The sequence below is a fragment of the Lissotriton helveticus genome, chromosome 1_1 (assembly GCF_964261635.1).
Source record: "Lissotriton helveticus chromosome 1_1, aLisHel1.1, whole genome shotgun sequence".
In the NCBI taxonomy this organism is placed as follows: Eukaryota; Metazoa; Chordata; class Amphibia; order Caudata; family Salamandridae; genus Lissotriton; species Lissotriton helveticus.
The window spans coordinates 63,582,254-63,870,611 of record NC_136057.1 but is presented as its reverse complement, the minus strand read 5'-3'; the positions used below and the strand labels follow the sequence as shown (position 1 = coordinate 63,870,611).

General features: G+C 46.7%; 3 protein-coding genes, 1 long non-coding RNA gene and 1 pseudogene across 7 annotated transcripts; 2 read left to right on the top strand and 3 right to left on the bottom strand.

The window, feature by feature from the left end:
- Positions 1–17,641: 17,641 nt before the first annotated feature.
- LOC144767506 (uncharacterized) lies at positions 17,642–39,053 on the top strand. The gene is made up of 2 exons (XM_078650926.1): positions 17,642–17,942; positions 36,462–39,053. Exons 1-2 carry the CDS (start codon positions 17,669–17,671, stop codon positions 37,043–37,045), a joined length of 858 nt encoding a protein of 285 aa, XP_078507052.1. The 5' UTR covers positions 17,642–17,668; the 3' UTR covers positions 37,046–39,053.
- Positions 39,054–88,817: 49,764 nt separating this feature from the next.
- LOC144824429 (uncharacterized) lies at positions 88,818–121,707 on the bottom strand (annotated as a pseudogene). Its single transcript, XR_013608962.1, has 3 exons — positions 121,552–121,707; positions 111,695–111,748; positions 88,818–95,045 (listed from the first exon to the last, which is right to left on the bottom strand). The product of XR_013608962.1 is annotated as an uncharacterized LOC144824429 (transcript).
- Positions 121,708–122,206: 499 nt separating this feature from the next.
- Positions 122,207–202,348, top strand: LOC144825272 (uncharacterized). Its single transcript, XM_078684125.1, has 8 exons — positions 122,207–122,402; positions 134,554–134,604; positions 159,452–161,451; positions 183,399–183,413; positions 183,973–184,125; positions 193,936–193,950; positions 201,299–201,422; positions 201,473–202,348. Exons 3-8 carry the CDS (start codon positions 160,170–160,172, stop codon positions 202,107–202,109), a joined length of 2,226 nt encoding a protein of 741 aa, XP_078540251.1. The 5' UTR covers positions 122,207–122,402; positions 134,554–134,604; positions 159,452–160,169; the 3' UTR covers positions 202,110–202,348.
- Positions 178,743–256,482, bottom strand: LOC144825381 (uncharacterized). 3 transcript variants are annotated; one of them, XR_013609452.1, is made up of 6 exons: positions 256,346–256,482; positions 255,208–255,346; positions 251,985–252,035; positions 250,026–250,144; positions 234,622–234,778; positions 178,743–178,994 (listed from the first exon to the last, which is right to left on the bottom strand). It is a non-coding gene; the product is annotated as an uncharacterized LOC144825381 (long non-coding RNA). The 3 variants fall into 3 exon arrangements; XR_013609426.1 differs by lacking the exon at positions 178,743–178,994 and having other exon boundaries at positions 234,138–234,778; XR_013609428.1 differs by lacking the exons at positions 178,743–178,994; positions 251,985–252,035 and having other exon boundaries at positions 234,138–234,778.
- On the bottom strand, positions 223,986–233,251 carry LOC144770981 (uncharacterized). The gene is made up of 2 exons (XM_078658928.1): positions 231,528–233,251; positions 223,986–224,067 (listed from the first exon to the last, which is right to left on the bottom strand). Exons 1-2 carry the CDS (start codon positions 233,249–233,251, stop codon positions 223,986–223,988), a joined length of 1,806 nt encoding a protein of 601 aa, XP_078515054.1.
- Positions 256,483–288,358: the final 31,876 nt, after the last annotated feature.

Below are 288,358 nucleotides of genomic sequence, written 5' to 3'. Positions count from 1 at the left end.
TGATTGTTGTCTGCTCCAGTCTACTTTCTATTTCTTTTAGCTGTCTATTAATCGTTTGTCGGGCTCCCACTATTGTGCTGATAGCTACACCTCTAATAACTGTCTCAAATGCCTTCCCATTCTACTTGACGTGATTCTGTAGTATCTGCATTTTCTGAGAAATAATTCGAAATAGCTGTGGCTAGGGTGTTGCGAAATACAGAGTCTTCTAGTTTTTGGGGCTGCAGTTTCCATGTTGGGATTGAGGTAGGAATTTTCCCCCAGGAAAATGTAACCTCTAGGGGGTTGTGGTCCGACAGCGTTTTCGCGAAGTATGTGGTTTGGTCAATTTATGCAACTAGGTGCCAAGAGCAAAATATCCTATCTATTCGTGTATGTAACAAATGTGGGGGAGAGTAAAATGAATACTCCCGACCGCTCGGGTTTTTATTGCGCCAAGCATCAGTTAGTGTCCATCCCTTCGTCCATCTATGCAGAGAGGCTGCTTGTTTCTTGGCGCCTGCTCCCTGCAATGGTGGGTGAGAGCGATCGAGGTCTATATCAAGGATTGCATTGTAATCTCCTCCCAGAAGCCAGGGGTATTCTACCCAATCAGCTAGGATATTGTTACGTGTACCTAAGAATGTATCCTGCTCTGCATTTGTGGTGCATATGCTGCCAATCAGTATATGCATATCGTCTAGTGTACCGTGGATTAATACATATCTACCGTTCACATCCACTCTTTGGTCTAATGCAACAAAGGGAGTGCCGTTTCTGATCCATACAGCAGCTCCCCTTGCAAAGGCAGAGTATGTTGTATGGTATATTTGACCCCTCCATTTTTTCTGTAGCTTGGTGGCCTCTGAGTTAGTGAGGTGTGTCTCCTTCATTAAAACAATATGTGACTTCCACCTATTAAATTGAGCATATATTCTGTGACGCTTAATCAATCAATCAATCATGGCATTTATAAAGCGCACTACATAGCCGTGAGGGTCTCAAGACACTCGGGGTGGGGGACACTGCTACTGTTCGAAGAGCCAGGTCTTGAGTAGTCTCCTGAAGGATAGGAGGTCTTTGGTCTGCCACAGGTGGGTGGGGAGTGTGTTCCATGTCTTGGCGGCGAGGTGGGAGAATGGTCTGCTGCCGGCGGTCACTCTTTGAATGCGGTGGACGGTGGCGAGGGCGCGGTCTGCGGAGCGAGCTGGCAGGTTGGGGTGTAGGGGCTGAGTCGGCTGTTGAGGTACGCTGGTCCGGTGTTGTGGAGTGCCTTGTGTGCGTGGGTGAGGAGTTTGAAGGTTGTCCTCTTGCTGATGGAGAGCCAGTGCAGGTCTCTCAGGTGGGGTGTGATGTGGCTGCGGCGGGGAATGTCGAGGATCAGGCGTACAGAGGCGTTCTGGATGCGTTGGAGCCGCTTCAGGAGTTTGGCCCGGGGCTGCTGCGTAGTGTGCGTTGCCATAGTCCAGTCTACTGCTGACGAGGGCCTGGGTGACCGTCCTTCTAGTTTCGGTGGGGATCCACTTGAAGATCCTGCGAAGCATTCAAAGGGTGTTGAAGCAGGAAGAGGAGACAGCATTGACCTGCTTCGTCATGGAGAGGGTGGAGTTGAGGATGACCCCTAGGTTGCGTGCGTGGTTTGTGGGTGTGGGGGGTGCTCCTAGTGCAGTCGGCCACCAGGTCGAGAGGGTGGATCCGAGGATGAGGACCTCGTCTTGTGTGAGTTCAGCTTCAGTCGGCTGTTTCTCATCTAGTCAGCGACGGTCTTCATTCCTTCGTGGAGGTTGGTTTTGGCGGTGTGGGGTCTTGGGTGAAGGAGAGGATCAGCTGGGTGTCGTCGGCGTAGGAGATGATGTTGAGGTCGTGCTGTCGTGCGACGTGGGCGAGTGGTGCCATGTGGACGTTGAACCGTGTTGGGATGAGCCTTGGGGTACGCCGCAGATGATCTCGGTGGTTTCGAAGCGGAAGGGGGGGGGAGGCAAACGCTCTGTGTTCTGCCGGAGAGGAAGGAGGTGGTCCAGTCCAGGGCCTTCTCTTTGATTCCGGCATCGTGGAGGCGTGTTCGTAGTGTGTGGTGGCTTATGCACAGATCCCTTTCATCTAACATTCCAGGTTGTTATTGTGTACTTTCCTAACGTAGCCATACTTTTGTGCGTTTTGTCTTACGACTTGTCATTCCTTGACAGCTTGTATACTTGGTGGACTTACCTAGGAGTGAGTCAACTGTATGAGCACCCTTAACATTACCCAATACAAGGTCTGTCCGAAGAACTATGGTGGACCAAACTACAAATAAAAGTTGACTATAGTACAATTTGAACTTTGGTGCAGTCACAATGGGGGAGATGGGTTCCATAGTCTGCCATGTTTCTATGGGCGGAGTTCTCTCAGCTGCCATACAGCTGGCTGGGCACAGGACTTTTGTAAGGTTGTGAATATATTGCAAGGCGAAGAGAGCATATAGCTCAGTGTCTCGTCTACCTTACGGTATTTTTCTAAGGCCTGATTGACCTCGAGTCAAGTTATTCATCCAAGGTAATCGTTTAAAAATTGTGGGGTGATGGACGGGAAAAGAGCCATACTGTTCTCAGAGTCTGAATGCAGGTTAGTATCTTCGGATGATTCGATTGACTCAGCCAGGGAGAGAGTATCTTGGTCGTCAAGTGCTGTTATTAGTGCTGATTTTAGGCTTTCTATTACTTGTTCTGGAGATGGGCTTGTCTTTTGTCTGTACAGAATGGTTTTCTGCGGCCTGATCTTTCTTAACGTGATTCATGTGACTTTTGTGATTTCTGTTTGTGGGACTGTGCCGACCCCTGCAATGTGTCAGGAGCCAGTGTGACCTACGTTCATTCCACAGCCGTCTCTGGGTTTTCAAAGAAATAAGAATTCTGTTCATATATCACTTTTAGTCGGGCCGGGAATAGGAGGACATATTTGAGATTGTGAGCTCTGAGCATCTTTTTGACCTCCTGGAAGGAGGCTCTTTGGTACTGAACTGCCAACGTAAAGTCTGGGTATAGCGAGATTTGTTTGTTCTCAAATTGAATTGAGGCCTTCTCCCTAGCAGCTCTAACTAAAGTGTCCCGATCTTTATGATTAAGTATTCGCACAATTATTGGCCTGGGTGGTGTCCCTCCTATCGGTGGTCTCTTGGGGATTCTGTGTGCCCTTTCCCCGCTGAAGGATTGGTTTAGTCGCTCCGGGCGATCGTGTCTTGTAGCCACTGTTCCACAAATTGCATTGGGTTTGTTCCTTCACTTCGTTCTGGAAGCCCCACTATTCTCACATTGTTCTGCCGTGAACGGCCTTCGGCATCGTCCACCCTATCTTGCAGGCTGGACACCTGGCACCGCAGTAGTTCTATCTGTTCTGCGCGGGCTTTGTGTTGTGGTACCATTTCAGTGAGGAGCATTTTATTGTTTTTCACAGTTGTAGCTCTTTTGTCATGATCCGCCATTAGGAGCTTGAAGCCTGTTGTTAGTGTGCTCATTTGTTGCTCAATCACCTTCCTTGATTCCCGGACTTCCTGTAGGATAATATCTAGTTTATCTTCAGGGTCTTCGGTGGCGGTTGGCGGAAGGCCGTCTGGATCAGGTACTTGGACTGCTACGTTCTGCTCATTATGTTCTGCTCCCCGATGAGAGTGGGTCTGGTTGTTTCCCCCTGTACGGCCCATCATTGGTTATGCAAGGGCGTGATTGAAGAGGTGATTATCTTTTACGTCACTGTCACCTTCTTTCACATGTAATTTTCAGCGTCTTTGCACCTTGCAAGCAGTGTGAGGTAACTTGCCGGATAGTCCCCATAAAAAAGCAACAAGGTCACTATAGGGTGGTGCGGCCTTACTCACGAGTCACCACTACTTTTGGAGTGCGCTGGTGCCAGTTCTATGGTGCATGCCATGGGTGTTCCTTGTATTTGTACCTGTATTTTATTGGGCAGATGCAGTTCTAGGTATGGGCTACTGGCGCAATACAGCCTTACAGATGCGCTGCACTCACTGCTTATCGGGGGTTTGATGAGGGGCAGGTGATGAGTGGCACTCGTTGCTTGTTCAGGGCCTGCTGGTTGCCAGACTCCAGGGCTAGCCCAGGCCTCTAGGGATCGAGTCTTCATGCTTGTTCGAGTTTGGTCTGTCCACCTGGTACCTGAGCGGAGAGGCCCGGAGCCCAGGGTGCACTCCACACTCACAGTTCTCTTATTTGCTCTGACTGTAAAGGGGTTTGAGTGGATTTGGGCCAACGTTAGATCGCGGCACAGCCAGGGCCCGGTGAGCCCGGCGCACCCGTTGTTGATCGAGGCCCCTTCGTTTTTCGATCACTTGATAATGACCAGGTGGAGACCATGCCACATAGGCCTGTTTACATCTAGACTGGATCACCTGTTCCTCTGTTTTTAAGCTGTAGACCGGACCCTTTAGCAGAGGCAACTGATGTGTTCTGTCAAGACTGGAGGCAGGCGCTTAGTTATGCATGTCCCCTGTTCTCCATGCCCGTGAAGCTTATGGCACAGGTCAGGAGACAGAAGATGAACCTGTTGTTATGGACACTGGGTTGGAGATTGCAAGCTCGGTTTCCAGTTCTTCTTGACCTTTCTTTGGATTCTCCAATCCATGTACCCCAGACTCAAAACATTCTAAGGGATGTCCACGGAAACTGCCACCTCTTGGTAGAGAAGGTCATTCTCCACTTCATGGCAAGGAAGGTTACAGGGGACGCATCCTCTGGTATGTAGACTTCTCAGAGAAATCAGACTTTCACTTCCTCCCAAACCTAGATATTCACAATTGTAGGACATGAATGTTGTTCTGCACTTTTTGGAATCTTGGCAGGACAACCAATTTATTTCCAGAAAGGAATTGTTGAATAAAATAGCTAGTTTGTTGTGTCTTATATCAGGTAAATGGGTCTCTGATGTCAGAACCCTGGATATTTCTTTCAGAGTGTACACCCTGGAAGGAGTTACCGTCACAGTGTTAAGAAATTCCAAATCTCATTGACAGGCAATCCTAAATTGTCCGTAACTTGTGCATGGTATGTTGTTTACGAGGTTATGAGACCATAACAGTGGAGGTGAGACTCCTTGGGACAAAACAGCTGCTCACTGCAATCAAGAAACCATTCAAGCCGGTTCCCCCAGCAACAAATGCACAATTGTTTCGGTGGATTATGACCAAGGATGGAATCGGTGTCTCCATCTTTTGGTTGCACTCGGTGAGGGGTTTGATGGCATCAAAAGCATATACCTTGGGTACCCGTCTTGAGGATAGTTTGAGGGCGGCAGCCTGGTCCTTGGACTCCACCTTTTAAGAAATTCTGCTTCAAACCAGTGATGGTGGTGGCACCAGTGGTGGTTAATAAGCGTTAAACTTGCATAATCTGAGTCTACGGTGCTAACAAGGAAAGTATTTATTGCTCGCAGCATGTAATTGACAAGCAGGACTGCCCGGTTGCAGGAAGCTGTGCTGTTTTAACGTGTGTGTGTGTGACCTTGAGCGCTTTTTAAATCTTTGGCATCAGAGTCTGTGCTTGACCTGTATTTTCTCGCTGCCATAATCTATGCACCATTGGCGTGGGTCTCCCTTCCATTTTTCGCTGTTGTCTCCTCTGTTTTTTCTGGTATCAGCTGCTCTGGGCGCTGTGCCACTGCCATTCAGTGCCACAGCGCAAATGCTCCCTGTGTAAATATAACTGTGAATTGGTATATCCCTGATTGGCTTATTTGGTTTACCTGTTAGTCCCTAGTAGTGTGGCCTGTGTGTGCCCAGGGCTGGTAACCCAAATGCTGCTGGTGGGCATGCAGCGCTGGTTTGCGCCACCCACAAAAGCAGCTGGTAAAGTGTTCCTCAGACCTGCCACTGCAGTGTCTGCGTGCAGTCTAGAACTGCCATCTTGACTGTGAAGTGCCCACACTTCCCAGCCCCTGAACCTTCCCTTAGCAACATGTCAGTCACCCCTATGGTAGGTGCAGTGTGTGCATAAGGTAGGACATGGCTTGATATGTGTAGCATGTCCTGGTAGTGAATCACCCTCCATTTTGTTTTTCACTGCTGCAAGGCTACCTGTTTTCCATAGGCTAGAATGGGCAGACTGGCTATTACATCTTATAGTCCTATCTGACTCAGGGAACATGGTAGAAATTCGAGTTTAGTATGCCTGAGCTCAGAATAATAAAATACATCTTGTTGGACCTGGCCCTCCTTAAAGGATGACCCCTGAGCTTCTTGCTTCACATTTACATTTGTTTCTCTGACCTAGTAATGAATTACAGCCATTTTCGTGTTATCACTGTAAGCATACCTGCCTCCAATAGACCAGAATGGGCAGGTTTGATTATTACATCGGATGATCTATCTGACCCAGAGAACCTGGTAAAGATATAAGACTAGCAGCCCTGAAATCCGTATTTATTAATACCTTCTTTAGGATGGATGATTTCTAGAATTCTAAGTTGGAAGTATTACTTCTAGGAAGTGACTGTTTCCTCATCCAATCTTGCTGTGTGCTGCTGCTGGAATGTGTATTCCCCGTCTGGAGATAGTGACAGGGACTGGGGAAACTCCAGCATCTGGCGTTAGTTGTCTGCTATTTAGATTAGGGGGAGGAGTGGTTTCTGGGCTGTGTCCTGTCCTCCACAATGCTGACGCCCCATCCTGCTGGGCGGCTGATGACCCTGCCTTCCTGCTTCAAGAGAGAGGTGTCCCATGACGGGAGACACCCACAACAAGGATCTGGGGAGGGGAACTCCCTGCCTACTTCAAAGACATCAAAGGCAATTTTTGGTATAAAGAAAAGACCCTCGCACTAGAGAGGCAGACTACCTTTGGAAAAACTCAAGAAGCCTGCTGGACTGCAGAAGGGGAGAACTTTAAGGAAAAGGACTTTGCATCAAGACTTGAGGAAAGAAAGATCTCCAAGGGCCTGGAACTGAGCTGGCCCCCTGACTGAAGTCTCAGGAGCAGTAGACTTCACCTTCCTGCCTTCCCCTGAAACCCCTTGCTGTGGGTTTGGAGTGCCAGCCGCCGCTTGAGCACTTTCCGGTGACCCCTCGTCACTGGCAGACTGGAAGCGCCGAACGCAACTTCAACAGCCCTGCTGACCTTGTCGCTGCTCAAGCACGTTGTTTCCTCCGTGAATTACAAGTATCAGTGTGCGCTTCGCACATCACCACAACCGTACCTCGTACGCCCGTACCTTCAATGCCACACAAGGATTAGCATGTGCACTGCACCTTACCAAACAGCATCGAGTATGCCTCGTACTCATCGCACGCACCAGCCGGTGCGCTTCGTACTGCAGTTTTCAAACAGCATTGAGTACGCCTCATACTGTCTACACTCCCCAGCCGGTGCGCTTTGTCCTGCACGTCACCAAAAGCATCGAGTACGCCTCGTACTCGTCGCACGCGGCAGGCGCTGCACTTCGTACTGCAGCTTTCAAACAGCATTGAGTTCACCTCGTACTGTCTACCCTCCCCAGCCAGTGCACATCGTATTTAACCCGATCGGCCGGTACGCCTCGTACTGCCCACCCGCACAAGTTGTATGCAGCCTTGCCTTTCAACGTCGCCCCAGCTGAAGGGGCCTGGCCATTTGTTCAATGTCGCCCCAGCTGAAGGGGCTTGGCCTTTTGTTCAACGCTGCCCCAGCTGAAGGGACCTGGTCATTTGTTCAACGTCTCCCCGGCTGAAGGAACCTGGTCTTTGGTTCAACATCGCCCCAGCTGAGGGGGCCTGGTCATTTGGTTCAACGCCGCCCCAGCTGAAGGGGCCTGGTCATTTGTTCAACGTCGCACCAGCTGAAGGGGCCTGGTCATTTGTTCAACGTCACCCCAGCTGAAGGGACCTGGTCATTTGTTCAACGTCACCCCAGCTGAAGGGGCCTGGTTCTCCGTTATTTCCCAGTTATCTTGAGACACTGTGAGTACAAGTGGCGCTGCTTAAAGACTTACCCTACCCTGACCTGAACTAAACCAACCTAGGCATTTTTTTTTATATATATATATATATATATATATATAAATGTGGCTCACTGGTTAGAGGCGGCAGACCCGGGAGCAGAAGTCGGCCCGGGACCAGGGTTCAATTCCCGACACGGCAGGGTCAGCGGACTCGACAATTCTCACCTCGGTGCTTACTCTAACCTGGGGTCCCACTCGGCAACTCTGGGCATTTAGCTTGCCTAATCTCCACAACGGCCCCATCAACGCCGGGGATGCCTGGCTCCACCTTGGGGGTTCCCAGTAGGGACCATCCCACAGGGAAAGCCAGGACGGGTTCCCCAGCGGTATACAGCGCTGGGGCAGCTGTGCGCTTTACAAGTATACGACATTTATATGACTCAAACCCCTTTTTAATATTGTGGATTGACGTTAACGTGATTCGTCTTGTGATAAAGTTATATAAAGAAACAGATATTTTTACATAAAACCTTTGTAGTGTCCATCTGTAGTGGGTCTCTTGTATTACTGTATGTGGTCGTAAATGCTTTACACACTGCCTCTCAAGTAAGCCTGTCTGCTCGTGCTACGTTACCATAAGGGTGAGCAGGGGTTATTTCGGGAGGGTACCTCCCCCCTTTCCTTGGGAGTGGGGGTTCCTGCTTGGCTTCGGTGCAAACTCCATCCAACTGGGAATACCATTTCCAACACATCTTTTAGCAAAGTTGGTTTTAATATTCTGTGTTTGAAAATACCACTTTTAGAAAGTAGGTATTTTCTTGCCTAAACCTTCCAGTGTGCTCTGCTGTTATGTGTATTGACTGTCTGAGTTTAGAGGAGCAAGGCAGGCTGAGTCAGACCTGGGTTGAATAGAGAAATCTGCATTGAGTACTGGGGAGGGGTAGCTCCTTGACCTGAATAGGGCTGTGCCTGGCAAGGTGAATGCTGGCTCCACCTTCTACTGTGCGTCTGATGGCAGACCCCCCTCTTCCTGAAAGGAAGGATGCAGCCTGGTAAACACATTGCTCCAGGTCTGAGAAGAATTGGTTCTGGCTGGGTTCAGCGACTAGAGACTTTTGAGAAAAAAGACTTTGGGGTATAAATATCTGTGCCCAAACCCCTGATTTTGGTATTGCTCCTGGATGTCAAGAGGAACCTCTGTTCGTGTTACTGAAGGAATCTGCGGGAGAGGACTGTCCTTGTGCTTGTGTGCTGTTTCTTGGATTGGCCTGCAGTAGTTCCCCTTGGACTTGGAAAAAGAGGGAAAAGGACTTTTGAGATACTTTTATTTTACTAAGCAATCACCCAAGGGCTAGAAGAGAGCTAGCCTCCTGCTGAAGTCGCAGGCCCATCTGACTCCCCCACCAGCCTCCTGATTCCTTCCAGCGAGGATTTCTATCTGCAGGTGAAGCCCCTGTGAGTTCCAGGGCCTCTAGTTCTACTAGAGAGAAGAGAGTGCTGAAATTGTCGCTAAAGCCCGTTTGCGAGCCGCCGCAGCTGAAGAGCGTAAGAGAATTTATCTCGCTGCTGCCGCCGAGCGCTCGCAAGCCAATGATAATCGCATCGCACGCTTGCGAGCCACAAAGTGCTCGCTAACCACAGAGATCATCGCATCGCACATTTGCGGGCTTTTCGAAGGCTCACTAACCCCGGATCATCGCACCGAGGTCATCGCATCACGACATCGCAGAGCGGGCGCCGTACGTCCGCCATTTTCCTCGCATCGCACCCGGATCGTCGCTCCCTCGCGGGGCGCCGTTTTCTTTCATTGTAACAAGACACACACAACAGGATCAGCGCATCATCCTCCCTTGCGGCGAGGATTCAACGCATCGCTGGCCTAGCGTGAAGAAGTCTGTCGCTTGGTCCGGCACACACCCGCAGACCGGCTCATTATCCTCCCTTGTGGCAAGGATTCAACACATTGCTGGCCAAGCGTGGGGAAAATCATCGCTACAGCTTGTTTGCGACATTTTGCTTGTTTTGCTATGAAATCCAGGTACTTTGTAAGTAAAAGGGTCGCAGAGACCCCTGCTTTGAACTGAACCCCTATTTGAACACTTTGAACTCTTTTTCCAGCTTTCCAAGAGTACCCCCATTTTTCAGTATTGTGGATTTTTACCGTTATTGGTCTTGTGTTAAGTCTATATATAAAGATACTTATTTTTTATAACTACTTGTGTGGTGTCCCTTTGTAGTGCCCTTCACTGTGTTACTGTGTATGATCATAAATGCTTTACACACTGCCTCTGAGATAAGCCTAGCTGCTCGTGCTACGTTACCACAGGGTTGAGCAGGGGTTATTAAAGGGTGTAGCCCTCTTACTCTGACTTAGGAAGAAGGGTCCCTACTTGGACTGTGGCCAGCCACTGCCAACTAGAGACCCCATTTCTAACAATCTGTCTTTTAAAAACTTAGGCAAATTGCACAAATTACTCGCTGCTTTCTCCCTATCTGCACTCACCGTATCTGAGACTTGAAATCCACCAATCCCTCCCCGGTCCACCACCAGCCATTAGCGGGCTGTTTGTGTGGAGGGAGTTGAGAGTGGCGGATACCCACTTCAGGTGTGCCGCGATCCTCTGCCATTTTGGGTGAGGAGACGATCTAGTTGCTCAAAACTCGGCACCAGCCCAGTGAAAAGGGGCCGATGGTGCGGAAGCGCACAGCGGGTGCACCAAAGGCAAGGCCGTCTGCGCCCGTCCACGCCAGTTAGTTGCCAGACGCCAGGCATGCTGCCTCCCCCACTAGAGATAGGCTCTTCTATTCCCGGAATGACCTAAAAATCAGGAACTCGGTGAGCAATTGTAGACAGTCCAATGGGGACACCATTGAGGGCCTTTTCTGCTGTATACAATGCGGCATCATTACTGTACTAGCCCCATCCCATGCTGATGCTACCTCTCCCATCCCAGTAAGCATCTTAGAATCCTCAATCTGAACTGTCACTCCTTATCCAAACACTTCGCTGATATCCATGACATATTAGAGGACACCTCCCCTGATGTGCTCTTCCTTACCGAGACGTGGCTCTCTGATGCCATGATAGCCGAGCCAGGCCTTGCGCTTCCTTCTGGCTACTGCATCCTTACTTTAAATAGGGAGTCCAGAGGTGGAGGCATTGCGATCATTTTTAAATCTTGCTACACGTGTACTTTTGTAAAACAGGAGTCACCGGATGCGAATGTGCACACTTTAAGATCTCACTGAGCCCCAACTACATGATGTTGGGGCTCCTGGTATACCGGCCCACTAGGCCATCCACTGACTTTAGGACTGCCCTCATGGAGACGGTCACCATATTAGCAGTTAACGCCGCTAACTTTACAGTCTCTGGGGATTTGAACCTCCATCTGGATAATTATGATGACACAGACATAGCTACCTTTGTAGCCGATCTCGCGGCTTGTCAGCTTGTGCAATTGGTATCGGGTCCGACGCACATTGCCGGCCACCTGTTAGACCCAGTCTTCACGAACATACCCTCACTTACAGTGCACACGCCCATCCCCGTGGGATGGTCAGACCACTACCTAATCCGTATGTCACTCCAGGGTATAACCCCGGTACGTAGTACGGATCGTTCGGTCTCCCTCAAACGTCCATGGTACAAATTGAACTGGGAACAATTCGACGCATGCCTCTCGGTTACCTGCCCGAGGCTGCTGGTTGACGCCAACAAGGCATACAGGGTATTCTCCGACTGGATCAGGTTTCCGTTAGACAGCCTAATCCCTGAGAAATGGTCTATTAACCGCAAATCTAAAACTAGACCATGGTACAAAGGCTGTAAGCGGCTGGAGCGTATATGGAGAAGGGATTTCAATCCCGCCACGAAGGGCTTTTACCGGGCGGCGATTAAGAGGTACCACATGGCAATTCAGTTGGCCTGAGCGGCATTTTACAGCAATAAAATCTGCAAAGAGCGTGTTCTCAATACTCTCTAGCCTTCAATCCCAGCGGACTGCCGCTGAGCCAACCATCAAAGTCCAATGAGCAGTGTGAGGACCTTGCCACCTTAGTTAGGAAGGTGGATAACATCTGTAGGTCCTTCCCAACAACACATAGTAGCGAGCAAGCGGCAAGGGGCCCTCAAAAGGCGAACACTTTAGACATACTTCCGCCTATCCCTGCCGACCAGCTGCGAACACTGTGTCATAAAGTCAAGTCTGGATCTCCAGCAGACCCGCTCATACCAGACCAATTCAGGAAAGTGCTTCCTGCTATCTTATCCTCCATGGGTCAGGTGATAAAGGGATCACTTGCCACGGCCACCGTTCCCAGGGCATGGAAACAGGCCAAAGTGATACCCCTGCTTAAAAAACCTTCCCTCGACCATGCCAAGCAAGAGAACTATCATCCTATTTCCTTGCTCCGCTGGGCGACAAAGATCACTGAGGCCTATGTTAACTCCCTCCTATCTGACTTTCTGACCAGGAATAACATGCTGGACCCCTCCCAGAACAGGTCACATCAAGAAGTCTCCTTTGCTGGCTGTGACAGAGCATCTCTGGTCCGCACTGGATGCCGGTAAAACATCGGCGCTGATCCTGCTGGATCGGAGCGCCGCGTTTGACACTGTGTCCCATGCCATACTGCTGTGCCGCCTGGAGGAGGCAGGAATCACTGGTCCGGCTCTGGAGTGGCTTGCCTCTTTTCTTCATGCGAGGTTGTTTGTGCGACCGGGTTCCTCCTCAGCCCCCTGATATTCAATCTTTACGTCCAACTCCTGGCTGCAGTAGCTAAGAGCAGAGGACTGACCATGGTCTCCTACGCCGATGATACACAGTTGGTGATGGCGCACTCGAATAACACTGAGCGGGACGCCCTCAAGTTTCAGGGTGACCTAGCAGCAGTTGCTGAATGGATGGCCACCAACTGTCTCCAGCTGAATGCCAGCAAGTCAGAGGTGCTGCTGGTGGGCAAGGCCATGGTCAGTGAAGTGTACGCTGGTGGCCTGCAAGCCTTGGTAGTGCCCCCTGCCCGCCAAGCAGGTTGTGAAAAATCTAGGGTTGTGGATAGACTCATCTCTCAACTTCCAAGCCCAAACCAAAAAAGTGGCAGGACACTACTTTGGATTACTTCGGGGGCTTCGAACCCTATTGGGTTTCTTCGATGCACCCACACGACAGATCATCATTCAGGCGTCTGTAATGTCAAGACTGGCCTATGCCTGCTCTCTGTATCTAGGGTCCAATAAGGCTGAAATTCTGAGGCTATAAAGGGCACAGAACGCAGCAGCAAGGACCCTGCTAGATCTGCGCAGGTCCTGCCCGGTTTCCAACGCCATCCTGCGCCTTCACTGGTTTCCTGAAGCCAGGCGAATTGAATTCAAGGCTTTATGCATCGCCTTCAAAGCCTTGAGACTGTCGTCCCCTAACATCTTGGCCAGCATCCTCTTGCCTTATGTTTCCTCACGCCGTCTTCGCTCACAGAGTCAACACCTGGTAGTGGTCCCCCGAACAGAGAAAGTCTGCGCTGGAGGCCGCTCTTTTCGCAGCAGAGCGACCCTCCTCTGGAATGCACTTCCAGCTCACATCTGTGGCCTTAACAACTATCTAGATTCAGGAAGGCCATTAAAACTCACCTTTTCCCTGCACCACAGTCCTTCCCTCAGTCCCACCCTTACATGTCAGTTGCTCTGCTGTCAGCGCCGGGACGCCCCTTCGCTGGGGCAGCTGTTGCGCTTTACAAGTTGTGGTAGCATAACATAACCATATTTCCAAGCTGTCACGAAAGAAAATTAAACTCTATTAATGTCACGGAGGCGAGAATTTTCCCACCCTACGCACAACTAATACTGCACCCACTCAAGAAGGAGAATGGAAGCTCATTGAGGATAGGTACCTTTCTTTAGTATTGAAAGATCTTGACAAATCTGCTCCCATTCGATTGATGATTGTAAGAAATACTTTGAGCAATGTGGACGATTCTACGGTGGCACAGGGTCAACGAATGACGTGACTCACAAGGGGTTTTCCTTTCAAGTTCTGACCAGAAACATTATTACCAGTGGAGGAATGACAAAGCAGAGGGGATTTTGCACAAATAAAGAGGAAGTGCTTCGCCTTGTGCCTGTTTTACGTGGAAAGCAGGGGCTGTTTTTTTCTGAGCATGGGACTCATTGGATAATACGAAGAGAGAAATGCGTACTCCTTACATCTGTGTCCTTAATAGGATAGAAACCTTTATGCACAATAGCTAAGAAATCTCAGCTCTTTCTATTAGGGTTCCATTAATAGGTCCTTTCCCCATGATGATAAGCAGTTGTCTCCAGCCGTTCATAGTGTCATAGCCTCGTCATTCCCAGGCCTTTTCATCTCTAGTCGAGGATTGTATGCAACATTTCTCTAACATGTTTACTTGTCTTCCCCTTCTTCGCGTATATATACTCCTCGATCCTGATATTATTCCTTTACTGAAATATTATATTTATTTTCCCCAACTAAGTTATATGACGGGGTTATTGTTCTAGCTCAGAGAATCTGTTTGTTTGTCGCCTCCTACAATGACTTCATCTTGTCATCCAACTCATCCGTGTCCCTTTGTATGTCAGCGTCACAGAAACGTTCAATTTATAATTCACTCTCACACTGTTGCACCAACTGTGCGACACAACAAAATTAAAACCTTAATGGGGAGATTGATTCACGTACCTTTCCCCGGTAGAGACCACTTCAGCACCTAGTATTATTTGACAACGGGAGCTCTCCTCTTTATACCCTGATACTTCTGCAACTTCCTTTTGGGGTGACTAAATCTGGTTAGCTAAACAATGTCAATCCTGTAACAAATTTCAAACAACTGAATCTCTCAGTTGGACCAGTACCTCTGCCATTACTCCCCACTTAGTTGTTATTGGTATGGTTCCTGCTGCTCTTAAAGACACCACAGCGAATCCCTTGTTCTGGAAGCCAGGAGCAGATTCCTTGGTTTTAAAAAAGTTATTGCTGATATTGTTACTTTCTTTTGCTCTTAGCTGGTGGAAAGGTTTGTAGCAAAACGACTTTCTCAAGGACACTAGGGCAGGATTTCGGCCATCACACAATACAAAGACAGTGCCTCTACCGATTATGGATGAGCTGAAATGGGAGCAGGAGCCAATGCTTTGTTCTCATTAGATCTCTCTGCTGTCGTCCCACAGTTGAGTACTCCATCTTGGTGAACCATGTTGAGGCTTTGGGCATCGGGTGCTAGGCGCTAAAGAGGTTCATATCATTCTTTACAGGCTGAACATGTATCTCCAGATTGGGCAACTTTCCGTCCAACACATTGCATGCAATTTCAGAGTGACACGTGGGTCCTCAATCTCGCCCCATTTGTTCACCAGCTATGTAATCCCGCTTGCTGAAGCTTTACTTGAGAAAGGTGTTAGAGCATTTATGTGTTCTGACGACACCCAGATCTTGCTGTGTATAGACAGTTAACTCTCTTCTCGCCGCACATTCCACCAAACAATGCCTGTTCTATGGCAGAGGCTCGGTTGCAATAAACTAAAGTGAAATGTAGCGAAGACAGAAGTTCTGCGTGTTAATTGTCATAATGACTATTGGCTTGATGCCTACTAGCCTTCGGAGATGGGCACTCTTCCACTGTTTGCTCAAAACGTGTAGAGCTTGAAAGTAAAGATCAACAGTTCTTTCTCGGTCTGGCAAGTTCTGTCAGTTGTGTCATTGTGCATGTATCATATTAAACACCAGAAAGAGATTGCCTCTTATTTGACACTAGAAAGCAGGCACCTTGTAGCAGCTGCATAGATTGGGTCCAGTTTGGACTAGTAGAACATCCTCTACTTACAGTTTCCTACACTCCACAAGAGTGTTTATTTTGAGAGCCCAAAGGATGGCCAAGGCCTCCTTCTCAGTAGTGGAATGTCTACATTCAGCCTCCGGCAAAGCCCTAGATGCAAAGGCTTTCCGATCATGCCGCTGTTTCAGTTCCACTCCTGGGCCCTTGTCTCTGGCGTCCGTAACAACACAATGGGGCAAAACTATGCAGACTGTGAGCATTCACAAGACTCTCCTTAACATCTGCAAATTCTTCTCGCATTCCCTACTCCACACATAGTCTGCACCCTTCCACAGCAGGGCTCACATGGCACAAGTAAATTAGGTACAAACTGAGAATAGAAAGTTTCTCACCAAAAACGTGAGTGCTTCTTCTTTCTTTATGGGTCTAGGTATTTCCTGTGTGGCTTTAATTGATTCATCTTTGGGCAGACCCCATCAACAGAGATTACGTGACCTAGGTAGCTCAATTCCTGACCAGAAAATGTGTATTTTTATCTGGGTTTTTAACTCTATTATTTCTCAAGGCTCAATTTCATAGGGAATATCTATTATGGTAATGCTTACCACATTTTAATAAAAAAAAAATAAAGAATGACAAAAACGTAATAAGTCTGTTAAATTATAGGGTTAGGTTTGATAAGGTCATACTGATACATTTTGAAGCTTAACAGATCAGCTCTGGATAGCGAGTCCTCTCTGGCAGGGCAGAGCGGACCTGCATGAAATCTCACCATATCACGTAAGGGCAGCACTGAGCGGGGTTTAGTTGTGTAGGAGGGTAACTCCTGATGTCCTCAAGGACAGCCTGACCTTGAGCAGGGTAGATCCTCTCCAGCTCTTGAGACAATTTAGTTCTTTCGAGCCTTAGCTGTGGTGAGACAGGAAGGAGTATTTTGACATAATTGTCCTGTGATAATGTGTTGTCTTTTCTATTTTCTTCCCCCCTTCACAGACACCTAAGGACTTGAACATCAGAATTTCAGAATGGAGAAAAGGCAGGTTCCAAGACAAATAGGAGAAGTGCAGTGTTCACCTGAACCCTTAAGAGCCACACTCCCATCTTCTCCTATCCATACTGTGCCTTCTTCAAGATCCCAAACTGATGCTCAGAGGGACTGTGAGATGGAAGCCCCATCAGGGAACCCGCCTAACATGATCCTTTTATCTATGTTGGAGCAGTTGGAAGCCAAAGTGGATAACTTGCAGAATACCCTAGAAGACGTGCCGTCAAGAGTCGCTGGGCTAATGGAGCAAATCTGGAAAGCAAAGGGTCTAGATCACCTTGAAAATGGGGCATTGTTTTTGGAGAGGGTCAGTCCGGTGGTGGTTAGAGATTGTCCTCTCAGCAGGTCCCCTCCGATCAATCTTTCAGTCAGGGCCAAGGAGGTGAACCAATACCCTCAATCTACATCTTCACCTGGTCGTGAACCACAGCCGAATCAGTGTCTTGAACCTCTGTCTCCTCATGGTCATGAACCAAAGCAGAGCCAGTGCCCCCAAAATCTGACTCCGACTGGCCCTGGACCACGGCAGGACTGTACTGGCTCCAGGTGCCCTCCTCCAGATGCTCAAGTTATCCCAGGTCTTCCACCAGTGTTTTATGATGGCCATGAACCACAGCAAGACCACTGCATGCAACAAGAACCAGAGGAACACAGGAAGAAAGAACCATTGTATGCAGATAGTTGGGGCGCACAGCAGAACGTCTGCCTGCAGCCACTGTTTCACAAGGGACATGAGCTACAGCAAAACCAGTGCAGACATCCAGTGCTCCCTGGTGGAGAGGGACCAAGTGAACTCCTAAAGCAAGAGTTGTTGTGGTTTGATGGTGACGGTCAACGGCAAAACCTCTGCAGACAACCAGCATTTCAAGGAGACCAGAGTCTGCAGCTCAACACATGCCTGCAGCAGGTGCTCTCTGGTGCACATGAACCACATCAGAACTGCAAGACCGAACCAATGCACCTTGAGGCACTCAGTCCAGATCGCGGCTATAAGCGAGAACCACTGAGTCCTGAGGACTACGATCAGAACTACAAGCAAGAACCACTGCACCCTGAGAACCGAGATGAGAACTCTGACCTACAACCAACATGTGCTGATGCGCAGGGCCCATCTGGAGCCTCATCATTCCTGCCACAGAATGCTCCTGATACTGATGGAGCTATCACTAGAGACCCACTGGAGAGAGGAAATACAGACGCAGATGGATTGCTGCTCAACACCATCCCAGGTATTTGATTCGTACTGAATGACCATGCAGAATGGCGAGTAACTTGTACAGTTCTGAGGGAATGTAGCATAAAATATTTCCAAAGTGGATCTGCCCAGATTTTTAGTAAGACCTGCAGGGGGCCAAATCTGAGTTGTGTGGACTGGTATCTTTGGGGGCAGGGGCATTGAGTACACCAGAAGCAGTTATGTACCTGGTATCTCCTTTATTTTCGCAAAGGAGTTTCGCCTTCCCGTTCAGTGATAGGCTAAGAATTGGGACTCTGGAAAAATGACCTGAAATCTAGTCCGTGCATGAGACGCCCATTCCGGGCTCCGGACCTCTGAGGAATTATGTGGCAGAATCTGTGATTTCAATCGAAGCTCCGCGATACTCACCATCCCCTAAGTGTGAGATGAAAGTGAGGTGTTATTCACCGAGAGTAACAGTTCCCTTTTTTGTTACTAGTGCACACTAAAGCACTTTAGAGATGGGACTGGATCTATGTGATGTGTGAGTGCACAGAATAAGAAGATTTCTGGGTCAGTCAGGGTCTGCCGCTTAGGAGGAGAGGAAGGCAGTGTGAAGAGGAAAGGTGATCTGTAAGTCAGGTCTGTAGTGGTGGAATGGGTAGGGTAAGGTCCGCTGCACCCCAGAGCCTTCGGTAAGAAGCGGTCTTTTTTATGAAGTGTGTAGGTACTTGTACATAGAACTGTGGGGCCTGCAGGTCAGAGAGGGCCGGCTGTATTATAACATACTACAACATGTAGAACAACGTACAAGGTCAAGGGAGGTTCAAAATTAAGTGTTGTCTGTAGGGTTAGGTGCACAGTACAAGGTGTGGGGTGGCTGTCTGGTTAGAGGTGGCAGACCCGGGAGCAGAGGACGGCCCGGGACCAGGGTTCAATTCCCGACGCGGCAGGGTCTTGGACCAGGGTCAACGGACTCGATAATTCTCGCCTCGGTGCCTACTCTAACTAGGGATCACACTCGGCAACTCTGGGCATTAGCTTGCCTCATCTCCACAACGGCCCCCCACATATGCCGGGGATGCCTGGTTTCACCTTGGAGATACCCAGTAGGGACCATCTCACAGGGAAAGCCAGGACGGGTTCCCCAGCGGTCTACAGCGCAGAGATACTCCTTCGGGAGTCGATTCTAGCGCTTTAGAAACCCACAATCAATCAATCAATCAATCAAGGTGTTCTGAATATCAAGCTGGGTTAGTTGTATTACAGTATACATGATAGGGTGATACATTTTATTATGTTTATTTTATCTAATATGGGCCCCACTATAAGGCGTTAGCTATGTCTGCCATTATGTCTCCTATTACATTTCCCTCACTTTTCCTCCCTCCAAGTCAGCAATATCAGCGATAAAGGAAACTCTGCTGAAGGGTGGGTGAAGTAAATGGTGATTGATCTGAGATATATGGAATTACTGTGGAAATTTGGTTCTGAGATATGTGGAATTACTGTGGAAATTCGGCATCTGATTCCCCCAGTCATTCCAGAGTACTGTGATTGCATAAGTTTATTATTGCCTCTGTGATCATGTTTATGCGAACAATAGCTTTACAATATCACAGGCATCTTTTGAAGGTCCATTCATCTTTCTTCCTTCTTTAGACAGCTATTGTGTCTTAGCCCCTCTTTAGACACTTCATTGCATATTACGAAGTCCAAATCATGTAGGTTTCTTCCTCTCTGCACAAAATGGTGCAGTGCTGTGTGTTGCTATAAGCTGTAAGCATAGCCCTGACAGCATCTTCCACTTTGATACCGCCCATGAAAAAACCCTGATTGACCAATCTGTTCATACTCTCTGCCTGGCCATTATTCTGTGGGTGATGAAGACTAGCACATTTATGCTTGATACCAGTTCCATCCAAACGCTGCTTCTTCTCCCTCAAGACCAATTATACACCATTATCCGAAACCAATTTACCCTGAAAACCCTCTCTGACACGTACAAACCGTACTTGCAACCAATTTGACATGTAGTCTTCAAGCACAATGGCAAATTTCTGATGCACAGGAAGCATCTGAAACAGACCTAAAACAATCATTACATTCATGGTCCCGTACTGTCAGGAAAAACCACTTCTGTCATAAGCAGAACTGTGTATATCAGTGTTTTATCATTTTGCAAACAACTGGTAACTCTCTCTAATGAATTTTTCCACATCCCTGTCGATGGCAGGTGACCAGTATTGCATTGTCAGTCGGTTGTTTTTCGATATCACAGCTAAATGTCTCACCTCTGACAGTATGAAAATTGCTATTGGTCTGCAGTTTTCACAACAAATCGTTTTTCTTTTGGCCATTCATTCCTCATGAAATGAATCACTTTCAATAAAGTAGAATCTTCATCCAATGTCTTTCTCTCCCTTTGCCTCCACACACACACACAGACAGACAGTCTTTACCCGGCCAAAAAATACTTGCTGCATTATATTCCACATTCTCACAGTCATTCTCTTTGTTCTTATGTTCCACATCTTTCTGCCCTCAGGGCAGTCGGGGCAAGCAATCAGTATTTTTGTTTCTCTCTCCTTCAGTGTGTTCAACCTCAAAATTATGTTTCAAAAGTTTCAAACTTAACCTCACCAAGCTGGCAGTAGCCTGCTGGTTTTCGCATTAATACCATTCAAAAGAGGTTTATTATCTGTTCATATTCTGAACTTGGCCCCACATAAGGATGACTTGAACTTTTCAGTTGCCCACGTGCAGTCCAACATCCCACGCTCAATGGCCAAGTATTTACGTTCCCGTGGTTGCAGTGTGTGTGATGCCATTGCACATTCCTCATTTTCTTCGCCTTGAATCACTACAGCGCCAATGCCAATGCTACAAGTATCTTCAGTGATACAGCACTCATTGCTTGGTAGAAATAGACTCAGTAGTCCTGCATTTAGCAGTTTTCCCCTAATCTCTGCAAATGCACCTTCCTGTCCCCAAATCCCTCAAGCATTCCCTTTGAAAAGGTTGTGAAGTGGTTCAGCAATCACCGCAACATTTTCAGTACATTTTGAATAAAATTCATAAATTTCTGTGAGGAGGACCCCGAGAGTAGGGCCCTGAACCCCCGGTACCCATCCTGGAAACCAGAAATACCACGGAAAGCCGGGAGTTGCTCCCGACCTCCTCCTTGCAGGAAGGAGGAGGTGGCATTACGGAGAAGGACCAAGCAGGAAGGCCTACAAGAAAAGAAAAGGCGGAGACGGAAGACGCGGAGAGACCCAATGAGGAGGTGGCTTTACAGAGAAGGACCAATCAGGAAGGCCGACAAGAAAAGAAAAGGCGGAGACGGAAGACGCGGAGTGTGCATCGAGTTGTAGCAGCAGGATTCCAGAGGAGAGAGGAGGGAAGAAACGTTGAGAAAACGGGACGACGACGGCAATGATTACCCGGATGGAGGAGAGGAGTGGAGCAAGGATTGGTGGATCTCCACCTCCCCCAAGAGGTGCGAAAACGCCGCCGCAGCTCAGGAGAGCTGCAGCTAGGACGGTGAGTGAACCGGGTGAAGTGAGGGCATCAAGCTAGCAGGGGAGAGCAAATTGAGGTACAGGGAGGCAGACAAGGGGTGGTTGTACTGCACCAAAGTAAGCCACATATTTTCTTTTCTTTCATGAGGATATTTCCTTGGTGTCTGCCTTTATTTTTCTTTCACCGTTTACAGATGTCTTGGGCTAATACTCATCTCTGGTGATTCTCTTCCTATAACTCCTGAGTGACTCTGCTTGAATTACCTACACGGGGAGGAGGGCCACGTTAATTAGGCATTAACCCCCTCTTCATGCACAACGTGGTGTGGTGACGGACACAATCCCATGTCCTGACCTAAGACTTTTGCGAGAATCCGAGTCTCACCATCCTTTTTTGTTCTTTTCCTTTCAAGCCATCTGGGAGACGGACAGCAGAAGCTGATATCGGGAATTACCAGGAAACAGGAACACACACCAGAAGAGACCCTCCGACCACCCACCAGGACAGCAGCTCAAGAAGAACTCTTGATTTTCTCTACAAACTACAAATAAACTGGAACAATTGATAAACTCCTAAAGCCTCCTAGATTCTATTTCCGCCCATCCCTCCCACAATTTCCTTAAACTCAAGTTGTTGGCCACAGTGTTTTGGAACAGGTATTTCAGTGACTGTCAACAGGCCTGGCCATATTGAAATCTCTTTAGCTGAAACCACATGCCCAACATTTTCAACCAATCATACATGAATCTCTTTTTTTTTTAAATCTCAATCCTCTTTTCAGGAAGGCTCTCAAGATATTCTAAGTGTACGCAAATGCTTATCTAAATCAAAAATCAAAGCATTGTTTTGGAAACCAAAACTTCAGAGAGACCATTCACCTCCTCTGCCATCCTCCTGTAGCAGGGTTTCTGTTCTCCCACAGAACTGTCCACAGAGGATTGGAACCTCGGCGAATTAGGGTGAACCAAAACTCACCTCAGTACCCAACAAACCCCTTACCGAGCTAGCTACAGTGTCTCATTGGTAATAACAAACTCCCAATGTTTAGACAAACCAGAACATGAACTTACAGTACCTCAGGATACGTGGAACACATGAGCACTCTTTCGTTATACAATCATTTCAAACCAGAACATGGAGTAAAGAAGAACACATGAGCATTTGAAATGTTTATTTACTAATGCCGTCTTCTCAAGCGCAGTATCTTAGATAATACAAGTAAACATATTATCAGAAGCAAAGTTACCAGCATAGTTACTAGTCCATAAAAAGCGAATGGTGACAGCATGTTAACATGCTGTAAATGAATAAGGGTTAACAACACTTATTTCTCACCCTCCCTAACACACATATTATATTATTAGCTAAGAAGGTCTCTTTGGGTTGTATTAGGGCGGGCCCATACCTCAGTGTCCTAGAATGAAGGGATCACATCAGCATACACCAGCTCTCTCTGCATGCGAACAGCATCAAGTGTGTTTTTGTGCCTCAAGCAAAGCAATATAAAACCCGCCTCAAGCCCAAAGTTGGCAGAAGCTGCACTTATGTTATGTCTATGAAGGCGCGGAGATCAGACCTCATAACAATTCTGTATCGTGTTGTTCCTGAAGCTTCAGCACTCTCTGTACAGACATAGTTTATTAAGCAAAGCTGATATCAGAGTAATAACATATTATTCTCATGTAAACCACAACGAACTACTAGGTTGAAAGCTAAATCAACAATTAAGTGTCGTGTGCAGAAGCAGCAAAAGGAAAAATGGCGTTTAAACATTTAATGAGCCTATGCTAACTTAACACATTATAAAGATATACAGTAGCTATATGACACTCCTTTGGAACATGGCTGCTGCAGGGGCGAGACCAGATGGCATCGTGTAAAACTGATCTACTACATCAGGAGCCACAAATGTCCTCATATGTCTTGACTCCTTCCTCAATAGCTCTTGATGATACCCTGAGGCCATATCCAATTTTGAGAAGATTTTTGCTCCAGCAGGTGTTGTCATTTCATCTTTTATGGGTAAAGGATGATGTACGACAGTGCCCTTTTTGTATGGCTCCACCCCACCCACACACTTTTTCCCCAGTGCTGATGGTTTTGACTCAGAAAGTGCACCGAGACCTGCTAACCAGACCCCTGAGCCAGTGCTCACTCCCAAAAACTGTGACATGTGAATTGGTAATCCCAGTTGGCAAGGACTTTAACCCGCTTATAAGTCACTGGTATGTGGTACCTGTGGTACCCAGGGCAGGGCTATTAAAGGGATCATTAGGGCCTGAAGCTCTGTTTGTGCCACCCTGAGTGACCCAACTAATCCGATGTTAGCAGGTCTGCCATTACAGACTGCGGAAGCAGTGCAAACCTCTCAAACTCGACTTTGTTTTCCATGGCATCTTTCTTTCTCTGTCTCTGTTGGTCTTTTCTGCCGTCTGCCTCTATCATTTCCACTAATTTTGCATCTCTCTCTTTTCCATAACTTGTCTCTGCCTCTCTCTGTGCCCCAGAATCTGTCTTTTTCACTGCGCCAGTGTCTGCCTCTTTTCTGCTTTTCCACTCTCTCTCTTCCACTGATGGTGTAATATAATGTAATGTAAATTAGAATTTCTTAAGCGCAAGCTGTCACTCCGCAAGGAGTATCCTGGCGCTGAGGAGTGAACGATGAGTGCGGGTCCTATCGCACACCAGCTTATGTTACTACTAGATTAGTGCAAAGCAGCGGGCATCGGTAATGTTGTATATCCAAGTCTTCAATGCCTTCCTGAATTGAGATTCAGTTTCTGTAGTCTTAAGTTGGTTGGAAGGGCATTCCATGCTTTAGACCCCAGGATGGCGACAGTCTTCCCTCCTTTAGCAATCAATCTGAAGGAGGGAGGATTCAAAAGGTTGGCGGTGGATGACCTGAGATTCCTAGTAGTGAAATATGGTGAAAACCGCGCAGAAAGATACTTAGGGCCACGTTTAAGCATGGCTCTATCAGTGATTAGAAGAATTTTAAAAAGAATTATTTTATGAATCGGCAGCCAATGCAAAACTTCAAGCGCTGCTGATATGGACGCTCTGCGTGGAAGCCTCAGAACAAGGCGTGCTGCAGCATTCTGGATCACTTGTAATTTTTTTATCTTAGCTTTATTCGCTCCAGCAAGGAGGCTATTGCAGTAGTCCAAACATGAAAGGATCAGGGCCACTGCTATGGATTTCCTTGCAGGAAGCGGAATCAGACCAAAGAATTTCTTTATTAAGCTAAAACAGGTCCCTTCTGTAGCTAATGCATGCGGCAAAAAAGACAAAGCGGTATCAAATTGTACCCCTAGGTTTTTTTGCTTCTTTGACCGTGTCTGGTGAGCGTAGTTCCCTCTGCCCACCACACCTTTGGAGCGAAGGTTACATCTCTCCCAATGGGCAGAATTTCTGTTTTATCAGTATTACATTTCAGATGATTATCCCTCATCCACTGTATGATTTCTGAAAGACAGCGTTTGAACTTCACCTCGGCATCTGTATTGTTGTTATCAAGGGATACAATCATTTGAGTATTGTCTGCATAGGACGTTACTTTAATTCCAAAGGAACTTATGAGAGATATGAGAGGGGCCATATAAATATTGAACAACAAAGGGCTCAAATAAGAACCTTGCGAAACTCCTGTTGTTAAGGTTTTCTCTGTTGAGAGAAAGGTACCAAAGGTCAAAGCTTGTCTCCGATTAGAAAGGAATGATTTGATCCATTTTAGAACTGTGCCTGAGATGCCGCTGCGCTCGAGTCTCTTTAAAAGGATGTCATCGAACGCAGCTGACAAATCGAGTAGGATCAAAACTGCTTTCTTACCCTTGTCTGCTAAGTTTTCTAACGCTTCAGTAACATGCCTGGTGTCTGCCTCTTTCAATGCCCCGGTCTTTGCCTCTCTCTTTATCTTTCATTTATGGCCGTGGCGTAGCCTGCCAGAACCAAAAACAAACCACATAAATATTTCCTTGCAGTTAAACAGCACTCCCATGCAACAACTTCACGTCGCACAAACGAAAACACGCTGGGGTTAGTTCCAGCAAACGAGAAGAATATCCTCTTGTCAAAATCAAGGCCTATTTATAATTCTTGGTTTGTGGATTTAGCACTTCATTTTGAAAATAATTAGGAAAGTAGCAATTTAGTGAAAATGCAATAAAAGCAGGGGGTGCAAAGTCAGATTTGCTTGCCTGAAAAAGAATTATTTTTAATAGCCCAAACAGCTGTGTCAAAGCTTTTCCTGTTGAGTGAAGAGAAAATAAAATGTGAAGATCACATTTTTTTAAGTAGCTTTTTTTAGTCTATGCTGACCAGCATTAGTAAATCCTTTTGGTCCAAACCGCAAGGCCTATTGTCTGTGCCAGCGCTTGTTTTAATTGGGCTCTGGATCTGCGGATCTCCACTGATTCACGTGGGGAGTGCGCGCTCAGCGGCGTGGTGGATCCTCCTGTAGCAAAAGTACAAGTTTTTTTTGGACAATTAATTTCCCAAGAGGGGTCCCCCACAGACCTCTACATCTGCGCAACGTCAACAATCTCTCCCTCAAGACTGCGACCTTCCCAGAGAGCTGGAAACGCGCCGAGATCAACGCCCTACTCAAAAAACCCATGGCAGACCCTAGAGACCTCAAGAACTTCCAGCCCATCTCTCTGCTCTCGTTCGCCGGCCAAGGCCATCAAGAAGATCGTCAACAGACAGCTAACCCGATACCTCGAAGAAAACAGAATCCTGGACCCTTCCCAGTCCGGGTTCCGCAGCAACCACAGCACCGAAACCACCCTCCTCGCCGCCACTGATGACATCAGGACCATGCTGGGCAATGGTGAGATCGCAGCCCTCATCCTCCTCGACCTCTCCACCGCCTTCGACACCGTCTGCCACCGCACATTACACGCACGCCTCCACGCCGTAGGGATCCAAAACAAAGCCCTGGAATGGACAACCTCCTTTCTGTCCGGCAGAACCCAGAGCGTCCGCCTCCCCCCTTCCGCTCCAAAGCCTCTGAGATCATCTGCGGCGTACCCCAGGGATCCTCCCTCAGCCCGAAACTGTTCAACATTTACATGGTCCCGCTCGCACACGTAGCCCGACAGCACGACCTCATCATAATCTCCTATGCCGACGACACTCAGCTGATCGTCTCCCTCACCAAGGACACCATTATTGATTGATATAATATATGAGGTCATAAGCATTGCATGGCGGGGCTCAAGTTATAGTTTGGGTTATAGTTGGTAAATATTAGTGTTTGTTTTGGTTATTTAACATTAGTTTTTGTAGTATTTCAACACCTAATTATAATGTTACTTTGAACCTTAAGTCAAACGGGACTTGAGTTATTAGTGATACAAAAACACTCTTCCTGTGGATACTCTGACCCAACTATAACAACTGTCACTCCGCTGTGTGTGTGCAGACTCTTATATTTCCTCAACTCCCCACAAAAGAGGTCCAAGCCAGTACTCCTGGATGCCTAATTTTTGTTCAGCAAGTGTCGTAGTGATGTGTTGCCCCTTAACAACAAGCCTTTGTCTACCTCAAGTGAACTGCCCTAATCTCCATAGATCTGCATCTATTGGTCCGCGATATACAATCAATACTCATTGCCTGCTCCTTTTCACATCATCAATCACAATCATTTTTAGGATGCATTTTTTGTGCACCAATGCACCATACTAAAAACAGGTTCATTATAATCATCTTTGTTCATTCCTAGAGTGTTTAGAGCTTTACATTCATTTTCATGGTATTTGGTACCAGCTTTGGTTCTGTCGTTAGTGAACATAGAAATGGGACTTAAACTCGACCTGTCACAAACGTATAATTAAATTATTGTTTCTATAGCATCCAGCAATTTGTTGTTACTATGTAAATGCATGTGGGTTCATCGGTTTATGTCATTCTTTTGTGGTGGATCATAATGAGTCCAAGCAATAGAGCCTGGCCCTTAGCAGCTAAGCAAACTAGAGGGGAAGGGGTGAAATGAGAACTATGGCAGGCAAGTATCACAATGTATTATTCGATGCTCTATTCCATTCCAGAAGAGTATAACCCTATCTATGAATATATTGCTTGGGACTCGACAGTGAGGGTATAATTATACAATGCAAGTCGTTGCGGTAATACCAGAGCGAGAACCCCAGTGGGCATATGATTTCCTACAATCACATATTCGCCCACATTTACACAGTATTCATACTGGATCAGATCCTCTGATATATTCAGTTTCACAGACCCAGTGGGCTCTATTCCCGAAAGCAGGCATTGCTCAATTAATACGGAGTTTGTATAGTGCAGCTACTCACCCCTGAGGGTCTTAAGGCACTGAGCGGAGTGGGGGAGGGGGGCTACTGATCCCTCTGGGCGTGGAGGTTCGATTGAAAAGCCGGGTCCTGAAGTCCTTCCTGAATTGGATCAGCAACGGGGATTGCCTGAGGTGGAGGGTGTTCCATCTCTGAGCGGTGAGGTAGGAGACGGCTCTTCCTCCGGTTTTGGTCATGTGGACCTGTGAGATGGTGGCCAGGGCATGTTGGGTGGAGTGAAGTCGTCTGGCGGGAACGTGTAATGTTAGACTGTGGTTCAGGTATGCTGGTCCTATGTCGTGGAGCACTGTGTAGGCATGTGTGAGGAGCTTGAAGGCGATTCTCTTGATGATTAGAAGCCAGTGGAGTTGTCTGATGTGGTGTTTTATGTGGCTGCAGCAGGGGATGTCCAGGACCAGTCTGGCTGTGGGGTTTCGGACGTTCTGTAGTTTCATGAGCTGTTTCTGGGTGACGCCGACGTAGAGTGTGTTGCCGTAGTCAAGTCTGCTGGTGATGAGTGCATGGGTGACGGTCTTTCTAGGTTCTGTGGGGATCCATCTGAATGTCTATTGAAGCAGGATGAGGATACAGCGTTGATTTGGCGTTTCTTTATGAGCGAGGAATCGAGTATGATGCAGAGGTTGTGTGCATGGTCTGTGGGGGTGGGAGGGGTTCCTAGTGTGGCGGGCCATCAAGAGTCGTCCCAGGCTGAGGGGACGGGTCACAAGAGGAGTACTCCGGTCTTCTCTGAGTTGATCTTGAGGCAGCTGTCTTTCATCCAGGTGGCAACAACCTTCATTCCGCTATGAAAGTTGAATCAGGCGGCTGTAGGTTCGTTGGGGATGGAAATGATCAGCTGGATGTTGTCGGCTTAGGAGACGATGTGAAGTCTGTGGTTTTTGAAGATGGGGGGTACATGTAGACGTTGAAGAGGATGGGGCTCAGGTAGGAGCCCTGGGGCATTCTAAGGCTGATCTTTATAGGTTCTGAGAGGAACTGGATAGTTTGACACTCTGTGTTCGGCCAGTCAGGAAGGAGTGGATCCAGTCCAGTGCCTTGTCATTGATACTAGACTGTTCCCATTGGGCGCAGGGTCAAAACTAATTTGCATATGGCTGGGTCCAAACTGGAATGGCATGGCGAGCAAAAAAACAATGGATTTAGGCCCAGATCTCTGTACTGGAGTGAATGTATGATATTGTTCTGGAATCTGTCCATCAACTGTTGTTTTTGCATTTGTCACTCTGAGAGGGGTGGGTATGCCCAGACGTGGGTCCCATGCTCTCCAGGTCACTGGAGTCAAGCTATCCTGGATGATCAGGGGTGAAACCCCAAAACCAGTCCTAGGATGCTTGTTTCCAGTCCAGGGAGGACCTGGCCTGGCAGTTCCGGCTGGACTGTTCCCATTGGGCGCAGGGTCAAGGCTGATTTGCATATGGCTGGGTCCAAACTGGAATCGCATGGTGAACAAAAAAATTATGGATTTAGGCCAGACCACTGAACTGGGGTGAATGTATGACATTGTTCTGCATTCTGTCCATCAATTGTTCTTTCTGAATTTGTCTTGGATACCAGCGTCCTGGAATCTTGTGATTAGGTGCGGTGGGAGATGTTGTCGAAGGTGGCCGAGAGGTCCAGTAGGATGAGGGTGGGGGGTTCGCCCCAGTCGAGTAGGGCGCTGATGTCCTCCATGTCAAGGAGTCCGGGCTCGGTGCTATAATTGCCTTGGAAGACGGATTGGGAGTTGTTCAGGACATGGTTCGCTTCGATGAACTTGGAGGGTTGGGTGTTGATGGCCTTTTCGATGACCTTGGCAAGGGAGGGGTCGAAGCAGATAGGTCTGAGGTACTTGAGGTCTGTCGGTTCAGTAGGCGGCTTCTTCAGCAGGGGGTTGATCGTGGGGTGTTTTCAGGCGGCAGGGAAGGGGGCAGTTTTGATGGGGTAGTTGATGGTGCTTCGGCTGCTCAATGGAAGATGTGATAATGGCAAGGATCCTGTGGGGCTCTGGAGTGGATGCTCTTCATGGTCTTGAGTGTGTCATCTGTGGTGAGTAGAGTCCAGTTGAGCATGATATGTTGAGGTAAAGCCTTGTTGTGTGCGGTGGTGGCAGGCATTGTAGCAGGGTCTTGGGTGTCAAAACTGTCGTAGTTCTGCCTTGTGGTGAAGAATGTGCTTAGTTTGTTGCAGAGGTCTTAGGGAGGGTGAGACGTCTGTGGTCTCACTGTTGGGCCTAGCGAACTCCTTGACGATGGCAAAGACTTCTGTGCTGTTGTATGCATAGGCGCTGATTCTGTCCTTGATGGCCGTTTTCTTTGTGGTTTTAAGTAATAGGTGGTGTGCGTTGACAGTGGTTTTGAAGGTTGTGTGGGTTTCTGGGATTTTGTTATTCCTCTATCTCTTGTCGAGTTGCCTGCTGATACGTCTGGACTTGTGGAGGGCTGAAGTGAACCAGATGGCTTTCTTGAAGTTTTGCCTGCCTGGTGTCTTCTTGAGGGCTGCTCGTGTGTCGGCTCAGTTGGAGATCTATAGGTGAGGGTTGTGTGCTGCAGTGTTGGAGTCTGCTGGTGGTACGGTCATGCTGAGAAAGTTGACGAGAAGTTCTTTGGTGGCCTTGTTCCAGCTACAACAGATGGGGCAGAGGGGGGGGTAAGGGTGGTAGTGAACGTTGGGAATGGTGAAGTGTACACAGTGCAGGTTGGTCCAGAGGAGTACGTGGTGTGGCTGTAGGTGATGTTCCCGCTGACGGAGAAGACGAGGTCTAGCGTGTGTCTGACTGTATGGGTTGATGCGGTGACTAGCTGCTTGAGTCCGATGTTGGTGAGGTTTTCCAGTAGGGATTCAGTGTTTTGGTCACTAGGGTTGTCCAAGTGGAAGTTGAGGTCTCCGAGTGGGATGTAATCGGTGGATGCTAGAGCCTGGGGTGCGATTGGGTCTACAATGGCGTCATTTAAGGGTGGGGGCCGGGGGTCCTGTAAATTAGGGAGCCACGGAGGGTGGTGTTGGGGTTGCTCTGGATCTGGAAGGGGAGGTGTTCCATGGTAGTCGTTGAGTCATTCGAGTAAGGGGTCAGTTGGTGGGTGTTCTTGCGGATGATGGCTTTGCCTTCTCCTGGACGGTCAACGCTGTATTTGCGGGTGATTTTGTAGCCGCAGGGTCTCGCGGTGGCATCACTGATTTTAAGTCCAACTTTATGTGTCTTCAGTGGGCATTATCAATATAGTATGATTGTGAGGTATAGCCCCCTTACCCTAAGTAGTGCACTGAGAAATGTAAAGAAATTCTATATTTTTAATCTTGCAAGGAAATGATGGCTTTTTTAACATGTGTTCCAGAGAGTGTCAGTAGTGGGAAAGTGTGCAGATTCGACATCAGTAAGCATCCTATGTGCCCGTGTAATTCCTGATCTTTATTCAGGCCCTTGACTTCCTCGGTACCCAGCTCTGTATTAGATCTTAAATCCATTCTTTTCAATTTCTTCTCTTGATCACCTCCTCTGATATAAGGCCAAAGAAACCGAGCGCGTCTACAATGATATCATGGCATTTTACAAAATCTCCAGACGCTGGTGAATTTAAGTCAGCGTGTTTGATGCTTCTCATGTGCTCCATCGCTTGCTAATGGGGAAAATCAAGTTGGCCGCATATTGTTTTCTGTGTGTGCATTCTTTCACATAAATATACACAGAAATCTGTGCTACAGGTTATGAATTGATTGCTTTTCCTTCCTGTTATGTAGAATAACCTCTTTTATTTTGACACCAGATTTGCAAGTCATACATTTCCCTCATTTTCTGAAACCTTTTAGGTTAGATGGCCCCTTTCTCTCATTGGACTATCTATATAGCTATGGGCTTGTTTGTCCTTTAAGGATAGGGCTTTACGATACGTGATGGAGGGATGTGAGGTAATATCGTGTCCAATCACCTGATCAGCTTTTAATATTTTCCAATGTTTAGAATTTGTCTTGCTGCTGTGTACCTTGTATTGTATGTAGTGATGAACCTTACGGTAATATCAGGTCTCTCCTTTGGTGTCTCTGATTTAAAAGTAGTTTATTCATGTTCTGGGTTCTCGCTTGGCTGCTGGCCGCTTACTTTTTTCTTCCTTCTCGTACACTTCTTGGCTATCACATTTCTACGGGTCCGTAGCATTTCACCATAGGGGATACTTTTTATCAGTTTCTGTGGATGCACGCTATTTACAACTCCCTGCTTTTTCCTTTCTATGTAGGCTTTTGACCATATGTGCTTCTCTAGCTCAGTATGGATAGCCAGGTCATTTATAGATTTATTTCTTATCTAATGAGTGAATTTTTGGTTGAGATCCGTTTTTGTCTGTCTCTGGATTAATCTTTTAGACATTTTCCTACTTCCATCCCACAGCAGGGAAAGGTCATCTATATCCCGATCCAAATCAGCGCATGTTATGTCATGTTTTCATTTTGTGATGTCCAGACCACCTGTTATGTGCCCGGGCTAGGGCCATGTAGCGATGTAGCTCATTTCATATATTGTCCTATTTTTTAGAGTAACATTTCTGCTGTGACCTTTTGCACATATTTGCATGCACGACAATGTTGAATTACTTTCTCTGAGACTACTTTGTTTACACATCTAGCTTCGCTCAACATTATCACGATGCCTCGAACACTAAGTACAAGGCCTCTTGACGCACTATGTACAAATGTCGTATCTTCATCCACAGGGTGACAGGGCTATCTACATATCTAGAATATAGACTTATCTATACGTACATCACAAAGATGGTATCTATTATAATTTGTGACCATCCCAATAGATTAGTAGAGGAGGCACTACAGCTGACACCCAGGGTCCGTGCAGGCTGAGACTTCACTATGCAGCGGTTTGGCATCTCCGTGAGGGGGAGTTCAGTTTGTAACCAATACAGGGCCTGCATTCTTTCCTGTCTGGTAATGGGGTGGGATCTTCCTTTAGTGGGGATTCTTGGCTTCACACACACTCTAGGTACACGCAGAGTAGGGAGTGCATAGTACGAGTCCGCCTGATTACTGCCTTGTTTATATGCCTGCATATATACACTGTTTTAGCACCATGGTAGAACTATATCTACTATTTACGTGCTTATAATCACTTTCAGCTGCTTCGGTCTACTGATTATCGCAGCACATGTATTCTATACAAGAATAACGTTGGTTCAATAAATATATTGTAAACGTCCCACTGTGTATTCTCTGTATATTTTTCTGAGAGCAAGTAAGCTTGAGTGACTGAGCTAAAGGTTCTGTTCTGTTTCCAAGATCCCTGAAGGGTCAGGTTTGTCACGTTCAGAGGTTGCCAGAAACCATTTGCTTCCTGGTAAGGTTAGGGAGTCTTATGGTGGCACTGTGAGCTAGCTGGTCTCTAGGCCAACTCATCCTGCGGAGGTGCCCCGAGCCAGTCTAGGCACCTCATCCAAAATGTATGTTGTCCAACAAAAGCGCATGTCCTACGGATTAGTGGGTACTACACAACACACCTGTTCCTTCCATCAGACCACAAATACATTTGCAGAGCTGGGAGAGTAGGTGCCCATTGCTGTCCCTGAGATTGTCTGTAATATCTATCTTTAAATGTGAAAATATTGTTATTTAGGCAAAAGTCATGTTCCTAAGCATCCATGTATAGTCATATGGAGATATTGGTCTATTGCAAAAAGCGTGTTCATAGGCTCTTAGACCTTGCGTGTGTTGTATGCATAATTAGCAAGATCACATCCTAGGTAATTGTCAAATATGATTGTCTCCTGTGTATATCTTTTGTAGAAAATTCTCTCTATCTATACAATGTGATGGGAGGCTCTCCACAAGAATCAGCAATAAATGATTTTAGTTTATTGCTGTGTTTTCCAGTAAACTATTGTTGGAGGGCACTATACGCCCCCCTTGTTCTTGCATACATTTGTTAGAAGGTAAAAGCATGGTACAGTAGAGGGTAGTGTTTTACACAAATGAAAATGTTGCCATTCCCATTTCACAACAATCCGTATTTAATAATTATTGAAAAGCCTTTTGTTCATAATTGCAAACAATCATTAAAACCACATTCTTGCCCCTTATTGGATGACATTGGTACTTATGTTGTCATTACATAATGTGTTAATGCCCTCCCTTTGTCCATTACTCAAGTTGGATCTGATTCTTCCCTTCTTGCCTTGACTGGTGAACAATTTATTTGAACAAGTCTTTGGCGACCGAGTCACTAAAGACAACCAGATTATCATGAGGCAAGGAGGAGTTGTATGTAGCTTGCTTTTTGAAGTGAGTTAGGCTTCCCTGATCTATCTGTGCCCCCTTTCCGAGCAACGCTTCCCGCTCTTTCGTTGCACATATATTTCCATTATCCAGACCAGCCAATGTCATGAAGTATCAGCGTCTCTTGAAAACAAGTCATGTTTTCTGTATTGGGCTCCCCTATTCTCATGTTCATTGGCTTGGGTCTGATTTTATGTTGATATCTTTGAAACGGAAATATGTCAATTCTACATGAACTGTAATCTAAGTCCCTACTGGGGCAGAAATATTACCCAAGGTTATGGATATTTAGCTCATCCATTGTCAGTTAATGTTGTGATGAGTTAATAATCATATCCCGCCTTGCTCTATCACCTTTCTCTTCCTATGGGGTGAGTTATCTTTTTGTCTTCCATTTGCTCTTTCCTGTCTTTCTCTTCCTCTGTTTGTGCCTCTTGCTTTTGTTTGTCCTTTATTATAATATTCTATTGTCCGTCCTTGTCTCAGTAAACTGTACTCAGCGAAAAAAGTGGCAAGTAGGTTTTTTTCTAGGTAGTTGCTAACAGAGCCGTCTGAGTCACCTTCTGAGCTTGATTCCTCTGTCAGAAGTTCATGTCGTCTTTGTGTCAATGGAATTCTGACTGCTCTCCTTACTTATTCGTATCATCTTACAAAGTTTAAGACTCTTCCAGTACAGTAGTCTTGCTTTTCCCTTTTGAATTTCCTCTTTTGTAGCTTTTACCTCTTTCTTATCACTTGTTTGTCATTCTCGTTGTCCTTAAGTTCAGCTCTTAGTTTCAAGTGTAACAAATGTGAGGTTGGAGAACTCCATCGGACTGCAGACTTAGAACTGTAACAAAGAAAAAAAACAAGTTAGCAGGCCTTTTCCATCTATAAATTCATTAATGGAACAACATCCCTGTATCCATCAGGACCGCCCGACATTGCTCCCGTTTAGGAAAGAGTTGAGGACTCACTTCTTTAAAAATAATTTATGCTCATCTTTGGCCCTAGCTTTAGGCTAGGTTTGTAGTATAGAAATAACATATTCATACATACATAAAGACGCTGGCCTAGCCTACACTAATGCTTGAATACTTTTGAAAAAACTCTTGTGAAAATGTTCATGAGAGAGTTGAGAATGGTTATCTCACCTGACACAGTTAGCAAACTACACGCCCATAAGTAGATGAACAGTTCCTGCAAGTTTACAAAGTTAAATATGCATCCAGTGTTAAACATACACTGACGCTCTACATTATCAGAATTGAAAATGTATGAAAAATAAAACCGTTTTTTGCACCGGCACAATTTGGCATATGGTTTTCTACTCGTGCGGAGACTAGGGGTGGGCGGAATTTGCGTAGTCGTGTTACGCAAAGCTCAGCGTAAAAAATTTCCGTGAGTACGCAGAATTCTGCAAACACGCGGAATTGCTTCTTCCGCCCGTTCACAATGCTTTTTTCCTGTTCGTGAACGCTGTTTGCGTGCTCTGGGGGAAATATCTTGCAAACACACATTTTGAAAGTATGAACAAGCAAAAAATTCTACAAAGGCGCAGATCGCTGAGGTTTTGGCAATTCCACTTTCTCCGCAGAACGTGAAATTACCCAAATTCCACAAATTCTAAAAGTGGAACTGAATTTACCGCCCAGGCCTAGCGGAGACACCACATAGAAATACCACAGGCTGAGTCCACGTGTGATAAAGATGCAACGATGGCTTTTCTACCCAACATACCTCTAGTAGATATTTGTAAGGCAGAAACATGTGGTTCTGTGCATCCTTTCATAAAATATTCGGTCGTTGAGGTATGTGGGTCCGATGTTGTTGAGGGATTTGTAGGCGAGGGTGAGGAGTTTGAAGGGGATCCTCTTCTCGACGGGGGGCCAGTGGAGGACTCGTAGGTGTTGTGTCATATGTTTGTGGCGTGGTGTCCCTAGAATGAGCCTGGCTGCGGCGTTCTGGACCTTACCGATTCTTTTAAGTTATTGTACAACCTGTGATGTGCCACAGCTTGCTGCAAATGGAAAATGTTACTCTTTTGCAAATACTATCAACTTGTCATGTTGCAGGCTCACATGCATCACCCACTTGCTGTATGGTTGGAAAGTATATAGGTTGCTCAGATTAAGCAGTTTATTTTTTTATTTTACATACATAAGCAGTTGTACTCCGATGGAGAAAACAACACAATGATTTTAATTGGAGTCTGCGCGCTGATGCATTATGCCTTTCTGGTATGGGATTATGAGTCGTTCTCCAGATCAAAACTCAATATTAAATTAATTATTTTTAGTAGTCAGAACCCAACCCATGAGAGCTCACCACATGTGAACTGTAGAACTACAAGCAGCAAATGATTGTTCACAGGTAGTAACATTTTCCTTTCTTCCTAGATATTACTGTCCACCTTTCTCATATTATAACTGTGCATTTCTTTCAAGAAATATTTCCCATGTATAATTCTCAGTGTTCATTTCATTCTGCAGCACAGCAGTCGCAGACAGAAATTATGAATGGGAAAGAGAAACTTAAAGCTTCTGGAGGAAGGAAGAATTTTGCTTATAAAATGAATGAAGGAAAACACCAAGGAATGCAGAGGAGGGAGAATTTTAACAATAAAACACTACTTGCAAGGCAGAAAAGAATAGGCACTGGCCTAAGAGCTTATGCCTGTGCTGAGTGTAAGAAGACATTTACTGGAAAGACGCATCTTTTACTGCACGAACAAACACACTCAGATCAGTATCCCTACACTGAGCATGAAATGAGGTATGCTGATAAGGCAACACATGAAAAAACTCACAAAGGAGAACGGCCCTTTCACTGCAATGTCTGTGAGAAAAGTTTTACTCAGAAGGGACATCTTCTACAACATCAAAGAATACACACAGGAGAGAGACCTTATAACTGCACTGTGTGTGAGAAGAGGTTTTCTCGGAAGGCGACCCTTGTACGGCATCAAAGCATACACACGGACCAGAGGCTTTATCACTGCACTGTGTGTTCCAAGGGCTTTACTCTTAAGGCAAGCCTTGTACGCCATCAAAGAGCATACAGTCGACGGCCATGATGCTGCACTGGGTATGGAAACTGCTGTAAACAAAAGGTGGTGCTCAGCAGCATCAAGTAGCACATACAAGATGGAAGCCTTCTCGAAGCACTGCCAAAAAACCTTCATTTAAAAAAAGAAATGTGATCTTTAACATCATCTAAGAATCTACAGCTAAAGTTAGACCTCCTATGACATCTAACGATCCGTCCGGGCTGAGATCCTCCCTTTCCTCTGAATGTCAGAAGAGCTTTGAGTTCAAGGACTAACTGTAATGTTTGCAGCGTCTCCAAACAGAATGTAGCTTCTTCAACGTCACTAACGTCCCTTCACCAAGCAACAAACTTTACAGAAGCTGCTTCACTGCGAATTAAACCTGTCAGACTCTCATGAAATGTGTGCATTGTTGAGGACATGTTACCAAGTGTGGATCATAAACTATCCTGATAGACATAACTTATAGGATTCAACAAAAAAATATTGAAAGACCTGAGCACATGGGAAAAAGAAACTAGGAGAAGAAATAGGAATCAAAAACCACTTGAGGACAAAAAATATAAACTCCTTCCAACACTAAAGCAGGAACATCCTCTCCCTATCAGTATCTTCAGACCGGCTGTGTAAATATTCTGTACAACCCATCCAGGTTGAGAGATCAAAAGAGGATTCATGGCTGTCCAGAATCTAACAACTTGCAAAGGTGGCACCAACCATATCATTCTGCAGTTTCAACTGCTGAGACTGTGACACGTTTCACAATGTTTTGAGATGGTTTATTCTGGTGAGAATATTCTTTTTTTTTTGATAATCAATTTTATTATCATTTTGAATAGAAAAAAAAAGACAGCATACATCTTACACAGTAAAGCCAATTCCATCTCCAACAGACAGTAAAAAAAAACACTGTGTGGGTAGGAGTATTTATGCAAGCCACCCAAGATGCAAAGCAGCACCCCGTTACATGGGACAGCCAAAGCTGGCAACTTAAAACAGTAGGTTCAGCCATTTGGTACCTCGTGGGACAACCATGTTCCTTCTGGACCATGCACTAATCCACTTCCTGGTGTCACTTTCGCATGGTAGGGGGGGTTGGGCTGGGCCCAGGCCGCTGCAATATCTCATTTAGACACAGCAACCACAGTTCCCAGAGAATGTTTGTCCGCTCTAGAGCCATCCAAACCTTCAAATACACCCAGGAGAAGACGTAAGGGATCGTGTGGAACCTGGCGACCCAAGGTCTGTGTGAGCTCAGATTCCTCCTCGGACCAAAAGGGGTAAAGGCCTGGGCAAAGCCAGACCATATGGTAGAAGTCGGCTGGAGTTTGGTCGATATTTTGGTGAGAATTAAATACCCAAAAACTAACGTTCACATATATTACAAAACAAAGCAGATTGTCTGGTGAAGGAGTATTTCATTGCATGCTGTGATGTGTTTTGTGAGGTCAGTTGTGTCCTTTTCTAGTGTGAGGGGTGAGATTAACAGCTAGACAAAGGACACTGCTGCCGTGAGCTGTTTGCCAAGAATGTCTTATTTTACGCCATAAAACTTTGCTAATAAACCAATCTGCCTGCCTGTTCCATGTGGTGATGAGACAGGAGATACTTCAAACTCATCAGGGCGTTCAGAGTGTCTGTTTTCTATCTTGGTGATTAGTTTGTCCCGGAAGAGGGTGGGGAGGAACTTACGCCCCCCTGCAGCCCTCCCACCACCAGCCCCTCAGATTTGAGGCATTCCAGGGTGTAGTTCGCGCCGTCACTGTGTTTATTAGAGTTGTGCAAGCGTTACAAGTACAATTTGCACTGTTGATGTTTCAGAAGACAATTTTTGAAGTTTAATAGTGTAATTGCTTTGGGAACACCTTTGTCTCTTGGACCTTCGCTGAGCGTATTGATTGGCTTAAAATAGTCCGATTACTCTGGACACTGTGCCATCTGTGAGCACACAAGGTGTGCCTCCAAACTATTATATGGAAGCAACAGCACTAGTGTATGAAGTCTTGAATCATCCTGGTGAATGTTGTGTCTCCCCCACAAGATCCACCCATAGTCATCAGTGACCATGAAGCAAGGGACAGACAGATGCCTGGTGCGAGGCTGCTCTGGGGTCACTGAGATACCAGCGCCCATGTCGCCACCCCTATCCCCGACAATGTTTAACATCTACATCTCTCCTTGGGCCAGACGTATCAGGAGGCATGGATTTGCCCTAGTCTCATATGCTGATGATTCTCAGCTTGTTATCTCTATTTTCAATCAGCCTGAGGCCACAGCTGCCAGGTTTCATGCTTGTCTCACTGAGATCATGACCTGGATGAACCATAGCTTCCTGAAAAAGAACACTGACAAAACGGAGTTGATCGAGTTTGGCCCTGGCCGGTGCCTTTGGAATGACTCCTAGTGGCCGGTTGAGGCCGGGGAATGCCCGTGTCCTGTCCCCAAGGTCAGGAACATCCTAGTAATCTTCAATGACCAGTTGAATTTTTCTGCCCACGTAAACAGTCTCACTTCCTCCTGCTTCTTTTTACTAAAAACCTTGAGAAAAATCTTCCCTTTTCTCTCACAAGAATTGCAAAAGACGGTAGTGGTGGCGCTCTTTCCTGTCTAAGCTGGACTATTGCAATGCCCTTTTTTTGGGCATTGATAAGACCCAGCTGAGAAAACTGCAGTCAATACAGAACACTGCAGCAAGATTACTTCTAAACATTCCTAAAGGACAATCAACCTCGGCAGGAATTAAGTCACTGCACTGGCTTCCCATCCAGCAGCGGGTGGAATTTAAGGCCTTATGCCTGGTGCACAAAGCACTTTATGGTGGAGGTGCTGAGGATCTCCCAAAAAATTTCCTACCTTATACCCCCCCAAGTGCCCTTAGATCTGCTCATTTGGGCCTTATCCAGATTGCTAAGATCAGATGGGCAAGATGGGATGGCAGGACTGTATCAAGTTGTGCAGCAAAGTTATGGAACAAAATGCCTATGGCCATGAAATCTCAATCTAATCAGCACGTCTTTAGGAAGGACTTGAACACATGGCTGTTCACTTCCACATAGTCCCCCGGTAACACAGCCCATACTTCCATTCTACATACACTAGCGCCAAGACGCCACGGCAGTCGAGCGCTCTATAAACATATATCCTATCCGATCCTATTTGGGCAAGTGCTGGAGCTTGCTGTGGCTTATAGCAAGCCCTGGATCTGCAGTGACGTGTGGATCTCTAGGAATGAACTAAGTAGCAATGGTGGCATGTATGTGTGTGCAATGATGAGACGCCCTGGGTGCTAAGTGAATGATGAGACTAGGAATTGGGGGCCTCAGCTAAGCTGTGATACTGGATTATTGTCAAGAGCAAGCCAGCGGGTCACAAGATTGTTACAGCTGTGTTGGCACATTTACGGCATATCAGCCAGACATAAAACTTTATTCGGCTTACATAGGCTCTAAAAGTACAAGTTACTAGCATATTATACTCAAAATTCATTTACTAAAACAGAGTTATTTTTTGCCGATGTTTGTCCCGCGCAGTAAAATCAGTGCGAACAGCACCACGCACAGTGCAAGAGGGAACTGCATCTTTCCGCCGCTTGAATAGAAGTTCTACTAGAGCGACAGCTTCCTCAACGCGAATGGAAGGTTTCTCAACACGAGTGCTAGTGCCCATCCCCGGGCAGCCGCGTTGAGAAATCTTGTTGGGAGATGGTCTAGTGCTGGATTTTCCTTGCTCACGCTCGCCAATTTAACGTTGGTGAGCACAAGCAAGGAAACGTTTTTCTGAACTCCGAGTGTCTGAGGAGTGCAAAAACTCCACAAAGTCTACCAACGCAGCTGAGTTCACCGCCCAGACCTAATGTTTACGTCTCTGTATATAAGTGTTGAGAGAAAATGTTTTGGAGCTATCACGTCAAGAATTTAAAATTTTATTTAGCACATATTGGTGGGAATAATGCTTCTTTTTCTATTACTGAATTTGCACAGCAAACAATCAACAGTAAACTTAAAAACAATATTTCCCATGATGTCAGTAACCACAGTCCACAAATCACTGCCCATTATGCTCAGGTATGGCCAGCACCATCTTACTGCCTCGTCTTTGAGTATGCTCAGTTTCAAACAGTTCAACCACAATATCCGGGTCCTAGATGGGATTACCTTCTATGTCTAACCTGGAACGATGCATTTGTTGTATAAACGTCACTCAGCTGAAGAGCTGTAAAGCTCCAGCTTGAAGCCTGTTACCTTGTCTAGTATCCACGTGTCTTGAGACATGTCCCAGTTGTTAAAGAAATATCTCACTTTTCCCCCCACCCAAACGTTGTTTGACATGGAATGATCTATACCCTGAAAAATAAGCATGGAGGGATGTCTGGCTCTGGGCGGTCCCCCTTAATGGAATTATTGTAGTCCTTCTCAGTGGTAAGGGCATCAGGGGCCGAGTACCCTGGTACTTGTCAGCTACTCTCTGTAGGCAAATAGTTTTGATCTTGCTGATGCAAACTCTGGCCTCATTTACAAGAGGCCTGCCCAGCTGGAGCGTCACTTTTATTTTAAAGCTCGTGTGGTGCAGGCCTCTGAATCATATCTACAAGGCGACGCAAAATGCTTCATGGATATGGACTACGGCTAGGCAGCGCAAAGCGCTGCGTTGGGTTACTCTGCATCAAGGAGGCATTCCATGGGTGTTGATGTGGGGGGTCCCACGAAACACCCATTTTTTTTGCACCGCCCAAGATTTAGACACTCAAGTAAACCTGGGTGTAAACTGGGGTCACCAGTTCCCAGGGGTAGCCTGGCACGAGCAGGTAGGCACTCGAAAGCTTAGGTGTTAAGTGACTACACAGCACACACAACCACTGAGACAATAAAATGCACGCAATGACTGACGCCACTCCAGTGAGTTTTGATTAAAACGATAAACTTTTATCTCAGATCAAGGTTCAGGGTAAACAAATATCACAGTATCAATTCATTTTATCAGAGGGGAGTAAAGGGAGCAGTTCAATAATCAATATAGCATGTCGCAATAAACATTTCATAGAAGGATTAGCATTTCATAACTTAGCACTAAACATTTCAGAAGGTAACTGTAGGCTTTCAGGAAAGCATTTTGTTAGACCTGGGGTTACCAGTCCACATGGGGTAGTGGTAAGGCCTAACTCCAAAGTTGCCTGTTGTACTTGCATCACACTCACACCGTAACTCAGCGCACATCCACCCAAAAATGACACCACACCTTGTCTTAGTTGCAAAAGTAGAAAAGCTTTTATATTCTCTTTTAAGGTTAGTTTCTAGTTGCATTCATTTACATGTCTCATTATTTTCCAATACTGTACTTGACCCTGTGATTCAACAATTTAGCACCACACTTGTAGTACTATTGAGACCTCTCAGCTTTAGTATACATTCCACACAAGAATTGTTAAATTACATTCCTTCCAATTTTGGCCTAATTCTCTACATCTGGTGAAGCGAATTGTTACTGTCCATTAGTATAACACCATAGCCAAATCCAATAGGTGGTAACCGTTGACTTACATTTGCGTAAGGACTCAAATTGATTCAGTTAGGCATGACATAATTTCATTTTAATTACAGTCTTCCTCTTTTTCGGTTCACCTCCCTCTTATTTCCACAATTAAACTGGTGTTACCACTCTAGCAATGACTTGGTTCTCCATCCCCCTCTTTTCAGGAATAGTAATGCTCTGCGATAGTTCACTTTCTCGCCTGACACAGTATAAGGCAATTTCCCAAGTTCTCCGTAGTCTATCAGCCACAAGGAGTGAGGAAGGGCTTCCCGGAGAGACGTTAGTAACCTCCTTCACCCCCACCGACCACCACGCTTACTTCTTGAGAGTTGATCCAGCTGTTGTGAGGTGGTTACGGGGGTCACGGTTGTCACTCGAAGAAATTATGGGTCAGTATGGGAAGAGCAAGGGGGAAAAAGAAGCCGGCTCTGCACCTCCGGCGAGACGCTCTGAACCCGAGCGTTTCCTTCCTCAAGCAATTTTCTGTTGATAACGGAGGATGGGGGCTAAGACTTTCACTCAGGGATAATTCCGTTCAGGGCGGCACAGTTCACAGAAGGCAGCTACAGCTTCGCAGCCGAACACCCGGCAATCGAGCACCTCCGCTCCTGCGTAGTTCACATACCACATGTCTCTCGCGGTCTGAACTACTCCCTACTCGCCACGCCTGCTCCCGCCTCTTTCCTTCCGGGCTCCGCTCTCTCTCACTATGTCCTGCCCCTTCCACAAGACCTCTGGACACCCGCTTGGTGACGGCCCGCTCCACTGAAACTAAGCCTCCCAGGGGCCCGTCACACTCCGCTTCTGTCACTCCCTCACCCAACTCAATTCAGGAGGCGCTGCCGGACTCGTCACCTCAGCGCAGCGCTCCTTCAGTTCCGAGCCCACTCAGACCCGCTGCCGCAGACCACACACATGCAGGGCTACAATAAGGCAGCAAAGTCATGGTAAGGAGACAGGTGTGGGAAGGGCAACTCCAAGCAATGTTTTCAATGCCCACGGCCAACTGGGGGTTGTCAGCCTCCCGCTTCCACTGCTAAGGAACGAATCAGGGAGATGCTCCTTGTTCCTTTACTGGAGGCTGACCTAGCCGCTCTTACCTGGCAGTTTCACCTTAGTTCACACCAGCAGTCCTTACAGAGTTTGGACCCACTTCTCTGGTTGTCTGGTTCTGTCGTGTTGGTCAAGTTCCGCCGGGTCAGATCTACAGATGAGGGGGGGGTCAAACAGCAGAGAGAGCAGCCCCAGGGGACTGTCAAACCCCCCACAGTGCGCCCTCCTCCTCACACCACAGCCTGGGCTCCAGCTGACTTCCTCTCACACCAAGATCCCTCTCCCCAGCTCTCTACCCAAAATGGCCGCACAACATTCCACTATATATAGCCTATCACCAGAGGGTCTAGAGTGGACCAGAAAGTTCTGGAACCTCTCATCTTACCCAATGGCCCAAAGCCATGAGGTGAAAATCTGGCAGTTGGTAGCCACCATTTTGTAAGGGATCGCTACACTACCATCTCCATTTTAAGAGAGCAACTGTGCCCCTTCACAGTGTAAAAATCGTGAGGCACCCAGAGCTCTAAGGACAGCACCAACAAAAATGTCTGGTGGACAAAAAGGGAAAAATAATATGTAGGAGGCAGAAAGGGGAGAAAAATAACAAAAGATAGGAGGGACCCCCTCCAAAGGGCTGACAAATCTAACACCGAGTATCCACCTGCTGGGAAGGAGAAGGCTATCAAACTACATAATAAGTGCACAATCCTGGAGTACAAATTAAAATATTCCATGATCTCACAATGGAGCTGGGATTTTTGCTGTTCTATGCACCGCACATTTTTGCGTTTTAAAATCAGCTGTGTCGGAACACCACGATAAAGTAACTATCTGCACCTCTTCGAGCAACAATTCACTAGTCCGAGGGTATATTCAATAGCTTTTCCCAGTGAGTTAATGGAGGGTAAGTTATATAATTGGCGCAGATGACGTGGCCTACAAACCCAGACCAGACGATGCAGCGGCAGTAAACATTTTCTTGAGTGCTTTTCCACCATTATGCATTATTGGTTAACTTTGTGGGCTGTGGCTGGGCACGTGCCACAGGCTTAGCTGTTCGTGACCCAGCTCGCACAAAACGCACATTCTGCATAACAGTTTTGAACCTCTTCTCAGGTCCTGTGATAGGATGTCTGTCTACCTCCCCAGACAAACCAACGTTTTATTCCCTTACCTGACTCACGGGCAAAGTGTGTCTCTTAATGGTTCAATACTAGGCGCCCACATCTGGTGGGTGCCGTAGGAGGCCGTCTCCTGCATCCTGGGCCTAGAACCACATGCCCAGGAACATGCTGTAGTACCCCAGCAGCCCTGGCAGGATGCCCCTCGCGCGGCCCTGCAACTGTTGACATGAGCTGCACTTGTTCACATGAGTGAGGAGTCGAGGCACTGAATGCACAGCACAGCTTTACCGACACATTTATCTTCAGCGATGCTAATAGGGCGGAATGACAATGCCGTGCAGTGAAGTTGCCATAAACTGGCGGTTCAAAGCCTTTAATTCGGCTGATCATTGAACTGAAGTATTGCGGGAAGGCAGGGGGCCATCTGTTTTCACTCAGCTGCGTGTTTATATTTGCATCGCGCTTTCACTTTAAGTGAAAGCGCCATGTAACACTAAACACGGGCTGAGTGAAAACAGATACCCCCCATAAAGATAAGAAATTGCTTTGCGACAGCAACAAAGCAGACGACATTGTCCGGATTGGCCAGACGAAAAGGTGAAAGGGTGTCAACAAAAATAACTAATTTCCAATGGCAGGCCACCATTTAGCACAAGCATTAAAAATGCAATAGGTCTTGCCTTTGCCTAAGTTAAAGCTATTTGCTTTGCTAATGGTATTGTATAGCAAATCAAATGGCTTTAACTTAATACAAGGCGAGACCTATTGCATTTTAATGCTTCTTTAAGAGGTGGTTTCATGTAGATTATAAAGAAGCATATAGGACTCTTCTTGAACTGGGTGATGAGGAGTTAATTATCTGTATAGGGGCTTTTTTGAAGACTACTGTCCGAGCTCATAACTCGATGAATACTGTATGATTGTATTTGAATAGTCCTGTAAAGTACTATGTATTTTAGTGTACTTTCTTTTTTAAATTCTCATTATTTTGTATGTTTTGATGTATAATTTTTTTCTTTTATGGATGTTTTTATCCGAATAAAGCTATGAAAATGGAACTGCCCAGTCAGGCAAGGAAAGCAATGCTTTAGCCATGTGGAAGGGAATCGGGGCAGATTTTGCAAATACTGAGTACATGGTTTCTCATATTGGGTTGAGCAGTTCAGCAAAGATTCTGCTTGAATTTCCAGAGCAAGAGTATTCCTGTGAAACAGCATAGGAAATGGGAAATGCTTGTATTCCGACCTTGTATGGTAAGAAATATATTTGGTCTTGGATTACAGCATAACAGAATGGATTTACATTATGTGTCGAATAGCTGTGAGACAGTCAGAATTTTTAGATTGCAGATGCAATGCAATGTAACAACAGAAAAGCAGAGGCCTAGAACTAAGCCCAGAGGATTCCTAACTGACAGGTAGGAAACCTTGAGTGGAAAACACCATGAGTCTGAGATACATTAATTAGAGCAATAACAGAAAAATCAACTTAGTGCTTAGAGAGTTGACTACAGTATTGAGTACTGACATTATGGTACTATGCTCCACGGTATGAAAAGTGAGCGCGAGGTCAATACATTCATACACTAAAACACATCACATAAAATGTTGAAGATTATGCCCTTGAAATTCCAATAAGCTAAACAACCTTAATGGATGACTTCATAGGTCTGCCGTTAGCAACTTTTGAATTTACTAAAAGTATAAAAGACGGGCTAAAAACCACTATATATCTGTATGCTGTGCTGGATGGAATTTATTTGTAAATGGCATGGCAGCAGACCTGCGGATGAAGGGGACTGGCTAAAGGATATAGCCAGTCCCCTTCATCCACAAGTTCGCTGTCATGCCATTCACATATTACTTCCTCCTAGCACAGAACAGGGCAGTGGGTCAGCCCACTACAGGCTTTGGCTAACTTCCCTGAGTGAGGGCATCCTGCTCTTTCATAAAGTGCATATCCATCCACAAAGAAGTTCCCTTCAGCACCAGGAGCTACTGTGGCCATAACATACTTTTGGTTTTATCCAATCCTTTTTGTGTCATTGGTAGGGGGTCCTGTAGCTCCCCCAACAATAACGTTTTACAAACGCCATGGCAAAAAAAAAAAAAAAACATTGGGTAAGATAAAACTCGTACAGCCAAAGTATGTATGACCAATTGGTTTTGCTAAGGCTCGTTTTAAAATGTTCTCTATATTAAACCAAAAAGGATTCTAAAAATCTCCTTTTGGGCTTACATGAATGAAAGGAGAACCAGTGATCTATCTAATGGCTCCTTGACAAAAGAATTTTACTTGTTCAAGATAGAGCCATGTTTTGAACCCTTTTTGAATGAAGTAAATCCCCCCTTAGCAAAAACCCTATACCTAAAGCTTAGATATGGATCATTGATGCTAAAAAGTCGCACAGCAGAGTGGAGTACAAACGGCAACGATAACTGTGGCATGTGTAGTGAAGGTATTAAGGAGGACATTGCACACATGCTATTCTTTTGTCCCGCATATTTGGCAGCCAGGAAAAAATGGATCAAACCTCTCTGTTTGAACATTGGTGTTAGGATGTACAGAGTTGCAGAAAGAATTTTAACAACTGACACACGACAAGCTATAGTTTTTTGTATTAGTAGGTACCTGCTTGCAGTATAATTTATTAGGAGAAAAGCGTGTGAAAAAATGTAAAAAGATGCTGGAAATTACTGCTGATTTTATGGAAGTTGATTTTATCTGTTTTTATCCATTTATTTTTATATAACATGTACTGCCTCTAAAAGATACTTACCCATACAGCTACTTACAATGGACTACGTAAAATTAAATGTTTATTTTATCTGCACCTTTTATGATATTTTATCGAAATAAAGGACATATAAATAAATATATTAAACCCATTCATTTAAAAATATTTTCGTCAATAAACAGGTAAGTCAAAAATATGTACAACTGCTCAAAATGTCTTCGAATCAATCCTTCAAAAATGCAGGTTGTATTTTTCTATTGAATTTAAACAGGAGCCTTAATACTCCAAGTCTATTAAAAAATATTGTCTCAAAATGATGCATTTGTAACTACAAAGGTGGCCACTTATGTTATTGAAAGTATTTTTATTAGCTGTCCACATCAAGCCTATAAAATTCAAATTAACCAGAACGTTTTCACAATATAAAAACAAAAAGGTACACCTAAAAGCGAATCACTAACGGGTAAAATGTATGAGTCAACATAGACGAATTGAATTCAGAGACATCGCAGATCAAAACGAGGGCTGCTGTTTCTTGAAAAATATAGAGAAAAAGTAAAAACAGGTTAATTAACCCAGTTGGAAACTTGAGGAGCTAAGATGCCAGCTTCAGAGTTTTTGTATTCAGCAGAAATGCACACACTAATGTACACAAGATCGGAGTAGATTACAAATGTTTCCTTCACTGTTATCATATGACCGGATATGACGCTAGATATCATCCGCCGGTCTTGGCTTTTTAACCAAAAACTACGTTGCATAATATGACCCTTGTAGTTTCACTTTTAACATTGGGGACTATGGGCTCCAGAATGCATAGTGCTGAAACAAAAAATATAACCTGCAAACACAGCAGAAGAGAATTACCTGGTCCCATGATGGTGGTTACAAGCTCCCGGTCAGGGCAGCATGGCTTTAACTGAAGAGACTGAAATAGCAGTGGGAGCAAGAGAGGGGGCATGGAGGAGGGAGGGAATTACAAGGAACACAATCTTGGTGTTTGAATGCACAACATCCCCGCCTTGTGTTGATGCACGGCGCTCTTCGCTGCTGGCAAGCACACGGAAAAGCATCAGGGCTTGATATTTCCCTACATTATACAAAGATAGCAAAACCTTATTAAGACAAGGTACATGGCTGACATTCAAAAAGGGGCCGATACTGAGGGTGCAGAGAGACACAGGAAGAGTGGCGGGAAGGGGGAACACAAAACTAGACAGGCATGGAGTATATCTGACGTTCAACCGGAGCAAGAAATGAGTGAGGCAGGAAGTGGTACATTATTTTTATAAATAAAATAAGTGAACAGAGACACAGCAAAATGTAGGGAACAACTTGAGGTGGACGGAGTGCCAACACTTATTTTAGAGAGGGGGCCCTCGCCCTTAGCTTGAGGCAAAAAGAGGTTTACATATGTGATCCCTAAAGGAAAATAAGACTTCAAGTCCTAGCATGCAGTTCATGAGATAATTGAATAGAGCTTTGGCAGCTGCTGGTAATCACAGCGCACCTTGCGCTGCTCGCACAGCGGCCGTTAATGGTGAGATATGTCCCGCAACTGGACCGGACCCCACCGGCGGCTAACTTTAACCTGCTCCGAGTCGTGCTGGCAATGGCAACACAGCTGCTCACACCGCAGTAAATGAACCTACGACCGGACCAACTCCACTAGCTGCTGAGAGAAATTATGAAAATGTCACAGCTGGCAATCTGAAACCTTGGCAACTATGTACTCAGGACAGTGCTGGCAATGGCGGTAAATGATCCCGTGACCAGACCCGACTCCACTAGCGCTGGGAGCTGAGTGAAATTTTGAAAATGTCACAGCTGGCAATTTGAAACCTTGGCAGCTATGTAGTAAGAAGGCATCCGATGGCTGGGGAGCTGTGAGTTTTAGGTAAAAGGTTCGCTGGGTCGCGGCTCCCAGAATGTCGGAACTGAGAGTATGGCAGACTGAGAAGCTGTGGCGCTGGCAAGGCTCTGAGGCAGCAGCGGCTGCCCTGGAGTAGAGAGGGGAGCTACAACCCCATGTGCATAGACAGGGAAGCTGCGGGGCTATGAGACAGCGGAAGCTGCCCTAGAGTAGGGTTGTGAGCTCAGGCCCTGGTGCATTTTGAGGACAAAGGAGGAAGAAGGCGCTGTGGCGTTTTGGGAAAAAGCGGATACAAATGTTGAAAGGCGGGCGAGTCCCTTGTTAGGCGAAGATACAATATTTATTCCAAGTCTCCTGGGATGCTGCGTTTCCGTCCATTGTCCTCCCCGTTCTCCGTGCTGATGCCTAATTTCCAAAACTTCAGTATTGCCAAGGGACCTACGACATCAGCCGAAGAAATATCCTGCAAGTACAATATCGGATCGAGGGAGCAGCTCGTGTGCAGAGGGGAGACTTCACATGGGGGTGCACATGGGGGGTACCACCCCTGTATTTGCATGCACAATGCGGCAGGTACCGTGCGGTGCCCGCCACATTGTGCATGCAAATGCACAACATGCATTTTTACCAGTGCGGCGGGTGCTGCTGAAAGCGCCGCCCGCGGCAATGTTAAAAATGCGTGATGCTCCCGTCAGTGTGGCGGGCGCATCCTAATCTCCCCCACGGGTCCCCCGCACATATGGTGGATAGTCCCATTTTCCTTCAGGATGGTGGGCAGACAAAGTCTGCCCGCCATCCTAATGATGCCCTACATATGTTTGAAAGTGTTTATTTCAACCACCTAGTTGTTTAGAACATGAGTAATAATATCCACATTGAAAATAATTAGTACAGCACTAATGTATGTTACTAGCAGCAAAAATAATATAAACATTTGTAACAAGAATGGAATGTTCCTAGGAGCTATGCAACTGTAAGACAACTTCTATGTGCTACACTGCAAGAGTTTGGAGTAGCTAACGTGCCTCTAGAGCAGCCAGGGGCCCGGCAAGCCTTCCTTGGCGGCCTACGGACCTTGCAGACATCGTACCCGTGTTTTCCATTTTATTAAAAGATTGTGTGCAGCAGCGCGTCTCTGAGAGACTCTGCTGCTCTGTGGGGGCCTGGCGATCTTAGCAACAGCCAGAGTAAAACTGCAGGGGCCTAAGAAGAGGTGAAATACAACAAAGCCTCATTAACATGCAAATGGTCTTTTAAAGACCTATGAAGTGCTCGGGTGCGGCTGTGTGTGTGTGTGCCCAGGAAGCGGTCTCAGCCTGGGCACACACAGGCAGGGTGAGAAGACAGAGGGAGTGAGAGGGAGTGAAAGGGAGGAAGACAGAAAGGGAGTGAGAGGGAGGGAAAAGGAGGGAGACGGAGAGGGAGTGAGAGGGAGGGAAAGGGAGGGAGACGGAGAGGGAGGGAAAGGGAGGGAGATGGAGAGGGAGTGAGAGGGAGAGGGAGATAAAAGGGAGGGAGACAGAGAGGGAGGGAAAGTGAGGGAGACGGAGAGGGAGTGAGAGGGAGGGAAAGAGAGGTAGACGGAGAGGGAGTGAGAGGGAGGGAAAGAGAGGGAAAGGAAGGGAGATGGAGAGGGAGCGAGAGGGAGGGAAAGGGAGTAAGAGGGAGGGAAAGGGAGTGAGAGGGAGGGAAAGGGAGTAAGAGGGAGGGAAAGGGAGTGAGGAAGGGAAAGGGAGGAAGACAGAGAGGGAGTGAGAGGGAGGGGGGTGAGAGGGAGGGGGGTGAGAGGGAGGGAGACAAAGGGAAAGGGAGTGAGGGCATGAGAGGGAGGGAAAGGGAGTGAGACAAAGAGGGAGGGAGAGAGAGGGAAAGGGAGGGAGAGGGAGTGAGAGGGAGGGAAAAGGAAAGAGACGGAGAGGGAGTGAAAGGGAGGGAGACGGAAAGAGAGTGAGAGGGAGTGAGACAGAGTGAGACAGAGGAGGAGTGAGAGGGAGGGAGATGGAGAGGGAGGGAAAGGGAGTGGGAGGGAAAGGGAGGGAGACAGAGAGTGAGTGAGAGGGAGTGAAAGGGAGGGAGACAGATAGGGAGTGAAAGTAAGGGAGATGGAGAGGGAATGAGAGGGAGTGAAAGGGAGGGAGACAGAGAGGGAGTGAAAGGGAGGGAGACAGAGAGGGGGTGAGAGGGAGTGAAAGGGAGGGAGACAGAGAAGGAGTGAGAGGGAGTGAAAGGGAGGGAGACGGAGAGGGAGTGAGAGGAAGTGAGAGGAAGACGGAGTGGGAGTAAGAGGGAGTGGGAGTGAAGGAGAGGAAGTGAGAGGGAGACGGAGAGACAGGGAATAGGAGTGAGAGGGAGGCAAAGGGAGTGAGAGGGAGGGAGTGAGAGGGAGGGAGTGAGGGAGTAAAAGGGAGAGAGGGAGTGAGAGGGAGGGAAAAGGAGGGAAAGGGATGGAGACAGAGATGGAAAGGGAGGGAGATGGAGAGGGAGTGAGAGGGAGAGGGAGATGGAGAGGGAGTGAGAGGGAGGGAAAGGGAGGGAAAAGAAGGGATAGGGAGGGAGAGGGAGGGAAAGGGAGGTAGGCGGAGAGGGAGTGAGAGGGAGGGAAAAGGAGTGAAAGGGAGGGAGACGGAGAGGGAGTGAGAGTGAGACGGAGAGGGAGTGAGAGGGAGGGAAAGGGAGTGAGAGGGAGGGAAAGGGAGACAGAGTGAGGGAGACAGAGAAAGAGGGAGACAGAGAAAGAGACAGGAAAAGAGGGAGAGAGAGGGGGAGAGGAAGGGAGTGAGACAGAGGGAGAGAGAGAGGGAGTGAGACAGTCAGAGTGAGTGAGACAGAGGGAGACAGGGAGAGAGGGAGGGAGAGAAAGCTAGAGAGAGACAGAGAGAGAGAAAGAGAGAGAGATGTGTGTAAGCCGGGTCTGGTGGCTCAGTGGACGAAGGCGTCCACTGCAGGGACCTGTGATCAACCTCATGGTCAATGTTTTTGTTGTTGCTCTAGCCCCACCCCCAGCCCCACTGACCCCGTGAAATGAGGAGGCCAGCACACGGAGAGATATTCTTTAGGTGTAGTTTATTGCAGGAAGGGAGAGCCGTCCCAGCAGGCAGGTCGATGGCAAGGAAATAACTGCCCAAACTAGAACACTGTACATGGAACATTCACAGTGACATAGCATGGTTCTGAGTTGCGCAATACACATCACCACACCTCCCCTCTTTTGGAAAGAGAATCATCAAGACATCAATTACAGTGAAAGTAAAACACAGATCATGGGAAAGTAAATGAGGGATACAATAGGGTTGAACATAACTTCGCAGCTAGTTGGATTCAAGTGAAAAGTACAACAGGGTTAAACATAATCTCGCAACTTGCTAGGTCTGACAGACGTTCTAGTACTTTTCCTAACCCCATCCCCCTCCGAAACATTTTTAAAGTTGACATTACTTGAAAAACCAGAGGGGTCTTTTGCGATTTGGGAAGTACACCACCAATTGCCATTGGTCAACCTGACCGCATTCTTGCGAGTATCCACTACCTGCTGAGAATCTAAAAACTTTGAAAGACCTTTCCTAACTAAAACAGGATTTTTAACTTTGACCCAATCTCCAATCTGAATATTGTGAGACATTTTCTTTCCAGGTTTAACCTGTTTAGAACACAAATCAGAGGACTTTCTATGAGCAGCATCCCACATATTGCTCATGTCGCCACTTTGGTGAAAATTTCTTACCATCCAAAAAGGATATACTTGTGAACAAGCTTTCCTCCCTCTCATGAGTTCGAAGGGAGTATAATCGGTAGCAGAATGAGGGGAAGTGCGGTAGGACCATACAAGATCTTTAACTGCTTTAAATACACAACTTCTAGATTTGAAAGCAGATTGAACACACTCCACGATGACTCTATTAAACCTTTCAGTCTTGCCATTGCTTTGCGGGTGATAAAGAGGAGTTCTGGTGTGTTTGATACCACACGACTTCAAAAAGGAGTTCATTTCATGAGAGATGAATTGAACTCCGTTATCAGTTAGGATTTCATCTGGGTAACCTTCTCTCAAAAAGATACTATTCAAGCAATCAATGACGCTTTTAGAATTTGGTATACTGATTGGTTCAACTTCGACCCACCTTGACAAATGATCAATGAGGACCAAAAAATATTTGGAGTTGTTGGGAAGAACATGGAATGGTCCCAAGAAGTCCATTCCCAACTTCTGCCAAGCATGACCTGGAACAGAAACCTTAGATTCAACAAGGCCTTCCAACACTAATACCTTGTCACTGGCATTACAACGTGGACATAGTCTGACCATCTCATCTATCTGAGAGTCCATTTTTGGCCACCAGAAATCCGACCTCACTTTTCTTTTAGTAATAGTAGCACCAAGATGGCCAGAATGTGCTGCCAAAATAATTTTCTCTCTAAAACATGATGGAGGAACCAACTTGTCACCACGGACAATTACACTATTCTCCATTGAAAGCTCAGTGTTAATTTTCCAAAACATTTGGAGATCGGGAGAAAGACATTTCTCTTTCGGCCACCCCTTTTCGATAAGAGAGGAAACTTCTTTAAGGATTACATCATTACTTAGTGCTTTGATCCAACCATCCTCTAGAAAAGAAATAGGTTCTTGACAGACATTGGCAACAAAACATTCCTCTACCTCAGTCTCCCAATCTTGTTCATCACTGTCAGTTATGGGAAGCCTGGAAAGGCAGTCAGCTCTGCTGTTTCTTCCCCCAGGTATGTATTCCACGCTAAAGGAGAATTCAAGTAATTTCGTGGACAATCTTGCTAAACGAGCTGTCGTGCGTTTGACATTTTTTCCATTTAAGATATCAACCAAAGGTCGATGATCCGTTCTGAGAACAAAAGACCTGCCACACAAATATGATTTAAATTTCTCCACACTCCATGTGCATGCTAGAAGTTCTTTTTCAATGACGGAGTATTTCCGTTCCACAGGGCGGAGGGTGCGGGAGGCAAAGCCAACTGTATACTCCTTCTCGCCAGAACATTGAGAAAGAACTGCACCCAAACCATACTCACATGCGTCAACTGTGACAAAAGTTTGTCTCCCTTCGACAAATGCTTGTAAAGCAGGAGCCGAAAGTATATGATCTTTGATAATCTTGAAACCTTTTTTGCATTCTTCTGACCACTCGAAAACAGCTCCTTTCTTTAGTAAAGACCTGAAGCATTCAGTAGTTTTTGCAAAATCTTTCATGAATTTTGCATAAAACTCACACAAACCGAGGAGCCGGTGCCTCAATAATACTCTTAACCAAACCAGGCCTAGGCTTGATACCTTTTTCTGAAATGATATGTCCTAAATACTCTATTTCTTTGGCCTTGAAAATACATTTAGTTTTCTGCAGGGTTAAACCTCTATTCTCGAGAACTTCGAAAACTTCATTAATTGCTTGATCGTGCTCACTCTCTGTTTTGGTGAAGATGAGAATGTCATCTTGGAAGACAACTACATTGGGATTATGGGCAAACATTTCCGACATGAGTCTTTGGAAGACTGCTGCGGCTGATGCCAGCCCAAAGGGGAGACGACAGAATTGGAAAACACCATCAGGAGTGACGAAAGCAGTGAGATGTCGAGATTGGGGGTGCAATTCTACCTGATGATAGGCAGCTTTGAGATCAAGTTTCGTAAACCACGAAGATGACCCCACTTTGGCAATAAGGTCTTCAATTCGTGGCAAAGGAAACCCATCAACCCAAATGGCTTCATTTAGGGTGCGTAAGTCAACACACATTCTCAAGTCTCCTGACCTCTTCTTGGCTAAGACAATGGGGGAAAGCCATAGAGTAGATTTGACTTTTTCAATGATTCCTTGATCACACAGAGCCTTCAAGTGTTTAGACAGATCGCTTCTGATGCTCAAAGGAACATTGCGTAATTTGTGCTTGGTAGGAACAACATTGTCTTTTACTCTGATGGTATGCTGAAAGTTAGTGATTTTACCAAGACGGTTCTCGAAGATTCTACTAAACTTTTGTTCCCAAGTGTTGTACGCATGAGTGCATAGTGTATTATTAGTAATCGCAGAAACAGGGGTGTCTCTAATCTGTTTGTCGATGAAAACTGGATTAGCTAATCCTGGCTTGATAGTTAGACCTATTTCTGCTTGGTGGATAAGACCAAGAACATTAATTCCTTTCTTGGCCACATACACCTTCCCCTTGATAGTCACTCCTAATACATTGATATCGGCCCAGAAAAATCCAAGTAAATTAATCCTACTGCCTTCAAAGGCCACAGTAGGGATATCTGGGGGTAGTAAACTCTTGTTATGCCAAAATTTGGTGTATTTATCTTGTGAAATAATAGTTATGCGTGCACCGGTGTCGACTAGCAACTGAACGTGATCTTTTCCAATGATAACATCAACTTCGGGATCAGGAATGTCATGAGAAATACTTTTGTCATGAGAATCCATGACTACTACATACTCTTGATGCATGACATCTTCGTGAGAAACATCACCCTCATACGAAAAATTTTCACCATTTTCGTTCATACTTTCATCATTGATGGCACATCGAACATTTCCTCTTGTGCCTCCTCTCCTGCCTCTCATGCATATCTTAGCAAAATGCCCCATTTTGCCACACTGTCCACATTGTTGGTTGGCTGCAGGACAGTTCTTAAAGGAGGAAACATGAGAGGAAGAACCACATCTATAGCAGAACATTCTAGAGTCAGACTGTCTGAATCTACCGCCTCTAGATAAATTGGGCCTTCTGAAATTGCCACGCGGCACAAAAGGAGTTCTGGTTGCAGGGGAATTAGAAATAGCACCAGAGATTGTGGTATTGGACATCACAACAGAGATTGTGGTATTAGACAAGGCTGTTTCCAGCTGTTTGACATCATCTATAGAGGTTTCTATGCTTTTAGCTATATCTACCGCCTTATCTAGTGAGGGGTCTTTACACGTTAGCAACTTCTTTTGAATTTCCTTACAATAGCAACGTGCAACAAGCTGATCTCTAATAAGCTGTGATGTAAAATTGTCAAATTCACAGTTTGCAGCTAACATTTTTAGAGCAGTTATAAAGGTATCAATATTTTCATCACTCTTTTGTGTCCTTGTGAAGAACTTATACCTATGTACAACTAAGTTTTTTGTTTTGGTAAAATATTTCTCTAATTTCGCCTTGGCTATTTCAAACTCATCAGGATCTTGACCCTGAGGTGGATCATATGGAGGTAAATGGTCAAAAACATTCTGACCTTCGACCCCCAAATGGTAGCACATGAGGTTCTTTTTCCTCTCAGGTCTATATCTTTGACCATCAATGGCACCCAAGTAAGCCATGAACGATCTGACCCATAATTTCCATTCCAATGGAGGATCACCAGGTACCTGCAAGAACGGAGCTGGTGGGGTTACACTTTGCATAGTTAAATGGAATAGTGATGAAATGTAGATTAATTTTGGTAGTTTGGATTAGTTTCAATAAAAGTTGTTTGAAAATTAGAACCTGTTCTAGACCTTCAATAAAATAAAATATGTGCTGGTCGTGAAAAATGTGAAATCCCCAGAATTTACTTCCACCCACAGAAATGTGAGCATATCACAGAAGTAATATGCCGCAAAAAAAAATTGTACACACAGTAATAATTGTGTGTGTATCACAGAAGTGATGAGTTGTGTTGAAAAAAAGAAAGAAAAAAAATATATATTTTGTCTTTTTCTGGTGTAGTTCCAGTTTCTGTCACAGGATGGCAGTATGATATAGCAAATCCTGTCTTTCTCTTTGAATTCCGAGGATTTGTTCAATTAAATGAACTCTGCATTTCAAACGCTGCGGAATGAAAGGAAGATAAATGAATGCTTGACAAACACGTGTAGGAGCTGTGTGTGTCAGCGCAGAGTTACAAGAATTGTCTGGAAGGATGAGCAATTTGATCTCGAAGTTTCCTTATTTTATTAATTTAAAAAAACGAGGAGATGGTAAGATTGTCCGACGTGTGGACATTGCATTTCCCTTCTTAACCGGTTAATTCATGTGGTGAGACGCAGAAGACGATTTAGTGCCGGATTTGGTTGTTAGAAAGTTGGTTACTATGGAGAGTAACACGTGAGCCAGCACAGAACGTGAATGTGTAGAAGCGTGCCTGTAATTGGTCAAGGGCGAACAGCTGGTCGCGTCATTCGCCTGAGATTCCCAGACGTCATCATTGCAGAGGACGCAGCGTCGAGTGAAGATCTCCTCAACACGGTGAAATACGGTGAGGAAACCAGCGCATTTAAATGATTTGAAGTTCCTCTGTTTTTACTCTCAGCAACTGCATGCGCTGTAAGAACCTTGAAAGCTTCTCTAGAGATTGTTGATTTCAGAGGGATCTCTGAGAGGAGCGGTAGGGTTTCCTTGGTGCTTTTCCAACGGAAGCAGAGGAGTAAGTTATCGTGTCAGGAAAAGGAAAAAAAAAATCTGAAGGGGTACGGCTCTCCCGCGCTATGCCGAGTAAGCGCTTGTAAGTTCATTTTTGAAATGTACTCACGGTTTTGCGTGAATGTACTCACGGTTTTGCGTGAAGGAAGACTGTGGAAATTTTGAAACGAAAACGGTAGAAGTTGAAAGTTGACAGGTCGCTGGGTAGATCCCGTCCTCAGTCGCCAGTGAAATGAGGAGGCCAGCACACGGAGAGATATTCTTTAGGTGTAGTTTATTGCAGGAAGGGAGAGCCGTCCCAGCAGGCAGGTCGATGGCAAGGAAATAACTGCCCCAACTAGAACACTGTACATGGAACATTCACAGTGACATAGCATGGTTCTGAGTTGCGCAATACACATCACCACACCCCGCCCCCACCGGTGCGGACCTCGGACACAACCCAAACTGTAAATTTGGCCCCTGAGAGAAAATTTGTGAGTACCCATGCTCTAGAGTATCTTGGGATTCGGCACACTGCATACCTGTTCACATTGGAGAAGCTGTGACTACGAGACTTAAGTTGGAAAGAAAACAAATATCCGCTGGGCTTAGCTCCGCTCCGCTCTGGATTGGCTCTCAGGATATGAATGGATGCTGCAGCCGTCTGGCAGGAGCTCTTGCGGTAACCTGGGCGAAGAACTCTCTGATTCTGTGGTCAATTCATGAGGTATATATAGTGTTACCAACAGACGTTTACTCTACATTGGCGGGCTTTCCATCAACCTGAGACATAAATCGGATAAACCAGCATGATGAAAATATGTAAAACTAGAGTACCAAAATGTCAAACCAGATTACGTATTTATTTTGCTCATTCACTGTCAACCTTGAAAGGCGGATATCATGGAGCTGGTAGCAGACGTGTGTCACCTTGTGTGTTAGCAAAGTTATTTTTTGGATGAATTGACATTTTTACAACTGGGAAAATCTGGATTTTCTTGCCAGACTGGAGCCTGCCATCATGCAATTTTAAAGCTGCTTAATAACAGAAGACGCATGCCCAATTTGTTGGCAATGGAAAGTTTTGAAAGTGGAAGCCGAAACATTGATGCACGGTTTTTGCTATCATACATTACTTTGACTCGACTTCTAAGCGGTGGTGGTGCTGCTGGATGCAGCGAAAGCATTTGATTCCTTTCAGTGGGACTATATGTTCACTGTTTTAACAAGGATGGACCTTCCACCGTTCTTCCTTCAATGGATTAGGGTGCTGTATACCGCGCCCGTCGTCAGAGTGCATGTCAATGGCTGGGTGTCTTCGTCCTTCCCGATCAGCAGAGGTACGCGGCAGGGTTGCCACCTGTCACCAATGCTTTTCGTGTTAGCCCCCTAGGCTTGCACATAGCGCCAGTTGCATGCGTCAGCTGCTTTGCGTTTCCAGCAGCGACCCCTTGTTGTCTCGTTATATGTTGACAACATGCTACTTTATGCCCGCGAGCCAGCGACTTACCTGCTGGAATTACTCAGCGAGGACGTTAAATTCTAGGGCTACTCTGGGTTAGGGATTAACTGGGCCAAGTCGACGGTGTTCCAGCTGACAGCTGGCACGCGTGAGGTTGAGCTGAACTTCCCTCTGACTTGGACCTGATGAAATACTTAGGGATATGGCTGCATAGGGATCTTGACCAGGTAATCTCCATGAACTATGTTGTAACACAGATCACAGATAGGGCGGAGCAGTGGGCTCGGCTGCTGCTGTCGCTTGCTGATCGTATTGCAGTTATGAAAATGTCTACATTACCAAATTGTTATATTTGTTTGTGAATATCTCCATTTGACTGAATATCTCTTTGTTCATGATGCTGTAATCGGCCCTACTGTCATTTACATGGGGGGTAAGACGCCAAGATGTAGTTGAAATGTTCTGGTGCAGCCGTTTGACCGGGGAGGATTTGAGGCATCCCATTATTGATTCTTTCTGCAGCGGTTCTTGCCTCATACGGCAATTGAGTCTGACACGGCACTCCCAATGCCGCTAGTGGTGGCAACACTCTCTGGAGGGAACGGCGTCCCGAGGACGGAGATGTCTCTGGTACAGTGCACTGCTTGGGCCTGGCGGACGTTTGCCAAGAGGGCACAGCTAGATGAGCTATATGCCCCGAAACTCCCTATCGCTGCACAGCCGGACATTTTGGCAGCTCAGAAGCAACCTGCTCTTCGCGCGTTGGAGACTGTTGGTGTTACGCAAACGGGTGACTTATATGAACGGGGTCAGTTCCGCTCACTCCAAGATGTACAGGCGGGTCGGAATTCTAGGTTGATCCTGGGATTCACCTATGTGCGAGTGAGGCAGGCGGTCAGGGCCGTTTCAGTTATTTTTTGAATTTTCTATTAAAAAAAAACGAAAATTGGCTTTTATCGACACATGTGAGGATGATATTGGTGCACCCAGCCTTGGAGTGTTGTGTATACTTGTTGCAAGCATTTCAATAAACAAAAATAAAAAATGGTTGAAAGAACTGCACTGTTAGGCCAGATCTAAAGGAACACTCCCTTGCTTTAAACTGTATGGTGTTACCAGCTTGGTTGGTGAAGTATTTGAAAGTTGATGAGATGAGGAACAAGAATGAGGATAAACTGCCATATTGTACTATTCCATTCAAAATAGTTTGGAACGCTGACTGCTTGTTGAGGAGTAAAAAACATATACACAGAAAAAAAAGAAGAATGTTCTGTTATTGCGCATGTTTAGGAAGCCATGGCACCTCTAGAGGAGGAATGACCACATAAAACAGGTTCTATCATTCCAGATTGTTTCATGGACCACGTAACCCATCTGGAAAGAGTAGCAGAGGATACAGGACAATGAAGTTTCCTAAAGTAAAGATGGATTTGAGAATCAAGCACTCAGAGACCCGATGTTCAAGCTTCCTACTCTTTAAGACATCAAGCTACACAGAGATTTGGTCGCTCCGGAAAGGCAGGATAATCCACTGCTGTTAAAAATGTTTTGTACAGCTGGAAATTGAGAACAGAATTCCAAGAGAACACTGCCTAGCTAAAACATCCACAGGATTGTTGTCTAAAACGCAAAATCATGGTCAATTAAACTCAATAGACCCATCAGAGAGAGATCGGGATTCTCAGGCCAGGCATTTAACACAATAAAGACTATGTTACCACATTATAACATTTGATATCTTGGTAAAGGAGGTCTACTTATCCTAATTTATTTTTTAATAGTCAAAGTACTGGATGCTTCACCACAGGTTTCCTATCAATAGAGCGTGGTGTAGACGATGGTCCATCTAAGTGTGTTCACCTTTCTGTAAGACTTAGATGAAGACGCTAGCTAGCTTAAGATATTTGCCACAATAGTGACAGAGCCACAGCATTTAATGGAGTGAGACTGGTCATTGTGATCTGTAACATTTTAATAACACCTTATGGGTTCAACTGAATACGCTCCTAGTTTCAAAGAGATACAGGGAGGATTTTGTGCTACACTTTCTCCCATACACGTGTTTTACATTCGAATACTCATGATGTAATACATCTTGTTACAACGTGATTCATTCACAACATGTTCCAAGATCCAAACATTGTTAATTTTCACCTAGGGAAGTCAACTGAGTACTACTAGCGAGCAACGGTTATAAGCTTCTACTCAGTGGCAATTAAATGTGCTCGGTCACTATATAAGACAACACATTGATTTTGTCAGAAAGTGAAATGTGCTCTGCTGTGTTGAAATGCATACGCTACAACAATGAGCACTAGTGCACTGTGGGTTGTCTTTCTAAAATATGAAGAGTATGAGGGGGACAGTGTTTGTAAAATTTGCAACATTTTGAAGAGATCAGAGTGTAATTTTGCATGTAATCTTTTTATGCATGTACCTTATAAAGACAGACATTAATCAGCTAATAAGGTGATATCTTCAAGCAGCGCCCTGGAACAAACCAATAGCACAGTATTGGATGGTACGAGAAGAAGCAGCAGGGGTAACAAACGGCCCCAGACCCTTCGGTGTGGGCGGGCCTAAGCTCCAGGGGTCCCCCTCAGCACAGTACCCTGGCATGAGAGCTCCTGGTTGAGTCCAGAGGGGGGCTCTGTGTGTACCTTGCAGGGGGCCCCCTCAAGTTTTGTTACGCCACTGCAAGCAGCAAGCAAAACCGATATACTCAGCCCAGCGTGTTCTCACATTTATTTTATTTTACATTTGTATTGGCTTATAAAGTGCCTGAATCACCCCCAAAAGAGGTCGGTTTTAAGGAACTTTCTAAATAGAAGGTATTCTGGGCATTTCCGGAGATTAATAGGGGGCTGATTCAAATAATAGAGGGCCAGGTGGAAAAATGCTTTCCCACCTAAGCAGGATTATTGGAAACGCTTGACAAGGAGCAAGAATTTGGCTCATGAGCGTAGAGATCTAGGTGGCTGATACGCTTTTCTGCAAGATAGCCAGGACCTTTACCGTTTAGTGCTTTGTGCACAATGCAGCATATCCTATATCTGACTAGCTTGCGTATTGGAAGTCAGTGCAAACATTGCAATAGAAAGAGAGAAGCTGCTCTGGCAAGGGCGTTTGAGACCAGGCGAGTACGATGTTTTGGACTGCCTGAAGTCAACTTAGGGAGGACTCACTTGCTGAAATCAGGAGAGCTTTACTGTAGTCCAAGAGTCCTATCACCAGAGCCTGGATGAGTGTTTTCCGTACGGTTAGGGGGAGGAATGGAAATACCCTGTGTAGGAGGCTTAATATATGAAAGCATGAGCCCACGGTGATTGTAACTTGCTCCTTCATTGTGAGTTTCTGGTTCAGACGTATGCCTAGGTTCTCGACCACAGTCTTAGGGACCGGGGTATCGCCGAATTCTGGAGGCCACCATTCTGGATACCAGAGCAGAGGCGTGTCTCCGAATAGCATGATCTCAGTTTTCCCAGCATTTAGCTGTAGGAAATGAATCCTCCTCCAAGTAGCGATGGCATCACATTGGCTGGACCCGAAGTTATGACATTGTTGAAATAAAGGAATTCAAATACGAAGGAACTTTGTACACTTACATCTTTTGAAAAGACAATTTAGTGGTGCACCTCTTCACTCTCATCCATTAGCGATGGCAATCATGCCTTCTGAGAAAGCAGACTGAGTATTGTGGGAATTTTAGTCAAATGACAGTAAAAGCTGGGTAAATGTAAATGTAAATGTAAATGTAAATGGTCTGTGATTGGAAATGGCCAAGATTGATGTGGGCTCTGTGTGCGTTCTATAAGTTCTTATTATATTGAGCCAGAGAGGTCTTATACCTTTCTTTATTAATTACATCATGGGTGTGACGCAAACATCTTTCCAAGTTCTTACAAAGAAATTTTTCCTTCCGTAAATCTAGAGAGAGCCTCGCTGCATGTTGGCATCTGGCTGCTTTATGGTAATGTTTCAATGATGCCAGCTGGTCTTTGGTTGTTTTTACTATGGAGTTGTAGCTGGCCAAACATTCCTCAATATTCCCTGATTCCAGGATAATAGTTGCCGGGAATGTGTTCAAGAAAAGGGTCAGGTGTTATGTTATGCCACTGTCTAGGGAGACTGTAGGGGGCCATGGAAGGGGCAGAGTTGACCCTGGGTCCCCTAAGTAAATTAAAGAGTGATCTGTCCACAAAAGATGTTTGGAGAGTTGGTCAGGATAAGATCTAACGTGTGTCCCGCTAGAAGTGTAGGACCCTTGTTGTTCTTTACTAGTCCTAGAGTGGCCAAGTTTGCGAGAAACATACAGGCGTCCTGATTAGAAGTGTTCTCACTATGTACACTGAAGTCACCTAGTAACATAAAATGTTTAGTGGAGATAATATGAGGGACAATTAATTCCATCAGTTGAAGCGATAAATCTGAAAGGGGACCTGGGGGCTGAAATACAAGGGCACCTTTCCAGCTGTAATGAGGTAAAAAAGAAAAAATCTAAAAACCGCCATATCTATTTTATCTTTGCAACATTGCTCAAGTGTCGATACATTAATAATGTCTTTATGGATAATGGCTTTCCCTCCACCCACCTTAGACTGTCGATCCAGCCTTTGAATATGGTAGCCATCAGGAACGGTCACCGCAATAGCGGGAGTGGAGCAAGGTTTGAGCCAGGTTTCAGTCAGAAATGCGATGTCGGGAATCTCAGAAGATAGTAGGTCCCATATTTCAGTGGCATGCTTGGGCAGAGATCTAACATTGCCCAAAGAGCAGTTCAAGCCCTGACCAAATTTGTCGGAAGGACAGTCTAGGGGAGCCTGAGGAAAAGTCTGGGGAGAGCATCTAATTTATAATTATGTTTTGACTTTTCTGGATCAGATAGCAGCAGGCCGCATGCTTCTGCTTCAGCTCCATGCCTTGGAATTTGCAAAACCTGCACGCGAAAGGCCCCTCCATGTCATGGAATACCCGAAAGTGTCATGTGGGTGGTTAATACATTTAGATGTGCTTGATCGTTTGATATCTAGGAGTTCCCAGACCATATAAGAGTATATCTGCCTGTGTCCCAAGTCAGGCATGAAAAGTGCAGAGGTCCGGGCTCCTGTCGAGAGCTGGGCGCAGACACATGAGATGTTTGTGAAAGATCTTTGGTTGTATTTTTCTCAAATTAGTATTAGTAAAGTTAGGACTCCTAACTTTAGGACTCCTAAAGGCCTTCTGTGAATACTGAAAGTCTTAAAATTAGGATTTTTTTTCTCAACTTTACTACTAATAAACTGAGAAAAATCCTAATTTTAAGACTTTCGGTATTCACAGAAGGCATTTAGGAGTCCTAAAGTTAGGACTCCCAACTTCTGTGAATACCGAAATGAGTAAGTGCCTTCTGTAAATACCAAAATGGTAGTAAGTTTAGGATTGTGTCTTAAATTAGTTCTGTGAATCGGGCCCAATGGTTTTACATACATCTTTATGCAGCCAAAGAAGCCTGCACACTACTTCTACACATAATCTGATTCAACAGCACAGCCTCGGAGGGTGACACACTGCTTTTATACAACCTTTGATGCAACAGTACAGCCTTGGACAATGGCACGCTAATTTTTCACAAAACCTGACACAATGTTGCAAACTTCCAACCAAGGTCTCTAAGGAAGAATGGATTATAAAAATAAATTGGAGAATTTTGGAAGTTGATGAGAAGAATCTATCACTATTCCCCTCTGTTTGAACAGAGGTCAGAACCACAGGAACCCTCATAACCATGGCAGACATACCTGGGGGTGGTTGGTGTACGTACATCAGACCATCTGCCCTACTAATGGTAGGCTTTCTGACCTACTTGCTTCTCTTCAGGAACATTATATAAAGACTGGCTGTCTCAAGCAGAAAAAAATAGGAAACAAGCATTTGCAATGCAATTGTTCTCACCCTAGGGACCTTATATGTATTTACCAATGCAGCATATTAGCCTGGGTGCTGAAACATCTACTGTTCTTTAACCTAAAAGCTACCTTGCCTGCTGAGAGGGAAGGCGTGCACTACCCCTGCCGGATGTGTGAACATCTAAGATGAGCCAGAAGCAGCTGACCACGGAGCTGAGGCTCCATCTACCTAGAGAGACATGTGCGTGCTCCTGGATTGGAGAGCAGTCTTTTCTTCGAGTGTCTGAACCACCGCACTCTTGTGAAGTAGGAGGGTGACACTTTCAAACACCCCTTTCTATTTGTGATTCAAAATAAGAAGCATTAAACCTTTGACAAGTCGGAAAAGCTTTCCTGACTAGTAAAAGTGATTTAGCAGATAAGAATGTACTTGCAAAATATATTCATACATGAGAACCAATCTTACTGAAATGGTGTTTTAAAATTTCCCCAATGCAGTTCCTATGCGTTTTGTTCGGTAACAGCCATTCTTGACCAATTTGTGCGACCTTGAGTTGCCCTAGGCTGAAATGGAAGAAAGTTTTCTCCTGTACTATGAAGTAAGCCAAGGAACAGACAGCTGAAAAAGAAACAGTGCCTACTACTTAAAAACTGTGTCTGGCTGCACAGCACCGAGAGGCTGAAAGTTCGGGAGACAACCGTCCTCCAATGCAGTAAAGTGCGAGAAAGAAGTATAAAAAATCAGGTAGTTGTAAAAGCAGAGTTCACCAAGACACCCTCCGAGCAGTATAAGCTATACACGAAAAGCTGATAATCATGCAGCAGAATGCTATTTGTGCACAGGGGCGCCCAAAACAGCTTCAGGATGAGGATATTGATTCAAAATACAAATTGACAAGAGGACAAAAGTTCAGCTATCAAAACATTTTATCAGAGAACCGATCTCCTGCTGTTGGTGGGCGACAAGAAATACCTCAGAGTGACTCATCCTCATAAAATGGAAAACAGTGATTGTTGGGAATTTGTGACGATTGGCAGCAGTTACAGTGATTTCAAGGCTTCATTTGCAGCCCCTTACGGGCTGACATCCAACTACAGTCTGGGAAGGCATGGCCAGGTTCAAAGTGCATCATGACAGAGGCTGAACGTTCTGTAACTAATCTGAATTTTTTTGCTATTAACGCCAATGTTTTGCAAAAGGTTTTGATTAAGAGCCTACCACAAAGGTTGCCACCTTCCAAAGAAAATGTAAGAAAATAAACATACAATGAGCAATACTAGATGCAGCTTGAAGCACTTGGGGGTGAGGGCATTTTGCGCATATATATTGTCAAAATATCTTTTAGACTCCAGATTTCGACACAAGCATGAGGCAAGATTATGCAGCAATTCACGAACGCCAGAAGTAACAGATTGGTGACAGGATTGAGGAGAGAGCAAACAGAGAGCCTGCTTATGCTTCAATGTATCAAATAAGCAGCGTGAACCTACTATCGGGTGGAAGTAACTGCAAGTCATGGCTTTAGGTGGGCCGGATCCTGCCGATGCTCAGAACTATCAGCTCTTAACCTCTACCGCGCCAGCGGGTTTTCCCGCTGTGCGCTGAAATTTGAAAATCGCGCGTATCGTGACAAAGCCAGCTCGTCATGCGCGTAGCGCAGGTAACGCCCATGACGAGCTGGCTTTGTCATCAGCGCTGAAGGGGTTAAAAGCAGGTGCTGAAACAGGTCCCAATTTGGCTCTCCATTTTTACCCTAGGGGTGGGGGTTAGAAACTTAACTCGTCAATATAGCACGCGGCACTGCTTTTGATGCAACTTTGCAGTGATTTGTTTGTCAGTTTTCTATATGGCAGACATGAGCACCAGTGACATCACGCAAGGACGTGGTCATTTGTTGAATCCCAGGATGTTGAGCGGATGTGAGGCTCAAACCTGCACACTCAGCTCGAAGGTTGGTAGCTCTAGACTTCTGCCACATCCTCGTCTACAAGAACTGAAGCATGTTTAATATTATATATAACGAAATCACAGGTGGTGTTCATTTGTACATGTAATGTTACTTGTTCTGTTCTATATAAGGATGAATGGACAGAAACAGCAAAACACCAGTCGGGCACACACTACAGATTTTTAGCATAAGTGTTTTAAGCCATGCCCTCAATTACATTGGCCACGCCCCTATGGGAAACACCCCTCAGTTTTTTCATTCTACTTAAAGCCCTACTGCAAGTGATTATTTACCGATACATATTGGGCGGCCCTGCTGGAATCGGATTTGTTGCCAGTTTGGACACCCGCACACATCTCTGTTGACTTGGCCGTGCTGCTGAGAGTTAGTAAGCTTTAACAGCACTTACCGGCATCATCCTCGGTCCATACCACATTGATGCTGGCTGCGGGCCGGCAGCTCCGGTGCCGAGGCTGATCTTCAGAGCTGCAAAGTGAGCGGTAGGCTAACTCACTCTGTCCCGTTTGGTTTTGGGTCCTGCTGGCAGATGGGTTTGTATTCGGTTCCCTTGCCCTCTAGCCCTCGCCGCATCTGTCTCACCTGGGTGGTAGAGGCTGGCTCATGAGCAGCTCTCGTGGCTCAGATTTGGTGAGGGGTAGGCAAGAGGTTCCCACACTGCGTGTGGTGACGAGGCATGATCGAGGGAACAATGAAACAAACAAGTTGGCCGCTCTAACTTTTTTGACACCTCCTCTTGTTACGCTAAGTTGTGCTAATGCGCTGATAACGCTCTCCTCCCGGGTCTCCTTACAAATGAAGGCATACGGTATGTTCGGCGCAGGCGCAGGCGCAGTCCCAGAGGTATCGCGCACATGCGAAACAAAAAATAAGTGCGAGTTTACCCACCAATCAGAGACAAACAAGTTTTTAAAATGCAATATGAATCGTATTTACACAAGACCTATTGCATTTTAAACAGAGGTACGAGCGTTAAAAAAGGCACCAATGTGAGGAGGTGGAGGGGTGGTGGTGGTAAAAGGAATTCACGGACTGCGGGAGGGAACAGTGGAGGCAGGGGAACAAAACAGCTTCAAAAGTAAAGGGTCGGATAGCCGTGGAAGGACAACAATGATGACATGGCTGTCAGGAGGCGGGATTAAGTTGGCCAAAACCAATCAGATTGCAGCATTTAGAATTTCGGCCAATGAAAAAGCTAGGCAAAAAGCTTCCCCCGCTATACTGCATACAGCATCTCTTGACAAGACAGCGCAGACCTAGACTCCCTTGCAGAAAGCTCTCAGTGTATCAAGTACATTATTTATTGGTTTTACAAAAAGCAAAAGCAAAAGCAAACTCTCACTTTAGGAGAAAAACAAAAAAGTCTGTTGGGCACCCGTATGAAACATGGCAGCCACTCAGCAAACTTTAGGTGCTTTTAGAAAAGCTCCTGTTGCTCCTCTGAAGACACAGGGATAGCCAGGTTGGTGGAAATCGCTAAATATGGTAGATGGTAGTCCAACGGGGTACTGGAAGTTGTTACGACTGCTCCTCTGACAGACCGTGGACCACCTGTCAAACTATAAATGAGGGGGACAGTCTTCAAATGTAACTCAAAATAGAAAAATCACTAAAGAAAGGCGGGCTGGATTGAGGGTGTGGTGGACAGGGCACGCTATAACTCTATAAAAAATGCAGCAAAGCATTATACCAGCCACACCACTGGTCCTCCCAACAGCCCTGTTTATAGTTGGACAGATTGTCAACCTTTCATAGGAATTCTCCCTGGGTCTGTCGATGGAGAACTTCTTCTGAAGGGGAAAGGGCTCTGGAAGAAAACCCATCAGACATTATTAGATAAAGCAGCGCTATATAAGAACCTTAAAAAAATAAAAAAGTACATTTTGTATTTGACAGATTCATGTTTAAATCCCTTGTGTGGCACACTGCTTTCACGTACTCAACATTCCGTGGTATTTTTATGGATTATTAACAAGAGTAGTGCCAGGATACAGACATATTTTTAGGTTTCCTAAACAAATCGGGTATGAATTGGGTAGAAACTACTGAATGATGTTCCCAAAAAAGGAGTGAATCCCAGATCTCAGTATTACAGGTAGCACTTCTCTCCTCATTAACACAGAAGGAGAGGTAGTACCATCTCAAGCAAAACAAACATTGGCATAGCCAATAGGTCTCACCTTTGGGACCTTATAAGTTTTTAGCCATGCAACAGTTGATGTTGTTGCACCAAGGATATTGTGCTGCAGAACTAAATACTTATAAGGACCCAAAAGTGAGACCTATTGGCTATGCCAATGCTTGTTCTTTATAGTTACTGTTATGTGTTTGATAGGTAGCTAAAAAGACGTGCATAGGTAAATGCAATTGGTTTTGCCTAGGTAATTAATAATGTTTTGCTGTAGTAAGTGTTAGCTTGGTGAGCTATTTTGAAATATAAATTACTGAAACTCCATTAAAGATCTTAAGACAGGTAAATGTCGAGCTTGGCTATCTACGGTGCTGTGACCAAGGGCTGTCTCTACCTGGTTTGTCCCTCATCTGATACTCTTTTCTAGCATTGCCTTTGTATGATCGGTCTCTCCTATAGTCTGGGCCATAGGAATTATGCGGCAGGGGAGTCAAATTATGCAGCAGGGGTGAGTAAATTATGGCCAAAAATGCAAATTATGTGGGATTATGCAGCACATTTTGCAATAATTTAACTTAATTATTTAGCAATTTTTAAATTTAACATGGTCTGTGCATTAGTTGTACCTTATTGGTACCACTTTAATACCCAAATATAGCAAACAACTATAGAAATCCGTCACCCTTTGTAAAGAGCCTTCCACTGTGCTGACTAGTGACAGCTCTTTTACCTGTTGCAGCAGTGCCTGCATGGAGCAATCTTTTACCTGGGCTGTTACCTGAAAACAACAGGCAGTGTGCAGCCTAGATGCACATACTGCAGAGATACGTCAGGCTGTGCGCTTTATTTATGTAAATCAGTAAAGGCGGCAGTAAGGCAAATAACTTGGACGGTGGTTCACTTATTCAGAGGCAGCCCAGCTGGCTGGGCTTGATTGATCTGAAATCCAGGCCCGCCAGGAAAGACTGAACTTCTGAGACAAACGAATAATGGCCGCTGTGTTTACCACATGAATAAAGGCGGTGCTGTGGGAGGTGCTAGCGAGAACCGCAACCGCTGATATTGAGTTTAATTCCCCATAACTAGTACCCTTAAACGAGCCAAGAGAGTAAACCCATCCCCCTGGTACACCCCTGAACTCAACGCCCTACGGAAGGAATGTAAAAGGACTGAACGCGCATGGAGGAAGGACAAACTCGCAGGCAAGAAAGCCGCCTTCCGGGCATCCATAAGAACTTACAAACTCGCGCTTCATAACACCAAAAGTCTATTCTATGAGGAAAGAATAAAAAACTCCTCCTGTTCCGCCAGGGAAACTTTTACTATCTTAAAAGAACTTCTTAAAGGCCCGGATCCCCCAGAGAAATCCCTTGATTCTAACACCGCTGGGGACAAATGCAACAAACTGGCAAAAATTTTCGACGAGAAAATTCAGAAAATTCTCGCCTCCCTACCCCTAATGGACACTAGTGTCATAGGTGGTGACCGTTTTAAACCTCCCCCTTCCACTAGCCCTTTCCCGGATACCCCCGCTCCCCACCTTGACACCTTCGGCCCGGTAACCACTGAAGAGGTCTCAGCAATGCTCGCCACAATCAAAAGTGGCTCTTCTAGCGATCCGGTGCCCATACGCTTCCTGAAAAAAGTGGCCCCCATCATTGTCCCTCCGTTAACTGACCTCATCAATTCCTCTTTGCTTCAGGGAAAGGTCCCTCCCCGCTGGAAAGCGGATGTTGTTAAGGCTCTCCTAAAAAAACCTGTATTAGACCCGCAGGACTTAGCCAATTACAGGCCAATTTCCCTCCTCCCTGGGATTAGTAAAATCACTGAAAAATTTGTGAATAAAAAGCTCTCCCTATTCTTAGAGTCCAACAACTTACTCAGGAGCTCACAGACTGGATTCCGCCCAGGTCAGGGCACGGACACCGCCCTCCTGGCGGCAGTGGAGGAGACCAGATGCATTCTGGATACAGGAGGATCAGTGGCAGTGATCCTCCTGGACCTCAGTGCGGCCTTCGACACTGTCAACCACCGGGTTTTAATCCAGCGCCTCAGAGACATCGGAGTGGAGGGCATCGCCCTGGCGTGGCTCGCGTCATTCCTTACCCACCGCTCCTTCCAGGTCTGGGAGAATGACATCCACTCCCCAGCAGTCCCCCTCCAGTGCGGAGTGCCGCAGGGCTCGTCGCTGGTCCCGACGCTATTCAATGTCTACATGTCCCGACTGGAGGAGGTGGTCACCCCGTTTGGAGTGAAAATCATCAATTATGCTGATGACACCCAGCTGGTGGTGACCCTTTCCCATCCCAACCAAGAACCATCCAACCTCCACAGCTGCCTCTCTGAAATCCAGGGGTGGATGAACAACTCAGCGTTGAAACTCAACGGGTCCAAGACCGAAATCCTGCTTCTTGGACAAAAAGGGCTCTCCCTTCCCCCTAACATCTGGCCCTCCTGTCTAGGTGAACCCACTGTCCCCAAAACCGAGGTCAAGAGCCTGGGAATCTGGCTTGAGAAAGACCTGTCCTTCAAAACCCAGGCAAAAAAAACTGCGGGCATTTGCTTTGGGCTTCTTAGGTCAGTCAGGAAAATCCTCCCCCTGCTCCCTCCCATCTCCCGAAAATTGCTTATCCAAGGCCTTATTCTATCTAGGCTGGATTACAGCAATGCCATCTATCTGGGAGCCCCCGAAGCCACCTTCAATAAATTACAGAGAATTCAGAATGCCGCTGCCCGGCTTCTCACTAACACCCCGGCCAGATCATCGGCAAAGCCAGCCTTAAAGCAACTTCACTGGCTGCCAGTTAGAGAAAGAGTTACGTTCAAGGCTCTCTGCCTGGCCCATAAACTCTTACATAACAAAGGCCCCCCCATCCTCAAAAACTTCATCACCCCTTACAAAGCCACCAGATCACTCCGCTCGGCCCACGAACACCTCATCACAGTTCACAGAGTCAAAAAGGCCTGCACTGGGGGACGGCGATTTTCTGTGAACAGGGCGAACCTTTGGAATACCCTCCCCCGTAAACTGAGGATGGAATCAAATCACCTCCTATTCAGAAAATCACTGAAAATGCACCTCTTCCCCTGATCTCTATGACCTCCTCTGCAACCCACCCTCTAGACTGTCTAGGTTCCAGCGCTGGGATGCTTACGGGTTACTACGCGCTCTACAAAACCCTAATAATAATAATAATAACTCAGTTTCGGCTATTGAAGAGGGGGAGGGGATTGCGAGACCAATGGTTGTTTGCAAAAGTGCCCAGTGCAATGCTTTCACTTTAATGATGGCCATGTCCCTGGCCGCCATTAACGTGAAAGCGATGCGTGCGCTTTTACAAACAAAAGTTAAAAAAACGCGCATGCCGGAAACTGGAGAAGATATGGCTCCACGAACGCACACCGGACAACCACGCAGCCCACAAGGACGCCACCCGCAGACATCACCACCTCAACAGATTAGCCAAAAGGTCCTCCTTGAAAGATCGCTTGGATAACAACGCACACGACAACAAGGAGCTCTTCAGCATCGTAAAGGAACTCTCCAACCCCAGCGCCAACGCCAACGACATCCCGCCCTCACAAGAACTGTGCGACTCACTAGCCATCTGCTTCCACCGCAAGATCGCTGACATCCACGACAGCTTCAACACCATGACCACCCCGACTACGCCAGACTCCACCTCCCCTGTGAACACTACCAGCGCCAACAACCTGACCTCCTGGTCCAACCCCAACGACGACGAGACACGCAAGGTCATGAACTCCATCCACTCAGGATCTCCGTCAGACCCGTGCCCACACCACATATTCAACAAAGCAGACGCAGCCATCGCACCCCAACTACTGAAGGTCATCAACATCTCCTTCGAAACAGCGACATTCCCGGAAAGCTGGAAGCACACCGAAATCAATGCCCTCCTCAAGAAGCCCAAGGCGGACCCCAAGGACCTCAAGAACTTCCGGCCCATCTCCCTGCTCCCGTTCCCGGCAAAGGTCATCGAGAAAATCGTCAACATGCAATTGGCCCGCCACCTGGAAGACAACAACATCTTGGACCCGTCCCAGTCCGGATTCAGATGAAACCACAGCACCGGGACAGCCCTCATCGCCGCCACAGACGACATCAGGCGCCAACTAGACAACGGCGAAACATCAGCCCTCATCCTCCTGTACCGATCAGCCGCCTTCGACGCGGTCTGCCATCGCACTCTGAAGACACGCCTCCTAAAGGCCGGAAACCAAGAGAAGGTCCTTGACTGGACCACGTCCTTCCTCTTCGGCAGAACCCAGAGCGTCCGCGTTCCACCCTGCCGATCCGAAGCCACCGACATCATCTGCGGCGTCCCCCAGGGCTCATCTCTCAGCCCGACGCTGTTCAACGTCTACATGGCCCCCCTCACACAAGTGGCCCGCCATTACAACCTCAACATCATCTCCTACACCGACGACACCCAGCTCATCTTCTCTCTCACCAAGGACCCACACACCACCAAAACCAACCTCCACGAAGTAATGAAGGCCGTCGCCGACTGGATGAGGAGCAGCCGTCTGAAGCTGAACTCTGACAAGACGGAGGTCCTCATCCTCGGACCCACCCCCTCAGCCTGAGATGACTCCTGGTGGCCGACCACACTGGGAACAGCACCAACACCCACTGACCATGCACGCAACCTAGGATTCATCCTCGACTCCTCCATGTCTAAGCAGGTCAAAGTCTTCTCCTGCTACAACACCCTCGGCATGCTCTGCAGGATCTACAAGTGGATCCCGACCGAAGCAAGAAGAACGGTGACACAGGCCCTCGTCAGCACAAGACAGGAATACGGCAACGCACTCTACGCAGGAATCCCAGTCAAACACCTACGACGACTACAACGCATCCAAAATGCCTCCGGCTGACTGATCGTCAACGTCCCCCACCGCAGCCACACCACCCCCCACCTGAGAGACCTACACTGGCTCCCCGTCGACAAGAGGATCACCTTCAAGCTCCTCACCCACGCACACAAAGCACTCCACAACGCCGGACCTGCCTACCTGAACAGCAGAGTCAGCTTCTACACCCCCACCCGCCAGCTCCGCTCCGCCAGCCTCGCCCTCGCCGCTGTCCCCCGCATCCAACAAATGACCTCCGGCAGCAGATCCTTCTCCGACCTCACCACCAAGACCTGGAACACCCTCTTTACCCACATATGGCAGACCCAAGACCTACTCGCCTTCAGAAGACTCCTCAAGACCTGGCTCTTCGAGCAGTAGCGGCACCCCCCCTCCCCATAGCACCTTGAGACCCTCACGGGTAAGTAGCGCGCTTTACAAGTACTCTGATTGATTGATTGATTGATTGATTGATTGATTCATTGAATAGAGAAAACAAGCATTGGCCACGCGGCCGCGAAATGAAATAACAACAGTAAATGTATAAGTGTTTCTGCACACAGCAATGAGTATCTGAGGATGTATGTATGCAGTACTCACCCACAGAGGAGTGGGGGATGTTTTGTGTAAGAGCACACACATGTGACAGCCAAAGAGAAGTTCAGGTGAGACTTCCCTGACTCAGGGCGTGTGAGAACGCACACATGAAGGGCATTGGGCTGCTGATTGGGTTAGCACACACTCTCCGTGATAGTTGTGAACTCACCGACTCATATATTGCACCAGGATACTCACTCGATGAGCATTCACTCACTAGAACCAAGGATAGCACTCATACAACCGCACGCTCGGGGCAGAGGGGAGGCAAAGTGTTCGGTGCAAGTGACTGATGCTGGGCGGGGTTCACCCTCTTGAGAACAAAGCAATTATGATGAGCGTACACTTATAAAGAGTCATTCCTGGATGCAAAGCGAGTGAGGACAACCTCATAGACAACCCCAGAACGCAGGAGTATGCACAATCAGTCTAGAACTAATGAGGGGTGTGGGCTGTACCCATAGACTCCTCCTGTGTCAGCACACATCATTGAACCTTCTTTGCGTGTGTTCTTACACTCACGCAAGACGCATGTATATGCATTCATTAAATATCTCTGGACGCCACCAGGATGAGTTCATTCTCCCGAACAGTCCATGGCACTTGTAATGATGAGGGGAGCCACCTGAATGAAGCGCACACGACTGGGGAAAGGTTTGAAGTATTTATTAATTATCACAAGAGAGCGCCGGGAACCTGTCCGGATCACTCGGGTCTGGCTGCTGGAATGCGCTCCCAAAAAGGCGGCTGCGCTCTACGTTATCGCGTACTGCCGCGAAGACTAGAGCGCGACACTACATATCTCCCTTCTTTATATAACAAAAAGCAAACCATAAAGAGTCTCTCTAGGTTCTGGATATTTACCTTCGCACAGTTCATAGTCTCTGTATTTGGCAGGCCTCACTACTGTTCTCCCAGCCAGCGTGCGTCTTACCGGAGTGGAGGCGAAACTCTCCGAGTTGCTCTCTGCCTGGATCACCAGTCTGCTTCCAGTTCCCTTAGGACTCTCTCTCTCAGAAGTCTCACCTGCCTCCTCCTGATGTCCCTCTGCTATGGGATTGTCTCCTTCATCGTGCTCAGCTCCTCCTCCTTCTACATCCGAGTCTTCTTCTCCTCTGCGGAGTAACGCGCTGTCTGTAGGTGAGCTTTGGCTCTATTGTGTCCTTGATCTTTCTTCACAGGTCCATGGCATTATCTTGTTGCATTTGGACATGCAATCCTGTGACCAGACATTAGCATCGCTAAGCAATGCTGCTCTGTCATATACCTCCTTTACTTGCATGGGCAGGCTGTATTTGCTGTCCCCTTTCCTTCTCAACTGGCAAGTTTGACTACGACCCACTCTCCTCTTTCTATCGAGGTGTCATTCACATTGCGTCTCTTATTGTAGTACTCAGTGTATATTCTTTGTGCTCTCTCCAAGTTGTGCTGAACCACTGCTGGTGACCATTTACTCATTACTGTCTTTTCCTTCCATGACAGATTGTCCTTGGTGAAAGGGTCAGGTCCTCTTAGGATTTGGAATGTACCGTACACTGTGCCAGTGAGTGTAATGTGGTAGGCCCACAGCATTCTCCGCACTTCCTTTTCCCAATCCTTGCCCATTGCTATGACGGCTTGTATGGAACCCATTATGACACGATTAAACCTTTCGGCTAGACCATTTCCCGCTGGATGTATGACATTACAACGCATGCTTTTACCATGCATGCTTTTACATCGCAGTTTTTACAACGCATACCATTACAACGCATAGCGCTTTGAGGTGCTGGATAGTGAATAGTTTAATTTACTATTCCAACTCCAGTCCCTGTGGATAGTTGGGAAGGTGTTGGATAGTAAATTAAATCTATTCCCTATCCTAGAGCGCCCCCAGCGCAATGCGTTGTAATGGTTTGAGTTGTAAAAGTTGCGATGTAAAAGCACTGCGTGGTAAAAGTTGCGTTGTAAAGGATGATTCCCTTTCCCGCTACGTGGTATATGGATGTGTGTTTTATCTTGATTCCGTTTCGTTCCATGTATTTGTACCACTTTTCCAAGGTGAATTGGGGTCCATTGTCACTCAGAATGGAGCGGGGTATGCCTTCTCTGAGGAAAGTGGCCGTAAGAAATCTGAGGACTGTCTCCGTGTCCATCTCCTCCTGTAAGTCTACTTCTTAGTGGAGGAGTGTGGCTCAATGGTTAGAGCGGCAGACCCTGATGCAGAGTTCTGGCCAGGGACCAGGGTTCGATTCCCGCCTCGGCGGGGTCTCGGGCTCAATTTCCTCGGACCTGTTAATTCTCACCTCGGTGCCTATTCTAATCACGGGCCCCACACTGCAACTCTGGGCAATAGCTTGGTTAGCCTCCACACCGGCCCCAACAGCACTAAGGATGCCTGGCTTCACCCTGGACACTTCACAGGGAAAGCCAGGAGGGGTTCCACAGCGGTATAAGTATCAGCGCCAGGAAGCCGAATAGGCGACACCGCAAGGTGACCGTCTGGTGACAGTGCGCTCTATAAGTACCATGACATTTATATTTACATTTACTTCTGGCCACTTTGAATACCGATCGATAAGAACGCACACATACTTCGGGGTTCCCTGTGCATCTAGTACTGGCCCAAGAATATCAATAGACAACTCCTCACAAGGGTTAGCAGGGTTGTCGAACTTCCCCAGTTTTGGCCGTAGTAGGGTTTGAGACTTGTCCGCTCTCTGGCACTGGTCACATTCCCTTACATGCCTTTCGATTTGGATATCCATTGCCGGCCACCAGTACACCTGTTTGGTTCTCATCTTCGTTTTCACGATGCCCAGGTGTCCTTCATGCAATACAGCTAACAGGTGAGGTATTAATGACGTTGGGGACGACGACTTTATTCCCTCTAAACAGGAATGTCCCCTGATCTCCAATGGACTACTCCTCATGCACCTCGAAGAATTTCCGGAGTTCTGCTCCGAGATGCTTTTTTTCGGGCCATCCTTGTAGCAGGAAGTCCTTAACGTCTTTGATGCCTGGATAATTTTCGTAGGCTTTTCCCATTCTTGACCGCTTATCACTTTCTCCGGGTCTTCTGCAAAAGCTATATGGACTTCGTCCTCGTCTGCGCTTCCTCCATCGCTGAGGCTCGGCTGAGATAATCAGCTACCTTATTCCTAGTTCCTGGGATATTCTCCACGTCATATCTGTAGTCTAACAGCTTCAGAGTCATCTTGGAGAATGCGGGTTGTAGCGCTAGCGTGACCGCAGGACGTGAGTACTTTGACCAGGGGCTTATGGTCTGTCTTGAGCTGGAACCTTGTACCCCATAAGAGTTGGTGGAATTTCCCAATGGCCCACACAACTGCCAGCATTTCTTTTTCTATCACACTGAATTTCTGTTCTGTTGGTGATAGGGACGACGAAAAACTGATGGTCGCCATCACTTCATTTTTCCTTTCTTGCATAAGGACTGCTCCTAGTCCTTTTTCGCTTGCATCTGTGGTCAATACGGACTGTCCCTGTGAATCATATCCTTGAAGAGGCACTGCTTTGCTGATCTCTTCCTTGATTTTCTGAAAGTCTCCTTGTGCCTCTTCTGTCCATGTTAACGTTGTTTTGTCTCATATGAGCTGCCGCAGATGGTAAGTCTTGGTGGCAAAATGCTGCAAGAACTTACTGTATACTCGGCCATCCCTAAGAATGACCTCACTTCCTCTTCGTTCTTTGGTGCTGGTGCGTCACATATCGCTTTGACGTTAGCTTGCTCGGGTGTAATGCTCTGTTCACTGATCTCATGACCTAGGTAGGTGACTGACGTCTTACCGAAACTGCACTTTCCCCATTCGGCCGTCAGGCTATTTCCTTCTAGGACTTGCAACACCTTTGCCAACTTTTTGTCATGGTCGGTTTGATCCTTGCCCATCACCAAGATATCATCTTGGAAGTACTGTACTCCCTCTATGTCTCCGAACAGTTTGTGCAAACATTTTTGGAACACTGCCACTACTGACGCCAGGCCAAAGGGCATCCGGCGGAACTGGAAGCATCCGAAGGGTGTTATGAAGGATGTCAGTTTACGGCTCGTGTGATTCAGGGCTATCTAGGCTGAAGTGAGATCAAGGGTGGAAAACCATCTTATCCCTTTTATTTTTGCCAGCATTTCTTCTATCCGTGGTAACGGAAATTTCTCCACAATGATGCACTTGTTCAGTTCGCGTAAGTCCACGCATAGCCAGACCTTGCCATTAGGTTTCTCGCCACCACCAACGGAGAAAGCCATTCTGAGCAGTTAATTGGTTCGATGATCCTGTTGTCTTCCAGTCTCTGCAACTCCTGTTGTACTGCTTCCCTGACCGCTATGGGTATATTCCTTACTTTGTGGGAAACCGGCGTGGTGTTCTCCTTGAGATCTATTCTGGGCGTGAATTTCGCTAGTTTACCGACTTTTCCTCCGAACACTGTGGGGAAATCGCTTTTCATCTTTTTGAAGTTCGGTTGATGCTCCGTGCTGGTCATCAGGACTTGCGTGTCCCCTCCTGGGTTCAATTGTATGCCCAAGTTGCCTTGATCCATCTACCCGAGGACAGACGGACCCTTCTCTGCTACATATAGTTTGCACTCTGCACTGCGATCTTTGAACTCGAACTTCAGGGCTCGATACCCTACCATTGGAATTGGGTCTCCTGTCAACGTTACAGGGAGTATGTCTGGAGGTTCGAGGTGCGATCCCAGGCTACGTTTGAAGCTTTCGCTCCACACTGTCCATTGTACAATGGTGTACCGGGAACCCGAATCTGCTACCATCCTGATCGGTACACCTCCTATTACAATGTCACATTGTGGTTTCCAGGAGTGTCAGCAGTCAATGCCTAGCACTTGTTCTTCCACGCACAGTACATTGTCTTCTTCTTGCACTCCTCCTTCTTCTTCCGTTCCTAGGTCTTGCATCACGTATTTCACTGTTGGTCTCTTCAACTTGCGACAACACACCTTTTCAAAGTGTCTTATGATTCCACACTGCATGCATTTTGCTCAGAATGAAGGGCAACGTTTGACGTACGCCGCGTGGGACACGCTTCCAAATCTGTAGCACATGTTTGTGCCCTCTTTGTTCGGTTTCTTTGGCTGTGTGGGTCGTGTGGTCCATTTGTTTTGCGCCTTCCCTTCCGCTGTCGTCATTTTGCCTCTCTCTGGTGGTTCTGCTTCGTCGACTTTGTTGACCATGTGCCTCGTGGCGGTCTCTCTCTTCGCTGCGCCTGCGCATCTTTTGGAAAGTTCCGCCTTTTACACCACGGCTATGACTTCCTTCAGGGTAGCGTCACCGTTCACCCATAGTTTGTCTTGGATCCTCGTGTTAGTCGTGTGCATGACTATTTGGTCTTTGATAAACTCATCATGCAGGGCGCCAAATTTGCACGTGATTGCTAGTTTCCTCAATGCTGCGACATAGTCATCTATCGATTCACCCGTCGCTTGTTTCCTCTGTTGGAAGTTGTATCTATCTATGGACGTGCACAACGACGATCTATAATGGTTGTTAAGGCCTTCTATCGCGTGCCGAAACACACGTCATCGTCCGCGGCCTGTCGTGGAGTGGGGACTAGATTCTGGAAGACTCTGATTCCTTCTTGACCTAAGTTGTGCAATAATATTCTCTTCCTCCTCTTGCTGGGAAATTCTTCTCCATCTTCATCCTCTAGGGCTTCTAAGTAGTTCATGAAATATTCTCTCCAATCCTCTCACTTCATCAAGGGCTTACCCGGTTTGTGTAGGAATGGGATTGGAGTCGTTAGTGAAGACGCCTGCACACACATTTCAGCGCGTCTTTCTAATACTGCCTCTTCTCCCCTGGGACTGCCTGGCGCACCTTGCGTTTCTGGTTCTGTTGGGGCTCCCAGGCACCCTCCTCTTCATGCTGCACTTGTTCTGCCTGGGCCCTGGATGTTCAGTAGGCCCTTTAGTGAGTGATGATGCTCTTGGTGGGGCGTGATTCCTCTCTGCTTTTCTCTTTCCTTCCTAAGGTGGTTGGTCCCACTATGTGAGTTGCCTCCCTCTTTGGTGCGCTCTTGTGGTGCCTGGTCGAGCCTGTTCCTCCCCGGTGGGGTGCTAGGTCTGCTCTACTTGTGATGGGCTGCCCTCCTACCTCCGTGTTCTATGAGGTTTCCTGCCCCCTTTTCCTTTCTTGCACTTGCTCTTGGTGCTTGCCTGTGGTGGTGTTGTCTACTGCCACGCTCTCTTGTTGCCTGCACTGCCTCCCCCGGGTCACTGCTCCTCGTGTCTTCCCTGGTTCCTTTACTTTGGTGGGTCCTGGTGTTTGCTTCCTTTTTTTTTTAAATCGCGACCTCGTCTCCACTGCAATGATGAGGGGAGTCACCTGAATGAAGCGTACACTACTGGGGTAAGGTTTGAAGTATTTATTAATTATCACAAGAGAGCGCGGGGAACCTGTCCGGATCGCTCGGGTCTGGGCGCTGGAATGCGCTTCCAAAATGGCACCAGCGCTCTACGTCATCGCGTACTACCGCGAAGACTAGAGCGCGACACTACAGAACTTACTTACGAAAAACCCAAGAAGTGTGGTTTCTGGTACACGCTCTTGTGAAACCAGGGGTGGCGAGTGTATGCCCGCTCTGAATGCAAGGCTAGAGCCTATTTGGTGTCAGCCAATGAACGGCTTGCTTCTTCTACTGCCCTACGGCAGCAACGGATGAACCGTTTACTGCACACTGGCTATTATTCACACGCTTCCGCGTAATTACTCCCGTCCTCCCATTTTGTACTAGTATTTCGGGTGGCGACTTGAAAGAATGCTCTAAACAATTATGGCAGGTTATGCACGCCACCTGAGCTGGCACACACTTGTTAACAGTCCGAAGGCGGCATGCTGTAAGTGCACACACTCGTGAAACGCGAGTGTTGGATGCATGCTAAAGGATGCTATTATCTGAAACAGACCGAACGCCATCTGCTTGCGTGGATGCTCGTGAACAGCCCTGGTGCACCAGGTGTGTGGTGGATCTGTGTGATGTATGTGTGTGCGAGCGCATGCCAACAACATAGTAATGCAGGGACTGTGTGCAAAGACTTCTGTGCAACCCAGGGAAAGGCAGATGCATGTGGACGGACAAGAGGGGCTTTCTAGATGCGTGCTTGTGTGTGTGAGCACACACCACACACACACCTCTCTGATGGTGCCAGATGTCACCCGCTGGTTGTCTGTGGTGCAGCTGCACACAACAGTAGTGTTGTTTGCACAGATGCGGTCCATCTCCTATGCTGGTGTGCCGACCCGATCTAAAGTGTTTCTTTTGCGCGAGTAATGCAACACTACACTGTGTGTACCTTAAATACTTTACAACATCGTCTGTCAGAAGACATTCATGTGTGGCACCCGTTCGGAATGATTTGACAATAATTACAATGTTCTTGCCAATGTTTTATGAATAATAACCACCCTGCCCCTCCCCCACACACAATTACATTCACAGACGAGCGTATTTATTTAAAATAGAAAAAAAATGTTTTTACAAGCGAACCTGCAGCAGTTACTCGGAGCGGAACCCACTGTGTGGCAACATGGTCTTAACAAAGGCATCTGTCTGTGCAGCGGGAATTAATTCCAGAAGGCGCCCCCTGTCAAGCACGGAAATAGTACTCTCTGGAATGTGCTTAGAGCAGAAACGCATTCCAGTAGGAGCGAGGCGCTACAGTGTGGAGTGATGTCATTATCAAACGTCCTGTGAGGTGGTTGTAGAGGGGAAGGCTTGCACTGCTATTGGGGAAATAAGTTTGAAGTTTTCACAAGGACGAAGCTCTTAAAACAGTCCCCACTTTCCTAGTGAGGAAGGCTGCTAATGTGGAAATATGTGTTTAACACCGCGATGGCTAAATTACATGAAACGCTTCCATGTGGCATGGCAGGGGAGCGGTGCTCTAGCAGAAAGTGGTTCCATACGGACAGACCATAAGAGCTGGATTAGGGAACTCTTGCGGAGGCGGACTGCAGCATTGCACCTACATTTGGCCGCAAGGCAGTAAAAGTAAAGCCGCGCGGCCACGAAATGAAAAAAAAAACGCGAGTGGTGACACGGCGCATCACCGCAAGTGCTACCTTGCCGGCCACCAGCTTGCTATTACGCGCATGCGCGTGCGCTCTTGTGCGTGTGATAGTAAGCTGGTTGCCGGGAAAGTAGCACTTTTCTAAGCAGCTACTAAATGTCTCAGGCAGACCACCGCATGCGCTGGATCAGGCCGAGACAAAAAAAACAACTCGCACTCTGAGAGAAGGCATTCTGGCGAGAATAGTCCCCTATGATTGCACCTGTGCCAGACTCCCTTCTGAAAGCAGTCATGCTATTGAGATTTGACCCTTCTATTGCCAAATAAACTGGGCTTCTTGCTGACATCACAAATTATCTTTATAGTTTAGGGAATAAATCACATTTAAGATCTCCTATACAATCAGTAGTCAAATACCATGAATTCAAATAAATGTGTTGTTTTATTACATATCTAAAAACATACATTTCGTATTAATATGTAAAATCTAGTCATCATTGTGTAAATTTCATATCCTCATGATTGTTCTCGCTGTATCATAATTTTGTTCATGTTAATGTTACAGTAAATTGAGTTTGATCCGGGTACATACGTCTGTAGTGTGGTTTTTAAAGGCTCTTGAATGTCTATACATGGGTGGTGTTTGGATGTTTGGTTATGTATTATTAATACAGATTAATAAAGTTTCGGGTTTCAAATTTCTTATGCCACTAATGGCCATGCAAACCACTTGTTCAGTTTAGAACTTGTTGCTGTTAACGTGAAAGTAAAGTGAGTTTGGCCCTGGAGGAAACCCCTGTAGTGTGTAATGTATAAGGATGGGAGTGCTGAAGAGCAGTCTCGTTCCTTTTACTGACTGGCTGTGTGGTGGTGTAGTGATGATGATGATGGTCGACAGCAGGAAGAACATCCTAGACTCAACAATTTGTTAAAATGAACTTGGTGGAAAGCATTCGTTTCTACTACCTTTGGCTACTGGAGATGTATCCTCTCTTCTGATGTGCATATTATATCGGTGAACTCCTTCCTCCAGGCAAGGTTGGGCTATGAGAACACTGTTTATTTGACGCTACTGCAACACAAGAGCACCTTACAGATGATTCAGAATGTTACGATCCATCTTATTTGTGGTCGGAGGACGTCCCAACTGCATTGCAAAGTTTCACTGCTTGCTCACGAGGCAGCACATACTTTTTATGCCCATTCATTCACCGGCAGTTTATAAAACAAGAGTTTCTTTTTACTTGTAAAAACAAACCTGAATATTATTTGTATCAAAAATCTGTATCTTTTGTGTTCCTTTACTTCTAAATCCAGATTGTTTTTCCAGTGACAAGGTTCAACAAATGTAAAGTAGGGAGTTGATAGTTCCGGACTGTAAGTGCTGGAATTCTTTACTGCTCAAGATTTTTTACTTAACTGTCAAGCCTTCAGAAACGTATTAAGAACTAAACTTTTCGTCAGCTCTCTCTCCGATCAATACTTTCACCATCATGCACAGATTCTGTCCTTTCACCAGTTAGGAGTTGGTTGGTTGATTCTCTGTAAATAAGAAAGGTCTAAAATATATTCATATAAAATTAATCTGGCCGTGAATCATTTACAGTCAGTGGTGAGTCAGCAAATTTCCCAAGGCTCCAGCTTGATATTGGACACCTCTGGGGAAGTGCTACTATGGTGGGTGCATTAACAGATGCATTTGATGAGTGAAATGAGCATCATGTCTCCCAAGTCAGTGCTTCGGAGGTAAATGTGCACTGCAAGCATTAACTCTCAGTTACAGGTCACAATTTCCTACTTTGACTTCTTGTGCCTTTGGACGTTGTTCTCTAGCAGCTGTCATTGACGAGTTATTGCACAAAATGACTAAACACCAAAATCAGCTAGAAATATTCTCCAGTCTGTGCTTGTTAAACTTATTCATGTGTGCTGTGTTTATAGATTTTACCACTAATCTCTGTAGTTAGCTGTAAATTCTTCTGACAACACTTTCAAATCCACTACAATGGTATGGTTTCTCCCCTGTTTCTGTTTGTGTGGTGCACTTGAATGGCATTTCCCCTAAGTGGGTTCGCTGGAGATTTCTTAATGTTGAAGGGGCACTAAAACTACTTCCACATTCACTACAGTGGTACGGGTTTATCACCTGTGTGTGTTCGTTGTTGTCTTTGTATTTCTGATAATTGACTACAGCACTTAACACACTCACTGCACTTGAATGTTTTTTCCCCTGTGTGTGTTCGCTGATGATTCCTTAATTTTGAGGAACGACTAAAACTATTTCCACATTCATTGCAATCAGATGGTTTTTCCCCTGTGTGTGTTCGCTGATGTCTCTGGAGAATTTATAACAGACTAATGCTCTTGATACATTCATGGCACTGTAATGACTTTTCCCCTGTCTGTGTTCGCTAATGACTTCTGAAATTTGAGGAAACACTAAAACTACTTCCACATTCATTGCAATGGTATGGTTTTCCCCCAGTGTTGGACTTGGCCCTTCTGGCAGGTTCACCCCTAAACTTTTTGCTTTAAATGGTGACCTGGTGATGGTGATTTTTGGGTTCTGCGCACTTTCACGGTGTCCCAGTGGAAAGTGCGTGCGCACTCAGTGCGTGGAGTAAGGTTGGCCTGCCCTACCATAGGAATGCATGGGGAATGTATGTGTCCCAGGTAGTTCCTGGTGCGTGGGGTGTACAGGCTCGAGTCGGGTATGTGCGGACTCGTGTGATTGAATGCTGCAAAATGATGTATGCGGCGTGTATGTGTCTAGTGTGGAAGTGCCATTTCTAGACATGGCTGTGTGTGTGCTGTAAAGATGGTGGCGTGTGATTGGCTGGAGCTGGCTGGGATGCCAGGCTCCATGAGTCATGATGGGTCTGCCCGGTGGTGAGTGTGGAGATTAGCATGCTGATGGCTGGGGAGGAGTGCACCTGGATCCTGCATAGGGCTGGGCTTTCCCCACACAATGCTGGCTCCGCCCCCTGTGGTGCGTCTAATGACCCTAGCCTCCCTAGTGAATAGAGTGAGGGGCTGAGCACTTCAAGGGTGCTCCAAAACCAGCTGCGACTGGTTTCTCCCCCACCCTGCACCCTGAGACAAAGGGATTTCATGTATAAGAAGAGGCTGTGTCCCCTTACAATTTGTTCTCTTCCAGGATCCTAGCTGAGGGGGCTGCTGCTGTTGCTGGGCAGGAGGACCGCCACTTGGATTGCCTCCCTGCCTGGAGGCCCAGTGAGCTGGCCCTGGGCCCAGCCTTGCCCCCCTGCCTGCCTCCAGAACCTTGCTGGAGCTTTATCCTTGCCCCTGGCGCCTGGGAGCGCCTTGTTCTGCTTCTAGCGCTTAAGAGCACTTTATTTTTGCTTGTAGTGCTTGGGGAGCGCTTTATTTGTAAAAGCCGGTGCCCACCCGGGGTTTGACCCGATTATTGAATTGCCGATTTTCGGCGCGGCTGCCCACGCCGCATATTGCTCCTCTTTGGTGAAGTGTGGCTCAATGGTTAGAGCGGCAGACCCTGATGCAGAGGTCTAGCCCGGGACCAGGGTTCAATTCATTCCCCGCCTCGGCGGGTCTTGGGCTCAAAATTCCACGGAACTGATAATTCTCGCATCGGTGCCTATTCCAATCATGGAGTCCCACTCTGCAACTCTGGGCAGTAGCTTGCTTAATCTCCACAACGGCCCCCACAACGCTAAGGATGCCTGGCCTCCACCTTGGGGGTGCCCAGGAGTGGGCACCTCACAGGGAAAGCCAGGATGGGTTCCACAGCGGTATTCGTACAAGCGCCTTGAGACCCTTGCGGGTGAGTAGTGCGCTATACAAGTATCAATTTACCATTTTTTTGGCTGTGTTCTTTATTTTATTACGCGTGCCCACCTCGATCTATTAATTTACAAGGAAAGCCGGTGCCCACCCGGCATTTGCTGCTTTGTCCACCGCCGGGCCGCCGCTCTGCCTACGACGACCCGAAAGTGGTTGGCCGGCCGGCCGGCCAATCATAGCGCGGCCCGACCGGCAGTTCAGCCCCGCAGCCGGGCAGCGAGCAGAGAGGCGACGGAGGGTACAGGCGGGGCTCTGTTGTCAGGAGAGCCCCGTCGTCCAAGAGTGAAGAGCCGCCCCAAGATCGGAGACTGCCTCCAGGCCCAAGAGAAGCCGGTGAGTGGGGTAGCTGTTTCCCGTGTGGTGGAAGGGGCATCGGGATACACTGTCGGTGCCCGCCCCTCCCCTCCAGAGCAAAAGCCCCAGTGTGCTCGAGCCCCGAGAGGCTCGCGGGGGCACAGTAGTGTTTGAGCCCCGAGAGGTTCACGGCGCCACGTTGTAGTTACGAGCCTGCGAGGCTCGAGGTGCCATTTCTTTGTTCTAGACCCTGAGAGAGGCTCACAGCCCATATCGGTTACGAGCCCTGAGAGGCTCTTGGGTGACATTGTATTTGTTTAGGGCCATGAGGCCCCCAGCCCACAGTTAGTTGGTCAGAGCCCGAGGCTCCCACGCTGTGCTTGGCCCCATTGTTGTTTTTGAGTCCACGAGGCTCCAACGTTGGCCTTCAGTATCTACACAGCTGCTCAGCACTTCGTGGGCAGCTGCTACGTTTAGGCCCTTGACATTGGGACACAGGGCGTCCTGGCCCTAGAGAGGCCAGTTGGCCTAGGGACTGCCACAAGAGGTGACTTAAGTGAATTTGGCGTAATTGTGTTCCCTACACCTCTGAATTTGTTGTTGATGCATCATGTGTTTTCCTTCTCTACACCTCTGAATGTTTATGCATCATGTGTAATGTTCCTATGCTTATACCCCTACAGGTATTGTGATACTTAGGTGGTTGTTCTTGCTAGTACAGGTGGTGCTAGTGAGGTCCTGGTTCCCTGCGCAATATTCTCCTAAGGTGGTTAGGGTTGCGTAGGAGGTACTTAACTGTTACCAGTAGTTACTGGTTGTGTGCTACAGTGAATTTATATTCTATGTTCTAAGTGATATACCAGGTGCTAAGTTCTAAAAGTGTTGATTCCTGACAGTGGTCCATGTGGCCCTGTCTTGTACATATCCCCTGTAAATTCTGCCCGTGCCTGTTGGCACATTGTAAAGTGTGTGTTTTTATCTAATGTGTTTTGGTGTAATACAAAGGCTGTTTTTATACATAACCTTGTGTGGAGTTTCCTTTCTGGTGGGCCTTGAGTGTTGTTGCTGGGGGTGCGTTCGCAAACACTTAACTCACATGCCTCCAAGTTTAGCCTTACTGCTCGTGCTACGTTACCAAGGGGGTGAGCAGGGGTTATCTTGGCGTGTAACTCCCTTGCCTTGACATAGAAGTGGTGGTCTCTGACTGACTTTGGCGCAAGCCCTGGCCAGCCAGGGATCCCATTGCTAACACCCAGTGTGTGTTTGAATATGTCCAGGTAGGTCGCTCCCCCTCCGCACAGTACCGCCTGTGCCCGTTCTCTCCCTCGCTGCCCCCGTGTCTCTCTGCCCGGTTTCCCTTCTGCTTCCCTCGCTGCCCCAGTGTCTCTCTGCCCAGTTTTTCCTTCTGCCCCCCTTGCGGCCCCGTGTCTCTCTGCCCGTTTCTGCCTTCTATTGCTTAGTTGCCCCTGCATTTCTGTGACCTTTCTGCCTTCTGTGCCACTCGTTTCCCCCCATTTTTTGTAACCTTGTCTTGGGACTTTTCTGCCTCTGTGCCACTCGTTTCCCCCCGTTTTTGTGACCTTTTCTGCCCTTTCTTGGGACATTTCTGCCTTTGTACCACACGTTTCCCCATGTTTTTTATGTGACCTTTTTCTACCCTTTCTTGTGACCTTTCTGCCTCTACGCCACTCATTTCCCCCCGTTTTTTGTGACCTTTTCTGCCCTTTCTTGTGACCTTGCTGCCTCTGTGCCACTCGTTTCCCTACGTTTTTTGTGACCTCATCTGCCCTTTCCTGGGACCTTTCTGCCTCTGTGTCACTCATTTCCCCCTCAATTGTTGTGCCTTTTTGCCTACTGTTTCCTTTGTCGCCCCTCACCGCTGCGTCCCCTGCAGCCCCGCCCCCCTGACTGCCCATACGCTGCCCCCACCTCCCGCCTCCCAGCTGCTCCTACCTCCCACCTCCCCATATAGGCCGGCCGCTGCGCGGTGAGGAGAGCGACCCTTGACCCTTCCAGGTAGATCGCTCCCCCTTCGCACAGCACCGCCTGTGCCCGTTCTCTCCCTTGATGCCCCCGTGTCTCTCTGCCTGGTTTCCCTTCTGCCCCCCTCGCTGCCCCCGTATCTCTCAGCACGGTTTTTCCTTCTGCTCCCCTCGCGGCCCACATGTCTCTCCACCCATTTTTGCATTCTGTTGCTTAGATGCCCCTGCATTTCTGTGACCTTTCTGCCTTCTGTGCCACTCATTCCCCCCGTTTATTGTGACCTTCTGCCCTTTCTTGTGACCTTTTGCCCTCTGTGCCACTCATTTCCCCCGTTTTCTGTGACCTTTTTGCCCTTCTTCTGACCTTTTTGCCTTCTGTGCCACTCATTTCCCCCTGTATTCTTGTGACCTTTTTGCCCTTTCTGTGACCTTTCTGCCCTCTGTGCCACTTGTTTCCCCCTCAATTGTTGTGCCCTTTTGCCTTCTGTTTCTTTTGTCGCCCCTCACTGCCCCGCCGCTGCGTCCCCTGCGGCTACGCCCCCCCAACTGCCCATTTGCTGCCCCACCTCCCGCCTCCCAGCTGCTCCTCACTCCCACCTCCCTACACATGGCGGCCTCTGCGCGGTAAGTCCGTCTGCGCCCGCCCGCATCTGGACCGTGCCCAGCGCAAGAACCCCTGGCCCCCGCACCCGCCACGACGACTGCCGCCACTACGACGCCAGCACTCTGCACGCTCTCAAACCTGGACGGGCCCACAACTGCTTCAAGGTCGCCCCGAAACGCACACACAGTCCCTTCACCTGCCGGAACTGCAGCTACACCAGCCACAGAGCCGACGAACCACCCACCAAGAAAATCCTCGACCACCTCTGATGCATACTACTGAACACCCGCTCTGCACGTAAACACGCCGTCGAGCTCTGGGACCTGCTCAACACAACCTCCGCAGACGTCGCCTTCCTGACAGAGACCTGGTTGAACAACTCCTCCGCACCCGACAATGCCATAGCCATCCCAGACGACTACAAGATCACCCGCAGAGACCGCACCAACGGAGTCGGAGGAGGAATCGCCATCGTCCACAAGAACAGCATCAGGGTCTCGACTAGCACAGACGACGCGCTCAGCACCGCCGAACACATGCATTTCCAGAGCCACACAGACCCCAACTCCACCCTCAAAGGCACCCTCGTCTACCGACCCCCAGGACCCCGCCCCCAGTTCAGCGACTCCATCGCCGACTTCATGAGCACGCACGCCCTGAGCTCCACCGACTACATCCTCCTCAGAGACCTGAACTTTCACCTTGAGAACAACAACAACAACTCCACAACCCTGATCGATACCCTCGCCAACCTCGGACTGAGACAACTCGTCACAACGCCCACCCACTCCGCCGGCCACACACTCGACCCCGTCTTCTCCTCAAGCCCGCACGTCTCCGTCAGCCACACCACCGAACTCCTCTGGACCGACCAACGCTGCATCCCCCGCCGTTGCTGGAGCAAAATCACCGAAGACATGCAAACCTCGCTATCAGCCCACCCACCGAACCCTCCAACACCGACGTCGCTGGCCACAACCTCAGACGCTGGATTGAGGACTGTGCCAACACACTCCCCCCGCTGAAGAAGCCCCCCCAAAAGAGACACCAGCAAGAGGGCCAGCTGGTTCACCCCAGAACTCATAGATTCTAAGCAAGCCTGCCGGAAACTAGAGACGAAATGGCACAGTGAACAAACTCCGGACAGCCACGCAGCACACAAGGACGCCGTCCGCAACCACCACCACCACATCAGGGCTGCCAAGAAGACCTCTTTCAAAGACCACCTTGACAACAACGCACACGACAGCAAGGAGCTCTTCAACATCGTGAAGGAACTCTCGAACGTCAGCTCCAACACCAACAACATCCCGCCGTCACAAGCCCTGTGCGACTCCCTCGCTACCTTCTTCCACCGCAAGATAGCAGACATCCACGGCAGCTTCAACACCGAGACAGCCCCAACAGACAGCAACACAACAGACCCTCCGCACACCATCGACCATGTCCCCTTGCTAGCCTGGACCAGCGTGAGCGTCGATGACACCATCAAGACCATGAGCACAATCCACTCCGGCTCTCCGTCAGACCCATTCCCGCACCACATCTTCAACAAAGCAAGCAGCTCCATCACACACCACCTACGCAACGTCATCAATCTCTCCCTTGAGATTGCGACCTTCGCAGAGAGCTGGAAACTCGCCGAGATCAACGCCCTACTCAAAAAACCCAAGGCAGAACCAAGAGACCTCAAGAACTTCCGACCCATCTCTCTACTCCCCTTACCGGCCAAGGTCATCGAGAAAATCGTTAAAAGATAGCTAACCCCATACCTCGAAGAGAACAGAATACTGGACCCTTTCCAGTCAGGGTACCACAGCAACCACAGCACCGAGACCGCCCTCATGGCCGCCACCGATGACATCAGGACCCTGCTAGACAATGGGGAAACTGCAATGGGGAGACCTCTCCGCCGCCTTCGACACCGTCTGCCACCGCACACTACGCGCACGCCTCCACGCCTCAGGTATCTAAGACAAGGGTCTGGAATGGACCCCCTCCTTCCTCTCCGGCAGAACCCAGAGCGTCCGCCTCCCCCCATTCCATTCTGAAGCCTCCGGGATCATCTGCGGCGTACCCCAAGGATCCACCCTCAGCCCGACACTGTTCATCATTTACATGGCCCCGCTCGCACACGTCGCCCGACAGCACAACCTCACCATAATCTCCGATGACACTGAACTGATCCTCTCTTTCACCAAGGACCCCATCACTGCCAAAGCCAACCTCCATGAAGGAATGAAGGCCGTCGCCGACTAGATGAAGATCAGTCGTCTGAAGCTTAACTCGGACAAGACGGAGGTCCTCATCCTCGGCTCCAACCCGTCAGCCTGGGATGACTCCTTGTGGCCAATGGCACTGGGGGCAGCCCCGACCCCCACCGACCTCGCACATCCTCGACTCAACACTCTCAATGACCAAGCAAGTCAACGCCGTCTCCTCCTTCTGCTTCAACACCCTCCGCATGCTCCGCAAGATCTACAGATGGATCCTGACAGATACAAAAAAGACAGTCACCCAGGCCCTCGTCAGCAGCAGACTCGACTACAGAAACGCCCTCTACGCAGGAGCCCCGACCAAGCTCATCAATTGACTACAACTCATCCAAAACACCTCGGCACGACTCCTCGATGTACCACGACACGGCCACATCACCCCCCACTGGCTTCCCGTCAACAAGAGGATATCCTTCAAGCTCCTCATCCACACACCAAAGGCACTCCACAAGACCGGCCCTGCCTACCTCAACAGACGGTTCTCCTTCTACACCCCCAACTGCCAGCTACGCTCCGCCGACCACTCACTCGCCACCGTCCCGCACATCCGAAGAACAACCACCGGCGGGAGATCCTTCTTCCACCTCGCCGCCAAGACATGGAACACCCTCCCACTGAGCCTACGACAGACCCAAGACCTGCTGACCTTCAGGAGGATACTATAGACCTGGCTGTTCGATCAGTAGCGACCCCTACCTCCCCCCCCCCAGCGCCTTGAGACCCTCTCGGGTATGAGGGGTACTTAACAAATGCTTGATTGATTGACTGATTGATTTTTGTAGGTCTGATGACCCACTACAGCTCTTTACACATTCACTGCATTGGAATGGCTTTTCCCCAGTGTGTGTTCATTTATGTTTTTGTAGGCCAATAACCGAAAGAAGCTCTTCACACATTCACTGCAATGCTATGGTTTTTCTCCTGTGTGTGTTCGTTGATGTCTTCGAAGATTTGATAACATACTAAATCTTTTCACACATTCATTGCAATGGTATGGTTTTTCCCCAGTGTGTGTTCAAATATGTTTTCGTAGGTCTGATGACCCACTGAAGCTCTTCACACATTCACAGCACTGTAATGGCTTTTCCCCTGTGTGTGTTCGCTGATGAATCTTGAGATTTGAGGAATCACTAAAACTACTTCCACATTCACTGCAATGGTATGGTTTTTCTCCAGTATGTGTTCGCTGATGTCTTTGTAGGTGTGATAACCGACAGAAGCTCTTCACACATTCAGTGCAATGGTATGGTTTTTCCCCTGTGTGTGTTCGTTGATGTCTTCGAAGATTTGATAACATACTAAATCTTTTCACACATTCATTGCAATGGTATGGTTTTTCCCCAGTGTGTATTCGCTGATGTCTTTGGAGTTGTGATAACCGACTGAAGCTCTTCACACATTCACTGCAATGGTATGGTTTTTCGCCAGTGTGTATTCGCTGATGTCTTTGGAGATTTGCTAACAGGCTAAAGCTCCTCACACATTCATTACAATGGTATTGTTTTTCTTCCCCAGTGTGTGTTTCTTCCCCAGTGTGTGTTCGCTGATGAACTTGGAGTTGTGATAAATGACTGAAGCTCTTCACACATTCAGTGCAATGGTACGGTTTTTCCCCAGTGTGTGTTTGCTGATGTCTTCGGAGGTGTGATAACTGACTGTAGCTCTTCACACATTCATTACAATGGTATGGTTTTTCTCCTGTGTGTGTTCGCTGATGAACTTGGAGTTGTGATAGCTGACTGAAGCTCTTCACACATTCAGTGCAATGGTATGGTTTTTCCCCAGTGTGTGTTCGCTGATGAACTTGGAGTTGTGATATATGACTGAAGCTCTTCACACATTCAGTGCAATGGTATGGTTTTTCCCCAGTGTGTGTTCGCTGATGAACTTGGAGTTGTGATAAATGACTGAAGCTCTTCACACATTCAGTGCAATGGTATGGTTTTTCCCCAGTGTGTGTTCGCTGATGAACTTGGAGTTGTGATAGCTGACTGAACCTCTTCACACATACAGTGCAATGGTATGGTTTTTCCCCAGTGTGTGTTCGCTGATGAACTTGGAGTTGTGATAAATGACTGAAGCCCTTCACACATTCAGTGCAATGGTATGGTTTTTCCCCAGTGTGTGTTCGCTGATGAACTTGGAGTTGTGATAAATGACTGAAGCTCTTCACACATTCAGTGCAATGGTATGGTTTTTCCGCAGTGTGTGTTCTCTGTTGAACTTGGAGTTGTGATAAATGACTGAAGCCCTTCACACATTCAGTGCAATGGTACAGTTTTTGTACGGTGTGTGTTTGCTGATGTCTTTGAAGAATTGATAACTGACTGAATGACTTCCCACATTCAGTGCAATGGTATGGTTTTTCCCCTGTGTGTTTTCGCTGATGAACTTGGAGTTGAGATAACTGACTGAAGCTCTTCACACACTCAGTGCAACGGTACGGTTTTTCCCCCATGTGTGTTCGCTGATGATCTTTTAGGAGTGCTAACTGACTAAAGTTCTTCACACATTCATTGCAATTGCACGTTGCTTTTCCTGCGTGTGTTTGCTGATGGCTCTTTAGTAGTGATCACAAACTAAAGCTCTTGCTGCTTGTGTATGATTTTTCTTTCTTGGTTAGTGTCTCTGGGTCGGGTTTATATTTGTCTGCATCCCATGACTGCGTTTCCTGAGGAGCTAACATGGTTGATAAAGCACTTGTGTTATTCTCATATTCCCAGTATGTCTGTGGTATTTTGGATGGTTGATTTCAGATTTCACAACGAAATACAAGACTCACCAACTACATATATTATAATTGTGGCAAGTAAAGCTTCTTTGTAGGTGGTTATGTTTTTAGATTGCGGAATGGTTTTGCATGTTTATGAGTGAAGATCAGTCTTCCTTCTGGTCGAAGCAAATTGGGACAGTCTGTTGTAGATCAGAGACCCTCTCTTTCCTTTACCATTCAGTTGTCTGGCTCCACTCCCTTGTGCTTTTCTCTTGTTCCTGTGGTTTGGCCAGAAAAAGTTTACAATACACCTAGTGTGCTGAATGGTGGTCTGCCATCATTACAGGAAGCAGAGAAACGCTGTATCTACCTCATACCGAACACATGATCAAAGCTGGTGGTAGAGGCCTGTTTATACAGGAAGTGGTTTGTCAGTGTTGTTGCCTTAATTTTCTAGAGGTCATTTCTTATCCTGTTGTGTGGAGGTGCACAGCTCAGACTCTTACATCCACCAAATTGCTCTGAACTGCCTCTTCCAGGATCTATCAGTTTATGTTCATGTTCCTCAGTCTTTATGCAGATCTTTTCCTAAATATTGGAGCTCTTTTTTTCTAAGCACCATTTTTCAGATTTTCACGATTACTGTCATTATTCACGATCATTTGTGCATTCAAGGCTGGTTTCCTATTGGATGTAAAGAGATTTAAAATCACTAAATGGAAATGTAAGAGCATGTGAATACACAATACTTAACTAGTTGTAAAAGACATCTGGTCATTACCATTTACGAAAGTTTCCAAGAGATATTTCACCATACACAGATATTTAAGTAAATGTTCTATAGAACATGTCACATTTTACTTAATTCAGAAAAGGAGGTGATTTTTTGGTGTTCACACAGAAACTCAGTACAGAAAGAGCACACATGGAGTGCCCACTTGCTAGAGGTACAGCTTTACGAAGACGCACATGGCTAATATTTCATTTAACCCCTCCCGTGCTCATGACGAGCTGAGCTTGTCATGACCCGCGCGGCACTCACACGCGGGGTTAATTCCCCTGCTGTGCTGAGCGTTCCACAGAAACGGGTGTGGCCATGACGAGCTTATCTCGTCATGAGCACAGCACCACCATGCAGCGTGACAAGCCAAGCTCGTCACAAGCACCGTGGTGCTCGTGCACCCTACCTCCCCCAGCGCCGTGGGGGAATTAACCCCGCGGCAAAGGGGTTAAACAAGAAGGGATTGTGTAAGAAGAGATGGATCAGGATGTGTTGCTGTCACTTCAGTTTTAGGAATTGTATAACAGCAGTAACACTTTCAAGGCTACATGACAAAGAAAACTCTTCATGAAGTATATAATAAATATAACGCTTCAGGAAGTATATAATAAAGGTAACGCTCTAGGAAGTATATAATAAAGGTAATGCTCCAGGAAGTACATAATAAATGTAACACTCCAGGAAGTATATAATAAAGGTAACGCTCTAGGAAGTATATAATAAAGGTAACGCTCCAGGAAGTATATATTAAAGGTAACGCTCCAGGAAGAATATAATAATGGTAACGCTCCAGGAAGTATATAATAAAGGTAACACTCCAAGAAGTATATATTAAAGGTAATGCTCCAGGAAGTATATAATAAATGTAACACTCCAAGAAGTATATAATAAAGGAGTATATAATTAAGGTAACGCTCCAGCAAGTATATAATAAAGGAGTATATAATAAAGGTAATGCTCCAGGAAGTATATAATAAAGGTAACGCTCTAGGAAGTATATAATATTAGTAACGGTCCAGGAAGTATATAATAAAGGTAACGCTTCAGGAAGTATATAACAAATGTAGCTCCATTCACACTCATCTTGACAGTACTTTCCAGTTTACACTGGAGAAGCTTAAGTTCCAACGCCTGTCTTTACTTTTCTGTTTGTTAAGTTATCTTTGCCCCATTCCTAGGGATGGTTCAAGCATTTGTTGGAAGATTGCAGCATTTATTATAGAGATTCCATCACAACCAGTAAAATACCTGCGATATCTCTGCTGCCAATACATGTCTGCTTTTTGTCTTTTTCTACCTTACCATGGTATCTGACTTAATGTCTTTCGTTTGGTGCTAGTTCGGGATGGAGCATTGGCAGAGTGGAACAAGATGTCCATTGCTTTCAGGTGAGTGTAGCATTTTACAACATTGGGAATTTCTTAAAATCAGCTTTACCTTACTCCCTGTTCATCATCTTCCATACTCCCTTATGTCTGAGTACTTGCTCAACAGGGTTCATTGACAGCTAAAGCAGCGGAGTGACTCGATGAACACAACAGACATCAGGTAATGATCTGATAGATAAACGCCATGGTTGGCAGTAGAAGGATCAAAAGAGTCTTTAGAGAAGCTTGCCCAGGACATAAAAACGGAGGAAGTGCACAGGTAGATACATATGAGGCACAAACAGAGGAGGCGAACATGTAGGTACATGCTCCATTTTGGGTCTGTTTCAGGCCTTTACTGGGCTGGGAATTGGTGTGCACTATATCTTAATACTGCGGCTGATAAAGGCACTTGTTGCAAGGGTGTTACCACTTTGACCCTTTACAAGAGGGGAGCAGAGCCTTAGAAAGCACAACACCTGAAGGCTGCCTGGCCTGAGGGGAAGGTGAGAGTCCAGGTGTCAGACAATATCATCAAGGGACATAAAAGGATCCTAAGAAACACAGCGGCAGAGAGGCAAGATCGTCAGTCCAGATGGAGAAGAGCTGTGTCCTCCACTGTTTCCGGAAAAGATTTCTAAGGTTAGGAGGCATAGAATTCCATTGGGTCGGAGCTAAGACATGGAAGGAGAAACCTCCCATTCTGGTTCTGCTGTGACGAGGGATGTGGGACAGGTATAGATTGGTGGAGCGTAGTGTTCTGGAGGGCATGTAAAATTGCATCCAGGCAGCTAGGCTGGGTACTCCTTGGATCTCTGTTTTTTTAGTTCAGTTTAAACAGTTGTCCCGCATCCATTTGGCCATATTCCAAAATATTTCACTTTCTCCGCCTGATGTGAATAATAAAAAGGGTAGGACTGAGCTCCGAACCCCGAGGGATGCCAGGAGCCGGTCCTCTTTGTGATGAGACGAAAGGGGGGTTATAACTTTAAAAGACCACTCCTTTAAAAAGAAGGTAAACCAGGCAAGACCTATGCCCTGTACCCCCAGGTCAGTGAGGCGAGTTAATATAATTGCATGTGAGACAGTGTTGAAGGTCACACTTAAATTTAGGAGTATCAAAGCCTAGGATTTGCCGGCATCTGCAGTACTGCAAAGGGATTCTGTAACGGTTAAAACAGCAATTTCGGTGTTGTATGTTCTAAATCCATTTTGGGAACAATCTAATATTTTATATTGTTCTAATATTTTGCTTAGGAGATTGTTTACATGTTTCTCCTCATCCTTGGACAGAAACGACGGAAGAGAAATGGGTTAAAAGTTTTCTGGGTGAGTGGCATTTAGCGAAGGCTTTTTTAGAAGACGGATAACCTTGGCGTGTTACCATGATATTGATACTTCTTCAGTGCTCAACAAGTTTGGCTAATTCTAGAAATATGGGTGTGACGCTCTCTTGAAAATTTTAAATATATTCAGGTTTAATTGGGTCATCCGGAGATCCAGATTTCACTTGACGCATTAAGGTAGAAATAGAATCTGCGTCAAGTAGAGCCAATTGGTCCAAGGGAGCCCATTGCGAGTGGTAGGTCACTGTATCAGGAGAGACAGGTTTGACTGTTTTCTCACCCCTGTTAAAGTAAAGATAACGATCATTGACCAAGCTTGCTGCAGTGGCTGTTAGAAGCTTCTGCTAATCCAGGAGTGGAGGTGGGTTTAATCAGGTTGTTCACAATAGAGAATATTTCCATGCTTTGGTTGAAGTCTCCGCCCGTTCTCTATTGGAGTCTAATAGAGGCACACTCCTTTCGATAAACCTTGAAAAGGCAGATGGGTCTACTGCTTTCTCATTGTGGGGTTACCGGTAATGTTGTTTTCAACGCTAGGTGTATCAATGGTCATAGGCACCATATAATGGTTTGATCAGGTCACTGGAACAGCGGGAGCAGTTTGAAGGGTGGCCACGTTGAAAAGAAAAGGGTCCAGCAGATGGCCGGCCTCATAGCTGAATGTTTTACTAACTGAGCTAATTGGAAAGTGGCCAGGTCATTAGTAAAGTCCTGGATTTCTTTATTGTTGATTAAATCAAGATGAAGATTCAAGTCTCCAATTATGCTTAAGTTGGACAATTGAAGTGAGTGCAAGGTAGAGCACTCTATTAGAGATTCCCTGGGGATGTATCAGAGCAGGGCCGGGGCACTGACTACAGCTCAGAGGCTCCACCGCACGCTGCGTCACACTTCCCGTGTGCGGAGGCGCTTAAAGGCAGCAGTGAGGTCCCGCTGTGGGGGACGCATTGGAGCAGAGCCATGGCAGTGACTACAGCCCCAAGGCTCCACCACACAATGCATCACTCTTACCGCAACCCTGAGCCGCTTAAAGGCAGCAGTTAGGTCCTCATCGGAGCAGAGCCAGGGCATGAACTACAGCCCCAGGCTCCACTGCACAAAGCATCACTCTTCCGGCACCCGGAGATGCATATAGGCAGCAGCGTGGTACCTCTGCATGGGCCTCGCCCGGGCCAAGGGCGGACCCATCCATGCCCGGAGGAGCCCGGAGGAGGCTGGGCTGGGCCCCCCCCTCTAACTTCTACACTCCCCCGTTACAGGCCCACCTTGGGCAAGAAAAAGCTGAGAGCAACAGAGGCGGTAACTGTTACCTTTTTAGATACCTTTCTGGCCAAGGCAACATCGACATTAAATAAATCGTACTTACAGAAAAGAGAATTTCGTTGGGGTCAGGGACAGGGCAGTCATCTAATCTAGTTGTTTCTCCAACTAAGGGCGGTGTAAAGAAATTATATGGGGTTTCTCTTCCAGAATTGCCGGCAGTCTCTGTACCAACCCCCGAACATTCCCAGCATGCCTCTACATTTAGTGGGAAAACAACTGACGCTACCTGCGTAAATGGTAAATGAAAAAGAGGTTATGCGATACTGCCCTCCAGGTGACCTGCCAAGAAGATCAGATAGGCCGCTATGCCAGCGAGTTCCACATGTATGAATGGCCAACAACATTCAGAGACTACATTTCCCTCATATTGGTGTGATCTTCTTGATAACTTTAAACAACTTTTTCAACCAATCTATGCCCGTTTAGATTCTACAGATCGCACTTAAAGGTCATCCCCTCTGTGTCTGTAAAACTCTTAAAAAACTATAATTGTGAAAGTCATAATTTGTGTTTTAATTGTGAAAACATGATCCTTGGTCGTGAGTTAGCTAAATCACTCTCTACTTCTATTGGTCATCCTTGTGTTGAAAATCAGTTGGCCCCCAGCAGGGATCCTATAGGTCCAGACCATGCAGATTTGGTCCCTAGGTGTTGCCCACCGCAGGTGACCATATACGATTCTATGTGTAAGGGGCAATAACACGACTTATCAAGACCACAGGTTATGGTAAATCTCCCGTCTACTCAGGCCCATAGCAAACCAAATCAGCAATACATGAACTTCCCTCCTGCAGCTTGTCACTATGTTTAAATTGTAGTCAACGTGCCTTTATTACGTCCCAATCTTAGAAAATCTTCACTTCAGCTGATGGCCAAGGCAAGACACTGGATGACTCAAAACTCTAATCACGGTCATCTCATCCAAAATCAATTGATAATGGCCAGAATAACGCAGTGAATTGGGTCTGATGTAAAAACAACAAAAATGACTGGTTATTTTAACCTTTGATAATGAATGGCTTGTGAGAGACCCATTAGGGACTTTACCGGTTTCCCCTTCACTCCATTCTTAGATTTATGCAGTCTCATTGGGCTTTTTTTTATAGGTCCGCACAGGTACGTAGTTCCACCGTACTCACTCAGGTCCTTTCTTTGGTGAGAACTGGTCATAAGCCTACCCAGGTGGCTTTTGATGCCCTTGCTCTATCAAATAGGTACTCATTGTTGGAAGATATGGAGGCATGTGATTGACTGATCTTTCCCCTTAATTATTTGCCTCCTCAGTCTGTTCTTTATGTTCTTTATAACGATTTTTGAACGGTTTCTGTTTTGGTACCCGTGGAGAGGGTTCAGTTGGTCATTTTAGATCCACTAAGCAGTATTACATCCTTACCAATTGACCCTCCATCATCCTTCTCACCAGTACCAACACCAATTTGGTTGCAGGAGTCCCCAAGTGATATAAAGTTTCTCTCTAGGAAAATAGCGGGCTATGAAAACAAAAAAGGATAATCAAAATTGGTATAAAGTGTTTACGAATTCTGATATTATCTGCTTTCAGGAAAATTGGACAGAGCAGTCCGTCTATAAACGGCTATAGCTCCTTTGTTACGCCAGCAGTTCCATCAGCAGCAGGTAGATCTAAGGGGGGCTTACTCAGAATTACAGCAAACGCGATCACCCTAGGTAAGGTGACCTTTATCAATAACTCGCCCCATTTTCATGTTATCGTGGCTGAAGGTTCTGGGAAAATTGATTTGTTACGCATTCAATTTTATAATAATAATTTTAAGAATTCTACACAGGTGACAGATGAGTTGGCAGGAATATTGGAAACTCTGTTAACATACCAATCATGTTAAAAAAAAATTATTTGAGCTCTGGATTTTCATGTGTACTGTAACCCGAATTCGGAAAAATGTATGTGTGGGGTAACTGACACTAATGATTCATTGCTAGGCATTTTATGCATCATAACTACGGAAACATTTCAAAATGTTTTTCATTATCTTGGGACCTAGTTATAATAAACCTGTATCACCCCATGACTGGTCAACCCCTCCCCACCTTTCAAATTACAGGAGTTACCTCGACATCTGATTGTACAATTATTCAGACTAATTTTAAGAGATGTATTAAGTCCTCCATAGCCGAGTTGACAGAGTTCAGTGATCATGCTTTCCTTCTCTTTTTTGTTTTGTTTGGCCTCTTTCTGCTAAGTCAAGCACTATATTTGTCCCAAAACCGATTCGGAGTAGGAAAATGGATGTACTCAATTGAGAGAAAATTAACCCTATTTCCTTCCTCCCAAAGGTTGCAAAGGAGGTGGTACCTGACAGTGAATCCTGCTTAGACACCAACACTGATAGTCATCAAGTAGTAATAGCATTTAGTAAAATTTAAACATCTAGAAATTCGAATCTTTTACATCCAACTACAAGAAACACTCCATTGACGATAAGGGGATTGAGACAAATTTCTCAAAGGCCTCCAAAGAACTTCACACTGCTCTTAAAACAAGTCCCAGAAACAAAGATTTGATAAGGAAGCTATGAGCGGACTATGAGATAGGTAGGGCAGTGAGAAAAAAGGATTTACGGGATGAAGCATGGGTACATTTGTGTGAGGCTTCGAGGAGTAAAGATAGCAAGGCATTTTGGAGGGTGGTAAATGCCCCTTTTCGGCAAGATCAGGGCGGCCCCTCTCTTAATATTCATTTAGATCAATCGACCTGGGGGTCTCACTTCCAGAGCATTTTTAATGTAGAGATGGATAGCGCTACAACAAACCTTAAGACTTGATGACTGCCCATCTGGGGATGGAATTCTCATTAGAGGAAATTGAGCTTGCACTCTCTCAATCGCCTGCCCTAAAGGCAGCCGGGTCAGATGGGGGTTCCTCTGGATATTTTCTTTGTACATAAAAATGTATGGGCTCCACCCTTGACCCACGTTTTTAATAGTTTCCAAAGTGCGACCCCTGGTATCTTGGAAACAATCCGTGATTATCCCCATATATAAGAAGAGGGGTTCCCTTGAATCCCGCAAATTACCGCCCAATCGCCCTGCTGGATATCGCTGCCAAACTAATGGGGAGATTGCTCCTAAATAGACTGGAGGAGTGGGCATTTGTTAATAATGTATTAACTGGGGGGGCGTGGCTAACCACCAGCCAAGATGGCTGCACTCTGAGAGAGCTCTGTGACTGACGAGCCCTCCTCTCGAAATCCGTTAATTAATCCGTCCCTTTAGCAGTTGCTAAATTGTGGGATCGGAAGCATCTCACCTTCCGGTGCACTTTGCTCTTACCCGCATCTCTCTCCGAGGTTCCCCGGAGACACTACGTCGTGCTGTAAACTGCGGCCTATTCTGGCGCCAAGAGCCGGGGACTCAGGTACGGGACGGGTCCAAAGGGCCTCACGCACGGCGACACCCATCATCTCCTGCTTGTCGGAAGCCTCCGGAGACGGACGGAAACAATCACGCACTATCCACAGGTATTATCGAAGTCTCAGACGGAGCCTATCTTCCATGCAAGCTCAGAGGATAACAAGGCAGGCGAGTGTAATTACCGGCGAACCCGGGGGGCGGAGACGACTACAGAGACGGGAAGACGTAGCCCGCTCCTGATACAGATCGCGAAGGGCTGATCTGATCTCGAGCAGCAAGCCCACGCCAGCAGCTCCTTCTCCGGCTCCCCTCTAGGCGCAACGGCCCGAGCCTGATCCTGCGACCTCCGATCCTGCCCTTGCTCACCTGGGCGCCCACACAGCTCCATCTCACAGGCCTACAGCCGGTGCACCCGGGGGGTGGAAAAGAACACAAAGGAGGGGGGCCATAGCATGCTCCCGACGCGGATTGCAGGAGACTGCCCTGACACTGTGCAACCAGCCCACACTGCCAGCTCACTCTCGGGCTCCACACTAGCCGCGACGCGGCTCGGCACCGACCCTGAGGCCTCCGGTCCCGCACTTGCTCCCCGGGTGTATTCGCAGCCATCACCTCACAGGCCTGGTTGGGAGGCAGAGGCCACAGCCTGGCGCAGAGCGCGACAGCATCGCGCAACACCTCCACCCACAGTGCAGCTCAGCGCTCGAGAGGCCTATTCAAGGGGACACTGCACCAGTCAATCCAGACACTCTCTTCTGCCCCACCAACGACGACTGCTGTGATGAGTGGCAGGGGGACAAGGGGCCAACAGGCCTCGAAACTGGAGAAGTACGCTTATAACAAGGACCCGCCAGACAATGCGAAGGGGGACCCAACTCGGACACCACCCCAATCCATGGGAGACGCGGCTAATACAGAAAAGATCACCCTCCACGACGTCATGGCGACCCTAAAGACAATGCAATCCTCAATGGGCACGATCTCAACAGAAGTCTCCCTGATTAGAGCTGACTTCGCAAAAATGTCAGACCGCGTTGTGGAGGTCGAGAAGACAACTACCGACCTCGTAGGGGGCCACATCGGATCTACAGTGTAGAGTCAAAAGGTTGGAAGACGACAATCTCATGCTGAGGGCAAAGCTGGACGACCAGGAAGGCCGCTCGAGGCGTAATAATGTGCGCCTGATTGGTGTGCCAGAATCTGAACGCGGCCCGGCCCTGGACCTCTACGTTGAGGACCTCATAAATAAGCAGCTCCAACCCAAAGGACTGTCGAACTATTTCTCGGTGGAACGTGCCCATCGAGTACCTGGAGGAAAGCCAAAGACCGGGGCGCCTCCACGGCCCACCTTGGCCTGAATTTTTAACTTCAGGGACCGGGACGCCATTTTACTAGCAGCGCGCACTCGACCGCCGATCAAAATTGATAACTCAGAAATCCACTTCTATCCTGATTACACAGCGGCAGTGGCTCAACAACGCCGGGGCTTCACGGAGGTCAAGAAGGAACTACGTGCTCGGGAGCTAAAGTACTCGATGATTTTCCCAGCGAAATTACGTGTGGAATCCGAAGGAAAGACTTGGTTCTTTGACACACCTCAAGCGACCAAGGAATGGCTAGAGGGATGGTGACCGGCGAGAGGTCCGCGGAACCGCAATATGCAACGGAACCACGGAGATAGAAGCCCTCGGCTAACCGACGACACAGACTGAACACGGATCATCGCAATACAAACTCCGACACTGTAAACCGACCTTTTAAACTTTAATTTTCGAATAAGACGTCCGCCCACTCTTTTTCAACAGGAAGAAAGTTGCCGGACATGCAGGGAGAGGGTGAGGCGGCGGGCCGCCACTTGCGGCTGGCCAACTATGGTGAGATTCTGATCGTACACGACGAGACCCACGCAGGTAGGACTAATAGTTAAGACTGGCACTGCACGAGTACTCTCTGAGCGGAGGGAACGGCAGCGGACACAGAAGTCTCACCCCCACGAACAATCTTCATGTGTTGGGACTGTAAGCACTCTGCTCAGTTGGGGAGGTGGAAGGTTTATTGTCCGCCGGGCAGGGAGGCAGTGTGGGGAGTAGGGGGTTTCTACGTTTTGACTTTGTTTAGTTTATGTTTTAGTTGTACGTTTTTCACATGGTTGGCTCTTTACATGCACACGCAGCATACGCACCAATTCTTCTTCAAGCACTCAGACACAATGGCCTGGCCGCAGCGACCCTGTATGGGCAATCGGGCACGGTCTACGCAACATGACACCCACCTTCACGGCACACTGTTGGAAGTACAGGGGCTCAACCTGAGCTCTTGCACACCCCGGACCTCGGTCCGCGTCTGGAGATATGACGAACATTGCATGATGTGTGAACTAGAAAATGTATAACAGAACGACCTAATTGTATGTATCCTAGAATTGAAACCTGAATGAAAAGTATGATGTGTAACATGTTGAAAAGCCAATAAACAAAAAGTTAAAAAAATAAAAATAATAATAATGTTTTAGCTGAGACACAATACGGGTTTAGAAAGAGGAGGGGTACGATCGACCACGGACAAAATTCACCCTTACTGCAGCAAAATATGTTTGTGGAAAAAAGGGCCGTTTTATCTGGCTTTTGTGGACTTGTCCACGGCCTTTGACTACGTAAACCACTCAAAATTGTGGGTTGTTTTGGAGTCGATGGGCGTGGACAATTCCATAATTCTTTTTATTAGGGAGACATATGGAGAGGCTGTGGCAGTAGTCAGATTTGGTAAACAGGAGGAATGTTCGGAATTATTTAAAATTGAAAAGGGGGTGCGACAGGGGTGTGTCCTTGCCCTTTTTCTTTTTTTCCTTGTACACCAATAACTGTGATGAAGTGTAGACCGCGCAGTGCAGAGATGTTCCATCAGCAGGTGGCTTATCGCGGCCTGCTCTCTTCTATGCAGATGATGTGATTTTGATGGCCAGACAGATTTGCATAACACTACGTTGTGAAAAAACAAGTTTACAATCAGCATGCGCGATTGTTAAAGGTTGCTGGCGCTTAGGTAAATTCAGACCGGTGGTCATTAAAACTGAATCACTCAGCAACTGTACAGCTCAGCGAGCTGAAATAAGATCTTTAAAGATGGCGCTTGAGAATGCCGATCGCGAATTCCCCACACTAATAGTGTGAGATTTGCATTATTGCGTCCAGTCTTACAATAATTACATGCAGACATGGATAAAGAACGGTTACAAAGATGAGACAGGTGCCACAATAAAGCATAAATTGCTTTGGGAACAAGTAGTTCTTTTACAGAAAGAACTACGAAAGACTCACGTGATACATATGCAGAGTCTTCAACGTGATGGTGTTCACGTTGCAGGGAATTCATTGGCTAGCAGAGCCAGAACGGCAGCGGTTCAACCGGCTACCGTAGCTACAAAAAAGCGTTCTAAAAAACAAATAGATGGCGAAACCATGCTGGCAGTAAAAGCCTCATTAAAAGGCGACTATGCAGCATTACCTCTCAACTATCCACTCGCCAATACATACATAATTTATGCGAACTCCGTTCCTTTTGCTCAAATCCCTGGAGTGGGGGACAGAGTAATTCCAAACACGAACCGGAGGGCTTACTTGATTCAAGAAGCACACATGGGAATGAGTCTGAGGCACCAAGAGATCTTGAAATCTCTAATAGAATTACAATCACAATACTGGTGGCCGGGGATGAGCGTGCAAATTTATAACTTTGCAATGAATTCTCAGGACTGCAACAGAGATCGCAGTTGTGAACCGGACCAGACACCAGCCCAGACACCTCTATTAGAAAGCATTAGGCAATCTATACGCAAACATCCAGACGGAAAAATGCGATCCCATAATTATTAAGACGAGATTCATTTAGATGAGGCCCCAGCGCTCGGCTGACGCCAGAACTGTTATAAAAGATTTGCGAGTCTTTATCGGCACATACGCAATTGGCATGCTACATTCTGACCAGAGTCCTGCGTTTAGCTCTTGAGCTTCCAAGGAGGCCATGGCCAGCATGGGCATTGCGTTGCGGTACTCTAGTCCATTCCATCCCGAGGGAAATGCGGTAGTGGAGAGAAAAAAACGTGACATAAAGCAATCTATAACAGCGAGGGTATTAGGTTCGGGTGACGGGTGGGTCAAACATCTAACAAGTGTCCAACGTAGTCTTAATAATCGGCCAAGAAATTCTCTGGGGTGAATCACTCCGTATGAACTTTTGTTTGGTACCAGAATGATCATCAGTGACCTCGATTGTCAGACTTCAGTGGTGGAACAAAAAGCCTTTGATATCAAAAATCGTTTGGCTGTTTTACAGGACTTAAATGAAACAAGCACAAGTCTAAGTAACACAAAACTAAAGCCAACGGCCACTGAAGAAAAACCACCTGTCCCAGCAAGATCTGTCTGGATTCCAAAGATTGGGGATCTGTTCAGAGAAAACATCACGGTGAAGAAGGAATTTGGGCCTTCTTACAGAAAAGCAGTACCTGTCTTAGCTATCATCGGAACAAGATCAGTAGTACTACCGCCCCTTGCTGGTAAAAAGGAGAACAGAGTTGTATCAATCGACCTGGTAAAACCACAATCATGTGGCCAATTATAAGTAGTAGGCCCAGTGGACTCCCAAGAAGTAGCAGAAGACCAAACCTTGCTACAATTCAAGAGGTTCAAACTGAGAGACTAATCACATTTGATAAACCTGCAGTGAATAACAAGCATTTGCAATGCAATAGGTCTCGCATTAGGAAATTTTGAGCTATTGGTATTCTAAATGACAAATTGTTTATTTATGTTTTGCTTTTGAAAATAGTGAGAGTAATAGCTTTGTTATTTACAATGCCAATAGTTTTAACTTTCACAAATGTGACACCTATAGCATTTCTAATGCAATATGTGTTGTATTTACTTGACTTAGATGTATTGATATTACAAATAACAATGGCTTTTAATTTTTTTAAATAATTAATACTTAAATAAAAGTTATTGTAATTTATAATGGCAATAGCTTAAACTTTTGTAAATAACTTTTGTGAAGATTATGTTCATTGTATTTTATTGTGGCGCAAATCCAAGAACAGAAGTGAAATATTAACATCTTTTTGTGACATTTGTAATACAGCTTGAAACATTGAGAGAACATATTTGAACCAGTTGTTGTTGAATGGTTGCACAGATTGATGCTCAGTGGCGCTGAGTGGTGTTGTGGTGGCGAACGAGTGATGCTGTGGCGTTCAGTGATGCTGTGGTAACGCATAGTGATGTTGTGGTGCCCCTGAGTGATGCTGTGGTGCCCCTGAGTGATGCTGTATGCTATGCTATGTTGTGTTTTGCTATCCTATGTTTTGATTTGTTATGCTATGCTATGTTTTGCTATCCTATGCTTTGATTTGTTAGCTATGCTGTGTTTTGTTATGCTATGTTTTGTTATGCTATGCTATGTTTTGCTATGCTATGCTATGCTTTGTTATGCTATGCTTTGTTATGCTATGCTATGCTATGCTTTGTTATGATATGCTATGTTTTGTTCTGTTTTATTATGCTATGTTTTGTTATGCTATGCTATGTTGTGTTTGGTATGCTATGCTACGCTAATATATGTTTTGTTTTGCTATGCTATGTTTTGTTGTGTTTTGTTAAGCTATGCTATGTTTTGTTATGCTATGTGCTGTTGTGTTTTGTTATGCTATGTTTTATTATGTTATGCTATGTTTTGTTATGCTATGCTATGTTTTGTTTTGCCATCCTATGCTTTGATTTGTTATGCGATGCTATGTTTAGGTTTGCTATCCTATGCTTTGTTTTGTTATGCTATGCTATGTTTTGTTTTGTTATGCTATGCTATGTTTTGTTGTGTATTGCTATGCTATGCTTTGTTATGCTATGCTATGTTTTGTTATGCTATGCTAGGTTTTGTTATGCTATGCTATGTTTTGTTGTGTTTTATTATGCTATGCTTTGTTTTGCTATGCTATGTTTTGATATGCTACGTTTTGTTATGATATGCTAAACTTTGTTTTGTTATGCTGCTATGTTGTGTTTTGTTATGCTATCTGTTTTGCTATGCTTTGCTATGCTATGTTTTGTTATGTATGCTATGTTTTGTTGTGTTTTTCTATGTTTTGTTATGCTATGTTTCGTTATGCTATGCTTTGTTTTGTTTTGTTATGTTATGCTGTTTTGTTATCTTATGCTATGTTTTGTTATGCTCTGTTTCGTTATGCTAAGCTTTGTTTTGTTATGCTATGTTTTGTTATGTTATGCTATGTTTTGTTTTGCTATGTTTTGTTATACTATGCTGTTTTGTTTTGCTATGCTTTGTTATGTTATGCTATGCTTTGTTATGTTATGCTATGTTTTGTTGTGTTTTGTTATGCTATGATATGTTTTGTTATACTATGCTGTTTTGTTTTGCTATGCTTTGTTATGTTATGCTATGCTTTGTTTTGTTATGCTATGTTTTGTTATGCTTTTGTTGAGTTTTGTTATGCTATGCTATGTTGTGTTTTGCTATGTTTTGTTTTGCTATCCTATGCTTTGTTTTGTTATGCTATGCTATGTTTTGCTATCCTATGCCGGTGAGGGTGTGTGAGGGTGAGGGTGTGGGAGGGTGAGGGGGTGTGAGGGCGAGGGAGTGTGATGGTGAGGGTGAGTGAGGGTGTGTGAGGGTGTGTGAGGGAGGGTGAGGGTATGTGAGGGCGAGGGTGTGAGGGGGTTTGAGGGTGAGGGGGTGTGAGGGTGAGGGTGAGTGAGGTTGTGTGAGGGTGTGTGGGGGTGTGAGGGTGTGTGAGGGTGTGAGGGTGATAGGGTGTGAGGGTGAGGTTGTGTGAGGGTGTGTGAGGGTGTGTGAGGGTGGGTGAGGGTGAGGTGTGTGAGGGTGAGGGGGTGTGAGGGTGAGAGGGTTGGGAGGGTGAGTGCGGGTGTGTGATGGTGTGTGAGGGTGTGTGAGGGGGTGTGAGGGTGAGGGTGTGAGGGTGTGTGAGGGTGAGGGTGTGAGGGTGTGTGAGGGTGAGAGGCTGTGAGGGGGTGTGAGGGTGAGGGGGTGTGAGCGTGAGGGAGGTTGAGGGGGTGTGAGTGTGAGGGGGTGTGAGCGTGAGGGAGCTTGAGGGGGTGTGAGTGTGAGGGGGTGTGAGGGTGAGAGGGTGTGTGAGGGTGAGGGTGAGTGTGAGGGTGTGTGAGAGTGTGAGTGAGGGTGAGGGTGTGTGAGGGTGAGAGATCCACAAAGTAAACATAACACTGTAGGGGAAAGTGCACAAACAAACACCCTTAACGGAATTTGAGCCTCAGCATCGACTGTAATTATTAGCAAATCCCTATCTAGTAATTAAAAATAAATAATTAAACCGCAATCTCAGAGGGGCGATGGGAAGAGATAAAGAAAAAGGAAACATGGTTGGGATGGGTAAGTGTAGGATCTGAAACAAATGATGCAGAGAATCGTGCCGGAGCCACAAATTAAACATAACACGGGAGAGGGAAGTGCTAAAACGGATGACCTTAACAGGTTTGGAGCCTCGGCATTGGCGGTAATTATTAGCAAATCTCTATCTATTAAGTAAAAATAAATAAATAAACAGCGATGTCTGAGGTGGTAGACAGCATTCCATTGCGGTGCGATGTTGATGGGTGCAACGTTTACACAACTAACACACAGGGTGCATGCTGCGTTTCTTCAAAGTGCAACCATATCTTTTTCAAATACAATTTTTTAAAAAATACACAAACCTGAAGAGCAGCAGACACCGGCGTTGAACAATATTCTGGGATCCCCTGGAATGTGTGTAGTTCTTAATTTTCGAGTGTTTCCAGACAGAAGCAGCAGATCCCAGAGCTAAGTGATCTCACCATGTTTTTGTGTGCCATCCCAGATCCTCTCGAGCTGCGAACGACTCAAAAGGCAGCGCTTAGGCTTCTGTTCACGGCGCTTTGCACTGCTCTTTCTGTGCAGCGCTGCAAAGCTGGAGATTAAACCGAGCTGACGCTCGGCTGGAATGGAGCTGCCAGCACCGCAGCCGGGCTGGGTCTCACAGGCTGGATGAGGCATGCTGGGAGCCAGAGAGAGGGTAGTGCTGCTGCGCCATGAATCATAGCAAACTGCAACTATATATGAAGTGCGGTGATTAACATGGCTGACTGCACAGATGTATCGAAGCACACAGGCAAACAGTGGCGCCATTCTAAGAAAGGCGTTTACACAACTACAACAAGTAGATAAAAGAGCCTGGTGGGGGGTGGGGGGGAAGCGAGCGAGGGGAGGAAAAGCATATGGGGAGTAGATAAAGACAATGTTGGTGTGCGAGGATGGGTTTGTGCACGCGCATGCATGCGCGTTGGCTTCAGCGAGACCTACCAAGCTCTTGGCATTGCTGTGGGGGGGCGGGAGTGGTGGGTATGAATTTCTTTTAAAGTACTGGGAGGGGGGAGGATGTTGAAAGAGACACGGCCTGGCGGCCGTGAAAGCAATGTATAATAAGCAAGGTTGTTTAATGGTGGGTAGGATTTTTTTTTAAAGTGCACTGGGAGGGGGGAGGATGTTGAAAGAGACACGGCCTGGCGGCCGTGAAAGTGAAAGTGCAGCCGTGAAAGTGAAAGTACGGCCGTGGGCAGCAACAGCAGGGGTGAATAATTAGGGGGGAGCAGAAATGCCTGAGGCTGAGCGCATGGTGGGGGAAGCTTCATATGCCTGTGGGAGGGCGGCTGATGGCTTTGAGGTGGACGCGTGTTCCGCCCGAGTGCACTACACGAACTGTCCGAAATCCGCGATGGTTTCAGACCTTGGTTTGCCCTCTTTATCTCTCGCCAGCAATGCGCAAGCGCATTGGCAGGCGAGACCTTAAAAGGTAGAGCTTAATACTCCAGGGTCCTGCTAGGAGGAGCCGGAAAAAAGAACTGAAAGTAACTGCCTCTGGCTGTGCATCATGGGATACCGGGGATCTCTGGAGAGTCTTAAAGGCATGGTATCCATTTGCCGACACATAATGGCAGCCTATGGGTGCTTCTCTATACAATAACGTTTGGTTGCCTTCACTGTGACACTACTTCTTTTCCTAACTAACCACCAGAGGTGTTGGTGACTGAGACTTCTAGGTATTATCTCTGGAATCGTTACTTACCACTCATTTCCTTTTTCCACCGACAATCCGGGCAACTCAGCCACAACTGAAGATCTAGAAGGAAAAAAGGAGAAGATGGGAAATCAACATTTGAAGACATTTTCATTAACATTTATGTATATCAGTATCGCAATACTTTGAATAAAAGACACCATTGAGAAACAAATTAATCCTCATCGCCTTTACATCCTGCCCAGTCTCCCAAAAGTACCACAAGCAGTGTCAGAATTGGGATCTGGAAGTATGGAGATGGTGGTGAGCAAGATGGCTGAGAGCCATGAGAAGCAGGAGCGGGCGATGGAAAAATTCCTTATTCCAGCCCTGGAAGATCGCATTGCAATACACAAGGCCCAGACAACACAAGCTAAAAGGTAGGAGACAGCCCTTAGAAGATTGGCTGATACCATGGGACAATAGAGGGGGCAAACTGTTTTGCCCTCAGTGGTTCTGCTTAAATATGTGACAGTAGAAGATCCAAACTTTTTCAAGAGTATGGCACAGGCAGCAGCCGGCAGGCTGACCGGTGAAGCAAATATCTAGGTCCTTTGTTAACAAAGGAGTTACAATCCGTCAGCCAGACTTCAAATCCTCAGGACACTACTCCCTTAATTGAGATAAAAGGAACATTCTGGAATATTTAAGGACTGACGATTAAACTTATTGAATAAAATTAAATCATCTTAAAGAAGCCCAAGAAACACCCATGGCAGTGTATTTACAGGGAGAAAGACTTAAGTGACTGTTGATTAAAACCCCTCACAGCAACTAAGGAGGATATAATGGAAAAGATATTGCTGGAGCAATACCGCACCTCCCATACAGGAATGGGTAAGACAGCATATCCATCTGACTCTAGAACAAGCTATTGAACTAGCTAGCACCTATAGTCGAGCTCAGGAACTACAAAAAGGGAGGGAAGAGTCAAACTGGAGAAGCCCAAGTTCAGTACCTGTTCATCATCCTCCTCCCCCTTCGCAGAGAAACCCCAAACTTGTGATTTTATTGCCTGACCCTGTAGTACAGACTCCTAGGCCTGTACTACAAGGGTTCCAATGTGGAGGGGTCGGACATATAGCATGATTCTGCCCTCAAAAGAAGAAGCACATGGAAAAGGGAATCCCTGGAGTCCTATATAATAATGCTATGAGGAAATGTACCCCTTACCATTGTGAGGTATCTTTTAATGATATACCAGATATTGCCTTGGTAGTCACAGGGTGTCTGCAAAGTGTGATGCAGCCCCAAGTCTTACACCATCCTGCTCCTCAGATTCAAGAAACAGAGAATATTTAGTATGTAAATTGGGATAGTAAAAGATACCCCATAGCAGAAATACGCTTGCAACACAGAGACCCACCCATTGTTTCACTCAAAGGGGGTCTCATACAAAAACTACAGGAACAAATGATCATAGATAACAATTATCCTCATCTCAATTCCTTGGTGCAAGATACCAGGAAGGACAACTCTCAAATGGACATCCATAAATGGCCACCTGCCAAGCAGAGAAAAAGTAGAAAACAGCGTAGGGAAGAAAAAGGAGGAATTCCTTTAGAGGTCTTTTCTACCCAAGCAGAGGATTTTGTCTGGGATAATGACCGCAATTTCAGGGCAGCTTAACGGGAGGATCCCTCATTCTACGAGGCCTGTCGTGTAGCAGCAGATCAGGAAAACCCATCAAAAGTAGGTCCCCAATTCTATGTGCAACAACGGGTTGTTGTATAGAAAATGTGGCCCTAAGGATCCTACCCAATTATTGATCCCCACTCTTTTTAGGGATAAGGTCCTGTTCTTGCCCCACAGTCACCTTCTGTGAGGACATTTTGGGAGGAAAGAAAACAAGTGGGTCATTTTAGATAACCTCTACTGGCCAGGTCTTTTTCAACAAGTACAAACATACTGCAAAGAATGTTTAGCGGATATAAACTTCCCAGATTACCCCAGATGCAATTGCATAGATGTACCCTTCACCCGAGTGGGGATGGACATAATAGGCCCTTTTTTACCCTCTAGGAGTGGATATTGTTATGTGTTAGTACTTGTTGACTAAGCCACGCGTTTTCCTGAAGCAACTGCTCTGCCAAATCCCACTACTATGATGGTGGCCAAAGCCATGATAGACGCGTTCGTTGGGGTGGCTTTTCCAAAAGAAATTTTGATAGATCAAGGGGCTCCTTTGTTTAAAAAATGATGAGGCAAGTCTGTCATGGGTTGGGTGTTACTCAAATTCAAAAGTCTTTATTTCGATATTTTTCAATCATAAAAGACAATACATAAAAAACATTTTAAAGAGAAAAGAAAGAAATTGTTGCAAATCTAACAAGAAAAATAGGGGAAATACATCATTTGTGACTAGAAAGATCCACAATTCATCCTTAAGCAATTAGCATTGACCAACCAGAGATCATAAAAAGCCATACAGTTCAATCAATAAATAGTTGCAATAAAAAAGAAATAAAAAGATTATTCTATAAAAAATTTCAAATATTTTCAAATATGAGAGGAAATTCATCACCAAGAAGGTTAAACACTAAATACGTTTAACATATTCATATTTATGTTATAAACAAAATTACTGTAGGCTCATTTTACGGGCCCGTGTTATCCACATCCAATGGAGAAATTTTGCTATTGCTATTACTACAGCTTGGGAATTGTCAGTACACAAAATCCTGAGTGCCTCAGTACCCGTTTTAAGTCCTAACTGGAGACAGATAGGTTTTAACCAGGACCTCCTGGGGACCTTGTACTCAGGACAGACAAAAAGGACATGCCCAATACCTTCCCGTTGGCCAGGGCAGAAGGGACAGGCAGATCCCTGACCTCCTCGCCATTTAGCGGTAAAAGCATTTAAAGGCAATGTCCCCACCCTGAACTGGTGGAACTTCTTCCTATCCCCTGGAACGGTAATCCAATCCCAATATGCCTCGAAAACCGGGGAATGCTTGAAAACTAGAAAATCAGCCGTAAGTGACGGTTCAGTACAACGGCCGAATCTCGATGCTTCAAGCATACTCCAGTACAGATCTTGAAAGGTCTTTTTTGGTGGGAAAGGATTATCTACAGGGTCATCCCACAGTGGAGATAGCCCCATAGCTCTGTAGGTAGCCTTTACCTCCCTCAACCATGATATTTTCCGGGCTTTATCAAGGTCTCTTACCTCGATGAAGGCCTGTGCATACTGGGAAAGTTCTGGTGGAGGACCAGCAACCTCCACGTTGCTCAGCTGGTTCCTCTTCACCCGGCGGCCACGCCCACGGACACGCCCACTGCCGACGGATCAAAACCTTTCGTGACACCCGCTTCGCGGGTGCCACTCACTTTGCTTTGCCGAACTATACTGCCTGTTGTGTCCAGGACGGAGCAAAGGTCCGCGCAACACAGAAGCCTGCTTGTCTGACTGCAGCCTCCCCTTGACGAGGACTCGCTGGTGTGAGCGAGCCCTGCAATCGGCAGGGCTAGCCTAGCGCTCCCAGATAGAGACCCCAGGGTAGAGGCTTGGGCAAACTTCACCAGCAAGCCGGGGGACTGCGAGGACCAGCAACCTCCACGTTGCTCAGCTGGTTCCTCTTCCCCCGGCGGCCACGCCCACGGACACGCCCACTGCCGACAAGTATATAATTACCATCACTTTACCCGCGACGCGGGACGCGCGCGGGACGCAGCTCGGGCGAAGACCGCGCAAAGAGCGGGCCGTTTGAGGCCGTTCGAGAACGTGAGAGTCCGGTCCGGGCCCCTGCTCTAAGCACTATATCTTCGGACTCCTTCTATAAGTACTTACCACCTTCCTGAAGCCAGCGATAACTCATCATTATTAACTAAAGACATAGCATATTCCATCCACTGAAAATGAACACGAGGGGAAGTAAACAAAAACAACTTTAAAAAACCGGGGTAGGAGAAAAACTGCTAGGACCGATGGATGACTTTATTTCTAAAGCTAATACATTCATTGATCAAAGTATCGGTCTGATTGAGGGTAGAGTTTCAACAGAACTCGCAATTGCAAGGCGATCCTCAATGGGACTACTAGCAACCGCAAGAACCCCAGACATACAATCTGACCCAACCCAAAATACAGCGGGCACAAACAGACTTAGTCTCCCAAATAATATAGATCTTTCTGCCTCTCAACTCTCTGTAACATTCTCAGAAAATGAGCTAGAAAAAACACCCGAAATTTTCCCTGACCACACCCCGGAAGAAGCAAGGCAAGCTAGAGGGAGGAGGGAGGGAGCCATAAAGAAAAGGAAAGATAAGGAAAAGCTAGATAATACTGCAAAAAACAAACTGGTCGATCATATAGATCTGATCGACACCATAAATCCGTCAGGTTTATCCCATCAAATTGCTGACCCAGCCAATAATTTGATAACGATCCATCTTCCACTACAGAACTTTCAAGATACCACCACCTTAGAATCCCCCCCCAAAAAACAACGGGCAAGGAAAGAGAAGCATCAAGGCTAATAAAGGAGATAGCTTCCCTTCTAGATTCCTTTATTCGCCCAATAGAAACTAGACTGCTTAACATCGAGTCTCAATTGACAAAACTCGCTAGCTGTCCCAAGGTAATACCCATACAGGGACCGCCAAAAACGGGCATAAACACCTCGGCAACATTGCTTCCACAAAAGAAACTTACAACTCTAGCCCGCCCGTCGCCTAAACAGCAACCCACAGTAAAGGCCCCTACAGTACCAAAGGCTCAGGCTGTACAGAAACCTATGCCTAAGGCCCTTACTATTCCCCCGCAGAGCAATATCGTACAAAATACATCTAAAGCAAATACGCAAATAATAAATACACCGGCCCCTAAAACTCCTGCCACTAAAAAACAAATCTCCCAAACAACAAAGGTGGTATGAGAGGGACCACTGATAACAGGTTTCCGCTAAACATGCCACCTGAGGCATGTCCATATGTGGTAGTGATGACGGGGGTTCCTGAACTAATGGGAGAGGGGACGGAACCCAACTGGTCGTTGAAAAATAAAGTACAGTATTGGTTGAACACAAATCGACCTGTTCCGCCAACCTGGACAAGCAGGATAACAACAGTTTGTAGGACCCCTTGGGTGGGACATAGGAAAAAAACTATACAGGGAGATTGTATAGTGATCACCTTCGAGGATCCCAGCATAGTCGAGTATATCTGCTCCTGGGATCATAATAATACAATTGGAGGGATCGCTACAAGATCCCTTTCCTTCTTTTACCCAAAAAGATATTACAATAACTATTCGAATGAATCGGACAACATCTGGTGTAAAGCAGTCCCACAACCATGGGAACTAGACTTCGCTGGGCCTAAAACATATCAGCGACATAGTGATCCTGACAATTCTTGGTGGTCAGTAAACCAGAATTATCAACAGCTAGAGGGCCCGTGGCAGACTGTGGGACCACAGAACAGAGGTAGAAACTGGGAACAGTGGGATAGACCGCGCTACTGATCACACAGACCCATCTATAGAGATACCCCACATTGGCAAAATTGGCCAGGCATACCGACCATGAACCGGTTTAGCAGCCTGGAAATGGTCGATTGACCAAGAGTTGAAACTATGAACCCCCTACAGACCAGCCCGGTCCTACCCGAAGATCCCCCAGATCTACCAGAACCTAAAACGGTGGATACTGAGAACGAAATCTTACAGCTCTCAATGATTTTCTGGAACGTTGCAGGCCTCCGACCAAAAATAGAGGATGGTTCCGCTGCTCGATTTTTGGAGGAGGGTAAAATTATATGCCTACAGGAGACATGGGCCACGACGTCCCTACATCTTGTAGGATATAAGACATATTCATCCCCCGCCCTTTCAAGCAGCTCAGGTAGACCTATGGGGGGGCTGGTAACCTACATAGCCAACACAATAACTGACTTGAAGGTATTAGAGGCAGCCTCTTTCCCAAACTTTCAATTGTTTACACTGACAATAGGGAAAAAATATATTATTATACTAATCAATTTATATAATAATCTAGAGGACGACAATTTTTTAAACATCCTCTCCATAATTCAAGAAAAAATTATCCACCTTAGACATCTGTATGAGAGAAAGGGTAATGTCCATATAATATGGGGAGGGGACTTTAATTTACACCCCTGCCCTTTGACGAACAATCAGACCTGTGGAGTGGTGGACGAGCACGAGAACCCCCTCGTGCACTTCCTCCATTCACGAACGGGGTTGGCTATGAATAAGATCCTCTCAGATCTGGAACTGCAAATAATAAACCCAATTCTACCATCAGAGAATCAACCAGAACCTACCTATCGAGGAAGGGGTCACGAGACCACAGTCGATTACATAATTATCACAGAAGGTCTAAAGGATTTAAGTAGGAATTTTTAAATTTTGGAAAACATTCTAAGCGACCATTCTGCTCTAAGGCTGAATTTACAGCTGAACCAACCAAGATCTTTTATGGCAACAATAGCAAATACCTTATCACAAAACAGGCTTGAAGTGGGGGAAAAAAACGGATACACTATAAAATGGGAAAAAGTGGATCCTAACAAGCTTACTAACACATTAATAAAGACTGCTTATAACAATATAATGATATGCCTTGATCCCCAAGCAGATGCCAAGTTAATCCTGGAAAATTATAAGATGATACTAGAACAAGTAAAAATACTGTTGACCAGATTACCCAAACAAAACAAAACAAGTACTACAGGTTGGTTTAATCATGACTGTACTAAGGCGCAGACCAACTTAAGAAAGGCACTTGGAAAATCGAACAGAGACCATCTAGAGATCCAACACCTCCGGCGAGAGTATAATAATGTCAGAAAGACAAGGAAAAAAGAGTTGAAACAGTCTTTGTGGAAAGCTCTGCATAAAAGCGCACTCAAGAAAGATAGTCAGTCCTTTTGGCGAATAGTTAAGTCTCCTCTGCTATCGGACTCTAATATTCCTCAGATCGATGTTGCCATCGATGAGGAAACCTGGCTGAATCATTTTTCAAAAATCTTTGAACTAACATCGAAAGCAGAAGAACGTCATCTTTATCTCCCCCAGGTAGTATTTCCAATACTGATAGACTTTGAACTACAAGACGTTGAAATGGCACTATCGATGAGTAAGAGCGGCAAAGCACCTGGCCCCGACGGGGTCCCAGTGGACTTATTTAAACATCTTCCTGAACTTTGGACTCCTATACTCACAAGAGTCTGCACAGCGGCAGCGAAACTTGGACTGTTGGAGTCATGGTCATGTTCCATCATGGTCCCTATCTTTAAAAAAGGAGACCGCCAAGATACGAAATGTTACCGACCCATTTCGCTGCTTGACTCTCTGGGCAAAGTAGTCGGCAGAGTTGTCCTGGATAAACTTCAGCAATGGGCAGAAGAAAAAAATATCCTTTCGGATCTCCAGTTTGGTTTTAGGGAAGGATTTGGAACAGTGGAACAGGCCCTTAACTTAAGCATGCTAGTTTCGAAATACATTCATGCAAAGCCAGGGACAATTTATATGGTCTACGTGGATTTGTCCTCCGCGTTTGACTGCGCGTCGCATGCGAAGCTCTGGTCTCTGCTGGGTACACTAGGGGTTGATCCTCCCCTTCTGGATTTTCTAAGGGAGCTATACGGTGAAGCCTCAGCAAGAGTGAGATATGGAATAAAAGGAGAGCTAACTGCACCGTTTAGGGTAGAGCGAGGAGTAAGGCAAGGATGCGTCCTAGCCCCCTTCCTCTTCTCCTTGTATACTAACGGATTGGAGGACACCATGCTGAGGGGGGGGCAGGACCTGCCCAGACTGAAACATCGCCTGATCCCTGCACTGCTCTATGCGGATGACGCAGTTATTTTAGCACGCACCCCTATCGAGCTACAGAAATCTTTATCTAAGTATGCTAACTACATGGGTGCCCTGGACTTACATATTAATGTAAAAAAAACATTTGTTATGGTAGCGGGTGGACAACGAAAAGCCACAAAGCCCATTTATTTAAAAGACCAAAAAATTGAAAAGACCTCCCAGTATCCTTACCTGGGCATCATGATTGATGACAGCCTAAATTGGAAGGCGGCTGTCGAGGCCAGGAGACACCTGTTCAAACGAGCAATTCTAGCACTGATGAACTTCTCAAAAAGACTTGGAAAAAGACCATCAGCAGAATTGCTACAGATCTATGCTGCAAAATGCCAAGCCATCGCCCTCTACGGGGCAGGGATATGGGGACACACAGACATTGGTTCTTTGCAAAAAGAAGAAAATATTTTCATGAGATTCCTCTTGTCCACGCCAAAAGGCTCTTCCATCTATGCCTCGCACATGGAATTGGGAATCCCATTTATCGAAGACTTAATAAAGATCCAGCCACTATTACTTTGGAGGCGCGTCTGGACGTCGGACAAAAACCTGCTGACCAAAAACATCTTACAGGACTCCATGGAAATGGATCATGCAAATAAAATAACAGGGCTCTCCTATATCAGACACTTTTTTTCTGATCTGGGATTACATAAGTACTATTTCACCCCAGAAAAACTAAGTGAAATATCTAAGAAAGATTTGAAACAAACTGCGCTGAGCCATCTAGAGTCTTTGAGACTGACCTTGTTGTCGACCAAAAAATCTGTGACCCATGCGAATATGATACAGTATTTCCCGAAAATCCAGCTTTATCTAACCCCAGAATTTACAGCATACGATAAGATGCTCCTAACAAGGTTCAGACTGAATCTTTTTTATAGACTAGTGACTTTTCCTGATAAAAACAATTGGAACTTAAACTTGGCTCCTTGTCCATGTGACGATTTGTCCCGACAGTCAACCATTCATACAATCTTGTTTTGCAAATTTTTTCACACCCATAGAAAAATCTGGATAATCCCTCTATTAAAAAGTTGGGGTTACAGACAGTGTCGCCCAGCCATGTTAGCATTACAGATGTTGGATTCTGAAGGTACCTGTTACCATGTACTCAATTTCCTAAAGTGCATTATGAGACATAGGAATAACCTTTGAAATAGAAGAAGAAACTTAGAGGGTTACTAGTGCCTTATCATTTACTCAATTTGCACAGAACCTGGTTATATGTTTTAAAAAACATGTGTAATAACAGTTTTTATATAAATACTTATGTATTTTGTATGTTGTGATAACTTTTATGGTTTTGCATTGCTAAAAACCGAATAAAGATTATTATTATTATAGTAGTCCGCTATGCTCTCTACCATTCCTATGTGACTCTTAGAGTATATCCAATCTTACCCTTTCCCTATGTATATAGAGATAACTCTAAGCACTAGTATATGCAGTAGTCTGCTGTGCTCTCTACCATCCCTATGTGACTCTTAGAGTATATCCATGTGTATCCCCTCCCTAAGTAGATAGAGATATCACTAGTATAGGCCTTGAGTATATCCATTTGTATCTCCTCCTTGTGTGACTTTATCTCTTGTACATTTGCAATTTTTTCTGTTTGTACCTTTTTTTTGTAACGCATGTAATCCTAAATCCGTATGCTTTCAACTGGTTCTTATGTAATGCAAACATTTGCAATCATTTTTACGCATGTAACCGTCAGTCCTTATGTTTTCAACTGGATCCTATGCAAAGTGCTCTGACACCTTCGGGTAAAGTTCGCGCTATATAAAATTGCACAAATAAATTGCACAAATAAACCAGTAATCAAACACCAGGGACATCACCTGGTATTCCACAAACGCACACACGGGGAATGGGATTATATGGAATTGTTGGACTATGGGATGACGTTCAATGTCTCTATTTTGTTCTTCATAAATAACAACAAAAAAACAACAACCAAAAACATAAGATCCACTTAAAATATTATTAACACACACACACATGGTTGGGCGCTTTGAGGACACCTCACCTCTCCTTGAGCACCGGTCAGTGGGGGCTGCAGGGCCTGGGGAGAGGGGGGGGGGGGCACCGGGGGCCCGGCACGCCTGAGTCCGGCACCGGGGGCCCGGCTCACTGTGAGGAGTGGGGCCCGGTGTGTTATTCCCCCGAGCGAACAAAACATGGCATCTCACGGTTGCGCAGGCGCAGCACCCTGGCCAGAGAGCGCTCAGCCTCACTGCGCCTGCGCAGAGGAAAGACACTACCCCCATAGAGGAATCGAACCGAGGAGCTTTGCACTGCAAAACATCTCAGCGCGTGCTGTGGCGCGAGGCAGCTGTTGTATCTCATTCATTGTGTCCCCGCGCGGACACTGTCATTCTTGTGCTTCTTTGAGTCCCTCTGAGGGCCCCGTCCCACCCGTACTGGCTCTGAGCTGTCGGGGCCTGTGCTGCGTTCCGTGCTGTCGGAGCCTGTGTTGTGAACTGAATAAAGAAATATTTCTTGCAATGTTGCCTTGACAGCGGTGTCTGTCATCAGCGCATGCGCAGTTGTTGATCCATCAGTCCCTCTTTAACCCGCGCTCTGCTGCAGGAAGCAGTGTCTGTCCTCAGCGCATGCGCAGTTCATCTAAGGTTACTTTAACCCGCGCTTTGAAAAGCAAAGTCCCTATCCCCAAAGCATGCGCAGTTGTTTATCCATTAGGCCCTCTTTAACGCTGCAGGAAACAGTATCTGTCCTCAGCGTATGTGCAATTTATCCAAGGACTCTTAGCCCGCGCCATGAGAAACAGTGTCTGTCCGCCGCGCATGCGCAGTTGTTCATCCGCGGCCCTTTTTAACCCGACCCCAGCAGGGCCTTCAGCACCCACATGAAAGCCAGGTGAGGTCAGAGATACAAAGACTGTCTGCTGCTGGAGGGTCTCGAGCCTGCTCTCTGGGATTCATCTGTTGTTGTTGTTGTTGCATCGATCGGTGATTATTTTGTCTCAGCAGTGCTCATTGGCCCTCATTGCTGGAGTTGGGTCACTCTTTTCAAGACCTCAGCAAACTTTGACATTTTTTCCCCTAAGTCTGTGTGATGAAAAGATCGACTTGAATCCCGTTTGTGGCTTTCACCGGGGGGAGGGGGGGCAGCCCCGTCAATCGAAAGTGAAAGAACGCACTCCCAGTCAGCACCGACTGCGCCTCATTGCACCTAGGCTGGGCATGCACAGCATCATCTGATGAGACTAAAACTCCCCCAAATATGTCTCAACCTCACTAGGGCCTCAGTAACCAGGTAGCGGTCAGCCAATGCCCATCAGGTAAACAAGCATTGGCATTGCCAGTAGGTTTCGCCTCTGGGACCTTATACGTGTTTAGTTATCCAACACAATATCCTTGGTGCAACAACATCAACTGTTGCATGGCTAAACACGTATAAGGTCCCAAAGGCGCAACCTATTGGCTATGCCAATGCTTGTTTTCATTGGTTCCTGTTTGAGCCTTTTAGAGATACAAGCTTCTGTTTCGTCCTCGTGTCTAACTACTTCTGCCTTTTGTTGATCTAGGTCACGGGTACTCACAACATTTTCTCGGGGACCGCAAAGTTTGGTCTGTGGTGTGACCGAGGGCCGCACTGATGCTAGCGGGGTGTAAAGTCTGGGATGGGGAAACAAAGCATGTATATCTAGTGGATGCCTTTAAGAATGAAGGTGTTCCTAAAGTTAAAGGCCTAGTTACTTCCTTTTCCTAACTGCAATTAACCTTTAAATAAGTGTTTGCTGTATATGTACGTTTCTTTTTCATGTTAGTTCTGAGTCGAGTAAACGGCAGCCCAGTACTGCTGCTGCCCAGGGGTCCGCATGTAAAGACCTGGAGGGCTTTATGCGGCCCCCGGGCCGTACTTTGAGCACTGATCTAGATCCTCCCAGCGACCACCCCAGCTACATGTGTATTTCCATGTTCTTCAAAAATGGGTCGCAGTTGAGCCGGGGCCGCTGTATCTCCTTTGCTCTTGGTGGTCCCATGGGAGTAAAAGTTGCACATTCTGCTAATCCTTCCCTAACTTTCCAGAAGTGTGAGTGTGACAAGGCTGGTATATTAATTTACCACTTAACTAATAAGTCTCCTGTCACTCCGTCCTCACGTAAACCACAATTTGTGACACATTTGCTATTTTAAGGATTGTAATAACATCACTTTTGTATATTTAAGTCCATACCGATACTGAAAACAGCGAACCACAAGTACAAAAATGAAAAGTACAGGGGGCACGAGCCCTAAACAAAACAAAAAATAGGTTTTAGAGGGGCAGGGTTTGCAAATTAGCATAGGCAGTGTGCATTAATGTCACAGAGAGGGACATTGCAAATCTATTATGCCTCTCCTTAATGGTAATGAACCGTGATTCACGTAATATAAGCACGTACATGAGCAGCGTATACCCTCATGTACATGAATAAAGAAGGCTTAAATGTATTTTGGTACAACAATGTGGGAGAGTTTTAATGATACGTGGGGGAACATGTTAACATTAACTTTTATTGGGCAGAGCAAGTTTCCAGTGGGAGAAAGCTAGAATATTGTAATGCATGATATAGAATGAATATAGTCCTCTCTGAATCTGACTTGCATATCTATGTACTTTTTTTTTTACTGCATTGCACCGATATTCTATGCAGTAGTCTATTATTATTTTCCTTTTGCATGATAGCTGTGCATTACAGTTAGCTTATAGATGCCACTTCTTCAGCTATTCACTAATGGTGAGCATTTCTATTTTGGTGCCCGTAAATATTCTCTATCTCAGTGAGACCCTGATAGTTGGCAGCCCACTAGCGATTCATTTGATGTTTACTAAATACCAGGCAGTTGGGGTATACCTGCTACTTGCTACCAAATGGTTGTTTGGACACACAACAAACTGGAACAAGCATTTGCAATGCAATTGGTCTCATATTTATGCAAGTTTGAGCTATTGGCATTGTAAATGACAATGCCTTTTATTTATGTTTTGGGTTTCAAAATATAAATAAAATGCTTTGTCATTTACAATCCCAATAGCTTAAACTAGTGTAAATGCGCTACCTGTTGCATTGCAAATGCTTGTTATCTTCAGTCTCATGGTCTTTTTAGTGACATTAGAAAACTTAAATTTGAAGCTTTTGTGTGGGCCTTTATGGCCTAGGGCGCTGTACACACAACCATAAATTTCTAATTCGTTGTCAACAAAGTTTGAATTTGAATGATTCTGCCCAGGTTTAACCAAAAGCTGTCAGTTGCTGAAACATTTTGCATAGTGTATTTTCCTGTCAACAAATAAACATGTGTTTGGCATAAATTCCTCAGTGGCCGCTTACTTCCTTAGTAAAGTCCCCAATTTAATTATATTCAAATGGCATTAGATTTATGGAATTCCCCCTTCCCACCCCACAACAGAAGCAATCATGGACATGGTGGTGGACATGATGGTGGTGGATGTAGTGGTGGTGGACGTGGTGGTGGTGAACATGGTGGTGGTGGTGGACATGGTGGTGGTGGATGTGGTGGTGTTGGTGGTGGAGATGGTAGTGGTGGATGTGGTGGTGGAGGACATGGGTGTAGTGGTGGTGTACATGGTGGTGGTGGACGTGGTGGTAGATGTGGTGGACGTGGTGGACATTGTGGTGGTGGACATTGTGGTGGTGGACATAGTGGTGGTGGATGTGGTGGTGGTGGACGTGGTGGAGGTGGATGTGGTGGTGGTGGACGTGGTGGAGGTGGATGTGGTGGTGGATGTGGTGGTGGACATGGTGGTCGTAGTGGTGGTGGATGTGGTGGTGGTGGATGTGGTGGTGGACGTGGTGGTGAGTGTGGTGGTGGACGTGGACATGGTGGTTTTGGACATGGTGGTGATGGATGTGGTGGTGATGGATGTGGTGGTGATGGACGTGGTGGTGCTGGATGTGGTGGTGATGGACATGATGGTGGTGGACGTGGTGGTGGTTGACGTGGTGGTTGTGGTGGATGTGGTGGACATGGTGATGGTGGATGTGGTGGTATTGGTGGTGGACATGGTGGTGGTGGTGGAGGACATGGTTGTGGTGGTGGTGGACGTGGTGGTGGTGGACGTGGTGATGGACATGGTGGTGGTGGACGTGGTGGACATGGTGGTGTGGACATGGTGGTGGTGGAGGTGGAGGGTGGTGGTGGACGTGGTGGTGGTGGAGGGGGAGGGTGGTGGTGGACGATGTGGACGTGGTGGTGATGGATGTCGTGATGATGGACATGGTGGTGGTTGTGGAGGTGGTGGTTGTGGTGGAGGTGGTGGTGGTGGATGTGGTGGTGGTGGACGAGGTGGTGATGGACGCAGTGGTGTTGAACGCGGTGGTGCTGGACGCGGTGGTTGATGTGGGGGTGGACGTGGATGTGGTGGTGGTAGACGTGGTGGTGGCCTCGTGGTGGACGTGGTGGTGGCCGTGGTGGTGGTGATGGACATGGTGGTGGTGGACATGGTGGTGGTGGGGGATGTGGTGGACATTGTGGTGGTGGACATAGTGGTGGTGGATGTGGTGGTGGTGGACGTGGTGGTGGACGTGGATGTGGTGGTGGTCTCGTGGTGGACGTGGTGGTGGCCGTGTTGGTGGTGGTGGACATGGTGGTGGTGGACGTAGTGGTGGTGGATGTGGTGGTGGTGGACATGGTGGTGGTGGAGGAGGTGGTGGAGGTGGTGGAGGTGGTGGTTGTGGACGTGGTGGTGGTGGTGGAGGTGGTGGTGGATGTGGCGGTGGTGGATGTGGTGGTGGTGGATGTGGTGGTGGTGGTGGTGGACGTGGTGGTGATGGACGCAGTGGTGGTGGACGCGGTGGTGGTTGAGGATGCGGTGGATGTGGTGGTGGTGGATGTGGGGGTGGACGTGGTGGTGGACGTGGTGGTGGACGTGGTGGTTGTGGTAGATGTGGTGGTGGACATGGTGGTGGTGTGATGGACATGGTGGTGGTGGACGCAGTGGTGGATGTGGTGGACATGGTGGTGGTGGACGTAGTGGTGGTGGATGTGGTGGTGGAGCTGGTGGTTGTGGACATAGTGGTGGAGGTGGTGATGGTGGTGGATGTGGTAGTGGTGGATGTGGTGGTGGAGGTGGTGGTGGTGATGGACGCGGTTGTGTTGGATGCAGTGGTAGTGGATGTGGGGGTGGACTTGGTGGCGGACGTGGATGTGGTGGTGGTGGAAGTGGTGGTGGTAGACGTGGTGGTGGACTCGTGGTGGCCGTGGTGGTGGTGTGATGGACATGGTGGTGGTGGACGCGGTGGTGGATGTGGTGGACATGGTGGTGGTGGTGACGTAGTGGTGGTGGATGTGGTGGTGGAGGTGGTGGTTGTGGACGTGGTGATAGTGGTGGTAGTGGTGGAGGTGGTGTTGGTGGATGTGGTGGTGGTGGATGTGGTGTTGGTGGACGTGGTGGTGGATGTAGTGGTGGATGTGGTGGTGGACGTGGTGGTGGAGGTGATGTTGTTAGTGGATGTGGTTGTGGTGGACGTGGTGGACATGGTGGTGGTGGATGTAGTGGTGGTGGACGTGGTGGTGGTGAACATGGTGGTGGTGGTGGACATGGTGGTGGTGGATGTGGTGGTGTTGGTGGTGGAGATGGTAGTGGTGGATGTGGTGGTGGAGGACATGGGTGTAGTGGTGGTGTACATGGTGGTGGTGGACGTGGTGGTAGATGTGGTGGTGGACATGGTGGTCGTAGTGGTGGTGGATGTGGTGGTGGTGGATGTGGTGGTGGACGTGGTGGTGAGTGTGGTGGTGGACGTGGACATGGTGGTTTTGGACATGGTGGTGATGGATGTGGTGGTGATGGACGTGGTGGTGCTGGATGTGGTGGTGATGGACATGATGGTGGTGGACGTGGTGGTGGTTGACGTGGTGGTTGTGGTGGATTAGGTGGACATGGTGATGGTGGATGTGGTGGTATTGGTGGTGGACATGGTGGTGGTGGTGGAGGACATGGTTGTGGTGGTGGTGGACGTGGTGGTGGTGGACGTGGTGATGGTGATGGACATGGTGGTGGTGGACGTGGTGGACATGGTGGTGTGGACCTGGTGGTGGTGGAGGTGGAGGGTGGTGGTGGACGTGGTGGTGGTGGAGGGGGAGGGTGGTGGTGGACGATGTGGACGTGGTGGTGATGGATGTCGTGATGATGGACATGGTGGTGGTTGTGGAGGTGGTGGTTGTGGAGGTGGTGGTTGTGGTGGAGGTGGTGGTGGTGGATGTGGTGGTGGTGGACGTGGTGGTGATGGACGCAGTGGTGTTGAACGCGGTGGTGGTGGACGCGGTGGTTGATGTGGGGGTGGACGTGGATGTGGTGGTGGTAGACGTGGTGGTGGCCTCGTGGTGGACGTGGTGGTTGCCGTGGTGGTGGTGATGGACATGGTGGTGGTGGACATGGTGGTGGTGGGGGATGTGGTGGACATTGTGGTGGTGGACATAGTGGTGGTGGATGTGGTGGTGGTGGACGTGGTGGTGGATGTGGTGGTGGTCTCGTGGTGGACGTGGTGGTGGCCGTGTTGGTGGTGGTGGACATGGTGGTGGTGGACGTAGTGGTGGTGGATGTGGTGGTGGTGGACATGGTGGTGGTGGAGGAGGTGGTGGAGGTGGTGGTTGTGGACGTGGTGGTGGTGGTGGAGGTGGTGGTGGATGTGGCGGTGGTGGATGTGGTGGTGGTGGATGTGGTGGTGGTGGTGGTGGACGTGGTGGTGATGGACGTGGTGGTGATGGACGCAGTGGTGGTGGACGCGGTGGTGGTTGAGGATGCGGTGGATATGGTGGATGTGGGGGTGGACGTGGTGGTGGACGTGGTGGTGGACGTGGTGGTTGTGGTAGATGTGGTGGTGGACTCGTGGTGGTGGACATGGTGGTGGTGTGATGGACATGGTGGTGGTGGACGCAGTGGTGGATGTGGTGGACATGGTGGTGGTGGACGTAGTGGTGGTGGATGTGGTGGTGGAGCTGGTGGTTGTGGACATGGTGGTGGATGTGGTAGTGGTGGATGTGGTGGTGGAGGTGGTGGTGGTGATGGACGCGGTTGTGTTGGATGCAGTGGTAGTGGATGTGGGGGTGGACTTGGTGGCGGACGTGGATGTGGTGGTGGTGGAAGTGGTGGTGGTAGATGTGGTGGTGGACTCGTGGTGGCCGTGGTGGTGGTGTGATGGACATGGTGGTGGTGGACGCGGTGGTGGATGTGGTGGACATGGTGGTGGTGACGTAGTGGTGGTGGTCGTGGTGGAGGTGGTGGTTGTGGACGTGGTGATAGTGGTGGTAGTGGTGGAGGTGGTGTTGGTGGATGTGGTGGTGGTGGATGTGGTGGTGGTGGACGTGGTGGTGGATGCGGTGGACCTGGTGGTGGTGGTTGTGGTGGTGGAGGTGGTGGCAGAGGTGGTGGTTGTGGATGTTATGGTGGAGGTGGTGGTGGTGTTGGATGTGGTGGTGGTGTATGTGGTGGTGGTGGACGTGGTAGTGGTGGATGTGGTGGTAGACGTGGTGGTGGAGGTGATGTTGTTGTTGGATGTGGTTGTGGACGTGGTGGTGGTGGTGGACATGGTGGTGGTGGATGTGGTGGTAGATGTGGTGGACCTGGTGGTGGTGGACGTGGTGGTGGTAGATGTGGTGGTGGTTGACACGGTGGTGTTGGACGTGGTGGTGGTGGACGTGTTGGTGGAGGTGGACATGGTGGTGGTGGACATGATAGTGGTGGACGTGGTGGTGGACGTGGTTGGTGGTTGACGTGGTAGTAGTGGGCGTGGTGGACATGGTGGTGGACGTGTTGGTGGTAGTCAATGTGGTGATGGTGGACGTGGTGGTGGATGTTGTGGTGTTGGACGTGGTGGTGGTGGGTGTGGGGGTGGTGTACGTGGTGGTGGAGGTGGGTGTTGCGGTGTTGGTGGTGGACATGGTGGTGGTGGACGTGGTGGTGGACGCGGTGGTGGTGGACATGGTGGCGGTGGACGGGTTGGTGGTGGACATGTTAGTGGTGGACGTGGTGGTGGTGGTGGACATGGTGGTGGTGGACGTATTGGTGGACGTGATGATGCTGGTGGACGTGGTGGTGGTGGACGTGGTGATGGTAGTGGACATGGTGGTGGTGGATGTGGTGGACATGGTGATGGTGGTGGTGGTGGATGTGGTGCTGGTGGTAGATGTTGTGGAGGTGGGTGTGGTGGTGGTGGACGTACGTGGTGGTGGTGGACATGGTTGTGGTGGACGTAGTGGATGTGGTGTTGATGGACGTGGTGGTGGTGGATGTGGTGGTGGTGGATGTGGTGGTGGTAGTGGATGTGGTGGTGTTGGACATGGTAGTGGTGGATGTGGTGGTGGTGGACATGGTAGTGGTGGATGTGGACATGGTGGTGGTGGACATGGTGGTGGTGGACATGGTGGTGGTGGACGTGGTTGTGGTGGATGTGGTGGTGGACGTGGTGGTGGTGGACATGGTGGACATGGTGGTGGTGGACATATAGCACAGAATTCCCGAGAGCTATAAATACACGCTGAAGTCAAAATCCTTGCTTTATAACGATTTACGCGTGGACGATCCCGTCCCACGCGGTGCAAACTCCATGCGCAGCCTCTATTTTGTGTGGGACAGGCCGTTCAGTGTTACTTGCATCTCGGAGTGTGCCAGATGTTTACTACCAGATTTAAGTTTTATGGACATCACGAATATTGGCCTTTTCATAGATCAGGTTTTTCCCAAATGTACAACTTGAACACAGCAATCCGCCACAAACAAACAATATTTCCTCGAAAAAGAGCTACGTTCTCGCAAGTTCCCTTTAAAAATGCTTTCCTTCCCATTATCAAAGCCGGTGCGGGTTAATGATCTTTTCATATCGGAACAAATTAAAAGGTGCAGCATTTAAAATGTTAACATAATAACCCACAAGCAGATATCTCCGCAGCGCAGTATTGGCGAAAATTACAGAAATCTGGGAGGGAACACAGACATTGACATTTTATTCTAGGGCTATCCCCACACACACACGTAAGCACACACACACACGCACCATTCTCTGTTCTTGATCACAGAGCTGTCTTTGGGACTTGTCAAATTAAAGTGGTATTCATCGTGTGCGGCCTGCTGTGTTTTTCTGAGTGATTACACCCCTGTGCGTGTGGATTACCAATACCTCAGAATACTCATGAGCGGCAGGAGTAAACAGCTGCGGAATAATTTCCCCCTGCTGACTCATGGCATGCAATCCTACTCGGAGCCTCGTATGCCACACATGTAATAATACAGAACAGAACACCCTTTCGAGTGGATGACAGTGTAGGCCACATAACTTTCAAGCCAGTAACCCCCCCATGCATGCACTCATCCTGGACACACTTTCCTTAAAGCGACTTCCTAGATGGTGACCCGCATGCATGCACTCACCCTGCAAACACTTTCCTTAAACCGACTTCCTAGCTGGTGACCCCCATGCATGCCTTCACCCTGCACACACTTTTGTCGCAATAACTTCCTAGCCAGTGACCCCCCATGCACGCACTTACCTTGCACACACTTGACTTCCTAGCTGGTATTCACCATGCACGCACTCACCCTGCACGCACTCTCCCTGCAGTGGCTAGTGGCTACCTAGCAGGTGACCCCCTTTGCACACACTTTTCTTGCAGTTACTTCCTAATCGGCTGTGGTGACTTCCTAGCTGGTGACCCCCATACATGCACTCCCCCCGCACACATTTTGTTGTAGTGACTTTCTGCAAGAAGCCTCTCTATGCACAATCGCACTGACACACTCCCTCTGATATAACGTCTGCACAATGGTTTCCGGTGCACACATTTCTCTGAAGACACGCGCCTTACACACACTTTCCATGAGGGGTGTCACAGAGATATATATACCGCCAGCGCGTTTTCAGGGCATCGGTGACGTATCGCGCACTGCTTGCAGACAGTTGTTCTCAGACACTACCTGCAATCACAGTACCCTCACAATCACGCTGCACACACCTTCAACGAGCAGCCCTTCATCGCTGCACACTGCCCTCCAGCAGACAGTCATTACACACACTGGTTCACCCTCTCCTTGCTTCCTCACCACCTGCGCGGATGCAACCTTCACACGGTGATTCCATACACTCACTATCACCCGTGCACACATCCACTCTCCCCACAGTGACTTCTTGCAGTGTGCGCCCTATTCACACCTCAACCATACGCGTGCACACACAGTCCCGGTAGACAGGGACTTCCCCCCCATACAAACTCACTCCTTTCAAGATCTCACTGTGACGGCTCACTACCAGACGTGCACCTCTGATCACTCCCCGAGTTACACCTTCAACCAGTGACGCGCTGCCCGGCCTCCCTCCGTGGGGCATCCAATCTCACACCAGAGGAGCGCCCTTTTACACACTTATCACACTATCTGCTCCATCCTTTTGTTGTTGTTAGCCACTGCTATGGGACTCTTCACTGTGGTAGTGCCCCCAGCCTCACCCTCTTCAATGCCCTCGATGAAGTCTGCAGCGATCCCCTCTCGTGCACAGCTCCCAGGTACACGTCAGTGGCCTTCTCCCACCAGCAATGTCCCCTCTCCCCCCTTGCAAGGCATCCCTTGCCCTCTGCAGCCCCCGTCCCCGAACCCTGTGTTACCCTTCTAACCCCTGAATTACTGCTTGTCTACTACAGTGCCCTTTCGCTCCCACTTCAGCACATCTGTTACCCCCACCAGGCCCTCTCTGGCTCAAGCAGTGCAGCTTTCACACCACCTGAAGTTCTTACTCACCTCTAGCAGAGCCCCTCTCACCCTTAGTAGCGCCACTCTCATCCCCAGCAGCACCCCTCACAGCGTCCTCTCACCACCCCACAGCGCCTCTCACATCCTCGCAGTGCCCATCACACCCTCGCAGCGCCCATCACACCCTCGCAGCACCCATGTTATGTTATGTTATGTTATGTTATGTTATCCATTTTGTAAAGCACGCAGCTGCCCCAGCAAAGGGGCGTCCCGGCGCTGACCACAGGAGGACACAACAACTATATATACCGGCCTAACAAGAAAGACAGCAAGGAGAAACCTAAGGTAGTGGAATCAGGAAGGTTTTGATAGCCTTCCTGAAAGATGGCAGAGAGTCCATGGCGCGGATATGGACGTGAAGGGAATTCCATAGTTTGGGGGCAAGGTACCGGAAAGCACGGCCGCCCGTCCTAGAGAGTCTAATTCTAGGCACCACCGCCAAATGAGACTCTGCAGAACGGAGAGGGCGGGAAGGAACATAGCGGGAGATCAGGTCGCCCAAAAGGGCGGGACTCGTGCACTTCAGGAATTTAAAGGAAAGACAAAGTGTCTTAAAAAGTATACGTCTATCAATGGGAAGCCAGTGTAGCTTACGGATGGTACTAGAAACTGAGCAGAAACGCGGCAAGCCCACCAGTGCTCTGGCAGCAGCATTTTGAATGCGCTGCATTCTCAGTGTTTCCGCCATGTTTGCCCCTAAGAGAAGGGAGCTCGAGTAATCGAGGCGTGAGAGGATGGTAGCTTGTACAATGAGTTGACGAACAGAGGGAGCAAAGTATTTTAAAATGGGTCTCAGACCACGCAAAGTGCCAAAGCACGAGGCGGCTAATTATTTAGTGTGAGCCTGAAAGGAAAGAGAAGAGTCCATCATGACACCAAGGTTCTTAACTACATTTTTTGGGGAAGGAATTGCTCCTAGGGCTGACGGCCACCACTGCTCAGTTCATAGATTGGCGTTCTTGCCTACTAGCAGAACCTCCGTTTTTCCGTTTTTCCATCACTCCCTCGCAGCACCCATTACACCCTTGCAGCGCCGCTCTCACACCAGCTACAGTTCTCTCACCTCTCACAGCCATTCTCACCCTTAGCAGCCCCCCTCAACCTTTGAAGCCATCGCTGTTGCATATTTATCTTATGCAACTAACAACCATTGACAAAGCCAATAGTCCTGGCTTGTAGTAGATGTAATGTTACTTGTTGTATATGGATGGAATGGCGAAGCAGCAAAATACCAGTGGGGCGACACACTATGCCGAGCATGGATTTTCAGTTTGGGTTGTTAAGCCGCGCCCTTCATTACATCGACCACGTCCCTCTGGGAGCCATCACAAGGTTTTTCATTCCACTTAAAGCCCTTCCTCCGGTATAGTGACTTCCTGCTGAACAGGGAGAATAAGTTCACTCAGACTTGGCAGACAGGTCCAGAGAGACTAATCCATGCCCGGGCCCCTCATCCATTGGCACCTTGTGATTCTTACAGCTTTACAGTTCATATCTCATTCCCCTTATTGGATTTTGTCATTTTAGTGTCATTTTGTTCAATACATTTTACTTTTTTTTCTATTTTGTTTTGGGTTTTTTATTGTTTTGCATTTTGACTTTTACTTTTTGGGTTTCTGCATAAATATTTGACATATTACCTTAAGTTAAGCCTGCCTGTTCGGTGCTTAGGTACCAGGGGGTTGATCCTAGGTTAATTGAATGGCTTTGAAAGTTCACTCTGACAAAGGTTGTGATTGTTCCTCATCTACCGTAAATAATAATTCAGTTTCTTACAGAAACTATCTGAAATTATCTGCAAAACAGGCAGGTGATAACCTACCAGGCTTGAAGCACCCTGTGGACAAACTGGAATATGGGGATAGTATTGTGTGGCAATAGAACCTCTAAAAAAATTCAGCTTGGAGATGATCAAAGAATCACGCTTGAATGTCACAACTTTTTAAAATAAGGTAGTCAGGAAAGTGTGGCGAATATATTGCAGCTCTTTGCATTTTGGCAGCCCCAATCAAATTTGAGAACAGAGTGGATGTATGTAGCAGAGACGAGTCTGTTCACCCAATGTGAGTGGTGAGATCCTCTTTGCTGGTCTGCCTGGAGTTATGATGCTGCTGACAGTGGCCTGTCTGCTAATAGCGATGGCGTGACTGGTGGATCTATGAAGCCAAATAAGAGAAAGTTATCTTCCGACACCACAGTCTTTGTGACTGAGACCAGTAATTCTGAAGACTCTGAGACTCACAGCAGTAATTTCTCCTTTCAGAGCGTTATTGCTGTAGATGGAGTGAAGCTCAGAAGTAAGCACATTACTAAGGTACCAACAAAGTTTAATATTGTTCATTTGTATTAACAGTTTCTCTTTTACAGCTTTTGCAAATGCATTTTCTAGTTTTGTTGCTTTTTGGTTAGTTTTTTATTGTAGGCTGTTCTCTTCGGTTTAAAGGGATAGATGTTGTAGTGTGTGACTGTGGCGTGGGATCAAGCAGAGACCTAAGACCAGTTCGGGGTAGGTAAGGTTTTATTTTGGAAAACGTCTTTATGGTGGGTTGTCAAGGTGTCTCTCTGAAAAGCTCTGGGGTCCGTGATGGCGTCTGGTTATGGTCTTGTTTCCAGATGGTTAAGAAGCAGACTTCAGGGGATGTTCCGTTCTTCCTAACTCCTCGTTGGACTCCGCCAAGGAAAAGAAACAGGTAATGATTGTCAGGATATGTACTCTATCTGGACTCTCCCACAGGGAACCGGGCAAGTGCAGGGGACACCCATGCCAAGGTGCTAAACACTTTATTAAACGTGCGAGGGTGCAGAGGCGTGATTACTGGTGAGGAGGGGTATATTTACACTGTGAGGACAAAGAAAGGTTGTGCAGATATTCTGGCACACACGCGGCTATGGTTTAGAAGAACCCCGTCTTCCTACCCAGCCCGCCAAATGCTCCCCTACCTGTTGTAGCCACACTTGTGGTAGAGCAGATCTAATGCCCTTTCCAATGCTTGTTAAAAAGTGCGCCCGCATTTGGGCTCTTGGTGAAGAATTTGCGAGCAATGAGAGGAGTGAGCCCACCCCACATATCTTGAAGATCTCCCGAGATCGGCCAGAACTGATGGCTCGATAAATATGGGGGCAGAGCTTACTGCCAGCAGAGGAAGTTCCCGCGTGCCAGTTGTATGCTGTTTTTGTTGGACTTTGTGATGTTTATACAGCGCAAACGGTTTAAGTCTCTGCCGATGCCCCCCCTCCCCATAGGGTGGTTGTCAGTGCCTGATCCTCCTCCATCAGCAGCAGACATGCAGCCAGCGCCCCTCCCTGAGATCAGGTGACACCGCAGGCAGGGCTGCTCGGGCGGTTGCATGCCTCTGTTTTCCTCCCGGACTCATTTGCTCTCTACTGTACTTTCTAATGTTGCTCCTGCAGCGTTTGCTGTGTAACAACAACATGGGGCTAGACTTCTACTTTGCCGCCGCGATTCCACACACCAAGAAGACGCGCTGCAGAGCCTAGACCTGCTTTTATGGCGTAGACCCCCTCCTCCGGTGCGAACCTGGGCCAGAGTTACTAATCCCTTCTCCCTTCACCCCTCTGATGCCCAGAACGGCCTCCGGTGTTGTCTCGGAGATAACTGGGTCCCGGAAACAAACAGGATGGCCAGAGAGCAGAGCAGTCTCTTCCGAGCTCTCTGCAAGACAAGGCGGCAACATGTGTGTAGTATGTGCCCCTGCGCAGACTGCTTGACAGGAGACATAATCCTCTATGCCATGGAGTGTGGAGGCATGACGCCCGAATGACAGCCCCGCCTTCACCTCTGTCGAAACACTCCAGTCAGACACACACATGGGCTGACAGGCAGCCAAACACATTATGTCTTAGAGTCACGCATACCAATAACACACAGACTGGCCACCGCCAATGAGACACTCAGACTATCAGGCATACACACACAGGCAGACACACATCAAAAGAGTCACTGACAAGCAGACCGTAAACAAACACACACGAAGATGATACACAGATATGATTATTACTCGCACACAGACACAAACAAGCAGCCTCAGCCAGTGAAACCCACAAAGAATGGCACACACACACTCAAGCACACAGGGCTATAACCACAGACACACTAACACACCATAGACAGTTATGGAGATATGCGCATGCATACAGGAGCGCAATTCAAGCATACTTACAGACACACACCAACACTCACAGGCACACATATACGCACTGTCAGTCAGTCACTTCACAGACACACATATAAACACTGTCAGATACTAAGAGGAAACCACAGACACATGGTAGTCAAAGAGTAGCGCATAAATGCGTGCACAACAGCAAGCAAACATACACACATCCAGCAGGATCTCCACAGTCACACTTTACCTCTCACCCTGCTCACACACCCACATGCGCGCACACAATGTGGACCTCAAAGTGGTGGGAACAATAATCTTTGTTGGGCACTGTAGGAACTGGGGTCGCCAGTTCCCCGGGGGTAGCCTGGCACGAGCAGGTAGGCACCCGAAAGCTTAGGTGTTTAGTGACTACACAGCACACACCCGCTGAGACAATAAAAGGCACGCAATGACTGACACCACTCCAGTGTGTTTGATTAAAAATCAAATAACTTTTATATAAGATTGAGGTTCAGGAGTGGAAAATCACAGTATCAGTTACTCATCAAAACATTTCATTGGAGGGGAGAAAAGGGAGCAGTTCAATAATCAACTTAGCATATTGCAAAAACCATTTCATAAAGGTATTAGCATAACCTTTCATGAGAGAATTAACATCTCATTACTTCACATTTTCCTATGGGAGAATAACCATTTCATTAAATGAAGAACAGTTAATTGACCAAGGTAAACCCTTTCAGTAGGTAAGGTTAACTCTTTCACTAGATACCTGTAGGCCTTCAGGGATTGCAGCACTAAACAAGGTTAAACATTGAATTAGTCAGATAAACCTTTCCGTAATCCCTATGAGCCGGAATAAACATTTCCTTCGGCAAAGATAAACATCTCCTTAGGCATTTAAACGTTTCACGACGCAGCTTTTCTCCTTTCATTAGAAGAATAAACACTAGGTTACTCAGCGCTAAACATTTCCTGGAGTAGGGCTCAGGGAACACTGCGTTAGACAGGGTTAAAACATTTCATTAGTGAAAACGACAACATTCATTAGGCATGAAGTAAATCACCCCTGCAGTCTTCTGGAAAATGCAGGCATGAATCTTTCCTGTGGAGATACCGGTTCAAAGGTTAAGCAAACATTATATTAAAGCAAGGAGCACCCCACTCCATAACTATGGGCATGTAGCTCATCTTCCGGCAAGCATGAATAAGCATCAACCTCTCTTTAGCCCAGAATACAACCTTTCATTAAGGCCACCATAAGCATGGTATCAAATGAAAAGGGGCAGTGCATTTCATTAGAGTCGCAGAGCGAACGTTTCAGCCAGCATGAGTAAATATTCCCCTAGGTAAACACAACCCTTTCCATTACCATCTGTGGAGAGTTTCAGGAAGGCAAGATTAACCAGTGCCTAAGGTAAAAGGAGCATAGATACACTAGACATTAATATCTTCATTCCAGCAGTAATCCTTAGTAACAAATTCCCTGAAGCAGGTATAAACATTTCTTTAGAAACCTGGCATGACCCATTAAACATTTCATCAAGGGAGCATAAACATTTCCTGAGGCTGGAATACGCAGTGCATTAACCTTATTACTCAAGCATGAACCTTTCCTCAGGCATGGGGCAAACATCTCATTAGATAGGACTAACCATCTACCAGAAGACCTTTGAGGAAGTAATCAACATTTCAGTGTAGAACTGGAGGCATGTCATAAAACCTGGCCTTAGGTAACAGCAAACAGTTCATTAGGCCGAAGATCTAACACCTCTTCAGGTAAACCAACTTCTCTTTAGGCCTGGTCACACCCTGCATCAGGCTACAGTACCTGGCATGTAACTGTACCCCCCCAGGCAGTGGTTAACTCAGCTAGCCCCGGGTCCCAGGGCCTACCGGAGTCATAATCCAATTCAGGGGCCTTCTTTGGCTAGTCGGGGCCAACGGGGCCCAACAACAGTGTCCCCGGGGGGGGTGGAGGGGGGTTTGGGGGCGGTCTCCGTCCCTCCGCTCCCTCCCTCCGGCAGTTACCTTACTCTTCGGCCCCCCACCTCAGGGCCCTTGTGGAGCGTTGTAGCGTGCTGGCACGTCGCTGGCAGAGGGAGGGAGCTCACGCTGATTCCAGAGCCCCCTCGCCGGTATTCCCAGCCTTGGCGGAGAGGAGGCCGGTCAGGGGAGGCCCGCACGGCTCCGGCGCTCTTCCCGGGCCTCCCTTCAGCCCTGACGGTGTTCCGGCCTTCCGGGGTTTCTCGACAGCTGGGAGCCAATCCAGACGCGGCTCCTGGTAGGTTTGGTGCCGGACGCCAATCCCAGCGCGGCCGGCCAGGGGGTGCGGCTGCCAAGGCCAATAGGAGGCAGATAAGACGGGGGCGTGGCCAAGAATGCAGCCGGGCGCCCGTCACGTGACGCGGGTAATGCCGGCTTCGGGCCTAACGAGGCCTAGAGTCGTGGTGCGGCGGCCCTCTCTTGGCTCAGGGGGCCGCCGAAGGGGGCGATAAGAGCGGCACTGGCGTCAACAAGAGAGCGCTGGGCCGCTACGGCAATGTCAAGGCCCAGAGGGCCCCCGGGCTGCGGCGGTGATTACGGCCCTCAGCAATGCGGCGGCGGCCCTCTCCGCGTACCGGGGGCCGCCGAGACGGACACAGAGGACACCAGCTCCGCGATAGCGGTGAGTTCCGCAGCGCGCTCAGTCTCCCCAGCGCTGCGGGGGCAATCACAGCAATAGCGTCTCAGCAGTATAGCACTTCAGGAACACCACAGCGCTTGGGTGAAACACGATGTGGGGGCACACCCAGCAGTTCGGGCAGGGCAGACAGTCTAAATAATAGCGCTTCTCAGGCACCGCGCTTCAGGGCACAATAGTCTCCAAGGACCCAGCGCTTCACAGGGGCACAGCAGAAGAGCCCTGGGAAGGCAGTTTAGATGATGCAGGACAGGCCACACGACAGTGGCAGGATAGCAAAAGGGGGACCAGGACAGGATTAAGGGGCGCAGATGCAGCACAGCCCAGTACGTGGTTGATCCCCAGCAGTTCTGTGGTAATTTGAAGGTCTTCTTTTTCTTGTCGCTTGATGGTTTTTGCGCCCTTGTAAATATCAGTTTCTTGTTACTTGAAGGGGGGTTGAGTTGGGGACTGCAGGCAGGCTTCCTCTGCAGGTCACTGTAGATGGTCCCTGGGTTCCCCTCTCGCCGGGCCAGATCAGTGGGTAGTCCAGGGTACCTCACTCAACTTAAGAGGCAGCACCTAAGCCCTGTCACTCTCTGTGGCATAAGTCCCTGACTAGGCCCTACCGCCTAAAACTCCTGCGTGGGTTCCCCAGGTCAGTGATGCCCCAACTGACTGAAAAGTTTTCCCTCCCTTGCTTATATAGGCCCAGGTCAGGTGACCACCCTCTAAGGCGGCAAAACTAAGCTCCGCCCTTGTTCTAGAAGGTGCCAGGAGCTTCCCATCTCTAACTGTGGGCAGGCAAGGCAGGCTGGAATGGCAACAATGTTTGGAGTCCCTGCCAGCTCCTGGCAACTAGAATGCGCCTTAACAAGACCACACTGCAGTAACAGGGGCCTATGGCAGCCATATTGAGGGTAGAGGGCACCTGCACCTAGCATGGATTTTAATAATACACAGGGCATTTTAACCTCACAGGGCCTATACAACTGCATTACAAGGGGGGACTTCCAGAATTCGGGGAAGCAAAAAGCAAAACATTGCTGTGAAAAGGGCCAAGTCCAACAGGCACAAAATATGAACTGCACCTCTTGCAATTTGATGGCACGTTTTAAAACAAAAAACGCAGTTGCCACTAGCATCTGCCAGGGTGCCATAAACGTCTCTGCGCTGCTTTCAGTTCTGCCACAAACACGTAACTGCGAACGTTTGGTACAGGCTGCAGCCAAACTCCATACACACCATCGCACAGTTGAAGGCAATGAATCAGAGCGGAGTCAACGCCTCATCTCAGGTCACAGGGGCACAGGTATTGTAATAGAGGCGAGGTTGTACTTAACTTTAGAGATGGGTAGATAGATGGGTAAATGGCTCAGTGAGTAAACAGACAAACCCCAAAGGACGGACAGAAAGATGGTGTAAGTCAGACAAGAAGGCTGGGTAGACAGGTTGACTGACGAATGGGACATACCGGTATAGAGACAGTGTAAACAGAGAAACTGTTCTGTGAATGGCAGCCATTAAAACGTTACCCCACTCACCTGTATCACTCCACTAATATATTGCATTAAGAATATGAATGAATGGATACCTTGTTTGTGTATTGCCAATACTTGAAAGAGTCCGAATTCTCTAAGCAGCAATTTGCACACCATAGTGTGGGACATATTTGTTGCTAAGATTGGATGATATGTTAATATTTCCGTTTTTTTCAAAAGTGCAAAAATCTTGCAGGACGTCACAGTGCTTTACATAGTCTGAGAGACTGACATTTGATTCAAGATGTACATATTTGTACCTGTCGCCTGCCCAAGATCAGGAAGCAGGCACACCGAACCGGCACCTCCTCACCACTTCTTGTCAGCCAATAGCAACCCCTATGCCCAGCATACACAGAGAACTACACTGCTATGGCACAGCACTACCAGCTGCCTGCCTTCCTGCCCCTACACTGTTACCCCGCGGTGCAGCCACAGGACAGTGGCTACATTGCCTGTGTCTGCCCCGCTACACGTTGTTCCTGCCATGGAGGTTTCCCACAGCCGGGTGCAGTTAATAAGTACGGGGACCCAAAGATATGTGGCACCGCAGAATAAGAATGGACATGGTACAGGTAGGCTTTTTAAAATGTATTTATGAGTTTTCACTTTTATATAGCCCAAATTTTACCCGCAGGTATCGGAGCGCTTTAAATCAGCATGCTTATAACAAGAAAGTCTAGCACTCTATATTACTGCCAACTTTGCTTAGCATAAGCAACAACTAACCATTCACAAACAATGCTTATATACCAATTGCAAATCAAAAAATTTTTTTTTTGCAAAGCATTGCCATTTACAATGCCAGTAACTCAAACTTTAATGCTGCAAGACCTATTGCATTGTAAATGCTTGTATATCCTGTCGTCGTGCTGCCGGCACCCTGTAGGGTTTTTGTTTAACACATTTCCCTGGTTCTGTTTCTATTTTGTGCTCTATCAAATGTGTTCGTCCTGGCAGGTCTGAAAACATTAGAGAGAAGGGATGTAAGGTGTTTTGGAGCTCAGTTTTCTTGGCGTATGTAAGTTCTTCATTAACAGGCAGTTGTTCTAAGGTGCTCTGCTCTGACCCAGTAGGGATTCCAAATTGAGCTACCTTGGGTATCGGACCTATCCATTTTTTTAATAGATTGATGTGAAAGGTCTGCCTCCTCGAAGGGGAGATCTGGACCCTGTAAGTGGTTCTCCCTATGGTGTCTACTATGGGATAGGGACCCAGCCATTCACTCCTGAATTTATTAGTGGAGGAGGGTAACAACACTAAAACCCAGTCTCCCTTTTCTAGGGTTCTCCATTTCTTTCCTTTGTCATAATATTTCTTTTGCCTGTTCTGGTTATTTTCTAAGGAAGAGTATGCCAAATCTCTCAGTTTGCTGAGCTTGGACTTCAGCTGTTGAGTATACTCTAGTAGGGTTTTCTGTTTGTGGTGTTTCTCTTGTTCCCAAGTGTCCTTTGTTATTTCCAAGAGGGACCGAGGTTGTCGGCCGTACAGCAGTTCAAAGGCTGAGCAACCTAAACTACTTTGTACCTGTGCCCTCGGTACATATAGTGCTAAAGGTAGGACTTGGTCCCAGTCTTTGTGTTCAATAGAGAGCATTTTTTTTAGGGTTGTTTACAAGGTCCTGTTGTACCTTTCTACCAACCCATCCGTTTGGGGGTGGTAGGCTGAAGTTTTTATGTGAGACAAATCTAGCAATTTACAGACTTCCGTCATCATTCTGGAGACGAACGGGGTCCCCTGGTCTGTTAATATTTCCTTTGGAAATCCCACCCTCGAGAATAATTCTATCAATTTCTTGGCTATGTTCTTAGCATTGGGGATTCTTAAGGGAAAGGCCTCCGGAAACCTAGTTGTGTAGTCCACTAGGATCAGGGCATAGGAATGTCCTTTTGCAGTGCGAGGAAGGGGTCCGATAATGTCCATGCCTACCCTTTCAAATGGAGTCCCCAATATGGGGAGAGGTTGTAAGGGAACAGCAGGGGGTTTATACATATTTCTTTTCTGGCAAATGTCACACTGTTTACAATACTCCTCTGCCTCTTTATAAATCCCTGGCCAATAAAAAAGTTTCAGTAGGGGTTGTGTCGTTTTTTCGGCGCCTGAATGACCAGCCGTTAGGTGAGTGTGGGCATAAAATAGGACTTGTTTTCTGAATTCTTTTGATACTAACAATTGGAGGGAATCCATGGGTTTACCTAACCTATATAACAGGTAATCTTTTATCAAGAATTTAGGGAAGCTTTGACTAGGTTGGGCTTGTTCCACATGGGCCATTTCCCAAGCGTTAAGCAGGGTGGCATCGTTAATTTGGGCGAAGTGGGAACTACGATCCAGTACCCAAGGTTTAGTAGACAAGAGGGCCGGGCATGCATTTGGTTTTTCAGATTTAGATTCTTTAAGTTCCCTCTGAAACAGGTCCAAAAAATCTGGGTTTTCTACCCTTATTATGAGGTCTTCAGGAAGGTAATCTACCACTCCTACTCTCACTGACCCAGGACTTCTCCCTAAGGGGGTAATCGTAATGTGCGCAATGGATAGGGTTTTACGTCCCCATGTACACATCTAATATGGACGAGGGACTTGGGAATGAGCTGTTGGGGTAGCACTAGTTTCTCTTGTTCCCAAGTGTCCTTCGTTATTTCCAAGAGGGACCAAGGTTGTCGGCCGTACCGCAGTTCAAAGGCTGAGCAACCTAAACTACTTTGTACCTGGGCCCTCAGTACATATAGTGCTAACGGTAGGACTTGGTCCCAGTCTTTGTGTTCAATAGAGAGCATTTTTTTTAGGGTTGTTTTCAAGGTCCTGTTGTACCTTTCTACCAACCCATCCGTTTGGGGGTGGTAGGCTGAGGTTTTTATGTGAGACCAATCTAGCAATTTACAGACTTCCGTCATCATTCTGGAGACGAACGGGGTCCCCTGGACTGTTAAGATTTCCTTAGGAAATCCCACCCTCGAGAATAATTCTATCAATTTCTCGGCTATGTTCTTAGCATTGGGGATTCTTAAGGGAAAGGCCTCCGGAAACCTAGTTGTGTAATCCACTAGGATCAGGGCATAGGAATTTCCTTTTGCAGTGCGAGGAAGGGGCCCGATAATGTCCATGCCTACCCTTTCGAATGGAGTCCCCAATATGGGGAGAGGTTGTAAGGGAACAGCAGGGGTTTTTTACATATTTCTTTTCTGGCAAATGTCACACTGTTTACAATACTCCTCTGCCTCTTCATAAATCCCTGGCCAATAAAAAAGTTTCAGTAGTTGTTGTGTCGTTTTTTCAGTGCCTGAATGACCAGCCGTTAGGTGAGTGTGGGCATAAAACAGGACTTGTTTTCTGAATTCTTTTGGTACTAACAATTGGAGGGAATCCATGGGTTTACCTAACCTATATAACAGGTCATCTTTTATCAAGAATTTAGGGAAGCTTTGACTAGTTTGGGCTTGTTCCACATGGGCCTTTTCCCAAGCGTTAAACAGGGTGGCATCGTTAATTTGGGCGAAGTGGAAACTACGATCCAGTACCCAAGGTTCAGTAGACAAGAGGGCCGGGCATGCATTTGGTTTTTCAGATTTAGGTTCTTTAAGTTCCCTCTGAAACAGGTCCAAAAAATCTGGGTTGTCTACCCCTATTATCAGGTCTTCAGGAAGGGAATCTACCACTCCTACTCTCACTGACCCAGAACTTCTCCCTAAGGGGATAATCGTAATGTGCGCCAATGGATAGGGTTTTACGTCCCCATGTACACATCTAATATGGACAAGGGACTTGGGAATGAGCAGTTGGGGTAGCACTAGTTTCTTTTGGATCACGGACTGCCTGCATCCTGAATCCAACAGCGCCCTTATGTGTCGTTGATTGACCGTTACCCTTACATAGAACGATGGTCCCATCTCAGCGGTGTACATCACGGCCTTAGGTATGTACCCCACCTCCATTGGTTCTTCAGGGGCTTTTCTTCTGGGACACAGTCTAGCGATATGGCCCCATTCGCCGCACTCGAAGCACTGGGGGCCTTTGAAAACTGGTTCCATTGTTATGGGTTTCACTTTTGGCTGCTCTGGGCCGACATTGAACTTCCTTTTGGGTTTTGGTACTGTGGACATCTTTGTAGTTTTTTTTGGTCCCAAGGGAGAGACCTAGGCTGCGCTCGGCAATAAATGGTGGCCATCTCTACGGCTTGTTGGGCAGTAAGGCCAGAATTTTGCTTAAGCCAACGTTGGGTTCCGTATGGTAACGCTTCCAGAAACTGTTCCAAGTATATACTAGTCATTATCTCTTCTTTGGACCTGCTCTCGGGTTTCAGCCACTTATCGACTGCCATTTTTAACCGGAGATATAGAGTCTTGGGGTTTTCACCAGGAATTCCTTTTTCTTTCCTGAACTGTACACGATAGGCCTCTGAATCTAATCCTAAGTGGGTCAGGATTATTTCTTTGATCTCTTGATATGGCGTATTCCTTGTGGCATTGGCCACCTGGTATGCAGCCTGAGCTTCCCCGGTTAACAATGAGGCCAGAAAGAAGGGCCATTTTTCTTGTGCCCAACCACAGGCACGGGCTGCTCTTTCAAAGTTAGTCAGAAAGGCATCTGGATCCTCCCCTAAGTTGTATTTTTGTAAAGATACTCCCGAGGGATGCGTCGGGGTGGCTCTTCGTTCGGGTAAAGCACCGGGTTGTTGCACCGCCTTATTTAAGCCTTCGATTTGGGCCGTAATGGTGTTCTTGAAAACTTCCCTGTCTGCTTGAGCCGACATCATTCGTCTTTCTACGGCCCATTCTAACTTTTCTTGTCCCTTTATAAGGTGTTTTATGATTTGGTCCATCTTCTATTGCGGGATGGAAGGGGGATATCCCACTTCTGACACCAGTTGTGGCATGGGATCAAGAAGAGACCTAAGACCAGTTCGGGGTAGGTAAGGTTTTATTTTGGAAAACGTCTTTTTATGGCGGGTTATCAGGGTGTCTCTCTGAAAAGCTCTGGGGTCCGTGATGGCGTCTGGTTATGGTCTTGTTTCCAGATGGTTAAGAAGCAGACTTCAGGGGATGTTTCATTCTTCCTAACTCCTCGTTGGACTCCGCCAGGGAAAAGAAACAGGTACAGATCGTCAGGATATGTACTGTATCTGGACTCTCCCACAGGGAACCGGGCAAGTGCAGGGGACACCCGTGCTAAGGTGCTAAACACTTTATTAAATGTGCGAGGGTGCAGAGGCGTGATTACTGGTGAAGAGGGGTATATTTACACGGTGAGGACAAAGAAAGGTTGGGCAGATATTCTGGCACACACGCAGCTACGGTTTAGAAGAACCCCGTCTTCCTACCCAGCCCGCCAAACGCTGCCGTACCTGTTGTAGCCACACTCCTCCCTCGGGAGTGTGGCATGGCGATTCACGGATCCGGTGGCCTCCTGGCTTACTCCTGTCGTCCTCGGGTTCGCCTCCAAAAGCTCAGTTCTCTGCTCCTCCGGGCCGCTCTCCCACTCTCGATCCTCGGTCGGTGACGTCACACGCCAGGACATCTTCTTCCGTGTTTTTACCCACTAGGAATCCTGCATCGTCATCAGGGGGTGGAACTGCGTACTCGTGTGTCTTCCAGTTAAAGGGGCCATCATCCAATTCATCGGCTAGTTCCCAGGAACAGGCTTCTCCCCTGTTCCAGTCATGCTGATAATGAGGCAGAGAGGGGGAGGATATCAGTTCACTACGCCACCACTCAACATTATCCGGTACTTTTCCTCTCGTCCCCTGCCCAGTGTTACAGTGACCTTAATGCTGCAGTTTGTATTTCATTACCATCATTTGCTTACTCTGGAGACTCTCCAGGGTGTAGGAGGTTTGCTGTTCCAGATTTCTTTCTTCAGCTTTTGGGCAGTTATCACTCTGTGGCGATCTGTGGTCCTGTTTCTCTGCTCTTCTTGTAGTAGCTCTTATCAGAGCTTCATCCATCCGCCAACGATAATAAGATGCCAGGCGTCACCCAGCACACAACACAGACTATGTTGGGCTACGTCTATCTGCTCGGCGCAGTTAGAGCGAGGATAAAGTTCTACGGACCCATCAGGCTGTGAATGTAACCTAAGGGCTTAAGATGAAATGAAGAGCTTATATCCTTCCTGAGTGGCTCCAGACTGCTGTGTGCAGACCCGATAGCTGGCAGCACCCTGGAGTATGTATGTATAAATCAGATTATGTTGGAAGTAACCTGCAATATAGTGGCAGGCAGCACCCTGCCATAGAGTAGGGTTTCTCATAGTGTTTTAATTCCTGACACATTAATGGAGATTGTCTTTTAACTGGCAGAAGAACAACACTGACCATACATTTTTCTGGGTTTGTCTTTAAAATGACGTACACATTAGGAATGGCAGTTCGTTCTGCTGGAATAATAACACAAGTTATCTTGCACTCTGCTATGATGTTGCATAGATTTTTGGCTTACACTCTATGTTGTTGTATGGATTTTTGGCTGCAATAAATTGCATGTTTCATTCAAACAAGCTTTCTACAGGGCACATACATGATTTGCTACAGTAGAGAAATAATGCTCCTGTGTACTGTGGCAGACTCAGAAATATTGAAAAACTTCATGATTTATCTTTCAGTACTTCCTAGTAAAATCTTTCACTTTTTGACTCCTACATTAGCAGAAACATAACTTAGTACCATTAAAATAGTTGTGATGGGGAACATTCATGTGGAGTTAGGACTGGCTCGACCCGAGTGCTTGCTGACTTGGAGGAGTATGGAGTTGACCACATTGCCTGGTCCGGTGTGGAACCAAGCCAGCGATGCTTTGCTGCAGGCTCATTTGCCCTGATAGCTGGTCAACAGTTTGAGGAGGAGGAGGTGAAGAGCTGGCTAAGTGTGCCATGAGGCTGGGATTTCAGTACATCCCTGAGAAGTGAGCTTTGAGTCGATGTAGTGTTCCTCTTATACCCCGTGCAATTCATTCTCTCCAAAGCCTCAAGAATTCCTGGGTCTGAAGGGCGGCTGATTCTGATTGGGTGCTTGATAGTTTTCCAGAAACTCATGTTCTTGATTGTTCATGTTTGTCAGTAGTTAATGAAACACGCCCAAGCGTTTTATCTCTTCAGTTGACACAAGCTGTCATACAGGTTTCTTTCTCGTTGCAAGAAAATATGAACGGCCAACGAGCCTCTGTCTGTCAAAGAACGGAAGGGCTGGGGAACTGTCACTCATCTCACTGCTAAGCAGAGCAGTGTCATGCTTTCACCCTCACTCAGGCCTCTGATTTTAACTAACATCGCTTAGAACACTGGGACTTTAGAACCCATCCTTTTAATGCGAAAAACAAAACTACAAGTCTCATAAGCAATAGTGGTGGAAGGTGTCACGCATGACCTGGGCAACATCGATTCAGCACATCCAGTTCCATTTTTTAAGTATTTGACATAATATTGAATGTATAACCTTTGTTTTTTATGGTCATGAGTCACCAGAATACTAAAAAGGTGTCTCTAGTCCATTCCATCCTGAGGGAATTTCGGTAGTAGAAAGAAAAAAACGGGACATAAAGCAATCTATAACAGCTAGGGTATTAGGCTCGGATGACGGGTGGGTCAAACATTTAATAGGTGTCCAACTTAGTCTTAACAATCTGCCAAGAAGTTCTCTAGGGGGAATCACTCCATATGAAATCCTTTTTGGAACTAGAATGATTGTTGAGGACCTCGATTGTCACACTTCAGTGGTAGAACAAAAACCCTTTAATATCAAAGATCGTTTGGCGGTTTTGCAGGACTTAAATGAAATAAGGAAAAGCCAAAGCAACGTGTTACTGAAGCCAACGGCCACTGAAGAGAAACCACCCGTCCCAGCAAGGCCTGCCTAGATTCCAAAGATTGGGGATCTAGTCAGAGAAAAGATCACGGACAAGAAGGAATTTGGGCCTTCTTACAGACAACCAGTACCTGTCCTAGCAGTCCACGGATCAAGAACAGTTTTACTAACGCCCCTTGCTATTAAAAAGGAGAAAAGGTTTGTGTCCATCGACCTGGTCAAACCACATCATGTGGCCGATCATAAGTAGTAGGCCAAGTGGACTCCAAAGATGTAGCAGATGCCCAAATCTTGCTACTATCCAAGAGGTTTAAACTGAGAGACTCATCATCACCTTTGAGAAATCTGCAGAATGAAAAAAGGACTATGCAATAAAGCAATGGAACTTGTACCTCTTGAGACCCAAATTACAGTTCGTCAAGAAACACCTGTCTACAATGAAATAGCATCTGACTATACAAATATGACAAGTGATCACGGGGTTCCAGCGATTTCCACGAATCCTGATGCAATTCCTACAATTTACAGAACTGCCTCTGGCTATTTCATTAACTTTGATACGTTTTCCGAGGATCCCAGTGAACCTGAAACAACGCCAGTAAAGAGAACTTTTAAAGAACGAGCAACAAACCTTTTGCATAAATTGGAAAAGACTTATTTGGTTTCACCATGGAATGAACTTTGGATTGTGTTGGGTGTACTGATTCTTCTACTTTGTTTGACTCTTGTATTTACCTTGGGAATAGTAATAACTGGAAGATATGTTAAAAATGATACAGAAAGTAAGGCCATTAACTTACTCCTCAAACCACACAAATCATCTCATCGTGAACAAAGAGGCTTGTCATTAGTGAACATCACAGCCGTTCCTATACCAGGTGGTATAGCTTGGGACAGAACCGATTATGACATCCTTGGTCCTGCAGAGCTGTTGAAGATTCTACACCAATTCAAGGTTTCCTTGAGTGACTTTGTTTCATCCAGTACCTTTTCTGATGATTGGGACTTTGAGACTGTTAATAATATGATGTCATACTTTGAAATGTCTGCAAAATTTACGAATCATGAATACTTAGAAGGTTCATCGGATTACAAACAAATGTATTGTAATAATCACTCTGGTCATCATTTCTTGCATAAATCTGCAAATCATAGAAATGTATTAACTTATAACCAATGGGAGCATTGTCCTTCGCCACCAAAGAGTAGCTCAAACACATTTTATAACAAATTTCCGTACTTTTCAGGTTTTAATGTTTCAAATCCAGAAACATTTTACTTTAAAAATGTTAATAAGACAGGAATGAAAAGTATGCTGACTAATACAAAGCAAATAATGTTTTGAATGACACTGTTCAACAGACATCTTGTCTTGGGTTAGCCAAGATAAAAAATTTAAACAATCCGTCCATACCTACACCGACACCTGATAGCAAAAACAATACAGAAGGGGTGGTTGACATACAGACTATTTTTGTTCAAAACAGAACAGATCCTACTTGGAAAAAAATCATTAATCTGGCCCACAGACACAAACAACTATCAAGATAGATTCCTGAAAAAGACACAAGGGTTCACATTCACTAGGCCAGATCCAAGATATATCCAGAGACAACATCCAGGGATAGTAACATCATACAGTGTGGGGAAACTGCGCCTTGAGTGACTACACAAATCTACCCTAAAGGAAGTAAAACAACACTTATCTTTACTTAAAGATGGCGTTGATATAAGGGACTTCTTACAAGGACCTACTAAACCGCGTCATAAAGATTTCATATACGCCGGTATCTATGCTGCCTATAATGAAGCATGGAAGATTACGCAAGCAGAGACTGCAGAACGTATACGAGAAATTGATCGTATTATCTCAGAAATATCTCTCTCTGTAGTTGACAATGGGTTAATGACTCTGTCATCCAGTTTATATTCTTTGGACTGCATACTATCCTCTGCCATAGACATAATGGAACAGGACTTGGTCATGTTGCAACATGGTCAATCACAATTGCGTTCTATAATGCTACTGGGCTGGACATTGCAAAACCTTTGTTCAGGCTATGTGCCTTGGTGTCTAATCAACACCACGTCATTGTTTTCTGAATTTGACCTTACAGATAAACAAATCACACTGGCAGAGAGGGGAGCAGACTATACGGTGCTGAGCATTGAAAACCTGGAAAGATTGCCATTAACTGTTTCTGAGAAACCAGCGACAGAATGGATAATACACGGTACAATCACTCTGCCTATGACGATTTTCCATTTTCAGTATTGCTTAAAACATATACCAGCAGGCCTATATGAAAGGTTGAGTAAAGAATACATCAAGACATCCTTGGATTTACCCAATACACACAGATGTTGGAGTGGGGGAAAGTAGTGTTTCTTAGTGGTACAAATTGGGAAAACGCACTAAGCGGTTCACTCATATGTCGGGATATTAATTTACACAGGGCCTGCGATGGTTCCACAAATAACTTATCCTGCCACCTGCAAGGTTCACCAGCTGCGGTGATTGATCCAATTTTTAGGCAACTTTCTAATGGAAGTTATATTGTGTTGAATGATCACAGCTGCTGCGGCATGTTGCCAGGAATAGCCTATCTCGTAACTGTGTCAGCCAGGGTCACTTGCTGTATGCAAGTATTGTTTCCTAAAACAAAGACAGACAGGGAGTCGCCATTATGGCCTTCACTGAACATCTCTTCTATACGAATTGATACTTTAAGCAGACTGAAAGCCATTCTTTTACAGAAAACGGGGCCACTGACCTCGGCCAAAGAGACGTATAATCTGCAAGTTGCAAGGACTTCTGCAGAGATACATGCCGTTTTAACAACAAACTGCCCTAAACATTTCTCGGAAATGTTAGGTCATATCTTAAACATGTCTGATATGAGTGGTATTGTACATGTATTTAAGACAGTTTTTTCGGGACTGTTAGCACCTTTTCAAGCAGTCCTAGGCATATTTCCAAACTTCGTGCACTCGGTGTTTGGCAGACTGCCTCTCGTTTTGGGGCTCGCAGCAGGGATACTATTTTTGCTCCTTCTGCTCCGATATGGCAAGCCAACTCACCAACGACGCCCAGATCACCTTGGAGAACACTCTTCTGGTGATGAGGTGTTGTGAGCGCATAATCCAAATTTTGGGATTAACTTGTTGAAGAGAATTGAATACCACATGGTTTCTAGCATTCAGACCAATATGGCAAGATTGCATCTTACCTGTTCTTTGATGCTTGCTATGTGGAGAGGAATGCATGCTAGACATCTGTCTGACACTCCCATCAGTCATGCCAATGGAAGTTGATACTTTGCTTGGACCAGTAACGGCCCATGCACTGTGTTGTCTCCAGCGGCTACCAATCCTTATGACGGCATTCATTGAGATCTCACAGACGCAACATGCTAATGGTGAGGTACGAGGAACAACAGGCGCACAGGTACCATCTACTTCGAAAATTGCTATTGCAACTGACGCTGACGGTGATGGTTCACAGCTATGTGCGGTTAATCTGCTTAACGGGGTAATCCAAATTTCACCTACAATGGTAGACAAATTCTTTACAGACTTAGAAGACTTGATGTTTTCTCCTAGCCCTAACACTGACTTTTGATTTGGCACGCAGTGTTCTGAGAGACTCTGAATTCAACCTTCATTTTTCAAAACAAAGTTCTAACTTTGGGACTTTATTTTTCCTATGATTAATTTTTGTTTTTCCAAATTCTTATTTTTTCATTTTTTGGCACCAAGTAATCTGCTTAAAGTAGAACTATTCATAGAGAACTAGATTTCTGTGATAGATTTTCAAGAGACAATAATTGACCTTGTCCTCATACAAACAGTTCATATAATCTGCTCGACTTTTTTTCTGTATTGAAGAGCCATTTCATAAATGTATTTTCGTGATTCATTCGGATAGCATTTTCAAATGTCAAAAATATATGCTTTGAATGAAACATTGCTTTGAAATGCATACAGCACAAATGCTCTTTTTCATGTACAGCCAATGCATTTTTATGTATTTTGGGTGGGTTTTAACGCATCATGTTTAGATATGTTTTTATGTGATTAGAACTTAGTAATGTCATACGTAATAAAGTGGAGTGGGTGTTGTGTGGCGTTTTAGGCTCCAAGTGAATTTTCCAGATTCATGCCCTTATATAGGTACAATTCACATTGCCCTTATATAGGCATAGAAATCAATCCCCCTTATTTAGACATACCCCATGCAGACCAAATACAGGCATGGCTACTTCCACCCATACCAAACGTTACAACGATTTCTTGGAAAATCGGCTTAAGCAGTTAGGGAACTTCCCCTTGCTCAACTATTGATTTGTCCAAGAACTCATGTACTTTGCAAAGAACAACTATTCCCTAGGGGTTCTTTCCTGACGTTATTATGCCCGACTTTATGTCAAACTATGGCATTCCTAGACACCTTCAAGGTGTAAATATACCTCCACTTGCTCTAGTGAGACACAGTGGTTCGGAGCAGTTCGACTATCTACTTGCCCGACGGAGCTCGCTACAGCAAGTGCCGACGGAAGCCGACCCTCCAGCTGACGCACTGATCAGGAAGCTATCTCTTCTCCTGCTGAGAATCCAGCTCCAGTGTTTCCAAGCTCCCGTTGCAGGGTGTTTGGAAATCGAGTCCCGAGACAGAGATACCAGACCTCCTTCATTCTAACTAGGGTTTGGAGCGGATTAGAACCTAGAGAAATCTTGGATAGATTCTTGGCAAAGAAAACGAAACCTATGCTACAAAATACTTACTTCTTCCCTCGTACTAGACTTAGGTTAGGTACATCGAAGTAGGCGTATTTGAGAAGCACCAGTTGAGTATTTTAGCCTGTGTATTTATGTATGTATTTTCAAATGGCTTAGAAACCATACAATGCTCTTACAGTAATATTTTATAATACTACTCTCACTGTACGCATTATACTTTGCAGTCTGCTTAACAATTGTAGCAGTTCACTTCTCTTGTATGAGAAAGAAGACTGTTCAAAAAACCTTTTTATTGAAAATGCCCGTCTCTCTATTTCTCTACAAACTCTGTTGAAACGAAGCATGCACGATTGACTGAATGAAGTACTTATCTTTTTTTTCCGCCACTTTAGAGATATGTTTCTTATTCTTGGAAAACAAAGTTATCATGTTTATGCGGTTGTCAGAAACTAATCTCTTCTTCTGAATTCGAGAAAGTTTCTAGTGACCTCTGAGCTAGCTGGCACTCAGTATTAAGTTTAGTATATTCGATAGAGACCTAGTCGACCTCAGTCCTACGTCTAATCTATAGGATATATTATTCCAATGCACAGAGCCTATTGGGAATATAGGAACTACGCTACAGCAGTAGCAATCTACTTCCCATTTATGAAGGAACAGACAGCACAACATTTCTGCCAGAGATGTCGTAGGGTCAGAAACAGTACATAGGTAAGTAGGTATGATAGAAAACTAACTGATGAGTAAGATTTTAAATGAAGAAGCTGCTGTGATAGACGGCAAAACATCCATGTCAAAACAACAGCAGTAGGACAACGGTTCATGGAATGATAATGGTAGATTTATATACATGTCTGTGGAGTGCGTGTCACTTAATGTTCTTTTCGTCCACTCTCATGAGATGGTTTTGCAAGGCAACTCTGAACTCACTGAGTGTGGAGCTTCCACGAATCTCAGAGACAGGCCGTTCCAAACACGGTAACAGAGAAGGTTGAAAGATCTGAGTCTTGATCCTGGCAGGTGGATGGGGGTGTAGTTGGTCTGTGTGTTGCCACGGCTGTCCAGGGGGTGTAAGAAAATGTCAGCAATTTGTAGAGGGCCCTCTTTTGGGTGAGTACCACCCAGCTTCATGCAATATGGACTAGAGGGTTTGTGTCTGCGCAGGATGAGTTGCATTCTGATAGAAAAATGGAGAACCTTGTCGAAAGCGGATAGATGTTACAAAGGATTAACATCTTCAGTTACGACAGATAGAGAAAGTCCATTTACCTCCAGGTGCTTGAAAAGCTTCCTGCGCTCTGCTGGTGCAGGCAGGTTGTTTATTCTCTAGTTGGCATTTGCCAGGGGATGTTCAGATACAGTGGTTGAATTAAACCTTGGAGCAGCACTTGTAGCGTTGACTCTTGGAGTCTTGTAGCGTGTGCTGGATGTGGTAGAACTGTCTCAATGCTCTACGGAGCTCAGAAAATCCAGACTCTCCTTCATCTCAGAGCTCTACCTCTGTGGCTTAACAAGTTGAACTGCAATAAAGAAGATGACCTGGACCAGTTCTACCTCTCCCGACCTTTGAACTGATCATTGAGGAATGAAGCCCTGCCTGGAAGGCAGATCTGCACAGAGCACAGCTGACAGAAGTCCTGCCTGGAGGGAAGATCTGCACAGGGCACAGCTGACAGAAGCCCACCCTGGAAGGAAGATCTGCACATTGCACAGCTGTCAGAAGCCCTGCCTGGAAGAAAGATTTGCACAAGGCACATCTGACAGAAGTCCCTGCCTGGAAGGATGATCTGCACAAGGCACAGCTAACAGAAGTCCCACCTGGAAGGAAGATCTGCACATTGCACAGTTGACAGAAGTCCCACCTGGAAGGAAGATCTGCTCAAGGCACAGCTGACAGAAGCCCTGCCTGGAATGAAGATCTGCACAGGGTGTAGCTGACAGAAGTCCCTGCCTGGAAGGAAGATCTGCACAAGGCACAGCTGACAGAAGCCCCCGCCTGGAATGAAGATCTGCACAGGGCACAGCTAACAGAAGTCCCACCTGGAAGGAAGATCTGCACATTGCACAGTTGACAGAAGTCCCACCTGGAAGGAAGATCTGCACATTGCACAGTTGACAGAAGTCCCTGCCTGGAAGGAAGATCTGCTCAAGGCACAGCTGACAGAAGTCCCACCTGGAAGGAAGATCTGCTCAAGGCACAGCTGACAGAAGTCCCTGCCTGGAAGGAAGATCTGCACAAGGCACAGCTGACAGAAGTCCCTGCCTGGAAGGAAGATCTGCACAAGGCACAGCTGACAGAAGCCCTGCCAGGAATGAAGATATGCACAGGGTGTAGCTGACAGTAGTCCCTGCCTGGAAGGAAGATCTGCACAAGGCACAGCTGACAGAAGCCCCGCCTGAAATGAAGATCTGCACAGGGTGTAGCTGACAGAAGTCCCTGCCTGGAAGGAAGATCTGCACAAGGCACAGCTGACAGAAGCCCCACCTGGAATGAAGATCTGCACAGGGCACAGCTAACAGAAGTCCTGCCTGGAAGAAAGATTTGCACAAGGCACAGCTGACTGACGTCCTGTCTAGAAGCAAGATCTGCACAGGGCCCAGCTGACAGAAGTCCTGTCTAGAAAGGAAGATCTGCACATTGCACATCTGACAGAAGTCCCTGCCTGGAAGGAAGATCTGCACAAGGCACATCTGACAGAAGTCCCTGCCTGGAATGAAGATCTGCACAGGCACCGCTGGCAGAGGTCCAGCCTGGAAGGAAGATCTGCACAAGGCGCAGCTGACAGAGGTCCTGCCTGGAAGGAAGATCCGCACAGGGTGCAGCTGACGGAAGGTCTGCCTGGTGGTGACCTCAAAGCAGTGAGAGACCCACAAACCACAAGATCCTTCAAGCCCAGCTAGCCAGACTGGACGCAATGTACACCAGAGGCCTGATTTAGATTTCAGCAGATTGTTTATTCTATCACAAATGTGACCGGTATCCTGCCCGCCCCATTAAAAATGCATTACATCCTGTGGCAATTATAATAAGGCAGACAGGATATCTGTCACGTTTTGATAATGCCTTGATGTAGTTTGCAGAGTTTTACTCAGCAGAACTCCACGAAGTGCCAGGGAAACTCCGCCGCACTCTGCAGACTTCCGCTAGGAGCAGAGTTTGTTAAGTTGCGCTGCTCTCACTGATTTTTAGTGCCAGGAGTTTAACCCCCACTGTAAAATAAGCAGCACGAACAGCACTACGCATCGTGTCAGAGGGCGATGCTGCTTTCTGCCGCTCTAATTGATATTCTAATCGAATGGCAGCTTCATCAACGAGAATGGCAGATTTTAACACTAGAGTGGTCGCGACCTGCCGTGACCTCCCGCAATGAGAAATCTCGCCAGGAGGAGGTCTAGCGCATTATATTTTATCACAAGCGCTCGCCAACTTACCGTTGGCGAACCACTTGAGAAAAGAATTCCGTTCTGCATGGAGTGTTTTGGACCAACTTTGGTCAAAACTTTGCGAGGTCTGCTGGCAGAACGGAATTCTTCACCCAACCCTATTTTTGAGGCAATAATCTGTTGGACAAACTCCTAACTAGGCCCTTTGTCTGCAATAAGTGTTGTAGAAGTGAGATCCATGGCCTTGTGAGTATGAGGCAGTTATCTGACTTCTGATGAATGCCACAGAGTGAGTGCGCAGCCAGAGTGCAGTAGGGGGGCCGAAGGACATAAAATTAGATGAACTTGAATATGAGAAATATGGAAAGGTAGAAATGCTGCATCACCTGTGGATAACTGACACCTCCTCCCGATCTTCAAAATGCCCATCCGGTCCCAAATTATTAAGAACAACAACGGTCCCATGCATACAAAATACTGCGAAACAATAAATATAGACAGAATCAATTCTATATTTGGAGCGACATGTCCAGCCGGACAGAGGTCTTCAAGTTTACTCAATACGTAATGGATTACAACCAGAAGGAATACCTTCAACATTCACCAGTGTGGGGCACAAGCCTGTACCCAGACACTCCTAGATTCCACTCAGAGGAAAAAAGGCTTTGTAAGGCAAAAGTAACGTTTTCTGTTTCAGAAGTTCATATGTACAGAAATATCAAAGGGCACCATTTACATATACATTACATATAAATCAAGTTATGTATAAGGTGCGAGGCAGGTCGACGGCGTTTCGGTCCCACTACTTAGATCATGGGGACCATCATCAGGACATTAATTAATGCCTTAACGTTTTTAAGCCTCTAAATGCCTAGGAAGGGGAAAGAAGAAGAGAAATGGCATATGTACATTTTCAAATTTTCATCATAAATTTATCCAGTGACTTAAAGTGAACCTACTTATATACAGGCGCTGTGAATTCGTGAAGCTTCCTAGATTCTATGCCGAGAGGCATGGAGACAATTAATTGACATTCCCGTTTGTAGAACATTTCCAATGGTCAATATTCGAGAATTAATTGAGTAAAAAGTGGTCGATTGTGCGCTAAGGAGGAAGAATCCGTGTGGATTACTTGCAGTGAAATTTCTAGGGTGGTGGATAAATTTAACCGTGCGCTTAGACGGAGTGCTGGATGGAGGGAGGGCCGCGAGGTGCTGACATAGAAGTGCAGCGTGCGAGCTGGTGCGCTGTACAGACTGGGGTCGAGGGCCAGATATCTGCGTGCTCGGTGCTTGACCGGGTGGTTGTACGAGCATATCAAGTGGCCAAGCGGTTAGGAAGGCTTACCGATCCGGTCACAAATGGCATCCTGGGCCCCAAAAGGACACATCATGCCAGATGCCATGTAATGTTGGAAAAGGGGGTAAAAAGAGTAATAGGCACACATCTGCTGCGTGGATATGTCAGGTAAATTATTGGTTGTGATGGATTCTCTATAAGTAGTAAATGACTGATATCGTTGAATATTAAATTATATGACTCAACATTTGTTTGCCATATCTGCGCTTATAATGTAAAGGACGGGCCTTACAGTGAACTCCTCTCTCTGTTTGACACAAAAGCCCCGGAAGGAGCTGCATCTTACAGAACTTTATCTAACTTAGGAAGAACTAAAGACTTGCTGTTTAAAGTTGTCTTTCAGGGCCAGAACCGGGTGATGTAAGCTACACTAGTTTCAGGGAGATAGACACATGTTATGGCGATAGGAAACACCCCTCAACTCACAATAATGTTCCAATCTTCCAGGTTAGTAGAAACCAGAAATGCTTGAACCAAGGGAGCTGTTGAAAGTGCCAAAGATGACTTATTAAGAGCGAGGTAAAGACAGGAGTTGGTATTTGAGATGATCTTAAGTAAATCGGAAAGAATGAGAAAAAGTGTGTAAATGGAGTTACTTTTGTTGTATACTTCGTAAAGAGTTACTGGAAATTTTACAGCCCAGCCTGATCCATCTCTTTTTCTATACTCTGCTGTTGTTTAAATGAAATCTTGACCATATGCGCCTATCTTAAGCTATACCTCAAGCACTTGGGTGCTACGTGAGCGCCCTTACTTTGCTCAGTTACTCTGTAAACATTGGTAAATCACCTCTTTTCCAGACATTAATAAAATGTCACCTGATCAACAGAACATTTAGTTAAATATCTGTGTATGATGAAATATTCCTTGCTAAGTTTAAAAAGCGATATAGAAGAAGGGGGAGCTTTACTAAGATTTTGCACTGTGTTTGCGTCACAAAAGAGGCACAAAATGGCACAAAATCTTTTTTCCTAATTTACTTTCCAGCGCTAAACTTGTTTAACACTGGAAATAACGTTAAAGTAATGTGACACTGCGCATAGCATTGTTTGGCATTACTTTGTGCCATCGGGGCCTGCCAAGGGTGGTGCATGGGTGTTCTTGTGCAACCACAAAACTGGGTGCAAGGAAGTAGAAATGCTTTCATTTCTTCTTCCTTTTCTGACTTTGCATGTGTGCTGCACTGTGCAACACGTATACAAAATGGTAAAAGCTTTCCCTCGTGTCGAGGCATAGTAATTTGTACAGGAAGGGTTTCCTTCCTGTACAAAACCCATGCTGGATTCACAGACACACACACGCTAGCGCTCTGGTGCTAAGGTGTGTGCATGGCGCAGGCCCTCTGTAATCAGTGTTGGCGCAAGGGAAAGCAAAGGAGAGAGCCGTATCTCTGAAAATATGGTGCTCTCCTGCTCCCTCTCTTTCGCGCAGCGTAGCCTCGCGGGGGAGGGCTGCGCTGCATTGTGTGGAGTGTCTTTTACAACCAGTTAAACATTGTGAATTCTCATTCCATTATGTTTCCATTTAGTAATTTTAAATATCTTTACATCCAACAGAAAACAAGCCTTGAATGTGTGAAATGACCATCAATAATGAAGCGAATGCTGTAACTCTTCAATAATAGCAGAAATAATGAGCTCCAGTATTCAGGAAAACATCAGCGCAGTCGGCGACAGAGGAACCTGCACTTAAACTGACAGATCCCGGGTGAAGGATCAAGGGCAGTTCAGTGATTGTAAGAGTCTGAGCTGTGCACCTCCACGCCACAAGACGAAGAAATGACCTTAAAAAAATTAAGGCAACAACAATAACAAACCTCCTCCTGTATAAACAAGTGTCAAATACTAACTTTGATCCTGGGATCGGTATGATGTGATTACCGCAGTGCTCTGTTTTCTAAGATGATTATAAGCCATCATTCCGTGCTCTAGGTGAATTCTAAACTCTTTCTGGCCGAACCACAGTAACCAGAGAAGAGCACAACAGAGCGGAGCCAGACAACTGACGGGTAAAGGAAAGAGGAGTTCTTATATCTACAATACAACAGACTGTCCCGATTTGCACCGGCCAGAAGGAAGATACATCTTTACCCGCAAGCGTGCATTGCCATAATCCAATCTAAAGGCACAATTGCCTACAAAGACACCTTCTACATATTAGGAGTGTGGCAAATATTTGGTGGCTATCGCATTTTATTGTTAAAACAGAAATCAAACGTGGAAAATACTGCACCCATATAAAGTGTGTGAGAAAAAGCCAAGTGCTTTATCAGACATGTCGGCCCATCAGGAAATGCAGTCATGGGATATAGACAAAATTATACCCGACCCACAGACACTAACCAAGAAAGAGAAATCATACACATGCAGCGAGAGCTTTAGTTTGACATCACTACGCAAGCTTCATCAGCAAACCTTCACAGGAGAAAAAACATTCAAGTGCAGTGAATGTGTAAAGAGCTTTAGTCACTTATCAGTCCTACAGATACATCAGCTTACACACACGGGGGAAAAGCCATATCATTGCAGTGAATGTGCAAAGTGCTTTAGTCACTTTTCAAACCTCCAACGACATCAGCGAATACACACAGGGGAAAAACCATTCAAGTGCAGTAAATGTGCAAAGTGCTTTAGTCAGTTATCACAACTTCAAAAACATCAGCGAATACACACAGGGGAAAAACCATTCAAGTGCAGTCAATGTGCAAAGTGCTTTAGTCAGTTATCACACCATCAACGTCATCAGCGAACACACACGGGGGAACAACCGTTCAAGTGCAGTGAATGTGCAAAGGGCTTTAGTCTGTTATCACACCTTCAAACACATCAACGAACACACACGGGGGAAAAACCGTTCAAGTGCAGTGAATGTGCAAAGTGCTTTAGTCAGTTATCACACCTTCAAAAACATCAGCGAATACACACAGGGGAAAAACCATTCAAATGCAATGAATGTGGGAAGAGCTTTAGTCAGATGTCAGACCGAAAACGTCATCAGCGAACACACACAGGGGAAAAACCTTATCATTGTAGTGAATGTGACAGTAGTTTTCGCGACTCTTCAGCATTAAGGGTTCATCAGCGAATACACACAGGGGAAAAACCGTTCAAGTGCAGTGAATGTGCAAAGTGCTTTAGTCAATTATCAAACCTTCAAAAACATCAGCGAATACACACAGGGGTAAAACCATTCAAGTGCAATGAATGTGGGAAGACCTTTAGTTATATATCAGAACGAAAACATCATAATCGAACACACACGGGGGAAAAACCATTCAAGTGCAGTGAATGTGGGAAGAGCTTTAGTCAGATATCAGCCCGAAAAAGTCATCAGCGAACACACACGGGGGAAAAACCTTATCATTGTAGTGAATGTGACAGTAGTTTTTGCGACTCTTCAGCATTAAGGGTTCATCAGCGAACACACACAGGGGAAAAACCATTCAAGTGCAGTGAATGTGCAAAGTGCTTTAGTCACTTATCACACCTTCAAAATCATCAGCGAATACACACAGGGGAAAAACCATTCAAGTGTAATGAATGCGAGAAGAGCTTTAGTCGGATATCAGACCGAAAACGTCATCAGCGAACACACACGAGGGAAAAACCTTATCATTGAAGTGAATGTGACAGTAGTTTTCACGACTCTTCAGCATTAAGGTATCATCAGGGAACACACACAGGGAAAAAACCATTCAAGTGCAGTGAATGTGCAAAGTGCTTTAATCACTTATTACACCTTCAAACACATCAGCGAATACACACAGGGGAAAAACTAATCAAGTGCAGTAAATGTGCCAAGTGCTTTAGTCCGTTATCACAACTTCAAAGACATCAGCGAATACACACCGGAAAAAAACCATTCAAGTGCAGTAAATGTGCAAAGTGCTTTAGTCAGTTATCACACCTTCAAAGACATCAGCGAACACACACGGGGGAAAAACCGTTCAAGTGCAGTGAATGTGCAAAGTGCTTTAGTCTGTTATCACACCTTCAACGTCTTAATCGAACACACACGGGGGAAAAAACCATTCAAGTGCAGTGAATGTGCAAAGTGCTTTAGTCAGTTATCACACCATCAAAGACATCAGCGAACACACAGTTGGGCAGAAGGATAATCCTTTATTGAGAATTTGGTTGTGTGTATCAGTAAGGTTTGTAGTAGACAGATTGAGCACCAGGTTATTAGTTAGGGTTTCGCCATGTACAGTTCCTTCTTTCTTGCTCTGGTTTGAACTCCTATTGTACTTGGTTTTGGTGTCCCCGGGTTTGGAGGTCTGGTGTGATTGTCTTGGACATTCCCTAGTCGATGTCGTTGTACTTCTTCCTGAAAATTTACTTGTGGACAAGTATTGCAAGTTGTTGGTAGTTCTTCTACTGAGCCAACTTCCGATGAGGTAGGGGTTTGATTTGTGGTGCTGGTATTACTGTTTGATGTTGAGGTGTTAATGTTGTCATATTTTTGTGCGAAGGTATAGACCCTTCCCTAGTCATTCAAGTCTTGTCTAAATTTGTGATTTTTCCTTTGGATTATGTCCTCTTCATATTCATCCAAGATTTTGTTTAGGATATCATAGTCTTTCATTCAATTTGCTTCCTCAATTCGTTTGGATAAAGTATCAACCTCTGATTTGTTTTTTTCAAATTCTTCCTGCGCTATATCTATTAGCTGTCTTAGCATGTTATTGGAGGCTGTGCGTAGATTTTCTTCCCAAAGTTGTAATTTTTCAGGAGCCGTGGTCTCTATTGGAGGAAAGATAAGAATTCGTAATCCACGAGGGATAAGATTGTGTTCCAGATATTTTTTGAGTGATGCTCCTCCCACCATTTGGAGGTTTCTTTTTTGGCTACTTTCTCCAATGCTTGAAATGTACTTTTAGCTGATAATAAATTAGTTGAGCTCGATGTTTTGCTAATGGCAGCGCCCGAGGGGTCAAATGCTTCTTCTAATCTATTGTTTCGTCTTTCGCGTCGATTTGTATAGGTGGACATTTTGGATTAGGATCTTTTTATGCACCAATGCTTTGTTTTCTGGCAAATGTCGATTTATTGATGTAGGCTAATCATTTGATATCTTATGATATGGTCCTGGATAATCCGTAATTTAAATTTTCAACAAAAACAATAGGTCCAAGGATTCCAGGCCTATATCTCTTTTCACAATTTTATAGAGGCAAGGGAATCATACTCAAAGCTCTGGATCCTATGAGCTTCAAAGTTGCAAAGTTTTGAGGAAAGTATGAGTATGTCTTCCTGTTCTGTAGATGTATTAATTTGAGGCTAAATCCTTATTCCTTGGGTGCACAGTGCCGTTCAGACGTAAAAAATTAATTCCATTTTCATTAAAGTTTTTCCAAACAAGTCCTTTATTGATTCAAGATTGAACACAAACAGCCAACACGTGTTTCGCCCTGTGTGGCGAGTGGCGCCAGGGCTTTCTCAAGGCTGTAAAAGAAAATAAAGTGTATTTTATCAAAAGATTTCTCTGTAGTTTGAGTGACCCCAAGAGAGCAGAAGTAAAGAAACCAAAGAGTGCAGAGGAATAAGTGGAGCAAGGGGAGTCTTCAACTTGCAGATTTTTAAAGAAAATGTTTTCATTTTTTGATTGGATTAAAATACCAAGGCTAAGTTCAGAGTTTCCTTAGAGAAGAATATAACTAAGTAACATATGTGTATATGTCAGAAAAGGTAGGGGGAAGGGGTGATAAGGAAGAAGAAAAAGAAGACGAGTGAAAATTCCAATATAAAAAGTGGTATTTACATGTAATAGTTAGTAATCAGATATTATAGATCATGGAGACAATTGCATCATTTTGAACTATTATACCACATTCCAGGTGATGCATGTAATCTGACATAAGGGACCCTATTTTGCCTTACAAGAATAGATAGAAGTGAGATTTTAGAAAAGGGAATATGAAAACACCCACAATGTCTGTGCAAGGGATAGCATTGAGCTTTTATAAAAACAGTAACAATACCTATTTCAATTTCATTTGAAAATTCTGTGTGTTTCTTCAGTTTTCGTCGTTGTGTATAATTAAAAAAAAGATGGTTTCCCAAACTTAATTATGTAGATAAAATAACTCATTGATTGCTGGGAATGTTTGAAGAGCTTTAGTCAGATCAGTACATTCTCTTCCCCTCTGACTGTCTAAATAAACTCGTTGCCATCCTGTTAGAAATGGGGTTGTTGGTTGACTGGGGTGTAAACCTTAGTCAAACAGCATCCACAATCCTGGTCAGGGTAAATGTCAGGGAAACCCTAAATTAACCTTTGCCCACCCTCTGTTAGCTTGCCATGGAGCAGTCAGTCTTTAGTTAAAGGCATAATGTGTTAAGTATTTGTGCAACAATTCATACAGTAAACCAGTTGAACCACCACACAAAAATATGCCACATCAGTTAATAAAGATAAATCTGAATTTAATAAATAACACAAGACCAAATCGACAAAGATCCAATAAGTAGAAATGTAGTTATTCATTTGTAAAGAATACACTTTAAAATAGTGCTTAAAAGTAAGAAGTGCCAACCTAGAATATCTGGTTGTGCCGGACTGGGACAAACTCAAAAGTTCAGGCCGACCGCGATTGTGCGCAGGCCAGCTACAAGGACCTAGTTAGGCCTGTGAACCAAAGTACCTTTAAATCCTGGTTGCGGAGCATTGCGTCGGTCTGAAAGACAGATGCGTTTTGAAGTTGAAGCGATGTTTAAGTTACGAGTTGCATTGATGTTGCGGTGCTAGGTCCTATTGTGTTGTTGATGAGAAGAGGGCTTACAATAAGAAGGGCAGTGTCAGGATGCGTTTGTTCCGATGAGCGATGAGGCTATGATGCAGTCCTGTAGCGTCGTCGAGGCTGCCGTCAACGAGGGATGCAAGGAGCTGGCATCAGGAAAAGCGGTGCACAGTGGCGGTTTTGAAAGCGATGGCGCACTAGTCCCAAGATGCAACACTGCCAGTCTGCTGCATTGGTTCGAACTCACGCAGTAGTGGTCATGCGCCGGTTCTCTTCCATGCAACAGCGACAATGCGTTGGTTCTGCTCCCGCATAGAGGATGCGTTTGGCCGCTGGAACAAACACCTTATGCCCACTTCCTAAGGGTCCAGGACTGGGGTGGCAGCACTTGGCTGGGTAGGCTCACAGATGGCAGATTCCAGGTGCAGGAGCATGGTGGCTGGAAGTCTTTTTTGTCCAAGAAACTTCATTTCAGCAGGCCACCCAGCTAGACATTGGAGTCACTCTGAGTTCAAGTGATGCAGGCCCAGTACTTCTCACCCAGGCAGGGAAATAATAAGCAGCAGGACAGCACAGTGAGAAAGGAATCCATCAAAGTATCAGTCCAGCAGTGTGGCAGCCCTTCAGCTGCACAGCAGGGTTTCTTCTTGCCAGAGTACTCACAGGTCCCGAAGAGTACTGAGTTGGTGCTGTCAGAGGTGTAGTACTTATACCCAGTTGGGCCTTTGCAGTGGGAGGGACTTCCAAGCAAGCCTTTTGAGTGCACAGAGGTCCTGCCATTCCTTCCCTAGCTCCAGACTCACTACAGAGGATTATGCAGCCCTTTGTGTGGTGACAGGACCCACCCTATTCAGGTTTAAGTGAAGCTTTGTGCAGCTCCACCCTCCCATCTCCCAGGATGGCCATTAAGTGACACCTAAGCTCCCATTGTATGTGGCTGTTTAAGGGGAATACACAAACCCCATTTGTCACCCACCCCAGACACGTGAATAGAGACAGGCAGCAGGCACCAAATGGCTAAAGTCGGAAAATATCGGAACGAGAGGGAGACTGCACACCTTCCCTTCCATATGTTCAACTCTTTTCTGTGTGGTGATGAGATTTTTGTCATTTTTTGCATGCAGGCTTGACGCATGCTCTGTCCCACTACCCATCAGCAACCATAAATGATTCTTAAACATGTTCAGTGATAAAAATAAAACCATGTGCATCGTACAGTATATCATGTGAATGCGTCAACATCACCCACAAATCATATTGAGACCAAATATGTCACTACTTTTGTGCTCAATTTAAACCCCAATTATCTGCTCGAAAAGACTAAACCGTAAAAATGTACAGTACTAAAATGTACACTATTGCACCGAAACTGAATTAGACCCAGTGCTTGACTGGCCCAATATCTGAAAACAAACATGAACCTAAAACCCACCCCGAAATGCTGCAAATATGTGCTTTAATTATCCAATTACTTGACACCCAGACAGGCAGCGAGACAGCTTGTTCTGAAATCAGTGACACCACCAAAGTTGTGCATGTGTTTAAGCTGATCGTTCAAAGGTACCCATTGTGAAAGCTACAGGTGTAACCATTTAAACCTCACACAAAATTAAAACAAGCCGTGAAATGTAAATGCACTGCATAGCCTTTCAAGCATGCTGTGAATTTTAGACGCACCGTGTAGTCTTTAAATGTTTCTCCAAAACATATATGTAAAAATATATCAAAAATATGCCTGAGCATTAAACCTACTGCCAAACGAAAGCACTAAAAATGTTTAATAATTGTGGGCCATGTGAGGCTAGAATTTCCTCAAGTATGCCAATGTGTCCAAATTATTAGCATGAAGTAAACAAGGAATAAACGTGGAATTCACTGCAACATTTGGTGATGCCAAAAATGTCAAACAAAATAATGCTATATAAAAAAATATTAAATGTTTATTCAATATGAAGGTGGCTCCTGTGGTGCAGAATGCTACACAGCATTCCCAAGTGGCCTCCGAGATGATATTTTGCCTATGGTTTAAAAGTAGAAAAATGCCTTCTTTCTAAAAGTGGCATGTCCAGAATTACAATTTAAAATCTAAGTAGACCATAAGTTCTGATTGTAAATTGTGGCCTCAGAGACACCAAACTCGAAATGTTAATCTCTTCCAGGGTGTAAATTACACTTACAAGAGGCAATAATGTAATCCCAATTTTATCCTATGGTAGAGATATGCATTCAGTAGTGAAAAACGACTTTGGGTGTTTTTCACTACCAGGACATGCAAAACTTAAAAAAGCATGCTCTGCCTTTTAAATACATAGCTCCCTGCCCTCCGGATGTCCAGAGCCTACCTTGGGGGTGTCATATGTGTAAAAAGCGAAGGTCTGGGCCTGCTAAGGTTTTTTTTTTTGCCAGGTCCACATGGCAATGTAGAACTGCCCACATAGGCTCTGCAATGACAAGCCTGAGACATGGTTAAAGGACTACTTAAGTGAGTGGCATAATCAGTGCTGCAGGCCCAATAGGAGAATTTAATGTACAGGCCTGGGCACATTCATTGCACTTTACTAGGGACTTAGAAGTAAAATAAATAAGCCAGTTGGGGATGAGCCAATGTTATCATGTTTAGAAGGGAGAGCACAAGCACTTTGGCACTGGTTAGCAGTGGTAAACTGCACAGAGCCCTGTTACTAGATCATAAAAAATGGAGGATGTAGACAAACTGTTGGAGGGAAGACCACCCTAAGGCTGCCAGGTTTAACACTTCCCTTCAGGAAGGCTTGAGCTATCCAACAAGAACAGACCTCCGGGTAGTAAGTCGCTGTCTCAGGTCCCCTCATTTGACAAAGACATCTACCCTCGAAAGGTCGGTCTGTGGCGGTGCCCTCACGATTTCAGACCTAGTTGCAGTTCATATCAGACCAGCTCCCTCCATGTAAATGTTAAAATAAAACTCAAAAGAAGGCCCGTAACTAAGTTCTAGATTTTATCTTTTTTAAGGCTGATCCTTCGGAGATACTGGGTTTTGTTAGACCTGTCAGCCCTAGGGTGGTCTTTCCCTGTTTTTTTCGCCCTTGCCTCATTTTTCCCACCTTCTTTTTGTTGGCCCTTAGGTCTTCGGGTACCTTTTCATTGCTAATCCATGTTAGGGTGCAGGTGCTCTCTACTACAAACATGGCTGCCACTGGCCCCTGCTACTGCAGCGTGGTCTTTTAGTGTAGCACCCTAGTTGCCAGGAGCTGGCTGGATCCCCATACAATGGTGCAATGCCAGCCTGCCCTCCCCTGTCCATAGGTAGAGTGGGGAAGCTCCTGGAACCTTCCAGAAGAAAGGCGGAGCCTATTTTTGCCGCCTTAGAGAGTGGTCACCTGACCTGGGCATATATAAGTAAGGGAGGGAACTTTTTCTAGTCAGTTGGGGCATCACTGACCTGGGGAACCCACGCAGGAGATTTAGGCGGGAGGGCCTAGTCAGGAACTTATGCCACTGGGAGTGACAGGATTTAGGTGCTGCCTCTTAAGCTGAATGAGGTATCCTAGACAAGCCCCCTGATCTGGCCCAGCGGTAGGGAACCCCAGGGTCCATCTTCAGTGACCTGAGGTAACTTGTAAGCCTCCAACTCAACCCCCCCTCTTCAAGGTGACCGTCCTGCTACCTTCAGAAGCGGTCGCTCCCCACGCTGCTCCCTGCTTCGCCTGGTATCGTAGCGCTTACCGCCACACTGCTGAGTGCTTATCTCGCCTTGCTCCCACAACTGCTTTAGCCTGATTAATTATTAATTTGAGATCGTAGCGCCAGATTGCCCCGGCTGTTTATTATTTATTAATTGCTTATGTCAATTAGATCGTAGCGCTTGATTGCCAAGGTGCGCTTTGACGATAATTTGAAATTGTGCTGTGCTGCCTGTAGACTCATTTGTGCATGATTGTGCCGGTGCCACTGCCATATTCATCGCGCTATTTCCGATTGTGCCCCAATCCTATTTCGATATTGGCTTGCTGCCATTTTTGTTGTTGTCGTCGTGCCTCCCTGCCCTGATCTCCACCCCGCTCCCGCCTCCCAGCTGCTCCTCCCTCCCACTGATACTGTTTGCTCCTCTTTGCCGTGGTAGCGCTGTGACCGTCCTGCTACCTTCAGAAGCGGGCGCTCCCCACGCTGCACCCTGCTTCGCCTGGTATCGTAGCGCTTACCGCCACACTGCTGAGTGCTTATCTCGCCTTGCTCTCACAACTGCTTTAGCCTGATTAATTATTAATTTGAGATCGTAGCGCCAGATTGCCCCGCCTGTTTATTATTTATTAATTGCTTATGTCAATTAGATCGTAGCGCTTGATTTCCAAGGTGCGCTTTGACGATAATTTGAAATTGTGCTGTGCTGCCTGTAGACTCATTTGTGCCTGATTGTGCCGGTGCCACTGCCATTTGCATCGCGCTATTTCCGATTGTGCCCCAATCCTATTTCGATATTGGCTTGCTGCCATTTTTGTTGTTGTTGTCGTGCCTCCCTGCCCTGATCTCCACCCCGCTCCCGCCTCCCAGCTGCTCCTCCCTCCCACTGATACTGTTTGCTCCTCTCTGCCGTGGTAGCGCTGTGACCGTCCTGCTACCTTCAGAAGCGGTCGCTCCCCACGCTGCTCCCTGCTTCGCCTGGTATCGTAGCGCTTACCGCCACACTGCTGAGTACTTATCTCGCCTTGCTCCCACAACTGCTTTAGCCTGATTAATTATTAATTTGAGATCGTAGCGCCAGATTGCCCCGCCTGTTTATTATTTATTAATTGCTTATGTCAATTAGATCGTAGCGCTTGATTGCCAAGGTGCGCTTTGACGATAATTTGAAATTGTGCTGTGCTGCCTGTAGACTCATTTGTGCCTGATTGTGCCGGTGCCACTGCCATTTGCATCGCGCTATTTCCGATTGTGCCGCAATCCTATTTCGATATTGGCTTGCTGCCATTTTTGTTGTTGTTGTCGTGCCTCCCTGCCCTGATCTCCACCCTGCTCCCGCCTTCCAGCTGCTCCTCCCTCGCCCCTCCCCTTCCACTATCCACATATGGCAGATGCCTACGCGCGCAGCGTCCACGCGCAGCGGACGCGCCCCTTGCGCGCCAAAGGTAAGCCAAAGGTAAGCCCGTCTGCGCCAGGACCACGCCCAGCGGCAGACCCCCTGGTCCTCGCAAATCCCATTCCACCTGCATAATATACGACGCTGCTACCCTCTCTGCGCTTAACCCCGGCCGGCTCCCTACCTGCATCCAAGCCGTCCCAGGCCACACCCATGGACCCTTCACCTGCCACTCCTGCAAGTTCGACTGCATCAGAACCCACACCAAATCCTCTAACTCCAAACAGAGCTCCAACACCAACCACCTAAAGTGCCTCCTGCTCAACACCCGCTCAATCCACAGACACTCCATCGAACTCTGGAACCTACTTGACACTACATCGCCGGACGTCGCCTTCCTTACAGAAACATGGATGAACGCCTCATCAGCCCCCGACATCGCCATAGCCATCCTGGACACCTACAAGATCATCCGAAAGAACACCATCCGCATCACGACCAGCTCCGACGATAACCTCACTACCGCCGAACACCTTCACTTCCAGATTCTCACCGACCCCAAAACCACAGTCAGAGGCACCCTTATCTACAGACCCCCAGTACCCCGCTCACAATTCAGTGAAGACATCGCTGACTTCATCAGCCCTCATGCCCTCCCATCCGAGAACTACATTCTACTGGGAGACCTCAACTTCCACCTGGATAAGAAAAACGACAACGACACCACCACCCTTCTGGACAACCTGGCCAATCTCGGTCTCAAACAACTCGTTGACACCCCCACCCACTCTGCCGGACACACGCTTGACCCTATCTTCACCTCCAGCAAGCACATCTCCTTCGATCACACCACAGCTCTCCATTGGACGGACCACAGCTGCGTTCACTTCCACTACAAAAAATCCACGACCCATAACCCCCCACAACCTATTCCCCGAAGAAACTGGAACAAAATCACCACCGACCAGCTCTTCACATCGCGTCAACAAAACCCCCCTGCCAATTCATCGGACCCAAACCAAGCAGCCACCAACCTCACACAATGGATCATCCACAGCGCAGACAAACTAGCACCCTTGAAAAAACATCTAATCAAGCAAGGTAACAAAAAGCCCCCTGGTTCAACGATGACCTTAAGAAAGTTCTGTCGGACTCTCGAGAAAACCTGGAGAAAAAACCTTACCACTGACAACCTAGCCACCTTCAAGAACGCCACCCGCAAACACCACCAACTGATCCGATCCACCAAGAAATCAGCATTCAAGGATCGACTTGACAACAATGCCCAAAACAGCAAGGAACTATTCAACATCGTCAAAGAATTCACTAACCCCTCCGCAGTCACTAACGACATAACCCCCTCCCAAGACCTCTGCGACTCTCTATCATCATTCTTCCACAACAAAATCGCCGAAATACATAACAGCTTTCAAAACCAATCCGAAGATCAGCCCACTCCACCCACCTCTGAACCAAAACCCCCCTCTAACAACCTTTACGCCTGGAACCCAATCACCACTGAAGACACCACCCGCCTGATGAATTCCATCCACTCAGGATCGCCAACCGACCCATGTCCCCACCACATCTTCAACAAAGCAAACTCCATCATCGCACCCCATCTCCGAGACATCATCAACTGCTCCCTCTACTCCGCCACCTTCCCGGAAAACTGGAAACATGCCGAACTCAGCGCCCTTTTGAAGAAACCCACGGCTAACCCAACCGAACTTAAGAACTACCGCCCCATCTCGCTCCTCCAATTCCCCGCCAAAGTCATCGAGAAAGCCGTCAACGGTCAGCTCGCTGCCTTCCTCGAATCTAACAAATCCCTCGACCCCTCACAGTCTGGCTTCCGAGCCAAACACAGCACCGAAACCGCCCTCATCGCAGCAACAGATGACATCCGAACACTACTGGACAACTGAGAAACAGTTGCTCTCATCTTACTTGACCTCTCCGCAGCCTTCGACACAGTCTGTCATAGCACCCTCATACAACGCCTCAGCAACATCGGAGTACAAGGAAAGGCATTGGACTGGATCATATCGTTCCTCACCGGAAGAACACGGAGAGTCCGCCTCCCCCCTTTCAAATCAGAGGCCACCGAAGTCATCTGCGGAGTACCACAAGGTTCATCACTCAGATTCACCCTCTTCAACGTATACATGAGTCCTCTCGCTTCTATCGCTCGCCAACACAACCACAACATCATCTCCTATGCAGACGACACCCAGCTGATCCTCTCCCTAACCAAAGACCCAATCACCGCCAAAACCAACTTACACAAAGGAATGAAAAAAGTAGCTGAGAGGATGAAGAACAGCCGTTTAAAACTAAACTCGGACAAAACAGAAGTTCTCATCTTAGGGCCATCCCCCTCTGCCTGGGACGACTCATGGTGGCCACCGGCCCTCAGAACCGCACCCATACCTACAGACCACGCACGTAACCTGGGCTTCATCCTGGACTCCTCCCTCTCGATGACCAGACACGTCAACGCAGTCTCATCATATTGCTTCAACATCCTACGAATGCTCAAAAAAATCTTCCGTTGGATCCCCACCGAAACAAGAAAGACGGTCACCCACGCACTGGTCACAAGCCGATTGGATTACGACAACACCCTTTACGCCGGAACCACAGCCAAACTACAGAAAAAACTCCAACGCATCCAAAACGCCTCAGCCAGACTCATATTGGACATCCCTCGGCATGCTCACATTTCTGGCCACCTGAAAGACCTTCATTGGCTCCCTGTCAACAAGAGAATAACATTCCGTCTCCTCACCCACGCACACAAAGCCCTCTACGACCTAGGATCCGAATGCCTTAACACGCGTCTATCCTTCTACACCCCCTCCCGCCAACTACGATCGTCCAATCAAGCCCTCGCCGCAATTCCGCGCATCCACAGATCCACCATGGGAGGAAGATCCTTCTCCTACTTCGCGGCCAAAACCTGGAATTCTCTCCCCACTCACTTCCGCCTCACTCAGAACCACCTCTCCTTCAGAAAGCAACTAAAAACCTGGATATTCGAGAAGTAAATCACCCCCATCCCTCAAGCGACTTGAGACCCTCTGGGTGAGTAGTACGCTATACAAATTTTGGAACTTGAACTTGAAGAAACCATCACCTAAGGGCGCAGAACCATCCAAGCGCCAAGAAGACTACTTGCCTTTGACTAGAGACTGTTGGGGGGTCGACCAGGTACTGGTCTGTGCTGCCCTGTGCACTCTCTGCCTTCATCTAGGCCGATCTTGCCCTGCCTGTCTCCCCCTGACCGACTTGCTCTGCTTCCCAACCTGCCTGCAGTCCCTGCTGGATTGTGTGAAAAGCGCTATAACCTGCTCCCCTGTCCAGTGCTGTGTCAGAGACTGCCTGCCCTGTCAGAAAAAACTGAAATTGCCTTTCTTGCCCTGCCTGCGACTAGCGCTGTGAAGCGCCTCCCAAGCGCTGGAGTGCCCCGGGTGAGCGCTGACTGACACTAGGCCCCTCAGAAGAGTGCTGTATCGCCCCTTCAAGCGCTCACCTGCCTCGGCGACAAGCGCTGTACCCCTTGAGGCGCCTGAGAAGACTTCGCCATCGCGGCCCCGGCGCCGCTCTTACATCACCCCCGAGGCGCTTCCGGCCTGTCAGCGCGGCAGCCTGCCTTCGCGCTGTCACCCACGCCGGCATTGATTTCCCCCCTCGGTGGCCCCCGTATGCTAGGAGAGGGCCGCCGCATCGAGTGAACCAGGCCGCGGTAGGCCTGAGGGCGAGCTGTCCCTCCTCACGTGACGGGGAGCGCGGCCGCGTCATCGGCCATTGGCGGCTGGGATCGAGCCCCCTTTGATGCCGGCACCCGGGGAAAAGCCATTATTCACCGTGGAGGGGGTGGAGGTGCCCCAGAGCTCCCTCCGCCTTGCCCCACACGCCGCACCTGATCCTCTGTGGGCGCCGGAGCACCGCAACTGCCCCCGGTACTGCGGCTGGCCCAGTGAGGTCCACGGGGGGATCGGTGCCCCTCCCCCCTGCTCCCAGCGTCCATGCAAGGTCCCCGGAGCGCCGAAGACCACAGGTAACCCCAGGGGAGGTGGGCGGAAGGCCAGCCAAGGCCCCGAGTTCGCCCCTCTCCCGGGGAAAGCGGAGACTGGGCCCCGTTGGCCTCATTGAGCCTCGAGTAACCGTGAGGCCTGGTTTAAGCATCAGGGGTACCTGGGGCCAAATCACTGTGCATGCCTGGAGAGCAGGCTTATACTGAATTAACTGTTTCAGGCCAAATTGAGAACAAGATCGTTCACCCCATTGACTGTTGGTACATGGTGACAGTCTCATGCTGCATTAACTGTTCACGCCCGATTACCTTTAAGCCTGCTGATGAAGTGGTAATATTTCCCTGTACTGAATTTCTTGCAGGGGCGGGCTTCTACGAATCCTGATGGGCTGGTGTTATGATACAGTTAGGGGACCCCTCAGTCTTGTCAAAGAGGGGTGGTAGAAGACTTCGAAGATGCTTCCCCGTGATGTCATCAGCTACATGCTGGCATTCCGCAGCCAGATGGCCAAGCTGTGGAAGGAAGCCTCGGACAATTTAGAGGCTAGCCAAGCCGTCATGAAGGAGTGGTATGACCGCAACACTCGGACGGTAGAGTTGTACGCTGGACAGAAGGTGTGGGTCATGGAGCCTTGGGAGCTTAGTGCCCTCCAGGACCGGTGGACTGGTCCATACGAGATTGTGGAGCGTCGAGGCCAGACCACCTATGTCGTTGACTTGAAGACCCCCCGTCAGCCCCATCGGGTGCTCCACGTCAACCGCCTGAAGCCTCACCATGAGCGATCGGAGCTTGCTCTCCTCATGGTGACGGATGGGAGCGAGGAGGAGGAGAGTGAGCCTCTTCCTGACCTTCTAGTGGCTCAGGAAAAGGATGGTTCAGTGGAGGGAGTTGTCCTCTCCCCATCCTTGACCCCAGAACAACAGAGGGACTGCCGCCAGGTATTGGCGCAGCACGCCTCATTGTTCTCTCTCACGCCTGGAATTACACATTTGTGTACCCATGATGTGGGCACAGGGGACAGTCCGCCAGTGAAAACCAAGTCTTACCGGCTGTCTGAGAAAATGAAGAACAGCATCCAGAGTGAGGTGACCAAAATGCTGGAGCTGGGAGTGATCGAACCGTCCAGCAGCCCGTGGGCTAGTCCGGTCGTGCTGGTGCCGAAAGCGGCCCCACCGGGCACCACACCAGAACTTCAGTTCTGTGTGGACTATCGGGGATTGAACTCTGTCACCAAGACAGATGCTTACCCGATCCCACGGGCAGACGAGCTGATTGACTGGCTGGGAGCAGCCAAGTACCTCAGCACCATCGACTTGACATCAGGGTACTGGCAGATTGCCATGGCCGATGGAGCGAAGGAGAAGACAGCGTTCTCCACCCCCGAGGGCCATTTCCAATTTCGAGTGATGCCCTTCGGGCTCAAGAATGCTCCGGCCACCTTCCAGCGGTTGGTGAACCAGGTGCTATCTGGCCTGGAGTCCTTCTCAGCGGCGTATCTGGATGACATAGCTGTCTTCAGTAGCACCTGGGAGGACCATCTGCAGCATCTCCAGGAGGTGCTGCAGGCTTTGCAACGTGCTGGCCTGACCATCAAGGCTAGCAAGTGCCAGATTGGACAGGGATCTGTCGTGTACCTGGGACACCTGGTGGGCGGGGGTAAGGTGCAACCCCTCCAGGCCAAAATTGAGACCATCATGGCCTGGGAGCCCCCCAAAACTCAGACTGAGGTCCGAGCTTTCTTCGGCCTCACTGGCTACTACCGCAGGTTCGTCAAGGGATATGGCACCATCGTGGCCCCCTTGACCGAGTTGACGTCCAAAAAGCAGCCGCGCAAGGTGATCTGGACGGCTGCTTGCCAGGAGGCATTTGAAACACTGAAGCGCGCAATGTGCACCGCTCCGGTGCTGGCCACTCCGGACTTCCAAAAAGAATTAATCGTGCAGACAGATGCCTCAGAGCATGGCGTAGGCGCCGTGCTGTCGCAACTCAACGATGATGGCCAAGACCAACCTGTGGCCTTCATCTCCAGAAGACTCCTCCCTCGGGAACAGCGATGGAGTACCATCAAGCGAGAAGCCTTCGCTGTGGTCTGGGCCTTGAAGAAGCTGAGGCCATACCTTTTTGGCTCTCACTTCCTAGTTCAAACCGACCACCGTCCCCTTCGCTGGCTCATGCAGATGAGAGGCGAAAATTCCAAGTTGCTAAGGTGGTCCATTTCCCTACAGGGGATGGACTTTAGGGTGGAACATCGGCCCGGAGCTGACCACGCCAATGCTGACGGTCTCTCCTGGTTTTTCTGCCTTAGTGAGGAGAACTCCCTAGAGGTTGGGTAGTTCTCCCAACTTTCGGCTGGGGGGACGCATGTTAGACCTGTCAGCCCTAGGGTTGTTTTCCCTGTTTTTTTCGCCCTTGCCTCATTTTTCCCACCTTCTTTTTGTTGGCCCTTAGGTCTTCGGGCACCTTTTCATGGCTAATCCATGTTAGGGTGCAGGTGCTCTCTACTACAAACATGGTTGCCACTGGCCCCTGCTACTGCAGCGTGGTCTTTTAGTGTAGCACCCTAGTTGCCAGGAGCTGGCTGGATCCCCATACAATGTTGCAATGCCAGCCTGCCCTCCCCTGACCATAGGTAGAGTGGGGAAGCTCCTGGAACCATCCAGAAGAAAGGCGGAGCTTATTTTTGCCGCCTTAGAGAGTGGTCACCTGACCTGGGCATACTTAAGTAAGGGAGGGAACTTTTTTTAGTCAGTTGGGGCATCACTGACCTGGGGAACCCACCCAGGAGATTTAGGCGGGAGGGCCTAGTCAGGAACTTATGCCACTGGGAGTGACAGGATTTAGGTGCTGCCTCTTAAGCTGAGTGAGGTATCCTAGACAAGCCCCCTGATCTGGCCCAGCGGTAGGGAACCCCAGGGTCCATCTTCAGTGACCTGAGGTAACTTGTAAGCCTCCAACTCAACCCCCCCCCTCTTCAAGAAACCATCAAATTAGGGCGCAGAACCATCCAAGCGTCAAGAAGACTACTTGCCATTGACCAGAGACTGCTGGGGGGTCGACCAGGTACTGGACTGTGCTGCCCTGTGCACTCTCAGCCTTCATCTGGGCCCATCTTGCCCTGCCTGTCTCCCCCTGACCGACTTGCTCTGCTTCCCAACCTGCCTGCAGTCCCTGCTGGATTGTGTGAAAAGCGCTATAACCTGCTCCCCTGTCCAGCGCTGTGTCAGAGACTGCCTGCCCTGTCAGAAAAAACTGAAATTGCCTTTCTTGCCCTGCCTGCTACTAGCGCTGTGAAGCGCCTCCCAAGCGCTGGAGTGCCCCGGGTGAGCGCTGACTGACACTGCCCTGTAGCCCTAAGAAATTCCCCCGGCGCTAGGCCCCTCAGAAGAGTGCTGTATCGCCCCTTCAAGCGCTCACCTGCCACGGCGTCAAGCGCTGTACCTTGCCCCCTTGAGGCGCCTGAGAAGACCTCTTCGCCATCGTGGCTCCGTCGCCGCTCTTACATCACCCCCAAGGCACTTCCGGCCTGTCAGCGCGGCAGCCTGCCTTCGCGCTGTGACCAACGCCGGCATTGATTTCCCCCCTCGGCGACCCCCGTATGCTAGGAGAGGGCCGCCGCATCGAGTGAACCAGACTGCGGTAGGCCTGAGGGCGAGCTGTCCCTCCTCACGTGATGGGAAGCGCGGCCGCGTCTTCGGCCATGCCCCCGCCAGAGCCGCGCAGCCATTGGCGGCTGGGATCGAGCCCCTCTTTGACACCGGCACCCGGGGAAAAGCCAGTATTCACCGCGGAGGGTGTGGGGGTGCCCCAGAGCCCCCTCCGCCTTGCCCCCCACGCCGCACCTGATCCTCTGCGGGTGCCGGCGCGCCGCAACTGCCCCCGGTACTGCGGCTGGCCCAGTGAGGTCCACGGGGGATCGGAGCCCCTCCCCCCTGCTTCCAGCGTCCATGCAAGGGCCCCGGAGGGCCGAAGACCACAGGTAACCCCAGGGGAGGTGTGCAGAAGGCCGGCCAAGGCCCTGAGTTCGCCCCTTCCCCGCGAAAGCAGAGACTGGGCCCCGTTGGCCTCATTGAGCCTCGAGTAACCGTGAGGCCTGGTTTAAGCATCAGGGGTACCTGGGGCCAAGTCACTGTGCATGCCTGGAGAGCAGGCTTATACTGAATTAACTGTTTCAGGCCAAATTGAGAACAAGATCGTTCACCCCATTGACTGTTGGTGCATGGTGACAGTCTCATGCTGCATTAACTGTTCACGCCCGATTACCTTTAAGCCTGCTGATGAAGTGGTAATATTTCCCTGTACTGAATTTTTTTGCAGGGGCGGGCTTCTACGAATCCTGATGGGCTGGTGTTATGATACTTATTGATTTACTCCATTACTATTTTGATGACATGATTTCTGGTATTGAACAGTTGATATGTACAAAAGGAAATGTTCATAACTGCTTCTTGAAATGTTATTCCATGGTTTATGAAAGTACACCCATAGCCCGCTGAAGAGTATAATGTGACAGGCTGTGTTATTTGATGTTTTGCTCACCTGATAGAAATGCTTAATGAAATACTTTAATGAGATGCTAATGAAATGCTAATGCGTTGATTGCCTTGATCTGAAGCCTATATAAAAGCTATTGATTTTCAATCAGAAGTACTGGTGTGGTCTCCATTATTGCGCCCACTTTTGTCTCAGTGGATGAGTGTGTTGAGTAGCTGCTTTACACGTCAGCCCCTGGTTGCCTACCTGCTCGAGCCAAGCTACCACCCCGGGGAACTGGTGGTCCCAGTTCTTACAGGTTTCTTTTCCCCTTATCTTCTCTTCTGCATTTCCTCTTCTCCGCCTCCTTTCTTTTCTACTGTCTGATTATGTGCTTGACCACAGTATGCCCAGCCCATCACACATCTTGTATGAATGCTCTGAGTTTATATTTTCCTAAGTGTGAAATGATGGAACATGTCAACATTATTATAAAGCACAGAGGCAAGTATTATACTTTACTTTATTTTCTTTGTCTGTACGGTAGTCAAGTTAAACTCTGTTACAAAAAGACTACAGTTCCCAGAAGCCATTGGAATTCATGATTACAAAAGACTAAACCAGATGCACCGTCAACGGCTCTCTTGATGTATTCAGTCCTTGTCTCGGTCGTCGCACATTGGAGACATAATGGAGAAAATTCAGTCCTGTAAAGAGCATCGATCACTGGAAACATCAGAGGGAACCAAAAGTGAAATCAACTCTGGACAGTTCATAACCATGAGAGACAAGAGCTAGAACAAGAAAGAGAAGAAACATGACAAGGGTGGCATATAATACAAAGAAGTAAGTTATGGCGTAATCGTATTGCACTTACTCCAAATGTGGTTACTGAATATTATGGGGTTCGGCTCCTGGGGCTATCAACAGGCTCTAAACTCACAATTCACACATGAATACAGCATAAAAGAATTCCATATTTCAAGCATAATTCCAGTTTCTTATAATGCAAGTATTACTCCTATAAAAGTTCCAGCACTCACAATATCTCTTGCATTTAGTCCATCAACATTGAGCACTGCAAGTCCCAAGTGTTCCTTGTTTTAATAGATCGCACGGGAGAGATGAACAGCGCAACAACATTTTCGAGACAGATGAATTCCCGGTCAGTCACCGGTTAGTGAAAAATACTTCTTCATTGTAAATCCAGTTTAAAGGACACAGCCAGAGCATTTGCATGGTCACCCCCAAACCTTTGGACTGATGCTGCTGTTTTTTTGACTCTGAGGGTGCACTGAGTCCTGCCAATCAGACCTCAGTGCCAGAGCTTTGACCCGTAAAATGTGTATGTCTAACAGGTTTACCCACAACTGGCATAAGTTCACCTACTCATATGCCCCTAGTATGTGGTACCAAGGGTAGCTAGTCCCTGTAACTTAACTGCCCCCGTGGACTGCAGAAGTTATTGTGCCACCACCAGTAAAGCATGACTCCCAGTCCACCACTGCTGGCTGGCAGAGCATTTTTAACTTGCTAACCCGAGTTTGCCATTTAATCCAATGGCAAAGCCTAAAACCTTCCTTTTTCTGAAGATAGGATATATTATACTAAAAAGAAGGGCTTCTGTTTTATTGACTTCACATGTCCTGACAGTAAAGCTACACATTCTTGTTTTTGCTGTGGAAAGGTTAGTAGCCTGATTGGGCAACTAGCTCTAACTCTAGCAACCCAGCAGGGCTACCTTCCGAATGGGACTACTAAATACGTTACTTCAAGTTATCAAACAAATTATTGCATTAAACTGACTTGTTGTTCAAGTAGAATTTAATGTAATTGTTGCCCAAAGTTTTCCAGTATCCGTTCACGTTGCACAAAAGCTGCCATCCTCTAGGTAGCCTTCTGCCCTCCTGGGGAGATGTGAGAACCACTCTCAGGAAGGGGAACAAAGGACCTGCAGAGGGAAGAGAAGTGGCTTCTTCCTGAAAGGATGGCCAGAGTAGTTGTGCACCCAAAAAGCGAGCTTCAAAGGTGAAGCTGCCTTTGAAGAGCAAATGGTAATCACACATGGACGGGGCTGCTCTTTCGTACTGTCATATAGATATGCTTTGCCTACACACTGTGTAAGTTAGCATGAGCTTATTAGGAGTTTAAACGTCATTTTACCTTTCTGCTGCTTCTACACATGGCACATAATTGTTACTTTAGCTTTGAGCCTAGTAGAAAGTTTTGCTTCACACGAGAATATGTTGTTGCTCTGATATCAGCTTTGCTTGGTGAGCTGTGTCTGTACAGTGAGTGCCGAGGCCTTCAAGGATATCTCAACACAGTGGTTGTTGTATAGTCTGATCTTTGCACGTTCTAGACATAACATACATGCATCTGCGGCCAAATTCTGGCTTTAGGCGCGTTTAATATTGCAACGCACAGAGAATACACACACTTGATGGTGCTTTGCATGCAGAGAGCTGGTGGAAGATGATGTGATCCCTTACCACTAGGAACTGAGGTATGGGGCCGCCCTGCTAAAACCCAAAGAGACCTTCTTAGATATAATATAATATACAAGCGAGGGAGGGTGAGAATTAGGTGTCTTTTAGCCTTCTTCCCTCTAGCATTTTAACATGCTTTCACTCTTTGTATTCTATGGACTAGTAACTATGCTGATTACTTTGTTTCTTATAATATGTTTGCTGGTATTATCTAAGATACTGCGCTTGAGAACACTGCATTAGAAAATAAACATTTCAAATGTGCACGCGTCCTCATTTACTCCTTGACCTGTTTGAAATGAGTGTATAACGAAAAAGTGTTCATGTGTTCCACGTTACCTGAGGTGTTCTAAGTCCATGTTCTGGGTTGTCTAAACATTGGAAATTTGTAATAACCAATGAGACACTGTAGCTAGTCTGGTAGGGGATTTTGGGTACTTGGGTGAGTTTTGGCACACCCTAATTCACTGAGGTTCCAAGTCTCTATGCACAGTTCTGTATGATAATGGAATCCCTGTGACAGTACGTCTCAAGGACCTACCTGTGCACCTCCGCTGTTTGTACGTCATAAGCACCTACTTGTGCACTACCTCTGTTTGTACCTTTCAAGCACCTACCTGTGCCCCTCCTCTGTTTGTACCTCCCAGTCGCGCTTCTGAAATGAAGCTTCTAATCCCTGCACTGACAACTTGGCCTTTTGACTATCATGCCATTACCTGACTTCTGCTGAACCCCCCGGAGTGAGTGTGCAGACAGAGGGGAGTTGGGGTACTGAAGGACAGGAAATGAGGTAAACTTGAATATAAGAAATATGGAAAGGTAGAAAGGCCGCATCACCTGTGGATAACTGGCACCTACTCCCTCTCTGCTAAATGCCCATCAAATCACAAAGTGACTTCCTGGGCCCCAAACGGACAACATCATGCCAGATACCACGTGAAGGTAGAAAAACGGGAAAAGAGATTAATATGCAGACATCTAATCTGTGGTTATGTGATGTAAATTATTGGTTGTGATGGATCCTCGAGAAGGACTAAAGGACGGATATCTTTGAATATTAAATTATATGAATCAATGTTTGTTTGCCTAATCTGAGCATATAATGTATAGGATGGGCCTTACAGTGAACCCCTTGCTCTGTTTTACAATAAAGCCCCGGAAGGAGCTGCATTTTACAGAACTTTATCTACTTTAGGAAGAAATAAAGACTTGCTTTTGTAAGTTGTCTTTCAGGACCAGAACTGGGTACTGTAAGCTGTACTAGTTTTAGGGAGATGGACAGATGTTATGGTGATAGGAAACCCCGCTCAACTCACAATAACACTCCAATCTTCCAGGTTAGAAGAAATCTGAAATGCTTGAAAAGAGTCAAAGGTGACTTAATGAACAGCGAGGTAAAGAGAGGAGTTGGCATTTGAGCGGATTCAGTGTGAACAGGAAAGCATTGAGAAGTGTGTGAGTGGAGTTGCTTTTATTATATACTTCCTGAAGAGTTACCTTTGTTATATACTTCCTGAAGTGTTACCTTTGTTATATACTTCCTGAAGAGTTACCTTTGTTATACACTTCCTGAAGAGTTACCTTGGTTTTTACACTTCCTGAAAAGTTACCTTTGTTATACACTTCCTGAAGAGTTACCTTTGTCATATACTTCCTGAAGAGTTACCTTTGTTATATACTTCCTGAAGAGTTACCTTTGTTATACACTTCCTGAAGAGTTACCTTGGTTTTATACTTCCTGAAAAGTTACCTTTGTTATACACTTCCTGAAGAGTTACCTTTGTTATATACTTCCTGAAGAGTTACCTTTGTTATATACGTCCTGAAGAGTTACCTTTGTTATACACTTCCTGAAGAGTTACCTTTGTTATATACTTCCTGAAGAGTTACCTTTGTTATATACTTCCTGAAGAGTCACCTTTGTTATACACTTCCTGAAGGGTTACCTTGGTTATATACTTCCTGAAGAGTTACATTTGTTATACACTTCCTGAAGAGTTACTGAATTAACAGCAGCCCACCCTGATCCCTCTTTTTTCACAATCAGTTCTTGTGTAACTGAAATCTTGTCCATGTGCTTCTACCTAAAACCTTATTTGTAGCATATGGGTGCTCCGTGGGCGCCCTTTCTTCACTGCATTACTCTGTAGACACTGGTAAATCATCTCCTTTCTTTGACGTTAATGAGAAGTGACATGATCAACAGAACCTTTAGTTAAATATCAGTGTACGATGAAATACTCCTTGCTAAATTTCAAAGATGGTAAAGAATAGATGTCATTTACAACCTGTTAAATAGTGTTTATTCACATTCCATTATGTTTCCATTTATTAATTGTGAATCTCTTTACATCCTACAGAAAGCAAGCCTTGAATGCATGAAATTATTATAAAAAATGAAGATAAAACTTCAAACCTACAAAAATCAGTCCCCAACAATGAGCGCCGGTATTCAGGAAAATATCAGTGCAGTCTGCGACAGAGGAACCTGCACATAAACTGACAGATCCTGGATGAAGCAGTCGAGGGCAGTTCAGTGATTGTTAGAGTCTGAGCTGTGCACCTCCACGCCACAAGACTGATAAATTAACTCTAGAAAATAAAGGCAACAACATTCACAAACCACCTCATGTGTCAACAGGCGTCCAACACCAGCTGTGATCATGGGAGTGGTATGCTGTGGTTACTGCAGCGCTCTGCTTTCTAAAGTGATAAGGAACCATCATTCAGTGCTCTGGGTGTATTGTAAACTCCTTCTGGCCAAACCGCAGCAGCCAGTAAAAGCACAACGGAGTGGAGACAAACAACCAAATGGTAAAGGAAAGAGGAGTTCTGCTATCTACAACACAGAAGACTGTCCCAATTTGTACCAACCAGAAGGAAGATTAATCTTTACCCACAAGCATGCAAAACCATCATTCAATCTGAAGGCACAATCACCTTCAAAGGAACCTTATATATATTATGAGTGTGGCAAATATTTAATGGCTATTGCAAGTTATTGTTAAATCAGAAATCAAACGTGCAAAATACCACAAACATACAGGGTTTGAGAATAACACAAGTGCGGTATCAACCATGTTGGCCCATCAGGAAACGCAGTCATGGGATGTAGACAAATATATCCCCGACCCACAGACACTAACCAAGAAAGAAGAACCAGACACATGTAATGAGCGCTTTAGTTTGTCATCGCTACTAAAGCTTCATCAGCGAACGCACACAGGAGAAAAACCATTCAAGTGCAGTGACTATATGAAGAGTTTTTGTTGGTTATCAGAACTACAAAGACATCAGCGTACGCACACAGGAGAAAAACCATTCCAGTGCAGTGAATGTGTAAAGAGCTTTAGTAGGTTATTAGAACTACAAAGACACCAGCGAACACACACAGGAGAAAAACCATTCAAGTGTAGCAAATGTGAAAAGTGCTTTAGTCAGTCATCAAATCTACAAAATCATCAGGGAACACACACAGGGGAAAAGCCATACCATTGTACAATGTGCTTTAGACAGTTATCACAGCTACAAAGACATCAGATAAAACATTATGGGGAAAAACCATACAATTGCAATAAATGTGGAAGAATTTTATTTTTTTATTTTATTTTGAGAGCTTTTCGAAGCAAGTTACAAACAAATCGAACATGCCCCCCCCCCACCCTCCACCCACCAGTGGACTAGCACATCAGTATGGCGTCAAACACTTATCCGCGCATTTTCTAATAGTTACACAGCCATTTAGCCAACAGCCCTGTCAATGGGGCAGGCGGCATCAAAAGTACACAGATATGTTTACACATGCAGATCAGAGAACGCAAGGAGGCAGCGGTATCATGACACGTGACCAAGGCATGGGACTCAGGAGATTACTTAATGTCCAATGTGCTCCAAGCACTACACCCCTTCCACCTAGGACTCCTGTGGCTCAGCATCCAGGTCATTTTCTGCGGCAGTCGCCAAGTAGGTTTGGTAAAGCCCCCAAAAGTTCTTGGGTCTGCTGGTAGGGGAGAGGAGTTCGCTATAAATCTCCGACTGTGTGCAGCAGTACAGCATGTCGTGTGCCCATCTTTTATGTGTTGGCTTTGGTCCCCTCATCCAGCAGCATGCCACTACTCTGCGCGCAATTAAGAGCCCCATGTCAGCCAGCCTGCGGACTGCTCTCGTCAACTTCTTGGTGTACCCTATCAGAGCTATCGCAGGGTCAGGGAGAATGACAATCTTAGTAATGGTGCTGAGTTCAGCAAATATCTTGACCCAGAAGTCATGTATCCCCGGGCATTGCCGCGCTAGGTGTAGGAAATCAGCGTTAGGCGAATTACACATCTCACACTCTGCTGTGGTTCTAAGACCATACCTGAAAAGTCTAGCTGGTGTATAATATATCCGATTGAGGAATATAAAGTGGACCAGCCTGTGCCGTCCTTTCAGGGAGATCCTCCTAGTGTTGGTACAGCAGTATGTCCAAGTGTCATCGTCCAGCGCCATTTGAAAATCTACCTGCCAAGCCAGTCGCGCTTTGGTGTATGTGTTTTCCCTATGCGATTGCGACAGGGTGTACAGATGAGATAGCAATTTCTGTGAGGTTGTGACCTTAATGACATGTGTGAGTTCCTTTACCTCCGGCGGTTCTGCCATATCCCCCCCAAAAGATCAGAAAGAGCATGGCGTACCCTAAAGTATTGGAATCTCGTCAGTGGCGACAGTTCCTCTAGGCCAACCCTCACTTGTTCCCAAGTTTTAACCACACCGTCCCCGAACAGATCTCCTGTCGTCTCGATCCCAAGTGTCCGCATAGCATCTAGTACCCCCTTCTCGTGTAGTGGAGGCAGCCACCGGGTCCAGTCAATGGGCATACTGGGGGAGTACAGCAATGCGCCATTTTGTCTCTGTGGGAGGTTGCTCCACGCATGGTTCGTGGCCGCTAGCGAATCTAGGGTTCCCGTGCGGCGATCAGTAGGTTAAAAAATCGTATGCGGACGGGCAAACAGGGTCTCCATTTTCGCGTGTGGTATGTCTCTGTGCCTGTGTACCCAAGTGTGAAGATGAGTGGACTGCGCCACTCTATAGTACAGTTCTAGGTCCGGCGCGCCCAGACCTCCCATATTGTATGGTAGTGTAAGAAGCGACCACTATGCCCTGGGTTGTCTGCCCGCCCACGTGAGCCTCGTCAGCTCCTGTTGTAGTCTTTGGAAGAACGTCTTGGGGAGCACCATCGGGATGGATGTGAATAATAATAAGAATCTGGGGAGCACAACCATTTTCATGATGGCAATCCGCCCTATAAGAGAGAGCGGAAGTTTGCACCAGGCAGTCACGTCATCCTCCAGCCTGCTGAAGGCTGTACCATAGTTGGCTCTAAATAAAGTCTCCGGGTCTGTATGCAGTTACACCCCCAGGTACCTAACCGTGTCCGTGGTCCAGGTGAGCGGGTATTCCATGGTCGTAGGTAGTGTGATAGGTGTCAGGGGGAATGCCAGTGATTTCGACCAGTTAACTCGCAGACCTGATAGTGCGCCAAAGCGGACCACTTCCCTCAGTACCGATGACAAGTTGTTGTCCGGGTCTCTGACATATAGCAGTGTGTCGTCCGCATACATCGAGACCACTATCTTGTAGTTTGGGAAACATATGCATTCATTACCATGGTATTCCCGGACGGCGCAAGCCAGGGGCTCAGCCACCAGTGCATACAGCAGGGGCGAGAGTGGGCACCCCTGCCTGGTGCCTCTAGTGTTCGGAAATGGGTCTGTCACCAAATCGTTAATTCTGATTCTAGCGCGTGGCCGATGATACAGAGCTCCTATCATTCGTAGGAAAGGTTGTCCCAGACCCATGCGCTGCAGCACCTTTCTCATGAACATCCATTCCACAGAGTCGAAGGCTTTCTCCATATCATGGAAGACCGCTAGCGCTTTTCTGTCTTGTCGTGTATGTTGTATCATGCCTAAGACAGTGCGAATATTACACGCCAGGTTCCTGCTTGGAATGAAGCCAGCCTGTTCCCGAGCTACCAACTGGGGCGCCAGAAGAGCTAGCCGAGTGGCCAGGAACTTAGCAAATAGCTTTGCGTCCACATTCAGTAGGGACAGAGGTCGGTATGAACTACAGTCCACCCTTGGCTTGCCAGGTTTCAGGATAGTCACTAGAAGCACCTCTCTCATTGATTCTGGCATTTTGCCCTCAACACAGATGTCGTCAAAGAGAGCCGACAGATGCGGAATCAGCTGTTCTTTAAAGGCTTTATAAAAGCCCGCTGTCAGGCCATCCGTTCCCGGAGCGCTACCAGACTTCATGCTCGTCAGAACTTCGGATATTTCGTCTTTTTCCATAGGGTGCATAAGAAATTCCCTATCCGAGTCTGGCAGAGTGGGGAGGTCTATGTGTCCAAGGTAGTCCTCAATGTCCTCCTCGAGGTTCCCCCCCGCGCTGTGTAGAGGTCTGTATAGTAAATTTTAAACTCGTTGGCTATTTCAACTGGGTCAGTGAGGGCCTCGCCCGCAGCCGATTTTACCTCTGTGATTTGCTGGCGTTTCCTCCCGCCCCCAATTATCCTGGCCAGCAGTGCGCCAGGTCTGTCGCGTTCTCCATACACTCTAGCTGTGGCATATTTTCCCATGTGTTTGACTTCTCTGTCTGCTTCGTCGTGGTATTCTTCGAGTAACGTTTTAATTTCGTCGCTCACCCAACTGTCAGCACTTTGTCTCTGTCTCTTTTCCAGAACTTCTAGCCGCTTCTCGAGGTCTGCTAGGCGCGTACTAATAGCCTTCAGCACGCCTGAGTGCTTGGACATCGCAACCCCTCGAATGTATACCTTGAAAGTCTCCCATACAGTTTGAAAGCTCTCCACTGAGCCACTATTAGTGTCAAAGAATAGGTCTATGGCCGCAGCTAGCTCACCCCTGAACACTGGATCTAGTAGCGAGTATGGTGGAAATCGCCAAGTAAAGGGCGGGATAGCCGAGCCCCGGGCTTCCATCTCCAAGAGCACAGGTGCAGTGGTCCGAGAGCGTTCTGGGAAGTACACTACATCTAGCAATCAAGCCTAAGCTGGAATCCGGGATCAACCAGTAGTCAATCCTGGTGTGTATATAGCGATACCCAGAGTAGTGAGTATAGCCTCCCTGTTGTGAATTACGTGATCGCCAGGCATCCTCCAGGCTTAGCCGCATCATAATGCCTTGTAGTTCAACCGCCGCAGGCTTGCGGTGCGGGCCAGCAGACCTTGAGGAAAATCAGAAAAATGGTCAGGCGATTTAGTCGATGTTGCTTAAGTAATTTTGCCCGGCGTTAAACGCCTCTAATACCATACGAAGTTTATCAAATAAAGAGGCAGGCGCTGGAGACAGGAAGACAGGAAACCAGTTTCATTCCGACGGAGCAGAACACATCAGATCGGACAACAAGGTATCGTCTCGAGGTACTCTCTAGCAGCCTCTCTGAGGCCTGGCCTTTTATACACTGGTTTACGACATGTGACCGCTCTTTATTACAATAAAGACATTGTGAAGTAATGAAAAAAAGACATCCCCAGTACCCCCCAGTTCCGGCTCATTCCAACACGTGGTTACAGTAGAGGTCCTCACCCCCCATACAATAGGAAGGGGCTATCACGCAGCTGAGTGTTCCGCCGATTCCTTTGGAATGTGTGCGCCTGATCGAATCTCAGGGGGTGGGGAGGTCATGATCAATAGTAGCTCCTTTGAAGAGGGGCGAGTGCATACAGTAGTGGGCAATAAACTGTATCTTCAGGCTAAGGGATGACCAGCGGTCCGTGCAGACAATCGGGCTCAGAGGAAGGGGTCATCAAAGGAGAGATATTCATGAAAGGAAGGATCGGTGTGGACAACGAGCGTAGAGGAAGGGTTTATCAAAAGAGGGGTATTCATGGAAGGAAAGGAGGTGTTGGTCAGGCGCGGGGTGTGATTCCCAGAGACAGAGTCATGCGGAAGGGGGGGTTTCATGACTTGTGCATGTAAGAGCGGGGGCAGCCAGGGTGCATGGGGGATGCTTGCAGGGTCAGGGAAGTGCGCTGATGATCGATCGTGAACAGGGAGACCATGGTACCTAAAAATGGCTGTCGTGTATGTTCATACGTGAGTCTGAGGAATGGGCAAGATGGCGCAGATGATGTTCAGTTCACGAACTAAAATTCCACAGTCCTCCCTTTTAACATGTCTCGCCAGCTTGTCAATTCGGATCTATCCCCATAAGACCACGTATTTCTATCTCATAGAGGGGACTCATGTGCTCAGTTCTAAAGTCCAAAGTCTTAGGGCACATACAGTTAGAAATGAGGCAACACAAAGGTGGCAAACATTGAATACCTAAGCAACACCCACACAGTACCACGACTGGTATCAGTATAAATGTAAACAACCTCCATCCCCAGTCCTTCAAAGTGTCCCAAAACCAGCTTCCAAGTGACCATCCTTCTTGCTCTTGGTGAACCTCTGAGGATAGTCTGTGGAGGTGTTCGATTGCTTTGTAGACTGAAGGCGAGTTATCTGGCACGTAGGTGCAACAGCTGGAGCCGATGATGCGGCATGCTCCTCCACGGTCGGCCAGAACCACATCTAGAACAAGGCGGTTTTGAAGAGCCACCAGGCGGACTGCCTGAAGCTCAGCCGTGTTGTTAGCGAGGATGCCAGCCGTGATGTTAATGGTTGTTTCTACTGCCTGAGTCAGGTGTCGGATAGCGCGGCTATTTGCCATTGGGCCCCACAGAGGAACAAGTCCCTTCACCGCATCCAGGAACTGTGCTCCGGTGGAGTCGGCTTGTCCAATGTCTCCGGCGCGCTTTTGCCGGTGATGGTAGGCTGGGGCCACATACGTGGGGGGAAGAATGAAGGCGATGTAGCACGTACCCCTCCAACCTTTCGGGAGCCAAGTGTAAGCTTTGATGCCACAAACAAAGTACATATTCGGAGAAGCAACAAAGGAGGGGGGATCAACTGAGACCAATGTTCGGGTGATGTGGCAGGAACTGTGACCCACCAGCTGTGTTCCCTGGCCTTCGAGGCACACGAGACCTGTGACATTGATGACAGACAGGGCCACAGTCAGAGTGGCAGCCGTTCGCTTCCGCAGGTAGGAGAAGGTGGGTCTAGCTGGATTGTGGAGCACTTGCATTTCAACTCATTCTTTGGCAGGGATGTTCATATGGAAGGTGGAACCTGAGGTCACAGGACAAAAGGGGGCAGACGTCCTTCCTGTTTTGTTCAGCCAGAACCCATAGTAGAAGTGTGACACTGTTTGACCAGAAGCGGCGTTGTCCTTGTGGCTTTCCTGCAAGAGGATCAACCAGGCGAGGCAGGAGCCGTGAACTGAGAAAGGAGAAGGGATGAAGGGGATGGAGTGTCCAGTGGCATGCGGGAGCAAACCGCAGACCCAGCAGTTCGTGGCATTTGCAGCAAGGTTGTGCTGGTGCAATAATTGCACGAAGGAATTGTTCCAGAACTCCTTACGCCTTTCTCGGAGCTGAGGCGAAAGGGAGATCAGGTGATGCTCTTTCATGGTGGTTGGCTGTGCAGTGGTCGGCAATATCTGATGAGCGGGTGTGCTTTCCTCCAAAATCCAGAAGGAAGTCATGAGGAGGAGGCAAAGGAGGAAGAGAATGAAGAAGGCGATTGTCTTTGATTTGTGCAAATTGTCAGCCTTTGGGTTCCTGTAGTGGGTATTTCCGCTTGCTTCCATCATCTTCTTGTCTGGCGCTTCCATCATCTTCTTATCTGGCGCTTCCATCATCTTCAAGGTGCTCGGTAATGGGCAGAACCACAGACTTTGTTTAGCTTCTCTCTGGGTAACCCTTGGTTGTTTTAGGCCACCGTTCTGAGATTTTAACTTAGTCCGTGGTCTACTTAGCCGAAGCTCCCTCCTTTTCGACGCAGGAAATACCCTTCCCGGGATGGCACAGTGGGATCAGAGAATTTTGCAAGTTCAAGTGCCTCGGTATCAGGATAGCAGTTCAGTGATGGCCGGTCTTTGTTCAGGAGCTCTTCTTGGGTGTCGACGTTTTCTGTCGTGGCCAGGGTCGAGGAGACCTTCTTGCAGTGGTGTGCGTGCAGCCAGTGCCTTTTTCCCTCTACTCGAAGAGCCGTCCGAGTGGTGATCAGTACTTGCCAGGGGCCCGTCCACCGGGGTTCCAGACTCTTTGCCCGTTGAAAATTCCGGACTAAAACATAATCTCCCGGTTGGATATCGTGACCGGGACCCCTGGAAGCATCGGGGATGGCCTGCTGCACCTGTTGATGAATGACAGACAACGTTTTAGTTAATTTGCACAAATAATCTGACAGCAGGACGTCGGGGACGTTGTGAATGGAGTTCGGTTTGGGGGCAGTCCAGAGGTTCATTGGTCGCCCAAACACAACCTCGTAGGGGGTCAAGTGGTGCTTAGTGGGAGTGGAGCGCATCGATAGCAATGCCAGTGGGAGGGCATCTGGCCACTTAAGTCCTGTGGTGGGCACTATTTTTGACAGTTTCAGTTTCAGTGTAGCATTGTGTCGCTCAACTAGGCCAGTGGATTGGGGGTGGAAGACCGCATGGAACCTCTGCTTTACCCCCAGCCCCTTCAAGATTAGTTGGATAACTTCAGCTATGAAGTGGGGGCCATTGTCGCTCCATAAAATTCGACAAAGACCGTAGCGAGGGAAAAACTCTTTCAGTAGTACTTTGGCAGTAGTCATAGCAGTGTTATCACGGGTAGGATAGGCTTCCACCCATTTGCTGAAGGCGCATACAATGACTAATACGTACTTCAAGCCTTGGCATCTCTCCAGCTGGATGTAATCTATCTGGAGGACCTCAAAGGGGTGGTCGGGGATCCCAAACCCTCCCCGGGGTACCACAGTTCCTTTCCCGGGGTTGTGTTGTAGGCAGATAAGGCACTGCTGGACCAGGCGTTTGGCTGAGTCGGGGATTTTGTTGTTGTGCCAGACTTTGGAAATGAGTTCAATCATGGGGGCAGAACCTATGTGTGCAGGGGAGTGTGCCATAGTCAGTATGGGAATCAAGTATGAGTCAGGCAGCAACCATTTGTTCGTGTCTTTTGTCCGCCAGCAGCCTTCATCGTCCTTTAGACCCACCCGTGCCCATTCAGTCAGTTCGTGAGGTGTGCTGGCCGACTGGATGTCCCTAATCGTTTCCCTAGCGTCAGTCCATTTTTCTGCTTGTGACCTGGTCCCATATATGCGTGTCGTCGTCCTATTCTCAGCTGTGGTTCGGGCAGTGATGTCGGCCAGTGCGTTTCCCTGTCCAACTAAGTCCGTCACCTTCTTGTGTGCCTGGCATTTGATCACTGCTAATCGTTTGGGGAGGAGAACTGCTTCAATCAGGGCGGAGACTAGATCTCCGTGAAGGATGGGCGTGCCGTGGGACGTCAGGAATCCCGTTTCCCTCCACAAGAGCCCAAAATGATGAACCACCCCGAAGGCATACTGGCTGTCCGTGTAAATGTTTGCCGTGGTTCCTGCTGCTATGATACATGCTCGTGTGAGGGCAATTAGCTCTGCCGCCTGTGCGGATCGTTGCGTGATGCGGGCTGTTTCAACTACTGTTCGGGCTGTCGTCACCGCATAGGCAGCTGAAGTGGTGCCGTCTGGGAGTTTGATACAAGAGCCGTCTACCCATAGTTCTCCATCAGGGTCTGTAAAAGCAATGTCTCGGAGGTCAATTCTACTCCTGGTCTGTTAGTCCGTGAGGGTCACACAGTCGTGTATAGGGGGCACATCGGGGTCATTTTCAGGCAAGGGCAACAGTGTAGCAGGATTCAAAGTTGTGCATCTCTTCAGAGTGATGTGGGGTGCAAGTAGAGTCAATTCGTACCCCGTCAGTCGTGCACTAGTCAGGTGTTGAGTCTTGGTCTGGTTCAAAAGGGTGTCAACTGCGTGGGGTACTAACACCGTGAGAGAGTTCGAAAGTACAATTCCCTCACTCTGACGGATAGAGACAGCAGCGGCGGCTACTGCTCGAAGGCAGGCAGGTAAAGCTCTGGGACTGGGTCAAGAGTGGCAGAGAAGTAGGCACAAGGGCGTTGTTTGGAGCCGATGGGCTGAGTTAGAACAGACAATGCGCATCCCTCCCTTTCGTGAGTGAAGAGGGAGAAGGGGCTTGGAGTAATCTGGTGTTCCTAGGACGGGTGCCGAGCAAAGGGCATCCCGCAGCTCCTTAAAGGACGCTTGGCATTCGGGGGTCCAAGGGAGTGGGAAGGGAACATCTTTGGCCAACAGGGAAAGTAGGGGCTTTATAATGAGACTGAAATTTGGTAACCATTGTCGGCAAAAAGAGGTAAGGCCCACCAATGAACGGACTTGCTTCTGTGTTTTTGGGATGGGGGTGTCTAGGATGGTTTGGATTCGGTCGGGCGTAAGTTTCCTCCCTTCTTTGGACAGGAGATGGCCTAGGTATGTCACTTGAGGCTGGCAGAACTGCAGTTTCTTTTTGGAGACTTTGTGGCCATTCTCCGCAAGAAAGTGCAAGAGTTGGATAGTGGCCGTGATTGCAAGTGGAGTGGTGTCGGCCGCCAAAAGGATATCATCGACATATTGGATCAACACCACTCCATCTGGTAGCTGGACGGCGTCCAGCTGTCTTTTGAGGGCCTGGCTGTAAATGCTGGGACTTTCAGTGTAGCCCTGGGGAGCTCTACAAAATCGGTACGAACGGTTTTTTAAGGTGAAGCCGAAGAGATAACGGCTGTCTGGATGGATGGGGATAGAGAAAAATGCATTCTTGAGATCAATAACGGTGAAGGTGGTGGCAGTGGACGGGATGAGGGTCAGAATGGTGGTGATGTCAGAGACTACGGGGTACTGTGGCACCACCACTTTGTTGACTTCTCGCAGGTCGATGATGAAGCGGTACGCTTTCTCATCTCCCTCACCTTGCTTCTTAACAATGGGTAGGATAGGGCTGTTGCAGACATTACTAACCACTTCTTCCACCACTCCTGCATCTACCAAGGACTGAATAATCGCTACCAATGCCTTCTCGCCTTCGGGCGATATCCGGTACTGTGGGAGTTTCGGGAGTATTGCGTCTGGTCGAACAGTTATGTGCACAGGGTCGATCATCATTCGTCCTACATCCGAGTCGTTTCTGGCCCATAGGTACAGGGGTAGGGTGTCGAGCAAGGATGGGTCAGCATCAGTTATAGAGTACATATGTCGTGCGGGGCGGGATCTGGACATGCTCGGGTTGTCGTACAGGATGACTCGGACTCCATCTGGGGAACACCTAATAGTAGCTCGGAAATGTTTTAGTAAATCAATACCCATAATGGCGTCAGGGGAGTTGGAAGAGAGCAGAAATGTTGTGTCAGTGGGGTTGTTTCCTAGGTCAAAGGAGATAGGTACAGACAGGGGATTAGTGGAGGGCGTTCCATCGAAACCTATCGATGTAATGTGTGAGCCAGACAAGGGTGCCCTTGGAATCAGTCGCTTTGATAATACACTACGTGTTGCTCCAGTGTCTACCAAGAATGGAGACTTTGTACCCAGGACCTTAGCGGTGACGTAAGGACCTTGCTGGTCAACACAGAGCTCGACTGGATCCCTCCCTTGCCCCTGGCAGTCCTATGCAAAGTCGGGAGTGTTCTCACTGTCAGATAGGTGGTACTGGTTCTGTCGGGGACGGTCAAATGTGTTCGATCTTCCTGGTCTGTCGCTGTTGGTGTCGTTTGTGTACCCCCGCCCCTGCCCTCTAGTCCTGGGGCCATTCGTCATGTCCCTCGTTTCTTTATTTTTAATTAGTTCCAGAAGAACCGGACATTGAGACTTCCAATGCCCGAATCCTTTGCAAAATGCACACTGATTATCTTCTATGTCCCTACGTCCAGAGTAGGGAGTGGGTGTGCGGTCCTTTGGGGGTGGATTTCTAGGGGCGATTGATTGGTAGCTCCCCCTGTGTAGTTCTTTCCCGACTGCCACCCCTTGTATCTGGGCTATCATCACCCTTTCTTTCAAATCTTTCTTCTTTCTCTCGATTGCCCTATCATTCTCATTCTTTTGGTGTTCGTAGTACTGAGCCATTTGGAGGATAGCGGCGGGTTTGGAGGCCCCCCAACTACTCTCGCTCGTTTGTAACTTTTGGGAAACCTCTCGTGACAGACCCTTTACGTAGTTTTGCACAAATAGGTGTTGTCCGGTTGCGGTGGTCATGTCTTGGCCACTGTAGTCGGAGAAGACCGTTTCAAATCGGGAGAAGTATTCTGATACTTCTTCCTGGGGTTTCTGACGGCAAGCCGTGACTATTGACCAATCTACCTTTTTCTCTGGGATCAAGGTTTTTAGTTTCTGAACTATTTTGTCCGGAAATTCCAGTATGTCTTTTATCGGTTTCCTTCCGGGCTCTCGTCGTCTATCTAGCTCACCGAGTTGATTCCAGGTATGTCCGAACAGATCTGTGTGATCGGCTTCCGGATTTGCTTCCACATGTCAGCCGGCAGACATAACCCGAAAAACAAATCAATGTCTGCTAAAGTCATTATCGTTGAACCCAAGGCTGTGCCTAATTCGGTGTAAAATGCTGTCGGGTTCTTCCTTAAATCAGGCAGGGTTTGCCTAAAGGTTAAAATATCTTGTCGATCCCATGGTTGGTAAACCCAATTGTACACAACCCTCCCTTTTGCATCTGCGTGGTTGATATCGTCGTTTGTTCCCTGACCTCTTGGGGGAACCCAGTAGGGGGCGGCTTCTCTGATAGGCATCATAGTGTTGGCTACTTCTAATGGGGACTCAGCCGTTTCAGGGACTGTGATCTTAACCTCTGGTTTCTGTTCCGTGAGGTGGCGGAAGACTTCAAGCGTTTGCATGAAGAGGTCTGTCACATCGCGCTCAGTCCCATCTCCAACATCGACCTTTCTATATAGAGCCGTCAACTTAGCAGGACCCTTATTTTGATACCTATCCTCATATGCGTTCAGGGTGTGGTAGCTGAACCGTAAAATGAAATGCCGTCTGTGGCTACCGGCATGTGAATTGTGCATATCCATCGTATATTCTTCGCTCTCCTTCCGTTCTACCAGTGTCTTTGCTATCTTGTCAATCCCATCCCGCTCGTCTTTGCTCAACCTATTTGGTCTGGCTGTTGACTGCTTGCTAGTCTCGAGTTCATCTGATGTTGTTACCAATGTGGCCGGTGCGAAGGCCGTAAGAGCCGGGGCACTAGCGCTAGGTTCACCCTCGCCCGCACTCAGAACTGGTAGGTGCTGTGCTAGAGGCTGGCAGGGGGCATAAGGAGGGGGCATGTAGATAATCGGAGGACCTAGCAGTAACTCGTCGTTTGCCCGTTGTTTGGAGGGCATCTCCGGGTAGAGCGTAGAGGGGGTCCTAACAGGGCATTGGCCTGCCGACCCTGATTCTTGCGTTTGTCTAACTTCCTCTCTCCTTCTTATTTCTTCATCTAGTTCCTTAGCGGCCAGGTGGGCTGCCTTTCGTAACTCTTTCCCTATTTTTGCTTCTTCTCTTTTCCTTCGTTGCTCTGCTTCTTTGCGCCACATGCCGATACTATCGAGCATGGTGGGCGTTGCCTTATTTGTTCTAACAGCTGCTTCTAACGTTTTTATTTTATGATCATCATAGGAACCTATCAGTGGCCACTGACTTTCGGGGTCCTTTTTTGTATATTTATGCCATAACTTACTATAAGCTATAGCGACTAGTCCTTGTTTAGTGAACATGTCCTTATTAGGGGTGCCCTCCAATGGAGCTGGATGGTTCATCTCTAATAAGCGGCCCGGGTTGTACCAACTACCAATCAGTGGGGAGAAGACAGGCATGACAGATTACAACGGGGGACAAAGGTCCGCACTACCTATCTTTCACTATTTGCAAAGACTAGACAGAATATTGCTATTCTACGTTATTTGCAAGCAGAGAACCTCAAAAGAACTATACTCCAAACAATCTATGTTCGGACAATCAATCAGTGGGGAGAAAAATAGGTACGGCAGATTACAATGGGGGACAAAAGTCCGCGTTACCTACCCTTCACTATCCGCAAAGGGAGATAGAATATTCCTATTCCTCCCCGTTTGCAGGCAGCGAATATCTCAAAGAGCGACAAAGCAAATACTAGTATTTCAATCAATCAATCAATTCGCAATTCGTCGTGTGTCACGACCTTACCCGGACCGCATGGACAGTTTCTCGTCTTCCGCTTCCAGCGCCCGATCGTCCTCTACTCTCTGTTGCTACCGCGGCACTCCTGATGGTTCCCAGTCAGGACCGTAGATCACTCGGGAGAGGTCTGCTCGGAACCAGTGAAGTTCGGATGATCGGCTGGCAGACGAGGGTCTATCGAACAGGAGCTCTCCCGATCGTTGCAGTCGTTCACTCTGTCGTCGGGACCTCTCCCACTGGATCCACGTGTCGCTGATGGGCCCCACGCTTGGGACGCCAATTGAGGAAAATCAGAAAAATGGTCAGGCGATTTAGTCGATGTTCCTTAAGTAATTTTGCCCGGCGTTAAACGCCTCTAATACCATATGAAGTTTATCAAATAAAGAGGCAGGCGCTGGAGACAGGAAGACAGGCGACCAGTTTTATTCCGACGGAGCAGAACACATCAGATCGGACAACAAGGTATCGTCTCGAGGTGCTCTCTAGCAGCCTCTCTGAGGCCTGGCCTTTTATACACTGGTTTACGACATGTGACCGCTCTTTATTACAATAAAGACATTGTGAAGTAATGAAAAAAAGACATCCCCGGTACCCCCCAGTTCCGGCTCATTCCAACACGTGGTTACAGTAGAGGTCCTCACCCCCCATACAATAGGAGGGGGCTATCACGCAGCTGAGTGTTCCGCCGATTCCTTTGGAATGTGTGCGCCTGATCGAATCTCAGGGGGTGGGGAGGTCATGATCAATAGTAGCTCCTTTGAAGAGGGGCGAGTGCATACAGTAGTGGGCAATAAACTGTATCTTCAGGCTAAGGGATGACCAGCGGTCCGTGCAGACAATCGGGCTCAGAGGAAGGGGTCATCAAAGAAGAGATATTCATGAAAGGAAGGATCGGTGTGGACAATCGAGCGTAGAGGAAGGGTTTATCAAAAGAGGGGTATTCATGGAAGGAAAGGAGGTGTTGGTCAGGCGCGGGGTGTGATTCCCAGAGACAGAGTCATGCGGAAGGGGGGGTTTCATGACTTGTGCATGTGAGAGCGGGGGCAGCCAGGGTGCATGGGGGATGCTTGCAGGGTCAGGGAAGTGCGCTGATGATCGATCGTGAACAGGGAGACCATGGTACCTAAAAATGGCTGTCGTGTATGTTCATACGTGAGTCTGAGGAATGGGCAAGATGGCACAGATGATGTTCAGTTCACGAACTAAAATTCCACAACCTATCAAGGGTGGGGTCCAGTGTGAGGTTCATATCTCCCCCCCACCAAAGGTCGGTAGGGTTATAACATCAGAGTTTACTCGCTAACTCTTTGTAAAACTCGGGGGAGTCGAAGTTGGGACCGTAGGTGTTGATGATGACTAAGGACACACCCAATCCAGTGCATCTCGAGATTACATAGCGGCCCTCCGAGTCAGCCTCTAGGGTTTGTTGAGTCAGTTTGGATTTGAGTTTCACCCATGTCATGACACCCCTGGCGTGTGTAGTAAAGCCTGCAGCCGCCACATTACCTTTTAGTCCCCTACAGTGTAGCATCTTACTATCCATAGGGAGGTGAGTCTCCTGAATCAAGGCCAGATCTTTACTGTGTCGCTGCAAGTAACTTAGCACTTTACGCTCTTTTCTGTGATCATTCAGACCACGCACATTCCACGTGAGCGCCCTAAGTCTGTTAGCGCGCGTATTGTCTATGTCATCTGCCATCGCATTGGTTTCGCTGCATTAGCACTCTTGGAGTCTAAATTGGTTGTGTGATCACTCTGTGTATCGCGTTTGCCCCTAATGTGTGTTATGCTGTGTTGTGTGCTGCGTGTATTTGGTTGCGCGGAATTCAGTGTGTCTACCATAGGACAGTGAATTTTCACCCCTTCCATTTCTCCATCCCCCCCCCATCCGCAACAGACCAACACCAACCTGGCCTAAGTCAATACCCCTACCCTCCCCCTCCCACAGCAGACCAACCCAAACACGGCCTAGCATGATAAGACATCCACCCGCAATCATTTAAAAAAACCTCAAATAAGTCCCCTCAGGGACTAATAGTGCATACAGTGCTAGGGCCAAGATTGCCAGTGAAACAAGAAAGGCTGTCGTTGCAAGTGTGCATCAATATCGCCCCTAGTGCCATCACCACAAGTATATAAAACATCTAGAGCTATACATCAATCGTTATTTCTCCCAGGCTTCTCTCAGCAGTCAAACAGCCGCCCCGCCCACCACGCTCAGGCAGTCCTTGAGAGAGCACCGCATCCGAGGGGGTGTGCCGTCGCTACGCATGCAGCCGCATGCAGACGCATGTCGCTTAATGTCATACAATAAATGTTGAAATGGAATGTTCTCACCAAATCGTAGTGCAGTTTATCACTAGAAGGAGCCTCAGAACTACGTTGTCCTTATCCGCCTAGTTAGAGCAGTGCCTCATGGACACAGACCACGGCTCCAAGTCCAATGCTGGGTTTTTCATCGCCCGGACCGAGAGCGCGATCCTCAGGGCGAGTGAAACCCCTATTCCTGGTCGTCCAGCCGGCTACTCTGTTCCTCCGCGCCGTTTGGGCTCCTGGGATTGCTTTTCTGTTCCTTGGTCCATGTTTTTAGGACCTTTTGCAGGTCTTTCGTGTCCGTGAAAAAGTGGGAATGGCCCTGACGATTAATTCGCAACTTCGCCGGGTAGAGCATGGCATAGTCCAGACCGAGGTCTCGTAGTTGCTTTTTTGTAGGGAGCGAAGTGTCTGCGCTCTTCTTGCACTTTCGCCGTAAAGTCTGGGTACAGCGAGATGTCAGAACCCTCGTATTGTAGCTTCCCCTTCTCACGAGCAATCCGCAACGCCGTGTCCCTGTCTCTATAATTTAGTAATTTGGCAATGATTGGTCTCGGAGGGGTTCCCGGACGGGGGCAAGGACCCAGTGTACGATGCGCCCTTTCTACTATAAACATGGGTGAGAAGACATCATCCCCCAACAGTGTAATCAATAGTTTTTGCACAAAGAGCTCCATTTTTCCTGTGTGGGTTGTCTCTGATATACCCGTAATGCGTATATTGGCTCGCCGGGAACGGGCTTCTAAGTCCTCTGACTTATCCTGTATGACCTGAAGCAGCTTGTCAAGTTGTTTGTGGTCTTTATCCAGCCCCGTCTGCGCCTCCTCAGCTTCGGTCAGGCGCCTCTCCGCCATGTCAAGTCGCTCCGCGTGCTTGTCCACCCTCTCTGACATGCGGTCCATTCTATACGTCAGGGCATCAAGCTTGGTCCCTATAGATGCCATACTTTCCTGCAGGCCCTTCTCCATTGTGACCAGGTGTTCTTTGATATCAGAGTAGATCGTGCCTTCCGAGCCTTTAGTCTGCTGCGCAGGGTCCGAGAGCTTAGTTTGGGTCTTATCTCCCTTTCCCATGTTGCCACGTAGATTGCAGCAGCCCTAGGCCGCTCACCGCAGCTCAGAAGACAGGCCTCTCCTCAGGGACCACGCCACACTCTGCCCGCCCAATCCCAGCCAGCTCCCGCATGGCGTCGCACAGCAGGAGTCCACCAGGGCCGCATGGTTCTCACCTTAGCAAGGAACCGTGAACTGTGCTCTTTCGCGTTTACAGGCTCTCTCTACGTCGACGTTCCGCAAAGGCCAGTGGTGTGGAGGCCCCCTCGAGCAGCGTCCAGCAGAGAAGGGGCTACTACCAGCCAGTGAGTCGCTTCCCAGTGTGATAGTGTGGTTCGTCAGTAGTTAGCAGCAGGGAGGTCCACTCTCAGCTGCGCCGCGTCTCATGACCCTTGCAGCAAAAAACCACACAAACCAGTGTATAGCCAGGAGTGTTAAGGGTCCTGCCCAAACCAGCACCACAGCGGGGCGTCGTTCCGTAGGCCAGGCGGCCCTCCAATCTTCAGTTTATGTCCAAAGGGGGGGGGCCCTAAGTCCAGCAGCCCCATGCTTCCCAGCAGTCTTGCTCGCGCTTGTGGGCTCGGGCACAGACAGCGCCACAGGCTGTATCGGGTCAGGCCACCGTAGCGCTGGAGTGCGCCAAAAGTGTGCAGTCCCTCCCGAGGCGCAGCAACGTTTCCAGGCCGATGTGGGTGATAGGCCCTCAACCGGGCAGTCAGTGCGCTGGGTAGCCACACGCAGGGTGACGCACGCCAGGCCGCCTGCAAATTGAGGACCCCGGTCTGTGGCCCAGCTCCCCGGTGGATTCGTCTCCGCGCCTGCTATGCTCAGGCTGCACAGAGTCTTCAGAGTCTCCAGCGGCCGCCGTCGGAGGTGTCAGCCGCTGTGTGCCTCCGTTTTGGGGTCTTTTTCTCCGTGTGATTAGGATTATTTGCAGATTTTGTAGGTGATGGCGCAGAGCTCCTCTATCAGGCGACCGCCATCGGTGCCAGCAAGCTCCGCCTCACCGAATGTGGAAGTATTTTTAGTGATTCCACAACATTAAGGAATCATCAGCGAACACACACAGGGGAAAAACCATTCAAGTGCAGTGTATGTGTGAAGAGATTTAGGTGGTTATCAGAACTACGAAGACATCAGCAATCACACACAGGGGAAAAACCATTCAAGTGCAGTGAGTGTGAGAAGAGCTTTAGGCAGTTATCAAACCTACAAAGCCATCAGCGAACACACACAGGTGAAAAACAGTACCATTGCAATGAATGTGACATGCATTTATTGACTCTTCATCATTAAGGATTCATCAGCGAACACATAAAGGGGAAAAACCATTCAAGTGCAGTGAATGTGCGAAGTGCTTTAGTCAATCAGCATACCTAAAAGAGCATCAGCGAACACACACAGGGGAAATACCATTCAAGTGCAGTGAATGTGCAAAGTGCTTTAGTCAATCAGCACACCTAAAAGAGCATCAGCGAACACACACAGGGGAAAAACCATTCAAGTGCAGTGAATGTGCGAAGTGCTTTAGTCGTTTACCAGACCTACAAATACATCAGCGAACACACACAGGGGAAAAACCATATGTTTGTAATGAATGTGGCAGTTGTTTTAGATGTTGCTCAGCGTTAAGGATTCATCAGCGAATACACACAGGTGAAAAACCATACCATTGCAATGAATGTGGAAGTAGCTTTAGCCATTGCTCTGCATTAAGGACTCATGAACGAACGCACACAGGGGAAAAACCCTTCAAGTGCAATGAATGTGTGAAGAGCTTCAGTCAGTTATCGAACTTACAAACACATCTGCGAAGACACACTGGGGAGAAACCATTCAAGTGCAGTGAATGTGCAAAGTGCTTTTATGGTCTCTTCAAAATTAAAGATTCATCTGCTAACTCACTCAGGGGAAAAGCCATTCAAGTGCAGTGAATGTGTGAAGCGCTTTAGTCCATTATCAATTCTACAAAGTCATCAACGAACACACACTGGGGAAAAACAATACAATTTCAAAGAATGTTGAAGTAGCTTTAGTGATTCCTCAAATCTCAGGATTCCTCCAAGAACACACACGGGCAAAGCCATTCAATCGCACTGAATTTGTGAAGAAATTGAGTCACTTATAAGGCCTTCAAAGACATCAATGAACATAGACAGGGGAAAACATTCAGTTCAGTGAATGTGTGAAGAGCTTTAGTCAAATACCAGACCTGCAAAGACAAACAAACACACGCTGGGGCAAAACCATACCATTGCAATGAATGTGAAAGTAGTTTGGTGAATCTTCAGAAGCTATAATAGAAAACATCCCGGGGGTTGGGGTCCTGCAGAGGTAAGAGCCCCTTCCCTAAATAAATAAGTACAGCCCTGGGGGTGGGGTCCCCAGGGCCTATAAAGGCTCGGGGAGTGGAGCTGCACAGAACACCCTAAATAAAAAGAATTCAAAAAAAGAGTAAATGAGATGCATAAGCCACACATTTATCATTTATTGCTCCTTGAAAGAGTTCCCTACAATGCCCTGCAGGTGTTTCTGAGTATATTTTTGCAGCTTGGGTGCTCCAAGAAGGCAGAGGGGGACTACAAAGCATGTTAGTAACGTTGTGGGGGGCTGCATTCTCCTCAGGAAATGATGCACTTTATAATGTTTTGTAGTTTTTATGCTGTCCCTAGAAAGTTATTTATTATTCCCAATCTCAAAAAAGTGGGTTTTAGGCGTGTGAGACCAGCTCTTATCTTTTTACCACTCCTCTCTAATGGCACTGTTTTGCATACGCTTAACTTTTTACGGGTCGCTGTTAGACTCAGGTCAAACTGCAATTAACTTCTGTACTGTAATTCATGAATTTGTATCTTGTGTTCTGATTAACTTGGACATATTATATTTGTCAATCTGTAACTTGGAAGATGTTTCATCATTTTGTATGACTTTTATGGTTTTCTTTTATAAAACCGAATAAAGTTTGTTGATAATAATCACTAGGGGATTCATTTACAGGGTAGCATGGTATCCCTCACAATAACTCCAGGAGTCACAGTCCACACAATGTACATGCGTTGTTCCCCCTACTTCCAACCTTACATATACCCCCAATCACCTGCCCAAACCTCTCCCTGCTGATGCCAATGTGGTACTCCGTCAACCCGCAGACCATATTTTTGGCTCCTTTGAAACTGCCCATACAATAAAACTGATGCAGTTGTAAATACATATCAAGTACCATTTGTTGTGTTTGAAACATTTTATTGAATAATAAGACCTAATAATCATAAAATTATTAAAGCAAAACAATCAGTTGCTATACACATGAGACAAAAGTTGTACATAAAAATCAACATACTTTAACACAGCAAAGTTATGTAGAGCACAATTCTTAATTTCGGGCAATCTTTAAAGTTCAACAATAGAAACGTTCATAAAGAACAGGAAAGGAAAGAAAGAAGGTGGGATACAGTGGTTTCATTAATGTAATGCTTCCTACATATAGAAAAACAAATTCTAAATATTTTCCTTAAGCAATAAAGTCCTCACATTAAAATACTAAGAGAAATCTATTGAACAATGAACATTTCATATGTAATTAGAATTCAATTTGAATATTTTAACCTCCTCAGCATTTTTTGACTCATGATTACAACCTGAATGCTTTCTGGAAAGGAATTGCCTCATGGGTTCAAAATCACATCTTTTCCAACAATAGGATTCAAATGATAAACTTGAATTTCAATTCAATTTATTGATTTAGGCCTTTTTGGAGATCAACAATTTTAAATATATACAAAATCCATACACTTTTGTAAAATTATCACCTAAACTTGAATTCAATCCACTTTTTGATTAAACACTTCCTATTACAGCAAGCATCCCAGGACAACTTGTTGTTATCTTCGCAATTAGTGATAATGTTTCGGTTGGCAACAACAATAAATATGTTTAGAATTTTACCACGAAAGCAAAAACATGCCATTTCAGAATCATGGAGCACAATAAAATGTAGGAACAGAAGGGCATCTTTTGGTGTAGCAATCATTGAGGTTTGACCAGGCTAGAAACTAGAATTCCTGAACTTTTGGACATTTAAATGTCATATTTTAATAGAGTTCAAACAGACCCAGCACAAGCTCCACGAAAAATAGAAGATGAGTGAATTGTACTTAGAGAAAATCTGCTGATAAGTAATCCATTGATGTAAAATACAGTGGTCAGGCAATGCTTGTGGATCTAATCTATTCAGATTTTAACTCCGTGGTTTGTTCAATAAATTGACTGAGCATAATACTTGAAGGTCCATCTCTAAGAACAGTTCTATTACAGTTTTAGTTTCGATAACACTAATATAGAACATTGATGAATAGATTTTAAAAGCCATGGGTGGAATTGATCCTTGGTCTAAATCTAGATGTGAAATAATTTCTATTAAAAAAAAGAAGACTTAAAACTAACTAAGCTAGACGTGACTTTATAACTGGTTAATTAAAAGTTTCTGGAGGTTTAGTATATATGAACAACTCCTTTTTTCTATGGTGTGTCATAAAATTGATGCTCAAAATTTGGGTAAGAGTACATAATGTCAAAAAATTCAATACTGCTTTTAGATCAATTTATTTTTGAAAGCTTGAAGTGAAAGACAATTCTAAGTGGCATTTGCTTATGAGTAGGCGCTAATGACTATTTCCGGATGACAATGTAGGTAGCATTTTTTGTATAAGGTGTGTTAAAAGTATGGGTAGGGAAAATGGCTATTTTGGCCAAAGGCTCCCCTTTCTATATGCATGCTAGTTTTAATTTGTAAACAGAATCACAATTTTTTATGTGGTACACTGTAATGTTATATGAATCTATTTTACCCTTCTGATAAGCAAGGGATGACGATGAACCGTTTTTTCGTCCCTGGTTTTAAATGGATTCAGGTTGGAACAGACGAGGTGTTGGTTGACTTTGCCTCAGATAATGGTTGTTTCCCGCATGCTGCTTTCATGCGCCTTAAATCCCTTCAGTGGAAGAGGCGGCTGCATGCCTGCATATCTGGCCAGATCAGTACTTGGCTGTTTCGGTTCTCCAGTGGGGCTAGAATAGAAGCTGTTAAGGGCAGGGGCTTAGCTTCCGATTGGTGCAGCAGGTGCAGTGGCACCAGGTCCCACATGCCTTAAAGGCCCACTGACCCTTGATAACTGCTGTTTGTCACAGTTCAAACAAAGGCCTGAGGGGACCACAGAATGATGATTATTGCTGTTTTCCACAATCCAAATAAAGGGGAGGGGTCACATTTCCTTTATTGCATTGGGGCCCAGGGCACACTGGCTAGGCCACTGGTTAAGGATGCAGTGGGAAAAGGTGGCGAGACAGGTGGAATATTTAAACAGCTCGACGATGACTTCATTCGTGGGTATTACAGTATTCATTGCAATTAAAGACTGAAGCAGGAATAGATCCCATAATATAGGGAGGCCTACTTACAAATGCATCGATCAGCGGCTGTCTTTTAACTTCTCACCTCTCCTAATTTACAGTTTTATTTTAGATACAGACTTAAATCGTGACCTATGAATATGTTTATCTATCTTTAGGTTCAAATGACCCATCTTTTCCATATGCAAGTATCAGACAGGTCAGGAACGCCTAGTTCAAGTTCAAGTTCAGGTATTTATAAAGCGCACTACTCACCCAGAGGGTCTCAAGGCGCTGGAGGGAGGGGTTTACTTTTTATCGAATAGCCATGTTTTCAGTTCTTTTCTGAAGGATATGTGATTCTGAGTAAGGCGGAGGTGGGTGGGGAGTGAGTTCCAGGTCTTGGCAGCCAGGAAGGAGAAGGATCTGCCACCCATGGTAGTTTTTCGGATGCGCGGGACTGCGGCGAGGGCTTGATTGGATGATCTTAGTTGGCGGGTGGGATAGTAGAAGGACAGTCGGGTGTTGAGGCATTCGGGTCCTAGATTATAAAGGGACTTGTGTGCGTGGGTAAGAAGGCGGAAAGTAATTCTTTTGTTGACGGGAAGCCAGTGGAGGTTTTTTAAGTGACCGGTGATGTGCTCTTGGCGCGGGATGTCTAATATGAGTCTCGCTGATGCGTTTTGGATGCGCTGGAGTTTTTTTTGCAATTTTGTTGTAATTCCTGCGTAGAGTGTGTTGCCATAGTCCAGTCGACTCGTGACCAGTGCATGGGTGACAGTCTTTCTTGTTTCGAGGGGGATCCAGCGGAAGATCTTTTTGAGAATGCGAAGGACGTTGAAGCAGGAGGACGATACAGCGTTGACTTGTCTGGACATTGAGAGGGAGGAGTCTAGAATGAAGCCGAGGTTACGTGCATGGTCTGTGGGCGCAGATCCCAAAGCGGAAGGCCACCAGGAGTCGTCCCAAGCTGAGGGGGAGGATCCTAGATTGAGCACCTCCGTCTTGTCTGAGTTGAGTTTTAAGCGGCTCTGTTTCATCCATTCGGCTACTTCTTTCATACCTTCGTGAAGGTTGTTTTTGGCGGTGTTGGGGTCTTTGGTGAGGGAAAGGATTAGCTGGGTGTCGTCGCGTAGGAGATGATGTTGAGGTTGTGTTGACGTGCGATGGAGGCGAGGGGACTCATGTAGATGTTGAAGAGGGTGGGACTGAGTGAGGAGCCTTGAGGTACGCCGCAGATGACTTCGGTGGGCTCTGAGTAGAATGGGGGGAGTCGGACTCTCTGTGTTCTCCCGGCTAGGAATGAGATGATCCAGTCCAAGGCTTTTCCTTGTATGCCGATGTTGTTGAGGCGTTGTATGAGGGTGTTGTGACAGACAGTGTCGAAGGCGGCGGAGAGGTCGAGTAGAATGAGGGCCACTGTTTCACCGTTGTCCAGGAGTGCTCGGATGTCGTCGGTCGCTGCAATGAGGGCTGTTTCGGTGCTGTGTTTGGCTCGAAAGCCGTTCTGTGAGGGATCCAGGGAGTTGTTGGATTCAAGGAAGGCTGCTAGTTGGCTATTGACGGCTTTCTCGATGACTTTGGCCGGGAAAGGGAGTAGGGAAATGGGTCGGTAGTTTTTCAGATCTGAGGGGTCTGCTGTTGGTTTTTTCAGAAGGGCGCTGAGTTCGGTGTGTTTCCATATTTCTGGAAAGGTGGCGGAGTCGAAGGAGCAGTTGATGACATCGCGGAGTTGGGGAGCGATGATGGAGTCAGCTTTGTTGAAGATGAAGTGGGGGCAGGGGTCAGAAGGTGAGCCAGAGTGGATTGAGTTCATGAGGCGAATGGTGTCTTCAATGGTGATTGGGTTCCAGGAGTTGAGGTAGTTAGTTGGAGGGGTGGGATCTGAAGTGGGTGGGGTGAGTTGGTCATTGGGAGTATTCTTGAAGCTGTTGTGGATGTCGGCAATTTTGTTGTAGAAGAAGGAGGATAACGCATCGCAGAGGTCTTGGGAGTTAGTGATGTCGTTGGATGCTGCGGGAGGGTTGGTGAATTCTTTGACGATATTGAAGAGTTCCTTGCTGTTATGAGAATTGTTGTCGAGACGGTTCTTAAGTGCTGACTTCTTGGCGGATCGGATCAGTTGATGGTGTTTGCGGGTGGCTGTCTTAAGGGAGTCCATGTTGTCTGAAGTTTGTTCTTTTCTCCAATTCTTCTCCAGGGTGCGGCATGTCTTCTTGGATTTTTTAAGGTCATCATTGAACCAGGGAGCTTTTTTGCCGGATGATTTCGACTGGTGTTTTTTCAGGGGTGCTAGTTCGTCCGCACTGTGGGTAATCCATTGCTTGAGGTTGGTGGGCGCTAGGTCTGGGTCCGTTGCCAGGGTGGGAATGTTTTGGCTGAGTGATGTGAGGAGTTGTTCGGTGGAGATTTTGTTCCATTTTCTTCGGGGAATGGGTTGTAGACGGTTGTGGGTCAGGGTTGTTTTGTAGCTGAAGTGAACACAGCTATGATCCGTCCAGTGGAGGGCTGTAGTATGATCGAAGGAGATGTGCTTGCTGGAGGTGAAGATAGGGTCGAGCGTGTGTCCGGCTATGTGAGTGGGGGTGTCAACAAGTTGTTTGAGTCCGAGATTGGACAGGTTGTCCAGAAGGGTGGTGGTGTTGTTGTCGTGAATGTTGTCAAGGTGGTAGTTGAGGTCTCCTAGAAGAATGTAGTTCTCGGAGGCGAGGGCGTGCGGGCTGACAAAGTCAGTGATGTCGTCACTGAATTGAGATCGGGTGCCTGGGGGCCTGTAAATGAGTGTTCCTCTAAGTGTGGTCCTGGGGTCGGTGTGGATCTGAAAGTGGAGGTGTTCGGCGGTTGCAAGAAATGGCTTTGAACTTGATAAGGCCACATTAATCACTGGTCTTGAAATACAAATGGCAGCATTAGGCACGCAGAGGTGTAATCTACGTAATCTCATTATGTTCAGGGTACGGGAGGGTGTTGAGGGCACAAAGCACTTTGACAAAAACATTTCCGCCACCGTAGAAATTCAATCTTCCTTGTCCTCCCCTAGTATACAAGTAGTACCACATTCTTTGTTTACCTGAATTAAATAGGCACACAAAATAGTACCGTATTTAAAGGCCCAGTTCAGAATTACAGGGAAGGTGGACTGTCTCAGACTACACATTGATGCAGTCTTCAGTGGGTGCTGTCATCCCACACAGGCATCGAGGGAAAGAGTCTTTAGAAGTGGCAAAATCAATGCCTTTTTCCAAGCTTCTGGATAATAGCCAGACTTGAGCACCATTTTAATAACAAAGTGAGATGAGCAGAAATGGTAGCTGAAACTGAATGTTGGGCAAGAATCTGCAGGGCTCCACATTTCATAGTGTCGATAAGATAAGAGACTTTCTCTTCAGAAAGTGGGGTGAATGTACTCATTACCAGGAAATGGTAAGTTAGTTTATTCACCGTACGTTACTCCACTGTATCTGTCCCTAAAGATTATCTGGTGTTATCTTAAAATTCAGGAATATTTGATTCACTTTAGAAAAAAGAATACGGTTAGTTCATCACAGCTTTTCGGCTGGGAGTTGCTACATTTTTAAAATCAAAGGATGAAAGTCATTTAACTGTGTTGAACAACAGGCTGTAACTCTTCCTCCAAAATTGTTATTGGTGCCTACATTTCATTTTCTTTTACATTTCTTGAGATCATAGGAGTACCATGGCGCGGAAGGCGCAGACAGATGGTTAGTCTTCAATCTAAAAGGCCCTACTTGACAAACTGTCTGGTAACAATGTGCAAGATGATTAGCCTTAAGTAGCTCAAGATTATCACTGATCAGAAGTGGCTCTCACTTCAGAAAAGGTTGAAGACCCCTGTTGTAAACACTTAATATCCCCAAAATCAAATAATTTGAAATGTGCAACAACAAAAAACCCAGAAATGTGCTACAAAACAAAGAGTATCCGTTGGGCCAGTCCTGTGAAAGGGGGCTTGTTTTTACACTTGCAATAATTGTCTAGGATAGATAGGTCAGGCATGATGCAAATTGTGAAATGGAGATGGGTACACATGTTACCTCCACCCTTTTCAAGTGGGAGTTCAAAAATATGGATCCAGCCCACAAGGTTCTGAGTTTCCCAGAAGTGTACTGAACCCCAGACCGACCGGAGCCTTGAAGCAGCAAGAGTATATTGTAGTTACCAGACAGCCCAAGAGCTCTACAACCAGCAGAATATACCCTCCAAGACTCTACACAAGAACAAAAAGAAGTTAGAATAGCCTAGCCCTTTTCCATGTCACCCTACCCCACAGCACTGCCACCAACCCCACCACAATAGCCTTGAAAACCATAGCTCCTTTCCCCCAAACACTGCCATCATCCATTCCCACAAAACACTGGCCCTTTCTGCTTGCCCTAAAGCTACTCCCCCACACTGCAAGCTACCCTCAAAACATTACATGGCTACACTGTCTGCTTCTGCCAGAACACTGCCCTCTATCCTGCCACCCCCACCCAAACTGACCCCTACCCTACCCTACCATTGTCCCTATTTCCAAACACTACCCTCTACACGCTCCTTTGTATCCTGAAAACACTGGACCCTCACCACCAAAACACTAGGGAGGGTGAGCTGGATGAGAAGGGGTGAGCGGAAGCCACCAAAGAAAGGCCAGAGGGCTCAACCAGGTGTTTTTTTCAAGCAGTGGACGGGGCAGTGGCGCGTGTGGTGAAAAATATTGGTCCACTGGGCCCTGTGTTCCACTACATTTAAATCTTGCCTTGTCCCAGGTCCCACCACATCCCCCATGGGAGGTGGAACCCTGCAGTAATATACTGCCCCCTTCTCAGGGGCCACCACACTGGGTGGCCCATGCCCCATTCCATTTCCTTGCCTAGGGCACCCACAGCCCTGGGCGAGGATAAGGAAGAACGGGCAAGCTGTAGGAGTGGAGGAGACAGATGCACACTGCTGCAGCATGCCAGAATAACCTACCTGATCTTCTTTTTGGTGCCCTGTTCTCCGATGTACAGTCTGTTCTCTCCTCTGGCTGCAGAAGTGTCCAGGCTGCAGCCAGGAAGGTCTTCCGGTCAGGCGGCAGGTGGTGGAGTCCGAAGCTCTTCAGATAAATGCAAAACAGCAGGCAGGCCGTGAGGAGTAAATAAACAAAGCACACATCGCTTGCCTGCTGCTGAGACTCCTCCTTTTATTGGCTCATTGGCGAGCGCTGGATCAATGCAAGGACGAGGTTGCATTCACTAGCATTTTTATGAAAAGTGCAGGCTTGTTACAAAACTGGCGATTTTTTTTTGCACATCGCTATATCCTGGAGGGTCTGAATGACAATGCTCCCAAATATAATCATGCCCTGTGGGAAACGGTGGCCTAAACTCTGCCGGTGAACACGAGCTATTCAGGATAGATATGTGGCAGTGAAGTTTGTAATATGTTGTGACTTGGACACAGCCAATTGCTTTGGTCAGGCGATTGACATGAGTGTGGAACTTCGGTGCATTGCCTGGATTAGGTCTATATGCTTCTCTAAAGATACCCGAGCATCGTTAATGGACAAGCTATTCAATGGCTCTCACCTTTTAAGCAGGAAAGCGGACTAGGCCCCAGACAGATTCCTTGGGTCTGTCTGCCTCCGCCACGCAATTTCAACAGAAATCTCGTCCCCTTTTGGCTACAGTAGGGTTTTGCAACTCTGCCAGCACCAGACCCTGCTGCAAACCCAACAGGTCTCTTAGTTCTTTCATGGCCATGGCACACAAAGGCAACGTCCAGGACATCATGCCACTGCGTGACCTGCCTCTACAACTGGTGCAGCCACAAAACCTCTTTGTGTCCTTCCAGACAATAACTCACCCTATTGTAGGCAGTATCCAACATATTCTCCAGTCAATTAGATTATGCCAGTGGCAGACCCATCTCCCTATTCCACCCAGACTAAACAGTGGCGACGGATGTATCACGTCTGGGATGGGAAGGCCATATGGGAGACAGAGATTAGGGAACCCTCATCACCGGCAGAGACCAAACTCCACATCAAGCTGTTGGAGTTGCGAGCATTTCACTTGGCGGTGGAGGTCTTCCTGCCCACCATCACAGGAGGGCGGGTGCAGCTTCTCAAAGACAAGGCAGTCAATGACAATGGTCTCATCAGGAAGTGTCAGACTTGAACTTGTTTGACAGCGAGCCGAGGATTCACTGGCTCCCAGGTACGCTGCCGCGAGATACAGAAGAATCCTTACTGGGTTGTATTGAATATAGTGTGAGAAGCATATGGGAGAGACGGTGATCTACCATCCTGATGAGTCCACGGTAATTAACTGGAATGGTTGAAACATTGACTAAACAGGGACTATTTCATATAAATTATGTCTTCTAAGAATCGCCTTTGCTTAACTTGGATTGTACATAGGCAATTTACAGCCCTGTTTTTGTCAACAAAATGTGGATCTGACTATTTTATCATCATATCACTTTCATCTTGAGCACTGCGCAGTCATCACTCAACGATTTATATATACCCTTGCTGCTGAGAATACAATTAGAATTTTTGGAAATGAAAAGGCCTCATCTGAATTCTAATCATGATAAAAATGGTGAATTAATATCTGCCCAGGGCCTGCATATGTGATACAGACCAGTGAGATAATGAACTCATAGACCCCTGTAGTTGTTCACAGTGCGCATGGGAAGTGCTTCTATGCATCTACGCTTGCCAAGTTCAAATACTTTATTCGGTTAATTGACAGTAACCATAAAAGCGTACAACATGAAATTTCATTTACAAAGAAGTAATATGCATAATTTACCATATAAAACAATATTCAACAAAAAGAGACAGTTAAAATTCATCCATGCCAATTGAATTCCGCAATATAAAAACATGTTTTAAAAATTCTGAGACTGTTGCAACCGTTAAAACTGTATCTAATCTCTGTAGTTCTAAAAACGCTGGGCGGCATCGATTTAAATTCATTTCCTTAAGCATAGGGATGATAAGTTTCCTGCGAGGCAATGTATAAAATGTACAGAAAAATAATACGTGGATATCAGACTGGGCTGAAGAATCATCACATGGGCACAAAATTAAATCATGAAACCATGAATTTGTAACAGGGAAAATCAAGAGTCTAAAAACAATGTTTAATATAAAACGCGTCAGGATAAACCTCATAATTAATCATATATAAGGTTAAATATGGCTGTAGTTTGTCCCTAGACGATATCACTTGGTGTAGAGAAACAGTCTTTTACTTTACTTCCTCTTTTATTCTTTTCTCCTGAAGATGTTCCATACAGAGTTTTTTCAATGCTTTTCTGGGTATTTTAACCATTGTGAGAGGATCATCGTAGTATTGGTTGCAATCAATTTCAGCTAGGAAAGATTTAACATAATCGAGCCACTTGAACCTACTCACTTTTTCTAATTTTAAGACATCCCAAAGAATAGCGCGAATTAGGACACACTCATTAGTAGTCCATACCCTATGCCAGAGGAGGATAGGCTGTGTTCTAATTGTGTCTGTGATATGTGGCTAGCCGAGCTCTGCATGACAAATATAAGTCAAGACACTCTCAGTAACAGTTAAAATGTGTCTCAAAAACATATTTTCGGCCAATTGAATTGTTTTTATACTGGCATATCCCCAGAGGCCTGATCCATAAAGAACAACTGATATACAAGTAGCATTATAAATAGTTAAAATTTCCCTAATGGTTTTTTTCCCCATTTTTTTAATAACATTTTTTAAAGCCATTATTGTTTTTGAGAACAAGAGTGTTCTCGCTTTTACCGCACTTGCCCATGTGCCAGTCTCATGGAACAGGATACCTAAATAAAGAAAGGTAGGGGTAGATTCCAAGGGAGTATTATTTATGTAAATATTTTCCTTCTTTGCTTACCTCTTGTACCACAGTTCATGGAAAACGTTTTTGTACAATTCATTTTTAGATCCAGGTTTGACATAAATTTATTAAATGATGTTGTGAGGTTCTGTAACGCCAGGGGCGTCCGAGCCATTAAAACCGCGTTGTCTGCGTACAGGAGTGCAGGGACAGATCTCTTACCAACCATGGGCATATCCCTGCCCTCCTGCAGCAGACGCTGCTCAAGACCATTCATATAGATCAAGAACAGAAATGGGGCCAGGACGCACCCTTGGCGTACCCCAAAGCCCATCCCAAAGGATCTTGTACATTCTCCACCCTTCCCATAACGGACAAATGCTGTGGCCCCTGAGTATAGTTCCCTTAAGAAGCAAATAATAGTTTTTTCCACCCCTAACCTTTCTAATAATGCCCAAAGTTTACTATGGGACACGCAGTCAAATGCCGATGTAAGATCGACAATTGTAAAATAAAAGCGTTCCCCCTTAACCCTGGTATATTTTTGGTGCAAAATAAATAAATGTAATCCTTGTTCAACTGTACCTATTCCCTTCTGAAAACCGTATTGCAGGTCACTTATTATCCCGTTTTCTTCTGCCCACTTTTGAAGTCTCGCTAAAATAATTCTGCCAAGGATCTTCATGGACGAGTCCAAAAGGGAAATGGGTCGGTAGGATGCACAATTTTGCCTATCTCCCTTCTTAAATATTGGCACAATTACCGAGGTGAACCAGGAGGAGTTTAGTCCCATCTCCAGAGCGGCATTAAAAAGCTGTGCCAGCATAGGCCCCCAAATCTCGCTATTTTCTTTAAACAAGTCTGCTGGTATCCCATCTGGGCCTGGGGCTTTTCCGCTCTTGGTTGTTTTCAGACTCGCCATGACTTCTTCCATGGTTACGACCAATTTCGTAAACGGTGCCCTTTTTTCCCTAATTATGGGGAGCAGTAATTGGTGCGTACCATGTGGGTCACTATAGAGTTTGGAAAAATGGTCGACCCAAACATCCTCAGAAATCGCTATTTCTATTAGTGTTATCATAAAGAAAGGGGGCATTTACCACCTTCCAGAACGCAGATGGGTCTTTAGATAGCGACGCTTCACAGAGGGCATCCCAGGCCTCCCGTTTTATAATATTTTTCCTGTTTTTCAATGCATCGTTATATTTTTTCCTTAAGCCTCTCACCAATGACAGGTCTCGAGGGTTCCCATGTAGTGCGTTTTTAAGGTCGGAGAGGGCCTTAGTGCATGAAGTATCAAACCATCTCCTATTACCTTTTACCCGTTTTTTGCACTTAACCCATAAGCTATCCCTGATAGCAGACGCTAATTATTATAGTTAAAATGTTCAATAATACGCTCACTGTCTGTGTGCTCATCCAGACAGATCATAAAACTTTCTAGACATTAAATCACCAGATTCCTTGTAAATTGTTCTGGGGTCACCTTACTCCATTTAAATGTTTAGCCGTTTTGCCTCCCAAGCATCACATCAGGGACTATCTGGCTAGAGGACCCTTCACCATCTAGCTCCTGAAATGGATTTTCAATCTCTAATGTTAGTGGCCGGTGGTCACTCATTGGCAAATCAAGAGTCTTGAATCTTTTAATTTGCCGACCATACCTATTTACGGATATAATGAAGTCAATAACAGACAATGCTCCCCTTTCAATAAATGTCGGGACAAAGGGGGATTAAATTTGAGCAATTTCATTAACATATCCCAGATCATAGGTAAACAGTATTTCATTTAAGAGGTCCCCCCCACACACAGTGTTCAAAATGGGTAAGACTAATGTCTTGTTCAAGCATAAGACCACAAATGCCTTGTTGACCCCTTTTTCAAAGAGCATAATTAAAATCCCCCCCAAATAATTATTACTTCTTTCTTTTGGTGTCAATTTCATGTTTTAGGTCATCCCTCAGCGTTTTTATAGTAATAACAATATCGATATTCGGGATGTTATTATAAAAATTTATAATAATCAAACTAACCGCCTTCTTAACATCTATCCTTACCAGCTGATAGAAGCTGCTTTTTGAGAGTAACTGTACTCTCTCATAGTTAAGCTGGTTAGAAAGATGCATGCTCAGGCCACCCTTTGCCCTCCCATATCTTCCCCCCAAAGCCGGTGTAAACAGGGTTTTATATCCATTTATATGAATTGGCTCTGTTAACCAGGTTTCATGTAAGGGCAAGATATCATATTTAATTACTACATTTTCCCAGATAGGGTTTTTAATTTTCGATTTTAGTCCTGCCACGAACCAAAACATAAAGTTACAATGTTCCTTTTTTTTATGGTACTATTGGGTCTTGTGGAAGAATTAGCCCCATCTGTTGGCTCAGCCCTTAACAGATTACCCATTTTACTCCTTTCGGCCTGACATTCGTGCCCTCCAGGATCTCCCTGGAGGGTTACTTTAACATCTCTATTATTCATTTTACATTCCCCTTCGTTAACACTAAAACTCTCTGGGGACATGGGGACTACACAGTTAGTAGCTGTCTTTCCTTCACACAGTACAATTTCTTCATTATTTGACTTAATTAAATCACTGTCCTGTGGTGTAGGGTACATAAAAATAACAGCATTGTCCCTAGGAAGTCAGTCCACCAGTTCAAGGCCTGAAAGTAAGTCAAACCGATTATATATTGGTATATTATAACTACCTGGTACAAGACCTGTGCTGCCACCGTAATGGTTGTTTTCTAATCGAGGATGTACCGATCGCAGGTATGGTGCTCTGGGGTAGAAATCACCTAATTCCCAGGTTACTATAGAGCTATCTCCTATTTGGGATTGCCAGCTTCGGAGGTAAGGGATAACATGTTTGTCCCTAAAATTTACTATGATCAAGTCACCTGCTATATCTTTTGGCATGAGTCCTAGCCATCCCACCCTTCTGGCATTCAAAATTCTCCCATCAATATTAGCTGGGAGAGGTCCGTTTTTACTTAACCAAAAGGCTACTTTATTTTTTAATTCCTGTCCTTCAGTTTTCCCATTTATGAGCTCAGGAACCCCCGAGAGGATACTAACATAAGGTGCCGCCTCCGGAGGTAAATCAATACAGTTTATTGCCGTGATTACCACCCGTCCCATCTAGGTTGATACTTGTTTTAATCTGCCCTACCATAGGTGCAACATTCTTGGTTATTGTAGGTTTTTGGATTGATTTTGAATCCTGGGTATTTAGGGAAGATGTTTCCAGGGCTACCGGTTGATTTTAAGCAATATTCCCTGGCCCAATGCTTTTGGCCACAGTGGTTTCAATTGGCTTCTTAGTTTGCTTGTTTCCTGTCATTTTCTTAATGAGTATGGTGTTTGCCTTTGTGATTTCCTCTATACTCCCCACCTTTTCCCCTATTCTCTTCACTCGTTCTACCAATGGTAGTATTAAAGATTTAACCAAATGTTCAATCTGGGCGAGTAGGTCTGATGGTGGGGTAGATACGGGGACTCGTGGTATTGGACAAACCTTTGGTGATGTAAGGGGGCTGTTTGTTGCCGTTGGGGGACTTGAATACAATTTTTGTTGTTTCGCTAATCTCCCCCTATGTTTGGCACCTTTACGCTTCCTTTTAGCTAAAGGAACCTGAGCATGTGTAGGAGATTTCGGATTGTCTTTAATAGGTGAGTTGAGAGCAGTACTCGGAAGACTTAAGTCTGATATAAATTGTACATTGGGCTCAGCCCCTGTGTTTCCCGTGGTTAACTCACAACTTAGATCCCTGGTTGGCCCATAGTCTCGTTCTAGTGGGGTACATGAAATATTGCTAATCTCATTTCCATCCCCTAATGCAGATGGAGGTTGTGAAGATTCGATTAACACCAGGGAAGATCGTTTATTAGATGTACTTTCTACAGATAGGCGTTGTTCGGCTCTCACTATTTCACGTTCAATAGCAGATGTTGCCTTGTTAAGTAGTGGTCTATTGTCCCCTTCAGCGATCCCCCCTCGGAGATGATAGTTTTAGGGACCCCTTTAGTAGTCATAATACGAGTGATGTTTCTATATATGGCCAAGTAACAGAACAGGACACACAGGAAACCCACCTAGCCGGTGCGTAGTCCAGTAAGCAAGAACCACACAATAAGCTATCGTGGCCATATATAATTAACTTACTCAGTTTTTCTCAATGTCCACAGTCAAATGGGGTGGCCCAGCCAGGCCTCTTTTGGCCTCTGAGGGCCCGCCCTTAGCCCGGATAGTCCCGCGCGCGTCCCGCGAGGCGTTCCTCAGCGCTGCGATGACGTCAGGCGTGCGCCTTGGCCGTCGGGGCACCTGGGGATTGTAGTCCCTGCCCTCGCGGCGTTCGTCTGGCCGGTTGCACTGCCGTTCCGTTTTGCAGATGAAACGGGCACTGGGAAGGCAGTCCGGTCCCCCACAACAGTATTCACCCAAGGAGCCTCGTGGATTCAGCCAGCTAACCAGGTAAGGTTCTACGCTTGTCACTTCTGGAGCAGAATGACGTCGACACTGAGCTGCATGATATCTCCTACTGCGTGCAGCAGGACTGCTTTAAGGTTTGAGGATCCAGTCTGGCGTGTTGGGAATCTGCAGGTAAAGGAGTATCCACCAGAAAGAGCATTATCAAAGGCAAGTAACTGGTTTGTTATGTTTTCCTGCTGTCGTATATTATCTCTTTCTGGGTGGTGAACTCTGCTCGCGGAGTTATCTGTACTCCTTGGAGCTCGCATAGTTCCTAAAAACTCTGCTCCAAGGAGCGTAGCGAGGTTTTTTTCTACGCTCGCGCTCTTCAACGTCATGTGCCTGAGCAGGGAAAATCCACCTCCTAATGAGATTTTTCCTTGCTTGCGCTCGCCGTAGTCTAGTTGGTGAGCAAAATCAACCTCCTGGGGCGATTTCTCAAAGCAGATCGTAGGATTTCTCAATGCAAGTGGTCGCGGCAGGTCACAACCACTCGCGTTGAGAAAACTTCTTTCGCATTGAAGAAGCAGCTGCACCCTCTTGTGCTGAACATGGTGCCATTCGCGATTATTTTTACAGGGCGGGACAAACACCAGGAGATCAAAATCAAATCAAATCAAATTATTCTTGTGATTTTTTTGGCAATTATTTGATTTTTGCAAGCACTAACACTTCTCTGTGTAAAGTAAAGACCTTGAGAGTTTTGTAACTTTCAGATACTCAAATTCAATTCAATTCAATTCAATTCAATTCAATTAATTTATATAGCGCGCTACATACCCAGAGGGTCTCAAGGCGCTTGGAGAGGGGTGGGGAATTACTTGTTGAATATCCAGGTTTTAAGTTGTTTTCTGAATGCTAGGTGGTTCTGAGTGAGGCGAAGGTCAATGGGAAGTGAGTTCCAGGTTTTGGCTGCCAGGTAGGAGAAGGATCTTCCTCCCATGGTGGTTTTGTTGATGCGAGGTACAGCAGCAAGGGCTTGGTGGGAGGAGCGTAGCTGGCGGGAGGGGGTATAGAAGGAGAGTCGTGTGTTGAGGCATTCGGGTCCAAGTTCGTAAAGTGCTTTGTGTGCGTAGGTTAGGAGGCGGAATGTTATCCTCTTATTGACGGGGAGCCAGTGGAGGTTTTTCAGGTGACCAGAAATGTGGTCTTTACGCGGAATGTCTAGTATGAGTCTGGCTGATGCGTTCTGGATGCGTTGGAGTTTTTTCTGAAGTTTTGCGGTGGTACCGGCGTATAGGGTGTTTCCGTAGTCCAAGCGGCTTGTAACCAGTGCGTGGGTGACCGTTTTTCTAGTTTCGGTGGGGATCCAGCGAAATGTTTTTTTGAGCATCCGAAGGATGTTGAAGCAAGATGATGAAACGGCGTTGACCTGTCTGGTCATCGAGAGTGAGGAGTCCAGGATGACGCCCAGATTCCGTGCGTGGTCCGTCGGGATGGGTGCTTTTCCAAGGGACTCTGGCCACCATGAGTCGTCCCAGGCGGAGGGGGAGGTACCTAGGATAAGGACCTCAGTCTTGTCGGAATTGAGTTTCAGACGGCTGTGCTTCATCCACTCGGCTACTTCTCTCATTCCTTTATGTAAGTTTGTTTTGGCGGGGTTAGGGTCTTTGGTGAGTGAGAGGATCAGTTGAGTGTCGTCAGCGTAGGAGATGATGTTGATGTTGTGTTGGCGTGCGATGGCCGCGAGGGGGCTCATGTATACGTTGAAGAGGGTGGGGCTGAGTGAAGATCCTTGTGGCACGCCGCAGATGACTTCAGTGGCCTCTGATTTGAATGATGGGAGGCGGACTCTCTGGGTTCTTCTGGCAAGGAACGAGGTGATCCATTCCAGTGCTTTTCCTTGGATTTCTATGTTTCTGAGGCGTTGTAACAGGGTGCTATGACAGACTGTGTCGAAGGCTGCGGAGAGGTCGAGGAGGATGAGGGCGACTGTGTCTCCATGGTCCAGTAGGGTTCGAATGTCGTCTGTTGCTGCGATGAGTGCGGTCTCCGTGCTATGTTTGGCTCGGAAGCCAGACTGTGAGGAGTCTAGGGATTTGTTGGTTTCAAGGAAGGCGGCGAGCTGGTTGTTGATAGCTTTCTCAATAACTTTGGCCGGGAATGGAAGGAGCGAGATGGGGCGGTAGTTTTTGAGTTCGGTGGGGTCAGCTGTGGGTTTTTTCAGAAGGGCGCTGAGTTCGGCGTGTTTCCAGCTTTCCGGGAAGGTGGCGGAGTTAAGGGAGCAGTTGATGACATCACGGAGGTGGGGTGCGATGACGGAGTCAGCTTTGTTGAAGATGTGGTGAGGGCATGGGTCTGTGGGGGATCCTGAGTGGATGGAGTTCATCAGGCGGATGGTGTCCTCGGTGGAGATTGGGTCCCAGTCATTAAGGATGTTCAAGGGGGGGTGAGGGTACGGCAGAAGGTAGGGTTGGATGGTCTCAGGGTTGGTTGTCAAAGCTGTTGTGGATGTCTGCTATTTTGTCGTGGAAGAACGAAGCTAGGGAGTCGCAAAGGGCTTGAGAGGGAGTGATGTCGTTGGAGTTGGCAGTGGGGTTGGTAAAGTCTTTGACGATGTTGAATAATTCCTTGCTGTTGTGGCGTTGTTGTCAAGTCGTTCTTTGAAAGCGGCTTTCTTGGCGGTCCGGATCAGTTGGTGGTGTATGCGGATGGCATTTTTGAAGGCGTCCCTGGTGCTGGTGTTTGGGACTTTTTTCCATGCCTTCTCAAGGGAGCGACAGAGTTTCTTGGATTTCTTAAGATCATCGTTGAACCAGGGGGCGTTTTTGCTGCCTGGTTTGATTTGACGTTTTTTCAGGGGTGCTAGGCTGTTGGCGCTGTTGGTTAACCATTGAGTGAAATTAATGGCTGCTTGGTTGGGGTTCGAAGAGTGGGCAGGGGGGTTTTGAAGAAGCGATAAGGAGATCTGGCCGATGGTGATTTTGTTCCAGTTTCTTCGCAGAGTAGGTTGAGGATGGCCGTGGGTTGTGGTCTTTTTGTACATAAGTGCCGCTCGTCAAGGAGCTTTGGACTTTGCGCTCTGTGTGTTTTGTGCTCGCTCGTTTGTTGCCAGGAGCCCGGTAGGGCACAGAAGCTGTTTGGAGGGTGAAAGGGCTGCAGAAGGACGGGACTGCGAGGCTCGTCAGGCTGTGCGTGTAACAGCCAGCACACCTGCCGCCTCTTCCCGTGTCTCCGCCCCCCCTGCCTGAGCCTTGAAAACTCCTCGCGGCCCCCGCTCCGCCGGAGCCGCTCGTCAAGGAGCTTTGGACTTTGCGCTCTGTGTGTTTTGTGCTCGCTCGTTTGCTGCCAGGAACCCCGTAGGGCACAGAAGCTGTTTGGAGGGTGAAAGGGCTGCAGAAGGACGGGACTGCGAGGCTCGTCAGGCTGTGCGTGTAACAGCCAGCACACCTGCCGCCTCTTCCCGTGTCTCCGCCCCCCCTGCCTGAGCCTTGAAAACTCCTCGCAGCCCCAGCTCCGCGGGAGCCGCTCGTCAAGGAGCTTTGGACTTTGCGCTCTGTGTGTTTTGTGCTCGCTCGTTTGCTGCCAGGAGCCCCGTAGGGCACAGAAGCTGTTTGGAGGGTGAAAGGGCTGCAGAAGGACGGGACTGCGAGGCTCGTCAGGCTGTGCGTGTAACAGCCAGCACACCTGCCGCCTCTTCCCGTGTCTCCGCCCCCTAATTACAGCCCCATATGTATCTTGGATTCACAACGCGTTAGCGGGACGCGTGTGCGGGACCAATCCCGGGACAAAGCCCGGACTAAGGGCGGACCCTCTGAGACCCTCCGAGAACCGAGGAGACCGGACTGGGCATAGCCATTTATCTACATTTGTCTACAGGTACTGACTGTTTATTTATTTAATCATTGTATCACCTTCATCAATTGATATACTAACCGACCCCTGTTATTCATACATGGCAACTGTTAATGTTGAGCTGCATGTGCAGGACAAACAGGGTTTGTTGCTCAATGGGACTCTGGACAGTTACTTCTCCAAATCATCGCCTGATATCTCTAGGGAGATTGTTTTGGCGGAGCGGCGGGCAGACCGCCGACGTTCAGTGGAAAGTATGAAGAATGGGTCCGGTTTACCACCTTTATCTCCTGTGATTGGACCCCCTGCTAATGCAACTGGGATAATAGTCAACGAGTCGATCCCTTTATTAGATAGTATACTCCTGGATGTAAATACGGCTGTCCTTTCACCAGAAACCGTATCTAGAGCGGATATGATCGATCTGTCCGTAACATCTATTGGAAGTAGCTTAATGTCATCAAAGGGAGACGCTTTGTCACAATTGCATGCAGCCCGCAATAAGGCTAAAAAATTACCATCTACAGGGAAATTTTATGGTCCACCGCCGAACAAAAAACGACGGAAAAGGAGGGACCCATTGCAACCCAAATTGAGCTGTTCTGATTTTGGTAAAAAGTTGACCACAATTGCCAAGAATCCCTGTGTTGTTCAATCTGATTCCGAGAGGATTGATACCATACCTGCATCCCCACTCCCACTGAACACATCTGTAGATAAGGAGGACTGTATGGATACTAGTGCAAGAGGCGATGTTCATGTTGAGAATAAGGGTCCTGTATCCCTACTTGATATTGAGAATCTGATTAGATCATACTCTGCATCTATTCTGGAGAGGTTAATGGAGGTGGAGTGTAGATTGTCTAAAATTGAAAATGCATTGCCCAAAAAAGATCTTGTTGGCAATAAAGATGTTAACAACGTAGACAGTCAGACATCTAACTGTGCATCACAGGTTTTGTTATCTACTGTCCATCCTCCTCCACCTACTTCTCCTTATGTTGTTCCTACTCCTTCCTCAATTTTACCTGTACCCAAATTCTTGGGGAATACAGTATCAGCTATTGTTCATCACCATGCTGCTACTAAACCATCTCAAGCCAAAACTGGTGATCAACTGCTGGGTACTGTTGTTAGTAAAACCAGTGGTAATACATCTAAAAGTACTGGTAATGCAACCAATTTAGGTTTGTCAGATTTAACAAGGGAGGCGAGGGAAAGTAGACGCACCTGGGGGAAACCAAAAAGAGTTCCTTTGCCTGAACTTCCACCAGAGGCATTACCCTATGTGGTAGTCCTAACAGGTGTGCCGGTCCTTGAACAAAATAAGAGGGAGGGTTTTTTCCAACTAAAAAACAAAATAACGCATTGGTTGAGAACACATAGGCCCATTGCAAATTATATCAATGGGGAAATAGTTCATGTCCGACGCCTCGAATGGTTGGGAGGCAGAACTAAAGATATCGAAGGTGACATAGTGGTTGTTAATTTCAGGGATCCAAATGCTGTTCACTTTATATTGAATTGGCAGATGGGCAACTCTAATAATACTATAATCCCAAGACCTCTAACGTATTTCTATCCAAGGTCAGTGGTGTTCCCATCTCAGTTTCCCCCTTCTCACTGTATAACCCAAACCCAGCCACCTAATTATTCAATTGTACAGAATGTTGGGAGTAGTCAATATGCTCAGTGCCCCCCGATTCAACAGAATATGAGAAATATGTCTTGTGTCCCTTGCCCTGTAACAGCCCCAGACCCCTTGGGATGGAACTTTGTCCCAGTTAGACATCAAAACTTCCAAAACGCTCAAGATAGAAGGATGGATTATCTAAAACCCTTCACACCACTTGAAACGTCAAATTGATTTGATGTTTTCAGTGGTCTTGATAACTGCGATTGAAGTTTTTTGAGTGGGGGGGATGAGGGAAGAGACATAAGGAACCTCACTGCTATGGGAGTTGTAACTGAGTGTAATTTATTGCCAACTGCTGTACTTCGATCTCTGGCAGAAAATGTAATATGTAACGATAACATTCCTGAAGAACTGTTAGAACCAACATGTACTTTAAGACACTTACCTTCTGAGGGAATACCCTTGGCAACCGAACAAGTGACATATGCTGGTGATGAGATGCCAAGGTTTAACACTGTTATGTCTTCTGTACTAGGGGCTTCGGTTAAGCTGGTTAGTTGGAATGTAGCCGGGGTTGCCAGCAATTTGAGGGATCCTGAGTGGGCTGTTTTAATGGAATCTTTTGACTTTTGCTTACTTCAGGAGACATGGGCAGTTGATACTCCCCATAGGGTGGGCTACAAGACTTTTGGTATTGGAGCAATCCCATCTAGGAGTGGTAGGTCATCTGGGGGTCTCTTGATCTGGGCAAAAATCAACCTAAGGGTTAACATTGAGGTGATAGACACAAATTCTTTAGATATCCTAGCATTAAAAATAACAACCTCCAATGGGAATAAATTATTCCTAATAAATATTTATAATAGGCCACCCCCCTCATCAAAGGAATCTCCGACTGTTCTTAAATTGGATTGCTTTCTGAGAGGGTTGGACCCTGGGGAGGATTTTGTCATCTTGGCTGGGGATCTGAATTGTAACTACGAACCTGTTTTGGGTATAAGTGAGATTTTCGAGGAGGAAGATCAGGCAAATAATATCCCCCTCCTCGGGAACATCAAATCGGTGAAATGTTCCACTCTGGCTCTCCAACTGATCAAATTATGTACAGAGCATCACCTTAGGGCTTGTAACGGTCGGTTACCGTCTGACACCTTAAAAAAACCAACCTTTGGTAGGAATACATATAGGAGTAACTTGGATTTTGTGATGGTTTCTATCCCCCTTTGGTCGTATCTTATAGATCTTGAAATAATGGAGAGGGCGGAAAGTGACCACTTTCCATTAAACTTGTCATTAAATGCTGTATTATTTAGCGATCTTCTTTTACCACTCTCCTCCGAGGAAAGCGTTGGAGATGGTAATGATATTCATATTAGTAATAACAGGAGATCGCTAAAATGGCCATTTATTTTGGATCGTGGCGATATTCTCAGCGAAATATACTCACTTTTTGCTGGGACTTTTGCTACATACCTAAGTTTAACTCCTGAGGAGGAAGCAAAAACTCCTTTTCTGACCATACATCAGGAGTTCTTTCTAAAATTAAAATTACTGGTAACAAAAATGCCTAAAAAACTTCAGCAGACGACTCAGAATCTGTCTCACAGTAAGCCGTGGTATGACAGATCCTGTAGAGAGTCCAAAAGGGAACTGTTAAATGCTATCAAATCCAGGTCGCAATTAGATGTAAAAATAGCAAGAAGCAACTACAAAACTGCCCAAAGGACATCAAAAATTGCGTGGGAGGAAGAGAAGTGGGCTGAATTGTTGTCAGCTGCAAAATCACACGATACAGTGGTCTTCTGGAAGTTGATAGCAAATGGGAATAAAGTAGGTAGGGTGGTCAAAGATACTTTCTTAGACGAGCAAACCTGGGTAACCCATTTTACCAATTTGTACAGGAAATATGATGACCCTTATATAACATCCAATGCAGCAAGTTTAGAAATTCCAGCAGATCCGCTTGTTTTTACCCTGGGAGAAACAGAGCTGGCTATAAGCCAAGTAAAAACTGGGAAAGCCCCAGGTTTGGATAAAATCCCCGGGGATCTTTACAAGCATGACTTGAAAATATGGGCACCATACATCAATCATCTATGCAACAAACTGTCCCAAAGCTTAGATTTTCCTGAAAGCTGGAAAGGAGCTGAAATCGTTTTAATATATAAAAAAGGAGACAGGAAGGATCCCTGTAATTATCGTCCGATAAGCTTAATGGACATCCTTCAGAAAATTTACTCACGTCATATTTTAGTAAGAGTGAGTAATTGGTTGGATGAAAACTTATTTTTGACTAAATTTCAAGCCGGGTTCAGAACAAAAGTCAGCACTATAGATCAGTGCTTTAGATTCTGCTGCCTCTATTGGAAGTACGTAAAGATAAAGAAGGCCCACTTATATGTTGCCTTTGTTGATTTAAGGGCAGCATTTGATCTGGTCCCACGTGATCTTCTGTGGAAGTCGTTGAGTGCAGCGGGTATGCCAAACAATATAGTAGCACAGATTATAAAATTACACGATGGGAACTTTGCGAGAATTAGATGGGGACAAAATGGCGAATTATCACGGAAAATTCCAATTGAGCGTGGAGTTCGCCAAGGATGCGTCCTGGCCCCCACTCTTTTCTCTATTTTCGTGAATGATATTCCCTCATATTTAGAAAGATGCAAAAATGATGCACCTAAATTGAATGGCGAGAGGGTAGCATCTCTATTGTTTGCTGACGATACTATTCTGATATCCCAAACAAAAAACGGCTTGCAGACTTTATTGAATACTTTTAATGATTATTGTAGTCAAAAGGGGCTAGAGATTAACGTAAAGAAAACAAAATACATGGCCCTTAATCCAACCAAACCAGACAAGGGTTGTCTAACTTTAAATGGGATAAAGTTGGAATCAGTGCCTCACTTTTCTTATTTAGGGGTGACGCTAGATTGCAACTTTACCCGGAAAGCTCAATTGGAAAAAAGCAAATTTCTATATGCTCAGAATGTCAAACCAATACTTAGAGAGCAAAGCTTAAGCACCAGTAAAGCGGTGCGTCCAGTTATGGAACTTTTTAAATTTAAGGTTCAATCATCAGTGCTATATGGTGCTGAACTGTGGGGGCCAGGGTCCAAGGAGACCTTTAGTATCAACGATAACAACTTTATGCGAAGTTTGGTAAGAGTCCCGCGAGGAACCCCATTAGTACCTCTGCAATTGGACCTTGATCTTAAAAGAACAGATCATCACGTTCTAATTAGACCGCTTATGCTCTGGGTAAGATTGTGGCACGTTCCTGAGCTTCAAGCATATAGAGAAGGGCTGATAGAGATTATGGCGTTGGACAGTCACAAAAAAATCCTATGGCTCACACATGTTAGGACTTGGCTCAACATCATAGGCCTGAAACATTTTTGGGAGCATCCTGAGCTGTTACCACCCAATCCCAAATTAGCCCTGAAAAAAGCTTTTTGGTCCTATATAGCCAATATGATTGTAAACACAAATACCAGTACTAATGGCTCATTAGTTTCAAAATTCTTAAGCTTTAAGGACAAACCTTTATATGAGCCCTTTATGGACGAAATAGAGCCTCCACTTGCCAAAACACTATTTCTAAAGTTTAGATATGGCAATCTTTTATTAAAATCAACTTTGGCTCGTTGGGCAAGGAGTCGTGATCCATCCGCTGAGGTATTGGACGAAGCTTGCTCACTTTGTGAAAATAACCAAACAGAGAATGAGCTGCACATTCTTTTCTTCTGTCCTATCTACGCCCATGAAAGAAGAAGATGGATTAAACCAATATGCCTATTATTGGGGTTAAGGTCCTGCCCTCAGGCACTGAGAATTTTGACTACAAACACTTCACAACAGATAGTTTTTAGTGTTAGTAGATTTTTACTTTCTATTTGCTACTGTAGGAAGAAACTGGGCCATCAGCTGTGAATCGAGTTCCCGACAGCCTTGACTTTGATGTAAGAGTTGAATCTGTCATATTGGCACAAATAGCACTATTTAACTGAATTTGCTCATAGAATTATTGAGGTGTCCTCCTGTCTCATATGATTTTTTTTGTTATGCTCCAAGTGTTTTCTAATATGTGTTGCATAGTCATATAGAATGTATTTTATATAATTTTTATCAATTGCAATGTTTAAACTGTTCTTTTATGGCGTAAAGCCGAAATAAAGATTTGAAATTGAATTGAGATAAAGTGTACGCAGCTGTGGTCTGTCCAATGGAGAGCTGTGGTGTGACTGAAGGAGATATGTTTGCTGGAGGTGAAGATGGGGTCGAGTGTGTGACCTGCGTGGTGAGTGGGGGTATTAACAAGTTGTTTGAGTCCGAGGTTGGCGAGATTGTCCAGCAGGGTGGTGGTGTTGCTGTCGTTGCATTTCTCCAGGTGAAAATTGAGGTCTCCCAATAGAATGTAATCCTCGGAGGGGTGGGCGTGTGGGGTGATGAAGTCAGTGATGTCTTCACTGAATTGAGCACGGGGTCCTGGTGGCCTGTAGAGGAGGGTGCCTCTGAGTGTGGTCTTGGGATCGGTGTGGATCTGGAAGTGGAGGTGCTCGGCGCTCGCGAGGTTGACGTCTGAGCTGGTTGAGATGCGGATGGAGTTCTTATGGACGATAGCGATGCCTCCTCCTGTTTGCTTGTTGCGGTCTTTTCGGATGATCTTGTAGCCTTCCGGGATGGCAATGGTGATGTCTGGGGCTGAGGAGGCGTTCATCCATGTTTCTGTTAGGAAGGCGACGTCCGGAGAGATGGTGTCTAGTAGATTCCAGAGGTCGATAGCGTGTCTGTGGACCGAGCGGGTGTTGAGCAGGATGCATTTAAGGTGGTTGGTGTCAGGTCTCTGTTTGGTGTTGGTGGATGAGGAGTTGGTCTTGGTGCCGTCAAACTTGCAGGAGTTGCATGTGAAGGGTCCATGGGTGTGTCCGGGGGCGGCTTGTGCGCAGGTGGGGAGTCGGCCTGTGTTAAGGGCTAGGAGGGTGGAGGCGGCATATGTAATGCGGGTGTGGTGGGTGGGACGGGGGATAGGGGGTCTGGCGCTGGGCGCGGGCTTTGCGCGGACGGGCGCAGACGGGCTTACCTTTGGCGCACCTTCGGCGCAACTGGGGCGCGACCGCTGCGCGTGAACGCTGCGCGAGAGTGCAACTGTCATATATGGATGGTGGAGGGGGAGGGGCGAGGGAGGGTCAGCTGGGAGGCGGGAAGCGGGGCGGAGATCCGGGTAGGGAGGTACCAACAACAACAACAACAGCAGATCACACAAAATGGCAGCGAGCCAAAATCGCCTCAGGGTTAGGGCACAGGTAGCGTCACAATCGGGGGAGAGTAAATGATCACAATACAATTTAGTACATACAATCAGGCACAATTGAGGACAGGTCTACAGCGCACCCAGGCAGTCTTCGCGCAGATAGATGATCACGCACGCTAATACAGGCTAGTACAGGCAGTCAGGCAACCTAGCGTCATGCAATAATATGTTTGCACGATCTCTGGCAATGGCAGCAGCTAGGCGAGCAAGCAGGCAGCGGTGGTCTAAGAGAGCGCAGCGATACCACTTGGAGGCGGGGAGCTTCGTGAGGAGCGGCCGTTACTGCTGGAAGCAGGGCGGTCACAGCGAGACACACGGGGATCAGGATAGATAGTATCAGTGGGAGGGAGGGTCAGCTGGGAGGCGGGAAGCGGGGCAGAGATCCGGGTAGGGAGGTACCAACAACAACAACAACAGCAGATCACACAAAATGGCAGCGAGCCAAAATCGCCACAGGGTTAGGGCACAGGTAGCGTCACAATCGGGGGAGAGTAAATGAGCACAATACAATTTAGTACATACAATCAGGCACAATTGAGGACAGGTCTACAGCGCACCCAGGCAGTCTTCGCGCAGATAGATGATCACGCACGCTAATATAGGCTAGTACAGGCTGTCAGGCAACCTAGCGTCATGCAATAATATGTTTGCACGATCTCTGGCAATGGCAGCAGCTAGGCGAGCAAGCAGGCAGCGGTGGTCTAAGAGAGCGCAACGATACCACTTGGAGGCGGGGAGCTTCGTGAGGAAGGGCCGTTACTGCTGGAAGCAGGGCGGTCACAGCGAGACACACGGGGATCAGGATAGATAGTATCAGTGGGAGGGAGGGTCAGCTGGGAGGCAGGAAGCGGGGCAGAGATCCGGGTAGGGAGGTACCAACAACAACAACAACAGCAGATCACACAAAATGGCAGCGAGCCAAAATCGCCACAGGGTTAGGGCACAGGTAGCGTCACAATCGGGGGAGAGTAAATGAGCACAATACAATTTAGTACATACAATCAGGCACAATTGAGGACAGGTCTACAGCGCACCCAGGCAGTCTTCGCGCAGATAGATGATCACGCACGCTAATACAGGCTAGTACAGGCAGTCAGGCAACCTAGCGTCATGCAATAATATGTTTGCACGATCTCTGGCAATGGCAGCAGCTAGGCGAGCAAGCAGGCAGCGGTGGTCTAAGAGAGCGCAACGATACCACTTGGAGGCGGGGAGCTTCGTGAGGAGCGGCGGTTAATTGTGGATTCAAATGCAATTAAAAATATTTCCAGGCCTGAAATTGTTTGGGGAGGTTGCATGAGGGCAGCCTAAGTTATCCTCCAAGAGTTTCTTGATTAAACCTATTGCAACTACAATATGTGCTCTTTCATGTAAAGTTAGGTTGTGAGAAGCTTTTCTGCAACTCAAGCTACGCCTTACTTTTCACCTGGTGTGGATGCATTTCTCATGTGTAGTGAGATCTCCTTTCTCAGTAAAATGTTTCTGGCTTTCCCCTCCTGTATATGGCTTTAGTCCAGTGTGAATTCCCTCATGTGAAATGACATTGTATTCGAGACTAAACCTTATCTGACATTCAGAACACACATAAGGCATTTTTCCCCCGTGTGAGTTCGCTCATGACAAGTGAGAAGTAATTTGTAACCAAAACTTTGCTTTCATTTCGAGCACTCATAAGGTATTTCCCCAGAGTGGGATTTCTCATGAAGCATAACACTGTCTTTCAGATACAAGCTTTTATGGCATAAGGATTTTCTCCAGTGTGGAGTTTCTCATGGTGAGATCACGTTTTTCTCTGCAGCTTTTCTGGAATTCAGAGCACTCATAAGGGTTTTCATCAGTATGGAGTCGCTTAGTGAGGCTGTGCCTATCAAATAGGAATATCTGGCATTAACAGCATTGGTAATGTTCTTTCCCTGTGTGCGTCTGCTCATGTAGAGTGAGATTGTGTTTAAAATTGATGCTTTTCTGGCATTCGTAGCACTGAATTATTTTTGATGGTGTGTTTTCTTATGGTGCTTGTAACCATCTCTATCTCTGAATCTTTTCTAACATTTAGAACACTGATAATATTTTTTCTCCAGTGTGGATTCTCACATGTTCAGTGAGATGAGATTTAAGGCTGAAACATTTTTGGCATTCGGAGCACTGATAAGGTTTTTCCCCAGTGTGGGTTCTCACATGTTCAGTGAGATTAGATTATTGGCTGAAACATTTTTGGCATTTGGAGCACTGATAAGGCTTTTCCCCAGTGTGGATTCTCACATGTTCATTGAGATTAGATTTTTGGCTAAAACATTTTTGGCGTTCGGAGCACTGATAAGGTTTTTCCCCAGTGTGGGTTCTTATATGCTGAGTGAGACTGCTTTTTACACTGAAACATATCTGGCATTCGGAGCACTGATAAAGGTTTTCTCCAGTGTGGGTTCTTATATGCATAGTGAGACGGCTTTTATTACTGAAACATATCTGGCATTCAGAGCACTGATAAGGTTTTTCCCCAGTGTGGGTTCTTATATGCTGAGTGAGACTGCTTTTCTTTTTGAAATATCTCTGACATTCAGAGCATGGATAAGGTTTTTCCCCAGTGTGGGTTCTTATATGGTGAGTGAAATTGATTTTTGCACTGAAACATTCCTGGCAGTCAGAGCACTGATAAGGTTTTTCCCCAGTGTGGGTTCTTGTATGCAGAGTGAGACAGCCTTTTTGACTGAAACATTTCTGGCATTCAGAGCACTGATAAGGTTTTTCCCCAGTGTGGATTCTTATGTGCTGTGTGAGACTACTTTTTCTACTGAAACATCTGTGGCATTCAGAGCACTGATTAGGTTTTTCCCCAGTGTGGGTCTTTGTATGTTCAGTGAGTCTGCTTTTGAAACTGAAACATTTCTGGCATTCAGAGCACTGATAAGGTTTTTCCCCAGTGCGGGTCTTTGTATGTTCAGTGAGTCTGCTTTTGAAACTGAAACATTTCTGGCATTCAGAGCACTGATAAGGTTTTTCCCCTGTGTGGAATCTCACATGTGCAGTCAGAAGTGGTTTAAGTTTGAAATGTTTTGGGCATTCAGAGCACTGATAAGGTTTTTCCCCAGTGTGGGTCCTTGTATGTTCAGTGAGTCTGCTTTTGAAACTGAAACATTTCTGGCATTCAGAGCACTGAAAAGGTTTATCCCCAGTGTGGGTTCTTCTATGCTGAGTGAGACTGTTTTTGTATATGAAACATTTCTGGCATTCTGTGCATTGATGAGGTTTTTCCCCAGTGTGGGTTCTTGTATGCAGAGTGAGAGTGCTTTGATCACTGAAACATTTCTGGCATTCAGAGCACTGATAACGTTTTTCCTTAGCCTTAGAGTGGTATCTTGTATGCTGAGTGAGACTGCTTTTGTCTTTGAAACATTTCTGGCATTCCAGGCACTGATAAGGTTTGTCCACAGAGTGGGTTATTGTATGTCGAGATAGACTCCATTTGTTACAAAACCTTTTCTGGCATTCAGAGCACTGATAAGGGTTTTCCCCAGAGTGGATTCTCATATGTTCAGTTAAATAAGATTTTTGGTTGAAACTTTTCGAGCATTCAGCGCACTGGTAAGGTTTGTCCACAGAGTGGGTTATTGTATGTCGAGATAGACTCCGTTTGTTACAAAACCTTTTCTGGCATTCAGAGCACTGATAAGGGTTTGCCTCAGAGTGGATTCTCATATGTTCAGTTAAATAAGATTTAAGGTTGAAACTTTTCGGGCATTCAGCGCACTGGTAAGGTTTTTCCCCAGTGTGGGTTCTTGTATGCAGAGTGAGACAGCTTTTTTGACTGAAACATTTCTGGCATTCAGAGCACTGATAAGGTTTTTCCCCAGTGTGGATTCTTATGTGCTTTGTGAGACTACTTTTTCTACTGAAACATCTCTGGCATTCAGAGCACTGATAAGGTTTTTCCCCTGTGTGGAATCTCACATGTGCAGTCAGAAGTGATTTAAGTTTGAAATGTTTTGGGCATTCAGAGCACTGATAAGGTTTTTCCCCAGTGTGGGTCTTTGTATGTTCAGTGAGTCTGCTTTTGAAACTGAAACATTTCTGGCATTCAGAGCACTGATAAGGTTTTTCCCCTGTGTGGAATCTCACATGTGCAGTCAGAAGTGGTTTAAGTTTGAAATGTTTTGGGCATTCAGAGCACTGATAAGGTTTTTCCCCAGTGTGGCTCCTTGTATGTTCAGTGAGCCTGCTTTTGAAACTGAAACATTTCTGGCATTCAGAGCACTGAAAAGGTTTATCCCCAGTGTGGGTTCTTCTATGCTGAGTGAGACTGTTTTTGTATATGAAACATTTCTGGCATTCTGTGCATTGATGAGGTTTTTCCCCAGTGTGGGTTCTTGTATGCAGAGTGAGAGTGCTTTGATCACTGAAACATTTCTGGCATTCAGAGCACTGATAACGTTTTTCCTTAGCCTTAGAGTGGTATCTTGTATGCTGAGTGAGACTGCTTTTGTCTTTGAAACATTTCTGGCATTCCAGGCACTGATAAGGTTTGTCCACAGAGTGGGTTATTGTATGTCGAGATAGACTCCATTTGTTACAAAACCTTTTCTGGCATTCAGAGCACTGATAAGGGTTTTCCGCAGAGTGGATTCTCATATGTTCAGTTAAATAAGATTTTTGGTTGAAACTTTTCGAGCATTCAGCGCACTGGTAAGGTTTGTCCACAGAGTGGGTTATTGTATGTCGAGATAGACTCCGTTTGTTACAAAACCTTTTCTGGCATTCAGAGCACTGAAAAGGTTTTTCCCCAGTGTGGATTCTCATATGCTCAGTGAGATAAGACTTACGCCTGAAACTTTTGTGGCATACTTTGCACGGAGAGTGGTTTCCCCCAGTGTGGATTCTCATATGCTCAGTGAGATAAGATTTACGCCTGAAAGTTTTTTGGCATACTTTGCACTGAGAGTGGTTTCCCCCTGTGTGCATTCTGTCAAATTCTAGGAGATAAGATTTATGGCTGTATCTTTTTGGACACAGGTAACTTTTTTCCCCAACTTCGGGCTTGTTTAGATAATGTTCAGCACTTATCTCTAAAAATTGTGTGTAATTTTCTTAACACTTGAATTGAGCAAACTATGTCTGGAAGCAGTCCTGTAACACCTGTTGACATTTTTCTAGCAGATAATAGTCTTTAGCCTCTCCGGCAGCAACTTAATTTGTGACTGAAGTTTTTCTCAAATCTATTTGTATAGGTTCTTAGCAATGCAGTAATCAGGTGTTGGTTTGATATTTAATGATTAAACTGATAAGGTCTGTTTTGTACTGACGTAATGGCAGTAACTGAGGGCATTTGAACGTGCAGAGTACTATTGTGGATCATTAGTCGCAGAATATTAGTTCCTTCTACCCTTTCTATGTTTGGTGTAAGGTTAAGGTTTGTAGTCCTGAAGACGAGGCTTTATTTACATTAGCTATAGCGCAACGGTGCTCCTTTAATCCATTTTTATATTTAACAGTTTTACATATCACTCCTGCACGATTTACATAGAATTACCGAACAGTACACAATAAAAAGGAAACAATCTGAGATGGTCATGAAAACAATAAAATGGTGAATTTTTAAGGTTTTCGCCAGAGTGAGTAGAGTGGGTCGAGGTGTCATATCTCGAGGCAGTTAGTCTCAAACTTGCGTAACTGGTTAAAAACGGTTGTTGAACAAAGGTGATTTTCTAATCTTTTGGTTGTTAACGTGTCAGCTTCGGAGTCTTCTTTCAGCGTCTTTTCTTTGATGGTATCCAGAAGAAACCTTTAGTTGTAAAAAAAAATGTATGCAGTGTGTGCTTCCTCTCTAGAATTACATGGTGCTTTAGATGAACGTTATTCTGTCATGCTGAGGCGATTTGTCTTTCTGATAATATTTCAGATGAGGATGCTGAAGTGGTCTTTCTACATTATTTCTGATGCTGTGTGCACAGATATGGCTTTGCTCTGGGTTAATGAAATGCAAAATTAGAAACTTCACTTACAGGTGTAGTACTTTCCTCGCCACACTTAGATTTTTCAAAATTGTTTAAACGTAGAATTCTGGATGTCCTTCAGTTTTTCAAAATAATCTTTCTTATGGTGCTGACATTCAGTTGCTTAGTGCTAAATCTTGCTTTCTTCGTCCGTAATTTCAATCACCTATAGTATTAAAATTAAATAGTTAATACATGTACATTTCCAAAAATATAATTTACAAGCCAAATCAATGCAGAATTTTGAAAATGTTGAGCTGTTTTTCAGACAGAGCAGAGTGTAGAATGGTAGCATGAGAGTACTTGGATGTAGGAGTGAGGATTTGTAGAATTGTCAACATTTTATTAAGCTCACAAAGGATACATGTACCCTATGGAGTTGCAACATAGAATCCAAAGGCAGATATTAAAGTCATATGGACTAGCACCAAACAAATATTAAAAAAATATATACTATTAATTAATTTGTAATGCAGATTTCTGGGAAGGGAATTACTCCTCCACGGACAACAGGTGTTTTCCCCTGCCCTAAGTTACCACCTACTTGTATCTGGTATCCTGACTTGAGATTTGGCCTCTGCCTCAAGCAAATCTATTGTGTGCTGCGAGGACTATGCCTAGACCTATCCCTCAACTATGGTCCAGAGTGTGAATGCAGGGCAATGAAATTAAGGCGTACTTTCATGTGTTCATTTTATTCCACCTGGTTATCAGTTGTTAGGTTTATCTGCACCTGGACCAGGACACAATTTTTTTCCAGACAGAAAAATTAGACTGCAAAGATGCATAAGACGCTGGGTGCAGCAGAAGCAGTCAAGACTTATTCTGTTTTTTTTACTAACTGGGGGAAACACGCAATTCTTCCCTCTGTTGGTGTTCACAGTTGTTGTTGGCCTGTGATTCAGCATTGAGTGCAGAGCATACCGAGTAGAGCTGAGGGGCCGAGCCGAGGAGGAGTTGACGAGCAAGCGGAGCAGAGCCTGGGACGACTGCCCTGGTTTGTTTTGTGACCAGTTCCCGCTCCCGAAGGTTTCTCCCGCTTCACCCGCGTCCTGTTATACGGGCGCTTTAAGTTCTACAGATCTGCTGTGGGGGCAGGAACGGCTGCTGCCAGCAACGCGGTGCTAAGGCGCTGCTAGTGCTGCTCGTGCGGCCGCCGCTGCAGGGGTCAAAGGAGCCTTGGCCTGCGGTGCTGCTGGTGCGGCGGCTGCTTCAGGGCACAGAGGCACAGAGGAGAACAGAGGAGCACAGAGGGCACAGAGGAGCCTTGGCCTGCCGCCTGATTTTACTTATTTACTAAGCATTGAGCAGAGCAGAGCCGAGGAGTGGAGGGGAGTGCCTACATCTGCCATCTGTAGTGGGACTGGCTCTGGATCCTGCTCTTGCTCCTGAAGGATTGCTAGCATTCTCCCTTGTACTCTTGACAGCGATGAATAGCAATGAACAAGCAATGAACAGTGAGTGGTGAGTGACAAGTGGCAAGAGGTGTGTGGCGTGTGGCGAGTAGTTAAGGTTGATCGGTCCGTAAGTCGCTGAGCCATTGGAGTCTGTAATAAGTCTGTAATACAAAATCTGAGAAATTATGCAAAGGGAAAAGTGACAATAGACTTTGACCCTCTTGAAGCACCCCTCGACCCCTGAATTACTCTGCATGCCTAGACTACAGCCCTACCTGGACCCCGGATATTAATTAATCGGTTAATTAAATAATTAAGTAACCGGCAGTACCGGCGGATTCTGTACCGAGGTGTGCTTTGGGGGTGTTTTCCCTTGGAGGTGTTGGGAGGTGTTTTTGTCCTATCCAAGCACCGTTTGGTCTTGTCACTGGCCCCTTTGATTCTCTGAAAGAAGCAAGACTTCTTCACCTTAGAGGGTGTATTATGAGGTCAGGAAAGGAGCGGCCACCTTTCCCTCCTATCAAAAGGAAAAGAAAAATACAACACACACTAATACCAGATACATTTAAAATAAAACAGGCAGGTGACATATAGTCCTTTAAATCATCTAAGGTCCATACATTTGGGAAACTGGGAAAGTCGCTGTCAAAGTTTGATTTTATGAAAGATCCAACTGGTGCTATGCTAACATTGCTAACTAACCCATGTGATCTTCAAACTCCAATTAAACCACTGAGTTGAACAAATATTATATACCCTAAGCAAGGAGTAAGTGAACCAGGCCACCCTGAGTCTGAAGCTTAAGTCGAGCGAATGTCAAATTCAACTATGGACCAAGTCAACCATTGGGGTCAAATAACGGACCTAGAGATGTTAACTATTCCACTTACTGGTCGTTCACAACAAGATTACCCAAAATTCACAAATCCAACAATGGGAGATACTCAGCAATTACTACCAACTAGGCAGCCAATGCCAATAGAAGTGAAAGTAAAAATCAGAAAAGCTAACGGGATAGGGGAACCATCTAATTTGGGCCAAATAAATCAAGGAGAGCAAGAAGTTCCAAATGAACTAAATGGTGGGGTGAAAATCATAAGGGAAGCCAATACCTCACTGAAATCGGATCCTACTCTGTCTAAAATAAATTCAGTTAAAAAACTGGACTAGCCGAAATCTAATCAATATAACGGATCTCAAATTAATAAGGACGAATACAACAGCAACCCAGAAGCTCTGCAGCATTGGAGTACTCCGTATGTATAAGACGTTTTGAATAGTAGTCCACAATTCATTAATTCTTTTGACGAGGGACATTATTTTCAAGGAACCACAAACAGAGGAGTATAAGGACCTATCATTCATAAATGGGCAACACCACAGCCCAGGTACTCAGGTACCAGGAAGTGGGAACGCGGGAACAATTTGGGATTTATTCTTCAAAACCTCGCAATTAACTCTGGAAGCTTTAACATATAAGTCCAACAAAAAGGAGGTCCAAATAGATCTCTTGAGCGCTACGGCATCCTCCGTTGCCGGAACTGAGCAGAAGAGAACAACGCAAAATAATCTAATTGTAAGGGCACAACCTCAGCCAATATCTACGTATGCCGAGTGTAGTTGTGCCCCACTAATTAACAAATTGGCTACCATTCAGGATATTTTAAAAACAATAATTGACAATGTAAAAGGGAATTTTCCTAATGTGGGAATTCAACCCATCAAGACCAACTGCCCCTCTAAAGATACAATAAAATGTAAAGACAATACTGTTGTTGTTAAAGAAAAAATAGATGATAAAACAAAAGATCAAGAATTGATAAACCAATGCTCAACACAATCAACAATGACAGGCGCAGCTCCGGAAGTTCATCTATCAAAAAGACAGAGGAAAAAACAACGGAAAGCAAGAAATAAAGCTTCTAAAAGTATAAACAAAATACAAATGCATCAGATATAGTGAGATTGAACACTGGAAACAACCATGACCAAATATCATATTGTTAAGGTGAGGGTAAACAAATGTCTCCAACAATACGCTTTTACCCTCTATTTAATAAAGAGCTATCGGAGGTACAAGCAGTTATGAAAAATAAATGCCTAAACAAGTAAGCTGATAGTATAAAAATGATAGAGTATGGGAAAATTCAGTCCTTAGAAATGCTGCAAGTGGAGGAATGTAATAAACAGGTGGAGAATAAGCCATCACAATTGGAAACAAATAGAGCAAAGAGTGAGAGTATCAGAGGGGATGAAACGAATAGAGGTTTGTTAAAAACCTGGAAGGATATTAAAATACCACAAGATCTGGGAACCGAAACGAAGCAGTTACATAAATAATGACAATCTTGGTCTCAAACTGTTAGTAATCATAATGGGAGGTTAATTGAACATGCTCAAGGTGAAAATAGCCTGCAACAAATTAAATTAAATAACCCAGATCAAAAAGGAGTGGTGCAGGTAATTTCTACGCTGGAATATAAATCTAGGGGTAATAATGACATCTTGACTCGTTGGAACATATTAAAATTGTGTAATGCAGTACCCTCATTAAAGAAAATTAAATGTACCGACATAGAATCAATTGAATTCCACACTTCAAGAATAATAATCGCAAATCAACATTAGTAATTTGGACATCTTCTACTGCCGCCAGCCTGTGGACGAACATAATCTCTTTCAGGACTGGGGAATAAAAATAACAACTCCCCTGCAACCTTCCTATCCAAGCCCTTTTGTTTCAACAAAATTACAAAATCATAACCAATGAGAACCGAGAATAATAAGAAATACTCAATATTAAAAAACCCACAGGTATGACCAACGGGCATCTTTTCAAATCATTAGAGGAAAAAATAGGAGATCTATTATTTCACACTGTCAAATTAGGTTGGCTAACAGCAGCCCTCCATAATGTCAGGCAGGATTGACATCTACAATCTGAAGTTCCTTTAAGAGGGCCAACAATTATGAATGAAAGTGTCAGATTATGTTTGTGGAATATAAATGGGGTTCAAGCAAAGATTCAGAATAACCAACTAGCTACTTTGTGCTGTTTTCAAATCATTTGTTTACAAGAGACTTGGGCTTTAGTTCCTTTTAGATTGGAAGGGTATAGGGTTATTACTCATTAGCTAAGAGAACAAGTAACTATGGCAGACCTTGTGGGGGTTTGGCTATTTTTATATCAACTGAGCTAAAAATGGAAAGTGAAATGGACGTCCCAAGTCAAAAGGATTATCTAATTGTCAAAATATGATACAAAGAACAAAATTTAATTACATCTCTTGTAGTAATCAACGTATATAATTACGAAGAACAATGGCGACCAATTTGATAATTATGATATTGCAGCAACTTGACAATGACATCCAACCTGAGATTATTATTACCGGTGATTATAACATGAATATGCTATGGTCTTACGATAGAGATGTTGAAATACAATGGCAAAATTACTTATGATCAATTCCATAAGTAATTTTGCCATATCCAATGTTGATTTTCATCAACAATGGCTATGAGGGATCATCTATCAAAAAGATAGAGGAAAAAACAACGGAACGCAAGCTTCTAAAGGTATAAAAAATACAAATGCATCAGGTATAGTGAGATTGAACACTGGAAACAATCATGACCAAATATCATATTGTGAAGGTGAGGGTAAACAAATATCTCCAACAAAACCCTTTTACCCTCTATTTAATAAGGATCTATCGGAGGTACAAGCAGTTATGCTAGTATAAAAATGATAGAGAATGGGAAAAGTCAGTCCTTAGAAATGCTGCAAGTGGAAATAAGCCATCACAATTGGAAACAAATAGAGCAAAGAGGGAGAGTATCAGAGGGGATGAAACGAATAGAGATTTGTTAAAAACCTGGAAGGATATTAAATTACCACAAGATCTGGGAACCGAAACAAAGCAGTTACATAAACATAGACAATCATTGTCTCAAACTGTTAGTAATCATAATGGAAGGTTAATTGAGCATGCTCAAGGTGAAAATAGCCTGCAACAAATTAAATTAAATAACCCAGATCAAAAAGAAGGAGTGATGCAGGTAATTTTTGTGATGAAATATAAATCTAGGGGTAATAATGAAACAACTTGCAAACATCCGGACCCAACACAAGATGGCAGGAGTATGCAAAGCATGTGCATCTACAGCATACATGCCTGAGGATTAATGGCCCCAAATCCCTGCCGTGGTATCTTGTCATGTTGTGGCTGAGTGTGCCATGTGATGTGACAGGCTATAGTGCTTGGTGTGATTTGGTCATTTTTGACCAGGTGGAGTGCTGAATGGTCAGGCAACTTTTGATTTTCTTTGTTTTTGGGATCGTGTGATATAGTGCGGTACCTACCGTATGATGTAAGTAAATAAATTACATTGCTAATATACCATAAGGATGTGGGGTGAGTGCTATTAGGGCCGAAGTCTTGCTGATTATATGCAGAATAACAGGTCTGGGAAGTCACTACTGACTAGAGGAGGTTAGCAGCTGCACAGGTCTTGGGCATTGATCCTATTGAGGATAATATGTGACGGGCACTGGTAACTGGAGCTGGCTAGCAACAACGCTGGCCTCTGTTATTCATTACAAGCAGGGTAACAATACATGTCAATATTGACTGAAACTGGTTGGCAGTAGAGTTAACCTCTGGTTATGAATATTTGCAGGATTTAAGGTACAGGGGTCACCACTGACTGGAGTTACTTAGCAGGATAATAGGTCTCAGGGGGCCAATCTTGACTGAAGATTGTTAGTATGATCACTAGTCCCAAGGTGCTACTAATGACTCAAGTTGGCTAGAATGATAACAGGTCCCAGGGGCCTGTGGTTCTGAAAAATCTGGATTCATATAATAGTACTGGACTCGAGAATAAAAACTTCGTCGAAATAGGACGAATTTGGTATCAAAAGACCGAGAATGACGAGTACATCAAGTACATGTATTTTCGGCATATTCAAGTGACGATTTCACCTCGAAATCGTCATTTACCTTCTAAACCCTTAGCTGCATGTTGCCCTTTACATAGGCCTTAATCCAGTTGAATTTGATTCCACAAGGACACATACTCCTTAATCGACTTCTCCCTGACCCCAGTACAAGTTAGAACCATTGCCCCAGGCCGAACTCGTTAGGTCAGTTCCCTCCCAGTGGCCGAGCAAGATAGCATCTAGGCCCAACCAGCCATAAAACCATTTCAGCGCGCACACCTGCCATATCTTGCTCACATCTTTCTCCACTCCTTTTCCTCACTTGCTTTATGATGGGGAGGTGACCATTTTATTAGGGGTCCAGCGATATCTGATGAAATGTTGGGCCTTGCCGGATGATTTGTTATGGGCAGCACGACGTGAAATATGTACATGTCATCATGACTCTGCTTTTCTTTTGTAATCAGTAACCATAAATGAAATACCACGAATCCAAGGAATGTCTTGCCCTAGGCTGAATATTATGTATAAGAAGAGAAGCCTAACTTCGTGAAAGTGTGCAGTCTCCTGAATATACTGGTATTGTACTTCTAGGACCCTGTCACCTTGGTTGCAGCCAATAAACTAATCTTTGACTTCACCTGGAAGACTCTGAAGTTTCTGTCGGTCTGACTCAGGAGAAACCGAGGTCTCTGGGTGTTGCTCCCCTGGCACCGCTGGGTTACCGGTTCTGTGCCGGTTCTTAAAAACCCAGTACCTCATTTGGCGCCCAGCGTTTGGGGCGATTCCAGTGGTACCAATCAGCCTGAAGATCGTGAGGAGCTTCGTGTGGAAATTCCGGAGGAGGGCCCACCACCTCATCGACCCCTGCATGTCGACGTGGTCCGAAGGTCTTTACTGCGAGGTTCCCCGCTTCCCGACGGCTACAAGGACTGCTGCCCTGGCTATCGCCCTGATGTTGGACCCTTGACATTTTCGGTAGAGCGAAACGCTGAGACGAGTCTTCTGGTGAAGCCATCGATATTTTTCAGTTAAGTATAAGTGGAGCGTCTCCCAGTCCTTAGTTGGACTTACTTTGTGGTATCTTGGAGATACATAAGGTTTTTATTGGTTCTTGCAAGCACCATAACCGAAGGACTCGTGTATTCACGAGAAATATCGTAATCGATAAATCCTTTGAAGTTTTGGAACTAGACTAGAGAGCGAGGATGCCTAGTCTTAGACTCGGGAATTGGTTTTGTCTTGGTAGTAATAATAGGGACTCCCGATTGGAGGACTCGTGTCCGGTTCCTCCAGTTGGAACTCCGACTTACGAGCTATACGTTAAACATGGGGTAGGCCCCATCGTTTACAACGAGGTATGGATTAAATACACTAGGAAAGATGGTGTTTTAAAATGGCCCCAATATGGTAGCTTTGATTCTGAAATCTTAGACAACCTTGAAGTTAAACTCTTCAAAAAGAAAGCCCGGCCGGCGATGTTTGACTCTTTCCGCTTATGGCGCAAAGAAGCCAAACAAAAAGAAATTAAATTAGCTAAGAAAAATAAGAGAGAAGGGGGACTTTCAGTAATGCAAGCTGCCGTGCAATTTAAAGATAATGAGGAAGAGCAGATAAATGAGCAGTTGCTCAGGCAACGTAAAATGGCAATAGATAAGTGTTATCCAGTTTTGCCGTCTCTTCAGCAAGGGACAGCAAAAGTGCGTGAAAAAGACCAATTAATGTCGCAATTATTAACTTCACCACCCCCCTATGCGCAGAATGCTACAGCACCCCCGCAACCTTTAGTTGCACAAGCTGCGCCTCTGGCTCTTCCACAGCACCCACCAGCTGTTCTTCAGCTGGCTCCTACTTCTTCGGTGCAGCCTCCTCCAGGCCCACCGACCACTTCTGTTTCACCTGTGTTTTCTACGATTTTGCCTACAGTGCTTTCTACATCTCCTAATGCCCCCTCTATGATTTTGCCTAGTACCACATCTATTATTCCTGATACCTTTTCTGCCATCTCTACCCCCGCCTTATCTCACCCCGTTTTTTCATCTGTTTGTCCTTCAGTTTCACCTTCCCTTCGACAGAAAATGGCCAGCACTGTTACTAATCTTCTTTTTCCCCTTTTTGGGTCGCCTGCTGCGACCCCTAACATAGGACGAAGACAGTTGCGAAGTCAACTGCCTGATTATCAAGAGAGAGATTCCCTGAATAGTTTAGCTCGGAAATGGGTCATGGACACTGCAAAATATGATTTACAGTCTGTCATGGAAGTCTTCCATCAATGGGAAGCAGCGACACAGAGATATGTGTTCGAACAAATGTGTGTCTTTCTTGGCGAGGATTTAGAAGACAATGATCAAGAATGCATCCCGCTAGAGATGTGTCGTGTACGATTTAAGTTTGGAGAGGGTATGATTGTAGGTCCCGATGTGGAAAAAGCAGTTGAAATGCTATTATCATATCGAAGTAAGGGAAGCAGTTCTGGGTCACCATCGGAATCCAGTGCATCTAGTAGGAAAAAGGCACGACAATACCCTATGAGAGAAGTACCCCCACAATGGAGAGAGGGTGACGCAACAGCTGTCCCACCTGTCCTGCCCCACTTTCACCGCGTATGGGTACATGTTCCATGGAAGCGAGCTGAAGTTTTAGAACTCAAACAAACACTACCAGATCCGCGTAAAAATCCTGCAGGGTACTATAAAGAATTGTCACAAACTGCTGGGTCATGTATAATGAATTTGGCCGATATCGATATGTTATTCGGGAACGTTGTTCCACAGCCTTTATGGGGAAAAATTCGTCATGTAGATCATGACCAGGAATTAGGTGACACGTGGGCTAATATTACTGCTGCAGATGCACGACAAGTTGGTGGTGCCAAGCCTGAGCCTCTGATAGCGGAACTACCTGGTAGAATAGTAGATTACATGAAAATGATAATGCCTGCAATACGCGTAAATTGGGATAAGTTATCTGCATGCAAGCAAAAGAAAGAAGAAACTGTTTCAGATTTCTTCACAAGATTTGAAGAAACATTCATTGACCACAGCGGTCAAGATATGACTACAGAAGGTGGTCAGAGATTGTTTGTCGATAAATTTGTGCACAATCTACTTCCAGACTTGTGTAGGAAATTAAAAGATTCAGAAAGTTCTTGGGCAGTCTCATCTTCAGCCCAGATATTAGCTACCGCACAGTACTACGAGAATAGAGACAAGGATGAGAAAGATAAAGTAGAGAAGAAAACTAGAGAACTCAAAACGAAGGTTTTGCTACAGCAAGCCTATCCTCCACGTGGTGGTGGTAATAAAAATAATAATGGTCCGAATCACCACCAGAACACTTTTCAGCAGCCTCAGAGAAACTTGCAGAGATTCGATTACAATCAAAACCGCGTAGGTCCCAACCAGTGTTTATACTGCAAACAAGAGGGTCATTACAAATATGACTGTCCTGCCCTGCCACAACGTGCGAATGGAATTACTGGCGTAAGAGGTCGGGGTAGTCAGCAAGCGCCTAGAGGTAGAGGGCGTGGAAACGCCCCTCAGGACGCACGTCCCCTTCCACCACAAAACTCTATGAACAGGTTTGACCAGCAAAATAACGTATCTGACAGGACAGCTCAATACTACGTTGATGAGTATTACACAGAAAATGAGCAGTGGGAGAGTAATGATTGCTAGGACAGCCTTAGACAAGGAGAGGGAGTTGTTTCAGTTCCAGTAGATCAGAGTGGACCTTACGTTGAGGTGATTACATCGGGTGTGTCAGAACCTTTTCTGTTGGATACTGGCGCTACAAAGAGTTCTATTATGCACTGCAAACTCCCTGGCGCACCTTTGTCTGGCGAAATGAACGTTTCCGTAGGTTTTTCTGGCGCCCCGGTTAGAAATCCGATTTCTGACCCTTTATCTCTTTCTGTTGGTCCTTGTGAATTCGAAGCACCCCTTATTTTGACAACAGGTTGTGGTGAAAATTTGCTAGGATTAGATTTGCTAAAAAGATTGTATGCGACTTTGTACTGTTCTCCCTCAGGAGTACAACTGACTTTAGGTAAGAAAGTGGTTTCTCCCATGTATTTGTCGAGAAATGCACTTCCAGCAGAATTGGCATTTCTTCCAGATATTCTTTGGGCTACTGGTCCGAATGATGTAGGTCTTTTAGAAATTCCACCGTATATTGTAACATTGAAACCAAATGTCAAAATGCCACGAATTCCCCAATACAGAATATCCAATGAGGGCGAAAAAGCTTTGCTAGCGATTGTTTACGAGTTGATTGAAAAAGACGTAATTGAAGAAACACGAGGCAATGTTTGCAATAGTCCTGTTCTGCCTGTTTTAAAACGAACTGACCCTTCTCAGCCACCTGTGTATAGATTCGTGATTGATCTTAGGGAAGTAAATAAGATAGTGGTGCCACAATTCCCAGTTGTCCCCGACATTACAACATTATTGACTATGATTCCAGCCTCTGCATCCTGGTTTTCGGTGATTGACCTGAAGAATGCTTTCTTCAGTATCCCGATTGCTGAGGAAAGCAGGGATATTTTTTCCTTTAGTTTAGGTGGTCGCAGTTTCCGCTTTAAACGCGCCCCTCAAGGCTACTGTGAAAGCCCCTCAATATACAGTCAAGCTCTGAAAAGTCAGCTTGACACAATGGTTTTGCCCAAAGGTTCCACTCTCGTACAGTACGTGGACGATTTGCTCATAGCTGCGGATACTGAGAAAATATGTAAAATGGCCACGTTGGAATTACTGCATCATCTATGTGATCTACATCACAAGGTGTCACTTTCCAAGCTTCAATATTGTCGACAAGAAGTGACCTACTTAGTTCATCTCTTATCGAAGGAGGGAAGGAAACTGACCCCAGAAAGAATTCAGGCAATAGCTAAATTGAATGTGCCAAGAACGCAGAGAGAAGTACGCGCTTTCTTGGGCATTACATCGTACTGTAGACAGTGGATTCCAAATTTTTCGTTATTAGCCAAACCCTTATTGGCGCTAACGTGTACAAATACACCCAATCCCATTCCTTGGTCCGATGAGTGTCAGAAAAGTTTTCTCGAATTACGCACAGCATTATGTTCGGCCCCTGTGTTAGGTAACCCCAACTACAGTAAGCCTTTCACATTATATGTCCACGAGAAGGAGGGCTGTGCATTGTCTGTACTGACTCAGTTATACGGAGATAGACAGCGGCCATGCGCCTACTTTTCGTCAACTTTGGATCCGGTAGCACGAGCATTGCCAAGTTGTTTAAGGGCCACAGCAGCAGCAGCTGTTTCTATTCGACAGTCTGCAGGTCTAGTAATGAATAATACACTAATCGTGATGGTCCCGCATGCAGTAGACACATTGTTAAATAGGACCAAGACACAGCACTTAACTAGTGCTCGACTGTCCAGTTATGAATTGACGCTACTAGCGAGCCATGTGCACATCAAAAGGTGCAGTACCTTGAACATAGCCACATTGTTACCAATTGCTGAGGAATCGGATGCTTCAGAACAGCACGATTGTTTCCTCAGAACAGAGGAAGAGACGAAAGGGAGAGTTGATTTATTCGACACTCCTCTCGCTGAATGTGATGGTACATTATGGGTGGATGGTTCATGCTTTAAACTCCCAAATGGTAACGTGACTACAGCATATGCTGTCACAACTTTGCACACAATCGTTGAAACTGCGCGAATACCACATGGTTCAGCTCAAGCCGCTGAACTCGTGGCACTGATGAGAGCATGTGTGTTATCCAAAGGAATGAAAGTGACTGTCTATACCGACAGTCAGTATGCTTTTGGAGTGGCTCACAGTTTTGGACGATTGTGGAGAGAACGTGGGTTCCTGACTTCGCATGGAGCTAAGATTCAGCATGGTCAGTTGGTGAATGAGCTTCTTGAATCACTGACGTTGCCCCTGAAAGTAGCGATCGTGAAATGTAGTGCACACAAGAAAGTGATTGATGATGTTGGTCGTGGAAATGCATTTGCTGATGAAACTGCTAAGGAAACGGCAAAGAATATGATGAGCCGAATGTATGTTGCGAGCCCAGAAAGGTGGACTGGTGATGTTGGAATATGTGAAGACACGATAGAAAGTGTGAAGTCCATCCAAGCTGAGGCCACGGAGAAAGAGTTAAGCATGTGGAGAGAAAGTACAGGGAGAATGGATGCAAATGGTTGTTGGATTGAATCGACAAAGCAACAGAGATGGTTGTTACCCGATGCATATGTGCCTGCAGTGGTTGCAATGGCTCATGGGATGGCCCATATCAGCGCGAAAGGGATTTGCGAGTTGTTAGCCCCAGTGTGGAAGAATTCAGGGATTCCCAAGTGTGCAGAGAATGTTGTCAAGAATTGCATGGTATGTCTGAAGCACAATCCTGGTAGGGGGACCCCAACTCCAGCTGGTCATTTTGCACCTCCTACGTATCCGTTCGAGGTTTTGCAGCTAGATTTCATACACATGGAGAGGTGCAACAACTTAAAATATGTGCTCGTGGTTGTTTGTGCCTTCTCAAGGTGGGTAGAAGCCTATCCCCTGAGGGACAATACTGCCTTGTCCACAGCGAAAGCCCTTGTGAAAGAGTTCTTCCCCAGGTTCGGAATGCCTAGAATGGTCTGGTCTGACAACGGAAGTGAATTTGTGGGTTGTGTGATGAAAAGAGTGTGTGAAGGGCTAGGCATTAGGCAGAAGTTCCACGCTGCAAATCACCCCCAATCAGCTGGATTAGTGGAATGTTACAATGGCACGCTTAAACTTAAATTGGCCAAAATCCAAGCGAGCACAGGTCTTAAATGGCCTGACGCTCTACCCTTAGCACTCCTATCCACCAGAATGACTGTGCATTCGCGAATGAAACTCAGCCCCTATGAAATAATCTTTGGTCGGCCAGCCAACATATGGGGAGTGCCTAGGCCCACGAAGTTTAGCGAGCTGCAACACCCCATTTTGCTTGACTATTTGTATGAATTGACGGCTAAATTGCGTGTTTTATATCAACAGGTCCACAACACCTTGCCTCCGGTCTCTGAGACACCGGGTCACTCCATTGATCCCGGTTCCTGGGTGCTTGTCCGCAATTTCCGAAGAACAAGAAACGACCAGCCCAGATGGACCGGGCCTCACCTCGTCCTCCTGTCTACAAGGTCGACTGTTAGAGTGGAGGGGAAGGCCAATTGGGCCCACGGGATCCATTGTAAGAAAATACCCTTCCCAGTACCTCAGGCCAGTACTAACAGGAGCTGGCTAGTAGGCTTACATACAGGTCCAAGGTGCCACTACTGACTGGAGCTAGCTAAAAGAATAACAGTGGTGGGGTGAGAGTGGCACCAGTGACCGGAGTTGGCTAGAAGCATTGACAACATTTGGTATTGATTAAATACAGGATTCCAGGTCAGAGGAGGCACTGCTGAATATGGCTGGCTAACAGCAGTGGTGGCCTCTAGGAAGAAGGAATTGGAAAGCATAACTGGATATACTGGTTTCTTTAATACCGATAATTGTTTACACATCATACACATCAATGCCACAACCTGCATTGATATATTACATTACCAAATTACAATATTCTTATATTAATTTGATGTGTCTGTTCGCCTTAATATACCCGCAAAGTTACATGATTCTATTGGGGCCCAGAACCCTTTTAGTTAGTGAAGTCCATCTGCATACTTTCCTGCATCTTGTTGTATATTGAACATTGACAAACAGAAGTGTTATTTCCAGAAACAGTGAGTTCTGCAGCTTGTCTGTGTATCTTTTATCTGCACTTCACGGACTCTGCACCTCACGGACTCCTCGCATTCCTCTGGAGAGAAGATCCTGTCTCCTACTCATTAGTGTTGTTTCAGTAACTGGTTCTATCACGTGTTCATGTTTCATTGACTAGTATTAGGAGAAAAGTGTATAAAAATACATTGTGTAGCATTAGCATTATATACTCCAACTTGCTTTAAGGTGGATGCTCTCGTCCATTGCAAAGACAATTGTCACGTGTTAGTTTGCTTGGCTTTTTGCTATTTTTGCATTAAATGTATGATAGATTTGTTGGCCTCCCAGTGTGTTGTGTTTTATTTTACATAGCACAAGAGATGCTGAGGAAAATGACAGTCCAGTATACACATTCTTCATTTAAATCAAATCACAGAATACTGTTCTGGAGGTTCAGTCCCACAGACAGTATCTCTAACGGAACACCCTAGGAAGCATGTGCTTTTCAAACCAGTCGCCCTCTGATGCGGCGTCCTCGCTATTGGACAAGTCAATATGTCCTGAATTTTAGGAGGGTTACCGTATCTAGTGCACCCTGTTAGACAGCGCTCACCTGTAGCAGTACGATGTTAATAGGCACCTTATCACCTATGCACGGTGCAGGGCTTTGAGTTACAGAGCTCCTCACGCTGTGGAGAAGATTAGGTCACGGTTACCCATTTTCCCATATTTGGTCCTGATGAAATGCCAACAGATTGCTCCATGACTACACAAGGCATGAAAAAAGTTGACCTGAAGTATAGACCCCAGCTTACCAGCAGGTCCATAGGTGATCGACACTTTCACACAGTGATAGGGGCCATTAGTTTCTTTGCCACTGTTTTTAATCTCAACATGGACCGAGATGATCACATTAACTATATTGCGGCAACTGGTCGATAGTTGATCTTATATTCAGGATTTCACCAATCTCACATCTTATGACACAACATCCTCTGTCCTACTATGCTCATCCGGCATACTTAATAAAAGATCTCCGACAAAGGGCCCTCTTGTGGTGCCCGCCAGGCATTGTAGCGCCGGCCTGGTGAGGAGTATAGCCCAATGATGAAGCATGTCACCTTCAGGTGAGTGAACCCAACTTGTCTTAAAAGCTCAGGCTTCCTAGGGTGTCTGGGTTCAGTTATAGATAATGACTCTGGGCTAAAACTCCGGAACAGTATACTGTGATTTGACTGTTTTATTTAACAAATGTACATAGCAGATATTGGCGCTTGCTTGTTTCCCAAAAATGATCCGATACCTGCACTTATTACAGACGAGTATGGGGTTATCATGTTGCTGCTACAAGGTCCTTACCTGTGCGAGTTATCGGGATAGACGCAGGGGGCAGACCCAAACCGGCCACATGTGGAGATCAATAACAAATACTGGCGAATTAACAGAGCTTCCAAGCTGGTGACCATTACTTAATTGACCTTGAAAATAAAAGACATGTTTTTAGTATTCTGGTGACTCATGTCCATAAAAAACAAAGGTTATGAATTCAATATTGTGTCAAATACTTAAAAAATGGAACTGGATGCGCTGAATCGGATGTTGTCCCAGGTCATGTGTGACACCTTCCACCACTATTGCTTATGGGACTTGTAGTTTTGTTTTTCTCATTAAAAGGATGGGCTCTAAAGTCCCAGTGTTCTAAGTGATGTTGGTCAAAATCAGAGGCCTGACGGAGGATGAAACATGACATGGCTCTGCTTAGCAGTGAGATGACTGACAGTTCCCCAGCCCTTCCATTCTTTGACCTACAGAGGCTCGTCGGCCATTCATATTTTTTTGCAACGACAAAGAAACTTTTATTGCAGCTTGTGTCACTGAAGAGATAAAACCCCTGGGCGTGTTTAATTAACTACTGACAAACATGAACAATCAAGAACATGAGTTTCTGAAAAACTATCAAGCACCCAATCAGAATTAGTCGCCCTTCACACCCAGGAATTCTTGAGGCTTTGGAGAGGGTGAATTGCACGTGGTATAAGAGGAACACTACATCGACTCAAAGCTCACTTCTCAGGGATGTACTGAACTGCCAGCCTCATAACACACTTAGCGAGCTCTTCACCTCCTCCTCCTCAAACTGTTGACCAGCTATCAGGGCAAATAAGACTGCAGCAAAGCATCGCTGGCTTGGTCCCACTCCAGACCAGGCAAGGTGGTCAACTCCATACTCCTCCAAGTCAGCAAGCACTCTGGTCAAGCCAGTCCTAATCCCACATGAATGTTCTTCATCACAACTATTTTAATGGTACTAAGTTATGTTTCTGCCAAATGACTGAGTCAAAAAGTGAAAGGTTTTAGTATGAAGTGCTAAAAGAAAAATCATGAAGTTTTTCAATATTTCGGAGTCTGCCACAGTACACAGGCGCATTATTTCTCTACAGCAGCAAATCATGTATGTGGCCTGTAGAAAGCACGTTTGAATGAAACATGGAAGGCATTGCAGCCAACAATCTATGCAACATAGAGTGCAAGATAACTTATGTTATTATTCCAGCAGAACAAAATGCTATTCCTAATGTGTACGTCATTTTGAAGACAGTGGCAGGAAAATGCATGGTCAGTGTTGTTCTTCTGCCAGTTAAAAGACTATCACCATTAATGTGCCAGGAAATAGAATACTATGAGAAATCCTACTCTACGGCAGGGTGCTGCCTGCCACTATATTGCAGGTTACTTCCAACATAATCTGATTTATACATACATACTGCAGGGTGCTGCCAGCTATCGGGTCTGCACACAGCAGTCTGGAGCCATTCAGGAAGGAGGTAAGCTCTTCATTTCATCTTAAGCCCTTAGGTTACAGTCACAGCCTGATAGATCCGGAGAACGTTATCCTCGCTCTAACTGCGCCGAGGAGATGGTCTTAGCCCAACGTAGTCCGTCTTGTGTGCTGGGTGATGCCTGGCATCTTATTATCGTTGACGGGAGGATGAAGCTCTGATAAGAGCTACTACAAGAAGAGCAGAGAAACAGGACCACAGATCGCCACAAAGCAACAACTGCCCAGAAGCTGAAGAAAGAACCCTGAAACAGCAAACCTCCTCCAACCTGGAGATTTTCCAGGATAAGCAAATGATGGCAAATAAATGCAAACTGCAGCATTAAGGTCACACACTACAACATCATTCCCTTTAAACCAAAGGTAACAGCCTACAAGAAAAATCTTAACAAAAAGCAACAAAACTAGAAAATGCATTCCCAAATGCTGCAAAAGAGAAACAGTTAATACAAATGAACAATATTAAACTTTGTTGGTACCTTGGTCATGTGCTTACTATTGGGCTTCACTCCATCTGCAGCAATAACCCTCTGAAAGGAGAAAATACTGCTGTGAGTCTCAGAGTCCTCCGTATTCCTGGTATCAGTCACGAAGACTGTGGTGTCAGAAGATAACTTTTTCTTATTTCGCTTTATAGTTCCACCAGTCATGCCATCGCTTTTAGCAGCGTTATAATGAACAAAGGTCCTTAGCTTATTTGAGAATCAAAAACAATACAGTATAGGAACACAATGGAAAGCTATACGATTTAAGGTTTCCAAACCCAGCCGGGAAAGGAGTTTATTTTTAAGAAACAATGTCCAATCTTTCAATACAAACGAAATAACAAGACACAAGCCTGTGCCGTACCAAAAAGAGGAAAAGGAAAGATAGGATTAGGGTGAAAGGGGTGTCTTTCAGGCAAAGGAAGAGAGCAAGGACAGGGCACTGTAAATAAGTCAAAAATCACTAACAGTGTCGCCTGGAGTGGAGTATACACAATCTCATTTGACAATATTGTAAGTGTAAACCCACTCATGGGTGTCGACGTTTCGATCCCTATTGCTCAACTAGATACATGGGATCATCATCAGGACTTTTATAATGAACAAAGCATGCCTGAATGAGAAAAAGCCACGTAGTTAGATGTCGTGGAGGTCTTTTTAGGGGGTCCAGACGAATTGTTAGTTAGAGAATTACAGGTACAATTCGTAGTAAATAAAAATGCTCCCAATTAGTGAATTAAATAGCTGAAAAAGTGGCATCCATAAGCTAATTGTAATACACACAGTCAGGCAGAAGAAAAAGAATAACAGACTACTGCCTAGAATATCTGTGCAATGCATAGATATGCAAGTCAGATTCAGAGAGTACTATATTCATTCTATATCATGCATTACAATATTTTAGCTTTCTCCCACTGGAAACTTGCTCTGCCCAATAAAAGTTAATGTTAACATATTCCCCATGTTTCATTAACCCCTTTAATGCTGCGCACGTTCAGTGGACGTCGGGTGCACTCCCTCGGTAGTGCTGCGCACGTCCGCTGAACGTCGTGGCCCCGCCCGCGGAATAGAACGTTCCGCACCAGCGGGGAACGTTCAGCGCAGCTGAGGGGTTAAAAGTCTCCCACATTGTTGTACCAAAATACATTTAAGCCTTCCTTATTCATGTACATGAGGGTATACGCTGCTCATGTGTGAGCGCCCTCCTGAAGAAACCTACAGCGGACCCCACCGATCTCAAAAACTTCCGCCCCATCTCGCTCCTCCCTTTTCCTGCTAAAGTCATCGAGAAGATCGTCAACAGACAGCTGACCGCCTTCCTCGAGACGAACGGATCCCTCGACCCCTCGCAGTCCGGCTTCAGAGCCAACCACAGCACCGAGACCGCCCTCATCGCAGCCACCGACGACATCCAGACCCTGCTCGACAAGGGGGAAACAGTGGCCCTCATCCTCCTGGACCTCTCCGCTGCATTCGACACGGTCTGCCACCGCACCCTAGTCCAGCGCCTCAGCAACATCGGTATCCAAGAGAAGGCACTGGAGTGGATCGTCTCGTTCCTTGCCGGAAGAACACAAAGAGTCCGCCTCCCCCCGTTTCGCTCCGAGGCCACCGAAGTCATCTGCGGCGTCCCGCAAGGATCTTCACTCAGCTCCACCCTCTTCAACATCTACATGAAACCTCTCGCAGCCATCGCACGCCAGCACAACCTCAACATCATCTCTTATGCCGACGACACCCAGCTGATCCTCTCCCTCACCAGAGACCCCGACACCGCCAGAACCTGCCTACACGAAGGGATGAAAGACGTCGCCGAGTGGATGAAGGACAGCCGCCTTAAACTGAACTCGGACAAGACGGAAGTCCTCATACTGGGATCTTCGCCCTCCGCCTGGGACGACTCCTGGTGGCCCCCAGCCCTGGGCATTGCACCCAAGCCAACCGACCACGCACGCAACCTGGGCTTCATCCTGGACCCCTCCCTCTCGATGACCAGACAAGTCAACGCCGTCTCCTCATCGTGCTTCAACACCCTGCGTATGTTTCGCAAGATCTTCCGCTGGATCCCGACCGAGACCAGGAAGACTGTCACCCAGGCACTCGTCACCAGCCGACTGGACTACGGAAACGCCCTCTACGCCGGAACCACAGCCAAGCTACAGAAAAGACTCCAGCGCATCCAGAACGCCTCCGCCCGACTCATCCTGGATGTCCCCCGACGCAGCCACATCTCCAGCCACCTGAGGAACCTGCACTGGCTCCCCGTCGACAAGAGGATCACGTTCCGGCTCCTCACCCACAAGTCTCTCCACGACCTGGGCCCCAAGTACCTCAACGACCGCCTGACCTTCTACACGCCCACCCGCCAGCTACGGTCCACCAGCCTCGCCCACGCAGCCGTACCACGCATCCGAAGAGCCACCGCCGGAGGAAGATCCTTCTCTTACCTGGCTGCCAAGACTTGGAACTCCCTCCCCATCCACCTTCGGCTGACCCAGGACCATCTCGCCTTCAGGAAACTACTCAAGACCTGGCTGTTCGAGCAGTAGCATACCCCTCCCCCCAAGCGCCCTGAGACCCTCCCGGTGAGTAGTGCGCTATACAAATGGCATGATTGATTGATTGATTGCTTATATTACCTGAATCACAATTCATTACCATTAAAGAGAGGCATAATAGACTTGCCATGTCCCTCTCTGTGACATTACTGCACACTGCCTATACTAATTTGCAAACCCTGCCCCTCTAAAACCTTTTTTTTTAATAAGGTCTCGTGCCCCCTGTACTCTGCATTTTAGTACTTGCGGTTTTGCTGTTATCAGTATTTGTATAGACTTAAATATACAAAAGTGATGTTATTACAAGCCTTAAAATAGCAAATGTGTCACAAATTGTGGCTTATGTGAGGACAGAGGGGCAGGAGACTGATTAGTTAAGTGGTGAATTAATAAACCAGCCTTGTCGCACACACACTTCCTTGAAGACTTGTTCAATGTACAGCACAGTCTGCCTCCCCCGCTCCATTACTGAAGGGAAAACAACTGGGAGGGAGCCTGCAAAGCTTGGGTAATCGTTGACTTGTGATGAAGGCTCCTCTAACTATTCAATATTATATTCACACAGACGTGCATTCCTCCGGTCCCTTATAAACCATGTCCTTCATTTTCTACCATGGAGCGGATAAGGTTTTGTGTGGACCCCCCTTCCAAATACTAACCACAAAAATAATTCTATCACCCCAGTACACCCGCTGTTTTCCGTCCTGCAGCGTCTTCCTGGAACTGCTCACTCGCTGACAGGTCCGCCCTTCTATTCCCCGAGACCTCCTCTCATTGGTTCTTTTCCTCTGGGCATTCCTGTGGGGAAGAGGAGTCCGGGTTATTTAACCCTTGCATATCCCCTGGAATCCATTCAGACGATGACAACATTACGTGTGAGTCAGAGACGGGGTTTATCATGGTAGGGAAAGCGGGCTCCTCCTCACAGATCCCAAATGCAACGCCCCCAGTCTGGGCATGTTTGCTGTTTTGACCCCGCCCTCACATTCACTGACCCCGCCCTCACCACCACAGGCCCCACATCCACTGACCCCGCCCCAACTTTCCCAGACCCCGCCCACACCTCCACAGACCCCGCCCACCCAACATCCACAGACTCCGCCCCCACAGACTCCACAACCACAGGCCCCACTCCCACAGACCCCGCCCCCACCCACAGGCCCCGCCCCCGGTAGAGGAGGAGCATTCACACCACAGGCCCCGCCCCCACCCGCCTGCGATTAACAACTTGTAGGATGCGCTCTAGTCTATGAGCGTGAACGCGATGACGCGTCACGCCATAGACAGGAGCGCGAGGCGCGCGCAGGCGCAGATAGGAAGGCGCGAACGGGGAAACGGCAGTTGGCGACCGGAGCAGTCACTGGGTAGACGCTCGGCGCCCTTATGCTCCAAGAACTTGTTGTATATGGAAATAAATATAAAGCAACCTTTACCTACCTGGAGTCAGTGCATTGGGTGGGAGAAAGGAACATTACACAACTGCGCATGTGCTCAAGGGTAGTTCACCAATGCAGTTTAGAAACGGGGATTAGTGCAGCCAGGTGATAGTCAGTCTCACGCGCCGTGTAACTGCGCATGCGCTCAAGGGTAGTACACCAATGCAGTTTAGAAACGGGGATTTCTGCAGCCAGGCTTAGAATAGTGAGTCTCACGCGCCGTGTACCTGCGCATGCGCGGAAAATAGACACTGCCTCCCTTAGCAGCGCGCGGGTTAAAACGAGTCTAAGTGTAACAACTGCGCATGCGCAAAGAGTACAGTACCAATGGAGCTTGGAAACTGAGGTTAGAGTGCCTCACCTCTCCTTGTGCACCGCTCAGTAGAGGGCTGCAGGGCCTGGGGGACAGGTGGGGCACGCTGGGGCCCAGCTGCCTGTGAGGAGTGTGTCCCGGTGTGTTACTGCCCCCGAGTGACGCGCGTGTTCACGCCGCTGAACGAGCCACCATCGCGCCAGAAAAAAACATGGCGTCTCACGGCTGCGCACGCGCAGGACCGCGCGTCACAGCGGCGCATGTGCGGAGCGAGCATACTACTTCCAATCGCCGAGCAGCTGGTGAACTGCCCGGGACCGAGGCCGCGCAGCCTCACTACGCATGCGCAGAGCAAAGACATCCCTGCAATGAGTGCAGCCTGTGAACTGCCCTGGACAGAGGACGCTGAGTCTCACTGCGCCTGCGCAAAGGAGACACACCCCCCATAGAGGAGCCGAACCGAGGAGTTTGCACTCCCCCTTTCCTGGCACTGAGCTGTGAATCTTTCTTGCAGCGACTTCTGGAGTTGGATTGCCTTAACAGCCGTGTCTGCCCGCCGCGCATGCGCAGTTGTTCATCAGAGGCCCCTCTTTTAACCCCACCCCAGCAGGCCCCACATGAAACCCAGGTGAGGTCAAGAGATACAAAGACTGTCTGGTGCTGGAGGGTCTCGAGCCTGCTGCACGGGATTCATTTGTTGTTGTTGTTGATTATTTTGTATCAACAATGCTCATTGGCCCTCACTGCTGGAGTTGGGTCATGTAGCATGTGCTTATTTATTATTTCATTGTAAGTCCATATTAACAGTGTAGTATTGAATGTGTATTCCATTTTAAGCATGTAGTGTACTCATTTGAATTATAGGTTCTATGTTCTAATGTCTACTTGTGGATTCACTGGCAGGCAGTTCCTGCAGACAGCTGATGTAACAGGACGTGCTCATTTGTAAGGAATAAATTCAACTGCATTTATTTGAATATCTTCTTCCTGGAATTCATTGCTTCTACAAATTGGCGACGAGGATGGGATCTTTAAAGAACAAGGATCATAATTCTTCTATTTTTTTAACCATTTTAGAAATTTTTAAACCGTTTTTTTTTTTAGAAGGAAATTTCCGGACAAACTGCTAGGATAGCTAGGCTTTCTATGCGTTTACAGGACTTCCTGTTCGAGGTTAGGTATGTTCCAGGGGCAAAAAATGTGATTGCGGATTTCTTAAGTAGATTTTCTTTACCTATTTTTGAGGCGGATAGGAGTTCTTGGAATGATTTTTCCGTGGCTAATGTTGTTGCCAATGACAAAGTGTTTGAATCTATTTCTTCTGAGCAATGGTCTATTGCTGATTTAAATGACAGTGTTTTGAGCATGGTTAGGTCTAAAGTGATAAATGGTTGGAATGGTTTTTCTAAGAAGGATTTGAATGATGTCATGAGAGGTTTTTGGGAGGTCAGAGACGAACTCTCTGTTTCTGATAATTTTCTCGTTAGAGGTGATAAAATCATTCCTCCAGAGTCTTTAAGAGATAACATTATACAGCTGTCTCATGAAGGTCATCCTGGGATTTCTCGGACCAAGTCTAGAGTAAGGGATCAGTATTGGTGGCCGGGAATGGATTGTAAAATAGAGAAGTTTGTCAGGGCGTGTGTCAATTGTGAGATTTCAGATAAATCAAAAAAAACTTTTAATCCACCTCTAGGAGAGGTTACTTCTCCGAATCTTCCTTGAGAGGATCTGGCAATGGATATTATGGGTCCTATCAGTTGGTTTGAGCAAACAGTAAGATTTATTATTGTATTGGTGGATCTGTTTTCAAGGTGGTTTGAGCTAAAGGTGGTTAGCAAAGCTAATGCTGTTAATGTTATTGAATTTTTGGAAACAATTTTCGTACAAGAAGGTTGTCCATCATCTATTCTTACAGATAATGGTGCACAATTTAAATCCAAGGAAATGTATTGTTTCTTCATATCTAAAGGGATTAAACATAAGCTATTCCACTATATCATCCTTCTTGCAATGGAGTTGTGGAGAGACTTAACAAAATTATTAAGAGTACTCTACAATTGTGCATCAAGTCTAAATTAGAATGGGAGAGTGAATTATTGAAGATGTTGTGGGCTTATCGTATTACTCCCCATCCACCTTTGGGTATGAGTCCATTTTCTCTTATGAGATGTAGGAAGCCCTTGTCTAAGACTAATCCTAGTTGGATGAAGAAGAATGATATGTGTTTTTATGACATTGATAAGGTAAAATCTAATCTTGTTCTGTCGCAGGCTAAAAATAAGGTTTATTATGATGCAAAACATGGCTCTAAACCTGTTAAATTGCATGTTGGGCAATGGGTTTCTATTAAAAATCCTAGAAGAGTTTGCAAGGGGCAGAGTAAGTTTGGTTCTCCAAAGAAAATTGTTAAGATTCACCAGAATTCAGTCACTCTGAATAATGGTGAGAAGTGGCATCTTAGTCGCTTAGCTTTAACACAACCTTCAGTTGTCATTGATCCTGGTGATTCTGGCCATGGTTCCATGGACGAGTCTCGGGGGCATTTTTGGTGTTTTGACAAACATAAGAATGATAAAGGGGATGTGCATAATGATGGGAATCAAATAAATCTTGAATTGCCATCCAATTCTTTGGAAGAAAATGTAATTGCTGATGATTACTTTTGTAACGATGAAAGAGACAAAAATACTAATGTTGATCAGAAATCTTCGTTTGGGAGGACTGTAAAGAAACCTATGAAATTTAAGGAGTTTATAGTTTATAAGTAATTATTTTATTTATTTATTTTTTTGAAAAGGGGAAGATATGTAGTATGTGCTTATTTAATTATTTCATTGTAAGTCCATATTAACAGTGTAGTATTGAATGTGTATTCCCCTTTAAGCATGTAGTGTACTCATTTGAATTATAGGTTCTATGTTCTAATGTGTACTTGTGGATTCACTGGCAGGCAGTTCCTGCAGACAGCTTATGTAATAGGACGTGCTCATTTGTAAGGAATAAATTCAACTGCATTTATTTGAATATCTTCTTCCTGGAATTCATTGCTTCTACAGGTCACTCTTTTGAAGGCCTCAGCAAACGGTGACATTATGTCTGTGTGATGAGAAGATTGGCTTGAATTCCGTTTGTGGCTTTCACCAGAGTAAAGGGGGGCAGTCCCGTCGATCGAAAGAACACACTCCCAGTCAGCACCGACTGCGCCTCATTGTACCTGGGCCTGGGCCTGCACAGCATCATCTGATGAGGCTAAAACTCCCCCAAATATGTCTCCACCTCACTAGGGCCTCAGTAACCAGGCAGCGGTCAGCCAATGCCCATCAGGTAAACAAGCATTGGCATCGCCAGTAGGTCTCGCCTCTGGGACCTTTTACGTGTTTAGTTATGCAGCACAATATCCTTGGTGCAACAACATCAACTGTTGCATGGCTAAACACTTATAAGGTCCCAAAGACAAGACCTATTGGCTATGCCAATACTTGTTTTCATTGGTTCCTGTTCGTGCCTTTTAGAGATGCAAGCTTCTGTTTCGTTCTCCTGTCTAACAACTCTTGCCTTTTGTTCATCTAGGTCATGGGTACCACAAACATTTTCCCGGCGGCAGCAAAGTTTGGTCTGTGGTGTGACCTAGGGCCGCACTGATGCCAGCGGGGGTGTAAAGTCGGAGAAGGGAAACAAAGCATGTCTATCTAGTGGCTGCCTTTAAGAATGAAGGTGTTCCTAAAGTTAAAGGCCTAGTTACTTCCTTTTCCTAACTGCAATTAACCTTTAAATAAGTGTTTGCTGTATACGTGCCTTTTTTTCATGTTAGTTCTGAGTAAAATAAATTGTTGCTGCCCTGGGGTCCGCATGTAAAGACCTGGAGGGCCTTATGCGGCCCCCAAACCGTACTTTGAGTATCACTGATCTAGATCCTCCCTGCGACCACCCCAGCTACATGTGTATTTCCATGTTCTTCAAAAAGGGGTCGGGGTTGAGCTAGGGCCGCTGTATCTCTTCTGCTCTCGGTGGTCCCATGGGAGTAAATGCTGCTCATTCTGCTAATCCTTCCCTAACTTTCCAGAAGTGTCAGAGCAGACAGGCTCGCTGAGTCATTATTGGTTACTGAGTGAGTCTGTTACATTTTTGCAACATTTATTCAGCGAGTCTGTTTATTCCTAATGTATGGTGACAAGAGGCCCAGATCAAATTCTTCCTGTTTCTCTTGCTAAGCCATAGCGCGTCCATTGGGGGGAGTGGGAGGGGGAGAGCTGGGGCTGTCTTTCAAGATGCTCACACCCTGCACAGCTCAAGAAGCTGCCATGGCTTAACAAGAGAAACAGGAAGAATCAGAGAAACAGACACAGGTCTGACGCACGGTACCAGAGAGTACTAACAAATTGAATTGAATGCTTACTTACTGTGGGGAAGCCTGACTTACGTCGAACAGTAGAACGGGAGCTGGGCAGGGCAGGACCAGTGAGCACAGCTGAGAGGACTCGCCCTCGTGGGGAGCGAGGGACAGGTCAGTGCTCTAGTACTTAAGCAAAAGCCTACTTATGGTGCCCGCAGCACGGACGCGCAGCGGCACGCTTCTGGCGCGCCTAAGGCTAGCTCGCCTGCGTCCGGACACGGTCAAGGGCAAGGAACCATGCCGGATTCGTCCCAGAAAACGGTAAGCTCATCACATATGAGAGAGCATTATTGCTCTCATTGAGATACTCGGGTAGAGCCCATTGTGAGATGACTCTAGCGCCAACAAGCTTGATAGGGAAGAAGATGTCATGCCCTCTCTGCCGGACTAAGTTTAACTCAGTCAAGATTGAAGGGCCACTACAACTAGATAGGCCCACAAGGAATGAGCAATGGGAAATGGGACTTATTAACAGTAGATTCTTGCCAGCACACACCACAGAAATCATAATGCTAATAGAGAATGAAGAACTTGACGTTCCCGTCGTTACTGAAATGTGGTTGAAAGACTGATCTGACCCTGACATAATCGAAGGACTAACCCCAGATTTCCTTATCCAAAGACATGGTAGGATGGGAAAAATTGGAGGCGGGGTAACAAAAACAACTATGAATGCATGATATCGTCCGTTGCCAGCACCAACAGTGAAACTGTACAAGTCAGCCTAAAACATCGGCTAATAACTTGTTTTCAGGCACACTGCTCTATAGACCCCCAGGACCCCCCACTCCATTCCTAGAGGAATTTTCCAGCTTAATAGCAGACATGGTGGCTAGCAAGAGCTTCATTACATTATTGGGGGACTTTAACTTCCATCTAGATGAACCTGCTAATACCACAGCAGTTAGATTAATTCATGACATGGAGGCCATGCAACTGAAACAACTGATAAACACAAGCACCCATGTAAAGGGTAACATACTGGATGCCATTTTTAGGTCTCGCAAACAACCTGCGCATGTGCTGCATTGGAGGACCTTTAGCCGTTGCTCTGCTCTTTTTGGATTCAGAAAAGGGGGTGGTGATGAACAGAGTGCCTGAATTAAGCAGACCACTCTTACCCAGTCCAAAGATCAGGGCTTGATCCATCACCGTTTTTTAGCTCACTGCACCATCCCAGCTCAGAACTTGGCTATATGCAAATTAGTCTGTTCCTGTCCCAGTGCATGATGGGAACAGGGCAAACCAAACTACCAAGCCAATTCTTGTACTGGGAAGGAAACAAGCTTCCGGGGACCGGTTTCTGCCATTTCAGGCGTCGTCGGCCCGGCTTGCTTGAATCCTGATGGTGCAATGAGCAAGGGACTCACATCTGAGTATACTCTTCCACGCTTATGGTGGACAAAATGATTCAGAAAAGGGGGTGGTGATGAACAGAGTGCCTGAATTAAGCAGACCACTCTTACCCAGTCCAAAGATCAGGGCTTGATCCATCACCGTTTTTTAGCTCACTGCACCATCCCAGCTTAGAACTTGGCTATATGCAAATTAGTCTGTTCCTGTCCCAGTGCATGATGGGAACAGGGCAAACCAAACTACCAAGCCAATTCTTGTACTGGGAAGGAAACAAGCTTCCGGGGACCGGTTTCTGCCATTTCAGGCGTTGTCGGCCCGACTTGCTTGAATCCTGATGGTGCAATGAGCAAGGGACTCACATCTGAGTATACCCTTCCATGCTTATGGTGGACAAAATGATTCAGAAAAGGGGGTGGTGATGAACAGAGTGCCTGAATTAAGCAGACCACTCTTACCCAGTCCAAAGATCAGGGCTTGATCCATCACCGTTTTTTAGCTCACTGCACCATCCCAGCTCAGAACTTGGCTATATGCAAATTAGTCTGTTCCTGTCCCAGTGCATGATGGGAACAGGGCAAACCAAACTACCAAGCCAATTCTTGTACTGGGAAGGAAACAAGCTTCCGGGGACCGGTTTCTGCCATTTCAGGCGTCGTCGGCCCGGCTTGCTTGAATCCTGATGGTGCAATGAGCAAGGGACTCACATCTGAGTATACCCTTCCATGCTTATGGTGGACAAAATGATTCAGAAAAGGGGGTGGTGATGAACAGAGTGCCTGAATTAAGCAGACCACTCTTACCCAGTCCAAAGATCAGGGCTTGATCCATCACCGTTTTTTAGCTCACTGCACCATCCCAGCTCAGAACTTGGCTATATGCAAATTAGTCTGTTCCTGTCCCAGTGCATGATGGGAACAGGGCAAACCAAACTACCAAGCCAATTCTTGTACTGGGAAGGAAACAAGCTTCCGGGGACCGGTTTCTGCCATTTCAGGCGTCGTCAGGCGAGTGGTCTGCTTAATTCAGACACTCTGTTCTTCACCACCCCCTTTTCTGAATCGTTTTTGGCCACTATAGGTGTGGCAGGGTATACTCAGACATGAGTCCCTTGCTCACTGCTCCATCAGGATTCAAGCAAGCCGGGCGGACGAGGCTGAAATGCCAGAAACCGGTCCCCGGTAGCTTGTCTCCTTTCTGGTGAAGAATTGGCTTGGTAGTTTGGTCTGCCCTGTTCCCATGATGCACTGGGCCAGGGACAGACTAATTTGCATATAGCCAGGTTCTGAGCTGGGATGGGGCAGTGAGCTAAATAACGGTGATGGATCAAGCCCTGATCTTTGGACTGGGTAAGAGTGGTCTGCTTAATTCAGACACTCTGTTCATCACCACCCCCTTTTCTGAATCGTTTTTGGCCACTATAGGTGTGGCAGGGTATACTCAGACATGAGTCCCTTGCTCACTGCTCCATCAGGATTCAAGCAAGCCGGGCCGACGAGGCTGAAATGCCAGAAACCGGTCCCCGGTAGCTTGTCTCCTTTCTGGTGAAGAATTGGCTTGGTAGATTGGTCTGCCCTGTTCCCATGATGCACTGGGCCAGGGACAGACTAATTTGCATATAGCCAGGTTCTGAGCTGGGATGGGGCAGTGAGCTAAATAACGGTGATGGATCAAGCCCTGATCTTTGGACTGGGTAAGAGTGGTCTGCTTAATTCAGACACTCTGTTTATCACCACCCCCTTTTCTGAATCGTTTTTGGCCACTATAGGTGTGGCAGGGTATACTCAGACATGAGTCCCTTGCTCACTGCTCCATCAGGATTCAAGCAAGCCGGGCCGACGAGGCTGAAATGCCAGAAACCGGTCCCCGGTAGCTTGTCTCCTTTCTGGTGAAGAATTGGCTTGGTAGTTTGGTCTGCCCTGTTCCCATGATGCACTGGGCCAGGGACAGACTAATTTGCATATAGCCAGGTTCTGAGCTGGGATGGGGCAGTGAGCTAAATAACGGTGATGGATCAAACCCTGATCTTTGGACTGGGTAAGAGTGGTCTGCTTAATTCAGACACTCTGTTCATCACCACTCCCTTTTCTGAATCGTTTTTGGCCACTATAGGTGTGGCAGGGTATACTCAGACATGAGCCCCTTGCTCACTGCTCCATCAGGATTCAAGCAAGCCGGGCCGACGAGGCTGAAATGCCAGAAACCGGTCCCCGGTAGCTTGTCTCCTTTCTGGTGAAGAATTGGCTTGGTAGTTTGGTCTGCCCTGTTCCCATGATGCACTGGGCCAGGGACAGACTAATTTGCATATAGCCAGGTTCTGAGCTGGGATGGGGCAGTGAGCTAAATAACGGTGATGGATCAAGCCCTGATCTTTGGACTGGGTCAGAGTGGTCTGCTTAATTCAGACACTCTGTTCATCACCACCCCCTTTTCTGCTCTTTTTGGAAGCACATACTGGGAGCCCCCACAAGTTTTTTCATTCCACTTAAAGCCCTTCCTCCGGTATAGTGACTTCCTGCTGAACAGGAAGAACAAGTTCACTTAGGCCATCATACCTGCCAATTGAAAAACCTGCATCGGCAAAAGGCAATAGGTTTCGCCATTATGAAATCTATTGGGTTTGGCAATTTTTTTTTTACATATTGCATAGCAGTTGAGCTTCTGTGAAACATGGCTAGATGTAAAAAAAAGTGCTATGATGCACACACCATTGACTGCGTCATAGTGCCTTTTTTTTTACCATAAGCTATGTTGCGCAGCAGCTCTAGTGCTGTGTAATATGTAAAACAATTGACAGAGCCAATGCATTTTGTAAAGACTTAACCTGCTGGCTTTGCCAGTGCTTGTTGTCAGTGGTTGGAAGGGGGAAGGGTGTCTTGAGCAGCCTGGTCAGGGCGCGGCTGCAGCTCATTTAAAATAAGCATTTGCTTTGCAACAGGTCTCCCATTACTGAAAGTTTGAGTTATTGGTGTTTCATTATTATTTGCAACGCCAACAGCTCAAACCTTCATTAATACGAGACCTATTGCATTGCAAATGCTTGTTTTTGTGAGCGTACTTACTATTGGGGTTTGATCCCATACGTAACTTCCGTTTAAAGCGGAAGCAACACTACCTAACTTCAATCTCGTGAAGCTAATTGTTTAAAAAAAAAAAAAAATAGTGCGCGCTAACATGCGCGCGCTAACTTACGTTATACGCATGCGCCAAAAGTATCCCACTATGAAAAACAGGAAGTGATGTGCACACACCACTCTTCCGTTGGTCTGTCTGTCTCTGGTGATCTTCCTGCTGGCGCGCACTCACACCATGGGGAAGAAGGTAGCGGTATCATTATTGACGGCTGCTTCTCGGTGTTTCCTTTCACATGTATTCTCTGGTGTTCCTCGTGCACCCTCTTCGCCTCCCACCTTTCTTGACTGTCTTTAAGGGAGATGCCTAAATTAACTCTACCCGCTCTGGTAAACACTTGTTGCCATCTAAATGCTGTCCCTGCCAGCCCCGGCAGGAGCCCAGAGCCTTTTGTTTGCGCACTGCACCCAGGAAGGCAGAGCCCGCTCCTAGTCAGTCTCTCACATTGATGCTGTTAATTGGCCACAAGTGTTACCGTGGCAGTCTGAGAACTGCAGCCAACCCTTTAAACATGGGATTCAGGTGCGTAACCTAAGCCCTGCCATAATCCAAGCCCCTCTACCCTCCCCGCCCCGTCACTCAAGGCAATTGTATTTTATTTATATAGCGCTTACTACCTCTGACGAGGCGTAGGAGTGCTTTCCAGCGAGTCCAAGATGATTTCCTTTCATTTTTTGCAGTCTTATACTATGACGAACAAGGCACACAGAGATTTTTTATAGTATTTAGATGTGAGTTGCACATTTTTATTTTATTTATTTTATTTTCAGACTCTTATATAGCGCATGGCTACTCAGGAGCATCCCAGCGCTTGCACGGAGCCCAGAGGGTACACAGCGATGGGATCAGGAGCTATTTACATCACTGTATAAATCTAGCTATATACTCTGCTGAAAAGCCAGGTCTTCAATTTCCTTCTAAAGATCAGCAGGTTGGGTTCATGTCATTTTCAGACGATTCCTTGTTTTACTTTAAATGCCTGATGTTTCTGAATAAAGAGTTGAACGCGCCATGCGAAGAGGCTGCCATGAAATAAGCAGGGCTAGTGTCTCTAAACTTTGCAAACAGACTAAGAGGTTTTGCCAAAGCGGCTGAGAAGCAGGGCTGTGCGTAATGACCTCTTGTGATGCTTACAGAAGACAGCTGGCCACCTTAGAAGGGAGTTCAGAGTCAACCTCTTGCCAGCCTTTCATGGATTGCTGTAGCATTTATATGTCTGTTGAGTATGTTTGGGAATATTTGGTGGGCTTTAAAATACGTCTCTTACATAATACCAAAAGTTAGGATGCACTGAATGTAAGTTTATATAGCGTTTTCTACCCCTGACGAGGCACTCATTTTTCACACAGATTTTATCCTATTTTTTCTGACGTCAAATGTTGATCAAACCTTTTGATTTTTGCTTCATTTTTATTTTACTCTAATCATACACATTGCTCAAGGGTAAGTCTCAGTAGATAAAAGGGCTCTCGGCGCGCTCTACTTGTTATCACAGCACGGTTAATGTTAATTAGCATCTGTAGTGTGTAAAAATGCGGAAATGATTTCTTTTAGGTTTTTGGGAATGGCATTTTCTTTGTCTTTGGTTCTGGTTACCATTTTCTGCACCCCCTGCATTCCATGCAGTTACAAATTATATACTGTACACTCCTGAAACATATCTCAAAATATTAAGATTAAAAGGAAGAGAATTGAAGTAACAACTTACAGTATCGGAGTGTCCAGTGTCTTGAGACACTTGCGTACTTCACTTCTCTAATAGAGTTATGGCTACAGCCAAGGCAAGGAGTGGGTGTGTTCCCCCTTAGGGAAAGAGATGCAAAATGTGGTGTAAAAGAAGTACAGTCAATCAAAGAGAATGTCCTTTCCTTCGTTTTGCACGCTGCAGCATGCTCCTTGATCCTTTTTTTGCCCCTCCTGGTTCCCGTTGAGCCCTCCCGCAACTTGGCACAAACACGACCTCTTCAATGCTTAATCCTCCTTCTAAGCATTTCCTGCCCTGCCGACCTCCTCCCTCCACTCCCAGGGTTCTCCCAGTCCACACTCCACCATGAAGTGCTGGCACTCGTGGACACCCACAGGGCTATAAAAGTATTACCGCCTTAACAGGTCCCGACAGAGATTGTTGTGTTTCGATTTAGATACCCGTACATAGGTTTCCCGAATCATGCCCTTATATATAGGCACAACTCTCACTTCCCTTATTTAGGCATAGAATCCCAGTCCTTATTTAGGCATCAGCCATGCTAAGCAAATACAGGCATGGTCACCTACATCAGTCCATCCCACGTCACAACGAGTTCTTAGAAACCAGACTATTAAGCCATTGGGGCGTCCCCTGCTTGGATTATTGATTTCTCCAAGAACTCATTTATTATGCATGCACAACTATTCCTTAGGGGTTCATTCGTGATGTTCCTCTGCCTGACTTTACATCAATGCTAGCATTCCTTTTATTATTATTATTATTATTTTTTTCAGGAAAGATACATCAGGTACATAAACATACACAAGGACCCATATGTAATGAAAACATCATACATTGATTAGAACATTATTTGGAGCAGGCAGAACATAAAGGAGCAAAAAGAAGAGAAAGAGCCCAAAGAAAAGTTAGGAAGGAAAAGAATATAACAGTGTGGGAGGAGCAGAAGCACAGAGAGGGAGGGAGTTGGAGCAGAGGCACAGGGAGAAATAAACCAAGCATGAACATTTAATTATTCCAGAGGTCCCCCCTCTCCCCCCTCCCCTCCTCTCCTCTCCCCCCGCCTCCATCCTCATCCCTGTCTCTGCAGCTCCAGCAAGGGTCCCCAGATTTGCTGCCCTTTTTTCCTAGCTCTACTCCCCCTGCACTTATATAGCACAATCTCTAAATTAAATATATGAAACAGTCTAGCATACCAAGCCTGATATGTCGGGGGGTCCTTATCCTTCCATTTGGAGGCTATCATTATACGGAGAGCTGCTGTTACCATGAAACAAAAATAGACCTGTGTTAATTCTAGCTGCAGGGATACGTCCCAACCCAACATTATTCAAGTGGGAGTTAGTATGATTGTGCGTCCCATAGTCTTGCTAAGGAAGGATTCGATCCCCATTTTTACCAGCCCCAATTCCGAGCATTCAGTGAACATGTGAATCATATTGGCTGGGCCTTGCCCACATCTTGCACATTCGTTCGAATCCCTCTTCCCCCAGGTCCAAAGTTTGGCCGGTGTAAAATATAATCTGTATATGGTCTTAAAGTGTTGAGCCTTTAGGTAAGCCGATAAAAGAACGGTTTTGGACAATTCAAGGGACCTGCATAAATCCACATCTTGATTTCCAAGTTTAACTGCCCATGCACATTCTACTTTGACTATATCATCCTCGCTAGCTTCAATCATCAACTCGTATACTTCCTTCACTAGGGGTTTTTCCGAACCAGAATGTCTAAGAGCGGAATGCTTAAATGAGAAGTAAGGTGGATCATAACTGTTTTAATGGATTCCCTTAGTTGTAAATATTTAAATAGGCTTCGCGGGTCTATTTCAAACCGGTCCTGAAACTCTGCAAATGTCATGATACCAGTTGAATTTATGATGTCTCCAACAGAGTTGATTCCCGCCTGTTCCCACTTGCAACCGATCTTGTCAAACAGGAAATCAGGGAAGAATGATGACCACCATAATGTTATATGTTATATGGGTATTTATTACGCGCACAATTACTCTTGAGTATCCTGGCGCGAAAAAAATATAATAATAATAAATAATAAATAATTAATAATAAAAGGTGACGATGAATTTTAGGAATAATCAGCAATTTACTGGTTTTCTGCCACACCCTCCATGATGCTCTGAGAGGTTTGAAGCGAGTTCTTTTATAGTACCTATTATCCAATTGTCTAAGTAATAGACCTGGAGCTTGGTTACCCAAAGCTAATTCAAAGATGGATGGTGGAGTCTCTGCCTCATGTATTACCTGGATTGGTCTAACCAATATAGTCATTTGTTGGAGCATAATGGCCCAGTAATAATATAGGATACTTGGCACTGCCAGCCCCCCTCAGTTTTGGGGGAGGGACATAAATCTCATAGATCTCCTTACCTTCCCATATCCCCAAATAAACTGTGAAAAGATCGCTTCAACTTTTTTAAACAAGAAATTAGGGGGTTCTAATGGTATACGACGCAAAAGGTAGAATATTTACGGGAACATTGTCATTTTTATGACGTTTGCCCTACCAACGATAGATAAGTGTAGATTGTTCATCCTCTTGAGGTCTGCACTTATTCTACTAATTAGAGGATCTACGTTAATATTCCAGATGGAATCGGCGTCTGCTGCGATTGAGATCCCTAAATAGGTTGCTACCTCTACCCTCCTGGGATCCTGCCACAGGATTGAACTAGAGCAGATGATCTTGGTTTTATCCGCATTTAGCCCATACCCGGATTCCTCTCCAAACTCCCAGGCTAGATCTTCTATTCTAGCAATTGTCGCCTAGGGGTCAGGGGTACCTACCGCGATGTCATCTGCGTATGCTAGCACTTAAGTGCTATATCCCCTGACCACCACCGGTTGAATCACAGGATCATTTAAAATAGCTCTAATTAACGGATCTATGTATAGTGAAAAGAAGATAGGGGAACATGGGCAACCCTGCCTTGTCCCCCTAGTAATCTTTAACTGTCCAGAATGCTGCCCCATCAATTGTATTTTTGCGTATGACTGTACATACATTGCTCTTAGGGCAGTAAGTATGCGGGTTCCAAAGCCGTTTGATCTTAAATTCTGCCAGAGGTACCCCCATTCCACTTGATCAAACGCTTTTTGGGCATCTAATAATATTAATGACATTTGTTGCCCAGAAGTCTCAGCGATGTTAAATAATGAGATTGCCCTTTTAATATGATCAGTTGTACTACGGCCGGGTATAAAGCTGTGTTGCCACGGGCTTACCAAAGAATCAATGACCTTTGAAAGCCTCCTCGCTAGGATTTTAGAGTAGAGCTTCTCATTTGTATCTATTAATGTAACAGGTCTATAGGAGGCCGGATCGTCAGCCGCCTCCCCCTTTTTCAAAAAAATAACTATGCTGGTCTCCTCCCATGACTTAGGAGGGATGCCTTTCTGCTGGACTGCTAAGAACTGGTCCCACAGCAGAGGGGCTAGTTCCTTATGCAGTATCTTATAAATCTCCATGGGTAGGCCATCTGGGCCTGCCGCCTTCCCGGAAGCCATAGATAGCAATACCTTGTTCACCTCTTCCATTAAGATATCTCCCTCTAGCTTTTGTATCAAAGGCGGGAGCCTGGTCCCAGGATCCACCGTGGTTTGATGCCTGGACTTATAGAGATCTTGATAAAAGTCTTGGAGGATGGTCACTATCTCTTGATGATCAGAGGACACTGTACCATCCTTTCTTTTTAGCTTTGTAATGCTACTTGCCGCTGTTTTTTGTCTGATCCGAAGAGACGGATGTTTCCCTGTTTTTTCCCCATATTCATAGTGTTCCTGTCTGCTAGTTTGGAATCTTTCAGCTATAGATACACCCCGTTTATCTTAGCTTTGGTACTAATTACTTTTAGTTCGATCTCTGACTGCTGCTGAGTCTGTTTTTGGGCAATAGTAGCCATATGTTCTGTCTTGTATCTACTCAGATCTTGCATCAGTGATCTAATAAGCTCTTTTTGATTTTTCCTGTGATACCCTGCAAAGCTAATTACCTCCCCTCTAAGCCCAGATTTATATGCGTCCCAAACCATCTCCCTTGATGTACTGTACCTATTAATATTAAAAAAAACTGTATAGTCCAGCGTTTGATGTGATCGATGAACCCATTGGTAGCCAGTAGCTTCCTATCAAAGGTCCACCTTACAGGGGGTTTTATATACCCTGAAATCTCAATCTCCAGAACAAGGGGGTTATGGTCCGAAAGAACCTTGGGTAGCTTCCTTATCTGAGCTTTGTTTGCTAGTGAGCTGGGGATATAGTATCCAGCCTTACATACTTTCTGTGTGGGCACGAGTAATATTTATAACATGGAACTCCAGGTTTATTTATAGACCAAATATCTACCAGCCCATGGCTAGCGGCTAGTGCCTGTACTGCATGAAAGACTCGTGGTTTCCTACCTTGATACCCATCCCTCCCTAACCCGCTTAAATCCATATGAATATTAAAATCTCCACATATTATCAATGGAGTAGGCCAAGAAGCGAGCTCTACCTCAAGTTCTGTCAATAAATCTGCATCATCTACATTTGACCCGTATATGGTGCAGAGTGTACCAAGGGTGGGAATTACAGCAATTGTCCACCGGCCCCATTTGTCGGATAGTGTGCGATTACTTGGAGGCAGCCGGTAAGAAACATGTATTGCCACTCCTCGCGTGTTTGAGGTCTGTGAAGAGCAGATTACTTGTGTGAAGCCCGGGATAAAGTTAAGACTTCCCTTCTGCCAAGAAAGGTGGGTCTCCTGCTGGCAGATAACGTCCAAACCCAGCGTTCGCAGTGCTTCACTCGTCCTATCTCTCTTAGCTCGCTCATTCAGCCCCCCAATGTTGATCGTACAGACAGTTAGCTTACCTTGGTACCCCCTTCGTCTACTCTGCTTCGTGAGCCATACCATCCGGCTACGTTGAGCCCCAGCTCTATTCAATATACACTGATTTACTTTCCTGAATTTATTTTGTTTTTTGTCCCCACCTCCCCCACCCCCACCACCCCCCACACCTACACCACCCCCCACCCACCCCCCCTGCATCGTGAAGCAACAGACCTGTGTTGGTCTGTGGGTGATGGTTAATGGTGATTCCCCCACTAGGGTGACATTTTTACAAAAAGAAGATAAGAAAAAAAAAGGCGACAATGCCCCCCCCCCCGCTTTTTCGTCAGATCTAAACCTGATCCTGCCCCTTTCCACACCAGGTCACCATTGTTTAAACTCAAAGGTAAAAGGGGATCAGAAAGAAAGACGAGAACAGAGCAAGGTTTCCCGTCAGATCTAGAGGGCCGTGGTTTTAAGACAGTCTTATGACGTACTTTTACCCTAGATCCGCTGTATTTCCCCCACAATACTCAACTAATAACACCTATTTTACCCCCCAGTCCCTAATCATGGAGTCTGCACTGAATCCTGCATATATGCCTTATTTAGCTCCGACACCTGCAATGCAGGGGTGGAACACTATACCACTACCCACAAAATAGAAGCAAAGGCTAATATGACACATCTGATGCCATTTACTCCCCTAGAGCTTTATAACAGGTTTGAGGCCTTTAGCGGCCTGGAGGAATGTGACTGATCTTTAAGGTGTGCAGAGGGTGTGGGGGTGGGTGAAAATGTTTCCTGTACCACAAGGTCACAGGAAGAGAAGGGTATTTGCTGCTATGAAACAGAAACACATATTGCTGTAACATATGTTGATATGAATAGTAGTTCACCCGCTGTTTTATCTACAGTGTCTTCCAGGATTAACGAGGTGTCTTTACCGCCTTTATCTGCTATAATGTCAGATAATAGTGTCCCTGAAAGTGATGTTGATAAGGGTGTACGTATGATAGGTTGCCATGAAGACCATTCCAGTATGTCACTGGTAACTTCGGACCTTCCACCCATAGTCGACAATTCTTCTGCCTCGTATGGGGTTCATGTTCCTATCCGGGTGCTATTAGAACCAGTTGCAGCAAGTATTGCGGATACGGGGATCACACATATTGAGATACCAACGGCAACACCCGCACCAATTTTCAGTGAAACCCTTATATGTCCAGCACTAGACGATTGTGTGAGCCTAATCTCGTGGAACATAGCCGGTTTGGCCGACAAGTTATGTGACCCAGCCTGGTTATCATTTATTAAAAAATTTACTATTGTGTGCCTTCAAGAGACGTGGTTGGAGGACAAAAACGTCCACATAGAAGGGTTTTTAAGCTTTATCATTCCAGCGGTTGCCTCGATTAGGGGCAGAGCAAAGGGGGGCCTGGCCACCTTTATAAACCTGGGCTTGCTCTGCAAAATCAGCATCTGTCATAATGATAACTTGAACATTCAGATGCTTGACTTAAAAAATGGCAAGAATGTTTTGACTTTGGTCAACTTTTATAATGCTAATAGCAGTAATGGAGGTTGTAACATTATATCCCTAACAGAATTATTGAGAAATAATGCACATACTGTATCCCGGAACCTGATGATAGTAGGTGGCTTTAATGTTCACCCATGTGGTAATCCAGGCTCTACCCCAATGGGCTCCCTGGGATGTAACAGTGCTGAAGGTTTTCACTTTTCTCATACCAGGGGTGGTAAGAACCTAAATGACTTAGTGAATGACAATAACTTAACAGTAGCTATGTCCATGGTTCCTGATACAAAAATCTTTGACACTCCAACTTTCAAAGGACACGGTCAGGGATCCTTTATAGATCACATATTTCTATCCTCAGATCTTGTACATTGGGTTTTGCAATTTACTATTCTCCTCAGTGTGTACAGTGATCATAACCCCCTAGTTATTAGCTTGGGTGGGTTTTTACTCACCAAACGACCGTCTCGCAATGACCGAGGCACGCTGAGTTGTATAAATGGCAGACGCCGTATTAAATGGACAATGATAAACCAAGACAATTTATATTCTAAAATAAATAGTGCATGTGAGGAGGAGCTGTCAGCATGCTCATCTTTTGATTCATCCTCCATGAATATTTTGACTGGGTTTGCGGGGCTGGTTTCTAAAATTGGCTCCATGTTAACAGCACCAACAAAGGGGCAAAGTAGAAAACATGTTAAATGGTTTGACCACAACTGCTCAAAGGCAAGCGGAGACCTGAAGAACGCCCTAAAATTTAAACCTAGAGACCCTGACCTGATAAAAAGCCTTCGTGAGTCTTATAGGAAAGCATTAGCCGTTAGAAAAAAGGAAATCAAGGCTAACACGATAGAATCCCTCCTTGATCCTACAGTGCTGGGGAACAGTAGCAAGTTCTGGCAAATTATCAACAAACCATTGTTTGATAACCCAAATGACACAGTCCTAGGTACAAGCATTTCAGAAGGGGAGTGGGTGACTCACTTTAGTACAATCTTTAAGAGTAATGAGCATGGGGTAGAAAATGCCTTTTTAATACCATCTGCAAACCCATTATGCTTTACAGTTAATGAGGTTGTAAGGGGGATCCAGGGTCTAACCAGCAACAAGGCCCCGGGCCCGGATGGTCTACCACCGGACCTGTTTAAGTCTAGTATCCCCTTTTGGGCTCCCGTTCTCACGGCGGTAATAAATGCAGCAGTTATAACGGGGTGCCCAAATACGTGGGGTCTATCGACCATAGTCCCCGTTTTTAAAAAGGGCGACCGCAGCAGTCCATTATGTTACAGGCCGATTTCTTTAATAAATTCAGTAGTTAAAGTGGTAGGGGGGGAATTCTTAACAGGCTATCCACATGGGCTAAAGACAATAATATTCTATCACCTATACAATATGGGTTCAGACCCGGTCATTCGACTATCACACAATGCCTGAACCTATATTTGATTTTAAGTAAATATACCCTGGCTAGACAAGGAACTGTCTACATGGCATTTATGGACCTGTCGTCCGCTTTCGATTGCGTGGACAGAAGCTTATTATGGGCTACCTTGTTGAGAATAGGTGTAGAGAGGAATCTTGTCAACCTCCTAGCCGACCTGCATTCGGATACAAAAGCTAACGTCCGTTACACCCAAGACCTTAAAGTAACGGACGAATTTAGAATAAATCGGGGAGTTCGACAAGGCTGCATTTTGGCCCCATTTCTCTTTAACCTGTATATAAACGAACTGGAGAAATTTCTTTTAAATACTGAAGCAGACTACCCCCTTGTTGAGCGCAAAGGGGTGCCAGTGCTACTCTACGCAGACGATGCGGTTCTTATATCCAGGACAGCAATCGCTCTTCAAAAATTACTAAATTCCTTCTTTAAGTTTATGGAGTCACGTGGCCTTAGCATAAACAACTCCAAGTCCTATGTCATGAAAACAGGAAAGGGTACCCGGAAAACTGACTCCTTTAGCATAAACGGGGAGAAAATCCCTTCAACTAACTCTTTCTCATACCTTGGGGTCCTCTTAGACTACAAATTAACGTGGGGCCCCACAGTGTCCAAAAAGAAGGGCGAAACAATAAGGGTAAATGCGGCCATTCTTGGCTTTGGAAAAAAAATTGGCAACTGCCCTACGGCCGCACTGCTCAAATTATACCAGGCAAAAAGTGTTGCTGTCGCCTGCTATGGTAGCGAGCTCTGGGGCTATCGTAAGATAAAAGACCTAGAGGTTGCAGAAAATAACGTCCTGAAAAAGATATTCAGGCTGCCAAGGGGTACTGGGAATTACTCTGTACATGAGGAGTTGGGGGTCCCTTATCTAAGTGACAGAACAGCAGTGAACCCGGTCTTGTGTTGGCTGAATTGTTGGCTTAATACCGACATTCCACTCACACATGCCCTATTGAAAGAGGCCTTATCGTTAGACGGTAGGTTTAAAATCCCGTGGGTAAAATATATAAAGGATTGTTTGACGGCAATTGGCCGTTCTGACTTGTTTTATGCTCCCAACTTGATTACAAAACCTGATGACGTCTCGGTAAAAAACGCCATATTACTGTTAAGATGTACTGACAGAGAAGAGGTTGAGATACAGAAGGTTAGTGTCAGGAAACACCTACTACTTAAAACCTGTCCACAAACGGAACCTTATTTGACATGGCCTATGACTAGTTATGAACGGTTTTTGCTAATAAGGTTCCGTTTCGATCTATATCATCTACTACTGGCGGTACCAAGTGGAGCTCAACGGGGTGAAGTGTTGCCAGCTTGTGGCTGCGACGGTAAGTCTCCTCAAGACCTGGCACACTTTCTTTTTATTTGTCCTTATTATTCTATCCCACGGAAATTATACCTTAAACCGTGCCTTAAAAAACTGAAATTTTTACAAATCAAGCCCGCACTTTACTACCTACAACTACTGAATTGTGACTGTACCCTATTTGTCTGTAACTTTTTATAAAAAGCCATTTGTTTTAGGAAAAGTATGGACGGATAATTATGCTGTGAATGTTTTAGGTGCTTTTTAAACAATATAGTAATTTATGTTTTTTAACCATATATTGCTCATGCTTATAGTGCCCGCTGTACCTTCTTTTTCTTGTACTGTATACTGTGTCCTTTACTTGCCACATGAAATGAATTGTCTGGAATGTTTTTAAAATGTGTACTTATGAATTGTACTTTTATGATTGTAATTTTTACAATCGAATAAAGATTTTGATGATGATGATGATGACAGTCTTATGTACGAAGGAAATACTCAAGAGTTCTAATCAGTCTTTCTATCCATTATACACCACATGTGCCCTGACCAACTGCCCCTTCAAAGTTCATTTGCCTCCGGCGTCTAAGAACTCCTTAGCCTTGATTTCCAATGTGAAGACTCTGACCCGGTCCTTCCAAATGATTTTTAGCCGGGCTGGGTTTAATAGGAAGGCTTGTGCTCCCTTCTCCTGAAACTGAGAAATCATTTGGCGCAGGCACCACCTTCGTTCCACAGTGATGTGGCAGAAATCGGTCCTTGTGAAGAAGGAGAACCCATCCGCTGCCCGTTGTGCATCAGGTCTAGCCTTCTCGAAGATCAATTGCCTTAATAAGAATTTCCCAAAATAGACTAAGATTGACCGAGGTTTGGCATTGAGGCGGATTGGTTGGCGAATATTGAATGGAACTCGGTGCGCCCTCTGGATTTCATGGGACCACCTCCACCCTTCTAGATCTGGAAAGGCTTTTTGCAACATCTAGACCATGAATGGTCTCATATCTGACCCCTCCTTTTCTTCCGGCACCCCCAAAAATCGTAGATTATTCCTTCTTTGGCAGTTCTCACTCTCCTCGAGCTTCCATTGAATATCTACAAGTTGTGCCTCATGTGCTTCCACTAGCCCCTTTGATCCTGCGAGATCCTCCTCAAGGGTTGCTGTCCTTGTTTCTACTTCAGACATCCGGTCGCAAATATTGCTACAAGTTCTCCTGATTTTCCTCACGGCCCCCTGTAATTTCCTGGCTACATTTTGTGCGCGTTTGCTCTCCATTCGAGCTTCCTCCCGATGTGCCACAACACAGTGAAGGATTGTTTCCAAAGTTGGAGGGGCCTGGGTTACTGCCGTATTTTTAGTCAGTTGTTTCTCTGTTCCTTTTTCAACCCCTACCAGTTGGTCCCCAAGGGAGTAGTCCCACCTTAGCTCCTGTGACTTCAGGTTATCGGCTCTTTGGGCTCTATTATTTGGCTTTCGAGTGGCCTGAGAAGCTTTCCTGCCATTAGTACCTTTGTCTGAGCCACTATCCTCACTAGATTTGAGATTGGAACCTGACTCTGAATCCAGCCCAGACCAGGTGGCGTCTGATAGGGCGTAGAAGTCATTTGCTTCAGAGTCAACATCCTTTTCCCCGGGGATGTACTTTTTTCCCTGGCCACCGCAATGCACCAGCTCTCGCGGCCGGGAGTCTTGAAACTCGAGGTCCCGGTCTCTCGGCCCGAGGTAGGCCGCAGCTCCCTCCGGCCTCTCTCCCAGCACAGATCGGCAACTCCACTGCAGCGGGCAGGTCCGAGGACTCCCCCACAGTTTCCGCCTCCAATGGGGGCCCCAGGCCCAGGATAGATGCAGGCACAGCCGGCCGGCGCGGAGACGCCAAAATCGAGGTCCCGGCTTCACTCCCCGGGACTAGGCCGCAAACCGCCGCCGCTGCTGTCTCCGCTACACAGGGTCCGGGAGCGCCGAATAACGCACCGGTCAACACCTCCTGCCCTCCGCTACAATCGCCTCAGGTGTGGGCTACAAGGCGGGTCCAGGAGCCAGGATAATTCGCCGGATAACAGTCGGGCCGGTGGGAGCTCTAGCAAGCTGCGTCCACCATCGTTGCCCGCTAAGCCACGCCCCCCCCAGAGTTGAGATTTTAATGTGAACTGGACTAGGAGGGCAATAGTTTTCGCTCAACATTAAAATCCGCGTCGGGCCGTAGTGGGTGAGTGGGAGGAGAGCCCTTTTGGAGGGGAGTTTTTCCGAAGAAGTCGCTGATCCGAGGTTGCGATGATAGGCCGCCTGGGTGTAACGTTGTGTCTTGAGATGGTGGCGACTCCTGTTGAGCCTCCCCGGGAGAGGCGGAGCGGAGAGTAGTACCCTTTCTCCGTGGAAGTCTTCTAAGCGGCTTGATGTTTTCCATGGTGAGTCTGTAGGAGAGTAGGGTCTGCTATCCTATGGCCACCCCAAATTTTTGCTTTTTGCTTCACTGGTTTATGACTTAATGTGGCTGTGGGCCTGCTAATCAGACCCACAACCTGCTGTTCTCTCTCTAAATTGATACCCATGTACTTTAGGTGCATAACGAAATTGGAACTGGTTCACTTTATTGGCCCCTGTAACAGTGTACCCAGGTACCCAGGGCATAGGTGCTTCCAAGGCCTACCAGAGGCTGCAGCACATATTGTGCCACCCCTGGCCTGGCCTCCATATTTGACACAACTGGTTGATCACTCAGCTGGGGTAAGTCGGTGTAACCACCCCTTACTTAGGTGTAGTATGCCTATACCTAACCTAAAAATGGACACATATGTTCCTATCAGTCACTCCTATGGAAGGCCTCATCAATCCTGGAGGCAGAGTGCTTGGAAATATGTGAGATGGTGCTCTGGCATGAGCTGAGCCTGTCTGCAGCTCTCGGAACCATGTCCTTTAGCTGTTTCATGATACTGCCATACCATATACTCTTAAGTGCATTATAATCCTCCCGGTTAAATGCTATCTTAGGTTTGGCTTTATCAAAACATGTCGAGTAAGGTGTCATACGAATTGGAATACTACCCCCGCGCCAGTTCTGGCGACGGGGGTAGCATTCCACCCTTCTGGAGGGACACGACATGTACCTAACCTGAACCCCGGTTAAAGTTAAACAGAGCCTCAGCATCACAAAATGGATGCTGCCACCACAGACACAAGTCTGACCTCCTGTTGCTGGGAGTCCTTCCAGCGAGGGCAGCTTGGACAAAGGGTTTCCTGCCTTGGGAGGTGCTAGCACCACCCCAGACAGGATTTTGTGTATTGGGTAGGACAGGGCTGAATAGAATCAGACATGCCTGGGGCACACAAGGTGTCCCTGTGCATAGGCCAGTTCAAACCGGTGCTGGGGCTTTCCTGCCGCAGTCCTGGCGCGAAACTGGACAAAGGAAAGGGGGTGTAACCACTCCCCTTCCTGGTCCCACCCAGAGGAGGGACCTAGTAGGTGATCCGGCCCCCCAGATTCGAATAAGAGTGGGAGCTGTGTCCTGAGACTTCAGATCATCCTGAATCAACTTGAAACTAAGAAGACGACTGGACTTCGACATTCTGCTGCACAGAAGACTGAAGAGCATCTCCCTTGTGGCCTAGGAGTGGCCACCCTGTGAACACAGGCACCATCCAGCAACTCGACGTCTGCTTTGCCGCCGCCTCCCGCCGGAGCCCGAGCCCAGAGCCTGACAAGACCCAGACTCCCAGACTTCTCACAGCCCGATCCACAGTCCCTGCAAAGAAGGGACCCGTGGAGGCACCGAGAGACGTGGGACCGGACCTCTTGAAAGACCCCCGAGAAGCTGACTGCGCAGCACCCGAGGCACCCTCGACACTGTGCTTTGGGGTTTGAGAAGCCCCAACCTCGAGCAGCCCTTGCACCGAAGATCAGCCCCCCAGCATCTCCACGATCTGCGTGGGGCCCTTTTGCACTGTGCCACTCGACGCGCCATCCCGGCCAATTGCCACGTGGCTAGCGGCCATCTTGGCAATGAAAACGACAAACTACACTGCTGGTCTGGTTGCTCCAGACTGGCCCTTGCTCCCCTAAAAAGGAGCACCCGCTCTGACCTTGCTGGTCTGAGTGAGAAGCTTGAATCACTTCCTGCGTGGCTTGCTTTAGCCAAGGCCTGTTTGCTCCAATCAAGTTGCCGACACCGCCAACAGCGAGAGCCTACGTGGGACAGCTTGTGACCGACTCCTGGACGTCCTTGACCTCTTCGTGTCCACGTGGCTGCAGAGACAATCTTCACGACATCACCTGTTTGCACCCGACATCGCCTGGTTCCGTCCTGGTTCCACGGTAGTCACTGGCTAGTGACTTTGAACATTGTCCCCTCTGCTTTCAGGTCTTCACCTCTTCAGATCCATCCTTGGATCCACCGGAACTCTTCACATCGAGCCGCCTGCAGCATCTTCAGCTCCAAGCACCATCGACCGGCGTGACGAAACCCGACACTACTTCGACCCTATGCACCCGCTTCCTGTGGGTGAGGTAACTCAGCTCCGCCGGTGTTCCCACACTGGTACACACCTCTAGTGTCTGTGTCTAAAGTTTCATCCTTCTAGGTCACTCGGAAGGTTCCTTAATAACTAACTTTGTAACTTTTACAAGCAACGCCATCAGGGAAACGGGGTTTCCCTGATGGCGGTAGCCAGTGGCTCCAAGGCTAGCGCAAACAGCAGGGGGGAGAGCGGGCATCCCTGTCTCGTCCCCCTAGCCAAAGGAATTTCCCGGGAGATGTGACCGTTGGCTGCCACACATGCCACCGGCTCTGTGTATAGTAGAGTGATCCATGAGATGAATTTGGGGCCGAAGCCCATACGGGTCAATACTGCGAACAGGTACCGCCACTCCACCATATCAAACGCCATTCTGGCATCCAGTGATAAAATGGCCGCAGGCTCCTTCAGCAGGTGGGCACGTGCCAATGCCCCGTGCACACGGCGGAGATTCAATGCCGTGCTTCTATGTGGCATGAAGCCCGACTGGTCTGGGTGGATGAGATGGGTTAAGTGCGGAGTCAGTCTATTCGCCAGCAGTTTCGCCAAGATTTTTGCCTCAGCGTTAAGGAGCGAGATCGGGCGATATGACGTGCAGGCCATGGGCGGTTTACCCGGTTTCGGGATGGCCACTATGGTGGCCATCCGTTGATCCGGGGGCAAAGACCCCTTCTCTCGACACTCCGCGTACATCGCCAACAGAGGCGGGCTTAGGGCGTCTGTCATAGACTGGTACCATTCTATCGGGATCCCGTTGGGGCCCAACGCTTTACCAGTGTGGAGTGCAGCAATTGCCGTCTGTATTTCGCCCAATGTCAGATCCTCCTCCAGTTCATCCACCGCTTCCGGCGGCAGAGTCGCGATCTGTGTACCCTGAAGCGCCGACATCGCCGCTTCCGCCGTGACTTCCTTCACCGGGGTGTAGACTTCCCGGAAGTGATCAGCTAGGATCTCTACAATCTCATCGGGGCGTGAGTGTGATATCCCTTCCGAGTCCTCCAGTCGTAGTATGTGCCTACAGCCCTCCCTTTTTTTATCTAGCCAAGCCAATAGCTTATTTGCCTTGTCTCCTATGTCATACACCCTTTGTGCTGTAGAGTCTATGTTTTCCACTGTGCGCCGTTTGAGAAGGTCGTCATGTAGCTGTTGGCAAAGACGGAGGGAGTGTAGTGTGGTCTCTGAAGGGCATGTCATATGGTCTGCGTTTGCTTTTTCTAGTTTCAATTCCAGATCTAACAGTTCCCTCATTTGCGCGCGTTTGTGCCCCGTTACCGTTGAGATGGCCTGCCCTCTAAATACTGTTTTATATGCCTCCCACAAGGTCGTCGGGGAGGACACCGAGCCAGTATTTTCCCCAAAGTAGCACCTGGTCATTTTTTTCAGGGCCTTGCGGACACGGGGTACTTTAAGATACCCTGGGTAGAGTGGGTATGTTCTCGTACGTACCGCGGTGGAGCACGACAGGCTCAGCGTCAGGGGGGAGTGATCCGAGATACCTCGGGGTCGTATCTTCGCCTCAGATATCGTGAGTTGGCCGCCTCCCAATGTGAGGAAGTAGTCAATACGGGACAGACAGTTATGGGTAGCCGAGTAATAAGAATATTGCCGATCTTCGGGGTGTAGGTGTTGCCAGATATCTACCAATCCCTGGGCCTCTATGAATTCGCCGAAGCGGGACGGGCTAGTCATCAGCACCCGAACCGGGAACCTATCCCGTGTGTCGTCTGCCACCGCATTAAAGTCGCCTCCTACTATTAGGTCCCCTTCCGGGAGTTCCAATAAGAGTTTTCCCAAATCTGGAAGCGCAGTCGCATGTAGTGCAGGCGGAATATATACTGACACCACACTGAGGGATCGTCCTTCCCATTGTCCCCATACCGCTGCAAAGCGGCCGTAACTATCAGTTTTAGTGCCCCGTGGAATGAATCGGGATGTTCTCTTCATCAAGATACCTGTTCCCCGGGACCCTGAAGTGAATTCTGAGTGTGTGATCATGCGGTAACCTTGTCTATCCAGAGCCCTACTAGCGTTACCCACCAGATGTGTTTCTTGAAGGAGGATCAGATCAGGATTCAATCTCCGAATGGACTGAAGCACCAACCCTCTTTTTACCTTGTCTCCTAACCCCCTGACGTTCCATGATGTCACCTGGAACGGCGGTACCGGCCCTGTGTTGGGACGGTCATCTACCATATTAGATCGTGTCATGTGTGCCATTGTGTGTCTGTAAGGACGGACCCTGAGTCCCCTGGATGCTTCCATACGCCTGCAGTGGTGTGTTAACTATCGGCAGGTGTGTAGTGGCACGCACGAGGTCCCTTCTCCAGCTTACTGTGACTATTGTAAATCGTCGCGCAATTCTTTGAGTCAAACTTTTCAAACAGTTAAACATGTCTACCCCCCCTACTGTCCCAACTCCCTCCCTCCCTGCTTCCCTGCTACTCGGACTTAGAACTGCCCGCCTCCCCAATTTAGCAGAGTGCCTGTTCCCACCCAAATACAAAAACATCTTTACTTGCTTGTTGGGGGCGAAGAATGCTTCGGCATCAGCGACCCCTCGTCAATCTTTCCCTAGAGACGGGGGTAGTCCCCACTAGTTGGAAGCAGGCGGTGGTGTCTCCGATTATTAAAAAACCTTCTCTTGACCCGTCTAAGCCGGAAAGCTATCGTCCCATTTCGCGTCCTACAGTTGGTGAAGCCGGGATGCGCCCGACAGTGCCCGGCGGGGCAGCAACACCCCGGGGTCCAGTATGAGGCAAGGGGCCAGAGCACAGGGCCAGGCGATGATCGAGCCGCGCAGGCCACCCAATACCCGCGCCCCTCCTCGCCGCTTTAACTGTCCGCACTAGTACTGCGGTCTCCAGGCGCCACTTAGGTCCGATTCATGCCAGCTCCAGCTCCAGCTTCGGCGTAGGGGGGGGGGCAGGAGAGCCCGCCCGGCCGTCCGCCGCTCCTGCGATTCGCCCCCTCGCCCCGCCACGTCCCGCAACAGTGATTCACCCTGCTCTCGGATACGGCTCTCAATCAGCGCTCCAGCAGTGTCCCCTGCTGTCTCACCACGGTCGTTGGATCGCCTGGACGCCCCAGTCAGGGTCAGCGCCGTATTCTAGCGGGTCACCGCTGGTTCCGCTCTTCGGTTCCGCTCTTCGGCGCTCTTCGGTACACGGCCACGGCCACTTCCGGTCTGTCCCTGCCGGCTCAGCACCACTTCCGGTCGGCACCTCTGAGCACTGGAGGCCCCTGCTTCTGGCCCACGTACCGGCAGCGCCCACACTCGGCTGTATCTCCACCGTCCGGCTTCCAATTCCCGTCGGAGTATCTGCTGCCTGTGCCGCCTGGCCCCGGGACTTCGGTACCTCCTTCCGAGGTCAGTTTTAGTCACGGATTAAGGGACGGATTTTTGGAGAGGTCGCTTCTCCGCCGGAGCTGTCCCTCTAGGCTGCCGCCATGCTCGGCTACTAGCCACGCCCCCGAAATAACCTATTTTTATATCCCGTGGCTTCTCTCCGACTTGGCTCTCCCTAGTCATTTTGTGACTTGCCAAACTCTACTTTTTACCAGAATTGAGCCACTGTAAGCAGCAGAATGTTATGAAATAGCGAAATCCCACATCAAAAGCATATATGTGCCAGGACAATCACTTGCACTCCCAGCAACTCGTCTTCCACACTGATTATCCCTTGTCCTCAAATGTTTTGAAGGATTTGTCGTATGAATTCCAGAAGTGGCACTGACATTCATGAAGCTAATGCTAACAGGAGTGTGTGGGAGATAGAGAGGGGGAGAGATAAAGAGAGCGAGAGAGACAATGGGGGAGAAAAAGAGAGAAATGGAAGGAGGGGGAACGAAACGTTATTTATACTCACCTAAAAATAGAAGAAGCAGCCAAATACATGTCAATGTGTGACATCACCAGAGAAACGGGCTGAACACCTGTGAATTTATATGTTTATTTTTAATACCTATACACCCATGTCATGCAAATAAACAGGGCACAAGTAAGGAAAATAGTGAAGAATCCCATTATCATATGCAAATCACAGTGACGTCACACGTAGTGACATCACAAGAAGTGATGTTAGGCCCTTATAATCATTTTCTTGTGAAAGGTTGAAGGCCTGTTTTAAAAACAAGAAACATAAAATAACGTAAAAATATGTTTTTGGTTTCAGTTTTTATACATCATGTGTTTTTCCAGCTAACAGTTTGTAACTAAACTTGGAAATTACTGAAAGTGTAAATATTTGTAAACAGATATGTGGAACATGGAAATGTAATTTTTAAAGTGTTTTCAGCGAATAAATAAAATGTGCTTTTAATTTGCGTTTGTTTCCTGATGTTAATATTTATCCAGCCCCTAAGCCCTAAAGTGTTTCACATTTACAATGTATTAAGCAATAGAAGGGCTAATTTTGTCAAGTTCTCTGTTCCTCTCTTGCGCCACTCACACAAACAAACACTCAGAGGCCTGTGTCTGCAGTGCTGGGGCACAAAGTAACATTTACCAGTTGCAGGTTAAGGAGCTAGGTGGAACTGAGTCCTGTTTCTAGATAATAGTGGGGGGACCCCTTCAAACTGTGGCTACCCCCGACTTGTGCCGTGCTGATAAAGCAATAGTGAATTTGAGTAATTTATGATGAATTGAAATAAGAGAAAGAGAAGAAGAGAGCGAGGTGCAGGATATATTAAAGAAAATGAAAAGGGAGACAAAAGACTTTACCGTGTTCTGTGTACTAGCACTTTACGTAAACAAGTTGTGCTGTGCGTTGTGAATAGGCTGTCACCCCCTATGTATGTAAATGAGCTACTGTGACCAGACACCCCAGGCTCCCATCTCTTCCAGCACGGATGATAATGAGAGCACTGTAAGGTAATCACAAACTATGGCTATATTGAAAAATAATCGGCTTCCAGGTCACACAGCTGTGGTTATGTAGTTCTTAATTAGGTTTTTTTTTTTATTTATTTTAATTTGCAGCAATTCTCCAGGTTACTTTTTCTCAGTATTACGCTTCAGGTCGCTCATAGCGCTCCATCAGTTAAACGTGAGGTTTGATGTAGGATTTGTTTTTAGTGTCCCTAGACCATGTCCCGATCCCTTTGTCCTTGATTTGTCGGCATGTGTTTTGTCCACACACTGTTCTAGGACGGGCCTTCTTAAGGTAGAAGGCGCTGTAATAGGAATAATAAATCAGACATATATGAAATTGTATGTAAACAAATATGCGCCTTTCTGTTATCAGGCACCACCAGACTCACATCTACACATGTAATTGAGCACCAGACTAAAGTGACTGCTCCCTGTATAAATATGTGCCATCAGTAATCGGGATGATTGTTCTGCTGATACGCACAGCAAATAAAGTTTCTGGGACTGTACGTATTGGCCTAAATTTTAATTGCTAAAGTTTCATGCAGTTTCGCTGATGTGCACAGCTTATAAGGTTTGTGGATATTGCGCACTGTAAGCAGATCACTGAAGTTCACCCTTAAGTAGTAACTAGGTCAAAACATAGTACATACATAACGCAAAATGTTAATGCCCCTCCCTTCTTTTTGACATCTCCAGGAGTTCCTCCTTGTTAGAAATGGGATCTCTGGTTGGCAGAGGCTTGCGCCAAAGCCAGGCAGAGCCCACCACTCTAGTTAGGGCAAGGCAGTTACACTCCAAAGATAACCCCTGCTCAGCCCCTTGGTAGCATGGCACGAGCAGTAAGGCTTATCCCAGAGGCAATGTCTAAAGCATTTGCGCATGCACCCACCAGCAACAACATCCCAGGCTCCCCACAAAAGGAACTCCAAACAAGGTTATATCAAAAATAGCCTTTGATCAATAACAGGGAGGCCTAAACAATGCAGCTGGCACTTAGTGTGTAGGCCAAGGTAAGACGAAGGAGTGCATCTCACTCCTAGGTTCAAAAGAACATGTCCCCTGAAAGAAATACCTAAACGGTGTAGCTGCCTACTACTTGCTGTGCAGCTGGGAAAGCAAAAAATGCGGCATAGGCTCTCACTGGCCCTCAGAACAAATTGTGCCCAACGTTGGAGCCCTCTAGGCTCTAGAACAAATACTGCGGGGCGTTAGAGCCACACGGGGCGCAGTAAATAAATAATGTACCCCTGGGAGGCATCTGGTTCTGCAAACCACTGGGGCCCCGTTGGAGCCATGGAGGCTCTGGAATGAATCTGCCGCATGGAGCACCCTGGCTCCTTAGATCACTATGCGCTACTAGGGAAAAAGAACTTGCCCCTAAAATACTGTGGAGCGCACTGCTGCTTTAAAACAGGACATGCCCACTGGCGGAGCCACTCGGGCTCTTGAGGCAATATGCAACTGTTGGAGCCATCTAGGCTCGGAAAAGAAAAGCTGGGGCAACACGGACCCCTCGGTATGGGGACCTCTAAAACAAAGAAGGAAGCCCTCACTCACCAGGCTCTGGAGACTCACTGGGCTCCTCGTGTGCTCCGGTCTCGGCTTCCCTCCTTTCGGCGCGGCGGCACGCGGGGCTCTCCCTACTCATGGGACCCCCGCCACGTCAGTGCCCTGGTTCACCCGGTCCCCCATCTCAGGACCGGGACTTGGCGTGGAACCTGTGAGGCTCGGTACGGCTTCTCACCGGCCGGGGAGAGAAGCGGAAGTGACCCTTGCGGGGCCCGCCCCCAGTCAGGCAAGAATGCCTGACTTCCGGGTCGTGCCTACACAACACCAGCAGCTCGGCGGAAGGTGTAGAACGTGGCTCAGGCCGTGGCAGTGAAACGCAGGGTGGGCACCCGCTTTAGGGCTAAAATAAAGAAGCGGCCATAATCGGGGTGGGCACCCAAAATTCAATATAAAAACAGGCGGATACGATGCATGGTGGGCACCTGCAAGTCAATACAAAAATAAGCGGGGTGGGCACCCACAAAGCTCACAGGGAGGAGGGAATCCCCAGGTAGGGGTAATCCCTTTTCAATAGCGGCACGCAGTCAGCGCTGCAGCGAGAATGCAAAGCAATCTCAGGGTACTAGGCCTGCAACAAGCCCCGGCAAAAGCAACAACAAAGGGAACAAGGTCCAGGAAGTCCTGGGCATCAGGGAGGGCAGTGCAGGGCCCAGGGGCCCGCACACAGGGCACTCCAGCAAGGAGACAGCCCCCATGGCGGTCCCTCCTGGACCCCACCAGCAGCAAGCCCCCCTCTGTCAGGATCCAAAAGTGAGAAGGGCCCCCAAGAAGTCCTCCAGGCATCCAGGGGCAGGGCAGGGCAGGGCAGGGCCCAGGGGCCAACACACAGGGCCCTCCTGGGCCCCACCAGCAGCACGCCCCTGGTAGATTCAAGTAGCAAAGACAAGAACATTTTCATGAGGTCCCAGCCCCTTCTTTTATACACAAAATCCTTTGTCTCAAAGGTGCAGGCAAGGTGTAGTAGTGAGCCCCAGCAAGACTTACCAGTGCTAGGGGTTCGCCCTTCTCTGCACCACCATAGAATAGAAGTTGACACAGAAGCTGGAATAGAAAATACAAGATTTATTAAACCTCATGAGGTGGAACTACATTCACACAACACCCTTCGGTAATGTATGAAGTAGCACCCTGAATGGAAGGAGCTTGCAGCCTGATTCATGAAAGGGCCGTTTTGCGAGTCTTTAATAGCGATTCATAAGGAATCGCTATTACAAACTCGCAAAACGGTATTCATTTAGGAATAGCAAAATAAATTGCGATTCCTACTCATTCCTTATTTGCGATCAGCAAATTGCTAATCGCAAATAAGGAATACTCCCCATTCATTCCTATGGGCCGCCTAAAGGCCCATAGGAATGAATGGGGAGTATTCCTTATTTGCGATTAGCAATTTGCTAATCG

Coding starts and splice junctions, on each gene's coding strand:
- LOC144767506 (XM_078650926.1), top strand. CDS start 17,669: ATGCACCTTGAGGCACTCAGTCCAGATCGCGGCTATAAGCGAGAACCA. Junction 17,943..36,461: donor GCTGCTCAACACCATCCCAG/GTATTTGATTCG, acceptor TTCATTCTGCAG/CACAGCAGTCGCAGACAGAA.
- LOC144825272 (XM_078684125.1), top strand. CDS start 160,170: ATGTCGGCCCATCAGGAAATGCAGTCATGGGATATAGACAAAATTATA. Junction 201,423..201,472: donor ACACACACAGGTGAAAAACA/GTACCATTGCAA, acceptor TTCATCATTAAG/GATTCATCAGCGAACACATA.
- LOC144770981 (XM_078658928.1), bottom strand. CDS start 233,251: ATGAGAATCCACTCTGCGGAAAACCCTTATCAGTGCTCTGAATGCCAG. Junction 224,068..231,527: donor ACTGGGGAAAAACCTTATCA/GTGCTCTGAATG, acceptor GTTAACCCTTAG/GTTGATTTTTGCCCAGATCA.